A 256,642-nucleotide genomic window follows, 5' to 3' on the forward strand; every position below is an offset into this window, starting at 1 on the left:
ATGATTTTTTAGTAATATTTAGTTTTTTTGTATTGTTAGTTTGTTTTTTCTGGTCTAAAAGTAATACATTTTTTCAAAAAGGGTTTATCATTTAACTTATAACAAATAAAATAAGTGGTAACAAGTATAGCTACTGAAGTAGACAGCACTTTCATTCTTAATTACAAAAATAAGAATACTGTCACATTAGTTGAGTACCCTCACTGTAAACAGCAGTGTTTGACCAAAAACTCAATTCATCAAACTTTGTGATGACTGTTACACGTGACAACAAATATGATTATTCAGAACCATTATTGTTCAAAATAACATTTAAATGTGGATAAGTGGTATCATACAAGAAAATATACCAGCTTAATATCACAATCAAAAATAAAAAGGTTTTATTGACCCACAAAGTTTTCAGTTGTGTGGCAGAGTAGAACTGCAGTATTAAATTGAGAAAATATTTTAAAAATGGAATGAAATTGTGGGAAAACCACAAGTTGTACAGCACTTTTTTGTTTACACAACGAAATGATAGTGCTTTTGGTAACAAACTTAAAGCTTATCTTGTTAACGTGTTGCTCAAAGAAAGGATGATTGCGACTTTTATTTCATTTAAACTCACAAAAATCTTTCATTATCAGTTTGTAAGATTTGCACAAAACTGTTTCAGAATAAAATACTTATAATGACCATTAGACATTTTGTACTTGTCTAGAACTTTCAAGTTGTAGAGCTTGTAAATTATAATTTTTGTCATTTTCAAAAGAATAATTCTACAGTTTTTTCATTTATGTGAGAAAAAATTATTTTATTTCTCCAAAACAGAATGAAGCCAATCTGTAATTTTCGCAACACAAAATTAATTTAGTTCTGTTCATTTGGCAGGTTACAGTGGTCAGAATTCATCATCTTATCCTAGTGTGAACAGTTTCAGTTCTCAACAAGGCTTCAGTAATACTGCCGCAGTTTCAACTCAGCCATCATCAACGTCTCTACATTCATCATCGATGTCATCATCAAAACTGGGCACTGCACTCTCCCATGGGGTCAAAGAACCAGTATTGGACTCTCAGCAACCCTCAGTACAGGTGCACTTTCTGTAAACTTTTACAGTGTCTCATTAAACATGTTTAGTGTACTTAATGTCAGAGTTATTCACTTAACCCTGTACTACTGATACAGGGACACTGGCAGAGGAGAGTAAATACCAGATAGACTATAGAGGGATACTGGAAAAACTAGATATACGCTTCAGAAGTTAGTTATGGGAATGTATTATTAAAACTATGCAATGTACAATAATATTGTTATTCTTCATATGCATACCACACTACACTCTGATTGGTCAGAATTGGTAGTGATACTGACATTGCCATTTCAAAGACATATCTTGAAAACAAATCCCTTTTTAACACATTTTACTGTGTGTGTGTGTGTGTGTGTGTGTAACAGATTCATAAGTCTTTGTAAAAGGTTGCCAAATTTCTTATAGATGCACATATTGAATTTGAAACTATAGTTAACATTTCTTTCACAATACAGGGTCAGTCCAAGTGCACATTTAATAAAGTTACCAACTTAGACCAGACAAGTGAATACTGAATGTATTGTGTGTAAAAAAATTGTATATGAATGCTTGAATAGCTATCCAACTGTATTGGTTTATATCTGCATGTTATTGGATTCATCTGCTGCAGTAACAATATGAACATTTATGTGTAGCATAAATATCATGTGTCTTAAGACTGTACATTGTATACTTATGCAACACAAGTTCTGTATTCACATGGAATCTGAAAAGTGATTTTTAAGTTTGTTTTTATATTGATATAAAAATACATACTTTGTATTTATTCTGAATCTACTGCTAGTGTATTAAACAAAATCTGTGTAACTTGCAACTAACTATTGTTATTATGTGCAAATGATTTTTTGTGGTGGGAACTCTAGTGAAAAGAACAACATATGGGCAATATGATCTCATATGTAACTCTTGTTAATCATATGTACTGTTGATTGGAACATCTGTGATATTACAGTTCTTTTTATAATATCTCAAACTTAATTATATTGTAAACTAACAAAAATCATGTTGTAAAATTAAAATTACTTCAGTGGCCGAGTAATTTCTTTCAAACTTGTTTGGATTGGATTGGCTTGTATGTATGTGTGTGTGTGTATATATATATATATATATATATATATATATATATATAGAAAATGCCTATTATTAAAAAGATCACATTTATAACTTAATTTTGTTTGTTCATATCATCTCTACTTTTCAAAATATACATGAATCATAAACCTTCTCATGACATCCTGTATCACTGTGTCAAGTTGTGCTCATTTGGTAATTTTACCACAATTAGTCTCTCTCTCTCTCTCTCCCCCAATACCATCCTGTATAACTGTGTCAAGTTTTGTGCAAGTTTATCGAGAAATGTGGAAATGTATAAATAACAGACATGAAATGATACACAACCATACAAGGTTTTACCCTAAATACTCACTTTGCATTATATTGTAGATAACCTTGTGTAGTGAAAGAAAAAAATACTATTGGAAAGAAATAGTTTTGAATTATTTATTTATAGAAAACACAAATGGGGAAAAAAAACTAGTACATATTTTACCTTAAAAGTTTGCTCATTAGATTAATTTTAATTGTAAAATAATTGTAAATCAGTATTTTGTGTGTTGGCCTTAAGTGTAATTAAACCGTTATCTCTGTAGCATTCATATGATACAACCCATACAACAAGTGGTAACAGTAACCTAACATCCACGATGTCGACACCATCTACCACAACAGCGACAGGTTTAGCATCTGCTACAATCGGAGTTCCGACTACATTGGGGCTGGCCTCAACTTCATCTGCTACTGCAACAACATCTGTCCTGAAGAACTCCTTGTCAGCTAGTAAGATGATTATTCTTCCTCTTTGTGATTGATATCCCCACCCAAATATTTTGTACTCCGCATGATACAGTCATATAGATCGACCCCATATTCAAAGAATTAAAATATACAAGTTTTTAAAGTTTTAAGTCTCTTAACATGGGCTCCATCAACTTGACCGACTATGTGGTGTCTTTGTACTCGTATAAAGTTTCAGGAGATAAATACTTCTAGCTTTCAATATGTGTATATCTACTCAAAATTTGGCAGTCTTTGAGTTAAGTCTTTTACATACAAAAAATCATATTTTTAGTGAGGCATTTTTAATAGACCAAAGATATGTCCATTAATATATTTAATATTTGTTTTAAATAGTCTGTGTGAAAAGTAATTGTAATGTTAAGATTGAAAGTACTTTACCTCATCTTAAATTTCTAGTCACTAATGTCGTTTTGTGATCATTTTGCACAAGAATAGCTGCAATGAATGGTACAAAGAACTAAACCAACCAACTGCTGTCACGTAAAATCAATAACTCTGTTTGGTCGGCATGCATAACCTATTTGAAATGTAATGCACCTGTACCATTTGCCTTATTTACTTCATGTTTGCATCTTTTTAAGTTAGTTATACATTCATTTATGCTTGTTTTATCTGTGTGTAAACAAGCTTTCTGAAGTGAATGGAAGAAACAGTTACTGGAAGTGTGAGAGATGAGTATAGTGGAATGTTTTTTGAATGTATAATATCTGTTTATCTTGTATGAGATATTTGTTAATTAAGATGTTTTTTAGGAACATCAGCATTTTTGTCTACTGCACAGATAGAGGTCCAATAAAATTAAAATAGACTGTACCTCAGAGTAAACTATCTGTGATGGAGGGGGGAGTACATGAGAGCAAGAAAATAAAAACTCTAAGTTAGGTAGATGTATCTAAATAGAAGTTTCATATTTGGAGATGCACAAACTATCAAGTAGTGGATATTCTTTTAAATAGGACAGGTAATGAATTGAAGTCTGAAAAGAAACATTTATTTTATAAATTTAGGTAAATGTTTTCCTTAAACACAGTAATTTCAGTGAATCACCAGTATCTTTTAATTTGCTAGTGACATTACATTTGAAAGTTCTTTTTGTCAGAATCAATTTCTAAAATCTTAAAATAAGTAGTGGACACAAAACAAATTTGTTCATGTATTTTACTGTGTAGTAACTGTTAAAACCTGTGAGAAGTGAATCTTTTATCTTGTGTAGAACATTGAATTTTCTCAAGAATCAACATGAGATATTTATCATTGCTGCATTACTAACATTGTTTAATCTACAGTTAGCATCACAAATTACTCAAAATTAAGGAGTAATTATTAGTCTTCCAAACTTAAAAAGCCATAACATTTATTTAGAAAAGTGTGGTAGGAAATCTGTAATAGTAAGTTAGGAAAATATTTTCTGTGGTGTCACTCTGATTAATGATTATGAAACATTTGAAAACACTTTCAAAGACTAATTAATTTTTCTGATTATGTTTAAAGAAAGGTAAGATATTTGCTTTGTAAGAATGTAATACACTTGGAATCTTATTAAAGATAAAGGATTCATAACATTATGTATTTTTGAGAACATATAAATGGACATGTTTAAAATCATGTTTTTTCTCTACAACCTGTTCACAACAGATTACCTTGCAGCAGGAAAAGCAATGCCAAACATTCCACCAGGTGTCCCACCAGCCATGTTAGGTCACCAGTACATCATGAGTCAAGCAGGTCTACCCTTCTATGTAAGTACTGTCATTGTTGGGGTACAACTTGTAATCTTTTTGTGTCATAAAACAGTATAGTAAGAATTTAAAAAAGTAATAGTGTAGTAACAAGGGATTTAAGTAAAAAGCTAATGTATAATTAGTAGCCTGGGTATTATTGATTCTTTAATAGTAGATTAAGAAGTTTTTAAGAATAGTTTTTGTATAAAAATTTTGTTTATATAACACGCAGTGATATTGCAGAAGTTAATCTTAAAGAAAGTAGATTTCTAAAGAAAATCCATCATTCAATATCATGATAATAAAGTGAATTTTAAATTTGGATACATCAGGTAAAATTATTAAAGACCTTGAATAGATTTCTGGAGATTTGCAGTAACTCTCGGTACCAGGGAGTTAAGTGAAGTAAGAGCTGTTGAAAATTATCTCCACTGTTTATTGGTAGAGAAAGTTCTGCCTAGGAAAACACAAGTTCTGGCTGTCAAACAGATAGATTCTGATGCCTTGACCCTTGTTACATGACCCTTCTTTAGTTTTTCTTATTTATTTTTCTTGCCTGTCATGTGGGGCCTTTATTTATGACTTTGTTTCTTATTTTGAAGGGCTTGCAGCAGCCTGTATATAGTTATGAAGATTTGCAGATACTGCAGTCCAGATTGCCGACATTGGTATGTTGATATGCCAAACTGTATGTGTAGTGAGTCGTCCCACTGTTATCATGCTTTCTGCAATAATTGGCTTTAATAGAACCTGCACTCTTTTATCCATACCTTTCCTAACCAACCATGTGTTCAGTTATTAAAGGAAGTTGATGGCACATGGAGTTTTCTTTTCTAAAATTAAAACATTAAGAGTAAATTATTAGAGCCAAATTAGGAAAACAAGAATCTGGATTGCACTTTGTCTTAAACAAAAAACTGTGTGTGTGTATGTGTGAGCTTTATACAGGAAGAAAGAAGTGTCTGTGTATATAAACTTTATTTACTGTACTCAGCTCAGTCAAGTGTATATTAATCCTTATTAGAACTTTGTGTAGATTATTTTGTGCTTTGATGCTATTTTTGCATGTGTTATTGTTGAAATTTATTTGAAATTAGTGAAACATGGACAAGTTCAGTATGCAGCCTGATGTCACCAAACATCACAATATAATATTTTAGACTTTGTTGTTGAAAACATAATTACGTTTAGCATTTTCAACTTCCCTGTTGTTTGTTCATAACTTAGAAAATTATAGAGTGACCATTATTTTAACTTGTAACCATTTTTGTACTCTATTTGATTTTGAAAATGTCATGGTTTCAAATGGAAGTATAAAACTATTAATATTGGGAAGTTTTTAAATCTGTAACATTGTATTATATGTAGTTTTTTATGAACACAGTAACATGTGTTGCTTATTGTGGATTCTTGTTTGGGATCATTTGTGGAGCATTTATTAAAAAAACAAATAGATTATACAGTAGATCAGTACCAGTGGCTTTAAAGTCAAATGATCCTGCTATAATTATAAATTAAATAAATTTTAAGCAGATATGACTGTAAGCAACAAATTCAGGTTAGACACTGAGAGAGCAATTACAGTGTGAGATACTAAATGAAAACACTTAACTTATCCATTGCTCCCTTAACACACAAATTTCAACATGTAAGTCAGATATGATATGATACTGTTCAAGTTAATCCACAATATAGATATGCATTATTTTAAGACAAAATTACCCTAATTGCATTTACTCATCTTTAAAGTATGCATAATGTATAAAACTAGGTATTTTTTACATATATATTAAAAACCAGAACAGTGATTTATATATAAGATTTGTTATGAAAGTAATGGACAGAACTCGCTAGGTGAAAAATATAATGTTGTTTATCGTCATTAGCAGGCTGATCAGGAAATGTGAGAGTTAATTGATACAAGTCTTTAGAAGAACCTGCAGGCACTTTGCAGGTACATCCTGATGCGTACAATGCACACAGCTCACTTCCACCATAGTCTTGTACAGGTGGCATAAAATGGTCATTGTTATTCCTTGTCTTGAGTTCCATGTCTCATCACCATTCAGAAACTGATTAAAGCTATCCTTATTGTTCACAGTCATTAAAATTGCACTTATCCCTACTACTCCAGGTGAAATGAAGCCAAACAATTTTGTGTATAATCTTTATTTTTCCAAGATAGACTTTTTCAGAACACTTATTTATGTTCGTACAGTTATGAACCTTCAGTTGGTAATCATGCAAAGTGTAGGTTTTTTTCATATTTCCAGTATGTTTAACTTCTGTTTTAATTCATTTTCTTGACAGTGTTCATTTGCTGCATCTAGTTTGAATTTAAGCAGTTGTATGTGAATTAATAAACATAGACCCATCTTCAATAGTGCAGTGAATTACCACAAACTTTTGACAGGGCACAATAATTGATTTCTCTGATTGGTCTAAAAATCAGCCAACTAAAATCTAAAAGAACTAATCATAACTTTATACCTAAAATGTGTTTTAAAATTCTGCTTATTTCTTGTGAGGTTGCAAACAAGCCATTTTCTAGATCTTTCATTTAGATACCTCTGTTGATGTGTTTTTAATGTTTTTTTTACAGTTAGATAGGGCTAGAAATCAACAATATAAGCACCACGTAAATGTAAATTGAAACATTCTTAGACTGTAAGACATTTAAGAAATGATATACAACATTTTAATGCAATGAAATAATGGGTAGCCTACAAAGACTGAAATGAAAAGTTTATAATTTGTGTCATGTTGCTATAAAAGCATGCTCTGCACGTTGGAGCTGTGGGTACATTTTAAGAATGATGGACAAATCTTAATTTTCAGTTAAACAAGAATTGGCATAAGGTTCTAGTCACTGAATGCCTTCCTTAGAGCTTATAAATTCCAAATTTGGGACATCTATGCACATATAATCCTAAAGCATATTAAATACAAGTATGTAACATTATAATAGAAATATAAATTTTTTAAATGCATGCTAATTATGTAAATTTTTTTATAACTACTCAAAATTATTTTTAAAAAATAATCCCAGCAGCAGTTCAGTGAGTTTAACTTTTATATCCTAATAGAGCATGTTGATTGGAGGTATTTGTTAATCAGTTTGTTGATAACCCCATTGGTCAATTATATTCACTTAGTTGAATAGTACTGTGCATGTAATGAGGTTTTAGTGACTTGCATTCATAATTTTATTAGCCTACTTTGTTTGTTATACCAATTTGTATAGCATATGATTTCAGCTAATAATCCATGTTTTAATTGCATGTGACTTAATTTCTTAATTCTAGAATGAAGTATTAGAAAATGTCTGAATTTCTCCTAGTATAACACACAACACACATTCTCTAGCCATCTTCTCTTTCCTATTTTATCCATCACCATTTGAAAAAGTATGAAATTAATTATAAATTACTCACTGTAGAATTGTCATTGTTCAGACAAACCATAATTTTTGTAGCCTTCAATTTTGTTTGGTTACAGACCTATCAAATAGAAAGTCGTACCCTCCTGCCACATGCTCACTTTCAGAATGAATTGATAGTTCTTATGTATTATCTATAACATATAAAAAGTCTAGATTTTCATCTATCAAGTGATGTATAACTTTGTTTACAAGGATAATTGTCAATTTTCGTGTTAATACAAAGTTTGTTCCTGTGGGAAAGACGTTGACTGGCGTGGATGAACTTGTATTGGCTCTTGTTGCATAGTTAGAAAGCCAGACAAATTGTGAGAGTAAATGGAAATTGTCTTTTTTGTGTTATTATTCTATATTCCTTGGTGTATTATTTAATTAAATAAAAAATTTTGTGCATTACTACCATTAGTATAAAAAATGTAGGGTTAAGTGACATCAACATTTGACAGCGTGAAAAAAGAAAAGATTGGGTAAGTACTTTATTTCTTTTTTATGTTTATTCTTTATTATTATAAAGATAACTAAAATGCAAAAATAGGGATTGTTTTAGGTTAGTTAAGGTTAGATTAGGTGAAATACATAAAAAAATGTTTTGTGAGGCATGCAATGAGTGGCTCATGGATAATATAATTCAATATCATAACATTAGCGCCACATTCCCCAAGTGATTTACAACCTTAATAAGGTGTGAATAGTAGTTATTCATGGTTTAAAGAGCAAAAATTCAATAAAATTTAATTTAAATAGATGTATGCTGTTACAAGTTTAAAGCTACTTAGAATAAACAAGTATAATTTCATGTTACAATTTGAAATCATTTTAGAAAGATAAAAAGGATAATTTATTTGTTTTTCTTTTATTATAAGATTGGTCAAATTGACCAACATTTCATAGAGTTAAGGTTGCAAAAAATAATAGATGAAATATAAAGTTTTACTGAAAACAAGCATTTGAAATGTATACAGAAGGTTTGAGATTTTTGAGACAAAGTATTATTAATCTTAACACAAATAACTTTGCATTTGGCTTATTCAAAATAAATATTGGATATATTTATGGACAAATATTTTTTTTAGTTTATTTAAAATACTTCACAAAAGTATTTTTTAATGTGAAAGATTTACTTATAATTTGTACTGAAAGTCTGCCAAATTTTGTGAAGCTACACATACAATATGAACAATTAATAGTAAAGACTATACGAGTGCAAAGACGTCACATGATTGGTCAAATCAACTGAGCCCTTGTTGAGAGAGTTAAATTACAGTACATGCAAACAAAATAGTGGGTTGCTGCCTGCCATTTATCTTCCATTTAGTCAGCAGTTCAGAAGAACAATAAATTATGATATAGAGTGCTGCCAGTCAAAGCTTTTCCACTCTAAAAACATGAAAACTGAGGACACTTGAATTAAAAAACAAACTATAATGCTAAAAGTAGACCAATCAGGCATAGTTCTTAAATTAACTTGATATTTAACTAATATGTTTCAATTAATTTATTGTTGAAAAATCCAAAATCCTAATTTCAGTACAAATGGATTTTGTTTCTCTCTGTGTGGGCTCGGTGATTTTGACCATCCTTGTAACCATCATGTAATTGTGAAACTACATCCTATAACTATTAATGTGCAAAGGGGTGTCTTTGCAAATTTTGCAACCATGTAGCAAATATTACAAGTCATAGTTTTAAAAAAAGTTTATATTTCATTTGCATAGCTTTTATTTGTTTTTTTAATACTTTCTGTATCTTAATACTAACTGTAGCAAAAGTTGGAAATGTGAAATAAAATATTTTTCTCTATAGAATGACTACAGATTCTGCCAAGCAGTTTTAGTAATTTATTCTTAAATAGTCTCGGGCACACATTTTCATGCCTAATCAAAGTAACAAATCAATAAATCACCTAAGTCAAAGTATCAAGCTATGTCATACAAAAGTAGCAGCAAGAAGAATTTAAACTTTCTATTTTGTCATTTAATATTTCTTATGCTTCTAATTGGTTTTAGAATCTGAAGCTGTTGTTAGGGAAGAAATTATAAGTGGAAAATTGCAGCACCAAGTCACGTGATAGAAAAGTTCACTTATTTAACTATTTTCTTTCAAAATTATTAAATAAAATCTTAGATAATATAAGGATTTTATTTGTAAAATTAAATTTTAATACGGAATTTATTTATTGACATACATTGATAACACTGCACAACAAAGTTTTTGCTTCTTGAACACTATTGGGTGTTCCTTATAGATTTTTGGCTGCTGATCACGAAAATCACATCCAAATTTGCTCATCATGTACCAGTTCATCAAAATCTTCAGTTTCACCAGGAGATTGCTGCAATGGAAAAACGATATCAGGGCAACTGGAATCCGTCAGTGCTTGCTGACTGCTGTTGGACACTGCAACGTGATGCACTGGACATTGAATACAAATGAAGATCAGGAGCAAAACACTTTTAATTATGTTGAACTTAATAGTGTATCAGAAATATAAATGCAATTAAATACCGTATTGCCGGTAAACAGATAACTGTCTATTTCTCAGAGTTCCTACATGGTGAAGCAAAACCAAAACTATATTTGTGCATACCCACCAGGTACCTCTCACAATCAGCAAAAACTTTTCAAGAAGCAAAACTTTAAAAAAAAAAAAAAAAAAATCGTGCAGTGTTATGAAGTGGTTTAATTAAAGTATGAATGTAAAAAGGTTGACATATTTTTTGGTTTACCCGTATCCAGAGGGTTAATCAGAAACAAATAATTAGAAATACTAATTTTTATTAATTCATTAGTTTAGTGACACTTGATTTAATCATAATTTAATTCAGTTGATTGTTAGAATAATCATAATTGAAATTGATCAGTTAGTTTGTAAGATATTAAGTCGTACAGTTTTACTTGTGTTAAACTTTAAATATTCTTCAACATAAATTGTTACTAATATGTTTTAAAATAGGATATAGGCTCTGTGAAATTTTTTTTGCCCATTTCAATTTTCAACAGTATGTTATTGTACTCTTCTTCCCTTGTTAAGAAAGTTTTAAGACTGGAAATTATAGCTTAGATATCTTCCTAGAAAAACAGTATTTGTATGTACTTTTCTAACAAACCTTCCCTCCAGTGATGACAGTATGTTAAACCAGATTCACATGTTCCATTGTGAACAAGCAAGCAATAGCAGTATTTATTGTTAATATTATCAGAAACAAACTATTTGTGCATGGCATTTAGGTAATGTTTAGAAATCCCTTATGACAAACATTTGCTGATAAGCAGTTTAGTGTCTCAGACTGTAGAATTTCATTTTTGTTTTTCTGTTGTTTTAAGGCTTTTAAGCTTTTTTCTCTTTTTTCATTCTAAGTCTAATTTATTACTTATTAGTTTTTGCATAGCTTAAAAAATAACCTGTGTAGAGCTGTAACTTTCTTTTTATACACTTTTGTTGAGTTTTTGCCTGATTATTTGTAATGTGTGTGCATGTATTTTGTCCTTCACATTGGAATTTGCTGTGAAAAAGACGTTACTGCTTTCCTTGTTGATTTCAATTTTTCATGCATTTTTATTACTTGTTTGCATGTATTTGTAAAGTAAATAATTTCATGTTAGGGTAACTTAGAAAAACACATTTGTAGTTGTATTCCAGCATAAACGATGACAGCTTTCATGTGTCATGCCAAAGATAATGGCTATAAAAACTCGTGTTTCTTATTAAAATTACTAATTGTACATTCTTTGTGTTTATTGTAAAGTTTTGTATAAAGCATTCAGTCATGTGATTAATGTACTTTTTGATCCAGTATATTTTCTGCCTAAAGAACATATCTGTAGCACTATTTGTAGCATTATTTAACACAAGGTGGTGTTTTTGCCTAAACTTTAGGTAATATGTGCTCCATGAAAAAGTTATGTTTATATTCACTTTTATGAGGCTATTTTCAGTGAAATAAAATGGTGAGCTAAAAACATTTAAAATTTAGTATCTTAGAAATTAAGTGACTCCATAAACTATTGGTCTCATTTTGATGCTACTGAGATTACAAACTTGACAAAAAAAAAATAAAAAATCTGGGAAAAATTATGACCTCTCAGGTTTTTCAGGAAGCTGACTTCTTTCATTATTCTACATGTGAGTAAACTTTATAAACTTGACTAGGTCTTATCTCAGCTCAACTGGTGAAAAATTGATTTTACAGATTACTGAACAAATAACAGGATTGATTGGTTATGTATGTTAAGGAAAATAATTCACAAATTACTAGAATTCTAAGGAAATTGATTATGTAACTATCCATGATGCATTAAAATAATTATTTTCTTCTACTGTAGAGCATGTTACTAACCTTAAATTTTCTAGTTAATTTGTTCTTTGGTGTGTTATGCTTGCATGGTGGTTGTATTTTTTAACATGTTTTCTACATGGCTGCAATTCTGTTTATTTTAAACAGTTTTTTAATTTGGTGTTCCTTCCTTTAGTTTTGTTGCCTTTGTAACCCTGCTTTAACCCTGGATAACTTTAAGGTTTGATAATAAAGTTATATGTTTATTTGCTTCCTAAAATGTTGTGGTGATGTAACAGTATAATACTAGCATAAACAGTTTAATATTTTGTTCATTATTTCTGAAATATGTATGAAAATATAAATCCTTGCAGAGTAGTGTGTGTTTAAAATGTTATTTAGAGAACAGGTTAGATTAAACAAAAACATTTTAATTAACATTTCAAGTAACTGCCAGTATTAATGTACTTTTGCCTTCCAGGGTTATTATGATATGCCTTTCCAGCCCCCAACTAGCTTAACAGGAAGGGACCCAGGACTTGGCAGTGTAGTATACACGGGTAAGTTTTACCTGAAAACGTCTCTTACTTGGCATTATTTTGTACACAGTTATTGCTGAAATAGATCCAGGATTTGGCTGTGTAGAATACACAGGTAAGTTTAACATGGTTGGTGCAGATGTTCACAAAGGGGTGTACACAATTAGTTTGAAAGGATGGAATGTGGAACTTGACAGTGCAGCATATACAGGCATATTTAAACTGGAAAAGGTCCAGAAATTGAGAAAGGGGTGAACACAATTATGTTTGTTAAAAACTTGTCACAGTGAAGAGATGTGTTTTTAATGTAAACAGAACGTTTATTTCTGTGGATTGAAAGACTTGTGCAAGATTTCATGTACACATAGAAGTGTGGGCTTGTTGAACATTTATAACTTCCTAACATTCTGTCATGCATGTTTTTCCTCCTGTGTGAAATTTGAAAGTAGTTAACATTGTTCTGCAATCATATTTATAGCATTAAAAAAAAACAGGGTTCAATATTAATTTGGTTCATCCATTGTTTTGGTATTGTACTTCTATAAAAATATTTATGAACTTCATTGCATGTCTTTGGTCTTGAATATTTGCACACATTGTCTCCAAAAACTAAAACAAGTAAAACATTGCTCATTGTTGTCAGTACAAAATATTTTTGAGAACATGCAAATACTAAGGATTTTAATTGTAAAATGATTAGTGCATCTATATAAATTTAAATTGAGCTCTGTTCCACGTTTTTAAAAAAGATTGTACCTTCTTTTTAAAGTCCATTTATTACATTTAATCAAGTACATTTATAATGCCAATTAAGTTCTTAACATTTTACATCTAGTTGGCTTTCGTGAACTTCACTGACTTGTAAAAATATTTTAAATAGTCACGTAAAAGTACTTCATACCAGTGTGTTTTTGAATATTTGGCCTGTACCTTTCAAGGAATTGCTTTAAAAAAAAAAAAAGTGAACGAGTAATAATTTATTGGAATGAACATTCCTGATACTGCTGTATTAATCTTCTTATTGGAAATATTAGAGTATGAATTTAGTAGCTTGAGTGTGTAGTGGTAGAACTTAACTCATTACATGTAAGTGTATCTATTCTGTCATATTACATTTGGTATAACAGCAACAAGTTCTATTGTAATCACTCAGTTAATGTTTTAATTTTCCTAATCAGGTTCCTTAGGTTTGGGATTTTATAAATCCATTTATAATTAGTTTGTTTAGTATTAGCCCTAAGGAATGTTAAACATGTTTCATTTTTTTTTTTTTTTAAATAAAACCAACCAACCATTTTGGATAAACTATACATAAAAATTGAAGCTGTTGATAATATGTGCATATATTAAAAACTAGTAGTTTCAGAGTAAGTTGTTGTTCTAAAATCTGAAGGTTTGGCATTTTCTAATTATACTTTTCATCCAGGAGCTGATGGAAAGTTTAGCCGGGGAGATCCTGATGGCTCAGCAGTGGCTACAACTTTATCTCAAGGCCAGGCAACAACACAGACCCATGGGCATCCATTCTTAAACCCTGCTGCACTGCCCCCTGGTTATGGTTATTATTTTCCAGGAATGATGCCAGGCAGCATGCATCAGTATGGAACTCCTTTTATCCAAGTAAGGATAATTTATTCATAGATTTACTCAACTGTACCATACATACATCAGTGTTTTGTTGATGTTTTAAGCTTTTTGTAATCATTTACCCTCTTATATAGTAAAGATCAATAATTTGTTTCACTTTAGTAGTTAGGTTCATTCAGTTGTAAGTTATTTGTAATATTTTCAGTTAAGTGATTTATTTTTCTTATTGTGATCCATTTCACCCAACTAAGCTTTATTTGTGAAAATATTTCATTTGAAAGATCTCAAATTGCTAGCTCTCTTCAATGTAAAAACATTATTGAACTTTGTACAATAATAATTATAATCTGTGTGTATTCATGTTACATACACAGTTAGGGACTAGTTTATAACAATGAGAATCTGTGAAATGAAATTGTCTCCTTCAACATTCAACAGATGTTTGTTTGTTTCTTAAGGTTCCACCTGCTACTAATGCTCATGGTGTATCCACTAACACTCAGTTTCAGAAAGCTGCAGCCTACGGTTCTTTGTCGTACACTTCAGGTTAGTGTTTTAGATGTCTTTTATGAAAAGCTATTGTTTTGTAAGTATCTCTTTATGTAAATTTATAGAAACCATTTTGTTGCCCTAAGAAAGAACCATTTGTATTTTTGCATTGCAAGGTTATGACAGCTGAGCAGTAAAGAATCTTTTTGAAATTCCTGTATTTCATGAACTGATATTTTAGTTCCTTTAATTTCCATTGGCAAGTCTGATGGTAATGTTATTTTTGCAATTGAAATTTCTTTAAAGATTAATTAGAGTACAGAGATGCCAACCATTATGATTTGAGCATAATCATTACAATTTTGGTGTATATATTATGACTATACGCTCATACAGACAAATATTACGACTTGTTGCAACTCCCAAATTGTATATTACATAGGCCTATACAATAAAGTGATAAATTCTTCCCCCAGGGCTTGAAAGAGGTGAAAAGAAAATTTCTAGTGAGATACAAATAACTTTTGATAATAAATAAAAGACCTAGTCCAAATGGCTACTTGCAATAATCGTGTTTGTGCTTGAAATAATAAAAAATATTTGTATCTCCGACGTCTACCAACAGTTTGAGTGAGGTGCTTCTCCATACTGGGTACGTGGGGAAATCCATAGTTACGTCATCAGTGCTCGACAGCCAATCAATGCTCGCATAGATGGGTATTTCTCATTTTCTAAGCGGCATACAAACACCAATGCGATTGTTCACAAGATGGGAAAAAAAATGCCTCGTTCACTAGATTGTCTTTTTTCTGGCAAATTTAAAAGGACTAAAACTGTGAATGAAAAATTTAGGAAAGAGTATAGTGCAAAATATCTGGTCATTGCATCAAAAGTCAGTGACAGTCATGCGTTTTGTACAGTTTGACACATCGATATTTCTGTGGCACATGGCAGGATAAACAGTTGTTCCAGACATACAAAATCGGCATCTCACCAACAAAAGGCTGAGGCGAAGACAAAAACTATGCAGATAACGATATTTGAGTAAGAATTCAGAATATAAAGAATTTAAAAAGAATTTTTTAAAATTTTATTAAATACGCAAAACACAGTTATGAATGAGCAATCTATAGCAGTAATAAATAATAATTTAATAATAATGAACAGCTTAGAGACATTGGTCAGGCCTAGTAGCCTCAAATGATAAAGGGCTCTGTCTACAATCATTATGCTCAGTCATTTGAAATAGTTGGCATCTCTGGAGAACATTTTGATCTTCATAGGTCATCTTCAAGTGAAAGTGTTTGAAACTGACTGTTGCCACTGTTGACAATGGTCAGTTTCAAACTCTAACCTGAAGGTAGCCTACAAAGGTCGAAACGTTGTTCTCTGTTTTAATAAGTTTAAACACCCATACCAGCTATCTTGAGAAACATTTTTACTTCAAGTGGGTTTCTTGTCATTACTAATAATGAAAGATTTATCCAGCATCTCTGTATTTGAAGATAAGAAAATTTCTGGTTACAAGTTATTGTAGTTTAGCAACACTACTGAGTCTTTGCTTACAATATTTTCTTCCTGTAAGCATCAGTTATAGCCATTTGTACTGTGATTCACATTTAAAATATTTGTAAATGTTTTACACAGTTTAAGGTGTTTTTTGTTTACAACATTTATTGTTTTTAAAACTTTCACTGTTATAGACCATGTAGAAATACTGTACTTTAGAACATTAACAAGTTATCAAAATTTTCTCCTGTAACATACTGCAGGAGGCAGGGGAGAGTCATAATGAACACGAATGAATACATCCAAAAAATGAAGAACATCCTGTCGGACACGAACAAATTTAAACCTATACACACAAATCTAACAAAGACACGAAACGCAACAAAACAAAATACTATTAAAAATGAGAAAACCCAACAAAATTTCACAAACACTTTATTCCTACCTATGCAAAACTGACTCTCTCACACCATAAATATAGCCGTTTTTACATATATATTTCTCTACAAGTGGGTTTTCTTGACATCACTGAATTCCTACCAATATTTGTTTCTCTGTCCAGTGCTGCCAAGGTGTGGAAAGTGCTGTATTATTAAGCCTTCAACTGTTCTAGTTCATCCTAGTAAAAATTCTATGTAGCTTGCATGTTATCAACCACTGTTAATGTTGAGTTTAGACTGTCACTAAGCCTTACCAGATTTGTAGATTTGTTTTTACTGAAAATAAACTGCTTGATATCTTTTATTTCATTTTATGATGACAATGTATGTGGTTAAGATTTGTAAAAAAAAACAAAACATTTTACTTGGATATCAAGTTGTTTAGTATAGATCTTGTGATGTTTAATTTTTGAAGGGAATAGGTAATTTAATACATAGATATTTAATCTGTGTACTTGAACTGGGAATGGAAGTTCAGCATTCTGGAACACGCATTTTGAAAGACATCATTTAAAAATATTTATACATCAATAAAAAAAGTGTTTAAATAAATTTTTTTGTTCCTAAGCTGTCATCTCTTGTTGTGACCGTGTGATGAAATGTTATTGTGATGCTGACTCGAATGTTTCTATTTTAGCCTATGACAGTTTGAACCAGACACAAGATTACTCGAAGAGTGCTTACGGTGCTGGTTCTCAAGGTCAGGGAAAAGGTGTAACAGGGTCGTGTAAGTTCTCTTCTCAATATTTTGTTGTATTTACTTGAAAGTAGGTGTGATAAGATCTCAAAAAAGTAAAAATGTTATTATTTTGGCCAAAAATATTAATTTAACTTTTACCCAGAATTGAATAACGAATAATCTCACATGTAGTAAAATATAATAAAATATTGAAAGAACTATCATACAGTTATAAAACACAATTTCTAAAACATAAAATGGTATAGTCAGGAGAATATTTATCTGCAGAAAGGTGTTTTAGTAAAGAACTTGTCTCTGAAGTTTACAGGAGTTCTTTTATCTCTAACACTCCAGTGTTTGAAACATAACTTTTTTTACGTTATTGTAGCAATAAATATAATAAAAAAAAAACATTAATTTGTTTTGTATCTGTTTTGTTTTTGTCTGTCCAAGTATGTTTGTGTGAAAGGTGTAAATACTTATTAACTCTTCTTTCATGGGGTTGCTAGTAGCTGGTACAGGACCTGCAGCAGACATTGGTGCCTCAATGTACAACAAGACTCATGCCCAGCTAGCGAAGGTAACTCTCTTTTTGATTCAAGTTTATTTTGAATGTAGAAGATGATTCTCTTTGTGGTTCTTTTAACACTTCCTGCTGTACATTACAGACTACCATGGTTCTATTGCCATTACATCTTTATGTATTTATGTCTGAACATCTCATTCAGAGTCAACACTAAACAATAAATTATTAATCTTTTGGCTCAATATACAATTGAAAACAATTAACATTTGTGTAAAAACTGTTCTCTCTTCTTATTGTTTTTTATATTAATTTTTAGAGCTTTTGTGATAATTTTAATGAATTTGAAACTAATTTTGTTGCCAATTTAATAGGTTTGCTTTTTTTATTTTCTCTTAGGAGTTTGATACCTGATATTCAAGATAAAATTATTGATTATTTACTATCACTGTTTCAGTGTTACCTTTTTGTTTAACCATTTGGAAGCTGTAATCAGATTTATCTGACTTGACATTTATAGTCATTGGTGCTGCAAACAGTTTCTACCCCATGGTGTCACAAAAACTCTTCATAATGCAACAATACTCTCATGTTCTTGAATTTCCTACCTTAGTACTGTGTGTGCATACACCACCAAAAGAAAGTGCAGTTAGTGGATTTTTAACATTAAAAAAGCACAAAAATAGTCAAATTCTAAATTTCATTTTTATGGATAATTGATACTTTCTGTGAACTCGCCCAAAATTTAATTATGCACTTCTAAGGGTCAGTATCTTGTTTTAATTTTGTTTTGTTATTCTTCCATCATGTTAAATATTCACTTTCATAAAACAAGGTTTTATTCTTTGATCAATGATTTTGATGGATCAAGTTATGCAGTTTAAAGTAACCAAGTATATGTATGTTTCTACAGTTACTGTTTAAGCACTGAGAATAAACCTGTGAAAACAATCAACAAACATAAATCTTTACATTTTTGTGATATTGTTCTGCAGTATCTCACCATAAATAAAAATATCTAAATTTCATTTTAGAAAATAATTATAGTATAAATAGATCTTGTTAGGGATCATTAAAAGGATTGCTTAACATAGTCTTATTTAAGCCATGGGAAAAAAAGTAAACCCTCCAAAACATTACAATCACCCTGCCTCCAAAAGTGCTGCAGGAAGAAGATATTACATACGTAAATATTTACACACTCAGAAACCATACCAATCAATCTGTGATTTTTACTACTAAATATTATTAACATGTTCATTTATATCTACATTTTTACTAGCAGTAAGTAGTAACAACTTCCACAGGCTTAGTATGTTGTTTGTTTATTCAAATTCAGTTGTTTCTTATTGTGATTCTTTATCTACATAATTAGTCTAGTCTGTTTCCTCTGTTCATTTGTATGTTATTTTTCTGTTTTTTTGTATGAGTAGGAATAGTCCACTTTCAGTATTAGAAACAAGGTAATTTGTGAGACTTTCTCCAGTTCTCATAAGGAAGCTCACTTAAATCACATTCTCTTGTTTGAACCTCAATCCTATATGCTACTAACCTGGAAACAAGTTCAGATTTTTTCTGTTAAGACATTAATGCAAAATGATATATAAAAGATAATCTCACACGTAACAGACAGTAATTCTGCTGAGAGACAAACTTGTGTGCTGTTCCTTTTTATTACAATAAGGGAACATATATGTATTATATAATGTACAGGCGAGGCTTGGTGAGTCAGTTTCAGAACTCTTGTTTAATTATTTTTTCTAGTAGATTAAACTTATGTAACTTCAGTGAATCCACCGACATTTAGTGTGAAAATATATCAGTTGCTATTTATAGCCCCTCAGTGTGAATTCCTGTACATCCTCTGGCATCTCAGCATCTAAACATCCACCCACATGTTTGCCATGCATGGTGACCTGTAAAAGGGAGGAAAGGATCCTGATGGTTGTGGGGTCCAACCCTAAACACCGCTTTGGCCTTGAATTCCTGTAGACAGGCTGCCTTGGGGTGGCCCCTATGGTCAGTCAGCTGGTCCACTTGGGCTATGGTTAACCAAGTACGAGGGATGGGTGTTCTCAATAGGTGTTGTGGACATTGTATCTGGGCTGGTGTTTGGGTATAGTGCTTATGAAACCCTGGGTTGCTGCAGTGTCCTTGTTTGGCATTGTAGTACATCCCCTCATGGGGCTCCATGGTGGGTGGGGTCAGTGGGCACTGAAATATTCTTTTTTTTATTATGGATCCTCTAAATAAAAACTTAAATAGTAAAAAAGAAAGAAAAACAGTCCATAGGTAAATGACCACATCTTGAAGATTTTGAGCAGCAGTCTTCAACATCTGTAATGCCTGTACCTAGTTTTCTAAAACTACATTCTCTTTCAGACAAACCTTTAGGGTAAATGTCTTCCTTTTACATTCAGAAGGGACTAGAGGGACTTGCTGGCTCTCCAAAGTCAGTAAAGAACCTTTGCTCTGGTGACATATTTGTGGGAACATCCACATATCAACACAGTGAACTCCTCTTGCATTCAAAGGCAGTTGCAGATATACTTATTGAGGTTATGTCTCATGCTACTTTGAATTTGTGACAAGGAGATATTTGTTGAGAGGGATTTCAAGAACATCTCCCTGTCAGAGATTCTTGCTGGTTTCTCCACCCAAGGAGTTTCTGCAGTGAGGCTTATCTCCACTCACATAAATGGAAATATGATGCCGACCAGTGTCCTCATTCTGACATTTATGTCACTGTATCCACCTGCCACCATCAAGGCAGGTTATCTCAATAGCAAGGTACATTCATACATTCCATACCCTTTCAGTTGTTTCTAATGTCAGTGGTTCAGTCACTAGAAGATCTCATATCACCATTCCTTAACTTGTGCTTGTTGCAGTGGGGGCAATGTTTTTCTTCCGTGGTGGGCCATGCATTTTCAGAACAGACACTCTGCCCTTGCTCCTTTTGGTCTTCATATCCAGGCACAATTGGATGAATTTGGTCTGTCCTTGGATAACATTGCTGTATCCACTGATCAGCCCATTACACCATGGCTTATTATAGTTCCCAAATGTGACCTATCTTTTAAGTCATCTGAGAAAAGCAGACACTCCTGATTGGAAGTACTGTCCACTTTTTCCTGAACACCTTTCAAACCATCCATCCATTCATTCCTATTTATACAGATGGTTCCAAATCATGTGACTGTGTGGGCTCTGCCATGGTTTGTTATGGTTTGGTGGTTGCGTGCAGAATCCCCTCTACAGCTTCTCTGTTCACTGCTGAACTGTATGCCATTTCTCTTGCCCTGGATCACATAAAAGCTAAGCAGTACTCAAATTGCACTATTTATGCTGACTCACTTAGTTCTTTACTGGCCGTGGAATTGCTTCACATTAATTCTTTCCGATATTCAAAACTGACTGGCCCATTTCTTTTTAATATCTACTTCTATCCAGTTTTTCTGGATATCAGGCCACTTTGGTAATTGTGGGAATGAGCTTGCCAACACCACAACTATACCTGTCTGCTCTGGCACTATCACTAATGTACCTGTTCCATACGTGGACTATGGTTCTGTATTCAGTGTTCAGCTCTGTGCTGATTGGCAGTCAACTTGGAGTGAGCAACGTGAAAACAAACTTTTCCAAATAAAACCCTCTATTGGAATTTGGCCATCTTGCTTCTGTAAGGATCGGAAAGAGAAAGTTCTAACTAGACTACACGTTGGCCACAGTGTTTTAACTCATAATTTTCTGTTATCTGTGACTGATGTGCCAATGTGTATTGTCTGTGTAACACTTAGGTCACAATAAGCCACATTTTACTTTCTTGCCATCATTATAACTCTCAACGACGGCTCCATTTTAAACATGTTCTGTCCCAAGGTTTGCCCATAACGTTATACAATGTTATTGGTAATGGTGACACTGTTTATCTTAGAAACGTTTTTAGTGTTTTTAAAGATCATTGATCTTTTTAATGCCATTTAAGTTTTTAATATATACTTTACACCTTTTTAATGTGGCTCCCTTTTAAAAATCACAGTTCATATAGTTCAATTTGAAATTAGAAACTGACCATAACATTAAGTAACTCAAAACCAGGACTGGAAAGGACAACTTCAGATGATTAACGCTACTGTCTTAATTACCTGTTAGTCATCCTTGAGAGTTATAATAATTAAAATTTTGCTACAAGTCTTTTAAAACTTGTTTACTTTACTTTCTGAAAGTGGCCATAATGTCAAATAGCTCGAAACCAGGACTGGAAATGCCAGCTTCGGGGGTGATTAGTGCTGATGTTTTAACTTAACTGTTAGTCATCTTGGCTAGTTATGATAATTACAATTATGCTACAGAAAGTCCTTTACAACTTGTGTTACTGTAGTTTTTCTCTTACCACTATAGACTAGATGTAAAAATTGGATTTAATGCTATTTTTTTAATTCACAAATTAAACGTTGACTTGTTGTACCTTAAATTTCTTTTTATGAATTTTAGTACTTTAATTTTAACTTTTTACCAGATGTATGGCACAAATAGTCTAGTTGCTTTGTGCCATAAAACACCAAACAACCAAGCTATTTATTAGACTGTGTAAGGTATGTGGAGATAATAGTAAATGTTCAGATTAGATATTTTGAAGAAGCTGTAATTTCATTCTCTTTGCTAATCACATTCCACCAAATTCTACACTCAGTTCAAAAACACATTCCACTTTTAGGTTGTATGTTTGAATGAAATTACTTCATACAGTATGCTTATTTTTTCAATATCTAAAACTGTTTCCACAAAAAAAAAAAAGGTGAATCCACTTTCACATTTAAACTGCTAAGAAAGTTTTCATGAATTTTTGACAAATGTTTAATTGGACTTACTATTTGTATACATCCAAGTACTGTGTGTGTGTGTAAATACAAATGTTAGTTTTTCATCACCTAAACTGTGACTGAACCATTTGAAACACTGATCTTAGTAGTCCATGTGTTATAAATTAAACAAAAATTTGTGGTTTAATCACGTATGATCAAGATAATAGCTAAGAGGTTTTTGTTATGTTCTCTTAAGTTGGATACCTACCTAAAGTTGGTTTGTTTCATTGATATTTCAGACTTTTGACAAGCCAGGATTTCACACAGGTACTCCTCCACCATTCAATTTAGCAGGAACCCAGAACCCTGGTCTCATGGGAGCATCTTCAACCCCATATACTCCGTTTATTCCAGTATTGACGCATGGACAACACCATTCAACTCTACTCCACCATCATATACAACAGGATTCTCCTCAAGCTGGTGGAGCCCCTTCTGGGGGTCCACAGCGAGGAGGTCCTCAAGGGCTGGGTCAACAGAAGGGACCTGGAGGAACAAAACAAAATTATTCTTACTGGAATCCAAATTAAATTATCAGAATGACTTAATGGTTCACTGTAACATGAGTTTTATCTCTGATAAAAGAAATACTGTTATTGGCCTGGTCATTATTTCTCCAATAGAAATATTGGGAATATTGAAAAAATAAAACTTTGAAGTTCTCCCCTTATTTTTAGAGTACCTATTTGCTGTAAGAAACGTTTGTTGCCCTTGTCTTTTTTTTGTGTATCACTTATTGCTGAACTCCAAATTTTGTAGCGTAGAATAGCTTTTCCTTAATATTACTGGTCATGTCATATTCTAGTGTGTGGTAGGTTATGTTTCATATTGGTGTTCGTTGGCACAAAACTTTTGGAGAGAAACTGAAGTTTCTAAGATTTGTAAATGTTCACTTAATCTAGCAGTGTGTGATAATTTCTTATTGTACTTTTATCAAGTTATTGTTGTTTTGTGAAAAAAAAGGCATGATTTAATAAACTTGTTGCCTGAATAGCTAATTTTTTTTTTCACTCTTATTAAACAGACAGAATACATGTATTACCTTTCTTTATTACATTGTTTGGGAAAATATGGTTTCTTATAAGAATTTACAAAAAAAATGCAAGAACATTTCTGTGCTTAAAGAATAAACATACATTCGTAATTAGTTTGTTTTTAACTTTGCCTCACAGAGGTTGAATTTCAAGTGTCGTTTAGAATGATAAAAATATTTAAATATCTGAAAAGTTACGATATAGATAAATGTAATAAGTGCATGATCTACAGGTATCACATTACGTATATTTAGCTTCAATTTGAGGTTCTTTGCTAGTTACAAAAACTGTTTCCTCGTGAGATTTTTCACTTTAGTGATTCTTCATGAGGCATTTCAAGCTAATTTTTGAATAAAAAGAATTTTAGTATGAATTATGGCATCGTTATCTTAGGCACCTTCTATTCATATATTGTGGTGTACTGTGATTTCAGAGTCGACCTTGTGTTCTTGTGCGTATGTGTGTGTATAAATACATATATAAAAATTGTATATATATATACACACGCACACACGTATATATTAAACTTGTTTGATGAAAAAATTCTTGTCCCCAAAGTGTCAGTGGGATTTATTGTTTATTTTTGCTTTTGTTCGTTCTTCACTTTCGAGGTGACTTTAAAAGAAGAATAAAAAAAAATGAAGCTGGTACATTGCTTGTGTTTTTGTTTTTTTAAGTTGAACTTGTAATAATCATTAAACGACAACTTCATAGGAACAGGAGAGTTTGAGAAAATATTGTGTGTAGAACGTTTTACATTTGCTCACATTGACAAAACATATTTTTGTTTTTATGTTTTAAAAACTTATTTCAACTGGTATATTATTTATTTTGATCAGCATTCGCTTCTCCCATCTCTTCTGTTATTTTCATATTTCTTACTGTTTTGTTCTAATCTATATAGAAGGCAGTGTGTGTCGACAAGTTACGCTTGATTTCTTGAAATAGGAGGACTCATAAAATCTAAAATGCATTCATCCATATTAAGTAACTCTGCCCATTACGATTTTAGTGACGAGAGTCGTGAGTGGTAGCCACGTGAAACCCTGAAAGTGTAGTGAGAGTTGGTATAAACCTAAAATAAAGACTGTAGGATCACCTAGCTTGGAGCCAAGTGGGTGAAATTGATCATGAAACTGAAAATACCAATTCAATGTTGAATCATTTCTGAATTTAGGTATTTCCTGTTTTATCATAAACGTTATTTAGACAAAAACAGACGTCTTTAGTCAACGGAGATTCTAAATTAAGAAATCAAATATTTTCTAGTTTTGTTACCTTTATATTTCATTTCACATTCAATGAACAGATTAACAACAATATTGGGTTATGCTTTTGTTGCTAAGCAGAATGACATAAAAAGCTATTGTTGGAACGTTGTGTTACCGAAACGCACTGGCTTTTTTATATATTAAAAGTTGTTAATCTGAGTTTTTATCAATAGGTTTCTCTGAATACGCCAAGAATTAATTTTATCAATGGTTTTAATTCTGTATGTAATAAACGGCTGGTAGTAGTAGAGAAAGCACTGCTGAGTACCGAACAACGTTTCGACCTTCTTCGGTCATCGAAGTTTACGAAAAATTCAGGTAGCTATGAAGTGTTTGGTCAGGATATGTTGCATGGTGTAGTTGTCCCATCAGTTTTTACGTGCTATACGCTAATACTTATTAATTACCACCGTTCCAAGCAACCTTGTTTCTGTTTTTAGTTGCATAACTACTACTTCTCCAGATAACTCCAAACTTTTCCTGATGATGATGTTTGGTTTCATTTCAGTGAAGTACGTTCTTTTTTCGTCTTAGTTTTCACAACTCGAACTAGAGGTTAACTCATTATTAACCTTCATGTTGTTTCGTTGTTAAAACTTGTTTGGTACAACCTTTTCATTAGTTGCAAAAAGTTTATTTAAACGATGAGAAAAGTAATAAATACATCACGGTGGAAAATTGCATAGATTTTATATTCAATAATATAAGGCTTTTATGTTATGGAAAATCAATCCAACTTTTTCTTAACCAAAGTTATCAGCATGTTTTGTTACAGTTTTTAAGCTCAAGGTGTTATAGACGTGAATCGCGTAATATAACATGAGGACGCGTGTTATAACGAAGGTTAGATATAAACTTAACACGAATCCTACTGCAGTATTCGGAATGCGTAATAACAAAGAAATTCATATGATTGTTAGAGACTGTAGGCTTGAAATAAACGGATATAATTAAATAATGTAGCGTTTTTTAAGTTTTATTTTTTATAAGTTTCTTGATATATTTTTAGCACCAAAACTAAATGTTTGTGTTCGGAACGCGATAACGTAGTTATATTTGTATAAACAAACAAACACATTCTAAGGGTCATGTTTAGTTCACATGTATCGAAGTTAAAAGTGCTGTACAGTTGTAAAGGCACAGAAATATAAAGTATTAAGTTGAAACGAATATTCTTATGAATTTTTAATTTATTCACTTCCATTAATCTCGTTTATAGTACTACGTTGTCACAGGATTATTTTTAATCTACATTTTTGTATTTTATATACAATTTAATAGGTGCCGGTAGTGTGTGGTTCTGATTCCTATTAGTCAATAACCACTAAGTTTATCAAAAAAACAAACATGTAGCACATCTTATAAAATAGAAGAATTACAGCAAATATTTTTGTTCTGAAAAGGATATATATACCGATTAATGCTACTTTTTTATATAGTTTTTTTTTATTGAAAGCACTGATATGTAATTGATACTTTTTCGTGTAAAAGTACGTACTAAACTTGCTTCAAAGTGTTTCGGTTAACACACGTTAGTATTCTTTACTGTTAATTAAATTTTGAACACTTAAAAAGTAAACTTTTTAACGCCCTTGTCTGCTTCTAGCGACGAACTTCGGGATTAAGTTATTTGGGTACATAGGTCAGGAGATAATTGCATCTGCGATATAAAACTAAGTTTTTAAGTGTTTTTATTATTATTCCGCTGACAAAAATGTTTGGTTTGTATTTCCTTTCAGTGGTATCTGTATTTGTTCACAATTTAGCAGTGAAAAAGCTCGAGGAAGGCAGCTACTTCTCACCGCCAACTCTTGGGTTACTTTTTACTAACGAATAATAAAATTGACTGTAAAATCATAACTGAAAAAGGTGAGAAAGTTGGGTGAGATGGGAATTCTAACCCGAGACCCTTAAATCACATTAAGTACACTAACTCCTGGACCATAAATATCATTTGTGTCCGTCCAAATGTGCACGAAGTACCATATCTCGATGAGTATTGCTTTGCACTCGTAGTTACAGGTCGAGAATTCAAGAATCTCCTTTCTATGTTGTTATGTCCTTCAGCAAGACGTTTGTTTCACATCCGATCCACTCTAACCAGCTGTATACTTAGTAATCGGGGGTTAAGCTGTGATGGACCAACATGCCATTCTCAATTGCTTGTGCCGTTAGAAGTGGTGTTTTCCGTGTGTCGTATTAGCATAGAATGCATTGAACTTTTTTTAAAGCATGTGTAACTATCGACATTTGCTAATTTTAAAAGCACTTATTGAGAAAGGAAAGGGCCGGCAGGGCTCTATGATTAAGGCGCTCGAGTCGTAATCTAAGGGTCGTGGGCTCGAATCCCCGTCGCATCAAAATGCTCGCCCTTTTAACCGTGGGGACGTTAAAAAGTTTCGATCAATCCCACTATTAGTTGGTAAAAGAGTGGTGATTACTAGCTGCCTTCCCTCTAGTCTTACAAGGGACGGCTGGTGCAGATAGCCCGCGTGTATCTTTGCGCGAAATTCAAAACAAACAATACGAAACAAAATATATTTACTAAAGCCTCGATTAGATTTTCTCCTAAATAACTCGAAGGAGTTGAATTGTTTGTTTTTTGTTGTTTTCATTTTATTTTTGTTTGTTTAACAGGCTACTTTTAGGTCTACAAATAGAAGCTTGGGAGTTGCCGTTAATTAACTAATGGTAATAAAGTATTTGTTCGAATATAGTTATTACTATTTCTCAGTATTGTGTTTGTATACGCATATTTGTGGTTAAATGTATGTTCTCACTGTGATCACGAGTTTTGGTTATTGCAGTAAGAAAGGTTCATGAATTCGGTTGTGGAGAGGACTACTGTCCAGTGTGACAAGTTCCCATGTACTGGCATTCTTGGATTCTGTTCTTAACTTAACCCTATATCGTCTCTGGGTAAATAATCTTATAATACGCAAGCAGTGACATTTTCTCTCATTTGATGTGAATGTTGGCGGTTTTCCGGATTAATTCGATGTACAATATATCAGCAATCTGGTCATTCCTGAAAAACACCAAATAAGTGGAAAGTGTTAAACTGCTCTTTAACTGAATGCTGTGCCTTTGCTTAGATAATTTGGAGGAGCTGCAACACAATATGTATATATGTCAACTTAAACGGTAGTTTTTTAATTATTTTTAAACCTTTGAGATATTCAAAGATGTAATTACCTATTTATAAAAAATTGTGGCCTTGCACCTCAAACTTTTGGTTGAAAACAGACTTTTACACGGTAATACTTAAACTTTTTGGACACTTAATAAAATTCTATCCTCACAAACACAAATATTTCTTTAAATACGCTAATAAACTCTCAAGTTACTAACAAAAATAGCGATTTGTCCTTGTAATATCAACTTGCTAAAGGGCGTGTAGACCAAGGAGAAGTTCGTTTACAGCTAATATCTGATTTGCTGATAAGTATAACTGAATGTGCTAATATAACACTGCTATTCCTGTAAGAGAACCAGATAAGTGGGTTTTGGTCTTCTCATAAATTCCTGTTTGCTAAATAGGAAAACTTTAAAGCTTGTAACTTACTTGAACATATTTCTGTGTCTAAGAGAGGAACTACAAGAAACAACAAAAATGTTAATACCTCGCTTTTTTAAATAAAGGGATAGAAAAATGTAATGTTCCTCTATAGTCTATACTATATCTCGCATTCCTTGTTAAATAAGGACCAGGGAATCAACATAGTTGTTCTGGTTTACATTGAGAGTTATGAACTAGAAACTGCTGACTCCCTGATTCTGCAGAATGTAACGACCTGTGTTCTGTATAAGTTCACACAGACTGTTACTCACTTGATACAAATTAACCAGTACCTTTTCTTTTCCTTACCTTAAGGAAAATTAATTACTACCTTAATTACTAACCTTAATTCGGCTAGTTTAGATAAATTCAGATGCATTGTGCAGTTATCAAGATATAATTATAAAGTAGATCTAGTTAAGTGATTGTGTTTCTTAACTTTATTTTAGACTGTTGCAGGTTCTGGCTTTCTTTAAAATCAAAGTTTTTTACCTTTTTTTACGTACATCTACAGCTCGCTTGCCTATTATTTTGTAGTTTGCTTTTGTGTAATTAAGCATTTGTAATTTCTGTATTCGTGTTTTATGTCTTTCCTTGTATGAAGTATTCAAATGCAGATCTTGGAGAAAAAACTAAAATACTTAATATTTTATAACTTCCTTACTACACATAAAATACCAAATTATTCATCCTGCACATAACTGGACTACTGTTAAACATATATCGATTAAATGGAAGAAAGATTTTAAAACAAACCCGCAAGTCCGATCAAGAACAAATAGAAAAAGACAAAGAACAGGATGATATCTTAAAAGAGATAAAGAGCAACAGTCCAATCAACAAACGGTGCTCCGCTGGTACAGCAGCGAGTCTACGGATTTACAACGCCAAAATCAGGAGTTCGATTCCCATCGGTGGAGTCAGCAGATAGCCCGATGTGGCTTTGCTATAAGAAAACACGCACACACACAATCGACTAACACAGACTAAAATGAATTTTATTCTTCTCGTGATTTCTATAATTGAATTAATATCAAATATTTGAATTAAATATAATGGAAAATTTAGTTCATTTATAATTCGAAAACTTTTATTTTATGTTCTGCATCCTCTCGCTAGTAAAGCGGAAAGTTTACAGATTTACAACGCTAAAATCAGGGATTCGATTCCCCTCGCTGGGCTCAGTAAATTGTTTTGTTTGTTTTGGAATTTCGCATAAAGCTACTCGAGAGCTATCTGTGCTAGCCGTCCCTAATTTAGCAGTGTAAGACTAGAGGGAAGGCAGCTAGTCATCACCACCCACCGCCAACTCTTGGGCTACTCTTTTACCAACGAATAGTGGGATTGACCGTCACATTATAACGCCCCCACGGCTGGGAGGGCGAGCATGTTTGGCGCGACGCGGGCGCGAACCCGCGAATTACGAGTCGCACGCCTTGCGCGCTAGGCCATGCCAAGCCGGCTCAGTAAATAGCCTATGGCTTTGCTATAAGAAAAAATACAAACACGCGTTCTGCAGCTGGCACAACTGACATTCATGGAGAAACAAGTTTAATTTTACATTTAAACGAAATCTAACGAAAATCCTATCTACTAATTTTCTCGTAGCCATTTTTTCTTTTTTCTTCTTGAAACATAAATTCATTACTCACAACGCCAAACTAACAAGCTGGCTGATGGTAAGTCATGCACTGGTTATTCATTGATGGACTAACATAATCACTTTCTAACTTGACTCGCGTTTTATACTACTCAAACTGTTCTAACACATATGAAAGATTCCAGATTTTAGGTAATGTTCTCCTCACATAACGTTAATCTTTCTGTCAGCTAAACAACAACATAAATTTCGAAAAACATCCCTGTACTGTGAAGTCCTTTGAACAGTTATAATGCAAAAAAGAAAACAACAACTTGCATTTCTCTAGTCATTTAGAAAATAATTATTTAATGTGAACAATACCAGCTTGAAAAAGGCGTTCACACTATAACAGATTTTGTGTAAAAACTATCTATGTTAAATAGTGTTTCGACCACTGCTGTGTCAGTTGTGTTCCATCTGTCTTGACGAGCTCTGGATTGAGCAAAACGTGTCGTCCGACAATGGATATAGCGAATATAGTGTGATTGGACTAATAATATCAAATACTCTTTTCGTTCCTGAAAATCATTAAAGGGTGGAGAGCTAAGAACTGTAATGGAGGTACTACTAATGTCTTTTGATATTTGTAACAAAAAGGAATGCATTCTTATTAATAATAAAATGGTATATTTTATATATTTGGAATATAAAAGTAATTGCATTAGATGGCGTACTTATGAGCATGTGATACTAAACAAACCAAGATTGTTAGGGTTGAGGTATACAATTTAGTGGTGTGCACGTGGTTTTAGAGTTGCATTTGTTAGTTAAAATTAGTATTGATGTGTTTGTATTGGAAAATTATAGCATGTTTTAAAGAAATAATAAGTTTCAAAATTTAATTCATTTACAAACCATTTGGTTCACTTTAGTATTTTTAGTTATGTTATATAATAATTATTTTAAAATATAGTTCAAGTCACAGAAATTTGTTTTAACCTTAATTTAGGGGAATAGAAGACAGAAGGAAATTAATCAAAAGTTGAATTCCAAACAATCCAAGTATTTGAAATGAAGGTGAGATTGGTCTACTGGTAGATATTTTAATTCTTTTGTCTGTTGATGTACCTAGTTAATGAAATGTTTTTTTTTTGTTAGTGTTGCTGTTAGTTGCAGATAATTGTGACAAAATGTTTTACTTCTGGTTTTGTCAGTGTTAAACTGTTATGTAATATCAGTAAATTATGAGCTTACTAGTAAACTGAAACAGCTTATCCCAGTCTGTCTTTACTCTAAGTTGTATGTAGAAAGTTATTTATCTAAGAATGATTTATTTAAATGTTTATTTGTAAATTAACAATCCCATGTAATTAATAGGACAAAGCTATAATTTATAACACCTGTTAATCATTTCACATACAAGTGAGTATATATGTTTTGTTAAATAGAAAATGTAAAATAATGAAATAGGTATAATATGTATAAACATGTTGAACAAATATCACATTATATACATGACTCTTATTAAACTTATAAATATTTATTGGTGTTTATACGATTCTTGTGTTAAATTTCATAAAGTGATGCCATTGGTTATTTTTGACAGATAGTTACTTCTAGTTGATTTGAACAGCACCTTGTATAGATCAAACTTATTAACAAGCATGTTAAATATTTAGATACACATGATTATGGCCAGTGGATGCTTCTCTGCAAGTATACCTTAAATTTTAGTTTTGAGATATGAAGTTTTATATACAAAATACAGTCTTGCCAACTTTTAGAACTTCCATAACTAATTTTTATATGTGCTGCTCAGAGTTGGCAAAGTACATACATATTGGATTTCAGTCACTATATTCTTGAGTGTTATAAGTTTATGTTAACATAGGATGTAACCCAAGCTGAAAATATGCTCCACTTTCTTAATATCTCGTTAACTATAAGCAAAACTCACTGAAAATTTTTATTTTAGTTTGGTAGTAGTGACAAGAATTTCAAACCTCAATTAAGACATTTAAGATTATTCAGGAAGAAATTGGAAAAGTTACAACTTTTCAAGAGAAGGAAGGGGGTGGGACTTAACTATTTATTTCCTGCCTGACAACATATAGCAATTTAAATTATGTTAAGAAATGTGTACTGAATGTTTGCTTGTATTAAATCTTACGTGTTAGAAGTTTAGTTGCAGTGTGAATTAATAAACTGAAATCTCAATATTCCTTAATTTATAAAGCTACTCAGGGTTAAGTCATCAAAATAAGTATTGTTTAAAGGTGAATCTTAATTTCTTTGACTTTTATGTTTTCAGTAATTACATTTTATTTTATTATTTTTTTTGTAAAAGTAAACCAAAATTATATTCACTTGAACTATTAATACTCAAAGGTCTATCAGTATTTATATTCTGAATTTCAAACATACCTTGTTTGGTTATTGTGTTTGCAAAGGTTCAAGACCTTAAAGAAAAGGGTAACAAATGTATTAAAGCTGAGAAATATGCTGAAGCTGTCTTTCATTATACTCATGCTCTGAAGATAGATGACTCTCAGTATCACATCTACAGTAATAGGTCTCTTGCTTTTCTCAAGATGCAACAGTACTACTATGCTTTGCAAGATGCAAATAAAGTTATAGAGCTTAACCCAGAGTGGGCAAAGGTGAGACTAGAATTATTTTGATATGTTTTATGCATGTGAAAAAAAGCTATAGTATATTTTGTCTCTTTAATATATATATATATATATATATACTGTAGAAGGTAAAGAACAAAATACACATGATTGTCTTTAACTAGAAAGTGATAACTGACTTGAGAAGTTAAATTTTGTAGCTTGACAGTTGTATACTTAACATCGTGATAATTGTTGAGACAGCAGATAAAGTTTAACAAATTTAACACATTATTTAATGAAAATAAGTAAGCATTAATAGTTAATCTGAGAAAAGTTACAATAAAAATATTTATGCTAATTCAGTATTGCTCTTGAAGTTGTTTTGTTTTTATGCTTGAGTAATACTAATAACTTAGTAACCAACTGGTGTAAATTATATTTAAAATGTGCTACTTTAATAACTTGTAAAATATTGCTGTAAGTAAATTATTTAGCTGTAAAAAATAAAATTTGTTATATTTCTTTGAATTGTTGTTCCAAAAACTTAATATGCAAACTGATAAAACAAGAAAATCAGCTTTATGAAATGCATGTTAACATATTTCATGAATGAGTTGGTGTTAGCATGGAATATTAAGTAAGGGCAAAATTTTTTTATAGTAGTTTGCAAAATACATAAAAAAAGTCTTAAGAATGTATGGATTAGATTGATTGTCAGATAGGTTATATATCTTCAGACTAAGCCTAATTTGTATGATCTAAAACCTAAATTATTTCAACTTGATATTAGGGATATTTCCGCAAAGCTGAAGTAGAGTATCAGACACAGCATTACGCAGAAGCTTTAGAATCGTACAGAGTAAGTATGTCACATTAATCTTTCAGACTGTTTTATTTATAAAGTTAACATCTAAAGTGGTAGTTATATCTAAAGGGATATTTAAAAAAAAATGAAACTTTTTTCTTGTTTGCACACCTCCTAAAAGATTTTAAAAATAAAGCAAAAATATTAAAATATGGAAATAAAGATATTAAATTAGAATTTAATTAAGGAAAAATATTTTTATTAGAATTAAATGGGAAAAAAGAAGAAACAAAAACATGTTCAAAATTATTTTCACTTTCAGAGTGGTAATATTTCATTAGATTTTTCAGTTTATGAAAAGCAAATTATGTTATTAAATATGAGAGCATATGATGAGATATGTATAGAAACTCAAGTGTGTTAAACCTTTCAAGATGTGTGCATTCAGGTGTCTTTAAGCAGTTTTTTGTTTGCTTCAAGTTTAGCCATATAAGTGAAAGAGTAGTGGTTGTTTTTCCTGTGAAAAGTTTCAGAAACAAGCATTTTAAACTATTTAATATATTAATTTCTGTGATGGTATGACTTTCTTGATTTATGCTAGGTTTCATCATCTTGATTATTGTTTAGCTACAGAGATTATTATGATTTTTATTTTTAACAGATTTGTTTTGACCTTGTGTACCTATCTTTACCTTGTTGAGAGGACATATCAATATTTAATGAGTGGATGCATTTTGACCAAATTAACAGGACAGATACTTAATTACAAAGTTTTAAACCTAGTTAACCTTTGAAATTCATGGTCAAAAGGTCACTGGTACATAGAAAAAGTTCTCGAACTTTATGGATAGCATATACAATTCAATGGATATTGACCAAGGTTAAACAACAGATACTATGTACGAAGTTCTAGATCTGGTTACCTTTTGAAGACCATGACTGAAATCTCCAGGTCAACCAACTTAGAAGGATTTAAATATACAGTATAACATTAGTGAACATGTAGATATTTTGTAAGAGTAACTTGCATTTGTTGTTGTTCCTTTGGAAGAACATAATGTATTATGACTCTAAAACTTTGGATTGAGAAAAGCTCAGCTTTAACTTGCATCTTTTAAAGTGGTGTTCAGATTTATACAAAACTTATTTTTGGAGTTTACCTGAAAAATGTTTAGTTGTTAACATGTATTCAAGCCATAAAATTTTTCCACATGCTTGGTGTGTATATTGAGTCAGAGTTCATATGAGCAAGTTTCAGTAGTAAAATTATGTGTGGTGATATCATATAATAAGTTATTGTTATTAATTTTGCTTAACTTTTTTGTCCAACCAAAAATTTATTTGGTTTTTTATGTGTTATGTACAGAAGGCTCACCAGTTACAAGAAGATGAAAATAGTCTTGTTGAATTACTAAGAAAAACCAAACAAGAACTTGTGAAGCAACAAAAATGTATGTTTGAATTTGAGAATTGTAGAAAAAATTATTTTTTTACACAAACAAGACAAGTGTCAATAAGATTGGAAATTGCCTACTCCTAGAATATCTTTATTTATTTATATTGTGTTTGTTTTATCCTAGAAATGTTAAAAACCACAAAAACGAAATGCCAAACTTCATAAATAACTGTTCACATTTTACCTTTATTCAGTGTTTTACTAATCATGATTGTCATTGAGGATTGTCGCAATTTGTACGATGAGTAATTGCTACATTGCTATTTTCCTCATTGGCAAGACATGGATCAAAGTATCCATTAGTGTTATTTTTTGTGACTCACAGTTTTCCTCGAAGTAGTCAGTTAGGGCCTATTAACTAGAGGTTTGAAGGATACCAAGTTATATAGGGTGTGTCTGTTTATCTCCTTGATTTCTATTTGAGTCCATCACAAGGAAAGAGTCATATCGCAAAAGGTGTACAAGAACAGTCTTTATTTACAAGTAACAACAAAAATGCTCCCACAAACAAAACAATGGAATAAGGGCAAGTGTGTTCTGGCTTTGTTTGACTGGTAAGAGAAAGAGAGAAAGGAAGTAAAATCTTGGTGAACTCTCTAATGCCCTCTTCCAAAAGGTAAATTATAATCATTTAATGTGCAAGTTCAGTTTCAAAATTAAGTTAAAACAATGTAATGTTCTCTTAAGTTAAAAATAAATTCTCTGCTAAATCTCTAACCTAAAGTCAAAGTTATGATCAAAGTAAAATTTCATAAAAGCTTGTAGAGTTTAATGTCAAATTTATAGTACAAGTCACATATTCTTTAAAGATTTTAATCCTGGGAGATAGACTGCTGTACTGTGACTTTTTGAGGGTTGTCTGATTAAAGTATTCATTAGTTGTGTAAAATTTATCATTGTCTGTTCCACTTTTTTTTTTGCTGTTGCTTCTTAACATGTGTTCTGCAAAAAGACCAATTGAGGTGACTTTTCCAACATTGATGTTCTGCAGAGGTAATGTTGCTGTGCAAAACAAAAAGTGATTCTACTTTAAATAGTATGACAGTCAGTTGAGTATGTTTTGAATACAGCCTATTTAGCATGATATTTCCTATTGATGTAATTGTCATTTTTAAATACTTGAAACATTTTTGGTTAGCTTGTTTGAGGATGTACTAGTTGTGGAACATACTGAAGAGCACTATCAGTTGAATCATGTATTAGTTTCACTGTCATTTGCAGGTCGAATGGATGATCAGGTGCACATTTGAAATAGTGGTATTGTTGAGAATGTATGGTATAAGTGAGACAATTTTAGGTGTAAACTGTCTTCTTTTTTCAAGTATTATTGTAGTTGGCCATTACTTTGGTATGAAGTGAAACTTCTTTCTACGTCCTTGGTTCATATGATGTACAGTGCATCTCTGTTCCTTCAGGATCTCTGAATAATGTATCAGTAACACTATTTAACATGATTTTCAAATCTCATTAAAGAATGTGACAAAACATTATTGGATCCATAACTACAAAACTGTTGGAATAATTTGTGATGTCTGATATATGTGACTCCTCTATTAACTTGGTTGCACTTTCTTGGCTTGTACACAGGGTGTACATAAAATTAGTGGTGTAGGTTCATTAGTTTTGTTTTGTTTGTTGTATACCTACATCACAACAGTAACGGTTTAAACAATAAAGTATGGTAAAAAATGGCACAAGTAATTTTTTATTTGAAAATAGCCATCACCATCTTTAAACAATATATTTTAATACGTATGACATTTCTTAATGATAGATGTATTGGAGGCTGAATTTGTTTGAAGTTAGATGCAATTATGGGAAAAAAATTACATTAAATTGAACAGGTAGCTTCCATAGGACATTATATGTATAAATGTATGGATGTGGCAGTATGCAAGACCATTTGTATAGATATATCCTACTGTAGTTATGTTATAGATGATGAAACTAAACATTTATGTAGACATAGTTCCTATGTTATAGCAACTTTTTTTTCTTTTAGATACATGTGTAAGAAGACATATACCAAAAATAGTATTAATTACCTTGACTTCATTTTATATAATTATGTTCAATATTCAGTAAAGCAACGCTTTAGTCACAGTCAACAATATTTGTTATTTGAAGTCTTTTTTGTAACTTTAATCATAAATGACCATAGTTAGTCATTGCAACTTCCTTAAAGTTTATAATACTAAGAATTTATATGGAAAAATTTGTGATCTAACTGAATGATTCTTTAATCTTGTGTTATATCCATGAATGCAATGATAAAACAACAAACTAGATATTAATCCTAAATTACCAATAGCAGTGTAACTAAAATTGCTAATACTTTATATTATTCATTTCCCAAATGGAACATTTGGTCATAGGAGAGGAGAAGGGGTAATGTTAGTCTGGGGGTTAGGATGTTCAACTTGCTATCTGCTGGTCGTGGGATTAAACTTGTTGCCAAATATGTTCTTAATTTCAGCAACTGGTTAAAAAATAGCCAAAAAGTTAATGGTGGGTGGATGCTGCCATCCAGTTACCTTCCATCTGATCAACAGTTCAAAATTAGGAGGGTTGGGTGGTAGATTACTGTTTATAAAAAATAATAAAAGCAAACAAGTTTTGGTGAACACTTTCTTCACATTTGAGGGAAATATCCTTTGTCTAAATGACTGCTGCTTTTCAGTCGCTTGTGCTCTCAGCCTGATTCAAACATGTCTGGTGAAATTTTGTACTGTTACCGTTCCAAAAGCTCCATCAGCTGATAACCACTGGAACTGTGTGATCTAATGTTTCAAATTAATCTATTCAGATTGTTCGAAAGATGTTCTTTAGGGTTAATAACTGGATACTGTTCAGACAAACCCAAGGTTATTGATATTTCTAATTTGAAGTCAGACTTGGGTTATATGTGTTTAATGTCTGAGAAGCAAAATGATGACTTTCTGACCGCCAACTAGTTCACGAGGTGGTATTAGTGTCCCTTTGGTGCTCCTGCAGACTGTACTGGTAGTTCCCATGTCAAATGTGTAGATTCATTCTACTTCATAACTTTCCTTCACCACTGTAATAATGATGTTCATCCTTTATATGTTCATAGTGATATTATACGTTGCTTCACACCTGAGTGAAGTGGCACAAACTAGAGTTTGATGATTTGATTAATCAATGTAAATATTGAATACACGTGAGTATTGATCACATTGATTAGTGTCATAAAATAAATAATTAATTGGAATTACAAGTAATTTTATTACTGTCAGGAAAACAAGCAACTAATAAAATTAAATTAATGTTTCCACTCATTACTATTTTCAAAATTATGACTGAAATAAGTTTCTGACTTTCATCTGTACAATAATCAAAATATCCTCATTGTGATTTCTTGTTGTTATTTTTGATTAATTTAAGGTTCAGTTTATTCTGGTAGTATTACTGACTATTAATATATACAGGGTGTTTGGAAAGTCACTTTGCACTTATATATTTATTAACAGACATGTTTCAGTATAGAATACAGGAAGTAAATATGAATGACAATTATAAACAGTGTTGAAAGTGACCCCCGTTGGAATCAATACAGGCCTGGATCCCACTTATTTTGTTTCTACATGCAGCTATCAGTTGCTGGCTTGAAATAGACTGAATAAAATATGATTACAAAACTGCGCAGTGACTTTCTGAACACCCTGTATATTGTTTTTATTATTCCAGTTGTTCAAGCTTCATGTCAGAATAATTGATCAATGAATCTGTTGGCTAATTAGTTATCAAGTTTCAGTAGTTACCTATCTCTAACCTCTCCATATAATTTTTGTCTTGTCATTAAGAATCCAGTTGACATTCATGTTTCTGAGACACAGCTTGTATATCCATTGTCACAGAGAACAAGCTTCTCAGGTTTTTACTCACATGTGGCTAACTTGAACATGTTGAAAACTCCGTGAATTTATAACATTTGTAACAAACCTAATGGATGGTGTTTCATCCTCTAACAGCAGCACTTCCAACAAACCTGGACGTTTTTAGTTGTCATACAACCAATCTCCCAATACTATTAAGTTGTCTTTCATACACATATATCACGTGATCATGTTTATTGATATTCCACACTTCCTGCAGCATATAGTTTTTGTCATATATACATAGTCTACACTATTGCTTGTTATGTTTATCAATTAATCTATCTTTATTTAGCTTCTATTAATTTTTTCCTAAAATGTCCCTGCTTGAGGGATCTCAGAATGTTTGCGACTTGACAGTATCATACTTTATAATTGTCATACTTGCTTTATGACATTAATTCTAATTCTATATATGCCAACATTTATGGTTCTGAGAGCTGAAAAACAAGGGTTGTTTATTTTGAGTTCAAATAACTCAAGAGTTTATCACATATTACTTTGCATTTGTATATATCTTGTTATGTTGGGTGTAAAACTATATAATATGAAATTGAAATGATAATAGGCAAAGTTGACATTTAACTTTATTTTTAGTGTTCCTTTGATAAAGTGTGATTTTGTTACACATTTGTGACAAATATAAAATTAAGTTAAACAGTGGTCATTATAAAGTTATTTGAACTATAAACATTTAGCATGAAGACTCAGGCTGCATAATTCTGGGCCTTCAGGTCCCAAATATGTTCAGCTATTAACAAGTTTTCTATATGTAGTTTCCTTAACGTTTCAGCTGCCTAGTGATGCGTAATTGTCACATGTAACAAAACAATGGATTTTTTTTCTTATTGCCATGCAAATTTGTTTCTAGAAAGATCTATAAATTTGAACAGATGATCAACAAGTGCCATGGGTTGCTGCAGGATTTGGATTTGTTTTAGGGATTCTTGCTGTTATTTGTGCATATGTTCTTCCTAAGACACCGTATATTAACGTAAGTGAAATGGACCTTACTTGTAATATTTTAACCCTTCTAAAGTAACAGTTTTGCATATTATGTGTATATAAATGGTCTTGAATGTAAAGGTGGGTGGTCTGCGTTGTACTTAACTAACAAACAAATACTCATTTATCTGCTGAAATACAATGTGAACAATTGTCATGGTAACTTTAACCACTTCTTATCTTTAACTCTTGATATAATAAATGTATTTATTATATTTTGTAAAGTTTTCTTTTTGTAGGTTGTGTTCTTCAGAAAAAGATCCATTTTTACATGCCAATCACCCATAGAGTGAAAGTACATTTCCTGCTAGGAATTAATCTTGTAATGAGTTAAAATTATTCTGGGTTTAAAAACAATAACCTTCTTTAAGATTGTCATAGTGGGTAGTAGTTAATAACTGTTTGCTACAAGGTGTTTTATATTAATGTGTGTGTGTGTGTATTTCACAATTCAAATAATAGCCAAGAATAGAACTATGGCAGACGATAAAAATGAAATAATTTTTTTTTCAGAATGTCTTCTTGCAAGTCTTTATAATACTTCTGGCTGGAGTGATAGGTTTTTACACTGGAAAGCTGCACAGGTATATTTTTTTTGTAACCATATGTAAGCATTTTTAATGGCTTGATTAATTTTTTCAACATGAAATCACACTATAAGGACAATGGTCCAGGCTCTTGGAACTACTACACCATTTCCATTCTTACACCACAGTTTCTATTGTAATTAGCTTTTGTGAAGGATGCCAAGTTCAGTCTTACACCAAACATTTTAATAAACTTTCCATAGGCTCTAAAGCATGTATACATTGGCTTTCAAGATCATATTTAAACAGAAGTGTACATAATTCCATAGGTTTGTAGTCAAGTAATTTGGTATGAAACTGGTTTAATTTTCTGTAGTTCGTAGAGGAGACGTTTTGACACTTAATCTTGACATAACTCTAGCCACATACACTGTTTGTTTATTTTCACAATTATAAACAGTTACTACAGCTTATTTTGCTTTCCTCTGCATTTATTAAAGTTTAATTTTTTGTTATAAGAGAAACTTGTAATGAAGATACAAGTTGATCATGTTAGCTATTTTATAGATTGGTGGTCCTCAAACTTTGTTGTTTACAACTTCCTGATTTTTCTACTGAACTACTGTGAGATATACATATTGTACTGCCACTTCCTTTCTGTTATTACACAACTTTTACATGCACCACAAATTGAGAATGCTGGTATGGATCATTGTCTTTCAAACTAGTTTTGTAAGTCATTATCAGTTCTTTGGAATGGGCTGTGGCTTATGCCTCCAGTCATAAGGATATCAGTAATGGTATTGCACTCTTGAACAGTTGGAGATTCTACATTAACCAGTTATATAGGTGTTCAAACTATTGTTTGTTACACCTCTGCTCTGATCTCCTGTGAAGTACGGCTGCATTAATTTGTAAACCACTTATAACATATGATTAATCCTCCAAAATTATTTTTTTTGCAAGATAGTAGATTAATTAAACCACTATTCTTAGTAGTAATAAACAGAATTATTAATACATATAATAAAGTTCTAAATACAATTCTAATTAAATTCACATGTTTTTGTTAATTACAAAATATGATAGTTATTATATTGAAAATTTAGAAATGGCATCTCAAGTTTCATTTTTTTTATGCTGGTTAAGCAGTTTTAAGATATAGTGTGTTACAGTGTGTTGTGTATTACAGTGTGTTAGATGTTTTTGATTGTTTTACAGATAAAACGTACTTGTCATAGAAATGATTATAATTTTGACATTCAGTTTCACATTACTACTGTACAGGTACTCTCTACAGAGAAGCAGAAAAGGTTTTTTGGAGCCTCCTATAGATTTGTTTGGCGGTGAGTAACAATAAATACAAACATATGAACATCAATCACATAGATCTGTCTGGTTGTCAGTAGCATTGACTATAATAATGCATTGAATGTGGATCCCATAGATTTATTTGGTGGTGAGTAACAATGATTAAAGAAATTCCCTTGGGGTATAGTGTGTTTGCATGGGTGGTGGAAATAAGTGTTATCAACACTTTAACTCCTTAGAGATAAGTTTACATCAATATACATACCTAATAAAGAACAGTAAGCTTGACTCATTATATTGATCTAATGGGGTGTAAATGTAGGGACAGTTGAATCCTGGACAAGTTTGAGAAAAAAACTAATTTGACCTATAGTTTTTAAGAAACTACTGCTTTATGGTGGCAAGCATTTCAGTTTTTTTCAAAAATTATTGTCCAGTAGTTAAAAATAATGGAAGTTTATAGTAAGTAGTAATTAGTTAATGTATTCTAAAGACTGCTGGTGTGGGTATTAAAACTTGTGATGGTCAATCCCACTATTTGTTGGTAAAAAAGTAGCCCAAGAGTTGGCAGTGGGTAGTGATGACTAGCTGCCTTCCTTCTAACCTTACACTGCTAAATTAGGGACAGCTAGTGCAGATAGCCCTCATGTAGTTTTGCGTGAAATAAAAAAAAACAACAAAAAACTAAATACGTTCTGTTTAATTTCTGCTGTTTATGAATGTCTTTTTTAAAGTTTGTGACATTTAAAATAAATGGGATGTAGTTTTTTTAGCCAGACACCAGTTAGTATAAATCAAAAGTCAGTATTACGGTAAAGTATTTCATTTTATTATAGCTCACCTTTACAAAGAGTAATGTCAGAGTGGGGGCATGTAGCTTCTGCTGGTGTTTGAATGTTAAACATTAAAATACCTTTACAGTTAAAGGTGGGTTTTAATAACTCTTGCCAGTTACAAAAAATAGTCAAGAAAGATTACTTTAAATTTTGGGTGTTAAAGATAACCAGTTTATTTAAATTTCAGGTGTTAATAACTGTCTTTGCATTTAAGGTTTTGTATTGTATCCTTTGGGAATGTGTTGTAATATTGTATATTTATAAAAATGTGCCACTGATGTTGTACTTTTACAAATTAGAAACTAAGAGACAAAAGGATCAATATTTTGTTACTTGAAGAAACTTTAGGTCTGTCATAAACTAAGATAGATAAAATTGGTAAAATACTAATATTTTTTTCAGAAGATTCAGCAAACAGTCCCTTTACACAAACTAGCAACAGCTCAAGTCACCAGGAAGTAAATAAAAGAAATTCTGCTAGACAGCGTTCTTCAGTAAAGACTTGAAGAGAAAGAAAAATGTCTTTTTAAAATGATTATTATTCTAGTCTTTTTTTATATATATCTTTGGTGAATGACTAGAACTATTGCAATATATCTGTTTATTAGTAGTAGTAAATTTAATTTTGCACATTCCATGTTAACATAAATTTCAATCTAACAATAAATTTTAATCTAATTAAACAATTTTTAAATAAATTGATTTATAAAAGGAAAGTCTGTTGTATGTAATAGAAGTTAATGAAATAATTCATAAGTGGATTTCGCATATATTTCATTATGAATAAATTGCATCAGAAGGTTTGCAATGTGGTAAAAATTAAAAACTGTAATAATGTAATATAACTCAAAGCTTTTGGTCTTCAGTCTTTCCTAGACCACACATCATTTAAAATAAGAGAAAACTGTTTTGAAAAGAAATGTTACAGTGTTTAAACTTCATAGTCATATGATGATTTATGAACCCAGAAAAGGCAAAAAAGTAGTGCCTGGTAAAAGATACTTTTGGGGTAAAATTCCTCGCAGTTAAAGCCAGTTAACACTTGACATTTCTGACTAGTTTCTGTTATCAGTACAGTATTTGGGTGTAATTTTTATATAAAATGTACCAGTTTTCCCATTATGTATTGTGTAGTTCATGTACTTAGTATTATAGTTTCATATGAAAACATTGCTATGTTGATGACTATCTTGGATGATGGTGTTACTTATGTTTGGTATATTCCTAATGGATGCATTTTAAAAAAACCAAAAACATAATATTTAATTGTGCCTGGTAAAGCTGTGCATTGCCTTGTCAGGTTTGTTGTTTGTCTTTAAATTTTTTTTTTTGTTATTTATGGAACTTGGGTAATATTAAATGCATCTAATGATTTGTTTTACAATAAAGTAAATGTTACATGTTACACTTGAGCTCTTCTTCAGGGTATCTGTGTTTGTATAATAAATACATTGGGTGTCTTTTGATGTTCACTATCTAACCTAAACATTATTCTTGGCATTTATCCTGCGAATCTATACTGAATGTCTTGGGTGGTTAATTCTGAAAAAATTGGAGCACTCTGAGCGACCTGACACCTGGATAATGGTACATGAAAGAAGACCCTAGTTCTGTTTTTTTGAAGCATGAGATAATTAAGAGTGACAAGCAGTAACAGTTGTTAAATTCTTGAAGAATGTTTTCAGTAATCAAAGGAACAGTGTGGCTGATGGTTAGTGCTTCAAACTTGTAATCAAAAGGTCATACTTGCATGCATCTACTTGTCTTTGAGCAAAATGCTGTTACCTAAAATGTGCTTCAGTTTATTCATATGTACAGTGGATATGAGTCAGTGAGTGTTGTTAATTTAAAATGGATTGCCTAACTAGAATGATAAAGAAATTCACAGATGTTTCTTATGATTCTGAAAACTGGACTTAATCACTTATCCTATGTGTTGAGTGGCTTTAAATAACGTTGAAATTAATGCTTAAATTGAAGAAAATATCAAAATATGCAAGACTTTAGTTTCTGTAGCATTTGTTTTTTGATCTTTCTTTATTAATTGAGCCAAACTTGTTAACCATACATTTGTAAGTTCAGTATTTTATGTAGGATTATCCAAAATCAAGTTTTATCCTAAGAGTTACAGTGAGCATTGTACAATAATTCTTATTCAATAAATATTGTGTTTGTATGTTTTTGGTTCTTTTTTAAGCTAAACCTCAACTACTTACTATAGTTCACTGTATAAAGTAAGAAATACAGTAAGGCTTGAAATCGAAGGGACTCCAAGAAAATTTTGTAGGCGGTATGTATGACGTTGAGGGTCAGTTTCAGCAATGTTGTACAACAGAGCTCGTTGGTAGATAAATATCTGGCACATCCATGATATAACAAGTCAATCCCATATAATGTCTACTGTGAACTATAATCCCACTGTTGTATATACAAGTGCATACAAAAAAACAAAATATTAAAGCTTATCTATCAAATTATTATTCCTATAACGTGGAAGAATATATACTTTGTTTCTTGTAAAAAACAAAGTATTAAGTCTAATATACCTCAATATTTTTGTTAATTGTTTGTGCTGTAACATGGCCTTTTTTATTCCTGGTTCACAGAAGCTAGTTATTTGAACCCAGATGATAATTAGTAAGCTAATTTGTGCATTATGTCTAGAATTTGAGTGTTTAAAACTGTATGTTACACGTGCAGAGTTAATTATGTTCTTATTTTATTTCCTGCTCATATTTTTCTTCTCTAGTAAGGTCAATATTAGTAACGAGTAACAAGTGAATGATGAATCAAATAATTGAAATGGAAGTTTATTTACAAGTTACAATATAAATTTATGTACAAACTTTCAAAGCCACAATGGATGGAGAAGTTACAGCATTCTCTCAGTTTAGTGTTCTCTCTCTGCAGTGCACAGCATGCACTAATGTAGGTTATGTATATATACATTTATATCAATACATGCATCGCTTTCACTCACCCATCCTGGAGTAACATAATAACTAAAGTACATATATTTCTTAATGTTAAATACTTTGTCGAAAATTTTAAAACTAACAGACAAAAATATTTTCTAATGTTGGATAATCTTCAAAAGTGCCGTCTTATCTCCTCGGAGTTCACAATCAGACAATGATTCATTTCCCAAGTTATAAGGCAAGACAGCCTAAAACAGCTGGTACTAGCATTCAGAAAGTACTATTCTGATGGAGTAGTGATAAGTTAACTAAGAAAACATTGACTTCATTAAAAGACAAGTTATCTAAAGAAAATATTTACAGTAATTGTTTGAACCCACCGAAAAATGCTCAAGTTACTCTAGCAAAGAATATTAGTGTTAGTAAAATATTCATACAGGTTTTAGTGCATCAATATATTAAACTAGATAAAAGAGACAGAGTGAAAAAAATGTAACATTTATTAGGGAAGAAAAAATCTCTTATGCAATACTATAAAATTAAGAGAGATAAGCTTGATGGGCTTGGAAGATCTCTTACCATGGACGTTATATATACTTACTATCATGCATTAGATAATATTCAAAGAAATGAGAGTTGATTCATAATAAATATTACATGAAGGTATTGTTGCATATGTTACACAGTGTATATTGTTGAAGGGGGAAGACCACAAGAACAACTGCTAAAGTTATCTTACTTCTCCCAACTTTTTCATTCGTTTTTTTTGCATATAGAATGATTTATTTACCTTCTGACAAATCTATGAAACAATGCTTGGGTTTCCTTTTGCTCATTATTCAAGGTGAAGTTTGTTGGACTCCCCACACACTTTGTATTCATTCACTAATTTTGTCTGACTAGATTTATCACTACATAAATTACAAACATGATTTTTTTTTCTTTATTTTCTCTTTAAATATGGTGGCATGGTGGTGTGTTTGCAGATTTATACTGCTAGAAACGGGGTTTCAATACCCGTGGTGGGCAGAGCACAGAAACCTCTGCTTTGTGCTTAACAAAAAACAAACAGATTCTTTTAAACCAATAACTGTTTTCAGCTATGTTCAATGTAATTTATGTTTCATCCATAAGCCCACTAAGCTTAAATCATAATTATTAATAATGGCTTACCTTATAGTTCCTACTCAAAAAGTATCATTGGTTAGTATAACTGAAATGCTGTATTGAAGTGATAAAAAAAATAATTTCTACACGAGTGTTTATTACAGCAAGTTATTTTAAGTGCAGTTAGTGGTTTTAATAACTACCCCATAAAAAATAATAGAATTCCTGAAACGTGTATATGCAAATATTGCAGTTGTATATGCACAAAAAAAAAGGGTGTGGTATAGGTTAAACTTCACACCCTTTACTCCTTGGGTATTAAGAAAGATTACAGAATGTTTCATCTAATACTGTTCTGTATGTTTTCTTCATAAATGTTTCCTAATAACAGTCACAAAAAAGAAATAGCGAGAAGTGGTTAGTGTACAGAATTAAAAGTATGGTCATAATAACATCATTTATACATATAATTTTTCTCTACAAGTGAGTTTTCTCATCATGACAGCAAAACATCATTTTACTTTAGTTTACTTAACGTTAAGTAGACAACCTCAGTAACACTTATCCTAACTTTAGTTAACTTTGCTAGGATCTACCCTCAGTTTAAATAGTTTTTTAGAATCTATTTTAATTTTAAGATAAAGCAGGCAATATCCTTAGGATCTACAGTAAGAACATTTTAAACTTAACATTCATATATATAAGTAATGTTAATTCAGTAGTTATTGCTTTGAATATATCTTACAGTACCATTGTTTTCAAACTAATAATATTGTTCCTGTAATTGTATCCATAATCATGGAAAGTTCATGAAATAAATAATTTGGATAAAATGTTTATGAAATTTTCACAACTCTGAAAAAACATTATAGTAGGTTTACTGCATTGATAAAAATTAATCCAAGAAAAATGTAACAATTCCTTCATGATAAACAAGTACCACACAAGATTCTAGTCTGATCTGTGGTTCTAAACAGATCTACTTATATAAGAGTCTGATAAGAACTATTCCACGTTATTCACTAAGTAATCTGTTCTAGACAACTTCATTAACTTGCTGTAATAAATTTAAAAGCAAGCAAAATGGATGGACTTAAACAGATTTAACCAGTGTTAAGTCATCTTCCACAAAAATTTCGACCCAAAGAGGTTCCCATTCTGTGTAAACGCTCTGGTTCTGAACTGCTGTGTCGTTTGTGTAGGGAAACCTGCCAAGAACAAAGAAAAAGATTTACGTTGAAGTTTGTATTAAAATATATATACATAGATGCCCTGTTAAAAGAGAGACACCTAAATTGGAATTTAACAAGTGCTACTTGAATAATAAATCTTTAGTTTGGGTTTGGTAAAATTAAATACTTTTTTCAGTAACAAACAATAAATCCTATCATCAGTATAGCATCTGTAATAATCAGTGTATGTTAATTAGCTTGTTTTGTGACAGTTATATTTATTTCAGTTTTGTTTTTAATTTACTTACAATAACTAAGGTACTTACGCTTGCCTGTAGCTGCTTGATAATGTACACAACACCTGGTCTGTCACAAGGAGAGTGGGACCAGCATTCTAGGATTAAACTCTAAGGAAAAAAAAAACAACAAAGGACTTTCAGTGAACTTATGTTATCAGTAGCACCATATTTACATTTCATCAGTGTGTAAAGGGTAAAATTATACAAGGAACAGTATTAATAATTGTGCTGTAACTAATTGTTTTTTTAAACTGAATGTTTAACATATTTTACTCTAAGAGAATATGGGAGTTAATGTAACACATTACAGATATTTAAATAAAATAAATGTTTGCAAAATGTTCACTCATCTAATAAAGCTTCTTTAATCCTGTTAATGGGAAAAAATTGGTAATGAGGGTTCTAAATGTGACCTACCTTTAACCCACTCGTACATTTTAGGTTACTGAGACACTGACGCCGCCCAGTGGCCACTAACCAAATAACAGAGTGCGGATTTAGGCGACTGAATGGAAATTCTTCAGCAAAAAGCTCATACAATATGGACCTATAAGCACAGGAAAGAACTAAAAGTTAGATATTTTACTGTATATTTTTATAGTGAAATATAATATTTCCAAATTATTCTAATAATATACACACACCCCATTCAAGTCTTCAACACTCACCCAAATGCATATATGTCTGCTTCCTGTGTGTAAGGCATGGTGGAGTAGACCTTGGAGGTTCAATCTGGAGGTTTTGCAGTATTTCTGGACTGAGATACGAAAGGTGGCCTCGTGGAACACAGCCATACTCTGCTCTAAAAGTATTAAGTATTTCTTAATTAGCTTGCTACATTAATATTTGAATAAAATCAAACAGATTTACTGACGATAAATAAAGCTGTTGTTCTGAGCTAGTTTTAATTTAAAAGTTTTGTATTGTTTGCTAAAAGGAGTTTGATATAATGCCTAGAAATTTTCTAAGTGTCAATTTGACGATGTTACTGGTCTAGTCCGAAACATTTGTATTTACAGTTAAACAACATATTGTTGTCCAAATTCATCTCTCTAACATTGTTTTAAAAGTTTTGGATTGTTGTTAGTGCAATTACTGTTCTACAGTGGTTTATTTTTAATTAACAGGTTTCGGCTACCCTTACCTGTCCAGTTTAGAGTCAGCCATTCCTTGGTCCATGAGACACAGCTTAACCCGACTTTCAAGAATCACGTTTCTAGAGTTTAGTTTCTTGTGAATAATTCCTTTTGCATGGAGATAGCCAATTCCCTAAGTAACAATAAACATTGAAGAGTTTTCTTCATTGCTTTAACAATAATGAGATCTACAGTCCAAGCACATAATTTTGTGAAGAAAATCAAAAACAAAATATTAAACACTGTAATTTGATGTAAACTTCCAGCAAAGAGTCTTGTACGTACACAATATTCGACATTTTTTAAATGGGTGGCGTCATAATTATTATAACTATGATTTTCTTTACGTCGATTATTTTGTTCTGGATAAAAACATTCATAGAACTGAACTTCACTTTTAATTAATAAGAAGTAAACCTGAAATTTTGGTGTAGTGTCATAAGAAACAACAAACCTGAGCAATTTGTCGGGCAATGCTGATTTTAGTGAAAAACGATAACCGATGATGTTTCATATGAATATGTTCAAACAACAATGGTCCTTTTCGCATGCTAAAAATTAAAAAAAAAAAAACGAAATATTTACTTTAAATAAAAACTAATAAAAGAATCATTAAAACGTAATAACTTAATTATTTTTCAAGTTACAATTTAAACTAGTAAAAATTGTACAGCTCATTGAACAGTTCAAAACAAAAAATATTTTTTTAGCAAAATTGTTTTCCTTGATTTACACAAAAGTATTTGCAGCTCATTGTGTGAATGTTTTCATCTTTACAGCAACCAAGGGGAAAGGACCGGCATGGCCAGCTGGTTAAGGAACTGGACTCGTGACCCGAGGGTTGCGGGTTCGAATCCCCGTCACACCAAACATGCTCGCCCTTTCACCCGTGGGGGCGTCATAATGTGACAGTCAATCCCACTATTCGTTGGTTAAAGAGTAGCCCAAGAATTAGCGATGGATGGTGATAACTAGCTGCCTTCCCTCTAGTCTCACACTGCTAAATTACGAACGGCTATCTGAGATAGCCCTCGTGTAACTTTGCACGAAATTCAAACCAAGCGGAAAAACCCCTAGTGACATCTACGGACTTTCAATGCTAGAAACTGGGTTCCGATACATGTGGTGGGCAGAGCAGATATAGCCCACTGTGTGGCTTTGTATTTAACTTCAGACAAACCCAAAAGAAAAAAGAAATTACTCAACTCTAAGCTAAAATACAAATTTATATTATGGGATGAATGAGACAATACTTTTAAGCCTAGCCTGTTTCCCATTTAATTATTCATACTTATTTAAAATGAAATACTGCTGGTATACTTTCACATTTACAAAAATGTTATGATTTTTCAAACACCATAATCATTAATATCTTATTAAATCCTACACAAAAGCTACTCCGTGTCAGTTTAAATATCGTCAAAACCCATTTTGACGAACCTTACCTCCGTAAGTCTCTTACATCGAAAATTCATACATTTTCATAATTTAAATTATTAGTAAAAAAAATACTTAATTATTATTCCATAAGCAACATTATTAACCTTGTAATAACAGCAAGCTGAGGGGGTTCTATACAAGCTCCCATAAAGAGAACTACGTTTTCGTGACGTATCATGCTGAGTTGCCTTACGTCATCTAAAAACTGCCGGAACTCCGCTTCTTTCTGTTGTCTAATTGTGTAGATCAACACTTCACCGTGCCAGCGACCTCTGAAATTTATGAAAATATGTATTTTTACGATCCACACACACATAAAACACTTTTCTTAAGGAAACACGAAAACTATACAGCACACATACGAAAATGACTGCTGAATATTTTCACAAAAAGATAGCCACTTGAAGTGAAAGAAAATATTCATATAAACCAACAGCAAATAATAAACAAATATCAGTTCTATATATGTAAAAACGGCTGGTATGGGTTGAGAAAATTTTTTATGTAGAGGAGCGAACAACGTTTCGACCTTCTTCGGTCATCGTCAGGTTCACAAAGGAAGAAAGAGGTAACTGACCGATAGCTGACCACATGTTTGAAGGGGGTTGTGTAATTGAGTGTAGGAATGTAGAGGGCGTGCTTAGATGTTTGATTATATTTATTAATATAGGTATAAAGGTGTTCCTTTGTATTGGTTTATTTTGGGCTTGAGTTGTTATATAAGTAAGGCTTTTTATTTGTGTGTTTGTTTCTTTATTTAGTATTTTGGTGTTTTTTATGGTTATGTTGTGTTTATTTGACTTGCAGTGTTCGAAAACGTGTGCAGGTGACTTTTTGTGTTCTTTGAATCTGGTTTCCATTTTTCTACTTGTTTCTCCAATATAAAAGTCGTGACAGTTATCACATTGTATTTTATAAATAATGTTAGTGTGATGTTTGTCAGTATAGTTTTTACATAGTATAGACCTCAGTTTTGTGCCTGGTTTTTGAATAAATTTGGTATTAACTGGAATGTCATATTTTGTTATTAGTTTTTGCCAAATGTTGTTATTTGTCTGCTGATGTTGGGAATATATGGTATGCAGCAGTATATGGTTTCGTGATTTTTTGAATCGTGAGATATATTTACTTTTGTTGGTTGATTTTGCTTTTTGTCTAGGTGTGTGCGTATAACGTTTTCTGCGGTTTGTGGAGGAAACTTATTGATGTTGATGAAGTATTGTTTTATGGCTGTGTTTATTTGGTTTCTTAGTATGTTGAGTTTTTGTTTTGTTTCATGTGCTGAGTCCCAAGGAATGTATAGTCTAGTATAGGTAATTTTTCGGTGGATTTCTGTTTCAAATTGTCTATCGGTTCTTGTAATTGTGAGGTTAAGAAATGATATTTGATTGCTTTCTTCCTGTTCACATGTGAAGTTAACGTTGGGATGTATAGAGTTAATGTGATTGAAAAAATTAAGTATGTGTTCTGTAGATGTGAATCCTGCAACCGTGTCATCTACATATCTGTACCAGTATAATGGTGGATGTAATGCTGTGTTTCAACTTGTGTCATAAAAATATTGGCTAGAACTGGTGATACTGGGTTGCCCATGCTTAGGCCATTTGTTTGTATATAGTTGTGGTTGTTGAACATGAAGTTTGTCTTCATCGTGATGAATTCTATGAGGGTTGCTAATTGGTTGCTGGGAATGTCTATTGATGGGTTAGGGTCTCGGAAAGAGATTCTGTACTTGATGTCCATAGATTTTTAATAAATATATAATTTTACTATAAATATTTCAAGTTTACATATAATTTCTGTATAAATATGTGCTTATAAAGTATTTTGTCTTTTATTTTAATGAGACGATGCTTATTTTGCCAATGTCGGGTTTACAGTTCGAAAATCATTTTTCATTCTTCAACGTACCTGAAGATGTCGCCCTGACGACCGTGCCTTAGTCGCTGTTCAAACTTAAGATCATCAAATGGTATACACCATTCTCCTAATGTTTCCCTTAGATCCAAATTCTGTGCCCTGTGTAGGACAGGGAAAAAAATCAGTAAATAGTTTTCTTATGTTATGATAATATTTGAAAAGTTAAAGCTTCTATACAGTTGCTCAGCATTATACGTCTGCGGATCTATGAAGTTATAAATCGACTTTCCATAACCATTGTATAGTTTTGCGCTTAACGACAAACGAATAAATACAAAATTGAAAAAAATGTAATTTAAATACAACAAAATTTGAATAGACTTGGATACCTCTATTCTATTGAATTTTAAAGTGGACTTCACAAAGGGTTCAAATATTTTTAAGAAACTATAATTTTAAACAACGGTCCATTAAAGTTAACATCACTCTACAAATAATAAACAATATTCAGTTTACAAGCATAATCGTTGAAAGTTTCTTTGAGTGATTGTACTTTAGAATGAAACTTCTTGAAATATTTCTACGAACGTTGTAAACTGGACAGCATAATTTCCATTACAAAATGATAAGCGATTTTTACATATTCAAATTAATTCAACAGGAACCAAACAAGTTTAATATTTTAATCATGTTGTTGACAAGTTAAAAAATCTAAAGAATACTGTATTTATAACTAACAACTACTACGTTCAAATTTAACTGAACAAAAAAATATGAGCTTCAATAACCCGACAGAAATATAAACACTCACTGGGAAGGAATCTCGTCTTGGTATTCACAGTCTCCAATACCAGACTCGGAGTCATCATCAACAAAATCGTCTGTAAAAGAATGTTAATAAAAATATTCAGTACTAGTTCACCAAACTTTTGTATAGAGTAGGCTATGCAATGATTCCAAGTACGTTTCTAAATTCTCCAGTGTTAACTTATACAATATTTGTGATTATTTTACAGTCTTTTCCTTTTGCCCAAAGAAAGATATAAATTGTGTTTATTTTACAAGATAACAATAAAGACTAGAAATTGAAAAATTATTTCTATGTGATCACGATTTCATTTTTAATGTATAAAATACCTTGACTATACTTGTAATTAGACATTAGTATTAAGCCTAATATCATATGACAAGTATAATAAATTATATTCATGTTTCAAGTACATAAGAGTCGTATTTTCCTTTCTTAACCGAGAAGATGTAGATATTTTGTATATAGTACCTCATCTCTATCATATAAAAGTAATTGAAAAAAAATCCTCAAATAATGTTTTATAATGATGATGATATATGTTTGTATGTAATTAGACCAATTAGGTTCAACCTGCGTTAGTATTTTCTCCACACAATTTAAAATATAGATATAAATCTGATAATTATGAAAACGAAAGAAGCGAAATACTAAAATTAACATGTCGCACTAATGGCATAAAATTTCCCAGAACTTATATTGAAAAAAATATTCTAAAACTCTGTTATCGATTATGTATCTAACCTTTAAGTACGACAATATTTTGGCAAAGTTTAGCAAAGAAATTAAACTTCATGCCTAAAATTTTATGAGTGGAATTATTGGAATACTTAACTAAATTGTACTAAAACCTCGACACAAGTGATAAACATTCAATAAATCCATTTATTTATACAACTTTGAGAATTTTTGCAACTCCTCGAAAAACTAAGGAACCTAATTTGATGATAGTTAAGTACAACATCGTAACAATAACAGTAGAATAAAAATTTCTTAAATTTTTTAAAAGACAGAAGTATTGGCACTTTTCTTATTTATAACGTTCTGTAACCTATCACTGCCTGGGCTCACGGCCTCTACTGTTGACGAATGGAATGTTAGCAAAAAATGAAAATATTAAATTAAAATGACACTGGATTTTTAAAAGTAGAGAGACCCGAGGGATATCGTTTCGAAATTGACCACTAGTCTGGGTGGACAAACTATACAGCCAAATAAATCTTTCTCTCAAGGTTAAAGAAACAAACCGTGGAATTTAATTAGTTGTTAAATATACACGTTTCAATACTTTTTTTTTTTTTGCATAATAATAATAAATAGACGATGGTCTTCTGGAATGTTACATTCGATTTTTTGTTACTCTTTACCATCAAAAATGAATTAAATATATTAAAAAAAACATTTTAATTAGAAATATGTTTAGTATCAACATATTGGAAATGTTACAATAAATTTATATGTATTATTCAAAGTAACGCTAACCAGATACTGTTAATAAATTTTTAACTCTTCAATCATCTGAAAAGTGTTAAGAGTTGTAACCTTGTTTAACCAATGAATAAAAAACCGTTTAATTTTTAGATATACTTTTGAAATAATTGACGTACCTATTGAACTGACACAAATGTCATATGGTGGCCATGTTGCACAAAGTCTATGTGATGGTGAGTTTTTAGTTTCTAAACTTAATGTCCTTGCTTTAGTTAACCACTGTTTGGCACAACGTCCTTGCGCACTAATACATTGACTACGGTTAGAGTTCACACTTGAGTTTTTGATTTCCGATTTCAATAACACAGGTGTAGCGCCACCAACAGACGGTGAGCGTGAACTACTGCACGTCAAACCAAAGGATCGAAGCTCATGGAAGTTTTTGTCCAACCACAGTGGAATTCTGTCGTTAACCCTATTACGATACTCTGATTCTGTGTCGGAAGGGGTGGACGACAAACAACTGCTTGAAGACAGGCTGCTATTTGGCGAGATAAGAGATGAGTAATTGGTTGATTGACTTGAAGTAATCGGCAGATGAGTCCACCCACAAGTACAAGTTCTAGTCGAGCACGTTAAACCAATAACGGCACTTTTAGACTTTTGAGAGTTCTTCAAGAACGCTTTTAACTTCTTCCGTGTTTGCTTATCACTTACTTTACATTGGTTCAAACCATATTTTGCTTTCGCGTGCTTATCAGCAGCATTTGCTTTGCTCATGTCACGATTCCTACGTCGCTGAGCAAGCCAATGAACTACTTTTAGTAGACCTGATAAGGCAAGAGAGCTATTATTTTTCCCGCTTAAAGATGGTGATTTTACATTCGTGTTAGGCATATCATTAAATGATGTACGTGGCAGGTAGTTTTCAATTGCAGTTGGAGAAGAAAATGCACTTTTTTCTGAGTCGGAAGACCATTTTACTTCCGTAGTTTCACCTACTGATAAAAAAAAAGTAAGTAAAAGGTTTGCTTTTTAATTTGTTTACAATTCAATATTAAATAACACGTGACGTTATTTTATAAATCCTGAAAATGAAATAAAATATATTAAAATTAACCTATTTTTCGAGCATATTACTTAAAGAAACATTCCATATTTAGTTAATGGAGCAATTACAAAATATTAAATGGTGAGTTTGATTTTTCCAGCCTTTCTTTAATTCACCAGAAGTGAGAGAAATGGATCACAACACATAAGTGCTTCGTATATATTATGGAAGTTTGAAAGTTCAATAAGAAAAACTAACCTAAAAAGTTATATATACATATGAACACGCATACTAGAATTACAGCCAATCTAGTTATTTATAGATTTTTCAAATTGAGTCCATATCCGTTACGTGACTATGCACGATAGTGTATAATTACGTTTCACGTGTACACAGAAACCAAGCAAAACAGTATCTTTCGTGGAAAGCGATAGCCTACAATATACGATGGCAAGTAATAACGAAAACGTACGTTTCATTCCATGTAACAGTATAAAAAAAAAACGTTCACCAAATGTCTAAATATTACAGTTTAGTTTGTTTTGGATTATATAAAAGAAAGTTACAGAAACTGCATCTATACCTATCCTTACCTGTTGTTATAGGGTATTGAAAGCTGTTCCTGTATTTAATCCTGTTACCATGACAACGGTATTCCATATTGCTTTCTTTGTTCACACAAGAGTCGTGTGTAACGTTTCTACGAAAATAAATGTAAATTGATTAGTCAAATGTCAGCTGCTGTACAGATTTAGAGAAAGTAAAATAATCAGGACATTAAAAATACCAATCATTAACTGCAAAGTGTATTTTAAATTTTAACACTAAAACATGTTACTTACAATGTTTTAGATATGACACAGGAAAGAACAGTAGAATTGTTCTTCATGTCCTTTGTTATATTCTGAACGAAAACTGTAAAAAGGTTTATTGTCATTTACGAAAGCATGTAAAAGAAAAAGCAAAACTTTAGTAGATTTTTCAGAGATTTTACATCTTGTTAACGTTTTGTAAAGATGGTTTCACTTGTATTATAAACTAACTCAAACAAACCCATATTGTGATTCTTATGATATAATTTACCAAATGAAACATAGGAGATGGATAGTTGATCAACACTAGTCTCTTAATACCAGACGATAATGTTTCTTGTAACAAAATTTCGACTCAGAAACCAGTTACAATCCAAGTAATTAGACGGCTAAACTAACTTTCGGACTTTATTTTCAGACCTCTAAGAAACATATAAACGATTTAAACTATTAAATTATTAATCGATATAAAGATACTATTTCCTCTGAATATAAAAATGTTGCAATCATAGCTAAGCCTAAGTTTAAACTAAACTACTAATGAAAAATGCACCTATATAAGTAATATGCTTACGTTTGTCCGCAACTTTTCTCGCGAATTTATCGATCAAACTCTATAAATCTTATGTCATTAGAAAAGCCTTTCTCCGAGGAATCCGGATTGCATACTGGTTATTTTCTCATTCAGAAGCTCCTTAATGGTTTTTTTGCTTAGTTAAACTTTTTTAATGCAACGAGTATGGTATGTGATGACACAGTGTTGTTATAACCTAACGACATTTCAACTTGTTTGTTGTTGTTTTTTGTAAACTATTTCACACAAAAAAACATTTAACTCGATTGTAATTTCCTTTAAAATTAGCATTACTCTAAATACAGTTTATATGGCTTTTCGATTTATTTAGGTCCAAAACACGCGTGCGCAGTTCATTCAAAACTACATGTTTATCACTTTGTAAATACGCATTTAGAAGTTTCTGTACGATCAGCTCTGTTTGCATTCATTATAATTTTAAATTTACTTTACTTTGTAAGAACTTAAAATACCCTTTATATACTTTCTTCTTTAGTATGGGTTTAATTTACATTTTTGTGAATTTCTTTGTTTCAACTCGTAAAATTATTTCACACACTGAACGCTCATAACTGTATACTAATACATATACCATTATTTTACTTTATTGGTTACCTTACATGTAGTTTTATTAAATACAGTTATGTCGTCTACACGAGTTTGTCTGATCGCCTAAATGTTTTCAAATAGACCAGGATTTGTCAATCTAGCACAATGCCTGCTAGAAAGCGAACTTTAAAACGTCGTGCGTGAAAATGAGAGAAGGAAAAATTACCGCAAATCATATGCTGGTCGCATTGAGCACAGTAAATAATTAGCTAAACAAATAATTTCGTTCTATTTTATAAGATATTTTAAAGGAACTTACATGTCACACATGCATTCATAAGGTTGGTGTGGATTTCGAACATTTGTAATATTAGACTGTTTCGACAACGAATGTGTGAAAATGTATTACTGCGCAATATTGCGTGGAACCAACACGAGAGTAATACCCCTAAAACAGAGGTAAAATTCTGAATATCGAGATGTATTTAAGTTGCTTTTCCGGATGCGCGTGCGTTCCATTTCTCCGGCAGAAAGAATCTGTTCGTTGACAAATCAAATTGTCACTTTTATTTTTACACGTAATTTTTTAAACCTGTAATTGGACAGTTTTTATAAATAATTTATTTATTTGAAGTTAAACACAAAGTTACACAATGGGCTATCTGTGCTCTGCCCACTACAGATATCGAAACCCGGTTTGTAGCGTTGTAAGTCTGCAGACATACCGCTGTGCTATTGGCAGGCTTCTTTTTTTTATTTTAAAGATTGTCTACCTTGATAACAAAACATAAACGTACCCACAATCGCTACATCGATAGGCTGCGAGATATACCATTTTCTGACAAGTAAAGCAACGTCGAGGTGTGGATAAGCTTCTGGATAACCTGTTGAACAGACAACATTGTATTAATAATTTATCCAGATATATTTATATTCACTCTGAAAAAATACAATCAACCTCAAAATACTTAACTTTGTTTTATAAAGTTTTCACTTTGCTATATCAGTTATTCGTTCATTTATATTTATTTCTCTTTGTGTCATAAAAGGCTACAAGTGTCTTAGATAAATAGTACACCACTGTATCAAGTAAAAACACTCACTTATAAAAACAAAATTTCCAAGGTAAAATAAAGTTTAGTGCGAATTGGTGAATTTTTGAAAAGACACAAAACGGAACCCTTTCATGTTTTTAGAGCACATAAACTGGACTTACCACAATATGTATGGTTAATATTACGAAGTAACAATAATTTCATTTCAAACTGCAGCAGTATTATAAGCAAACAGTAAGTGATAGGTAATTTTTGCCTAGAATATTAAACAGAGAGACAAAAAGAAACGGGAAGACAAAAAAAAATGGTTTCTTTCAGCACATGAAGAAATACTTTGGTTAAACAGTGCTACAAAGTTGACCTTTCACTGACAGGTTATTTTGAAATATTTGGTAAAAATAATGCAAATTCCAGTTCACCTAAGTTATAACAAATTTGTTTATTTCTTTGATGTTTTTACAAACTTGGGAACTGTGGAACTTGTATATTGTTGCACATTTCTGTAGGCCTAGTTTAAAAATGAAGCTAATTACGCTACACATACGTAAAAAATAACCTTACTTGTACCACATCACGGCTGAAACGAAATTACATTGAATGATTTACTATACCAACTAAAAAAAAACACAAAATCAAATCTCTCCGATTCCTTACATATATAGTATACTATCGAATTTACTAGAAACTCAGTATTTTAGAATTGTTTAGGCTTATCTTATTACATTCTCTGATCTTAACTCATCATTACAATCTGCAGTTCCCTCTATCTAACATCCAAAATTACAATTATTAAAATACAGCTTACAGTATTAGTATATTACTGTGTCATTATGAAGATATATTTTTAATAAATATTAATTGGTATTAGCATATTTTTTAAAAAATGCATCAAATAGTTACGGATTGAGCAACAGAAAAGAGGAGGTGGAGACAAACAGACAAACCAAATTATATACAGAATCGCTGGTCTGTATTTACTTGAGTTAAACCTTTCTGAAAACACAGTCACAACGTGAATATATGTCTTTACTATTTAAATTATAACTTATAATCAGCCACGCACGAGATCCAGAAACACCGTTGCTAGGGGCAATATCGTATAGAAACGTTAAGAATAGTGAAAGTTCCATATTTAGAATTTATAGGACGAGCTTGGTATAGGAAACCAGACACTCAGTATTGTTTCAAGTAATAAATCCTAATTGCTGCAATATTTTAGTTGCTTTTCAATAACGATTAAAAGGAGAATAAGAACCACATGCTTTTTTTTTTTTTTTGCTAGCTGTGGGGGAGAGGTTAAACAGCCCTGTTACTCATGAAATATTTTTAGTATAAATGCTCAATTTTATCATGAATTAGAAGACAACTGAGGCATATACGACATCAAGTTGCGCTCATACGTGGTATCACAGGGAGTTTGGTAGATACGATTAGTGGTGTGTGTGTGTGTATCTACTTAACTTAAATATTCTTCACACGTAACCTTCACTCTCTCGAGTGCAATAAATGTACTGAACAGAAATATATATCCACACATAGTTCAAAAATGTTGCCTTCAGTCCAAACTTTAACAGTTTTATTTATTTATTTTGGCAATATTATTATTCAGAATTTTGATTTGTTGTAGATCAAATAGAGAGAAAGCTAATAAAAGTTACTTGTATAGAAATACACACGTATCCACGTAAGAGAGAAAGATGGAGAATAGATTCTGTGAATTAACGAATGGTTTGGTTATGTGTGTTGGCAGTAATACACGTTCCTCTCCAGTGATTAAAAAGAAAAAAACAACACATTCAGGTATTCCCGTGTCTGTGTATTGTAGCTGCAGTTTGTTGGAAAGTGGGCTGTTAGGCTTTAATATAATTTTGTTTTGTATCGATTTTATTCTGCTAGCCGTAATACAAGACTATAATATAAAGTACAAACGCTAGTCAGTTAACGTTTCATCAAATACTTCTACCAGCAAAAAGTTTAACTATTACGTAATAAAACTATCTATTATAGATCTAACTCACACGGGTGTGATATTAAACACTTACAGCTCATAGCAAAGTTGCTAATTGTTTCACCTCCAAAACAAGGATCAGATCTGAGCTAAAACAGTAATACAGTTTTGTACAACATCCAAAACTTATTATTACATAAATAAGCAGATAATTTTAACTGTTATTGTTTAAAGTGGTTCTATTGCTTCGCTATCTAAATCTAATCATTGATAGTTATATACACACGCATATAATATATATATTCTTGACATTTAGTTTCGTCAACTTTATCACATATCGTGCTGAAAACAACACAGTAAGTAGTAGAATAATTTCAAATTATAAAACGTTATCTTCTTACTGTATTGTTTTTACCAGTGTTAAAAAACACAACTTTAGTCGATTTTTTATCAGTTCTCATAATATTCGTGAGGCTGTAGAAATACATTACGTTAAACTTAACAAAAATAATATATACATGCACAATAACAAAGTTTTTTACAAAACCATCAGCACTATTACAAGATACAAAACACATGAATAGAACATGTATTATGCACTAACCTGCACGCACAACACGAAGACAACGTTCTATTCGACGTCAAAGCAAAGACCATAATAATACACTTCTCTTCTAACCCCAGCTGTGTACTTCCACGCGCCTGGCTCACGAACTGAGGAGACGTCGTCTGCAGCACGAGTTATACGGCGCACACCTTGCAGCAACTTTTCCCCGCCCCTAGCCTTACCGCGTGTCGCCATCGGCTGTGATTGATCATTCGCGAATACGACAGATGGATGGTTTGAAAACAGGTAACAAAAACGGCCGCCAGATGACTCTTTGTTGTTGATTTCTACTGAGAAGTTCGTCTGACAGCTCTACGGTTATACCCCTTCCCCTTGTATCAAGATATTTGGAACACTCGACATCTGCACAAAAATATCTTATCGTATGTGAGCTGATATGCTTTATGTAAAACAGATCTAAAATCAAGGTATTTTATTTATTTATTTCATAAGTAGAAAGTTGCCAACATTTTCGACAAAGGTTTTATTTCATGTTTAACAACAAATGTCTCTAAAATTTCTGAAGAAGCAATTTTAGAGCTTACGAACTTGGAAATCTTACCTTTCACCGATTTGGTAACCTAATGCCATGCTATGCCAGCTTAGAAATGTTACCCCTCACCATCGTATGAATCTCTCTAACTCATCAGCTTGGAATTCTTACCCCTTACCAGCTTCTATTTATGCGGTATTTATTCAGAAGATGCTGTCACGTCGAGTCTGAAACCAGTTTGTGCATATAACATATCGTTTCTACTCCATGTCGTGATGCGGTCCCTGTTTCCTGTATCATTTTTTCATTTCTTAACAGAGCAAAGTTTAGCATGTTAGGAACCGATAATATTTTGAAATTCGAATTAAAACTTCAACAATGCTAATTAAGGTTGTTGTTGAAATCACTGATTTCTGTTGAAACTCAGCGGATAAAAAATTTGGGCCCTGAATTTCCCTCCCTCTAAATCTATTTTTTAATCGTCACCAAAGCGCCAAACTAAAATAAAAAATAAACAAGTGTGTTGGAAATATATTTTCTCTCTCTCGTTGGGTTATTATGACTGTTGGGATTTTTCAGAGTTCCGTCTTTTGAGTTTTTGTTGTTTATATAAATTATTCATGGGCTGTAAATTTATTAGTGATATGTCATAATAAAGATGGTGATGTTTTTAATGAAATAGGCGGTAAAGTCCGAGGGGGGAAAAAAAAGTGTTCCGGATATATAGAAACTTAAAGTTGGCGTAGGAAGAGAGAGTTGTGGAAAAGAAACAAAGTATTGAGGATGTTTATTGCGAAACGAAGAATTCCCATGATAACTCAAGCTAACCGGATTCTGTGATTTATCATAGAAAATGTCTGATTTTAAAAACTAACGTTTTATATAATCCGTTTTGACGGATTTTAAAATGCTGCTTTCACCGTTCTCTCTCTCTATTATAGGAAGACTGTCCAGCTCTTGAATATAGAACATATATATATCAAATAACTGGACTAAATGGATTCGCCACTACTAGCGACTTGCTTTGATTACGCGTTACTTATCAGAACTGGTGAGCGCGGAATTGCTTCCTCGAGGATGTCAGCTATAGTTTTAGAAATGAATAAAAACCCTATAGCCCCAGCGCTTTTCGAAAGGTTCCTAGCTTGCCCCTGAAAAAGAAAGGTCCACATTTTGAAAGCGCTCGGGCTATAGGGTTCTTAATTCATTTCTATCAAGACATCTTGAACCTACGTGTTTTTCTAACATCATGAAATTAGTGTTTTAGTTGTCCAATACACGAATTAAAATTTCCATAGGCGTGTAGACTGATTTTCGGTTTGGGTTGTTTGAGAGCTATTTCAGTAACCCTAGTTTCCATCTGTTGCTTTGATTCAATGTACTGGTACACGAGTAAAGAGAAACACCATTATTTTGTTGCACATAATGTGTAAATATGGCAACTTTATTGTTAAGTGGTTTAGTAATTTGTTCTTTGTTGACTGGCCTGAGCAGCATATGTAACAGTTTTATATATAAATGTGACTTGTTAAGTCGACTGCTCTGCGCTCTTTCAGCTTGTTCTTAAATATTCTCCTGAAAGGTTGTATTCACGGCACGAAAAACAACGGCAGCTGGTAAGTTCTGCGCCTGGGCATATCACTCAAGCGTGCCAGGCGCGTGGCATAGGTACGCCCGTGCCACGTGGGCACGACCTTGGCAATACATGCGGGGTTCTGATGACTCTCCTCGCGTAGTCTGATGCGTTAGCGTTCAATAATTACTATTTGCGTCTAGAATAACAACTGACGTTCTAAGCATTTATAGCTACGCCTAAATTCATTTTTTCTTATACAAAGATGTAAGTGAAATAAAAAAGTTTTATTAATAATTATTTCAACAAGCATGAATTTTTATTCATTTGTTTTTCGAAGTTCATTCAACAACTGCTTTGAAATAAAATAAAAAAGCACATTAATACAATTATCTTAAATATGAAATTTTAGAATAGGAAAATTCAACCAGCTTACTGAAAACCTTTATGTATTTGGGTCCGTATGCATGTGTCTGTGATTCTGCGCGCGTATCTCTTGGAAACTCATTGATCGATATACATGAACATTTTACAAAACATTGGAAGTCAGTAAAGGCCAGTCCTTCCCAAATTTGGTTCACATACGGATTATACAATATTCATCCAATATAAATACATATAATTTCGACACGTAGTGATGGGAGCGAGAGTATGCAATCTTTCTGTTTGCGCTTGTTTTCGGCTGCGTTTTAAACAGCATTTACTTTAAATATTAAAAGAAATGAACTTATGTATTTGATTTACCCCAGAACCTTACAAGATTTTCAAGTACATTTATTTGCGACGAATGTAAAATTAAGCTGGTAGTTGATTAACATATTGTTATAACATTGCTTATAAACATGTACTAAAAATTTCATGATTAGAATACGTCACGCAAGTTAATGAATACAACGAGTCAAGCAAGTACGTTGTGCATACTGTTGCACCCAGTAAGTTATAATCGGAACATTACAACAATGCACCTTCACAGTTTTCTAAATACAACAATATAACATGTATCTACCTATAACCAACTTAACAATGTACGTATTTAACTGACAGAATACGTGTATACGGCTCACGGACTTATCAATATACACAACAGATTGATAGAAGAATAAGTTAAATTTATTTACACATAAGTATACATTTATAAGCGCTACAATAAAATATATTAATCATTTTCCATAACAGCGTTAAGAGCATTTTTTCTGTGGCATTTCTTACAGTTAATTTTCTGTGGTATTATTAATAATTTAATCTATATAAACTCGTTATTTTCTGTTGAAATATTTTCAACTTATTTCAATATCTGTAGTAACATCTCTTGTTGTTTTGTTTTTTTTATAATGGTTTACGAGAAAGACGTGGTTCTTTGGTTAGTGAACTTCGACTGTCAACCTAAAGTTTTACGATTCGAAGCTCCTTGCTGCAAACACGCGTTTCGACCTTGAGACTGTTCGTACGATATAAGAGTGACAGTCAAATCCAATCACCCAGAGAGGTGTAGCCTATAAGTTAGCGGTGTGTGCTTTTGAATAGTTACATTCCGTATAATCTTAAGCTGGCACAGCGATAAGTCAGCGGACTTTCAAGGCTAAAATAGAAACTGTTTCGAAACCCGTGTTGGACAGGGCACAGATAGCCCATTGTGTAGCTTTGTGCTTAATTACAAGCAAATAAACAAAGTTAAGGACAGTTATACCCAGGTTATATAAAATAAATAAATAAATGTGAAGTCCTTTCATTTGATTTAGTGCTTGTGACTGAATTTTGCCGGTTGCAAAGAATTCTACTTTTCACCAGCCTTGGATATGCTCTTGTCCAGAGTTACTGGATTATAGCAAATATATATACGCAGATCCCTTTGTGTAGTGTAGCGAAAATTCTGAAACAAACAAAATCATAGCAGCTTGCTTTCTGAGGAACTATTAACACTTTACTTTCTACAGAAACACTTGTGTTAATCACACTGTAACTTGTGTTAATCACACTGTAATAGGACAATGTTGCCCTTGTAACTCCTTCCTCCATCAGTGATCCTGTTCAACCTAATGATCATGATTACGCACTGTTGCCCGACACCACAGTTTCCATGGTAATAAGCTCCTGCGAAGGATGATAAAATTACTCAAAAATCACGCATCTTGCATTTTTGTAAATGTTCCACTGCAGCGGAAGTCAGCTTCCCAAACGACGTTTAAGCATACCAAATGAGTTGGAGCTGTCTCAGGAGAATTATCAGGGATGTAGAATCAAATACCATATTAATATATATATATATAGACACACACACACAAAGAGAGAGAGCTGTAATGTATTTATGTGGCTAAAAGTTTCCAGTCTTTTAGTTTGCCAATTCCAATTCCTTGTTTATTGTCTCGTTTACAGAACCTTGAGATATGCCTAACTTTATCTCAATGAGTTTGTGAGTCAGAGAATTCTCTGCCGTAACTATATCCTCAACTCTTGAGAATCACTGCTGTCCTAAATGTCGTACTATGCGAGTTTTTTCCGCTTCCACTGAGAATGTTAAAGATTCCTTTCGAATATGACTATATCGTTTAACAATCTTATCTTCTTATGTTAATAATTTTATACAGAAAGTTATTTCATATATGTTCCAGACATAGCCTATCGATGGCGGTATTGCACTGTCGAGTAATAGAGAATTTGCTGCGAACATATATATATATATTAAGCACGTCAGTCTCTTCTGATGCCTCAGATTGCACGTGCAGACATATGTCACTATATTAGCATACACACGTAGTTCATATAATACACGATTAACCCTTTGTATTAATACATTCCAATATTACTAGCTTATTGGTAAAATCACATTTATAACTTTCTACAACACTATTATACACAAATCAATGGCTTTACTAAGGTAAACAGTTTTTTATTCGTACATAGTCCTTGTAAATAAATTTATTTAAATTATGCTTCTAATTATTTTTCCTGAAAGCTATTTTTACGAAGCCCGAGTTTCATATAAGCTATAATTATTAGAAAAGGTAATTTTTTAGAAGCACAGGAACAGTGAATTTACCATGAGCTATAATAATGTTACTTTATTTACTGTATACTAAAATAAGTATTTAAGAATTAAGCTTACGAACACCCCAAGTCTTTAATTTTTTATTTTTTATTTAAGTATCTCAGCTTAAATTTGTTACTTTAATACAATGACAAATCCAGGCGTGGTCTGTTGGTTAACATGTCCGGAGAGTTAGAATTCAAAATTTACGAGCCCTTGCTACAAAAACGTACTTCGCACTAAATAAAAGTGCGTTTATTCATTATAACCTGATCAATGAGTAGAAGAAAAAAAATGACATTATTGGTATTGATGATGTAGGGGCGCTAAGATCGTTATCGTACGAAAACGAGTTTACGCTGAATTTCCAAGAAAGTGGTGATACTTAGAAAGATGGTGTTTTTATTACATGAAAAGATTCCGTATACTTATTAACCTTTAAGGCATAAAGAATAAACTGAAATTACTTGACCGAAATGTCATATATTCTAAACAGGGGTTTATGTAGGTGGATTTCTTCATAATTGTGTGAAACCTGATACTAACAACACTGACCATAGCATGTATTGCAGTATACGCTTGTAAATAAATAAATTTCAGTTATATCGTTTTCTTAACTTATCTATCTACTTCAATAAACACAGACTATAATATAACACAATACTCGATCTGCTCTCATACAATTACATAGTTGTCACAGGCAAAATACCTCTGTAAACACCGTATCAAGTCACAGCCACATTCTACTTTCGAAATAGTGATAAACAGTTTATCTCCACGAGGGTATAATTCATGAAGGAATTAGAATGTTAAAGAACTATCTTAGGCCACCACATAAAAATGTTTTCACCATCTGGCTCTCTGCTACGTTATTCAAATATAGTCGTAAGATCTACGATTCTATTTTAAAACTAACTTATTTTTCGTTAATTACTAATATATTTCGATGATTATTTAGCTGATAGAAAAAATATATAATTATAACAGAAAGACGCTCTCTTTGGATTGTTCTCTCTCTATGTTTGTTTGTTTTTAATTTCGTACAAAGTTACACGAGCGTTATCTGCTCTAGCCGTCCCTTGGGCTACAATTTAACCAACGAAGAGTTGGATTGACCGTAAAATTATAACGCCTCCACGGCTAGCATGTTTTAATGAGACGGGGATTTGAACCCGCAACCCTCAGATGACGAGTTGAACGCTTTAGCCCACCTGGCCATACTGGGCTACTCTCTCTCACTCCATGTTTCTTCTCAGTAAGTTAGTTTTTCTCGCACCTAGTACTTAAAGGAAAACTTTCTTGAAAAGCCATCAGGCTGACAAATAAATATTATACACTTTTCACAGTCACATGAAAATAACAAAAAATATCATGTATATATTATATTGTTTTAGATTTTATTTCGTTTCTCGCAAAATAATCGTGAACATTCTTTACACACTTAGTAACCATGTTTTGTTTTTTATGAGATATTTACACAAAGCTTTGCACCCTAGAGTTACGCATTACTCATTTTCATATGCGTACTTCTTTTTTGCTGTTGTTCGAAAAATGACCACACAAACCTATTGTCTGTACATGCCTCAGTGTCTGCCTGCGCCACGCAAATCAGGTATTCTGTGTCAGTTGTATATTATTAACAGCTCAAAGCTTCCAGTTGAAAGGACAAAATTGCAAGCAGACAAGAACAAAGCCTGAGTCCCGCAGCTTTTTCTTTCTTTCCATTATCATTATTTTTTTGAATATGTGTACGTTTAAGAAACGGTAAAGGGACGTTTCTTTCAGCATGTGGGGCTCCAAGCCCCGTCTGTTGTTGAGTATCGACGTGCGTATCGCGATAGAAGTTTAGAACATCGTCCTTCCTCGGTACTAAGCTCGCCAGCTATACACTTATTTAGATTAAGGGGAACGTGTATGACAGGTGACAGTGCACGAGCTAGCACGAGGCCTTAATCTCCAGGCATGTTCTTTCTCTTCCTTTTTTTGTCCAACGGTAAAAATTTGCCCGTATGAAATGGATGACAAAGCAGCTGCTTGCTCTTGCCGTGTGGGAGGCCTGCTGCTCAACACGATCCTGTCCCTATAAGGTATTATACAATAGCAATTATGAGACCTGTGGACTTTGTGAAGAACCCAATCTTGCAGCTGCCGAATTTTCAGGCCATATACCTGCAAGCGCTTTATAAAATTCACCTGGCAAATTAATCACGTGATTCTGAACAGCACTTAAAAGTCCGTTACAAAGTTTTAATTTCGTCTTACGTTTCAGTATTTGTTCTCATACTTCAAGATTTAATCTCGTTTAAACTTGGCTTGGTTTAAAAAGAACAAAACAATTACAGTGGATTAATGTTTTTTATTCTTGTTTTTTATCACTATATCTTTCTGTTTTAGTACCATACCCTACGCGAGTTATATTTCTGAATGTTAAATGTTTTAAACAGAGTATACATCTTTCTTTTCACCTGAAATATCGGTTCTCCAGTGAGTCTCCAAGTCTTAGTTATATTAACTTACAATTATGGGTGTAACATACAACTTCTATGAATAAACTGTTTCTTGTTGTTTTTTTTAACTAAACCCTAAAATCGATTATATGATGTGTGAGGGTTGAGGTACATTAAAATTACGCTTTGTAAAGTTTGATCTGCAAATTAAACCCTACAGGTTGGTCCAGTATAGATGATAATCGTCGTATGCCTCCAACTTGAAAAAAAGGAAAATAAAATAAATAATGATGCTTGCCCCTCGTCCAAAAACAGCAAATTAAGGGCATCTCTTAAATCACTTTCCGTAATCTCTTGTTGTTTGTTGCTCTACATTACGCTTTCCTTTTACAAATAGCAGCACTGTAAGTAACTTTCACTCCCAGAATCCACTCTTCTGAAACTTATGGCGAATAAGAATTTACAAGAAAAACAATATATATATAAAACTTTTCCTAATAATGGATACATTCTATTTTAATAATAGCGGCGATGAGGTTAAATATATTTTCGAAGGAAAGGAAAACGTTTACACCATCATTTACATTGATTAATAGCGGTGTATATATTTATATAATCTATCCCAGTGTTCTTAGGTAAAAGAGTATCAAAAGATTTAGCGTTGGGTGATGATGATGATGACTAGCTGCTTTCCTCCTTGTTTGTTTGTTTTTCACTTTCGCGCAAAGCTACACGAAGGCTATACGCCCTAGCCGTCCCTAATTTAACCAACTTTTGAGTTACTGTTTTTACCAACGAATAGTAGATTGACCGTCACATTATAACGCTCTCACGGCTGAAAGGGCGATTATGTTTGGGGTGACGGGAATTCGAACCTGCGACCTTTAGATTGCGCGTCGAGAGTCCCAAAACCACCTAGCCATGCCAGGCCTCTTTTCCCTTAGTCTTTCATGCTAAATTAGGGATTTGGTTTGTTTTTATTTTTATTGGCTGAGGAGTGAGTGTCATCTTCTGATGATAGGCCAGACACTCCACCTCGCGCTGGAATAGAATGACAAAATTTTCATCTTCATTTCTCTTCATCGTAAAAAAAAAAAAGAAAAAAAAAGTTAAAATTGTTCAAGGTTTGCTGAGATTAACGTCAGTGTTACATCTGTGCTCTTACTGTTGTAGAAAAAACTTAGTCCAGTTTATCTTTATATCATTAGAAAAAACAATTAATATTCCGTTTAATATTAATTAAGATGCTAGATTTCATTATTTTCATGAACTGTCACTTAAATAAATCCGTTTTCCACTGTTTTTAATTGTCTGTCATCTTGAAGAGTACTCGCTTGTTTTCGTATCTAGCCTTCGGCAAGAAGAGAGAATAGCGTGTGTTAAGCACGCGCCTAGAAACAAAGACAGGTGCTAAGCGACCTGTTGTTTTGCCTCATAGTTTTATGGTTATTATAATGAGCATTCGGAACTAAACTAATTTTACGAGTGCTTGCACTTCTCTATTCTCCATCAACTTCATAGACATTGTCTCGTCATACACCATATGCTTTGATATCATTATCATTTTTTAACTGCTATTTATTCGTATCACCGTAGGAGGGCAGGACCATCTAATATCCATGTTAAACTGATGAAATTTTCACTGCTATCATAAAAAGCGAGATTATACGCCGCTTTGAGGAAGAGAAAATGGCAATTAAGAGATGGCCTATAGTACTGGATAAAAGATTCTTCTAAATATATCATTATAATACGCCATCTTGAAAACAAAACAAAGAAGACATTCATGGAAACATGTTTAATTCTCATTTTGTTTGTGTTTTAGATTTAATTTCCAAAATTATTTGCGATTACAACACTATATTAATTTTTATTTAGTTACAAATCGAAGAGTGGATAATTTGAAATATATGGAAAATATTCAAATTATATTTAATGTTCTATTTTTACAGAGCCTCCCAGCGGCACAGTGGTGTATCTGCACACTTAATGCTAAAAACCAGGTTTCGATACCCGTGGTGGGTAGAGCAAAGATAGCTCATTGTGTAGCTTTGTGCTTAAATTCTAATTTTCTTTTTACAGAAAAGGAGGGGAAATGGTTTTTCTTTAATGTTTCATATGTTTTCAATTAGAATATTATTTTTAAAGCTACTTCCAGCATTAACAATTATATAGTCGAACAAAGCGAGAAAACAGCATTTAGTGTTAAGTATTTTGATTTTCTAAACTGACGTTTTTTATTCTGTTTAAATATGTGCTGACCACTTCTGAAATTCTATTGTTACTGTCCTGTTTTAAATTTATTTTGATCCCCTTTAAAATCGAGTCCTTTATTTTTTTGTGCGTGATATAATGCAATAACTTGAAGACGGTGCCTAACTTAGACAAAAATTAACATGGTGATATTGAACGATGTTTACAACAGACCTTTCAAAAGAAAACTCTCCCTCTCGTTCTTATATAAGATAGACAAAATGGGACACTTTTTTATATGTAGGCAATAAGAAATAATGAATACAACAGGAAGATATGTACAGAGATAAAAAAAGAAAGTGCTAATGTATTTTTTATATTATAATGATGTATAATGCTAAATAGTTTTAATAAATTCTACATTTTATTTTATCTTGTGATAATCAAAGCATGACTTCAATCCTCTCATCTGGAGTTACACAAATGGGAATTTGAACGAACTCGTTTTAGTACTCCTTAAAATACCAAAGTATTATGAGTAGGATAAATTATTTAAGTCTGAATACCTCTCAATAAAAGAACTAGTACATCTCTTAACTTACATTGAGACTGTGGGTCTTGGTTTTACATTGATCTAGAATAGTGCCATCTAGCGGGTAAAATAGTAGCCTTTAAAGTTTGAAGACGACTTGAATAGGTAATGCAGAATATCTTATTACAAGTTTTACGCAGTAATAAACGTTGTCTCAAAGTAGGTTCCTCATCATTATGCAAATTTGGTTTCATCACGTTGATTAGTTGAAACTGTGTAAGTCTTTCTTATACTATATATATCTTTCGAAGCATAATTCTTGACTCGTCCACCATCGTAAACTAAGCAACAACATTTAAACTTTGTAACTTAAATATAAAAACTGTCAGAAGGAGGAATAATATTCCCTTCCTTAGACATTGCCGCCCTAAACGTTTAATTCCAAACTTTGTGAAAATCAAGTTATCCGAACACTTAAATTAGTTGTGAAATATTATCCATAACTAGTAGAGAAGATTAAAAAAAACAACAACAAACGAACAAACTCTGAACTCTAAGTATCCAGAAGTCGACTACTTAAAAAAAACAAACAGAAATTAGAATGTTTTATGTGGAATAAACCTTTTCGAAACATTGTGCATTTGTATTTTATTAAGCTTGTTATAATTACGATTGTAATAATTACTCACTCCCACTTAATTGTCTCAAACGGCCCGACATGGCCAGGTAGTTAAGGCGCTCGACTTCTAATCTGAGGGTCGCGGATTTGAATCTCCGTCCCTCCAAACATACTTACTCTATCAGCCATGGAAGCGATATAAAATAAAGGTTAATCCCACTCTTCTTTGGTAAAAAAGTAGCCCAAGAATTGGTGGTGGGTGGTGGTGAATAGCTGTCTTCCCTCTAGTCTGATACTGCTAAATTAGGGACGGCTAGTGCAGATGGCCCTTATTTAGCTTTGCAAGAAATTCAAAACACACATACTGTCGCAAAGTAGGTTCCTCGTTATAAATAAATGGTGATTTTTACACAAAGAAACTTGACCCTTAAATGAACTCAGTCTGTAGCATTTAATAATTAAGGTATGTACATATAATTTAATAATTAAGTGTTAATTTCCTTGTTCTTCAATAATCCAAGAGAGAGGTAACACTTATGAAATCATAACAACGATATACATACTTATGAAGCCGTACTAAAAACAATAAAAAGTACTGAAACTTCGTTAATTACGATACAATAAAACTAACTATTTTCAGTTTTTAATGAATTTTTAAAGTTTATAGACAAACAGACACGAATTCTGGTGGATTCAATATGCGTTTCATTTTGTTTCTGGAATTGCTAAAAGAATTTCGGTTTATTTAATCTCAAATTTTCATGTCTGCAATGGAACGCCACAAATAAATATATATGTGTTTGCAGTTATTTTTGCTCTGACATTTTCTCTTTCAACAAGTGCCCCAGCTGCCGCACACGCGTGCGCAGTGTTACGACAGAATATATGGCGCTGGTTAAAGCGTGTGATTCTTTACGTATTGTATCCTATCCGCCTACGTGCCAGTAAATTGATATAGGATTACATTACATTTTTTACTGCCTCTGAAAACTTCAAGAATTTATATTTTGTTATAACCCGCTTACCTTTCGCAACATTTGTACTTTTTCGTTATATACAAGTTGCAATGTAAAGCTAAAAAAAGGAAAAATAGAAAGAAGAACAGATAACTTTGTGTTTTTATTAAATCTAACGATAATGACTAATTATAAAGAAAAAAATTATATCAACTCTTCACGTACTTCTGTATTACAAAAACATATATTTCTACAACTAAAACTTTAAACATTGTATATTAAAAAACCAAAACAAATAACACTTGTCCCAGGTAGATGTGATTGGAATATTTGCAGAGATAGTGAACTATTCACTTTGTAGGATACCTGAAACTTAAACTTATTTTCATGAAGTCTGTTGTTTCGTAGCTCAACAGTGAAAGGTTAAGGTTTTTGTATTTATTTTCTATCGTACTTAACAAGTTAAAAATTGTGATAATCAGAAATTTACTGGTTCAACTCTTAATATTTTTACCTTCTTCTTTAAAGTTAGGATCACATTTGAAGTTAAAAACGTTGCTGATTAAATAGCACAATGATTTGATTTCTCAGATGTTATTACGTCACCAAGACAAAATGTCTAAATAGCTTCTCATACACTTAATGCCGGTTTTGACTCCTAACTCAAGTTACGACACGTATTAGTTGATATGTACTACATTTCTTTAGAAATAAATTTTCTGTTTTTCCTCAATAAATATATATTTATAAGATTACATGAGTAACTGGCATAACACGAAAAACGTGTGTTATTAGTCAAGTTTGAATTATGGTCCACTTGCCCATGGTGTTTCTGGAATATCTGAATCATTCATAAGGATATCTCGATTAAAGTGTGCAATCTAAATAAAAATCCTGACCTTTCTTCTGGTCAAATATTTTGTGCATATAATAATTAGTAAGTGTTTAAAACTTTTTTTAAAGCAACAATTCACTTCTCAGTTAACAAGGTTATATTAACTAACTTTTAGATACCACAGTTGACAGCGTATTATTAATATCTTACTTCAAAGTGACTTTACGCACATAAAAAAATAAACGTGAATGCATAAATAGTTTAGACTTTAGAGGTCTGGAGAGGCAGAGATGGACCAAAAGGTCCTTTCTTGTCCCTAAACATTACATTATTATTTTATCATTTTAAACAATTTGCAATAATACTACTTTACAAAAGTCATATTACAACTTTTGTCCCACACTATCCGAAACTTGTAATCATTCTAAGCTAGTAAATATAACCTTGTTAATAGTAGTGTCAATTACTATTTATACAAAAAAATATATGTATTTTAATTTACCACTTAGTTAATATTAGGATTTGCATAATAGCTGCATTAGAGGAAAAATTAATCTTATTTTTTCTTTTATATTGCTTATTTTAATTGAGATATTTTCATAAAAGAATGAAATATTCTAAAAACAGGTTTATACGTTTTCTTTCATAAAAAAAACAAAAACGTTTGTGTGTTTTGTGAATTTCGCGCAAAGCTACTCGAGGGCTATCTGCGCTAGCCGTCCCAAATAGAGTAGTGTAAGACTAGAGGGAAGGCCAACTCTTGGGCTACTCTTTTACCAACTAACAGTGGGATTGACCGTCACATTATAACGCCCCCACGACTGAAAGGGTGAGCACGTTTGGTGCGAAAAAAAAAAGACAGAGATATAGTATTATTTATTTAACCGCGCCATCTAGTGACATGTAAATAAAGTGACGGTACTAAGGAAGTTACCTTTTCCGAGCTGTGAAGAAAGCAACAAAAGTTATTACTCAAGTGATTGAATAAGATGTAATAATCATTTTACCAATCGATATCGACAGACGAGAATATTTGGGATGGAAAGTGAAAACGCTGTCAATTATTCATAATAATGGTCTAAACAAAAAGTTAACGTAACGAAAAAGTAATGTGCCTTTATGTGTTGTCTCTGAAATACTGGACGTTAGTTACCGTGAATGTCCTTTCGTAGCATCCAAGTGTCATAAAAGATAAGATTGCGTTCGTGTTTTGTAATTAAATACAAAGCTACACAAAAGGCTACCACTGCTCTGTTCACCACGGTTATAGTGTTACATATATAGTCACATTGGGCTATCTGCTGAGTCCACCGAGGGAAATCGAACCCCTGATTTTAGCATTGTAAATCCATAGACTCACCTCTGCACTAGCGGGGAACCAACGGGTACAGAAAACCGGTTTCTAGTATTGTAAGTCTGTAGACATACGAGGGCTGTTCAAAAAATACGCGGACTGCCGTCATAAAACAAAATGTACTTTATTTAGAAGTTACAGATCTGGAACCCCTTCAAAGTACTCTCCTCCCCAACGCACACACTTATCCCAACGGTGTTTCCACTTGTTGAAACAGTCCTGGTACGCTTCTTTTTGTAATGTCCTCCAGCTCCTTCGTCGCATTTGCCTTAATCTCGGGAATTGTCTCAAATCTTCTTCTTTTCAAGGGTCTTTTGAGTTTGGGGAACAAGAAAAAATCGCAAGGAGCAAGGTCAGGTGAGTAGGGGGTGTGGGGAAGAACAGTGATCGAGTGTTTGGCCAAAAAACTCACGAGTTCTGAGGCACAAATTTCGCAGCAACGCGGTGCATCTTCAATTTTTCGGTCAAAATCTCGTAACAAGATCCAACTGATATCCCACACTTTTCAGCAAGCTCCCTGACAGTCAGACGTCGATTTGCCCGCACCAGGGTGTTGATTTTGTCGACGTGTGGGTCGTCAGTTGACGTGGAAGGACGTCCAGGACGCTCATCATCTTCAATGGACTGTCGACTATCCTTAAAACGTTCATGCCACTTGAAACATGCCGTACGATTCATAGCAACATCACCGTAAGCCGTGTTAAGCATAGCAAAAGTTTCAGTCGCAGATTTTCCAAGTTTAACACAAAATTTCACAACAAGTCGTTGCTCCTTCAGGTCATTCATTCTGAAATCCGCTAAACGAAAAATCGCACTTTACTTAAAACCGCGTAGCTAATACACAAATGAAGATATCTGCAATCGGGAAATGGCGTCGTAATCAGCTGATCTGTGCAAACCTAGCGACACCAAGCGGATTCCCCTGGAACCAACTGGAGCCGCGCAATTCAAACAGTCCGCGTATTTTTTTTAACAGACCTTGTACGACTGTGCTACTGGGAGGAAAAACATGAGAAAGATCGCTGGAAGATTGAAATGTTTGATTTCAAGGTTTACTTACAACAAATTGCTAATGAAACAGAACTTTTTTACATTATTCAAAGCAATTTGATTACATCGTGAATCTTTAAAAAGCAATTTACGTATTTTATATATGTTTAGCAGATTTGTCTGTCTGTAATTATTAACATTAAATTACAAGTTATTGCAGGGAACTCGCTCATCGTATTGCGATGAACTTTAGTAAAGAAACTCAAGTACCCCCGGAATTTAAGTGGATAACCAGCAAGATTAATATATATATATATACACATCTTATAACACCGTAATGGTCCACAGGAATTAACATGTGTATTTTCAATTATTATAATTAAACACATTTTAATTCCTATGTAGTATAATATGTATATATATATATTTCTTATTCTTATTTTTCAATTAATTTTTTCTTCTTCTTTACTTTGGAGAACAGTCATCTTCCAACAACTATCTGCAGTCAGTGAAGGGTGATATAGATATGGGATGTTGTAGGTTCGAGCACTCACATCTCGCTCTCCTAATTTCTCTATCTATTGCTACTTCTTTATTTTATTACTTTATGTAAGACTGGCGAACGGAGATTAAGACTGATAAACGGTGTATCCCCATCACAATGTGGGCCCTACTTCCACAGTAACATCCAAAACCTAGGATACATTTTATATCTCACATTATAGTTTTTACCCTGGGATATTTTTAATAAGTGCAGCTTTTTTTTATTATTCTTAATTTATTTTTGTTCCGTCTTGTTTTTAGGTTATAACAAACTAACACACATATATATATACAAATTTATTTTCCCTTCCTCAGAAGATAAAACTGAAAAGGGAATTTGTGACGTTAAGGTCTAATTAATTCCTTGATTGACTGAATAATGAATTAGGTGCAATGTTTTAACATTATTCATACTTTTAAATGAACTTAGGTGATTTAAAATGAATTAATAGGATGAACAGTTCGTGTGATACGGTCATTTTATTTGCCTCCTAGTTATTGTCTTGGTGACTAGTTCTTGAATTTTAATTACACATAATCCGTAGCCCTGCCTGGTGAACGATGCACACTGTAGTACCATCCAGTGAAGCCAAAGAAATAAGTGCTGCACGTGGAGCGGGTACCTTTACTGTCTACTTCCATATCAAACAGTGTTGGTCGTCTGTCTTTCCGTCTGTTAGCTTGACGTAACTAGTTATTATGAGAAACACTTTGAATTAATTTCGATGAAATTTGATAGAGGAACTCGAGTGAATGCTCCAAAGATGGAGTTTAAATGGATAAACAATCAGACAAATTCGAGTTTGGTAACCATTTCAGTTTCTACTATATGAAGCCAACGCCAACCCAGAATGCCATGTATTTCCGGGTGTAGTACAGATATCTTTGATGACTGCTAGTATTTGATAGCCTGCAATGCAAACGACGGACACCGTCTCAACAATCTCACGAAGCCAACAAAATAAGTGCCGTGAGATGAAAGTGTACGATGATGGTGAATTTCACGCAAGGTTCATCGAGAGATATTTGCAGTCTCTAATTTTGAAGTGATAGACTGGAGGGAAGATGACTGGTTAACACCACCCACTGTCTGCTCTTGGACTACTCCATCCCAACGAATAGTAAGATTGGCCATAATTTATAACTCTCCTGCGGCTGAAAGAGTGAGCACTTGGGTGCGGGTTCCATCCGACGACCACTAGGCCATGCCCCAGACCCACAGTTCTATATTTACAAGTAAAGTTACAAATTCTTTCGAACCTTAATTTGTCTGATATTCACGTAGTTTGAATCACTACAATGTCTGCATAGCAGACCTGACGAATTCTGGCATTAACTGAAAGACCTCGTCGGTACTGACCAAAAAAGATACAGTGTGGTTGACATGTTTCTATAGTTTATTTTTAACTTCTGTTAATATGTGCTTATAATGTGTGAAAAAAAGTGTTTTTGCAAACGTTTTTTTTTTTTTTAATTACAAGTACTATTGTTAAATGCTAAATTTTTATATTTAAAATAAAATACATTGCCGGGTCTTGTGCGTTTTTCATTGCTCGCGACCTATTAACTTAACAACCAGCTCTGTAGTTTGAGGGCGTTGGTGGACTATAATATTGACAGTCAACTTACCTTCTCTCTAACCTTCATTAGTTCAAAATTAGGGACAGATATAAGTAGTCAGCCCTTGCCTACGTAGCTTTGCGCAAAATTCAGACAAAAGGAATTAGTGACACGGAGCATGTATCGTACCAGAACTATTAATTTTGATCAATCTATTGAAGAATAACATAACAAAAAGGAAAAAAAAGTCAGACTGACTTTTAAAACATTCTAACATAGATACAGGGATTGAAATTCCTCAGTAATGAACATTATTATTACATGTTGGTGTCGCAATGTGGACTAACTTCATTCAGTAGTGAGTATATATAATTATTGCTTTTGTTTTTTGTTTTGTTAATTTGTATAGAACACTTAGTGTTAAAGCCTAACATGTCCAGGTGAGTTAAGGCGATCGACTCGTAATCTGAGGGTCGCGGGATCGAATTCTCGTCGCACCACACATGCTCGCCCTTTCAGCTGTGACGGTCAATCCCACAATTCGTTGGTAAAACAGTAGTCCAAGAGTTGGTGGTGGGTGGTGACGACTAGATGCCTTCCCTCTAGTCTTACACTGCTAAATTATGGACGGCTAGCGCGGATAGCCCTTGTGTAGCTTTGCGTGAAATTAAAAAAAACACAAACAACAAAAACAAACATTTGGTGTTGGGAAATACATTTGTTAATTCATATAAACTATTACGGTGTTGCAAATTATATTTATTAATTAATATAAACTATTACAGTACTGTAAAATACATTTGTTAATTTACATAAACTATTACGGTGTTGCAAAATATATTTGTTACCTTTTATAGATTGATTTGAATTTCGCGCAAAGCTAAACGAGGGCTGTCTGTACTAGCCGTCCCTAATTTTGCAGTGGAAGACTAGAGGGAAGGCAGCTAGTCATCAACACCCAACGCCAACCTTTGGGCTACTCTTTTAACAACGAATAGTTGGATTGACCGTCACATTATAAGGCTCCCACGGATGAAAGAGTGAGCATGTGACGGAGATTCGAACCCGCGCCCGTTGGATTACGAGTCGATTGCCTTAACCACCTGGCCATGCCGGACCGCTTTTTATAGAGAATTAGTGTGGTTATAATATACAGTTGTAATTGAACCCAGGTTAAGAACCACTGGCTTAGTGTAACACTGCTCTGCTCACTTTCATGTTTAAAAAATATTCTTCACTATTCTGTTCACATTTACAAATTTGCCTTATACGAACGTATTTAGAACTGAGGCAACAGATGGGTAACAAATACGTTGTAATGACGTCATGCTTCGTGTTAGGCTTACTGAAGTAATGCGGTAACGACGACAGTAAGTTATGGAATTTTCTAAATTGTCGAAACTAAATGTTGAAGTTCTGTATCGGATTGCATTAGATTACATTATTGTAAAAAAACATGAGCAAAATAGTAGTTGTTAAAAATAAATAAATCCCAGCATGGATACACTGACAAAATGATGCCTTTATGTTGCTACAAATTTGAAGAACATATATATTTCTTTTGTATAATCAATAACTATATGAAAGATAAAATGTATAATAGGACGATTGTTTGTATACAGTTAAACATAAAGCTACACATTGGGCTATCTGTGCTCTGTTCACCACGGGAATGGAAACCTGGTTTCTAGCGTTATTTGTTTTTTGAATTTCGCGCAAAACTACATGAGGGCTATCTGTGCTAGTCGTCCCTAATTTATCAGTGTAAGACTATAAGTAAGACAGCTAGTCATCACCATCTACCGCCAACTCTTGGGCTACTCCTTTACCAACGAATAGTGGAATTGACCAAATATTATAACGCCGACACGGCTGAAATGGCGAACATGTTTGGTGTAACGGGGATTCGAACCCGCGACCCTCGAATTACGAGTTAAGTGCCTTAACCACCTGGCCACGTAGGGCATACTAGCCGTTATAAATCCACAGATATCCCACTTTGCCATTGGAGGTGTTATAATAAGACGGAAGAGAACTATTTTAAACTTTAATCAGAAATTAGTTATATTCCAATTTGTGTACAATGTAAGATTATCCAGACATGTATTGATATCTAAGTAGCACAATTTTTTATTACAAGCACAAAGTTCGTCTCTTTCAATTTACTTGCAAATAATTAAACACTTTATCCATATATTTTACACACCCATTCAACCACTTACTTGTCTGTCAACTTACCCACCAGCTAACTAAAGTATGTATCTACCACCCATCAGCGAATTACCCGTCCAACTCACAAGGCTTCATCCGTCTGTCCTCGAATGTCAGTTTTTCACAAAGGAATTTACAGACTCATCTTTCTATCAGTTAACCAAACATTTATCAGTTTCCAAAACACCCACTCAACTCAGTTACCAATCAGTCATCCTTACTTCTCGTATCATCACTCTTAGACTCACCTCACCCATTAGCTAGGTTCCCATAATCTAATAACATCTTACATAACCACTCAACCATCAGCTACGTTCCCACTATATAATAACCTCTCACAAAGCCACTCAACCAGTCTTCCATTAGTTAAGTTCCCATCATTTAATATCATCTTACACAATCACTCACCCATCAGCTAAGTTCCCATTGTATAATAACATCTTACACAACCACTCACCTATCTGCTAAGTTCCCGTTGCCTAATAACATCTTACACAACCACTCAACCATCACTTACGTTCCCACTGTTTAACAAGCTCTCACTCGACCATTCAATCACTCACTTATCAGATAAGTTCCCACTATGTAATAACCTCTCACAAAGCTACTCAGTCATTCACTCGCCAGCTAAGTCCCCAATATCTAATAACCTCTCACACAACCATTTAACCAGTCTTCCATTAGTTAAGTTCCCATCATTTAATATTATCTTACACAATCACTCACCTACCAGCTAAGTTCCCGTTGTCTAATAACATTTTACACAACCACTCAACCATCAACTACGTTCCCACTATCTAATAACCTCTCACGCAACCACTCACCTATCAGCTACGTTTCCATTATCTAGTAACATCTTACACAACCACTTACCTATCAGCTACGTTCTCATTATTTCATAACCTCTTACACAAGCACTTACCTATTAGCTACGTTCCCACTGTTTAAGAATTCTCACCCAACCATTCAATCACTCACCTATCAGCTAAGTTTCCACTGTTTTACAACCTCACACTCTCCCACCAGCGAACTAAAATATTTATACCTAATAACTATCTATTCGTCCAAGAATACCTCACTTATTCATCCACCCACACTTGGGGGACCACCAGTTTCTGATGTAATAAACAACCACAGACTATCAATTCAAACACCAGCTAGTTCATGCCCCATACCCACTTTAACCACGAACGAAACTCTTCTTAAGTTTTACACCCATCTACTTGTTAGTTAACCGAGTAAGATACACATTCCATAACTTGTAACACATCCACGAATCAACTAAGTATTCATCCAGTGTCTTTCTACACGACCATGTACCCATTCTTGACCTAGGTCGTAACGTCTCCCAATACAGATATTTTTTTATTTACCTCTAGGTAACTATCTATGCTGTATTCTTGCTGCCTTTGTTCCAGCTAAATTGCAATAAGATTTATCTCCCGTGGAATGATTCACATCCATCGATGTGTATGTGTACTTTTCTTCTTGAATATTGCACTAATGTTTCTCTGATCAAGTACAACCCTACTAATGTATAGTGTCTCAAATCGTGAGGGTGTACTTTTCTCTTTGTTGAACAGAGCAACGTACTTTGTTTTTAAAATAAACAGTTATTTTTCATTGTCTGTATTGATAGAAGTACGTGCTTTTTAATTTAAGGGTTAACTGGTACAGACGATTGAGGTAAAACTGTCTGTTGTTGATTTGTCAACAACAAATAGGCTTAACTTATTTTGGATACACCGATATCACCTATGAAAAACTATGTACTGGATTTGTGTTTACATATTACCGCAACTTACAACTACACTGGATTTGCGTTTACGTGCTACAGCAATATACAACAATGTACTGGGCTTGCATTTATACACCACTGCAACCTACAACAATGAACTGGATTTGTGTTCACATACCACTACAACATATAACCATATACTGGACTTGTGTTTACATACCACCGCAACATATAACTATTTACTGGATTTACATACATTTTTCACGGCAATATATAACTATATACGGGACTTGTGCTTACATATTACTCAACATACAACTATATACTGGACTTGTGTTTGCATATCATTGCAATATAGAACTATTTATTGGATTTTTGTTTACAATACTCTACAATACACAACAATGTGCTGAACTTGCATATACATATTACTGCAACATGCAACTATGTACTGGACTTGTGGTTACATAAGATTTAATTAAATAGACTTTATGCACTGGGCTAGCAAGCGTTCACGCAGGTTTAATGAAAAAACGATTTTCTAGGCTAATGCAATTTAGAAGCACATTCCGGAAATCTATTGTAACTTATCATTTAAGCATGTTACATTCTGTACTATAGAGGTTCTGTAACCTCACAAGTTACCTCATTTACTCGAGTCAATAAAGTGTTCAAAGGTTTTGAAAGGTTCTTCTAAAGACGCCATAAATTATGACTTTTTGCAGAGTCGATTGTTTCATGCCAAAAAGGTATACATAAAGATATTTTCTGTTGTTTAGGCTAAGACGAGTTGAAATTGAAGTCTTTCGGAATCAGTACGAGTGAAATGAAAAATAAATATTAAGAGAAGTCGTAGCACGCACGTGTCGAAAGTGTACATAAAAGTGTTCGAATAAATGTTTTATTGAAAGTGCCGACACATTTCTCAGGAAGTTCTAATTGAATGGTGTACGGTAAAGACGTGCCAATATATGTTATTGGGATATTAGGTTTTAGAGTATGTTTCAAAGTTGGATAATCAGATTGCGTTATTAAATTAATAATGTGTTGAAGAGTTATCTCTGTATGTGTTAAATGGATATTATCAAAGTCGAAGTACAAGTAAAACGTATTGTAAAAAAAAAAAAAAAGTCCATTTCCGTTACATCCGCATTTCTACCTCTTCTTTTATAACTAAATTTATAAGTTCCTATTAACAGATAAAAATAAAATTATTAGTTTTTTACCTTTTTCTTCTCTCGGCCATTTTTCTTTTCTGCTCTTATCTGAAGGAAGCGACGAAGAAAAAGAAACAAGTCTTGTGTTTTGGTCCTACACCTTCGGACTCCATATTGTGTCAGGAAAGCCAGCCATGAGCCCAGAGATGTGATCAAAGGGGGAGCAACTCTTATACAGTGATGATTAGTGGTTAAAAATATATTATACGTGCATACGTGTGCTGATACTTTTTCTGACGCAAAAACGTTTGGGGAAGATAAACAAACGAGATACGGGAATCAGAAGTGTTTCAACATTTTGAGTAATTCTTTCTGTGACAAAGCTAAAACTTGCTAACTTGCTCCCGGTTAACGGACTAGCAGCCTGTTTAATGAGCAGACGGCGTCGCCGGGAAAGCAGCTAGCTCCTGCTTATCGATCGCCACATTTGCGCGGGGATCGTCTGTTAGAATGCACGTGGTAGTTCCAGAGTTTGCACGCGTGTTGGTAGTGGCTCGTGCATAGCAACGTGCATTGGGTGTACGATGTGCTACACGAAGACGTCACTACAATATAGACTGTTTTTGATTTGTTTACTCGAAAATCAGGGATTCCTGACGTCATAACATATAGGTGAAACATTTTATGCTAGGGGTTTAATAACAAAATATGTTCGATCAGGTGAAATGCCATAGAAACAATAAAAAAGCTATTAATAAACGTAATTTCGTGTTTTCACATTTATAAATGCTATGTAGAAAATTATTGATAAAATAGAAAACATACAAATGCCTAATATAAAAATTTTCAACGCATGTGCATCACATGAAATGTAGAAAAAAAGGTTTTCTTTTATGAATTTATATTAATCACGAGAGGAAGACAGCATTTAGCTCGAGAAATAATTAAGCTAACGAAACCAACTCTCGACTGAAAATATTACTCTGCACAATGTTGTGTTTGTTTTTAAGTGTTGTGATTATTAAAGACGTCCCATTAGGTTTTGCAACATACTCTTAAAGCGTTTATAGGTATTGTTTCTTCTAAACTGTTTTAATTTTACTTAGTCATATAAGTACATTTTTTTACGTTGAGGGTTAGACAAGCAGGTAGTGAGATAGATAAGGGCTAGACAAGCAGGTAGAAAAATAGATGAGAGTTAGACAAGCATGTAGAACGATAGATGAGGATTAGACAAACAGGTAGTGAGATAGGTGAGGGTTAGACAAACGAGTAGTAAGATAGATGAGGGTTAGACAAACGGGTAGTGAGATAGATAAGGGCTAGACAAGCAGGTAGAAAAATAGATGAGAGTTAGACAAGCATGTAGAACGATAGATGAGGGTTAGACAAACTAGTAGTAAGGTAGATAAGGGTTAGAGAAGAAAGTAGTAAGATAAGGGTTAGAGAAACAGGTGGTGACATACGGGCAGTAAGGTAGATAAAAGTTAGACAAACGGGTAGTGAGATAGATAAGGGTTAGACAAGCAGGTAGAATAAAGATGAGAGTTAGACAAGCAGGTAGAACGATAGATGAGGGTCAGACAAACAGATAAGTCAGATGAAAGTGTGAGACAGAGACCTACACTGCTTACCTTTAGAAATGTGCTGGAAAGAGGGTTTAACAGGGGAGCTCGTCACGCCTAGGAATTAATTTCGACCATTTGATGACCTTAAACCTCTGTCGTAAATGTTATTTGAAAATACTCTTCTGCAATTTAAAAAGTCAGATTTCCTTATAGCGAATAATACATATCTTCTTTTTTGCATGACTAATTTTTATTCTTTTATTCCTAATAAGTATGATTCTTCTGGAAAGACTGTTATATTTCACGGTAATTAATAGCATACTTTTATTCCACCTCTAGCTAGATCTCACGCTTCTGTTGTTCGGAATCATAGCTGCTTCAGTATGCTAACCGTGCTTTTCTTAAAGGACCCCAGTTTTTTTAGAAAGAAAAAAAATGAAATGGCCATTGCCTTCTACGTCATAACAAGGAAAACTGCCACCAATCAACACCATACTCGTCATATTAGATCTTTCGATTGGTCAAGCAGAAATCTTATTTACATACCGTCAATCTCAAATGTTACTTTTTTATGTTCGGGTGTACTTATAGATTTTTGTACAGATAAACTAAATACAGAATGCAGTTAAAATGCTGGTCTCTTAGTCACACATTGTCGTTTCCTTTTGGCGCTTTCTAATTCTCTTACGAAATATGTAATTGTAGTTTTGCACATAAGGTCTGCAAGAAGGTCGACCATGTAGAGGTTTCGTGACAGCAGTGGTTGTGTCCTTCCTGCTTCCAGTAACGGAATACCATGAGTGACGTGGGTATCGCATGCACACGGTGAGATAGTATTGTGTTTTCCATTTAGTAGTCATCTGTCTTAGCATTCATTTTAAAACCTGTGCTTGTAGAAATTTATTTGTTTCCTTTCAATTTTATAAAAATAGCGTTTCTGTTGTTTCACGTAAATAAAGTGTATTTGCTTGCCTTTTATATGATAAATAATTGCTTGTTTTTCATTTGGTCCAGTCTGGTAGTCAAATCAATGTAACTTTGGACAACATTTTCTATCCAATTATTTCGGTTATTGTTTTTACCTGTAGAGTTATCGGTGTATTCAAGAGACCCATGTTCATCGTTTATACGTGAAGTCGGTGAAACCACCGTCCCACTAACTTATACCAAGGTTCAGGTCTTAAAAAGAGAAAGTGAACGAAAAAAAAATGAATTACACGCAACACGCATGTTCAAAATGGCGTCTCTAGGGAAAACTGTTTGGAGAGGCGGGGAGTGGTGTAACTAAAGCTGTCATACAAATAAGGCACGCTGCACATGTAAATGTCACAAAACGTAAATTCTGTATGTTCCTTAACACGCCCTTACATTCATGACCATCACACATAGCATAACGTGTATGTATATATAGAAAGAGGCAGATATCAATGTATGTTTATAATATATAGTCTGGATCAGTAGTCGGTTAGTACAGTCAAACGTAGAAATGATCTCTTTTAAAAAAGTATAATGTCAGCATTATTTGTCTACTGACCTTGAATTGCTCGGGGGGTATATCTTCTGCCCCTTGTCGGAGCATTTTCGTAGTAGTTTAAAGATAACGCATGTGCAACATGAGTTTTATAGGCAAAACTATATAAGTACATCATGTTATACAAAACTTGTGTGAATAGATGATGTATTATCACCTTTCGAGGTCTCACTAAAACTTCTATCGACGCCAGCCCTGACTTCAGATGACGTAAGTTTGTTTGATTTCACGACTTTCTTAATGTTAAAATAATGGAAAAGAGTGAAGGCAAGCTAATCGATGCCATCCATCGTCAAGTCTGGGTTTGCTCTTTTAAGACCAAATAGTGGAATTTCACCATCAGTCTTATAACATGTCCACGACCCCAAAGGAGGCGGTAACGATACGTGAAACTCTAGAACCCAGCTTCGCAGTCAGGAACACTAACCACAGAGCCGTGCTTACCCAGATGATGTAAGAACAGGATTATGTTTACCAACTATGATATATATGATACTTTGTTTTTTTTCTGTTGTTAAGTGCGCAGCTAAACAATGGGTTGTCTGTGCCGTGCCTGTCACTGGTATCGATACCCGGTTTTTAACGTTTAGCCTTTTAGACTAAATACTTTACTATGTCACATACACCACTTACGTACTTTGAGAAACAAATGTCTTTGCTGCTTCTTTGAAGATTAATCTTATTAATAACATTAAATGCACCAGTTTTGTCTGTTTTTATTAATAATTTTTGTTTAACCTCCTTACATTGCTTGTTTTTGAAATTTGCGAAAAGCTACACGAGGGCTATCGGCGCTAGCCGTCCCTAATTTAACAGTGTAAAACTAGAAGGAAGGCAACTGGTCATCACCACCCACCGCCAACTCTTGGGCTACTCTTTCACAACGAATAGTGAGATCGACCGTCACTTATAATGCCCAACGGTTGAAAGGGCGAGCATTTTAGGTGTGACGGGGTTTCAAACCCGCGACCTTCAGATTGTGAGTCGAGCGCCCTAACCACCTTTACATTGCAATAAATGCAACTAGCACCAGAAAAAAAACTTAATAAACCGCATGCTTTTGAAAAGTGGACATAAAAATCCTAAGTAAAAAATAACATGATTATTCATAACATTTTAAATTTTCGTTATTTATTTGCAACTACAAAATTCTTCATAACAGTTATTAAGGTATCTCATTAGTTGCTTTGGGTTTACTTCTAATTTTTCTTTATATAAATATAATATAAACGCAATGAAGTTTAGTTATTATCATAAGCCCACAGGGGCAGTGCTACTTTTAGATTTCGTTTGCTCGTTTATGTTGTTTAAACGCAAAGCTACACAATTGGTTACGTACGTCGTCATAAAACTTTCCGCTAAACAACGCAGGGGGCTTTTATTTTTAAAAAAATCATAAAAAGCACGCGATGCACGAGAATAGCTCTTTTTTGATGTCAACCTTTCTATTTTTCTCTGTATTTAAGAGTTCATCAATTTTTTTAAACAAGCCATGAATATGGAAGATTACCAAGTTTCTAAAAAACTAACTTCTTTCGTCATGTTTTGACCGTGTTATTCGTGATTATTACCAAGATTCTGGTTTATTTGTGTTAGAAATGTTTAATCCGAGTAATTATTTTTACAAAAAAACAACAACAACATTTCCAGTATTAGTGATAAAACAAAAATGTGAAATCAAGTGTGCGTTTTTCTTTAAAAAAACTTGTTTTTCACGATACAACAAAGCTTAGATCAGAGCTATTATACAGCGTTTACGTTTAGCTATTTTTGTAAATAAAGTTGTTTTTCTCTCTTATATTGAGAACAATATAAATAAATATATATGTTTAAATATAATGGTACTGTATGCTGTAACTGCTTCAGAAGGTGTGGATGAACCTTCACCAAAATTGGTGTGGCGATTTTATTAGGTCCATGTGGGGATAGTTACAAATTTTCATTTTGCTTTGTGCGGTTTTTTTTTTTTTACGACTACTTCACCAGATTTGCCATGAAAGTTTGTTGGGTCAATGCGGATATAGTGCAAACTTACGGTTTCACATCTTGTGTTTTGCTGTTTGTATGGGCGTGTCTGCATTTTTTACAATTACATACAAGGGAACCACTTTTCATGTCCTAAGATAACCTTTCTTTAATGAATTTACATGACTTACGTCCAGTGGATGGGTACTTTAACTAGTATATAATATGCTTTCTTTTGACTAGAATATCTTTAACGAGGTTCTTCTGTAGAAAAATGAAGTGGAATTAATGAATATTAATTCTATAGTATAGAAAACTTTGTTCGGAAAATTTTAGGCTAAGAATTTACCTGAATATGAAAGTTCAGAATGTTCCAGAATTGGAATCCAACAAAATTTGCATATATTAAGTAAGCATACTTTCAAAATGGCTTCTCTCTACAAACATACATCTGCTCCCCCTTTCGAACATGATATATGGGTATACTGTATACAGTGATTTCACCGATCGAGCAAAATGAATACGACAGTATGTTGTATATAGGATCTATTGATGGAATGCTGGTTCCCCCCTTCCCGTCACATATACAACATGAATAGAAATTGCTGTGTTAATGCGTTTATGAAACATTTCAACAGAAATGTTTATTTGCAATCCGAAGTTTAAAAAACGTCGTAAAGTGTATTTTATATGATTTGTTTTATTAAATATCTCATAGGCAAAGAAATATAAGAAAACTTGGGAATCAGACAATAATAAATCATAGTTTCTGAGTCTTAACAACGCGGTGGGTGACGGTATTGATTTAAAAGAGTGAAATAGGTGACACTGAAAAACAAATACGTTATTTTTTGTCATTTTAGTTAGGTCCAGATAGCTAACTACAGTTTAAAACAGTGGTTCTTAACCTTAGTTCAATCGAACCCCAGGGGTTCGGTGAGTCAGTCTCAGGAGTTCGGCGGAGGTCAAGACACACACACTGTGTGTGTGTCTGTTCCGTTCATACCACTCGTATGATTCGTGATGTCATGCTCCACTTGGCCATCATTGGCTGCGGCTTAACACGTCACATCACTTGGCCTTGATATCTGTGCTGCAGGGAACTTCGTGCGCTTAGCAGTCGACTTGTGACTGTAGTAATCGTGCGTCATTTGTGATTTTTTCCTAATCTTTCAATCCCTTCATACTAACCATGTCGAGCAAAAACAGAAAGTGGTCGGACGAATACGTACAATATGGACTCACGTGTATAACGGAACATGATGGGAATCAGCATCCTCAGTGCATGATTTGCAGTACCAAGTTGAGCAATACTAGTCAAGCACCGGCAAAACTAAGAGAACACTTCCTAAAGCTGCATGGATATGGGAAATACAAGAACAAAACGCTTGCTGAATTCAAGGTAAAGAGAGCCAGGTTCGATGAAAAGGCTACTTTGCCTGTTCTCGGCTTTGTACCCATCGACAAACCGATCCTCACAGCATCGTACGAAGTTGCGTACTTGATTGCAAAGCAGGGCAAACCACATCATTGGTGAAGCACTCGTAAAACCAGCTGCATTGAAGATGACGAATATCATGCTGGGATAAACTGCTGAAAATAAGTTATCCCAAATTCCTCTTTCAAATGAAACCATCAGCAGCAGAATAGATGACATGAGCGATGACATCTTGACTCAAGTAGTTGCAGATCTGATTTCAAGCCCAGCAAAATTCAGCCTTCAACTCAACGAGACCACCGACGTTTCCAATTTAAGCCAGCTTGTTGTATTCGTGCACTATGTGAAGAAGGACGAGATAATTTTTTTTTTTATTTTGTAAGCTTCTTACAACAACAACTAAGGCAGCCGACGTGAATAAACTTGTGAATGACTTATTCAGAGACAACGATCTTTCGTGGGATATGGTTTCTGCACTTTGTTCGGACGGAACTCCAGTCATGATGGGACGAAACTCTGGTTTTGGTGCGCTAGTGAAAGCTGATGTATCACACATCATTAAACACACTGTGTTCTGCCCAGGCATGCGTTGGCAACATAAACCTTGCCTTCAAAACTGGCAGAAGTATTAAAAATTGTAGTGGAATGTGTGAACTTTGTGCGAAATAGTGCCCTAAAGCACCGCATCTTCAAAGAGCTGTGTAATGAAATGGGCTCTAAATTCTAGGTACTTCTGTACCATTCTAACGTTCGGTGGTTATCCTGGGAAAAGGTGCTGAATCGTGTTTTTGCCATGCGTGTGGAATTAGCCCATTGTCATGCAGATTGCTTAGAAAAATCTGAGTTCATTCTCATTTTGGCGTGCATTGCCGATATCTTCAATGCTCTCAATCAGCAGATGCAGGGCGGTGTAGTCAACATCATTGAAGCGGAAGAAAACCTGAAGGCTTTTTAAAAAAAAAGCTACCGTTATGGAAACGACGAACACAGAATGATAACTTTGCAAACTTTCTCCTGCTGGACGACTGTGTATGTAAGATCGAAGATGTGTCTGAAATTGGAGACATTTCTGTACCCAGGGAACTGAAGCAAGCAATTGCCATGCACTTAGATGAGCTCGCAAAGTCTCTCGATGGATACTTCCCCACCAGAGAGTCATATCCAGCATGGGTGAGACAGCCGTTCACGTTTAGTGTTGCGACAGCAGATGTCAATGATGAATACCTCGACGAAATCACGTCAACCATTAGGAGAGGTCCAGGTCAATTTCTAGCCAAACATCAGAATATATGGTATATTTTAATTTTTTATTGGAATTATATTATTCTGTTACTTTGTGTAAGTGATTTATTCCAAAAATGATTAGTATCGGACACGACTCCAGAAGGCGTGTTGTAACTCAACTTGCTTCTCAGATGATTTGGAGTACGATTTGAGGTCAAGGCTGCAGTATATAATATATAAATATACCTTAAATAAACCAGGTTCAACAGCAACTTTTCAGATCAACAACGCTCTCAACGTTTTGGTGACACCAAATCGTAGCGTACCCTCTTATTGCTAAGAAAGCCCTTGAGATATTCATACCGTTTGTTACAACGTTTCTTTGCGAGCAATCCTTTTCGAGGATGGTAGACATAAAAACGAAGAAAAGGAACAGACTTTGTTGCGAAAATGATATGAAAGTGGCACTTGTCAAGGTGAAGCTGCGCATTTCTGAACTTGTCTCTGAAAGGCAACAGCAAAAGTCACATTGATTTGCAGTAAATATCATTGAGTTATGTTTTTGTTTTTGTGTGAAATTCATGTTTTGTTGGTTTTGTTCTTTGAACACATTGATATTGTGTGCAACTGATGCATGGTTCATTTTGTGCACTAATAAAATATCTACTTATGTTTTGAATTTGAAAAAAAATCATATTTTATTTTTCCAATTACGAAGGGTTCAGTGAATACAAGTACGAAACTTCCGGGGTTCAGTACCTCCAACAAGGTTAAGAACCACTGGTTTAAAGTATGGTATGAATTTATTTAGCTATTTTTGAAAGGCATTGTTAACAGCCTGCATCTACCTAGGAAGTTTTGGGCGAGAGTTCGAGGTATTCGTCCTTACAAATACTTTTCGCTGAAGGAATGAGGTTTTCCAATCTTCTATGGAGATGCATCCTGAGTTGAAAACGTGATAAGAACGCACATGAATTTGGAAAGTAGGTGCTGTTGGCCGTCTTTCCTTTTGTCGTTAGTTCTAATCTTATGGAGGTGGGTTCTTTTGGCTGCCTTTCCTTTTGTCGGTAGTTTCATTCTTAGTTCCAAATTACCGACAGTTATACCTAAACTGTAAGGTTCTCTAATCTGGCTAACGCACGTTGTTGTTCTGATTAAAATAGCTTCTTCCTGGAGGAAAGAAAACATACTTGACATTACGGTTCCTGTTCACTAACCAAATATTGTGTTCTGATAATGCTAGTCTCTCTAAGTACAGAGTTTACTTTATATTGTCCAGTTAAACAAAATATGTAATTGTAAAATATTTTGGTTAAGTTTTATTGAAATTCATTTTCAGATGTCATTTCAGGCATTGTCACAGAATTATCGTTTTTCTCATCCTGATCTTTTACCACTTTATTTATCTCTAAGGTATATATAAAGTATCGAGTGCCCTGACGTAGTAAGGTTTTTTTTTGGCCTTTATTGTAATAAATAACGTTGGATCGAACAAAGTTTCACAACCATAAACAAAATATATTAGAACTGAAAATCGCGCACGTCATAGTGGCTCCAATACGAATTACTGCAAATAAATAGAATACTTATTTTTAAGTTCCAGGTTAGCTGTTTACGTTGTCGGCACGTTTGTTCAGAACATCACAAAAAACCTCAGTTACAAGGTAACGTCATTCAGAATTAACGTTTGACGCGTAAGATCTAAAACTGTTTTTGTTACATAGCTTTGAGCAAACAGAACTGTTTGTAATACATGTACTCTTAAGTAGATACAGCGCATTTTCCAAGATTAATAGCCCCCAACTCCAAATGACAACTGTATTTACAACGCTAAAATCCGGGGTTTGATTTCTCACGGCGAATAAAGCGCAGATATCCCACCCTGTAGTTTTATACTGAAAAACAATAAAAATAAAGTTACATTAGACGGAAAGAATGTTTGCTGCGGTAACAAGTCACCAACTATCTACATCGCTACTTATTACTAAGTAGAGGGATTGACTGTCAGTTTTACAACACACCACAAGTAAAAGTACGGAGCATGCTCAATGGCATAATGCTAGCTCTAACTTTGGACCTTTTGATACTCAGTTCGATCGTACGGCCGTGCTCGATCCCTCAGAGAATTACAGAAGTCGTGTTGAAATTAGGCAAACTTTAGTGAAGTTTCAAACGTACTGTAGTGTTTAGTTTAAGAACTTATCAGCAGTAATAAAGCCACATTTGCCCCCGCTCATACAGCAGTAAGTCTACGGATTTACAACGCTAATATTAGGGATTCGATTCCCCTCGGTAGACTCAGCAGATAGCCTGATGTGGCTTTGCTGTAAGAAAAACACAAACACACCCCACGGTAGACTCAGCAGATAACCTGATGTGGCTTTGCTATAAGAAAAACACAAACACACCCCACGGTAGACTCAGCAGATAACCTGATGTGGCTTTGCTATAAGAAAAACACAAACACACCCCACGGTAGACTCAGCAGATAACCTGATGTGGCTTTGCTATAAGAAAACACAAACACACCCACGCTAGACTCAGCAGATAACCTGATGTGGCTTTGCTATAAGAAAAACACAAACACACCCACGGTAGACTCAGCAGATAACCTGATGTGGCTTTGCTATAAGAAAACACAAACACACCCACGGTAGACTCAGCAGATAACCTGATGTGGCTTTGCTATAAGAAAAACACAAACACACCCCACGGTAGACTCAGCAGATAACCTGATGTGGCTTTGCTATAAGAAAAACACAAACACACCCCACGGTAGACTCAGCAGATAGCCCGATGTGGCTTTGCTATAAGAAAAACACAAACACACCCCACGGTAGACTCAGCAGATAACCTGATGTGGCTTTGCTATAAGAAAAACACAAACACACCCAGAAACAACATGCCAGAGTTTCTCTTAAGGTGTAAAGTACAATGAGGTGAAGATGGGTGACTGATAAAAACACACCAGTAGCTCTCCTAAAGCGTGTTGTAAAATGAACAGAAAATGGGTGTCTCATAAAGAACACATCAAAGTTTCTCCTAAAGCGTGATGTACAATGGACCAAAGATGGATCACTTATCAAAAACATGCCACAGGCTCTACTAAAGCGCAGTGTGCAATAGACATAAGATGGTGTTTTTTGCTGGCTTTTTTTTGGAATACCGTAACAAATGAAATAATCGAGATAAAAAATTCACATTAACACCTTCTGAAGAAGCATTCTTGAAAAATTATATATTGGGATGTAACTTGAAGAACAAACAGTATCCACAACGAAATATGTATCAGATATAGATGTCAGCTCCTACTTCGAATATATTATTCATCTGGAACAGTTCAAGCACCTCATTTAAGTTATTTAGCTGATAGAGATGGTGACTCAGAGATGAAGGTTTTGACTTTTCTAATCTATCATCCATCTTGCTACGAATTGAAAACATTTTCAAAGGTTTAATAAATGATATTCTATTGCATATTACAAGTGAGGAAAATCATGCAAAAATAAGTATTATAACCTTTTCCTTTTTCTTCGTAGCAAAGTTATCGTAAAATTTTAATCTAAATTTTGAATTCGTTTTTTATTACCAGTTTAAACAAGTGTAAAGATATAATAAAAAATTTGTCACCCTAGGTAATGGACAAACATTCATTTTAATATTTAGTCTTGTGAGGTGAGTTGAAGAGCGGGAGGGGGTAATTCACTCATTATTTTTGCAAAAATTAAAATATATGGTGTAAAAATAATCGTAATATTCGCTAAATACATATAACGTTACAAATATACTTAAACGTCTTTAGAGCTATAGTAAATTGCACCTTTGAGGTCCCCCACTGGGACAGCGGTAAGTCTACAGGTTTACAACGCTAAAATCAGGGATACGGTTCCCCACGGTTGACACAGCAGATGTCCTGATGCAGCTTTCCTACAAGAAAAACACACACACACACCTATGCATACGCACATTTGAATTAATATTCCAGCTTTCAAACTTACTATTGGTTTACATTCTCCTTGAGACTTGTAAGCACAGAAGAATCCAGCTATTCTCTGTGCTGACTTAAAAAGTTCTCTTGTAATATAATCGGAAAAATATTGCGTGTTATTTGTGGACGAAAGAAGGGTTAATGAAAATCAAGTACAGACAAATCTGTATCAAAACAAAAATAACTAATTTTAAGACGATAACCCTAGTTAATATCATCAGTATAAACCACTTTCATATTTAAGGATTCTCAAGTTCATTGTTGTGTAGATTTGAATAAAATTCTCAAGTAAACGAACCTAATAAATTCACAATAGGTTCTGGTGTTGGTTGTTCCTTATCTACTCCTATGTTATTATTCATTTCATTGCTTTCTTTTTTGCAAATATTTTGTGTTCGTTTAATATATATTTTTAATATTCACTACGTTATGAGAGGAGAAATCAATTTTTAGGCCTAATTGATAAATAATGATTTAAAGAGATTTCATTAATTTTGCAACTCTCTAATGTTTTATTTTTTTGTTTTTACGTTCTACACTTAAGAATTCGAATAGATTGGCCACTCTAAAAATAACAATGAAAGTGACATTCCAAAAACCTACTGGCCAGAAATTTATGAAACATTACAAAACTTACCGACTAAAGAATTATGTCACATATCAAATCTATCAAACAGTAAGTAAAGTAAAACCCACAACCTACCGAATGAAAAGTAACATGACATTCAAAACATACTTACAAAAGGCTAATATACCATTTAAAACCCACTTACCAAAGAGTAATATAACATACTTACTAAAGGTTAATATAATATTTAAAAACACACTTACCAAAGAGTAATATAACATCTTACCAAAGGTTAATATAACATTTAAAAACCCACTTACCAAAGAGTAATACAACATACTTACGAAAGGTTAATATAACAATTAAAAACCCGCTTACCAAACAGTAATATAACTTTCCAAGACATACTTTCTTAAGCAAAATGGAATATAACAACATAATATGCAATTTCAACTTTTCGGGATGGTAGAAGGTATAGATATTTGAAACAAAAAAGAAATACCGGATTTTAAAAACAGATCGGTATAACCTCATTTTGTTAATGCAAACTTGTTTTTCAATGTTATGTTTAAATTCTACTCCCAGAAAAATATTTCGGTTTCTCCAAAAGTTGAAATATATTCGATAGTTAACGTTTAACATCATTTACAACTTTAAACATTCTGAGAGTTGCATTAAGTCGTAAAACCCTAATTTTATTTTCATTTTTTATTTGTATTACTTCTTCAAAGTAAAATGCATAATACAGTGGTACCTTGGTTTTCGAACGACTCCCTTCTCAAACATGTTTTCGAACATATTGTTTGAGAAAAAATGTCTCGGTTGTCGAACATAAACTCGGTTCCTGAACCAAGATGTTGTAACCCGAACCCCCGAAATAACCCGACCGATGACCCGAACGACTCTTCGACCATTTTCGGACCACGACAAGCTTGCCCAAAACATTTTACCTTCACCTGTCACTCAGTCCACACCCCCGCTAGAATCTGCTGTGAACGTTCTCGTTTTTCTTTTTGTTTTTTTCTAAATATTATGATTGAATAAGCCGCCATGGGGTTAAAGAAGGATAATGAAAGCAGCAAACCAAAACGAAAAGTTGTTGGAGCCACAATAGAGGTGAAAAAAGATCTCATAGCGAAGTATGAGAGTGGTGTTCACGTGTTTAACCTTGCTACACAGTTTGGTATGGTGAAGTCTACAGTCTCCACCATACTGAAAAATAAAGAGGTCATCAAAGGAGCTGATGTTGCAAAAGGAGTGACAGTGCTTACGAAACAAAGATCACAAACAATGGAAGAGGTAGAAAAACTGTTGTTGATTTGGGTAAACAAAAAACAGTTAGCTGGTAATATCATTTCTGAGACCATCATTTGTGAGAAAGCAAAACAGTTGCATGCGAACCTCCTGAAAAACACCCCTGGAACGAGAGCTGATACAAGTGATGCCTTTAAGGCTAGTAGGGGGGTGATTTGAAAAATTTAGGAAGAGAAATTGCATACATAGTGTGGTGAGACATGGGGAGGGTGCCAGTTCTAACAAAGACGCTGCTGATAAAGTTGTTACGGAATTTAAGGACTATGTAGAAGCTGAGCGATTTATTCCCCAACAAGTGTTCAACTGTGATGAGACAGGCCTCTTTTGGAAGAAAATGTCAAAGAGGACCTACATCACCAAGGAGGAGAAGTCACCGCTAGGACACAAACCAATGAAGGACAGGCTAACTCTATTGTTATGTAGTAATGCAAATGGGGATTTAAAACTTAAGCCTTTGCTTGTGTACCATTCAGAGAACCCGAGGAATTTTAAGAAAAATAATGTCCTGAAAAGTAAACTAAATGTAATGTGGAGGGCTAATAGTAAAGCATGGGTAACCAGGCAATTTTTTATGGAGTGGATCCATGAAGTGTTTGCCCAAAGTGTAAAGAATTACCTCACGGAAAAACAGTTCCCACTCAAGGCCCTTCTTGTGATGGACAATGCACCTGCTCACCCACCAGGCTTAGAGGACGGGTTGGTAGAGGAATACAGTTTCATTACGGTGAAGCTCTTGCCCCCTAACACGACTCCTCTCATTCAGCCCATGGACCAGCAGGTCATATCGAGCTTTAAGAAATTCTACACCAAAGCACTGTTTCAAAGGTGCTGTGAAGTGACCTCTGACACAGAGTTAACCCTCGGAGAGTTCTGGAAAAATCACTTTAATATCCTCGATTGCTTGAGGATCATAGACAAAGCCTGGAGGGAAGTGTATTTGAGGACCATGAACTCAGCTTGAAAGAAATTGTGGCCAGACTCAGTAGCAGATAGAGACTTTGAAGGCTTTGAGGCTGAGCCTGTTGTCGATATTGTCTCACTAGTCAAGTGTATGGGCTTGAATGTGAGTGGTGATGATGTGGAGGAGTTGTTGGAAGACCACAACACTGAGCTCACCACGGAAGAACTCCAAGACCTTCAGAAGGAGCAGCAACAGAAGGCAACTGAGGAAGTGTCTTCAGATGAGGAGGAGGGAAGGGAGGATGTTCCTAGTTCACTAATCAAGGAAATGTGTGGAAAATGGGGAGAGTTACAAAGTTTTGTGGAAAAATTTCACCCTGACAAAGCTGTAGCAAACCGCAGCATAAACCTTTTCAATGACAATGCCATGTCTTACTTCAGAAACATTTTAAAATGCAGGCAGAAATAAACCTCATTAGACAAGTTTTTAGTGAGAAATAGGCCCAGTGAGTCTCAAGCAGGTTGTAGCGGTGCAAAGAGACAGAAAAGAGAAAGAACCCCAAAAGGAGAGTTACCTGACGTTTTTATGAAAGGTGACTCCCTTCCAAACAATAATAACCCTCCTACTTTCCACGTTCCTCACCACCTTTCACTTACGCCATCAGCTCTCTCAGCACAGGTAAAGTGCAGTTAAATTTTCATTTATTGTTTTTTATTGTGTTTATAGTTTTTGTGGTTGACTTTATGCATGTATTATTATACAGGTATAAATAAGCAATATTTTTACTTAAAATGCTTCATAATGCGTAATTTTTGGAGGTCTGTAACGGATTAATTTAATTTACAGTATTTCTTATGGGAAAAATTCATTCGGTTTTCAAACAGCCTTCTAGAACGGATTAAGTTCAAGAACCGAGGTACCACTGTATTTATATGAGTTGATTTAATTCGAGTTGGGTATACCAGTTGGGCAGCAATAATTCTATTTACTTACAACGTTAAAATCCGGGGATCGATTCTTAGAGGTGGAAACAGCGGAGAGTCCAATGTGGCTTTGCTCTAAAACATTCAGATTTCATGAAGTGTTAATTGCTTGTGTGTTTGTAATTACATGAATAAATTATGTACGAAATTAAATGTGCATTATTATTATTAAAACAGATTTGTCAGAATTATTGATCTCCGACATGCTCTAAGGATTTAGACTTATTAGAAGAAAACCAATTTTGTATACTGTTAAAAACAAATATAAAAGCTAAATCTCCTTATCCAATCACTATAATAAAGTAGACATGTAGAAATTTAAAATAGATAATGGATACTTAGTAAGGTCTGTAGACGACGTATACTGGATAGCACAGTTCGTTATTTATTAGAACAGGCATGTGTATAGTACTTGGATAATTATTATAACAAGTTTATTACACTCAACTTTTACCATTTCTTTCGTAATATTACGAAATGTTGCCCACCTCTTCTTGGTGAAATTACACTGGAAGTTAAAAGGTCATAGAAGTATGGAAAAATCTAACGAGCAATTTCAAAGAGATGAGCGTCACTATATGTGAAGATTAAAAATTTATTTTGAAACTAAGAAATTAAAACTTAAATAATAAATATATATTTAGAATTGTATTATAAAGTACATTTTAATACCAAGATTATTAATATACATTGATATTAAAGTAGTTTAAATAAATTCTGAACGTAACTCAATGAAAAGGGGTAGGGGTGTTAACCTACCAATATCGAAAGAATTAACTTGCATTTCCGAAGTCAGATCAATGTTCTCTTATTCTTCAAAAATGTTCTATATGACGGACGTACTTAAAGACTAAATAATCTAGACAGAAATACAAGCGAATATTGTCTCGAGTTTGACTCCAGAAACATCTAGGTGTATTACTATTAAGTTTTATGCAAAATACAAATATACATCCACATATATTTGTCGTTGGTTTATAGGCCTAACGATTAAGATAAACACTAGAGCACTGTAGAGGTTATGACGTCGAGGAAAGGAACGCAAAGCAAAATCAAAAGCCGCCCTTATTACAGCGGTTGAAGTATAAAATATCCAGGCTGTGTCATTAAAAGTGAAAACGACAGATACATATGTATCCTTTGCCAAGAAATTTCAGTGTCATAAGGATATAGAGATGTCACGACATTAATTGTGAAAGTTTAGAATATTATTATGTCTGCTTACTTTTGGCGCAATTTTAAGTATCCAGTGGAAATGGCGATTGTTTGCAAGATGACCTCGAAGAAGTATTTTTACTGGATGGAGTGACAACCAACGGTTATTCCAGGAAATGCGTTGCAAATACAACATGCTCCACATTACGTTTGGGAAAGAGGTTCGAAATTAACTGAATTAATAGACATTTTTAGTAAAAAAGTAGTGAACATGAGTATATTTTGTTTCTGAAATATTGTGAAGTTTGTATTCGTATTATAATTTAATTTTGTAGCTGTTTTCAAACGTGTAATACTTCTATGATTATTATTTATGTTATACGATGGTACATGATATATGAGCTTAATTTAATTAAAGTGTTATTATCGGTCTATATAACGTGTAATAAATCGTTATTATCAGTCCGTACAACGTGTAATGAATTTTTGTTAACAGTGCATAATTAACAAAATGTTACTATCGGCACAACAGAAGTTCCGCAAACATAAAACGTGGTGGGCAGAACACACATAAACCCTTGAGTAGCTTTGTGCTAAACTCCAAAACAGACATTTTCATATTATTGTATCGTTTTTGTCTTATGTTTATATATATTTTCCTTATGTAAATAAACAGTTATTTAATTGACTATTTAATATTCTGTTGAGTTCATACTTGTTCAGCATGAGTGCCCCCCCCCCCGCCAGTACAGCGGTAAGTTTACAGATTTGCAACGCTAAAATCAGGCGCTCGATTCCCTTCGGTGGGCTCAGCAGATTGCCCGATGTGGCTTTGCTATAAGAATAACACAAACACACAACATGGCTACTTTCTTGACTAGTTGGTCACAAGATAATTAAAAAATTCAAAATTTAAAATCCTGCAAATAGAGATCGAGAGAAAAAAATAGAGAAGTAAGGCTAAAAATACTATAGATATTAGTTACTCAAACCACAAATCCCTATTTTGGCACGATGCTATTATCTATAATTATATTTGATGGAGTTAAAATAGAGATTTGTAGTTTTAGTAAATAATGCCTACAGTATCTTTTTCCTTACTTGTTTTCGATCACTATTTGCAGGTTTTTAAATTCTTAATTTTTTATTTACTTTGTTTGCTAGCTTTTTGTGAGCAAATAATTACTTTATATGATAGCTAACTTTATACAATGTAACGATAATAAACATAATCTGTAGCTAGCTGATACGGTTCATGATGATTTATTGTAGCTATTGACTATTTGACCACATTAGTTCGAGTTGTAAAATGATAAGCTGCAGCTGGAAATTTCATGGATATTTGTTTGAGAACTTAGTGAGAATGTATATGTTCTATGTAACTAAATTATCCATATACAATGCACAGCAACAGGCAAATATATATTTAAGCTAAGAGATAACACCTACTAAGCATGTATAAAATTTTATCGGTAGAAATGCAGCGTTTTCAAATGAAATATTTACATCTCAAACATCGCTTTAACTAAAACTTTGTGTCTTTTAAAGTACTTACTCTTCGAATGTATATAATCAAATTTAATACGATGTGTACTGATTATTTTTACTCCTTCACTTCATAAATAATATATGGATTTACTCTCTAAAGACACCTATTACATAATATAGAAAGCACTGAGTATCTGCATCTTACAGCCACCTATAATGTTCATCCATTATTTCACAATGTACTTACGTTTTTTGTTGTTTTTTAAAGATTACCAGATACTTGTACGAAAGCTAATTCAAGGGTTAATGATATTATTGTTTTTATTAGAATTATGATTTTTTTAAGTTTCTGCAAAATAAAGAAAAAAAACAAATCGACTTTTCAACACCCCTACTATCTAGGCAGTATCTTATATAGTATTCAACAAAAGATTTGGGTACAATATACAAAATTGTTTTGTTGTAAGCTGGCAAGAGAATAATAATATTTACAAATGGGTGGTTATTACTTGTAAATCTAATATGTGTACATTTTGTGCATTTTTTATATGTGTATAGTCTTAGCAGTTAATAGTAAAGGTTTTAAAGTGTTTCTTGAACTCAATTTCTAGTGTTTAAAGTACTTTTTTTTTCGAACGCTGTATTAGTGTGCAATTTCCTGCGATCCTTATTATGAACCACTATTGAAGTCCCATGGTAACGCTCCCTTAGCTATGTTGGTTTTGAGAACACTTGGCTCCCGATGGTCGTAGCGTTGTGAAGAAACAGTACTGTAATTGGATGGCAAAGGTATACATTTTTTTTTTTATTTGTAGTCCAGCAAAGTAAATTAATATTAGTTTCCGGCCAGAGCAAGCTATGTACATATTGAAAAACTATAAACCAATTTAGCTATCATTGTAGCTAACTGTATACACCATTTTTTTTTCTAATATATTTCCACTTGTAAAAATTAGAATACACGGATAAATCAGTTGAGTTCCCACGCTATTAACGATATTTTGGCTGTAATGTTATGGTTGAAATAGTATGCACTTTTGACGTATAAACTTAAATTATCTTTGTAACGTCTCAATTTAAAAATATTAAACATAAAACTGATAAAGATGTGCAAAGAAAGAAACTTCGGTGTCTTCCAAGTCCTATTATAAAATAATATTAAAGTGATATCAAACCTTGGCACGAGGCTTTACCACGCTAGCTAGCCAGAGATTAGTCCCACCATGCATGATTCTGCGCATGTACTTTGGCCTTGTGCCAACACCAGCTGTCTAGCCTTCTCTTAAACAGTATTAAAAACAAAATTGACCTTTCGGTCTTTGCAAGCTGTACAGTTGTGAAGAGAGATAAATACAGTTTATGCATTACAAAAGAAAATAGTTTTGTATATCTTGTACTGTGATGATATTTTGTTTTAGTAACAAAAACGGAAAAGAAAAACACAAAAAATTACAATATGTAGCTCGAAAACAAACAAATAAAAAGCAGAGCAGTTAATTTTATGTTTTTGTAGTACAGTTTGGAGTACTGCATCGGAAGACAGGAGTTTGTTCTGCAAGATTTCTTTGTTTTGAATTTCGCGCAAAGCTACACGAGAACTATCTGCGTTAACCGTCCATAGTTTAGCAGTGTAAGACTAGATAGAAGGCAACTAGTTATCACCACCCACCGCTAACTCTTGGGCTACTCTTTTACCAACGAATAGTAGGATTGATCGTATATTACAACGCTCCTACAGCTGAAAGAGCAAACATGTTTGTGGGACGGAGATTCGAAGCCGCAACCCACAGGTTTCGCATCAAGAGGTCTAACCACCTGGTCATAGTCAAGCCTTGCAAGAGTGTGTATACTGGTTATTGGATTTCTTGGTACTGCGCACGAGAAACACCCCCCCGCCCCCTTTATACAATGTATTATTCTTTCTTAGTGTATAGCTGACCGAATATCACCTGATACAAAATACACTAAAATGTCAATCAGAATATTTTGTGTTTCAATCCTTCCACTATTTCAGTAAATTTCACAGTCAAGCGAATACGTAAGTAATAAATCTATAAAATTTAAGCATTAGAAATTATGTAGTTCATGTAGTAGGCCAAAAAGTGTCACAGGCTAGATCACGAATTTGCGTCAAACAACGAAAGGGTTAACATAAACTATTCAAGACCACAACAAACTGTAAAAGAATAAATCCTGTAAATGTGAACCCGGTTTTATTTTTTTGATCAGAAACTGTGATCAACTCTAATCTAAAAATGGTCATTTTTGTTTGTTTGAAATTAAGCAAAAACTCACACAACAACTTATCTTTGCTCTGCTCACCACGGGTATTAAAACCCGCAGATATATGACTGTGCTACTTACTCGGAGGCAAAGGTAGTAATTCCCTTGATTTTGAATTATTTAATCGTAGTAGGAAAGGACACAACATCATGTTGCCTTCCTTTTATTTTATGTTAATATTCATGAATGCGATACCCTTTTCAGAAAATAAACAAATAAATAAATGGATTTCACCAAAAGGAATTATATTGTAAATTTTACGCAACGTGTCCAAACCTTAGATGAAAGAAATATAATTAAACTGAACTTCGTAGAGAAGATAAATGAATAACTAAGCTAAAAATTTACATGAAAAGATAAAATCGCAGTCATAATACAAACATCCAACACCGGGGCATAATTCATAGTTTTTTTTTAGGTTGGGAGTACACCATAATTCACTTTATCTCAGCTCCATTTGTTGCACGAGAAAAAAGAGAAAAGGAGCAGACGGAGATATTCTCGCCCACAACGTCCCATATCTTTATCACTTCTCTCTGTCTGCACCTATAAGTGGGAATGAGAATGTGTTTTTATGTTTTTAAGTATATTTTTTCGTTTATTTTATTTTTCTTCTCTACAAGACCTGACGTGACCAGGTGGTTAGGGATACTCGATTCGTAATGTTGTGGGTTCGAATCCCCATCACACCAAACATGCTCGCCATTTCAACCGTGAAAACGTTTTAATTTGACGGTTACTCCCACTTTTCGTTGGTAAAAGAGTAGCCCGAAAGTTGGCGGTGGGTGGTGATGACCAGCTGCCTTCCCTCTAGTCTTACACTGCTAAATTAGGGACGGCTAGCGCAGATAGCCCTCGGTTAGCTTTGCGCGAAATTCATAAACAAACAAACCACTAGCACCAGATAAAGTTTACTTCAAGCTTGTAGAATAAATTTTAAAAATTTAAAGAAAAATCTTTATTCTACTTACTTTTTCAAAAATTTTTGCTTGTAATATTTATATCAGTAAAAGTACAGTGTACTTATTTAATTATTAGTGGCTCGAATGGATTTTGTTTTGTTCTCAAAGTAGTTCAGTATTTGGAATTATGGTTGTTACATGTAAGCTCAAATCATCTTCAGTATTTAACTTGTTTATAAATTTGGTCTTCGTAGCTGTATACAGTGAAAATGTTCGCTCACAAAGCTTTGTTGTTGGAAAATGCATCAAACTTTTCAAAGCTCTTTTACTTATTTCAGGGTATTCCATGTCTATTAGAATCCAAAATTGTGTAATTTCTTCCTGCTGACATTTTGTTTTTAGAGTATAATTAGGTAAACTTTCTATAAGCTGTTCTTTCTCTTTCAAAGGCAAATCGTTGGTATTTGTAGTCTACAAAGAGATTTTGAATTCAAAGCAATTTTTCTAAATGAATAGAAAAGTATTCCCCAATAGTTGTACACAAATCAGATATGTACTGCAAGACTGAAACCTTTGCATCTTCACTTAAGGAAATTTCATTCATATGTAAAAAAAAAAAACACTGTGATTTTTGAAGCAATCAAGTTCTTCCATAAGTATACATTCATCCCAAAGTTTTAGTTTACGTTGAAGCACTTCCATTTTACTCTGAGCTTTGAAGTACGTTACCCTGGTATATTCACTTCATTTAGATAGGCAAATACATCCGAAACTTAAGCCACTTTTTGTTCCCAGCATTTGTCCCTTAATTTGTATGCAAGTTAAAAATGGTATTCAGATAAAAAGAAACCTATCTCCTCACGCAGTTAGTAAAAACGAGCAAGTACTTTTCTGTATGAAGATGCAAACTTTCCATATCCTTACAAAGTAAACTGAAGATCCTCGCATTGAGTGGTCTTGATTTTATAAAATTAACTATTTTTATGGCATCACCCAATACCTCTTTTAAGCATTCATTTCATTTAAAGTGCATGACAATGAAGATAGCAGTGGATACTCTCGATGTCCGGGTTTTTCTTTTTTATGTGTGCCACTAGGTATGAAAATTTTTCAATCATAGCTGCAGCCCCATTAGTGCAAATACTTGAGCAAAGATGCCATTGGATCTCATGTTATTTTATAAATAAATAGATCAGTTTAAATATTTCTTCGCCTGTTGTTTGAATAGGCAAAGGTTTGTAAATTAGCATGTCTTCTTCAAAACTAGCTTCGTGAATATAGCGTACAAACATAAGCAACATCGCATAACTTGCCAAATCTGTTGATTTATCCATCTGAAATGAAAAAGTTGGACTCGCTTTTACTTGCTTTATTAATTCCGTTAAGCAATTTGCTGACATAATCTAGATTCTTCGAGAAACAAAGTTGTCAGAAAGGAGCAAGGAGTTAATGTCTTTAAAAAATTTCTCATCAATCGTGCATTATACCAAATCTTTTGCGCATGGTTATATCAGTTGTATAAACTTCGCCTGCTTTTGCAATAAGGTATTTAACACGATATGAAGCAATAAGAGCACCTTTGTTGTTCTCGAGGACAAACGAACGAAATGTAGCTTTCCTTGCATTTAATTGCAAACACTTTCTTTTGAAATACTTGGACGTTGGATTTTTTACTTGGGAGTGTTTGGTTTCTAGATGCCGTTTTAACTTTGCTGAATGCAAACTACTGTTACTCAACACTGTTGCACATACAACACACAAACTATTAGGTCCATCTTCATTACCTGTCCATATAAAACCATATTAAATAAAACTTTCATTATACTTTCTTTTCTTTCTTGTTTCGCTACTTCTTGCATCATCCTGAGTTAAAAGTGCTTGCACACGACGACGATAACGCCGATAAATTCGTATTAGGCCTAGGCCTAAGAAGATTTTTACTCGTATCAAATTTATTACTGATATTCAGCCACTTATCAATTATAAGGGTGACAGTTAATTACTAATTTGTCTAAAAACGTATTTTTATATTTTTGGCACTTCAAAAGTGTTTTCATGGACACAAAATACATTACATGGCCAAAGGTATGTGGATATCCGACAATCACACCCATATGTGCTTGTTGAACATTTCATTCCAAAACCATGTGCATTAATATGGAGTTGGTCCTCCCCCCTTTGCTGCTATAACAGCCTTCACTCTCCTGGGAAGGCTTTTCACTAGATTTTGGAACGTGGCTGCAGTGATTCGCTCTTATTCAGCCGCAAGAGCATTAGTGAGGTCGGACACTGATGTCTGGCGAGAAGGCCTGGCTCGCAGTTGGCGTTCCAATTAATCTTAAAGGTGTTCAGTGGGGTTGAAGTCAAGACTCAGTGCAGGCCAGTCAAGTGCTTCCACACCAACCTCGTCAAACCATGTCTTTATGGACCTCGCTTTGTGCACGGAAGCACTGCCATGGTGAAACAAAAAAGACCTTCCCCAAACATTGCCACAAAGTTGGAAGCACACAATTCTCGAGAATGTCATTGTATGCTGTAGCATTAAGATTTCCCTTCACTGGAACTAACGAGCTTAGCCTAAACCATGAAAAACAGCCCCAGACCATTATCCCTCTTCCACAAAACTTTACAGTTGGCATTATGCATTCAGTCAAGTAGCATTCTCCTGGCATCCGCCAAACCCAGATTCACCGCGAGAACTTCCCCTAAGCTAAATAAAATCGTCTGGTGTTAGGCAGAATAAAATATTAAAATGTCCAATACACAATAAACATGTTATATAAAAGATACATTTTACTTTTTTGTACAGCGTATTCTGGTTCAATTTCACTGTTTTAAGACAAAATATTAACATTCTAAAATTTCTTCGCGGAGTCCGATAACTCCGCGGAGCATAGTTTGAAAAAACATGTACTAGAACATTTTATGCTCGAAGAAGATGACATAGCAGCTGCATATTCTACGTTTAACAGCTGCAGTGAGTACAATTGTCTGTTAAGAACAAAATGTCACAGGGTCAAAACTACAATGTGCCATGACGTATATTTTAAAAAAAGTCGTTTCATAATATGAAGTGAATAAAAGTAGGTTTTTATTTCCTTTGAACAAGAATTAAAACCCAAAGCTTTAGATACAAGAAAAAGCCTTTTGCGCTAAGAAAATATTAGCTTTGTTTCTGTCAAGCACAGATCGATATGCAGTCAGGAATGCAATTTTTAATGTTTAATTTTTATTTGAATAGCTATTATCAATAACATAGTTTTATTACCATACAAACACTGCCTAGTAAATACTGTTATTACGCTTTGTGTTAAACACGTTCCCACGCTGCAGTGAGATTGTGATAAGTAATCCCTTTAGGACCAAGACACACTTTGAAGGATGTGGGTGTTTCGGATGCCTACTGAACTACAAACCAAGTAAAGTGTGTTCAGCGAACAGTTAGTCAAGCGATTTACTTTTGTTTGTAAAAACTAGTACAATCAGCCCATCAGCTATTGTAACAACAAAACACATAGACATGTTTTTAATTTTATCTGTACAGCTGTTAATAATTACTTCCAGTACTTTCTTTATACTTGCTGAATTAACCGCTGTTAAGAATGAAAAAACATTTTCAAAGTATTGTATGTATGTACATATATATATATATATATTTCTTAACACAGTTGTTTAATTAAGGCTCTCATTTTTAATTTCATTACTTTCATTCGCAGGTGAATTACTCTGTTTTAATAATTAAAGAACACTCAACGAATTACTATATACTAGAATACTAGAGCACTGTAAACATTTGTTGTTGTTTTTTATAGATTCTTCAGGCAAAGAGTTTATGATGAGTACACTGAAATGTTGGAGAAGACGGAAGACTTTTGAAACTTTGTCCTTTACACTTTTGTTTTTTCTACAACAGGCAGTTGCCGCCCGTTCCAATGTACTTATTATCGTTTTAATATTAGCTTCAGTCTAGTTATGTATAATACATTATATTACACTAAATTGTGTGGAAGATATCAATAACATAAGATTATTTGTTTTTTTTAAATTTCGCACAAAGCTACACGAGGGCTATCTGTGCTAGCCGTCCCTAATTTAACAGTGTAAGACAAGAGGGAAGGCAGCTAGTCATCACCACCCACCACCAACTCTTGGGCTACTCTTTTACCAACGAATAGTAGGATTGATCGTAACATTATAACGCCCCCACGGCTGAAAGGGCGAGCATGTTTTGGATTCGAACCCGCGACCCTCAGATTACGGGTCGAACGCCTTAACCCACCTGGTCATGCCGGGCCACAATAACATAATAAAAGGAAGCATTATTAAATCTAACGTTAAAAAAAGACAACCATAAGAAAAACAACACACTAGTGGTTTTTTACTGTGCGATCAAGATTTTTTATTTATTTTTCATCTATTTTTATTCTTATTTTAACTTGGGAGAGCAATCATCTTCCCACAACTGTCTGCAGGCAGTGAAGGGTGATACAGATGTGAGATGTTGTGGACTTGAGCACCCACATCTCGCTTTCCTAATTTCTAATCTTCTGATGTGAGACTAGCGAATTGGAGGTTAAGACTGACAGACGGTGTATCCTCACCGCAATGTGAGTCCAGCTTCCACAGTCACCTCCAAACCCTAGGATATATTTTATAATCCCACGATGTAACTTGTAGCCTAGGATCTTCTTTTAAAATATGCAGATTATTTTGTTTAATTTTAATGTGTTTTGTTTATGGCTTAAAAAATTATAGTTATAATATAATTAATCAGAGGTTGGGATTTGCTGTTTTTAACGTAGTCGTTCCACATGATTTTGTTTACTTATTTCGCTTGATTTGGATGTAATTATTTAATTTTATCAGAATGTTATATATATATTTGTTATTTTTATGTTGTTAATTTTTAATATTTGGAGCTTTTGTTTTTTATGTTTGAGAGACTTTATCATATGCAAATTAAAAGAATTTCGTGAAGTTTTTAAAACTACTGAATTTAAATATAGTTTTATGAAAACTCTGGAATCGAATTCAAAGTTGTTACGAATAAAATTGATTATAGCACAGATATTATCATATTGTATTTTGTGTACCTATTTCTGCATTTTTAAGAAAGTTAAAGTATTTTTAAATTAGTTCTGTGATACTCTGATGATCAAAGAAAAATAAAAGGTCTGTAGTCGAAGGTAACAACTGAAGGACCAATCAGAACAACTTTAATTTTTCACATCGGTATATTGTGATTATAATTAAATCGTATCTGCTTTTATTTTTTCTTGTTTCTTTAATACATTCAATGTATGTCCAATGTGTATAGGTTTCCTATAAACATAAAAATTTCAAGATTTTTTTTTTCTAATTTCCAAACTATATATCTGTTTATACAAAGTTTTTGACGTGGTTTTAAACTCCTTTAGTCTGCGTATCTTCTGGTTGGCTGTGAAGTGATACTGGCTAATGGAAATAATATTTTGGCGCTTCTGACCAGTGAGTGGATTTTGCAGCTATAATGTATTGTAACATCGGAGAGATGAAGCATGTATAAGAAAGGAGGTTTTCGTTCAGAATGAACGAATAGTGTATTTTCTTGAGTACTTTATTATAGAAATAATGTCCAATAACGTTTACTTAATTAACACTACGATATTTTCTAGTGTCAGAGGACTAAAATATATATATATATATATAAATAAAACAACCTCACCACATCCCCCAAGCATCTGATGCCATGAACTTAATTATTTCAACATATAATAGCACGTAGCATCACAAGACAGACTTTTAGATTAATCAAGTCATGAAAACTTCTAGTATCACTAGATTAACTTCTAGTATTAACCCTTTAATATTAAAACCCACAAACTGAAAGTTGTATTAAGATACTTTAGGTCCAGCTCTACGATCCACAAGGTCAGTGGAGATTTTGTGGGTGCCACCGTACACTGATGTACACTTATAGGAAAGGTAAAATAGCAAATACATTAATATAATTCAAATTGACTTTTAGTAACGATTTAAAAACAAATATACAATTAAAAAACTAATAATATGATTTTTAAAACACTAGAAAGAAGAATAAAATTTTAGAGTACACGGTTCACCCCCATCTCTTCCTTGTGCCAATCCTAACATGCTTTGATACATTATAAGATAGTAAATCGGCTTATTACACGTTATACCACCCTGAAAAAAAATTTATTACACGTTGTATAAATCGATTATAACACTTTAAGTAAATTAAGCCCTTACATCATGTAACCATTGTATTATATAAATAATTTTCATCAAGGTATTACAAAGTAAGGTACAACGACTAAAGTAAAGCATGCTATTACACTGTGCATCATCAGAAGACAGCAACGAAAGTAAATCATGCTACCACACCGTGTGTCATCAGAAGACAGCAACGAAAGTAAATCATGCTACCACACCGTGTGTCATCAGAAGACAGCAACGAAAGTAAATTATGCTACCACACCGTGTGTCATCAGTAAATTAACCACAGCAGACAGCAAAGTAAATTATGCTACCACACCGTGTGTCATCAGAAAACAGCAACTAAAGTAAATTATGCTACCACACCGTGTGTCATCAGAAGACAGCAACTAAAGTAAATTATGCTACCACACCGTGTGTCATCAGAAGACAGCAACGAAAGTAAATCATGCTACCACACCGTGTGTCATCAGAAGACAGCAACGAAAGTAAATCATGCTACCACACCGTGTGTCATCAGAAGACAGCAACTAAAGTAAATTATGCTACCACACCGTGTGTCATCAGAAGACAGCAACGAAAGTAAATTATGCTACCACACCGTGTGTCATCAGAAGACAGCAACTAAAGTAAATTATGCTACCACACCGTGTGTCATCAGAAGACAGCAACGAAATTAAATTATGCTACCACACCGTGTGTCATCAGAAGACAGCAACGAAAGTAAATTATGCTACCACACCGTGTGTCATCAGAAGACAGCAACTAAAGTAAATTATGCTACCACACCGTGTGTCATCAGAAGACAGCAACGAAAGTAAATTATGCTACCACACCGTGTGTCATCAGAAAACAGCAACGAAAGTAAATTATGCTACCACACCGTGTGTCATCAGAAGACAGCAACTAAAGTAAATTATGCTACCACACCGTGTGTCATCAGAAGACAGCAACTAAATATTAAATCATGCTATCAAGTTCTAGAGTTAAATCATTTTTTATACCATTGGGGAATAGTATTAAGGTAGAATTAAATTCATATTATTCAGTGAAAAATATTTGTTTTCCTTCAGTTTCTTTTTCGTTGAGATTGCAACATGTTCACGTTTTGATTATAAACAAACTCTACGGAAAACGGCTTTAGAAGTGTTTTGGAATTAAAACTGTTTTCAATAAAAATAACAGTACACAACGTGAGATAAGTAAACAAGTCGTCGGAGTTTTACGTCACAAATATGGTAAAGTTCCTCTCACTCCACTGAATTATCGCAATCTCGTTGCTATGACAACTATGTTTCAAAAGTAAAGATGCATCAGTTAGCTATAATTCTTCGAAAAAGAGGAACAATACTGAAGGAAAATTTTTAATAAGATATTTGCTTTTGGCAAATACAATGAACTTTACCTTGACAGTTGAGTGTTTTCTTTAAGAAAATTATATCTTGCACGAATTTTGTCCAATTTTGATTAGGAGTACAGACGTTTTTAATCCTCTCAGTTTGATATGAACTTTTTAAAGAATCTTCTGCATCCACTGTATTTCATTTACCCTAAAGCTAAACATACTCAAGCATAACTTTTGTTTTTACTCCCGTTAAAGGTTATTTTTAAACGAGTCGGAAACTTTCATGGAATAAATATAAGTAATAAAGTAAGATTCCTATTTGTATTTACTTAATGAAATTTACCTATAGTTTATGCACTGTTGAATTGCACAGAAAGGCGTCTCTACAACGAACCACCAGAGTCTAGTGATCTTTAAAAATAGAAACGTTTGATTATTTAAATATAGCTTAATGGTGTAAAGAAGTCTTTTGAACACAAATAATGTGTTTATTCCTTTAAAGAAATCCTTACAATCAAAACTCCCTTCTATTTAGAGATTTTTCTTAGGTAAATATTTTCAAGAAAACGATTATAAAACAAATTTTTATCAGAAATAATTTCGTTACATAGTAGTGTTTTAAACCTAATCAATGATTTATGCGGTATATGCTAAATAATCAGGTCAGATACGTACCTCAAAGGTTCAGATGTAACCATTCCTAATTTAGAACTGCTGGCCAGAGAGGTGGAAATCACACACTGATTATGCTACTATTCTTAACCAAATAAAAGGATTTTATGTCATCATTATAACAACCCTGCATTTAAAATTACCGAGTTTATTGAACGGCTTATTATAGCTCAAACCTTTTATTTTCTAATCCACCACTTGGTACAAAGTCACGCCCAGCTAGTTTTCTTTAGAAAGTAGGCTGTTGTTATGTGTGTCTAGATCTAAGCTACTAATTTTATTTACCATTTACAGCACATTACCATCCTTTGTTTGTTTTGAATTTCGCGCAAAGCTACTCGAGGGCTACCTGCGCTTGCCGTCCCTAATTTAGCAGTGTAAGACTAGAGGGAAGGCAGCTAGTCATCACCACCCACCGCCAACACTTGGGCTACTCTTTTATCAACGAATAATGGAATTGACCGTCACATTATAGCGCCCTCACGGATGAAAGGGCGAGAATGTTTGGTGCGACGGGGATTTGAACCCGCGACCCTCGGATTACGAGTCGAACGCCTTAACCCACATGGTTTTCGATATTCGTGGTGGGCAAAGCACAGATAGACCTTTCTACTTAATTGCAAAGAACAACCATCGAAATACAAATTTCGTTCAGTATTAGCAATAGATCGTTTTAAGTAGGACGCAATCCAACAGCAACAAAAATAATAATAAAAAATATTCATTAGACCGAAATGAAAACTTCATTCTCTATGAACTATCTTGTCATCTAATCCCAACTGTTATTTCGTCAATTATAGACATTAAGCCTAACAAAACGAACAAGATGATAACGACTAATTAAACCAGTATCAATACATTTCTCCGACTAACCTGTAATTGCAACAAATATTTCTTAAAATTACGAGTATAATATTTCTTTTTGATAGTACCCACTTAATCATTGACCATATATAAATATTTTTGAAATAGTTATTGGTCAGATAGTAGATTTATTTGGATATAGCTTTTCGTATTTAACAGTGAAATATGACAAGAAAAACATGTAATTTGTACGTATAACATGTTTTGTACTGTTCGTCATGGTGAAGCCCCAAAGTGAAACCTTGGCCAGAATAAATTGCTTTGATTACCTGGAGCGATAATCTTGTTTAATACAATACTTGCGCTACCTTGCATTTATTGTTATTTTATTAAACAACTTTATAGAAATAATAACGGTGCTCCTGATATTTACGATTGGTTTTAATTCTGCGTGCTTCCTAGTTGTTTTCTAAATGCAACACCTTTAGAAGTTTTTAAAGTTCACTTTATTTCTGAATGATGTTCATTTATGTTTTTCGGATTCCGTAAACCTGGGTGCTATTTTCCTGTGCTTCCCTTATACATACAAACCTTTGCAATCTGCATATATTTTATACACTGTACTATCACGATTCGTTGTGCGTGTTTTCCTTAGAGCAAAGCCATATCGGGCTATCTGCTGAGCCCACCGAGGTGAATCGAACCCTTGACTTTAGCGTTGTAAATCCGTAAACTTACCGCTGTATTAACGAGGGGCAATTCGTTATTACACAATTTCTATGAAAAATGTTTAATATTTACGTTTGATTTGTCTTGCATCTCAGTCATACCGTAAGTTATTTCATTAATAATTCCTACATAAAGGTATTGATCCACCAGTACATTTTTTTTTTGGGAGAGGTAGATTTGGTCAGTTCTCCCGTAGTACTTGTTTTTTGCCCATATTTTTCTTCATTACATCACCAATTATATTTGAAATGTTTTGAAACTTTTTTTTACGATTTAGATCTAACTTACTATATACTGGTGCATAGACCCAATTTTCCATTGTAGAACCTTTAGATATTCAAACGTTTATTGCTTGCGGAAACCCATTTTATGTAAATTCAAACGTTTTCTGTTTGAGAATTTTCGAACTGAATGTTTCTCTTTGTGCTTACAAGTGGGGATTCCAAGAATCTACGTGTGAAAATCAAATATAGATATTGTTAACATATTTCTACCAGAAACATTAGTGTATTAACAACCCTTGTTCCTGTTCCATTGTCGATAATTGTAAGTTCACCATTCACAAGCTTTCTCCCTAGAAGCATTTTTTAAAAAACTCCAATAACTATGTCATGGCTTCTCTACATATTTTAGACTTGTTTCCATTACTGTCTCGTTCGTTTAGTGTAATTTCAATAGCTCCTTTCACCAGCACTCAAGTGTGTATGGGCTCTACATCAAATATATAAGATATACCATTCGAATTGTCTGATTTCAGTTTTTACGTTCATGGGAGTTACATGTGATATAATTTTCATTTTTAGATCCAAAAATGACTACTTACATCATTCGCAAGTGAAGCAGTCATACGTTGGTAGCATTGGCCTCATCAATAAATGTTCTTTACGTGTCTTTGGTGGATCCTCTCGTGTATTTCTTTATGACACCATTCTGTTAAAAATTATCTTTTAACTATTTTAAACATGAATTTAATTTCCTTATTACTGTTATGGGCGAAGCAAGTATGCAGTCCCATCAACAGCTGTTTACAACTGTAAAGGTAAACCATATTTCGCACATTTGAAGAGTCAGACTAACCGACTAGCTTCTGGGTCTGTTATTCTATTCCGTGACAGTTAAGAATAAAGTTTTTTGTTCTTATTAAAGAAGTTGGCGTTTTAAAATAATCACCTGTTTTTAAGGCCTATTACAGTAACTTTTATTTCCTGGGTTTGCCGCTCGCGTAACATTAAGATCACCCAGTGTAATACTACTTTTCATACCAGTAACATGTAAACCAGCTTGAAGTCACAACGAGATATTAATTTTGCAAGTCGCGTTGTAGGTACAGATTAATTCTGGCTAAATAAAAACTAACCCTTTACCTAGCTGTTAATTAAACTGAGCAAACAATAGCTACCTCATTCAGGTATGAAAATCATTTAGATGTGTTGTAACGAAGATATATTCTAAAACAGCTACATGCTTAATATTGAAGTGTATTAAAAATACATATACGTAGACTAAATTGTTAATTATTTGTCTTTCCATATTTCAAAATTACAGGAAACGTAAACATGAAGGTTTATTGCTACGGGTTGAACGTCTCGCCAGTTGCCTATTACAAACTCCTACTGGTCTCTTACGAATATAATCGAAAATTCTTCCAGAGTCGGTTGCCATGACAACAACAACTCATCTTTTATACAAAATGTCAAGGTTAGTTCTACAATTTATTTAATGAAAGTTATTTCTCGAAACAAACAACAAATTGCGTGTTTTTTTTAAAGGTGGAAACGTTTATCTGTGGATCCAACTTATTAATTATCAGAGAACACATTTCTGCCAACTGTATGAAATAGCCCTGACAATGGTGATATCCTGTTCATTCTACAACTAGTAACCAGTGTACAAGATTTGAGCAGATGTGTTTTGTGTTGTATAGTGCATAACTTAAGGAAGATAAACGTTTGCTCTGTCACTGTCCACAACATAAATTCTCAACCTTTAGAGACGTATGTAGTCATATGACACACAAAATAAAAATAGTGGTTTCTTCATTAACTTGTAGATATATCACTTTTATCCAGAAGTTTCAAAGCTTACCTTATTCAAGCCTTCATATTTCACGAAACATTTGAACTTCCCCAGAACAATTTCTCAGATTAACCAACAATAAAGCAACACAATCCTATCTTTATATTAAATTGCCTTAAAATTGAGTTGATCTTTAGAAGCAAATCATAACTGGAGATTTAACCCTTTCGGCGCAGTTGGCGACCACAGTAGACCTGAAGGCTCAGCGCAGCAGGCAACCTTCCTTTATTCCTGTTATTCTTATGTATTAAATTTAACATATATAGTATTGGGTACAATCACTGAATATTTCAGGGACTTTTGTTAAGTTATTGCCGAGATATGCTTTTAGTACTGATACCATAATTAGTTGAAGTATCAAACATACATATTCAGCACCATGCCAAACATTAAAGGTTATTCAGTGCCAAAAGGATTAAAAACTTAAATGTCATCTTGACCCAGATGACAATTATTTTTTTAAATGAAAAGTGGTTTTGTGTTAATCATTAGAGAGAGACCAACTGCTTCCTGTAACATAAACTTTCTTTTCATTCAACAAAGTTTAGAGGTCATTACCTGTACAGTGTTTATTTGTTTTCTTACAGCAAAGCCACATTGGGCTATCTGCCAAGTCCACCGAGAGGCACCAAACCGATTTTAGCATTGTAAATCCACAGACTTACCATCGTACCAGCAGGGGACGAACAGTGTTTAAATCCTCTCAACTAGACATAATTGTCTTAGTTTGTTGAATGACACCATCAATAAAAAAAACCTCTTTTTCAAGGGAAAATTCCCAAAAATGTTGTACAGTTTGATTGTAAGTTTTAGTGTTAGGACTTCAAGAGCTAGTTACATTAATAACAAGACCTAACAGTTTTTCTTACTCTTGAAAAAAACTTGAATTTCATGCAGCTCTGTCCATTTGTGTTTAAAGACTTGAACATTTTTAATCTTGCTGAGGCATGTTTCTTTCTCTCATAGGGATGGTTAAAAAATCTACCACTGGGGGCAGAGTCAATGTGAGAATAGCTAAGTTCTTAAACTCATACAAATTGAAGAAGTTATTCAGTGCATATAAGTAATATTTGTAGTTATATTTTTTGTCATTTTAAAACCACAAATATATAGCCATCTTGTGTATTATCACCTCAATAGCATTAGTTCTCTCTCTTCTAATCAGAACAGATCCAGTTTTATTACCTCCTTCACTATGACATCATTCACAAACACTTCTTACAAAAATTTTATTTATGGTCTTTTTCTCTCTGGGCCGCAGCTTTCCTTTGTGCTGTCAGAACATGTGACAGTTCGTCTCTCTTCCTCTTAGCTCGAAGATGCGTACCCAGCTGAAATAACAATTTAACAGATACTTAATAAACAAAACTTAGAATTTTAAAAATTAAAATATACAACCTTCTCTTTCATAGTTAAATTTAGTGTTAACACTTTAACAGCTGATATATAAATAAGTAATTGCTTAAATTTGTTTTTAAAAACTTTCAAAGATCTGAAATAACTGTTAATGGATTAAAACCCAGTATCACCAAAACACAAAGTTACAGATGTTTATAAAGCTATGTTAACTTAATCTGGCTCTGAAACACCTAATTTCAAATTTGTTGTTTTTTCAATAAAAGTATTGAAAAATAACTGCCACTAGCCACAAAATATGTTAGAAAATAGTCAAGAATGACAATATATCACTATATACAACTAAACATTTAATTATGTTGTTTCCTTTGAATTTTTATATTATAGGATTATCTTCCTTTGAAAGATCTACTTTAAAAATGCTGTGATATTTATTTTATACTCAAATTCAGGTTGTAGTAAATAATTTATTGTTAACATATTTCTAAGCATTAGTTAATTAATAGTTTTGCCTCTGTATTCCTAGTAACATTACATCTTGCCTTCTTATAAATTCACAAAATTGAGGGAAAATATTTCCTAACAAATTACTAGCTGGGTGATTAGATTAGTATTATCAACTACCCATACCCACGAGCAGTAAGCACCATGACTAGTAACACAAGTTAATAAATATTAAGGTTTTAATTTCTAAGGTTGGAATGTGCCTAGGTGCTGTTGCAAAGTTGAATCCTTTGTTAAGTAGATGTAGCTCGTCTGTGTTTTCTTTACGTATTTGTACTTATCTCTGTAACCATTATGTCTGAACTAACATACCTTACACCATTATTAACAGTACACGCTCATATGATTGTAAAGAAACTAAGAAACTTTAACCAAAGAATTATCAATAGAAGAAATGACATCATTTCATTCAACAAAATAGAAAGGAACAACTAACCCTAACTTTGTAAAGGTAAAACTATCAAAATATTTTAATCAATACACAAACATTATCCAAAATGTACAGAAAAAAACTACTTAAAGCCACGTTGAACACAAAATACCACGACTTACAGAAACAAAAAATGAACCTAGACCATGAACTGGCATGCTGTATTAATGGACTTATACAACTGGCATGCAGAGATTTATGGACTTATACAACAAAACATAAACAAAATCAACACTAGGAATAACAGGGACAAAAAGATCTGCCACAACAAAAAAAACTAGCAAAACGAAGATGCAAACAACAGAAAAGACACCAACACGATAAACCGTTGACTAACCTCATAATAAACAGATCCGACCAACAATTAAACACAGACAAGATACATCTACTTAACAAAGGACTAACTTTGCAATAGCACCTAGGTACATTCCAACCTTGGAAATTAAAGCATGTTTAGAAGACCTAGCCAGGAGACTTGTAATATTAAGATTTATTCAACTATTACCATTTCTGACCATTTCAACTATCCTTCAAATTTAAAATGTCATGTTTATCTGTTGTTAAATGCAAAATACATAATTGGCTCTCTATTATCTGCTAATCACTCAGATCTATTTCTTATAATACTCCATTAACTGGATATTTTGAATCTGTCAGGAGATGATTCACAATTTTGTTCCAGGTATTATAACACCAATAAACAGGAAATTTAGTATCTCACTTGTATTATTCACTGTATGTTCATATTTAGTATACAGCTGTACAACAAAACTTGAATTCATTACTTTTTCTAATACCTCACCTTGCTTGAAACCTGAGATAACATAACAATAAAAAAACGGTTTTGTGTAAAAACTATAAGGATAGTTTTGTAAGTCTGCAGTCACTCACTCTTTTCTTTATGAACTTCAGTGCTCGTTTATCTTTGGAAACCCTTAATAACTCCATGGCTCTTTTTTCATATGGTGCAAATCCACACACTTCCCTAACAATCTCTCTGATGAATTTGGCATGTTTTGTAAGAGCCTATTTAATATGTAATAAATATATTAATAAATGCAACAAACAATGTATCCTGAACTTGTACAACAAGCATCACACAAAATTTCAAGTTAATTCTATACATGTTATCAGGTAGTCTACACTTTGAAACAATCAATTAAAACATCTAAACTCAGGGATTTATTATATAAAATATGTATTTTCTCCTATTCATACATAAATATATAAACTTTTTTTTACACAATCAGTGCAATGATAAAGACATAGAAATGCTGTACAAGTCACATTTCATGTACTAAAAATATCTATACTTAAAAAGATTGTTACACGGATTCTTTCAATGGGTTTTCAAAAAAACTTCCTTTAGAGTTGTAGAAATGTTCCTGTGTGACAGTTTAAATTAGTAACTCATGGCATTTGTTTAACAAATTAAGTTTTTTTCCATCCTTCCCACAACTATGACAATGTGCTTCACTTTCATTGATTTTTTTCTAATACACACACATACACAGGAAAAATAGCAAACAGTGTCTTATTTCTTTCCCACATGATTTCAAACTGTAAAATGAAGATTTTCCTTTTTATTAGAAACATATATGACAAAATCTAAATAAAAATCTGAGAGAAAAAAATGATGCAGCATGGCACCCACATAAAAACATTTTAGGCTAAAAATGTTTTTTATAGATTTGCTCATGGCTAGCATTATCAAGTAATTTTGTTGCCACAGTTCATAGTGTAACTGCTCTTTCTACACACACACACAGCTCATATGCCAGTGTTACTGTTCAGTATGAAGGCAAGCAAGAATTATCATCACAACATAACATACACAAAATAACCCAATCATCTATCGCTCATAAGGAACATTAAATGAATTATTTGATAAGCATATTGTATTTTAACCTCATCTAAGACATAGAAAAAAAAAATATAAAAATGATTGACTTACCCCCCTTCTTCTAGATGGCCTTGGTTTTGTCACATTTTTTGTCACTTTGTGGCCTTTATTTAGGCCAACACACATCTCATACCTTGGTGCCATGACTGAAAAAAACAAAAATTCTGTTAATATATATATATATGCAAAAATGGCTCGTTTGGGTTGAGAAAATATTTTACATAGAAGAGCGAACAACATTTCGACCTTCGGTCATCGAAGAAGGTTGAAACGTTGTTCACTCTTCTGTGTAAAATATTTTCTCAACCAAAATGAACCGTTTTTGCATATATATTTCTCTACAAGTGGATTTTCTTGACATCATTGATTAAAAATTCTGTTAGTAAAAAAAAAGTTTAGTTGGAATACTTGTTCAAGTAAAATGTTATGGTATAATAATTTGGAAAGAACTTATTTCTTGTCTGAAAACTGCATGTGTTGTAGAATAGAATTCTGTGGTTTATAGCTGTCAGCCATGACACTCTCATACTGCTTTCAGTCGTTTGACTAGACATCAAACAGAAGTTCAGGTCCTTTCAACTTATTATTGGTACAGTTGAATTCACAACTACTCGTCGTATTTGCAGGTTTGGAGCCACAAAAGTTTCACACAACCATAAGTTGTCATTATGAATGAGTCTAGACAGTGGGCAAATGTACAAGTATTATGTGCAAAAAATTTCAAATATTTTTACTAATTATTTGTCTCATTACTAGCCTGAGTGGAAAGTGATTTCATGTTACAATTAAAAAATCTCCATCTAAAAAATCTCAAAAAAAGAATGATATTTACATAATCTCTAGAACCTCCTGAATACATAGTTTATTTTCAGTAAAACTATATTTAACTATTTTCTACATTCTAATTAAGTTGGATCTGCCACTCAACCAGCCTCTCATCATTAACAAAATAATTAAATATTAATTAGGTTTCTTTTATGGTGGAATCCCTGCATATTATAATGTTTAGTCTAAGTAGCTTAAGTCTCATAACACTATATATTTACACACATTTTATTTCATTGACCTACCAGTCATGCTGGTATTACATAACTTGCACTAACATGATGAACATGCACTCATGCTGCATATCCAACAATATAAAACTGAACTTTAGTGTTCTTTGTCTTGACTATGTTTTAATGGACTAATTTTTGCAATATACAGTCACATTTCAGTTATAATACATGCATATAGATTATTACTTTAGAAATAAATTAAACTTATTTTTCATACAATATAAAACAATAAATCAAGAAGTAAAGCAATTACCTCTTCTCACTACAACCTTTGAACTCAGTTGCTGCTGGACATAGGTTGCTAAGATTGTGTTTCAGGATGGATCATATGGATAGTAACAGTTTTACTAATAAAGCAAAGAACATTTCAACCTTTTTAGGTCATACCTTCAGGTCAACGTGAATAGGTTGCTAAGCCTTTTAAAATTTTGCAAGTGAAGGATATCAAAATTTTTAGGTTTTATATATACAGTTGAATAGCCAAAAAGTCATGAGTAACTGTGCTGATACCACAGAATTCCACTATAATTTATTAAGCTTAACTGATATGTATTTAGATTTTAAAAAAATATGAAACTTTGAGCAGACTAAAGACAACTTATATTCTTCAAACCTTGGTTCAGAGGAATGTAGTAGCCTTTTTACAGATTGAAATGGCTAAGAAAACCACTAGGAGAACATTCTAATCTGTCGATTGGTTCTTCATATGTTGAAGTGTATATAAGAAACTGTTTTCAAAAATGGAAACAGGTGAACAGGGCCACTATGATTGATTCAGTGCATAAGCCATAACTCCGCAATACAAAATTATTTGAGATTTTTATTTTATATTCCAGCTTGTCAATATCAGTAATCTGAGTTCCTCATTTGTATGAAATTATAGAATTACTATTTTAACATAACAAACATCTAATTTTTAACAATGCTGCATTCAACATATCACATGATCTATATTTAGGTGTATCCTCTTAATATTTACTTTTAAATTAAGAAATTAACTCGTATATAATATTAAAATTTTATTTATAACTCACAATTTTATTTCAAACTTGACATAAGTACACATAATAGCAGTTCAATAAAATTTTAAATGCAAGTCAACAAATGCAATGACATGGCTTTCTACCTGTGGTCCACAGTGAAAGGGTTAACTTATTTTGTCAAATATATATATAATATATAAACTTCAGAATAGTGTAAACTTTTTTTTGCTAAGTAGCTTTTTAAAATTCAACAAAACCCTAAAATCATAGCGGCATACAACTGCCTTGAAATAAACAGTGCAGTTTTTTGTTGTTTTTCAAATTGTTGTATAATAATTTAGTATTTTCAACTTGGGAGATTTATGTATTTACAACTTTGCACTTGGGTCCTTCTATGGTTAAGAACTATATATACAAACGTTTAATTCACTTAAATTCAGATGTCTTAACTTCTAACTGAACACTAGAGATTGGAAAACATTCTTAAAACAAGTACGACTACAAACTCCTAAAAATAAAACTTAATGTATCTAATTTTCTCTGCCTATTATTCAGAATACTATGTTAAGTCATTTGTGGGAATTTAAAATATGCAAGGCCGCTTACAAAATTAAATAACCTTTCTTTGTCTCAACTTCTGACAAGTTATTGAGCCCCTTACCTTTGGAAGAATATTAAATTATTGGAAATGGTTCAAACGAACACTACTCGGGTGGAATGATTAATCTGCAAGTATGTAATTCTTGATAAAGACCAAAGACAAAACGTTACGTACGTTAAGTTCTAAATATCCGGAGTACGTGGTCGTATATATTTTAATTACATGGCACAGTTAAGCTACCCTAGGCCTACATGTTGATCTGCTATTAAACATCATTCCATTAACAAATAAATTTTATAATCTCAGTAAAATTCAAAACCTAACATATACCACAGAACGAAAACTATAACATAATCTGTAATTGAATCAAGTTAATCCAAAAGTATGATTGATGTCTTTCAATTTAAATCTAACAATACTCACTTTAAAATCTCTCTCCTTCTAAACACGGCGATAAAGAGGATGACGGGAACTCAAAAAGAGGAAACGGAAATGCATTTCAAGTCGGTTGGACATCTTGTGGAGAATTTGTGAAATTATAAAATGGCTGCTGCTATTTATCGGCACGTGGTTCGAGTATTTAAATTACGACCTACATTTATTTCAAATGAAATATTTCAGGGTTTGAAATCAAATAATTCTGTTGGTGAGTTATTCATAATTAAATTTTAAGAAAATATTTCAAATTTCTAGGAACAAGAACGAAAAATATTGGACTAGGAGTAGCAGAATATCAGTCCGAATTAATATTAAAAAGGGAGAAAGAAAACTCATGTAGGAAAGGAAATTAGTTTTTCTTTTCTAGGCGTGTTTATTTATTCTGTTAATAGAACATTCTAAGCCAGTTAATATTCTTTATTTATATTTACTTTGTTTTGACAACTGTAGGTATAGTGGCTGTCTTAGTACAACTTACAAGTAGTACGAATAGCAGGATTACTATTAATAGATCTTCGAACATGAAGTACAAGCATTAAAGCTCCCCTTGTAATCTCAAAGTTTGGTGGGCTGGTTGAATCCGCGAGAAAATTCTCATAGTAAGGGTAAATTGTATCTTAGAAGTTCTACATTTGCAATGGTTGGGTAGCACTAGTAGGATGTTCGAGGTGCTCTAAGAGTTCTAGTATATTAAAGATAGTTTAAAGTTGTATAGTGCCAGTTGTGAGGACATTGGGAAGAAAGAAATTAATGAGATATAATACTATAAATAGGTATAACTGTTTAAGGGGTGTGCTAATTTTGAGTCAAATTGTTGAATTATCTTTTATATGCTTATATTATATTTACATTAAATACAAAATATACAGTTCTGCCATTAAAACAAAACATTATTTTAAACAAATGGCAGAAACATTTAGTGTGTTATATGAAATTTGAGGAAAGAAGAAAACTATTGTTCCATCACACCTGTCTCAGTCATTTGATCAAATATCCATCTGCCTATATCAAAACCTAATTCTCAAGTACTTGTCAGTCATTTTATTGAAGTGTTTTAATCTTGGTGTGTGTGTATCACATTTAAAGGTGATGTGTTCTAGATGCTGACCACCAATAAAATTTCATAATTTCTACCCAGATAAATCTTAAATCTACATCCTCTAATACTTTTATCATTATACACACACAAAAAAAGATGATGCATCAGTCCTAGCTGTTACCTTTGTAGTTTTGAACAGTACTTATATTCCTTGTAATCCTTATTTTCTTTTGTTTCACCTAAATGTTTGCTAGATAAATAGACAGGGGGCAGGTATTTGAGAATTAGAGAGCCATCGACTTCACTCATGTTTTAAAGAGGATGATAGGACATATCTTGAAATATATAAGCTAGTTGATCTTCTATTGTGCACTTAGATTTAAAAAAAAGTAAAATGTTAGATAAAAGCTTAAGAACACTAAATTAATTGGAGTTTAAGAAGGAATGTTTAACTACGTTGTAGGATGTTTGGATAGGAAAAACAAAAAAGGTTCATCCAAGCTGGATCCTTGTTACTAGTTGAGATCTGTGGATCAGTGGTTAGGCATTTGCTATTTCTTATTTATGTTAAAATTTAAGGACAACAAGGTATCTGTTGACCCATCTTACTATCTTATCAACTAAATTAAATTATTTTAAAAAATCTCAAAGCCAGCTTTATCATTCAAACATTTACCAAGTTTTCCCTTAAACTCCATTGAATTGTTTCCATCAAATCTGAAAGCAACCCATTTCTTAGGTCACCACCATTTTAGAAAAAATAAAGCTATCTTAGCAAAAGATGGCACATACTTTGTAAAAATTGATACTTGTGCCCCCTAGTCTTACTATTTTCATCATTAAAGTATGAAAAGATTTGATGTATTGATGCTGTCAATTTCTTTGAAAATCTTCAACAACTCATTCAGATCCCTCTTGAATTTTTTTTTCAAAGGAAAACAAGTTTGCAAATCTTAATATATTCTCATATGATAATTTTTTCATTTTAGGTGTACTCTTAATAGCCCTCATCTGAACTTTTGTTTTAACATTTCAATGTCCATTTCAAGAAGAAGAGCCCAAGACTGAATACAGTACTCCAAATATGGACTATGCAACAATTTTATAACTTCTTTGACTTGAATTATATTTTTCTATTGATACAACCAAAAATCCTACTTGCCCTTCAACCAGCACCAACACATTGATCAACCAAAATGGAAAGAGTATTTTTCATCCATAACATCATTAACATTATTCCCATCAGAACTATTCTAATGTAATTCAGATTAGATAACACACTAAATGCATTACCTTACATTTATTATGAAAATAAAATCATACCTCACCAAAAAATAATAATTGATTTTGTAAAGCTGTAGCTTCCTTCTCACAAATAGCAATGCAACTTTATTGTTGTAAGCTTTATTTCCAGTTTCGTAATTTAGATGTTTACATGAAATTAATAACCTGGAAAATTCAAGTAGTGAGTAGGAGGTGAGTACTTAATAAATATAAGAATTAGACAAATAATGAATGGTCAAAATTATAAAGAAATCAATAAGTGAGCCAGTTCAGTGTCAAACAAGTTATTCATTTTCAGTAGTTAGAGTTATCTTGGTTGTTCTGTTATTCAGTTATATGGTGAGTTGTGTGTTTATCAATCAAAGCCAAGGTAGGTACAGGTGCTTTTTAACTAGGAATTTCTGTTGAGACATTGTATTTGAAGTTAGGCTTACAAGTGAACGTAACTGTAGCAAATGTTAAGAAAAAATTAACTAATTTGTTGTTGTTATGTGAACTTGGGATTACTTTTACTAATAATCCAGAATGACCTGTCTAGTGATAGGACACATTATAATATCATCAGTGATATTAAGTAATTTATTGACCATTTCTTCATTTATGTTATTGTTGCTTAGAGATCAAAAAGAGCAATGGTCCTAATATTGAGCTCTGAATTACCCCACTTGTGATATTAAACTTTGTTAAGTGACATTGTAAAGCATTGTTTGTCTTCAAAACCTTTTTCAATTTCCTTGAAAAGATGAGTTATGTTAGCCAACTTCCGGTCCTCAGACATTTGCACACTATTCTCAGACATTTGCACACTATTCTCAGACATTTGCACACTATTCTCAGACTTGCAAAAAATAATTGTGAGTGATTCAAATATCTAATTCTTAACCTCTTTTCCAACCTTTGGGAAAATATTATCTAGCTCAAGAGCCTTATCAATCTGGTATGGCAAGGCCTGGTGATTAGGGTTGTCAACTTGTGTTCTGAGGGTTGCAGCAGGTTTAAATCCCTGTCACTGAACATGTTTGCCTTTTCATTTATTTTGATATATTATTTCTAGTTTTTGTAGCTGTTAAAAGTACAAGATGGAACTTGTTTCAGCACTTAATTCTTTTTGGTAGTTTTTATTTTACATATTTTTTAAGTCCAAGCATGAAATTAAATATTGTCTGTAGATAATAACATCTTTAATTGTAATTTATATAATAAATAAATTAGAAAATCAATTCTTTGTAACTAGTGTATTATATTTTTTGTAAAACTTTGCAAAACTTGTTAATAAGTTAATTTTTAATAAACTTTTTTTTACCATAGGATTTCGATTGATATATACTGAGCAATTTCTTGGGATAGACAAATATAAAGAACAAAGAGAAAGAACAAAAGTTCAGTTTGGAAACATGAAAGGTAATAGATATATAAATATTTTAAGATGTGCTTGGAAACTGTGTTTGCAAATATTTTATGTAACACCATTTTTATACAAAAAGAAAACTAAATGACTTCAAATTATTGTTGACATGCTTGATAGCCTATACAACCACTAACTGCAAATTATAATTAATTACTATTTTTACTGTAAGATACTAATCAATTTGTATCACACATTTTAGCTGCTAATCTACTTCCTTCTTCAGGAGTATCCTGAGAAACAGGTGTGGCACTAGTGACTGTGTTTCGATTTTGGGTCTTCTTGTGATAAAATCTTGTGTGATATCTCCCTGGTAACATCCCATTTTTTTTACTCCCATTGGCATAAGCATAATGGGAATAAATCTAAAAAAGTACAAAATTACCAAATTAGGTTGTCAAATATAGAATAAGGTTTAAATACAAAAATCACTTTAGCACAGTTTTAAAAAAGAATCATTTTTGTATTTATACTCTTTACAATATGATGCAATAGATTTTAAAACATACACACTGATATTTTTTACGTATATACACATATATAAACTACAGATATATCATATAAAAAACCTAGCTTTTTTCACAAAATTATAATACTGTTTTAAAGTTGTTTTCATTTACATTCAAAATGAATGTTGTAAATAGTGTTTTTGATCTTTAGGTGGTTTGGTGTGTATAAACTGTAATCACTTGGTTTGGTGTGTATAAACTGTAATCACTTGGTTTGGTGTGTATTAACTGTAATCACTTGTTTTGGTGTGTATTAACTGTAATCACTTGTTTTGGTGTGTATTAACTGTAATCACAGTGTTTGGTGTGTATTAACTGTAATCACTTGGTTTGGGGTGTATTAACTGTAATCACTTGTTTTGGTGTGTATTAACTGTAATCACTTGGTTTGGTGTGTATTAACTGCAATCACAGTGTTTGGTGTGTATTAACTGTAATCACTTGTTTTGGTGTGTATTAACTGTAATCACAGTGTTTGGTATGTATTAATTGTAATCACTTGTTTTGGTGTGTATTAACTGTAATCACAGTGTTTGGTGTGTATTAACTGTAATCACTTGGTTTGGTGTGTATTAACTGTAATTACTTGGTTTGTTGTGTATTAACTGTAATCACTTGTTTTGGTGTGTATTAACTGTAATCACTTGTTTTGGTGTGTATTAACTGTAATCACAGTGTTTGGTGTATATTAACTGTAATCACAGTGTTTGGTGTGTATTAACTGTAATCACTTGGTTTGGTGTGTATTAACTGTGATCACTTGTTTTGGTGTGTTAACTGTAATCACAGTGTTTGGTATGTATTAACTGTAATCACTTGTTTTAGTGTGTATTAACTGTAATCACAGTGTTTGGTATGTATTAACTGTAATCACTTGGTTTGGTGTGTATTAACTGTGATCACTTGGTTTGGTGTGTATTAACTGTAATCACTTGTTTTGGTGTGTATTAACTGTAATCACTTGGTTTGGTATGTATTAACTGTAATCACTTGGTTTGGTGTGTATTAACTGTGATCACTTGGTTTGGTATGTATTAACTGTAATCACAGTGTTTGGTGTGTATTAACTGTAATCACAGTGTTTGGTGTGTATTAACTGTAATCACTTGTTTTGGTGTGTTAACTGTAATCACTTGGTTTGGTATGTATTAACTGTAATCACTTGGTTTGGTATGTATTAACTGTAATCACTTGGTTTGGTGTGTATTAACTGTAATCACTTGGTTTGGTGTGTATTAACTGTAATCACTTGTTTTGGTGTGTATTAACTGTAATCACTTGTTTTGGTGTGTATTAACTGTAATCACAGTGTTTGGTGTGTATTAACTGTAATCACTTGGTTTGGTGTGTATTAACTGTAATCACAGTGTTTGGTATGTATTAACTGTAATCACTTGTTTTGGTGTGTATTAACTGTAATCACTTGGTTTGGTGTGTATTAACTGCAATCACAGTGTTTGGTATGTATTAACTGTCATCACTTGTTTTGGTGTGTATTAACTGTAATCACAGTGTTTGGTATGTATTAACTGTAATCACTTGGTTTGGTGTGTATTAACTGTAATCACTTGTTTTGGTGTGTATTAACTGTAATCACAGTGTTTGGTGTGTATTAACTGTAATCACTTGGTTTGGCGTGTATTAACTGTAATTACTTGGTTTGGTGTGTATTAACTGTAATCACTTGTTTTGGTGTGTATTAACTGTAATCACAGTGTTTGGTGTATATTAACTGTAATCACAGTGTTTGGTGTGTATTAACTGTAATCACAGTGTTTGGTGTGTATTAACTGTAATCACTTGTTTTAGTGTGTATTAACTGTAATCACAGTGTTTGGTGTGTATTAACTGTAATCACAGTGTTTGGTGTGTATTAACTGTAATCACAGTTTTTGGTGTGTATTAACTGTAATCACTTGGTTTGGTGTGTATTAACTGTGATCACTTGTTTTGGTGTATTAACTGTAATCACAGTGTTTGGTATGTATTAACTGTAATCACTTGGTTTGGTGTGTATTAACTGTAATCACTTGTTTTAGTGTGTATTAACTGTAATCACAGTGTTTGGTATGTATTAACTGTAATCACTTGTTTTGGTGTATTAACTGTAATCACAGTGTTTGGTATGTATTAACTGTAATCATTTGGTTTGGTATGTATTAACTGTAATCACTTGTTTTAGTGTGTATTAACTGTAATCACAGTGTTTGGTATGTATTAACTGTAATCACAGTGTTTGGTATGTATTAACTGTAATCACTTGGTTTGGTGTGTATTAACTGTGATCACTTGTTTTGGTGTGTATTAACTGTAATCACTTGGTTTGGTGTGTATTAACTGTAATCACTTGGTTTGGTGTGTATTAACTGTGATCACTTGGTTTGGTATGTATTAACTGTAATCACAGTGTTTGGTGTGTATTAACTGTAATCACAGTGTTTGGTGTGTATTAACTGTAATCACTTGTTTTGGTGTGTTAACTGTAATCACTTGGTTTGGTATGTATTAACTGTAATCACTTGGTTTGGTATGTATTAACTGTAATCACTTGGTTTGGTGTGTATTAACTGTAATCACTTGGTTTGGTATGTATTAACTGTAATCACTTGGTTTGGTGTGTATTAACTGTAATCACTTGGTTTGGTATGTATTAACTGTAATCACTTGTTTTGGTGTGTATTAACTGTGATCACTTGGTTTGGTATGTATTAACTGTGATCACTTGGTTTGGTATGTATTAACTGTAATCACTTGGTTTGGTGTGTATTAACTGTAATCACTTGGTTTGGTATGTATTAACTGTAATCACTTGGTTTGGTGTGTATTAACTGTAATCACTTGGTTTGGTGTGTATTAACTGTGATCACTTGGTTTGGTATGTATTAACTGTAATCACTTGGTTTGGTGTGTATTAACTGTAATCACTTGTTTTGGTGTGTATTAACTGTGATCACTTGGTTTGGTGTATATTAACTGTAATCACAGTGTTTGGTGTGTATTAACTGTAATCACAGTGTTTGGTGTGTATTAACTGTAATCACTTGTTTTAGTGTGTATTAACTGTAATCACAGTGTTTGGTGTGTATTAACTGTAATCACAGTGTTTGGTGTGTATTAACTGTAATCACAATGTTTGGTGTGTATTAACTGTAATCACAGTTTTTGGTGTGTATTAACTGTAATCACTTGGTTTGGTGTGTATTAACTGTGATCACTTGTTTTGGTGTGTTAACTGTAATCACAGTGTTTGGTATGTATTAACTGTAATCACTTGTTTTAGTGTGTATTAACTGTAATCACTTGGTTTGGTGTGTATTAACTGTGATCACTTGGTTTGGTGTGTATTAACTGTAATCACTTGTTTTGGTGTGTATTAACTGTAACCACTTGGTTTGGTGTGTATTAACTGTAATCACTTGGTTTGGTGTGTATTAACTGTGATCACTTGGTTTGGTATGTATTAACTGTAATCACAGTGTTTGGTGTGTATTAACTGTAATCACAGTGTTTGGTGTGTATTAACTGTAATCACTTGTTTTGGTGTGTTAACTGTGATCACTTGGTTTGGTATGTATTAACTGTAATCACTTGGTTTGGTATGTATTAACTGTAATCACTTGGTTTGGTATGTATTAACTGTAATCACTTGGTTTGGTGTGTATTAACTGTAATCACTTGGTTTGGTATGTATTAACTGTAATCACTTGGTTTGGTGTGTATTAACTGTAATCACTTGGTTTGGTGTGTATTAACTGTAATCACTTGGTTTGGTATGTATTAACTGTAATCACTTGTTTTGGTGTGTATTAACTGTGATCACTTGGTTTGGTGTGTATTAACTGTAATCACTTGGTTTGGTGTGTATTAACTGTAATCACTTGGTTTGGTGTGTATTAACTGTGATCACTTGGTTTGGTATGTATTAACTGTAATCACTTGGTTTGGTGTGTATTAACTGTAATCACTTGGTTTGGTGTGTATTAACTGTGATCACTTGGTTTGGTATGTATTAACTGTAATCACTTGGTTTGGTATGTATTAACTGTAATCACTTGGTTTGGTGTGTATTAACTGTAATCACTTGGTTTGGTATGTATTAACTGTAATCACTTGGTTTGGTGTGTATTAACTGTAATCACTTGGTTTGGTGTGTATTAACTGTGATCACTTGTTTTGGTATGTATTAACTGTAATCACTTGGTTTGGTGTGTATTAACTGTGATCACTTGGTTTGGTATGTATTAACTGTAATCACTTGGTTTGGTGTGTATTAACTGTAATCACTTGGTTTGGTGTGTATTAACTGTAATCACTTGGTTTGGTGTGTATTAACTGTAATCACTTGGTTTGGTCTGTATTAACTGTAATCACTTGGTTTGGTCTGTATTAACTGTAACTGCTGCATAACACATGTTCCCAACATCAGCAAAAAAATAACCAACATGTGAGTGAGTATGCATGTGGTAGAATATCTATGCAAGTGTTAAGATAGTCTTTATTGTCTTTGTATATATAGATTCTTAATGTTCTTTGTGTCTCATGCTTATTTATGTTGTGATATTTGATCAAGAAAGATTTATTGAGATTGAAAACAAGGCTGGCATTGTGGCCTGTTGATAAGTAATTTGGCTTTTAAAAGATACCTTACACTGTCAGCATTTATGGAGGCAGGTGGGATTGATATCCATGGGTACTTGTTTTGAAATTTCTTATAAACTTTGTTTCTGGAGTGGATCATTAAGTAATTTCTGTAAAGTTCTGCCATGGTTCATAGGAATCAATGCTCATAAGCTAAAGTTTAGTCAAACTACTGTTTGTAGGTAATCCACCTGATTATTTATCCTGATAATTGATACAGAAATACTCATATGGTAGGATATCTTCACTTGCCACTTTGACGAGTTTAATGCTAATAATGAACATTTTTAGAACTTACTGATTTCTTAGTGTTAAGTTTTCATTATTATCCTTTCAGAAAGATTTCATACTCGTATGACCCAGTATTTCAATAATGATGGTCAACCTATGGTGTTTACTGAAGATCTCAAAAATATGGTATATTTGGCTGAGGACAAAGAAGAAGACATTGAACTGTGTCTTAAAATGATGCAAAGGTGTGTTAATGTTATTAAAGATTAAAGTACTTTTGTTTAATTTCCCAGAATTCTAAAAGTTTTTGGAAGAGTAAACGTGGATCTTCTGATGTTTCTAAGTCCTATGTGACCTCAAGGCAACAAATTTAGAAATTGTAAAAGGTTTCTATGCTCAGTCCAAGCTTACCTCTGAAGATTCAGAGTTATATGATATTATGTGATTATCTTTAAGTTGACATTAACTTACCAGAAGTGTGTTATCTTCTTAAGACTAAAAAAGATAACACTATGTAACACAAATTTTGTTCCTGGCTAGTATGTGTTATTTCCTAATTGCTTATGTTGTAAAAGTACATAAAATGAACATTATTCCCTTCAAACTTTGCTTTTGTGACCTGGATAATGAAATTTAGAAATTAACCTATTTTCTATGTAAAAACAAGCAAATTTTCATTTACACAAGGTCTGAATAAAACAACATATGGATCAAGATTTAAATGTATTTATACTGAACTTATACAAAAATGAACAAATATGTTTAGAAGTGAGTAGTTTTTTGAGATTTGCGACTGTAGTGTAAATCACTTTCACATATCAGCTTCCAAATATAGTCTTCCATCATGTTTTAATTATACGCTCCTTGATAGCAGCATTCAAAGTCCAGTATATCTTGGTAGAAGCACTCACCTTGGTCCTCTGAGTATGCTCCCATGTTCTCCTTGAATTTATCAAGATTAGCATCAAGGATATGAACTTTTAGGGACATCCTGCAGCTCATTTTGCTGTAGTTCCTCACCAGAGCTTCAACCAGTTTTTGTAATTTTTGGCCTTGCGATTGCCCAAGAAGCCCCGAACCACTGCGACAAAGCTACCCCAAACTTTTTTTTTTCTTCCTAATGAGCTTCTTGGAGAATTCTGTGCACTCCAGGATCTTCTTTATCTGTGGTCCAATGAAGAAACCAACTTTGACCTTTGCCTCAGAGAGCCTAGGGAAGAAGTCTCTAAGGTACTTGAAGACTGTAAACTGCTTATCAAGAGCTGTGACAATAAGACCCAATTTTATGTGCAATGGTGGGAACAACACCTTCTGGAGGTCCACTAGTGGCTCACACTTGACATTGTGCCTCCCCAAAGAGAACTCAGTCCAATGTGGCCAGTGCTTCCTGTTGTAGTGCACTACAGTGTCCCTGCTGTTTCAAAGGCAAAGATAACATGGAAACTTGGTATAGCCTCCTTGGAAACCCATCAGGAATGCCATCATTTTGAAGTCTCCGATAATCTCCCAGCCATACTCATCATACTTCAAGACTTCTAGTAAGGTCTTGACGCTATTGTATTCCTCTTTCATGGAGTACTGTTTTGCTCTTGTCTTAATAAATTGGCCATATACATAGCAGAATGCATCTAGAGAATGCTTGCAGCTTCGTGATGCCATCTCTGATAAAATCGGATAGGTCTATGTGTTCACTTAGGTAGCTAGAACTAAACTGAAGTGGGGAGACCCTGTATATATATTACTATGGAATGTTCTGGAAAATTCTAAATGGTTTTTGAAAATTGTTGTAATTTTTACAACATTCTAGAAAGTTCTCGAAAATTCTTGTAAGTTCAAAGAAATTCTCTATCAATTACTCTGCAATAAATCTACCTGGAATGTCCTGGAAAAGGGGTAAATTTGAAAATTTCATTACCCAAGCCACAAAAGCAAAGTTTGAAGAGAAAAATAGGTCTTCTCTATTTACTTTAAGTATAAACAATTGAAAAATAACACTTTCTGCCCAGGAACAAGAAAAAGTAGAAATTGTATTACATAGTGTAATTATATTATTGTGGACAAGATAACAACTGAAAGGAAGTTACTTCACAATAAATAAATTCCATACAAGTTTCTGCATTGAAGTTTACACACACACACACACACACACATACATGTAGTTGTATTGGAGTTTATTTGACATTTTATGATGTATAAGTTACCAGAAAAATGGAATTCCAGTAACAGAGAAAGTCAAGTGTGTAAACTGTAATGATGAAATTAACAATAACAATCTATAGTAACAGATACAATTACTGATGCTCAGTATAAAGTACTCTGTCACATTATGTAATGAGGTTTAACATTTTTTATTAAAATAACCTAAGAAAGTGAACTATATCTCTAAAAATCAATCAACAAATTAAAAAATTGTTCCACTCCTCATTACCAAATAACATGATACTTATTAAAAATAGAGGTTCAATTTGTGAAGGGGATATAGTGGTGGGTGACAAGATTAAAAGTAACAGATAAAATAGATTAAATTTTTAAGGAAAAACAATAATCAATGTTATTTGCAAGTATTAAACATCATTCTAATATATAGAAACAAATATTTATAAAAATTCATTTAAAGTGTAATCTACCTTTGAAATTGTACGCTCAACTCCCACTTGGCTGTTATTTTTTTGAGTGAATCATGCCTAACTGAAAAAAATAAGATGGTGATAGAAAAAATACCTAAAAGATTATATATAAGCAAAAGGTAACTCATCATTAATCAATTGTCCATTAGTAACAATTTTAATACATCACTGAAACAGGTTGATAAAATGTATAAAATTACAGACTTCCATGTGATTTAGTAAGCTAAGAAAATATAAAAGATTATAAAACAATGAAATTAATACTTCAAGGTACTTGGCTTCGCACATTTGGTAACCATCAAATGGGACAATAAGACTGTATAACATAACACTGTGGTACTTGTGGTAAGGCTTAGGCAGTCAGATTTTTCAGTCTTTGTTAGTGATAGTGTTAATAGTCTATGTATCATTATATGTGTAATTATAATTAGTTTATTTTCTTCTCTCTGTTTTGACCAGATTCTAATTACAAACTAGTACCAAGTGAAAAATAATATGAAAATTGGTGATTTAAGAAGATTTAGGCTACTAACCATGGCAGTGAATAACATTATGAAATTAATACTAACCAGACTATAGTCACACAATAACAGTTATTAAAATGAATGATGTAATTGGCAAAATAGTCATGAATATATAAACACTTATGTAGTCTTTTAGATATAGTGAGAGATTGAAATCCCATATATCTAATAATGATTGAAAATACAATTAATTTGACTCTTAAATATTGCATAGTGATATTAAACAAAATACTGCAATACTTAATTTATTGTAATTCAAGAATATCACCAGGTGAAAGAGTTTTTGACATATGAAAAAAAGTTAGAGTTAATACAAAACAAAACAGGAACATCATGGCAAACAACACAACATGGTAAACATATATTTAATAAGATGCTCAGTATAATATATAAAACTTGTGTTTGATAAAATCACATCAGTTTCAAAAAGTGAACCTCATGATTTTAACCATTTTGGACAGTTGGTAGGACTGTTGAGATAATTTTAAATAAAGAAATATTTCAAATAGGATTAGCTCTTCTCAGAATTTTATTATCATAAGTGAATTTGGAAATATTTCACTCCATAAAGCTCTTCAACTTATTTGCATAAACAGTGAACAACAATGGCTTCCACACAAAGTTTGAACATATTCTTGCTGTAAATATATATGCTCCATTATCAGTATTCTCTGCTTTTACCATTAAACTAATTTTCTGTCATTTGTTAACTTTTCTGATTAATTACATAAAATTTTCCAGTCTTCTTGTAAGATACCTTATGAAAGGTTTTTGTGAAAGTAAAAATACATAATGCTTGTTACTATTCCCTCATCCAAAATTGTAGAAACTATATATATCAAATTCAAGCACTTAGGGGAAAGAAAAGATAAACACTTTTTTTTAAGCATGCTCATAACATTAAACAATAACTTTATAATTTTTCACAATGGTTACTGACACTTAAGCTTTCCTGATAACAGGAGCAAACTAGTAGGCCCATATTTTTCTTAAATGCCCCCCTTGACCCTTTTAGAGTAAAGAATCACTCTTTGGTAACTTTCTGGTCATTAGATATTGTTGTAATGTCAAGAGACTTAAAAAACAATAGTTAGGGCCTTGTAACTCTTGGCTGAGTTTCTACCTGATTTTTAGAGTAAATTTCAATCACTTTTGAGAACTTTTTCTCATGCTTTTCTAGAACAGCTATTTCAACAGAAGTAGAATATAAGAAAAAGTCTCCAGTAAAAGAATAGTTTAAAATAATTTATTTGCATGTGAATGCTTTTTTTTATATATACATATAAATTTCACTATCCATGATAGTTTTGAAGTTAAATTGGATGTTTAAAAAAACTTTCATAGTATATTCACTATAACAATGGCCTCTTTGATCATTTTTAGTTTATGTTTATAAATATCAAAGCCTTTCCATAAGTTGCAAACTTGGAATGTAATTAATACTTTGTGCATTTGTCTTTCAACAAGTTTAGTCAAAATTTCCTAAGTTTTAATAACCCTTTCCCTACTTAGGTTATATCCATACAATCATTTTGTAGATATCTTACAGTTTCAGGAAATTTGCGTTCCTTAAATGTTAAGTGATTTCAGTTAAAGTTTGAAGCAATAATATCATGGTTCTTAATGATATAGTGTTTTTACACAACAGCATATCTAATAATATTTTTCTTAGTATTGAAGACATGATGTAAATTAGCACCTTTCCTTGAAGGATCTTTCACCATTTGGGAATGAAAGAATAAACCAATCAGTACTCCTAAATTACAGTTTCTATAATAAAGTGTTTATTTTGCTTGCTTTTAAGCACAGGACTACATAATGAGTTCTGCATATTATACTTGTTGTATAAAAACCTGATTTTTAAAGTTATAAGCTGTCAGCCTTACCATAGAGCCAGAATAATAACAAATGTGCCTGTAATTTTCTCATCAGAGTTATATGCATGAACATATGGCTTTTAATAGCAATAAGCATGTTTTTCTCTCTCCATTTCTTTAAAGACTCTCAGCCCAAATCCTCTATTTGTCAATTTTACCTATCATTTCTCTCATATCTTTTCATCCTGTTTTCTGTAAACAAAATTCATCCCTCTGTTCTTTTAATACCTACTAAAGAAACATGTTCTTAATCTCTGTTTGACTTTGTTATACAAATGACATATAAAATATTAATCACAACTATAGCTCCTAAGGAATGTATTGAGTGTCAAAAATACTTTTAGCATTTGTATAAAAAACAATATTTTCATATCTTTTATCAATGTAATCATTTCACTATCTCCCATTGTCACATAGTATTCCTGTCTAAACCTAGTTTAAACTGTTTTTTGTAAAGTCATATAATTCTTCATACAAACAGTGTTTTCTAACTTACTTATATGTAGCCTATCTCTAGCAGACAACTCTCCTATACCCTTAATCTTCTATTATTGGTCCATGCACTTGTTGATCAGGCAACATTTCTTATGATCTTTCATTTATATCTTAAAACCCATTTAAAATTGTGTTCTTGCATCTGATAGTGAAAGAAATTCAGATATAAAAATCGTTGCACAAATTTTCAGTTAATAACTGAGTAATGTAAACAAATGTAATATTTACATACAACAGTGCAACCTGTATTGCATTATGTATAATGATGTGTTTGTTTCTCGACTTAAAGTGTGTGTTAGAAATTTTGTTGTAAATGCATTAGTCATTAATTAGTTTTCTGAAGAACCACCTATAAAAAGTGCTATTTTTTGTGTGTATGTCATTTAATCAAGAAGTTATAACTATGATATATCAACAGTAAAAATAGTGGTAGAAAACAGGACTTCAATAGTAAATCTCAGATAAATCACATTCTGTAAAACAAATTTGGGAAAAAACAAAATTAATGGTATTTACTGTTTTTTTAACTGATTTTGAGGTAAGGAACCATAATGATCAAGAAAAAAAGTTGTATTGCTTCTTTAAATTTTGCATTTATAAATAAGGCTTATTGTATCCAGATTAGGACTAGATTCAAGTCTGCTTGTGCTTTAATAATTCAGCTTTATATTAGAAATTCATTTCAGACCTTTTTTATTCTGTAATTATGATATCTTTAAAGTAGTTACTCATAAATCTTGCAATTTAGAAGTTATTTTGTCTTAATAACAAAATCTATAATCTTCTCATCAAGGTTCAATCACCAAAACAAAGAGTTAAGGTTCAGCACTTTTGTTTTTGGACCAGTAGCAATGCGATTGTTTTACTTTTTAGACAAACCTGACATTGTTCTACGAGCACTGAATGATAAGGTATGTGACTTTGTATGTTCCTGAATATTAGAATGTAAGCAGTTACTGTTTAAGTAAGATTACAAATTCAACATCATATTTTACAATTGAGTAGTACTACTACATAGGAAATTTATTTTACATAAAAGCATTAGATTATCCAACAAAGCCCATGTTTGGGTGTTGAGTTTTGATGTCACTGTGTATGATATTGTTAGTAAATATCACTGTGTAAGTAAACTGTATGACTAGTGGGTGGTTATATGTTTTTAATGTTGATTTTTGTTTCTAAAAAGTAAAATTTCATCACAATAAAACAGGTTTATCTCATTAAGTATCATATTTCTTGAACATTTTGAGAGGATATTGTTGCTTTATTTTTAAAGGAACATCTTAATCATTTTAAGTAGCAGCTTAATACAGTAGTAGCTGTATGAGTATACTGCATCTTATTGAGTATTCTTGTCTTTCTATGTTATAATGCTATTATTTATGTTATTAGAGATACTGTAATAAACAAATTCAGGGATTCACAGGTATTTTGATGCATAAAACAGTTTAGAAAAACATTTCAAAAAATATTTCTAGAAGTGTGTGTGGACTCCACTGAATTGATCTAAAAACTTGATTTAATAGAGACCAGATGAAAAAAAGGTTTCAAAGAATTTTCATGGATTATTAACAAATTGTAATCATTGAGAAAAAATGACTTTTCCAAGTTGTAATGAGAATATACTGTGCATGGTGTATTATTTAAATAGGTTTTGTTCTTGAAAAAATTACTTATTTAACATTCAGAATCTTAGTTTTAAAAGTGAAGATAGAGACAATTATAAAAGTCTCAACTATTTTCCATCCTTTGCATGTACTTCAACTTTCACAACATTAGTGTGTTTTTTTTAATGAGAATTTTTTCAACTCTTCAGTTTGAAACAAAAATCTCTTCTAAAATAAGTAGATCATTTAGGTGATATTAAGACAGCACGATAACAAAGATATGACAGATGGAATTTTATCATCTTTATTCTGTTAAACTAACAATGCTGCAAACATCTTTCAGCAACTTGATGGTTTCTTTGATCAAATTACCTCGTATCATATTGCGTTAGACCTTCTGTTCAAGCATCAACGATACCAAGATCTTGTGGATTGTTATGAACAACTCAGAAAGAAACAATTATATGGTACAAAGTTTCCAAGGGAATGCATGGTGCTTGTATTAGCTGCATGTTACAAACTGGTAAGTTTATTAGATAAGCACAAATGTGTATTTAATGATAAATTGCACACAAAAAATTCTTTCTCTTTTTGAGTCTGTATGTGTATGTGTGTGTTTAGTGTTCAGACACTACATCAAATACTTTTTCTTCTATTAGTTAGTCATTTTGATATCTCTGTCTTTAGATTTAGCTGTGTTTGTACATACTTAAGTTAGTGATAAAAGTGGGTGAATTGATTCACTGGGAAATCAGGCAGTTGTCTGATGGACTAGTGAATTGGGTACATTTTTAGAAATTAATTTTAAATTTGCATTGTTTAGCCAGTACACAGAATGTGATATCCAATTGGTCACATGTCAAATGTTACATAAATCACATTTATTGTCTTGCATTCGAAATTTTATTGAACTACTATTTTGCATATTTATGTCAACATGTCTGAAATAAAATTGTAGATTATAAATCAGACTTTAATATTATATATGAGTTAATTTCTTAATTTAAAAGTAAATATTGAAAGAATGCAGCACTGTTTAAAATTAAATGTTTGTTATGCCAAAATACTAAGTCTATAGTTTTGTACAAATTAGGAACTCAAATTACTAATGTTAACAAGCTATACTGAGATATGGCTAATGTACTGAATCAAACACAATGGTTCCTTTCACCTCTTTCCATATTTGAAAACAGTCCTTCATATATCATATACATTTATTTCAATATATAACATGTGAAAAACCAACTAATAGACTAGAATATTCCCCTAGTGGTTTTCTCAGCCATTGTAATCTGTTAAAAGGCAACTACATTTGTTTGAACCAAGATTTCAAGAAGGTTGGTTGTGTATTTAGTCTACTCAAAATTTCATATTTCTTAAAATCTAAAAACATCTTATTTACTAAGTTTAATAAATCATAGTGGAATTCTGTGGCATCAATGTAGTTATTTATGATTTTTCAGTTATTCAACTGTATGTATAAAACCTATAAAAAAAAATTGATACCTTCCACTTGCGAAATTTTAAAGGTTATAGCGAGAAGAGATAATTGTTTGTTTTACTTCTTAATTTATTATTCTATATTTTAAGAAAAATATGTTAAATAATTTATTTCTAAATAGTAATACTCTATATACACATAACGTATAATAATTGAAATGTGACTATATATTACAAAATACTAGTCCATTAAACACAGCAAAGACCAAAATCTTATATTATTGGATACATAACATGAGTGCATGTGCACTGCATCAATGCAAGTTATGTAATGTTAGCTAGGCATGACTGGGATATCAATATAATGAAAAATTATATATATATATCATTATGAGACTTAAGCTACATGGACTAAACATTTGAATTTTTGTGTTATAATATCTAGTCACTGCAGCATAATAAAGTATAGTTTATCTTCATCACTTTTCATAATGGTTATAAGGTTGGTTAAGTGATAGATCCCACATAGTTAGAGTATAGAAAATAGCATAAAATATAAATTATTACCGAAAACAAATGTTTGAAATGTAGTTAGGAGGTTTTAAAGATTACATAAATATTTAAGATTTTGGGGATAACGAATAGTTTTTTGTTAATCATAACATGGAATCACTTTGCTCTCAGAGGTTTAGGAGGTTGTAGAGATTACATAAATATTTAAGAATTTAGTGTTAATGAATAGTTTTTTTTAAGTCATAACATGGAATCATAGAGAGGAAATAGACTCAATATTTTCACAAACAGATTTAAGATATTTCATTATAAAACTTGATTTTTATGTACAAAATATGTGTAGTCTTTACTAAAAATCTACCGAATTTTACAAATTTTACCAAATGAAGATACACACACACACTGTATCAAAAGTTACAGTGCAAATACCTAATGTGTGCAAATGTGTAGTGAAGGCAAACTCTTGTATTTTACAATGAGCCCGTAGCAAAAGGGTTAATGAAGCTCAATCATTATCTGTAATTGGATACCTTTATCAAGAAGATTTTATACAAAAATCAATTTTTGTGAAAGGTTTTATGTAATTTTTACAATAATTGTAATAGAGTTGGAAAACACTGTTGAAGCAATATGGTGTTTAAAGACACAAGAGCAATGTTGAGAATAGTGTTGTTCATTTAAGGCATTATGTAATATATGTATGTATATATATTATAACCATAAATTTTTAAACCATAAACAAAACACATTAAAATTAAACAAATTACACTGCATAGTTTTCAAAAAGATCCCAGGGTACAAGCTACAACGTGAGATTATAAAATGTATCCCAGGTTTTGGATGTTACTGTGAAAGTAGGACCAACATTGTAGTGGGGATACACTTTCTATCAGTTTTAACTTTCAATTTATTAGTCTCAAATAAGAAGATTAGAAATTTAGAAATTAGGAGAGCGAGATATGGGTGCTCAAGCCCACATTGTCCCATATCTATATCACCCTTCACTGTCCACAGACAGTTGTGGGAAGGTGACTACTATCCTTAGTTAAAATAAGAATAAAAAAAAAGATAAACATAAAAAGATGAAAAATAAATAAATGAAATAATAAGACAAATAAGGTACTACCATTTGGGGGTGAGTAAGATAAAGCTTACTTTTTGAAGTTAGCATTCCTGCCCCCAGTATGGTAGAGGCACTAATTAACATGACATCAGTAAAGTGATAGTTTTCTTTGACTGTCGTGCTCTTATATGCAGCTCAAAGTGTACATCCACATAAACTAGTGGGATTTTTAGTTCTTAAATTACCTTATTTTTAACTGAAAACAATTTGTAGTAAAATTTCTCTTTTACTTTCTTTATATTTATTACAGGATAACTTAATAATTTTATCTAGAATTTCTTTATTTGATCCATTAAATATTAATTTTTGTATCAGTATATCAACATTATTAATAAAATATTGTAATTTATTACAAATTTTACAATATATAAATAACTGAAAAATTATAATGTTTATAATAGATGGGTATGGTACATTACTATGTAAGGAGGGTAAACCATAAATTAGAAAATTAGAATCTTTTCTTTTGTTAAAAATACTTATATTGATATCCTTTTTATCAATTACTTTAATTTCTAAATCTAAATAATGTATATCTGTATTAGAAATTGAAGTATTTTCTCTTTCTAATTCTGTTGGATAAATGGTATCAATAACATTATATATTTCAGAATTAGTTATGCTAATTAAATCATCAATATATCTGTAAGTTAAATATAGAAATATATATATATATGTACATATGTATTTTGGGTAAGGGTCCAATACTGTTTAGTACTTCATCAGATTTATACTATTGGCATTAAAACACTCTATTCTGAGAGCAATTTTCATTAATATTTTAAATTATTTTTCCTCTCAAAATAATAAGTCAACAAAACATTTCACTTGATATTATTCTATAAAAGTAAAACATGGTAGTTAAAGTTGGATGTTGGTAATCTTTGTGACACTATTGTCTAAAATTTTCTTATCTTAGTTACCAATTTATTTATTATTGTTATTTTGTAACTTAAATTTCATATCCTAATTACAATTTTTTCTTATCTCTGTTAACTTATATATTTTTATTCTACTCACTAATTTTATTATTGTTGATTATAACAATAGATAGTTTTCTTTTCATGGTTATTAATATTTGTTCAGTAACATTATAGTTTTTGTTTCTGCTTGTTTTTATTCATCAACACAAGCTTTCAATTGCTTACTAGTTTGGTGGAGGTTAGTAATTGACAGATTACACAGCTTATGCAGAAGTTTAACCAGAAAACCAAAATGAAAACAAATTCTTATTAAATTCCTATTATTCTTATGGATTTGGAAATTGTTTTTTGTTGGGACTTGTATATTAGCAATTAGCTTGTGCAGATGAGGAACTGTTGAAGAGAAAGAAAAAAAAAGTGGAGGATATAGATTATATGGAGGTTATAATTATGTGATTCATTGACAAGACATATGGATAGAATTGTCTGTGGTTTAAACAGGAAAAAAAAATAAGATTTATTCTACTCAGGGTACAGATGTAGTATATAAGTGACAGAGTAAGAGATACATATAGTAAAGATGACTAGCAGAATTCATAACTTAATTATGTCAGGGATACTGTTAAGAATTAATTGTGGAGATAAAATTGTGAGTAGGTCACTAGGGTTAAATATTAGGCTTAAGTTAGCATGTAAGGATGAGTAGACTTGTGGGATCCATACAGTGGAAGAAAAGAGCTCTTCAGAATGGGATAGGATCTGGCTTGTTTGCTGGGGCTATTAACTTAGCTGTAAGGGAAGTTTTAAACTATGACTAGACAGTGGTAAGGGCTAGGATGAACTAAATGCAAAATATTAAGAGAAAATAAATATAGAAGTAGTTCTAAGGATAGGATTAATTGTTACTGTTGTAATGCTAGAAGTATAAGAAATAAAATAGAAAACTTTAGAGCACTGTTAGAAATAGAGTATTTTGATATAATGGGAATAACTGGAACATGTTTAAAGGTAGATAATTTTTATGACAGAAATGCCTTTGAAATGTAGGGTAGGCTATATAATAGGGATAGAGTACTAAATAGAGGTGGAGGAGTTTAATTTTGTTAAATTTTCAATACTAGACCTGCTTTGTGATGTTTTACATTATCCTTTAATATAGTACAACCTCTCTCACAAGATTAGCTATTTTTATATATGTAAAAACTGCTGGTATGGGTAGAGAGCTCTATGTAGAGGAGTGAACAATTTTTCGACCTTCTTTGCTCCTCTACATAGAGCTTTCTCTACCCTTACCAGCCACTTTTACATATATATTTTTCTCCACAAGTGGGTTTTCTCGTCATCAAGGACTAGCTATTCTTATTAAGTGCTGCCCTCTATACTCGAACTTTTCTTCACACATGCCACAACTTGTATACTCCTCCCTTGTTGGAATTACTATATTCTTACATGTATCTCGTAAATCATCATGCTTCAGTTCTTACCCAATAATAGCATGACATCCTCACATGACATATGACAGTTCTCTATCAAACTTTCACTTCTCATTTGACAATGTGTGAGTTTGGATGTGCTTTTTTTTTTTTTTTATTGTTGCATGTTTGACATTGTTTTCCTCCTGAAAAGATTAATTTTCAACTTAATTTGATTTGTTCAGCTCAATTATTATATTTGTTTTTATCAGTTCCTTTAAGTCACCTCCCAGTGGCACAGCAGTATCTTTGTAGAGTCACACCACTAGAAACTGGGATTTTATACCTGTGGTAGGCAGAGCACAGATTTAATTCCAACCAATCAACCTTTTTTAAGTCACTTTTTTCTCAGAAGCCTACTTCAGTCTTCACAGAATTATGTCTCAGATTTGTGATGTTTTCTCTGTGTTATTTAATTATTATTATTCTAACTCTTATTTATTACATTTAGTTTTCCTCCCTCCTCTGATATTTGTGTTCATGCTGATTATTTAGCCTTGCACTTACATGGGGCAATTGGCATGCTCCACCCATTTCCCCTAGACTTAGGCTAATTTTGCTCTTTCCTTCCATTGGGTTGTATATCAGTAGTTCTTAGGTTCTCTTTACCTGCTTTGAGAAAATTTCTGAATTATATGTCTTTCTTAGTTTCACATAACATGGTTTCTTTATTGTCAGGAAATTAGAAGTTGTGATGCTATATAGGCTCTGATCTGTTCGTTCTCAATTTATCTGAGGGTTTTAGGTAGGGCCCACTTCCAGTGTCTTTGTCTTTGATATGGTCCCAGAAATTATCGGGTTTTAGGTGTCATTAGCTTACCAATGTTCCATTTTTACAAATATTGTAGCCTTTTACCTCATTTGCTTCCATCTTCCCCTTACATAAGAAAACAAACTGACCAGCATTTGTCAGATGTGGCTCAGTAATTTCTCTGGCATTGAACAATTAAACTTATTTCTCATCCTTCCTGGGTTTTTGTTCCCACCTTTTTGTTTTCCAAAGATAATTAGGGATTGGTAGCCAGAAATTGATCATTCTTATCTGAATCTTTTCATATCATAATTTTTCCCCTCAGTGGACTCAGCAAATAGCCAAATGTGGCTTTGCTATAAGAAAAACACACACACTCATATCAAAATCCAAGTTCTTCTCAGAGTCCTTCTTTTCCTAAGATGAGTGTTTTCTTTTTGGTTATGGATACCATCTGTGGATGTATCCTACGCTTTCTTCACATAATGGTATCACCTCTTTCTCATCTTTCTGTTCTGTTTGTCCCTCTCAGTTAGGTTAATCAATTTCAGGCCTTCCCTTCATACTTGCTTTAGCACTTACTTATTTGGTCAAATTGACTGGGCTTTTGTGCATCATCTCCATGCTCAGGGACTGTGATTTCACTATTATGTGACCAGCTTGCTTATTATGGCTCTTTCCAAACTGAAATCAACCACTCCTTCACAGCAGTTACTTTCTGTGGCCATTTGGATGGGCTGGTTGGTCAGAATGCAGAATTCCTTTCTCTGATCAACTCATTATATTGTCCAGTTGGGGTTTTTCAATTCAAACATCTTTTGAGCTCTGCCTTCTCCTTCACGATTTAGTTTAATGGGATTTTAGTTCACAATGCCCTCTCAGCTCAGCTACTTACTGCTTGCAAGTTTCTATTGCATTTGTCTTCCATGACATCACAGGTCCCTCTTGAGAATGTGAATGTACCATAAGTTCAGAGATCATTTCATGAAGAACAGAACCTTGATTGGGATTCTCTTTTCACCCCATTTCCTTTCCTTCTCTCCATTGAGATTATCTGCATTAGTGACTGAACAATACCCATGCGTTAGTGGTTGTGCTGCTTCCTTCTCAGCTTCCAGATCTGCATCTTTTCTTGATTGCTTCTCTTCAAGCATAGAGAGTATGGGTCAATTACAATGATGCTTTGGGTTTATCATCTGCAGACCTTGGTGCTCTGCATGTCGCTGTTATGGAACTTCTGTCCATATTTCAGACATTACTTTGTTTCCTACTTGTTGTGTGTTGTCTGGGAATGATTCCTTTGGGCAATTCTATGGCAATGGAACACATCACCTAGCGAAGAAGCATCCAATCCAGAGATCTATATTTTGGTCTTTGGATTTCTTATAATGGGCTACACACATCACATTTTGCATTATTATATGTTCTGTGCAGAGTGCTTTTTATCTGGTCATGAATTGTCTTCTGCACCTTTTCTGGATATATCCCACTGAAGGGACATTAGATCCTCTTGGTTTCTAGGTTCTTTGCCATCAGTGAATGCCTTTGATACAGATCTATACAGCAGATTCCCTCTCTTTTGGTTGTCTGTTCCTTATACACTGTCACTGGCAGTTGATACCTTCAAACCAGATTGGTCACACAAGTATCTTTATTTGTCCCACTCACCTGATTACTTAATCCAATGATTTCTTGTCTAATCCACTAATTTTAGAGTTCTCATGATTGCTCCCTGTTGACCAGATCAATTTTGGTTTCTAAAGTTATGATGACTGCTCCCCCCCTCTTTCCTTTATCTGCTTCTCTCTCCCTTCTTTGGCAACATCAATCACATTTTATACATCATAACCTCCACATTCTGTGTCTTCACACCTATCTTTTGTGTGGCTCATGTGATCCAATGAGATCCAGTTTTGCACATCAAGTCACTTGGTAGTGTTGATGACACTAATTGCAGGTTTTTCACCATTGATACACACCTACCTTGGCTTGTGGTGGAAATTCTCACCTGGCTTTTCAACTGTGGGTTTTTGTTCTTGGCTTCTGAATATCAGACTCTCTTTATCCTATACCTTTTGTTTTTCCAATACTATAGTGTTTCTACTTCCCATGCTAATGCCTTCATTCCAGTTACATTGCCCTTACTTGTGTCATACCCTTCCAGTTCCAGATTGGGTCATTCACGTATTCAATCGTTCCCTTAATTTATCTCCATTTGAACAACTTCCTAATTTTTGCTGTTACATTTTCTCATACTACATAATTCCTTCTCTTAGGTTGTGGACATTGATGGTCAGATTTGTTTGCCATTGACACTTCATGTACCCTTCTCCCTCTATGTGTTTTTCCCTTACCTGGTTCGTTCCTCCTCCTGCAGACTTTGGCACTTTGGAAGGACTGTTCCTCCTTTTGTCCTACTTTCCATCTCTACTCTTCTCCAGATCCACAGAGGCTTATGTGTCTGGTCAGATCTCTTCATTCTTCTAGAGCCCATTTTGCTACCTTCTGGGATAGCTGATCCTAACTCTGTCAGCTGGCAATCATCCCTTTTTGAATTCATCTTCTCTCTTTACTATTTGGGTCCACCTTTGGGTTTAAATGGCTTAATCTTCCCAACCATTCTTCCTCTTAGACTTGTTTCAGTACTCCTTCCATCCATTCTACACCTTACTGTTTCTTTTACCTCTCGTCTTTGTCATCCAGTGCAGGATATTCTGCATTCTGATATATGGACTATTCTCTGTATGTTACTCACCCACTGTCTACATCATCTTGTAGTTTCCTCCTTCTCAGGATTTCATCTACTAACAGACTTCAATGCAACTTTACCTGGTAAAGTTTATTCAAAACTTTTTTCTTTCAAGTCCTCTTAACTTGCTATTTAACACATTGATCCCTTCTAACTTCACACTATATGCAATGTTCACTCATGCTTTCTCTTCCATGGCTTCACAGTGCTCACCATGAAGATGGAGTGTTGCACAATATTTGTTGAAGGTGAATAACCTTGCAATATTTTGCTTTATAAAAATGTTCATTCTGGATCTTACCACCCATGGATTGCATGAATAAAGCAGAAGGAGATTGCTGCCCATCCCTGCTCTGTCTCAAGTGAATAAATCAGTATGGTCTGCTTTAGAAAATAAAATTTTATGCTTACCCATTGCATTCTTCCAGACTCTCCACTGCACTGTCACCTTCCTTCCTTGAGTGTAGCATAGGAGTCCTTCCCACTTTTCAGTTCCAAGCCATTAGGATGGTTAATTACAGATGCTAAATGAATTACACAAGGAACAGGTTAAAGTCATTCAGTTGAGAGTAGTGTGGTGGTGTTCTCCTGGTGTAGATGTGATGAGGCCTTCAGAGGAGTTGAACCATCATCTTCCTGGTTGACATGGCCTCCTCTTCATGTTTATACAACGGGAGTTGAGCCACTTCGTCACTGAATTATGTGGCCTTCTGACACCATTTACACAAACAAAACATTGGCATCGAGCTGTCATATAAATAGATTATTAGGCCCTCTGACACTATGTACATAACCACTGGAATTAAGCTGTCACATTCATAGATGGTGTGGCCTCCTTATAACATTTACACAAACACTGAAGTCACTCTGTTATGTTCATAGATGATGTGGCCTCTTTGTACATATTACACCCGTTGATGTTGATTCCTGTATGTGGTGAGGGGACCTCCCAGAGAAGGTTTTGTACTTTTAGTTTACCTTCTCTGGAATCTAAACATTCACCCATATGTTTAAAGTATGTGACAACTTGTAAAGTGGAGGAGAGGATGCTAGTGTTTGAGAGGTCCAACCCTAACACATCACTTTGACCTTGAATTCCTGTAGAGAGGTGGCCTTGGGGTGGCCCCCCAGGGCCATTCAGCTGGTACATTTGGGCTAAGATCAATCAAGTACCAGTGTTGGGTGTTTACAACAGTTGTTATGGACATTGTGTCTGATGCTGGTGTTTGTGTATAGTGTTCACAAAATCATCGTAGTGCATCCCCTTGTAGGGCTCCATGGAGGCAGGGTAATTGGGCACTGAAATGTTCTTTATTTGTTATTGATACCCAAATAAAAAATAAAATAATAAAAAAACATCATAGGTAAACAACCATGTCTTGAAGATTCTGAAAAGCAACCTTTAACTTCTTCAACACCTGTACTTCATTTTCTGATATTAAATTCTTTATCAGACAAATCTTTAGGGCAGATGTCTTCCTTTTTTATTCAGAAAGGACTAGAGGGGCTTGTTGGCTTTCCTAATAAGTCAAAAAGCTGCATTATTGGTTCACCATTTTGGTGGAAACATCCACTCCAAATCACATTGAACTCCTCTTGCATTCAAAAGCCATTGGGGATATACCCATTGAGGTTACATTCCTTGAATTTGTCATGAGGAGTTATTGTTGAGAGGGATTTGAAGAACATCCTCGAGTCAGAGATACTTGCTGGTTTTTCCACTCAAGGAGTTTCTGCAGTGAGATGTATCTCTACTTGCAAAGATGGAATTATGTTGCTGACCAATGTCCTAATTTTAATGTTTATATCACCACGTGCATCTGCCACCATCAGTCAAGTTATCTAAATTGTAAGGTACGGCCATATATTCTGAACCCTCTCATATGTTTCCAATGTCAGCAGTACAGTCACTCAAGGATATGTTGTAGTTCCTTGATCTATACCCATTGTGGTGGCAAGGAACATGATGCCTATGAGTGCAGAATGGATCCTCACTGCGTTAATTGTAGTGGCTCTTAATCCTTTTACTTTCATTCTTGCCCTAGGTGGGTGGAATAAAAAAGAGGTACATCCTTTGAAAACATTTCTTATCCCAATGCTTGAAAGTTACTGTTCACCATTCCATTTTAGATGTGTGCTACTGCACTCCATTCCACTTGTACAGTGGAAGAACAGAAACATCTTTCTGTGCCTCTGACAGAGTCATTTTTAAACCATGTGAAAAATCTTTTGCCTTCTGTGGTTAAGAGATTTGATGAGTCAATGTCCTCACCATTCCTTCCAGTGGCTCTCCAGGTCCACTTTCTTTGGCTCTGTCTTCTGGCATTTTATCATTTTCATCTCCTTCTTTAGCCCTGAGGTGCAGAGTGATTATTCATTCATGTCCTCAGTTATTGGAATTATCATCTACCAACAAAGACTTACCCATTCAACCTTGGCAGGATCAGTGGAGTTCGATAGACCTTCTAATAAAGAGAAATGATGTGATCAAAAACAGAAGAGGTCTCCATCCAATTCTCCTCCACATAAATAAAAATGGCCACTTTGATACAGGGGAACTGTTGAGGTTTGCCTTTTAATTTGGAAAACATCAAGGCACTGATTGATTCTTACCATCCTGTGTCTCTTTCCTTACTGGAAAAAATTTCTGAAACCTGCTGATACAGTCACCTTTTGGCAGTTTTCTCTGTACAGAAATGACAGATTTTGTGATGGATGAGTGCATGGAGAGGTAGCATCTTTGGTTGATCAGGATGTGCCTGCCCTGTCATTGCCACTTTATACACTCTTGGGTTGTACAATCTCCATGTGCTCTTTCTGCTTGTCTCCTGGAGAGACCTATAATCAATTAGATCTTGATGCTTTCATTGAACAGTTGTTGTCTCCCTTTTTAATCCTTAGGGACTTTAATGGACATAATTTCCTCTAGAGTTGAGCTGATATTGATGGGGAGGGGTTGTTCCACATAACATATGCTCTTTTCAATACTGGTTCTTTTACTTATATTCACTCACTTAGTATTTTACTGCTAGTGATTTTGCTGTACTCCCATTTGCTTTTCTCTTATGGGGTTGACAGGACCCATGGAGTGATCATTTTCATGTCATTTTAAGGGAAACTGGCCAAGGTCAATGTCACCTGACCCACATTTCTTGGTGGAAATTAGACCAGGCCATCTGGCCCTCTTTCACTGCTTTCTTGGAACTTGATTCTGCCATCATCTCTAAGCCATCAGTAGATGACTGTGAAGCAGGAATGAGTGGTATCAGTATTATCGAGGCAGCTGCTCGATGTATTCCTAAAACCTCGGCACATTTTCCATGGTATTCTCATCCATGGTGGAATCCTGCCTGCCACATAGCACAGAAGGCTCAAAAATGGGTCTGAGATACCTGTAAAAGGAATCCCACACTTGCAAACCACATAGCTTTTCAATGAGCACATGCAAATGCTTGGCAGGTAAGATGTCAAAGGCAGAAAGAATCTTGGATTAAGTTCACTACTAGCATCCCTTCTACCACCACTTTAAAAGACATATGAGACAAGGTTTAGAAAGTCAGTGTGCAGTATACTTCTTTTCTTCCTTTTTTTTTATCTTGCTCTCCAATGACCAGCAAGTTGCTGATACTCTTGGCAAAAGCTTTTCTCATGCATATAGTACTTCTGCTTCATTCCCCACCTTTTTAACCATCAATACTCAGACAGAGTTATTGCCTCTTTCCTTTTGGGCTGATTATCTCTATGACTATAATTGCCCCTTTACACTGGTGGAACTCAGGCCTACTTTTCATTAGTCTAGTAGTACATCAGTTGGATCTGATTGTATTCACTATGAGATGCTGCACCATCTCTCTCCTGTCTCTCTTATTCTTCTTCTGGTTTCTTTCAACTGGATCTGGCAGGAGAATGTTTTTCTTGATTCTTGGTGTCATGCTATTATCCTCCCTTTCTCTATGCCTGGGTAGGATCCCTAGGTTCCTTCAACCTACTGTCCAGTTGCTTTGACAAGTTGTCTCCGTAAGATTTTAAAGAGAAAGGTTAATGCTTCTCTTTGGTTTCAGGAAAACCTTTCTCAAATGACGACATCTTGTTTTTGTGTTTTTTTCCTTGAAAAGGAGTATGATAGTACATGAAGGTATGATGGCATTCTGCAAGACTTCCATTCATATGGGTTGCATGGCCATTTCCACATTTTTATTAAACATTTCTTAATGGACCAGTTCTTTCCAACAGGAGTCCCTTAGGGCTGTTCATTATAAAGATTAATGCCGTTATTAGGTAACTCACTCCAACAGTTGCAAACAAACTCGATGTCAACGACTTTCACATCTCATGTCAGTCATTGAGCATAAGGTTTATTGAATGGCAACTCAAGACTGCCCTCAATCATTTACTGAAGTGGACCACAGCAAATGGTTTTACTTTCTCTCTCTCTAAAACTGTTTGCATGCACTCATGCCAGCAATGGGATATCTTGGATTACCTCAATCCAAAGCTCCATCTTAGAGAAGTTGTGCTTCCTGTGATCACTGAAGCAAATTTCTTAGGGTTTATATTTGATTGTAAGCTGACTTTCATTCCACACATCAAGCAGCTACATGTTGAGTGTACAAGGACACTGAACATCCTCCATGTCCTCTCTTTCACCTCATAGAAAGCAGATCATTGTTCTTTGCTAAAGATTTATTGTCCCCTCATTTGATTGAAACTGGACTATGGGTCTCTGGTCTATGGCTCTTCCAGGACTTTCAGCTTGAAGATGAACCCTGTTCACTATTAGTGGCTTCAGCTCTGCACAGGGGTTTTCCACTTTTCCAGTCCAGAATTTGTACATTAAATCTCATGAACCTCCTATACATATACTGTATATATCTTTACTGTATACTTCAGAACTTCAATCCCTACTACAGTGTCCCACCTGGGATTGTGTTTTCCTTCCTCAGTGGGCCACACTTTTTTATAATAGACAGTCTGCCATTGTTCCTTTTGACCTTCGTATCCAGGTGCAGCTGGCTGAATTGGGTTTGACCTTGAATGATATTGCTGTCTCCACTGGTCAACCTATCCAACTATGATTTGTTACCATCCCCTGAGTCATCTGAGGAAGGTGGATACTCCCAATTTAAAGTACCATCTTCTATTTGTCGAACATCTTTTAAACCATCCTTCCATTCCCATATATTTATAGTATGTTGTCATTTGGTGGTTGTACACAGGATTCCCTCTGTAGTTTCTGTGTTCACTGCTGAACTGTACACCATTTATTTTGCCCTGGATCATGTAGAAATTACGCAGTACACAAATTGTGCTATTTATAATGACTCACTTAGGTCTCTATTGGCCCTGGAATTGCTTTACATAAGTCCTCACTGTATTTTTGTTGATATTTAAAACTGACTAACCCATTTCTCTCTATCATCCATTTATATCCAGTTCTTCTAGATACTAGTCCATGTTGGTATTTGCAGGAATGAATTTACTGACACCAAAGTTAAGTCCATTTGTTCTGGTGCTATAATAATCATGTCTGTTCCATATGTGGACTACTGTTCTGTATTTAAGGCTTGGCTCTGTGCCAGTTGGCATTCAACTTGGAGTGTGCAGTGTGATAACAAGCTTTTACAGATTGAACCTTATATTGCTCTTTGATCATCTTGCTTTCATAAAGGTCAGAAGGAGGATGCTGTCCTGGTTAGGCTACTCATTAGTCACAGTTTCTTAACTCATTGTTTTCTTTCATCTTTGACTGATGCACCACTGTGTGGTCTGTGTGACACTTAAGTCATAATAGGCCACATTTTACTGTTGTGCTGTCATGACAACTGTGAGTGATGGCACCATTTTAGGCATGTTTTTACTATGGCTTCACTTCTGACTTTAGGCTATATCACTGGCAATGGTAACACTGTCCACCTCAGTTGTCTTTTTAAATTTTTAGGGGTCATTGGCTTCTTTAATTCTATTTAAGTTTTTAACATAAAAATTGTCCTTCCTTTTATCTTAATGTGATTTGTTTTTACGTATTTTAATAATTTTACTTTTATTTTTTACTGGTTATTTGGTGCAGATAGCTTAGTTGCTTTTGCCAGTAAATGACAAAAACTGGAGTTCAGCCATCACCTTCCTAATACTATTTACACAAATACCAGAGTTGAGCCATCGCTTTAATGTGTGATGTGGTCTCCTGATAAACAGTACATACACACTGGAGCTGAGCCTTTGAAATTACGACTCATCCCTTTGATTGAGAGCTCTTTGACCAACTTCACAGAAAATTAGTTTTCAGCATTTAGGTTTTGGATTTAAATGAATCCATCCTTGTTCAGTTTTTGGTTGTTTATCTTTCTTGGTTCATAGCATTGGTGCATGGAATTGTTCCAGTTCTCTCCTTGGCTATAGGGGATGTTATTGCTTTAGGATGGTTCTGGCCTGTGTCTGTGTTGAGACTTCTGTCGTTCCCTCACACTGGTCCCTTTTCCAACTCAATATAGGATTCTAGCTAATCGTATGAGTGGAGTTAAGTACCTTATTGGAAGTTATAATTTTTCTATACTGAAAATGTATTACTCACACTTCCCTCTCTTCCTCCCCACTTCTCCAGTGCTCGCAGTTTCTGCCAAATCTTGAAGTGAAGATTCAGTTAAAGTGTGTGAAGGAGTTGCATGCATCATGTGAGAGGTCATGCTTCTAGTGGTCAAGAAATGATGTATGATGATTTATGTGAGAGACATGTTTGAATATTGTAATTTCAACATGGGGGGAGCATAAGGCTTGTGACATGTGTAAGAAAAAGTTTGTATGCAGAGGATAGTACTGAACGAGAATAGCTAATCTTGTGAGAGGAGGTAAATACTTACCAGAAATATATTTTCAGTGTAGGAAAATTATAACTCTGTTTTGTCATATGTATTTATAAAATTGTTTATTTTTTCACCCTCACAGTTATTTTGTATTGAATGTGTGATAGTTATTAATTGCTTTTTCTATCCTAAGAATACAACTGCTTCGTATCAGCATGCTTTGAATCTAGTGAAACAAGCAAGAGAGGCTGGGGCCAACATCATTCGAAAAGGTGTAGCATTTATGGCAGCTTTAGCAGTTAACCAGGTTTGTGCAAATGTTCACAAAATCTGTTTGTTTAATTAAAAGTACTAACTATTAATGGCACTCCAAGTTTTATTAGAAAACTATTTTTGTTTTGAACGTTTAGAAATGCTATAGTAAAACACAATATTATCTGTAGTAATTAGTGAATAACCATAGTAAATTGAACAAATTTAGGAGTCTTGATTATTGATAAATTAGTTTTGACTTGTACATACTTCCTCTTCCATCTCATACTTTCTTCTGGCAGTTTTCCTCACAAACTGAATATAATGCACGTGAACCTTTTGAATCTAATTTTTCTAATATTTGAAAGTTTTTTCCATTTGTTGTAATTATTCACTTATGTTTTAGTTACAAAAATAGTGTGACTGTTGTAACAGTACAAAGGTAGCTTAATTTGCTAAAGATTAACAGCTTAAGTTGAAGAAATCACCATCATAAGACTCATAAATTTTAAGTTTCATGATATGTACATGATATGATGTTATCCAATAATTAATAATTCGTTAACAGTGTTCAAATTTCTGAACACTTAAATTACTCACATTGTCACAGAAGTATTTAATACAGAATTGTTATGCTATTTAATAATCCAAATAATTTTTTAGACGTGATAAGGTTACACAAATTTTATTTGATTGCCAAATTTTACTCATGTTTGTTTGACATATAATTTATTAAAAGATATCTTTAGATTAACAAATAAAATTTAGATGGATTATCTCAAAATGATGCAAGTATCAAAAGTACTTTTGCAGTTTGTAAACTTTATTTTTAATAGATGGCTGAAGTTTCTAATATAGTACATTACCTCCTCTCACATTGTGAAGCTATTCTTGTTCAGTGCTGCCCTCTGTATGCAAAAGTTTTGTATACCACAAGCCTTAAAATCCCATGTATACAATGATCAACATGGTTTGACTGAGTCTTTTATGTAAATCATCATATAACATACCTTCACCAGTAGAAATGCAACATGCCCTCCTGCCATATATGATTCCCTTTATTTGTTTCTACCAAATTGTTATTTCTCGTTAGGCATTGATTTAGTGCAGACAATTTTTGATTGTGCTCACTTCATAAGTTTTTCTGTTATATTTCTACAAAGTAGTGATGTCATTTCGGTATTTTACTGCAGTTTATTTCTGTAGTTTGACACATAACTTACCTTGGTTTGTTCTTTCTTTTTAATTCTTCACCATTTATGATGAATTTTGAAGTTCATGTTACCACTTTGGATGTTCTTCCATCTACTTCCAGCACAATTACATAGGCTCAAAATCAGGGATTCTCAACTGAGGAATTTTCACTTTTAATTTATTGGGAGATTGATCATTATACGAGTCATCTTTCTTCTTCCAATATTGCTCAACGTCTTTGTGAATTAACTAAACAACAAAGATTTTGTTAGCTTTTTTTTCCACCTAATTATGCTGTGCCTTCCAAAGCCTGATATGATTTCATAGGTGTATGTTCTATTTTGCCCATTTCTCCAATTTCTTATTTTCATATTCCTTTCTTTTTACACAACATTCTTTCCACAAATGCTGGAAAAATGCACTTGGAGTGATCTGTGTGGTTACTCTAGGTTTTCTGTTGTTCCCAGGAAAACCTGGGACAGGCATCCTGTGATTTATCTACACTTCTGTGTTTCAGGTCCTTCTAATTTCTCCATACAAGCACAACTTTGGTTTCTTCTTCTCTTTCAACTCCAAACTACTTCTCCATTTCCTCTTTTTCTCATCCATTCCTTTTCCATCAACTCTGATCAATAGTCTTTCATTCTGCCTTTCCTACCCTTTGTCTTCATATTTGGTATTTATGAAGTCCCTGGCAAGGACAGCTGAATTGGGTAGGTACTTCTCTTCCTTTTTAGTGTGATCCATTCACCTTTAATCCACAAACATTTATCAGTGTAAATGGAACATCTTCCACCATTGGTTTTTGAGTATGTGTTTTTACTCTTATCAGTCCACTGTTCCTATTATTATGGATTTTCTGACATGGCTGTTTGATCATGGGACTTCTGTTTCTTCCATAGCTGGTTATTTTGCAGCATTATTTAATCACTTTCTATTTTTCATGGTGCCACTTGGTATTTGCCTCATTTAATTTCAGTTATGTATATTGGTGTGTAGAAGACATATTAATACTAGAAGTAAATGACCTTATAACACTAAAATGTTGTTTTATTTAACTAGACACTCAATGTTTTTTTTTATGGCTTCTTCAGGAGCTTTCACTAAAACACAAATTTGAACTGACAGTATGAAGCTCCAGCCTTTCTGCATCTCTGTCTGGAGGATGATATTGCTTTGGAGTGATCTGTTGCTTTGCAGTTCATCCATTCGACTGGATTCCCTCATTTTATCATAATCTGGTTGTCGTTCCCAAGTGAGTATTTTCAGATAAAAGTTGGACCATCAGATATAAACCCTGACACACTCATTAGTTGTGTTACCTCTTCCTTACTCAGTTTACCTCAGGATATCCACCTCTGTACAGTGGATCTCAGAGGTTGATGTTGCACCCAGCTTTTGTATATTTTTATCCAGTGGTTGAAGTTGCTATATAATTTGAAAGTTGACTCACTTCTGCATAGTGGGACCCAAAGGGTGGCATTGAGCTCCATCTTGTGTGTGGTTCTGTCCAGAGGATGATGTTGATATGGGTGATGATTCTTCATCTTGTGCACTTCATCTAAGGCTTATGTTGTGCAGTATGAAACCAGTCTGATTTAGTTTGATGTAACCTGTCACATGGGTAGATCTCTTCCTACCATCATTCAGATGTCAGGTTCATAGATGTGTGGTTGGTTTTGGATTTGTGCACATATGCTTGTTTTGTAGTTCAGTTTGAACATTATATCCTGCCATTCTACTTAACTTGAGGTAAAGATGGTGTGGATCCTCCTCCTATTATAGGCAGTGGTTTTATTCTCAATACTGCTTGGTTTTGGATTGGAGTTGACTTGCTGCTTATGTCTCACTGCACCCTAACTGCTCTAAATCTTGGAGCACTTCCATTTTTGCTTTCCCCACACTTCTGTTTGTAGATGGTTCTTCTAAAGTTTTTATTCTATGAGACTGAACTTCTAATATACTGTAATTCAGACATCAACCCAACAGTTTATCTTTCCTTTTTTGATTGTACTCCTTCCACTTTCCATCCATGTATGAGCTACCTATTTCCACACTGGATGCAGAGTATACCCAGTAGAAGTGGTTAGATTTCTTACATGTCTTTCTTTCCCACTGGGGATCACATCATGGTTGTTCTTTGGATGCTTTTGAAGGATCCTTATTTTATGTCCCTTGCATTAGACAATGTAAGATTCTTGCTATACATGTGAAAAGAAGTAATGTACAGTACCAAAGTTTATGATTTTCCTATACTTTATGTTTCTGATACATACTTACCTCCACTAAAACTTCCTCTTCACTGAAAACCAATGCTTTTGTTTTCTGTCTTAACTTAATTTGATCATTCAGTTGAATCAAATAGAGAGAGTCACATTCCTCAGGAGGACATGTTGCACTCCTATTAGTGGAGGGTTGTTATAAGATGATTTACACATGAGACATTAGCTGCCTGAAGTTTACAGCTGTTGTCAAACATAGGATAAGTTTTTGATAGTTTACAGTGGTTATGAATCACAAGGTCAACTTTTCATAGCTTATAGCAATATTAAAATATGAGGTTAACTTTCCATGGCCTGTGATGATTAGTTTTCCACTGTCTACATTGGTTACAAAACATGAATTAGCTTTTCATAGTGTACAGTGGTTATAAAATATGAGGTTAGCATTCTATGGTCTGTGGTGGTCACCAAACATGAGATTAGCTTTCCATAGTTTGCATTAGTTAGTAAATATTGTGCTAGTTACTTGAGTAGCACATGGTTGTCACGTATCATGTTACTTTATGAGTCTGTGGTGATATAGAAAAGTGTTCTTATTTTCCTTAAAGATGTGATTAACAATCACATAACTAGTTTTTTGTATACTTACAGTGAAACATTTTAATTTGAGACATGATTAGTTCTGGTGAATCATTAAAATCTTCAGGTACAGACCCTAACTTTCTATACTCTCTGCTAAACACAGAAATCTTTTGTGTGCCACAATGATTATTAATACTGAAGATTTATAAGTCAGGTATTTAGTGTTTAAAATAGTCTCTAACAATAATACTGTAAACAAGGAATAAGTCATCATATGGTAAAGTTGGGTTGTACTTATTTTATGTGCACTAAATTTATATGAAATACACTTTCACTCAAGGAAATAAATATATCAAGATAAATACAAGGAAACATTTTTCTCCAAGAAGTAATGATGTATTTGTAATAGTGATGGTGTGCACAAGTTTACAGGCAACCATCATGATCTCTAGCATGTGACACCAGTTGGTGAGATTCGTCATTTACTAGAATATTTACAATAATGTTCTGTTTCTGGGGAAGTCATTGTAGCTCAAATTCTTCAATGAATAAATATGTGCACGTATGCATGATTTTTCCTTCAGTTCTGATTGAGACTAACATCAGTAATTGATATTTTTTTCCCTTTAGAATGATCCAAAAACGGCTATGGAGATCCTAGCTATTACTCCTCAACAGAATTACATTACTGTGAAAAATCTAAGAGTAAGTGTTTAGATTCATGAAGTATGTGTAGGTTTCAATGGTAAGCTTTAAAATGGAAATATTATCTTTCTTATTATATATGTGAGAGTAAAAGTAATAATGTAACTCAGCTCACAAAAACTTTAAGAAATCTCTGAAGTTATCATTTTTATGTTTATTGGTCATTGTAATAAGCATTTAGTTATCTAAATGTTTCAGTATGTCTCAAAAAGTTGAAAACCTGAAAAGTATTAAAATATTAAGATTATGTGTTGTTGTTGTTACAGTGAAGATTATGAAAGTTTATGGTTATCATTAAAATTTGATAATTAACAGAATTTTTTTTTTTTTTTTCGTATTTCATAAAATAAATAATCGTGTGTTTTTCTCTAGAAAGATTCCAAATTATCAAAACATTTTAAAATCAAAATTAGTGCTTGAAATAATATCCTGAAACTTAAACTACACCCTATACAGCACATAAAATAACCACAAGAAGTTATCAAAAACAAATAAATAAGCATGAAAAATTGAACAATTCAATGTGGAGTACTGCCAAAATAATTAGGTATTTTTTTTTTGTAATTATTAAATAATTATGATACAAAGGAAAGGAAAACATTTTACAGTACAAACGTGTGTAAAAAAATATAACTTAAGCTTTACCATCACAATTATATTGAGTCTTGTTTTAATACTTATTCATACAGTACATAGACAGTTTAAGCATTTACAGATTCTTTTGTTTTATGTGCTTAGATAGAATAGTCTGTGGGGTAAGTGTGGAGGAAAGAATCAGATTATGTCAGCCAGGGTCAGAGAGGAAGAGATATAATAAAGTGGGCTAATAGAGTAGTAGTTTTTGTTGTGCACATATGGGCTAATGATGTAAGGAAAGGTAGGTTTAGAAGAACTAATTAATAGGTACAAGGGCTTGATAAGGGCATTTAATGAAAAATACAGTTGTTTCAGAAATGTTGCTCAGAATTAACTGTGGGAATGAATATATAAGTGTGTCATTAGGGCTAAATCATAGATTTAAGTTAACCCTATCATTACAGGTTTGGTGAAATTCACCCATTCTGTAACCAAAAAATATCCATGAGAGTAATTATACTATAATTTTTGATAACATCTGTATATGTTTACAAAATTTAGCAGGTTAGTAGTAAACATCACAAGGTGTTTGTACACAAAATAATCAGGTTTTTAAGTTAAGTAATAAAGACTTTTTGTTTAAAATATTTTCTTTCAAAATGTTAACTAGCCAACATCCAAAGTAATTTTGATATTAAGGTTAAAAAAATACTTATGCATCAGAACATTTTTAAGTTTCACATGAGAAATCTTTATAACTTCCTAATAATTATTAATTTTTTAAGAAAAAGCTTTATACTTTCTGTTATTTTCCCTACTGTATGTGTCTCTGTAGTTAGTTTAATTTGAGCAACTATATAATCTCAATACAAAATTAGAAACTAAATATAAATTATGCTTTTTTTGTACTAGAATGACTACAGATTATAACACAAAAACAAATATTTAGTCTAAATATCTTTAATTTTATTATATATTTACATGTATTTATTATTTTTATTATGTTGACCTTTTGGCTGTGTCTGGCTAACATTATAGAAGTTGCAATGATGCTGTGCAACTCATGTTACTGTATCCAAGATTGTAAAGTGGGCCTTTACAAAGTGACCTGTCTTGGCTGTGTGTTATTGGAATATTACTTTGTAAAATACAATCTCATTTCAGTTATAATACATTATATATGTGTATACATTAGTACAGTTTAAAATAAGTTCTTAAATTTCAGTTATTTATTTTAAAACAGAACAGTAAAAACAAAAGATTATAGAAAATAAGTATCTCATCTTGTTACAAACTTTAAACACATTTGCTACTTGTCATAGATTGCCTGGCTTTTTCAAAATTCGCACGTAAAGGGTGTGAAACAAAATATTTTTTTAGGTTTTATATATACATTTTGAAATAACCAAAAATCATACATTACTATATCAGTACCACAGAATTCTACTGTAATTTATCAAACGTATTATCTAAGTTATACTTGGGTCTAAAAAAATATGAAATTTTAAGCTCACTGAAATTTCGCACATTTTTGAATTCGAGCATTAAAATAATGTGTTTGCACTGAACACTTAAATTATGCTGAGAAAGCTACTAGGGATTAATCTGAGCTTTTGATTATTTAGTTATCCGTGCCTTGTAGACAGAAGTAAGCGTATAATAGGAATTACAGAAACATTTGCAGATGATTTTGATAAAAGAGGCTTCTTTGAAATACAGTGTTACAGAGGGAGGAGTGGTTTTATATGTTAATTTTTTAGTTACATTGTGTTAATTTTGAGAATATCAAAGATAATAGAAAGAAAATTGAATTTGTTTGGTTTATGTTCGTGGATATAAAGGAAAATCTCATTTAATGTGAGTTTGTTATAGACCACCAGATGATACTGATGAAATTAGTGAAAAACTTTGTCAGACATTAAGGTTGTGTTTTATAATTGTCAGCTGAAGGCTCTTATACTTTATAACATAAATGTATACTGTTTTGTTGTTAAGCTTAGGATTCTTCTACAGTAGGTGTCTGTGACTTCTTGGCAATAAATTCAGCAATAAATAAACAACATGCACTCCACTTGTTTACAAAGTAATGTCTGTATTATTGGGAACAAGTTATACATTTGTACAACAAATTCTTTACACTACAGAGATCATAGGAAATATGATAAACACTATATGATTCTCCTCATCTTGTCAAAAGTACACTTTGGCCTATCAATTTACTTTAGAATTTTAATTGACAAGCAAAACTACCTTTCCCTATTTTTATCACACTGGTACTTGATGTATAATTGTGGGATGAGTTACTGCAGTTGTATACATCTCTTCCAGTAATCATTTGATCTTTATACATTTGATATTGTCTATTCCTTTGGTCAAAATGTACCAAGGCTGTTTCAATTGCTTTAGAACACACTTTGATGGAATAAACTATACTTGTCTCTTTAAAAGCTGTTAGTTTCCTTTACCATATTAAATGTTAGACCTGTCAATTCTGTGGCAGTTAGCTTCATGTTGTACTATTCTCTGTCCATGATTTTACTTTCTTCTGAGAGGTTGTGGCTTATCTCATATTATTTATATGTTTATTACTAAATCATCTGCTTGCTGTGTCCTTGACATGAATGAGTTACAACCACAACTCTCAATAATTGCCTTTTTTTAATTTTCTTATAATTAAAAAAATTAAACAATCATAAAATATTCATTCACAAAATAAATTAATAATATCTACACTAAACAGTCCTTTATATCACAATTCTTTACAATGAATTTAAGATTTCAGCTGTTAATGAAGTCATAAGTATGGGTGATTTGTAGTTCAGTCATTTGGATTGAGAAATGCTAGAGTTAAACAGTGATGGAGAAAGGTTGTTTGAAACTTTTCAGTATGACTTTATTCACCAATTTGTCAAAGAACCTTCTAGAAACAATGCTGTTTTTTTATTTATTAACTTCAAACACCTGTGTGCAAGTGATTATTACTTGGTTAGGTTCGATGTTTTGCTGCATATGGAGATAAGGAATAATGGTATTTTGGTTACAAAGCAAATTTTGAAGGGATGTGACAAAAATTATCTGTTGTGAATTAGGAATCTGAGTTATTTGGAGACACTGGTCAGATGTATAAAAATTTTAAGTATTAAAAGTAAAAATATTCCTTATAGAAAGAAAAGGGTCACTGCAAGTAAAAAAACTTGATTGTCTCGCAAGGAATATAAAGAGATAAAATTAAAGAAAAGCATCATAAATTTAAGAAATTTAAATTGATTGGTATGACAGGAGATTTCAAAGATCAAGAAAATTGCTGAAATAGGATATTAGGATATCAAAAAGGATGTATGAAAAAGGGTTGGCTGAAAATGTAAAAATTAACAGTAAGGATTTTTTAAAGTACATTAAGGGTAAACAAAATGTTAGGATGGGGTAGGACCCTTGAGGAATGATAAAGGAAGGCTCATATCTGATGATTATGAAATGGCTGGGTTATTAAATTTATAGCTTTTTCTTCAATTTTTACTAATCAAGCTTTAAACAGTATTCCACATATTGGACAGTTTATAAATGGAAACAAGATTGAACAAGATGGATGCATTAATTCTGAACTTGTTAAGAAAAAACTGGGAAGATTAAAGAACAATAAGGCTCTTGGGCCAGGTAATATTTCCTCAAATGTTTTGAAGGAGGTTAAAAGTAGGATATGGGAGCTACCTATTACCATTTTTTCTCAGTCCTTGACTAGTAGGAAGGTGCCAAAGGATTGGAAGTTAGCTAATGTAATTCCTTTCTTCAAGGAAGTTGATAAAACTTGTACCAGTAATTATAGACCCATTAGCCTTACACCAGTTATGGAAAAGTCTGGTAAAAAACACTTTGTAAAATCATTTAACAAAGATTAGAATTTTATTGAATAGTCAATGCGGTTTTACTAAGGGAAAATCTTGCCAAACAAATCTTTTGAGATTCTTTGGAAAGATTACTGATTTTGTAAATGAGAGGAATGGTGTAAATTTGGTGGATCTGGATTTTCTGAAAGCATTTAACAACATGCTACATAAAGCTTGAAAGAAAATTATCTCTGTAGGGGTGCTTGGTATATTAACAAATTGGATAGAAGAGTGGCTGGATGGAAGAAACAAGAGGGTTGTTACAAATGAAGTTCAGTCAAATTAGATTAATGTTACAAGGATGTACCTGAGGGCTCAGTTTTAGGACTTAATGCTGTTTTTGATTTACATCAATGACATAGAACAAGGAATAGTTAATAAATTACTTAAATTTGCAGATTATATTAGGGTCTTAGGGTTTGCTAGCTGTGATGAGGATGCTGCTGATTTATAAAAGGATTTACATCATTTAGTGAGCTGGGCAAATAAATGGCAGATGGGTTTTAGTTATAATAAATGAAATACAGTGCATGTGGGTTATCATAAATTATATGTGTAATTTGTATAGGAATAACATTAACACTGTCCTGAAAGAAAAGAATCTTGGTGTAATGGTTGATCAGTCTCTTAAGCTGTCCAAGCAATGTGCTGTTGTTAGTGGTGGAGCAAATATGATTTTAGGTTGTATCTAGAGAAATATCAAATACAAGTCTAAAGAAGTTATAATTTCATTGTATTGATCATGTTTAGGCCACATTTGGAATATTGTGTTCAGTCTTTGGCTCCTTATGTTAGGAAGGATATTGAATTGTTGGAAATGGTTTAGAGGAGGGTTACTAGATGTTGCCTGGGATGGAGGGAGTTGTCATTTGAGGAGAGGTTGAAATCTCTGAAATTGTTTTACTTCAAAAAACAGAAGAGTTAGAGGGGATCTGATTGAGGAATTTAAGATTGTAAAGGAAATTGATAATGGTGATGCAATATGTTATTTCTTATTTAGCAGTGAAAATAGTAGGGCTATGGTAGGAGTTATCTTCAACTAAATAATTTTTTTAATGGTTTTCCTTTGCAGTGTGATAAGGGCTGGCTTTAAGATTAAAAAAAATTAATAGTTGTAATGATGTTCTGATATAAATACTAAGCTTATTGTACTACACTAATGTAAGAAAAACTTGCTCCGTACAGCTTCACAGTTGATAAATCAAATAACTGAAAATACTGGCTAATTCACTTTACTGACCAGAAAAATTCTATTTTTCTTTGATTCTTCACAGAACTTTGTGTGTGTGTGTGTGTGTATATATATATCAATATGCTCACTGATAGTGTTGTACCTTTAGATTATTACGCTTGCAGAATTAGATAGACTAGATGATGCATTTCCAATTTTACGTAGTATAGTGGACCAAGATGTTCCTAAGATGATCAAAACTACAAATGAGATTTCCCAAACTACAGTAAGTAAAACTTCTTATTCTGTTTTTGCTTTATGATGCTATTGTGTGTCAGAGGACATTTTATTTTCACATTTTCAAGAGTTTTTTTTGGAATTTTCTGTTGGCTGTAAGAAAGAGTGAAACTTCATTCTTCTTGGAAGGTTTTGTATTATAAATATTTTTTTCAATTAATTGGCAAAGGACAGTTTATAACTTGTCTGAAAATTTAGTCAGTAGTTTATACTGAGATAAGAAAGAGAGATAACTGTTGTTTTAGTCTTCTTTTAAATTCTAAAAAGTTTGTAAATTAATTTGAAAAAAAGTAATTTTCTAATATTAAGATCCTACACTGTAATCGTTTAATCCCACATTTAATTTCTTATAAAACAAAATTCCATTCTACAGTTATAAAATACTTTATTTGTACAGAAAACTACATTATTATTGAGTGAAATGAAACATTTTGTTTGTTTCTTTTTTTTTATTAGATGGAGAAGATTCAGGTTGCTGTGGAACGTTCAGGTGACAAAGAGATGACCCATATTTTTGAACAAATATGCCGTGCTCTGAAAGATGGCAACCACATCAATCCTTCTTCTTTAGATGACTTACTTTGTGAATCAGTGAAGTCCAAACCTCCTCCGCGAGACAAACCATGGATAGAAGGTAAAATAACATGAATATAGAACTCCAATTTTATGTAATTTGTACTAAACTATTGCATAAAATGTTTTGGCCAACTTAAACATGATGAAGTGCTCACAATAAAAGCATTCCACAAGTGTATCAGAATAAAAATAAGTTGTTTTATTTTTTTCCAATTACACCATCTAACAATTTTTTTTACTTTTTCTTGTTTCTGGGCAGAAAGTGTTATTTCCCAATTGTTTATGCCTAAAGTAAGTGGAAAAAACCTATTTTTCTCTTCAAACTTTCCTTTTGTGACTGAGTAATGAAATTTCAAATTTACCCATTTTCCAGAACATTCCAGGTAGATTCAGTGCTGCTGAGTAGCTGATAGAGAATTTTCTTGAACTTTCTAGAATATTGTAGAATCTATGAGAATTTTCTAGAACTTTCCACAGTAATATATATAGGGGCTCACCACTCACCACTTCAGTTTAGTTCTAGCAGCCTAAATGAACACATTCTCCAGATTCATTCTGCTATATAAGTGGCCAATTTATCAAGACAAGAGCAAAAAAGTACTCTGTAACAGCATCTGCTAAAATGTTGTGAAGCCTACAAGGCATATTTCAACATGCCTGTTGGGGATCAAGACAAACCTTGGGTGCCTCATTTTACCTGCGAGCACTGCAAAAAAACGTAAGACGGATAATTTTTGCTTGTGTGAATAGTAAGATTTTATATTATACAAATTTTAGACCTTTTGAAATTTAAATATCTTTTGGTGCAGCTCAAAGAGGAATATACCAATGTCAAGACCTTGCTAGAAGCCTTGAACTATGATGAGTATGGCTGGGAGGTTATCGGAGACTTCAAAATAGTGGCATTTCTGATGGGTTTTCAAGGAGGCTTTACCAAGTTTCCATGCTATTTTTGCCTTTGGGACAGCAGGGATACCACATCACACTACAACAGGAAGCACTGGCCACAACAGACTGTGTTCTCTGTGGGGATGCAAAATGACAAGTGTGAGCCACTAGTGGATCTCCAGAAGGTGTTGTTCCCACCATTGCACATAAAATTGAGTCTTATTGTCACAGCTCTTGATGAGGAGTCTGCAGCCTTGAAGTACCTTCGAAATTTCTTCCTTAAGCTGTCTGAGGTCAAAGCTGGCATCTTTGTTGGACCACAGATAAAGAAGATCCTGGAGTGCACAGAATTCCCCAAGAAGCTTGGTAGAAAGGAAAAAAAGCTTGAGGCAGCTTTATCATAGTGTTTTGGGGCTTTTTGGGCAATCACAAGGCTGAAAATTATGTGGAACTGGTTGAGGCTTTGGTGAAGAACTATGGCAAAATGAGCTGCAGGATGTCCCTGAAAGTCCATATCATTGACACTCATCTTGATAAATTCATGGAGAACATGGGAGCATACTCGGAGGAGCAAGGAGAGCACTTCCACCAAGATACACTGGACTTTGAATGCCACTATCAAGGAGTGTATAATAAAAACATGATCGGAGACTATATTTGGAGGCTGATATGTGAAAGTGATTTACATTACAGTTGCAAATCTTGAAAAATTACTTACTTCTAAACATTTTTCTTCATTTTTGTATACCTTTAGTGTAAATACGTGTAAATCTTGATTCATATGTTGTTTAATTCAAATGTTTTATGCAAATTTACATCGAAAATAAGTCAATTTCTAAATTTCATTATCCAGGTCACAAAAGCAAAGTTTGAAGGAAATAATGGTCATTTTCTGTACTTTTACAACATAAGCAATTAAGAAATTAACACGTACTTTCCAAGAACAAAATTTTTGTTATATAGTATTACTTTCCTATATGCTGTATTTCAAAATATGTAAAGTTACAAACTTGAAATAATGTTGAACTTCACTTATGAACAGGAACTTTACACAGTAAAAAATAAACTAACTAATTGTGTCTACTAATTACGTGTGTACAACTTGGGTTCTCTTTTTTGTAAATATCAGTACTTTAAAACAATAGAATTGTGTAATTTTTATTCTTCAACAAAAATACATGTTCATAAAATACTGATTGAATTGTTAAAGAAATATGCAATACTTCAAATTGAATGAATTTCTTTTAAAACACATTTCATTTTTTTTTAATAATGATGTTTTTTAAATCCAATGTTTTCATATTTTTTAATTACAAAGTCTTTATACATTATTAACAAGTATGTTACTTATTAAAATGTAGAGGTTCCCAACAGAATGCATAAAACAATCACAGAGTTCACTATTTGGAAAAATTTGAATTATGTTTTTTTATTATCCATAGTTATTGGATCTATAATAGGATCTATTACAATAAAAGGAAAACTCAGATGATAATTTTTTCTTGTCTTGTTTGTAGCTTATGCTTGTAAGTGTTGTTAAAAATTTCAGATATCTGTGTTGAATAACAGTGAAGCAATGTTGGACATACTTTGTTCAAGTATAGGGCTGAAAACATTCAATTAAAATTTAAATATAATCTTATTCAACATGTGAACAATCTATTAGGTTTAAATTGCAAACTGAACTTTAAGTAAAGTATTAACAAGATGATTTGCAGTTAACCTGAGATTGGATATACATTTTTTTAACAAAAAAAGTGGCATTGGAGAGATTTGCAATTTTAAAAATTTATTATGTATCACATTAACAGTGTATAACTTGTTGTTTACATGATACTAGGAAGTGGCTATTATTCATCGCTGCACCGACCACCTCAGGGTTATCCACGAAATACAATGCACCAAAGACAAGGTCTCAGAGACATGGATGAATAAAATTATAAAACTAATCCTCCTATTGGAATTGATGTATTAGGTATATTTCTTGCTTTTGTCATTGTAGATACATCATACATGTAGAATGAGATGTATGTTATAGACCCATTGAAATTAAAATAAAAAATTTTGCAGTATGTTTGCTATTGTAAAGTGCATAGTTTTTAGTCATCTAGGTATGTGTCACATGTAACTTTATGGCATTTACTATTACTAACAATGACATTTCATTATGTTTATCAATTAACCATGAAACAGCAAATAAGAATAGCATAGAATGGAGAAAATAATTAAAAAAAAAAGCTACCTATTATAAAAAGATTTAATTGAAATAAAGTATGATAATGTGTGCTGCTTTAATGTATATTTTATGGCATTTGAGATGAAAGTTTTAAAATCTTTCTGTATGTGTGGTTTAAAGAAGTACTTTACATAAATCATAAAAATGGTGATAACACCACTATTAGAGTGTGCACATGATAAAAAAGAAAAAAAAACAACAAAATTCTGTAAGACATTGTCTTGTACATTCAGGTTTAAAATGGCCTTAGAAAGGTAAAGTTCACTATTGGTAGAAACTAATTTAAAAAAGAGAAAAGATGTCTTGCAAATAGAGTTGAGTTCAAATCTCATTGTTTTGTGGAGTATATTTGCTATTTATAAATATTTCTATCCCATTTGTTTTGTTGATGGAAAAATTTGATTTTTAATAATCAAAATTAGCAATTTTTGCAAGCTACAAATAGACTACTTGGTAAACTCTCTTTGTATATGTGAAGGACAATAAGATTAGAAAGAATGAGATTTGTCTCTTTATATTAATTTTCTTGATTTCAGCTTACATTTGTATCAAAATGCATTTGGCTTGGTAACATAGTAATTTATTTACACTGTTATTGAAATTATTTTTGTTTGAAATTACAATTTTCCCACATTTGTCAGCTTTAGTTATAATAAGGTCTTTATAGGTCTCTAACTCTTTCAAGACAACATTTTTTTAGTTGATATGGCCTAATATTTTAAACTTACAGGAAGACAATAGTTTAGTTTTTGTTAATAGCTCATGGAATAAGTTGCAGTTGGCTGCAGTGTAGGCCAGGAAATTGCAAGCCTTTAATGATTTCATTAAAATGTTTTTGTGTGGCATTTTTACATTGAGATTTACACTAAAAACTGAGGTAATTGAGATTATTATACCTAGATTTGACCTGAAACATATCAAATGTGAATTTAACATGATAAAATTGAAACTAACTAATATGACATGACTATGGTGTAATTTAATTGTCATGTATAACAGTATTAGAAATGTTTCAAATCTATTGTCTTTGAATGGCATGTTTTACATAGCATGCACAAGATGTTCCTCTTAAGGAAATCCTGATGAATCATAGGACAGTTTGGTCTTAAAATGTATCTACAAAAATTAGGTTAAATAAACAGTTCACCAAACATGAAACTACACAATTAATTCTTCCTCAAAATTTACAAATTGTTGAAATATTTGCATCTAAAAATTCTTTAAGATTCTCATGGATCATTTAGCTTCAACACAGATCAAGCCACGATCATTCTAAATAAACTAATTATGTCAAACATTTTGTCATATTATTAGCCACATTTCATCATCATTAGTTCAGTTTTGTAATTGTAAGAATTTTAAAGTAATGTGCATAGTTTTAAAAATTTAAGATCATTATTTGTAATTATTATTATTTAGAAGAACAATGAAAATATCAAGTCAAAGATTTAATTTCTTTTTACAAAGATCTTAGTCTTTAATTTAATAACTAATCTCAGAATATATGTACACATTCACCTACTTCTATGTTCAATAATTTCCTGTATATATATATAACTTGCAAAGTTCTTACATAATCTAAGTGTATTAACTTCACATAATGTTGAATGGTTTTGCATATGATCAAAGTATTGAACTATTACTGCTTTTGTAATATTGGTTTTTCTTCACCAACTTTACTTATCCCATTCTTTGAAGTATAATATCCATTTTAGGTTTTTTGGTTTTATTTTCTGTCTCTCTCTCTCTTAAACAGTGATTTTTGAGCATTTCTAATTAATTGAAGCCACATTGTGCTGATGAATATCTTTGAATATGGATTTTATACTTCAACTATTATTGCCAATAGTATTTGTTTCACTCACTCTCTTCAAAATTTTCATGCAATTCGTATTGAATGATGAAATTTTGCCCCAGTTATTGCATGGAATAACTTTCACAAGCCATAAACTTTTATTTCTAACTACTTGTCATGTGCCACATGAATGCAGTAACAATCACACTACTACTGGGAATAGGGTTAGTCTAATTGGTTGGATGACAGCCAGACGTAGTATAAGATATCTACATATTGCTGTAATACAGCAGAAATACATATTTATTTGTTTTTAACTTGCCCCCTCTCTATTCACTGTTTCTATACATATTAGACTTAAAATACCTTTTTAAGATTTCTTAACTAGAGGTTGCTCTATAAGAATCAAGTATTACTCAGATTTTTTGTCAAGCTTTTGTTGGGTCAACCTTATTAAATAATTAAAATTTGTACAGGGATTATTGATATAATTCAGAATATTAGTAACTGATATTGTAAAATATATATAACTGACTTCTTGTAACTTTATAGATCCTGACAAACTTAAAAACATTAGATATGTTAGACTATGTGTACTTTTGTACCACATATTAAAAATAATAATCATGTTTTTAATGATTTATTTAAGTTAACAAAAAATATTTTTTTAAGTTCGTGGAATGTTTGGAAGTCTTTGCAACAGTTCAAGAATGCTAACCCTATAACAAAGCTGACCTAAATAAAAAATACATAATATGCTCAAGTCATGTTCAATAATGAGGACGTTTCAATAATCTTTGAGAACATTTGTTGCTTACAAATTGGTTTCTAAGATATTTGCCAAAAATAAGAAAAGAATATTATTACTTAAAAGCAGGATGAAATTACATAATGTTATTATAAGTTAAATATGGTATCATATGAAAACAAATATTTAAATATAAGTAAATGCTACCTGTAATATTCTGATGGTGTTTGTAAATGTAATGTTTCTTACTTAATTGTTCTAAAGGACTATTTATTGCATTTTAATACATATTTTAAAGACATTGTTTCAACTAGAAGTACAGTTGTATCTAATGTAGCATCTTTATTTATTAAATCACTTCCCTAGTTTATAGTCTTTTTTTTTTTTATTACTTTGTGCAAAATGTTTCCTTTGCACTCATCTAACTTGCCAACTTCACTTTTTAGGGATGAAAGATACTAAAACTTTCCTCAAATGTTAATTTAAAGAATATAAATCAACAAGATTTCCTAAGGGAGAGACAAATTATTTTTTTACTCATAAAATGTTTTCTAGTAACATACTATAAGAGAATGTTTTTATGATGTAAGTATTTACTCAGTGTGTTTATAATTAATTGTTAAATTACGGCCACTAGATAACATTGCTTTTACATATTTTTAAAGGTTCAATATTTTAGAAGTATTGAAATTTCTTTGTTATTTTATCATATTATCCTATTATTAATTTCCAGAAAAAAGTCCCCTTAGTGTGGATTCCTGTTCGTGGTGTGGGGACCTCCCAGGGAAGGTTCTGTTCTTTCAGTTTACCTCCTCTGGGATCTAAGCATTCACCCATGTGTTTGCTGTGCATGGCGACCCATGAAGGGGAGGAGAGGATCCTGGTGGTTGAGGGGTCCAACCCTAACACACCACTTTGGCCTTGAATTCCTGTAGACGGGTGGCCTTTGGGTGGCTCCCCTTGGGTCAATCAGCTGGTCCACTTGGGCTAGAGTCAACCAAGTACCAGTGTTGGAAGTTTTCAACGGGTGTTGTGGACATTGTGTCTGATGCTGGTGTTTGGGTATAGTGCTCACGAAACCCTGGTGTTGCTGCAATGTCCTTGCATGACATTGAAGTGCATTCCCTCGCAGGGCTCCATGATGGGTGGGAACAGTGGGTACCGAAATTTTCCTTTTTCCTATGGATCCTCTAACAAGAAATTTAAATAAAATAGTGAAAAAACAGTCAATAGGTAAACGACCACATTTTGAAGACTCTGAGCAGCAATCCTCAACATCTGTAACACCTGTACCCCATTTTCTTATATACATTCTCTTTGAGAAAAACCTTTAGGGCAAATGTCCCCCTTTTTTATTCAGAAGGGACTAGAGGGACTTGCTGGCTCTCCAAAGTCAGTAAAGAAGCTTTGATCTGGAGACATATTGGTTGAAACATCCACATCCCAACACAGTGAACTCCTCTTGAATTTAAAGGCAATTGGGGATGTACCTTTTGAAGTTACCCCTCATGCTACCTTGAATTCATCACGAGGAGTTATTGTTGAGAGGGACTTAAAGAACATCCCTGAGTCAGAGATTCTTGCTGGTCTCTCCACTCAAGGAGTTTCTGCAGTGAGGCGCATCTCCACTTGCAAAGATGGAATTACACTGCCGACAAATATCCTCATTTTGACATTTACATCACCACGTGCACCCGCTGCCATCAAGGCAGGTTATCTAATTTGCAGGGTATGACCGTACATTCCAAACCCTCTTCAATGTTTCCAATGTCAGATGTTCAGCCACTCAAAGACATCCTGTCGTGGTTCCCTGACATGTGCTCATGGTGGTGGCAAGGACCACGATGCCTAAGAGTGTCACACGGACCCACTTTTTGTCAACTGCAATGGTTCCCACCCTTCTTACTTTTGTTCTTGTCCAAAATGGTTGGAGGAAAAATAGGTGCAGCATTTGAAAACGACCCATCACATTAGTTATCCTGAGGTTCGGAAATTGCTGTCCGCCACTCCATCTCAGACATATGCTGCTGCACTTCGTTCCACAACTACGGTGGGAGTGCAGACAGATCTCTCTGTACTTCCAAGAGAATCGTTTTCAAAACAAATTAAAAGCCTTTTGACCTCCATGGTTAAAAAGGTTGATTAATCGACTTCTACACCCATCTCTGTTCCTCCCATACAGTCCAACAAACCTCAAGATCCACATCCTTTAGTTTCAGATACAGGCATTTCTTCTGATACATCTTTTCTCCAACCCCACGATGCAAAACAATCATTTGTTTGCATCCTCAGTCACTGGAATCCCCTTCCAACAACAAAGACCTGTCCAATCGACCCAGGGCAGGATTCATGGAGGTTGATAGACCTCCTCCGAATAAGGACAGTAAGGAAAAAAGACGTGGTCGTAAACAGAAGGGTTCTCCAGCTACTTTGCCTACCTGTCATTAAAAATGGTTACCTTGATACAATGGAACTGTCGAGGTTTACGTTTTAATCTGGATGATATCAAAACACTGATTGCTTCCCACCATCCTGTATGTCTTTCCTTACAAGAAACATTTCTAAAACCTGCTGATACAGTCACCATTCAGCAGTTTTCTCTGTACAGAAATGACAGGCTGTGTGCTGGACGAGTGCATGGAGGGGTGGCACTATTGGTTGATCAGCATGTGCCCACCCTGTCTTTGTCATTCAACACACCCTTGAAGGCCGTAGCCATCTGTGTTTCCTTGGGTCATACCATCACTGTTTGTTCTCTCTACCTGTCCCCTAGAGAGACATATGATCAATCAGACTTTGATGCTCTCGTTGAACAGTTGCCGTCTCCATTTCTAATCCTGGGGGACTTTAATGGACATCATCCGCTCTGGAGAAGTGCTGTTATTGATAGGAGGGGCCGCTCTGTAGAGCATATGCTCTTCAATCACAATCTTTCTCTTTTCAATGCTGGTTCTTCCACTTATTTTCATGCACCTAGTCAGTCCTTTACCACTAATGATCTCTCGGTTTGCTCCCCTTCATTATTTTCCCATTTTTCATGGAGGGTTGACAATAATCCACTAGGCAGTGATCATTTTCCTATACGTTTGAGAGAGACTGGACATGGTCGATGCCACCCTACCTGCGTGCCCCGGTGGAAGCTGGACCAGGCAGACTGGTCTACTTTCACTGCTCTCACAGAACTTGATCCTGCCGTCGTGAATCAGCCATCAATAGATGACTGTGTTGCAGTGGTAACTGACTGTATTATACAAACAGCTGCTAAGTGTATTCCTAAAACCTCGACACATTTTCCACGATATCCTCGTCCGTGGTGGAATCCTGCTTACCACTTGACACGGAAGGCTCAAAAACAGGCCTGGGATACTTTCCATAGATATCCCACACTTTCGAACCGCATTGCTTTCCAATGGGCCCGTGCACGTGCTAGGTGGGTAAGACGTCAAGGCCAGAAGGAATCTTGGATTAAGTTCACAACTAGCATATCTTCTTCCACCAGTTCCAAGGTCATATGGGACAGGATTCGAAAGGTCAGTGGGCACTACAATTCTGTCCCCCTCTCCATCTTGCTCTTTGATGGCCAAGAGGTAGCTGATGTCCAGAGCATTGCCGATACTCTTGGTGAAAGCTTTTGCTGGGTATCTAGCACTTCTGCTTGTTGCTCCACCTTCTTGGCCATCAAGACTCTGGCAGAGCGTTCACCTCTTTCCTTTTTTACTGTAATTGTCCATTTACACTGGTGAAACTGAAAATGGCCCTTCATCGGTCTGGCAGTACCTCTGTTGGACCTGATGATGTGCACAATGACATGCTGTGCTATCTCTCTTCTGCTTCTCTTGATTTCTTCTAATTGTTTTTAACTGGATCTGGCGGGAGAATGTTTTTCCTGATGCCTGGCACCAGGCTATTATCTTACCATTCTCTAAACCTGGGAAAGATCCCAAGATTCCTTCACACTACCGTCCAACTGCTTTGACAAGCTGTCTCTGTAAGACCATAGAGAGGATGGTTAATGCTTGTCTTGTTTGGTTCCTTGAATCAAACAACCTCCTCTCACCTACCCAGTGTGGGTTCCGATGACAGCATTCCACCACGGACCACCTAATTCGACTTGAAACATCGGAGAAGCCTTTCACAAACGCCAACATCTTGTTTCAATATTCTTTGACATTGAGAAGGCTTATGATACAACATGGAGGTATGGCATTTTGTGAGACCTTCATATGTATGGGTTACGTGGTGATTTACCCATGGTTATTAAAAAATTTTTTATTGGACAGGAGATTCCAAGTTTGTGTGGGTTCGACACTTTCCCGTTTTTTTTGTACAGGAACTTGGAGTCCCTCAGGGCTGTGTTTTGAGTGTCATACTTTTCAGTATAAAGATAAATGCCATCACTGAAAACTCCCTCTCACAGTTGCAAACGGGCTTTATGTTGACGACTTTTACATCTCGTGTCAGTCATCAAACATGAGATATATTGAGCTGCAACTACAAACTGCCCTCAATCATGTACTGAAGTGGACTATGGTGAACAGCTTTAATTTCTCTCTCTCTAAAACTGTTTGCATGCACTTTTGCCACCAACAGGGTATCCACTCTGATCCTGAACTCCGTATTGGTGAAGTTTTGCTGCCAGTGGCCCCTGAGACCAAGTTCTTGAGGCTTATCTTTGACCGTAAGCTGACTTTTATACCACACTTAAAGCAGCAGCGGGTCAAATGCACAAGAGCACTGAACATCCTTCGTGTCCTCTCTACTGCCAGTTGGGGAGCAGATCAATGTTCTATGTTAAAGATATATTGTGCTCTTATTCGTTCAAAACTCGACTGGATCAATGGTCTATGGCTCTGCCAGATCCTCGGCCTTAAAGATGCTGGACCCCATTCATCATCAAGGACTTTGATTCTGCAATGGGGCTATATGGAATCTCACAAACCTTCTCTGCACATTTGTTGATTGCAACTGTCTTTACTGTATTCTTCGAAACTTCGCTCCTTACCAAAGCATCCCACTTGGGGATGTGTTTTCCTTCCTCAGTGGGCCTTACTTTTTGAAAACAGCAATCAGCTATTGCTCCTTTTGGCCTTTGCATCCAGGTGCAATTGGATGAATTGGGTCTGTCCTTGGAAAACATTGCAGAATCCACTGGTCAGCCCATACCCCCATGGTTTATTACAGCCCCCAAATGTGACCTTTCTTTAAGTCATCTGAAAAAGGCAGATACTCCCAATTGGAAGTACCGTCTTTTATTTACTGAACATCTTTCAAACAACCTTTCTATTCCAATTTATAAGGATGGTTCAAATCAGGTGACTCTGTGGGCTCTTTCATGGTTTGTTGCAGATCGGTGGTTGTGTGCAGAATCCCCTCTACAGCTTCTGTGTTCACTGCTGAACTGTATGCCATATCTCTTGCCCTGGATCTTATTGAAGCTGAGCAGTACTCCGACTGCACTATTTATACTGACTCCCTTAGTTCTCTGCTGGCCTTGGAATCACTACACGTTGATTCACACCCTGTTCTCGCTGATATTCTAAACCGACTGGCCCATTTCTCATTAACATCTACTTCTATCCAGTTTTTCTGGATACCGGGCCACATTGGTTTTTGCAGGAACGAGCTCGCCGACACTGCAGCTAAGTCTATCCGCTCTGGCACTATCACCACTATGCCTATTCCGTACATGGACTATGGTCCTGTATTTAAGGCTCAGCTCCGTGCCAGCTGGCAGTCCACTTGGAGTGAGCAACGTGACAACAAGCTTTTTCAAATAAAACCCTATATTGGGCTTCGGCCGTCTAACTTCCGTAAGGTTCGGAAGGAGGAAGTTGTTCTAACTAGACTATGCATTGGTCACAGTTTTTTAACTCATCGTTTTCTTTTATCTGGAACTGTTGCACCGGTGTGTAGTTTGTGTAACACTCGAATCACTGTAAGCCACATTTTACTTTCCTGCCATCGTTATGACTCTCAACGACGGCACTATTTTAAACATGTTTTTTCCCAGGGTTTGTCTGTGACATTGGACAGTGTTATTGGTGATGGTGACACTGTCCACCTTGATAAAGTTTTTAATTTTTTAATGGCCATTAATCTTTTTAACCTCATTTAAATGTTTGTTATTTATTCATTACACCTTTTTAATTGTGGTTCCCTTTTCAGTCTCAATCTCCCTAGTTCAATTTGACATTGTAAAATAGCTGGAACATTAATAAATAATTCGACACCAGGACTGGAAAGGCCAACTTCAGGTGACTAACGCTGCTGTTTGAACTATCCATTTGAACTGCCCGTTAGTCGTCCTGGTGAGTTGTTATTACACTTTTGCTGCATGTCATTTAACACTTTTATTACTTTACCTTTTAGTTCTGGTCATTATGACACATAATCCGGAACCAGGACTGGAAAGACCAACTTCAGGTGACTGACGGTGGTTCTTATACTTACATGTTAGTCTTCATGGTGGGTTATGATTATTACCATTCTGCTACAGGAAGTCCTTTACAACTTTGTAGACTGGATGTCAACATTGGTTTTACGCCATTTTATATTTTAATTGCTGTTTTGTTTATACCTTTGTTTCATTTTACGAATTTTACTACATTTACTTTACTTTTACCTTTTTACAGGACATTTGGCTAATCATTATTACGATTTTGCTATATGTCTTTTAACACCTTCCTTATTTTACATTTTGATAATGGCTGTTATGACAACATAACCCGGAACCAGGACTGGAAAGGCCAACTTCAGGTGACTGACGGTGGTTCTTGTACTTACCTGTTAGTCTTCCTGGCAGGTTATGATCATTACCATTTTGCTAGAGAAAGTCCTTCAAAACTTCTCTTACTCTGCCTTCTCTCTTAACATTGTAGACTAGGTGTCAACATTGGTTTTATACTTTTTCTGTTTTTCAATGATGTTTTGTTTTACCTTCATTCCCTTTTATGTATTTTACTACATTTAATTTATTTTTACCTTTTTACTGTTCGTTTGGCGCAGATAGCCTAGCTGCTTTGTGCCATAAAACACTAAATCAATCAATCAATCAGAAAAAAGTGTAATTTCTGGCCAATAATGTATTCTATTTATATGCTACTGTATGAAGTTACACTTATTACTGATCTAAAATATTCAAAAATCACGAAACGTAATGTTTAACACTACACGTATCTTGTACATTGGATTACTTTGTTCACAACTTCAGTTTAATCAAAAATGCCCCAGTCGTTTTATTTACACAATAAGTACAACTATTATGTAGCAAAAGACCCCCTCCCACCAGCACAGCGGCATCTCTGCGAACGGTAGAAACCGGTTTTCGATTTCCGTGGTGGGAAAAACAGAAACAGCCCATTGTGTAGGTTTGTGCCTTACTATACACAGACAAGAAAAATAAGTGTTTATTCAGTATTTAAATAATTTTTCACAACTGTAAAATTTTAATTTTTAACTGTAAACATATTAAATCAGCCCTTTTTTTAGGGGCTAAGCTATCTTCCCACAAGCGTAAGATACATAATTTACAAGCGAGAAACGAAAAAAACTAAATTTACTGTTGTCTATGTGTTATCTATTCTAACTTTTCAGATAATATGCTGTGTTGTTATAGTTCGTCAATCAATACCGGTAACATTTAAATTCATATAAATGTGTCCGCCAGTGACTCAGCGGTATGTCTGCGGACTTACAACGCTAAAAACCGGGTTTCGATACCCGTGGTGGGCAGAGCACAGATAGCCTATTGTGTAGCTTTGTGCTTAATTGATAAACAACAACAACATATAAATATTTTGTAGTACAATATGTATATATGCTGGTGTTTGTGACTAGAATATGTGTGTGATGTAAGATATACATATATATATATATATACATACACACACACACACATTTTCTTAAAGGAAAATAAGACAACTGGAACATAAAAGAAACTGAAAGTATGTGTTACTTACAATTTATACTTCTGTTTGATAGCTTTGGCTCCTTTGATTTTTCGTTAATGCAATTGTTGATGGTACAACTGGCAGTCAAACGAAAGCTGGCCATACCTAAAGTCTGCATTAGTAGTATATAAATATATATATAACATAGAACCTTACTAATAGTAATACAGAGCAATGATCTCTATGGGTTGCTAATTTGCATAATTGAAAATAAGGATAGAGTATTTGTTTGTTTGTTTTTTGTTGTTTTTTGAATTTCGCGCAAAGCTACTCGAGGGCTATCTGCGCTAGCCTTTCCTAATTTAGTAGTTTAAAACTAAAGGGAAGGCAGCTAGTCATCACCACCCATCGCCGACTCTCGGGCTATTCTTTTACCAACGAATAGTGGGATTGACCGTCACATTATAATGCCCCCACGGCTGAAAGGGCGAGCATGTTTGGTGCGACAGGGATTCGAACCCACGACCCTCGGATTACGAGTCGAACGCCTTAACACGCTTAGCCATACCGGGCCGAGAATAGAGTAGATTTCTTATGACGGGTGCAGAACTTTACATCTCGCACAGAACACCATCAACGTTGATGTGATCCTGATACCAAACACCAATTTTCATCTAGAAGTAGCTTTGTTTTAAAAAAAATATATAATAAAGCAGATAATATTGTCTATAAGATAAGAATTTTTCCAGTATGTGATGGTGAAAAAGAAAATTTACTATGGAAGCAGTTTCGTTTGTTTGGAATTTCGCGAAAGCTAATCTTAAGTTTACCTGTGCTGACCGTTAGTAAGTTAGTAGTTACAGATTAGAGGGAAGGCAACTAGTCAACATCACCTACCGTCAACTCTTAGGCTACGTTTTTACCAACAGATAGCAGGATTAACTGTCCAATTATAACGCCTCCACGAGCGAAAGAGTGAGCATGTTTGGTGACGGAGATTCGAACCCACGAAGATTTTAACCATCAGGTGTAGGCTGCTGTTTCACATGTGATGAAACTAGTATAGAGAATATTTGCAGAAATTTACTTGTTTAATATCACTTTTAAATTTTGTCTCTGTGCATTGAATCTTATGCAAGTCCACTTACGTTATTAGCTTATAAAAATGTTACATTCCCTATTCTACATCCCTTTTTTCACATGAATATAATTTTTAAATGACCTTAATTTTCAGTGAATTGTTATTATTATTTTTGTTGTGATGTAAGTAACGCGGTAAGTATTAATAAATAGCAGTGCTTAAAGATGGTGTTCACTATTTTAACATGTTTCAGTCTTTAAACCTTTTACTTTGTACTTTAAATTTTGAACTTGCAAAGATCGTCAAAATATTTTTATTGTCATATATGTTATAATGACATGTTTTTAGAAAGAAAATGTTTCTTACAATTAACATATTTAGTGATTAAAAAGTCCTTAAATACATTTCGTTCTGAAAGATTAACTATTCTTACTTTAATTCAACCATAGAAAGTTTTAAACGTTTGATCAGCTTTAATCTGAACAGTTTTACTCTCACTGTGCACGTTAATAATGTGTGTATTTTTACTTACAGCAAAGCCACATCAGGCTATCTGCTGATTCCACTGAGGGGAATCGAACCGCCGATTTATCGTTATAAATCCGTAAACTTACCTCTGTACTAGCGCGGTATGGCATTGTGTGGAATTTCACATCTGTACCAAATATTTGCTAAACTTATTTCTGTTTTCAGTTGGCTTATAAATATACACTGTATATTAGTGTGGTACATATGCATATCATACGTTTTCTACCTGCAGTTGTGATACTTTCAGTTGGAAATGATTTTTCCAACAACATTATGACGGGAGAACTGATGAGAAAAATTAGAAGACTTTAGTTTAGTCAAACAAATGAGTTTCAGGTAAGAAAACATATCAACTGGATGAGTGATGTAAGGTAAAACAATTATTATTATTACGAAGCAATAAAACTAGAGTGCACGTACTGGCACAGGTTCAAAACTGTTTTCTTCTAGGGAACTGACGAGTCCAATAAAAGAACAAGCACTAGTGAAATGGATTTCTTTGGTTTGTTTTTGATTTCGCATAAAGCTACACGAGGATTATCTGCACTAGCCGTCCCTAATTTAGCAGTGTAAAACTAGAGGGAAGACAGCTAGTCATCACCACCCACCGCCAACTCTTGAGCTACTCTTTTACCAACGAATACTGGGACTGACTGTAACATTATAACGCCACCACAGTTGAAAGGGCGAGCATATTTGGTGTGTTGGAGATTCGAACCCGTGACCCTCGGATTACGAATCGAGTGCCTTCACCACCTGCCCATGCTGGGCGTTGGCAAAATGGACAGCAACTTTCTAGTTCAATGTTATACTTGTGGAGAAAGCCTTGGAAGACCGATCTACAAAAGTAGCACTGATTAAAAAAAAGGGGAGAGGGTATTGTATGAAAAGACTTAAGCTTTTTGTTTACAGCTACAACAATTCTATCAAGCCTGCTCACTGTCCAACCACCTGACTTTCTTACTATGTTGTAAAAATTTAAACATATCCTAAAGTTCCCATGACTTAAAAACATTTTTTTTTCCATCACACAAGAAAAATCACAAAACTACTCAATAAAACCAGTCTACATACGTGAAAAAAAAAAAAAAAAGATGCAAGAAGTGCTTACTGCACGGTACCGTAAAGTATCAGCAGTCGGAACTAAAAGATACTTGCAAGAAACTCTTGTTTGTTTGAATTTCGCACAAAGCTACATGACTGCTGTCTGCGCTAGCCGTCCCTAATTTAGCAGTGTAAGACTAGAGGGAAGGCAGCTACACATCACCATCCATGGCCAATACTTGGGCTACTCTTTTATCAAGGAATAGTGGGATTGATCGTAACATTATAATGCCCCATGACTGAAAGGGCGAGCATGTTTGGTGTGACTTGGATTCGAATCCGTGACCTTCAGATACGAGTCCAGCACCCTAACCACCTGGTCATGCTGGGCGAAAACTCTGGCTGTCTTTATCCTTTATATTACATATTACAAAATCAACTTGAAAAAACATAAAATAAGCAAGATCTGAAACTTAAGAAGCTAACTACGTATAATGTACCTAAAATTATCACTGTAGTAGTAGATTTAAGTTCTGGAGTCCTTATCTATACAGAAGGGAAAATATTTAACTTGGGTAATAAATTTGCCATTACATCCACCAAACTACTAAGAGTAAACCTAGAATGTTCGCTTAAAAATCTCCCAAAACCCTTATCAGAACATTTTAAACACCAAATTTATGCTATCCTCAGAACCTCCAAGAAACCATTATCTAACATTATGAAATAATAATATAGTGCCTTGGATTGTCTAAAACGGGACTACGCTATTGCAATTCTTTCTATGCATAAAAAACAAAAACATTACAACAGTATTATGTGCACGTGACTACGTTACCAAGACCACAGTTTTTAGATGGTCACAATGGAAGATTTTAAAAACTGTGTCGTAAGCAATATAAAAAAGGGTGGCTAGCCATCCCCTATAAATATGTCACTGGGTCACCAATACAGGAAGCTTAACAAAACTCTAACAATATATTTCTCAAACCCATAGCTAATGCCTCAAACTCACATTGTCACCACTTAGCTATTTTTTATGGTTCCTATCCTATTACCACTATGAGGAAATACTCGATAATGTGCAGAGAACATTAAAAAGTCAGGAACACAGTTACAAAACGGGCACTTTCTAAGCATCATAAGGCAAGTTTGTTTGTATTTTTTTTCAGTAGAGTAAAAAAGGCATGAGAAGTAGATATATGTATATACTCATATTCTTATTCATATTGTGCAATAAACTCTTAAAATCTCAAAATAGTGAATTCTTGCATGACGCTTAATAGTATACTACCATTATTGCTCTTCTGTGAAGACCTGTAAGTCCTTGTGTGCCATTCAACTTAAAGCTGAAATGATAACTCGCGGCAAGCAAAATGTGAAATGAGGTATCTATTTTAATAGCTCTTGAAACTTTTTTTTATGATTTAGTAAAAGGCAATTTTGAGGCATCAAAATAGGAAAGCAAGGGCTTGAGTCCACCCTCTGTGCACGTTATTGATAATACTGAATATCATGTCCAAAACTAAAAAGTGTTTACTGAACTACTCAGAACACCAAATCAGCGCTTTCAGCAACGAATGTAAGCTTAGAGTATCAATAAATCCCACACAGACGACAATCCTTCAACGAGGAGGAATTTTTCTACAGCACTCTATCCACATCAACTTAAAATATCCATGTAGGCTCTGAACTTCTTTCTTTTGCACAACTCCTAAAAGTAAATTTCATTCTTAGTTTTTCTCCTAGGCGTCGACCTTACTATAACTCTTGGAGAAATCAAAAAAATCTCTAGAACAATCAACAAATATGAAGTTGCATTTAGTTCACCGGATCCATTCTCGATAAATTTACTTGATAACCCAGTTCACAACAATCATCACATAATCCAAACCAACAGCACATTTTATCCTCATTTACAGTTATTACCTCCAATATTTTCATTTAAAGCCGACATGCCTCAAAGGAGTAATCGTGGATAAACCTGGCCACTTCTACCTCCATCAAATAATCCTGACATGAATGGCATGGCCTTCTGAAAATCTCTGGTAGAGCTTGAATTTAAATATATTCTCAAACAAAATTAACGCTTCACTTTACAATTAGATTGGCGTTAGTGCTGTGAACTTGTTAGCTAATCAGTCCTGTCTTCTGTCGTCGTCTGGAAAACAGAGAAGCAACCATTTGTAAAAGATACTTTAAACATAATTTATTGTTATTTATTTGAGAATAAAACGGTTTTTTTTCATTCAAAATGAAACAAATGTACCAATGTTTTATATCAGAACATCTTGTTAAAGTACTTTATTTACTTAATTGTTTGACCCATCTTTGCTCAGTGATTACCAGTCCAACGTTCGCGTCCCACTACCGTAAAAATAACAATAATCTCGCTCAGCATTTTGGGAACATACGTATAAGGATGATAGTAAATCCTAATATTCGTTCAAACAAACATAGTCATGAACTGGCTGTGAATACTGTTGATTAGTTGCCTTCTTTTTAGTCTATCAGTTGAAAATGAGGGACGGTTAATACAGATAGCCCTTGAGAAGCTTTGCGCGAATATCCAAACACAAACAAATAACTTACCTGTTGACCAAGTACTTTTGTAACACCACATCACTATGAGGTTCAGCTTTTTAAATCGTTACTTCCTTGCATAACCAATGTAGGGTCACAACAGGAACAAGATTGGCAGAAGAACTTTTTGTTACTAATTTGTTTTTAAGGGGTATTATTAACTCCATTGAAAAGCAATATGGTATTTGTGTATTTCTCATTCTCGTACAAAATAAATAAATAAACTGCCACGAATTTATTTTATGTGGCATCCAAACAGTTAATATTATCTTTAATTTTAATTCGGCCCGGCATGGCCTAGCGCGTAAGGCGTGCGACGAGTAATCCGAGGGTCGCGGGTTCGCGCCCGCGTCGCGCTAAACATGCTCGCCCTCCCAACCGTGGGGGTGTATAATGTGACGGTCAATCCCACTATTCGTTGGTAAAAGAGTAGCCCAAGAGTTGGCGGTGGGTGGTGATGACTAACTGCCTTCCCTCTAGTCTTACACTGCTAAATTAGGGACGGCTAGCACAGATAGCCCTCGAGTAGCTTTGTGCGAAATTCCCAAACAAACAAACAAATTAATTTTAATTCAAATGGTTTTGTCCGATGCTTAATCATCTTTTTCATGTACAAAAATAAATTTTTGTCTTTGTGCAATAATACATTGCTTTTTGCTATTAGTATTTTGTCTTTCAGTGTCGGCTTTTTAAGTTAATATTTTTGTATGGTTACGTCTTTTTCTTAGCTTATTTTGCTTGAATGGATATGTTTATTAAACTTATCGATTTTTCAAAGGACAATTTTAAACATATGAAGTTTTATGTGTTTATATTATATATTTATATAAATATTTTTTGTCCAGTCGAAAGGAGTAACAAGGAGAGAAGTCGCTTGTTCTCACAGTGCACAGAGTATCACTGTCTATGTGTCATCAACTAGTTTTGCAAAATTTCTTCCTTCTATAAATAGTGAATACAAAACTGTTTGTTTGTTTGGAAACCAAGTATTACCGAGTTCTTCACATAGCAATTTTTATGGATTTTTGGAACGGTAATGTTGCAAAGTACTTAACTTATGTTTAGTTTTTGCCTGAGTTTGAAGCCGCCATACTTACGTTATGGCTATGCCTATGCTATCGTTCACCTGAAGCTACACTTTGGTGTATAGCGTTAATAATAATAAACGTGATGATAACTTGATAGCCATAAATAACTGTTTAGTTACAGTATTAACTAGCGTTAATATTGCTACTACTAGTTGTAGACATATTTTTAAAGTTTTATGACATTATTATTAAATATGATTAGCCTGTATGTGATAAAATTTTAAATCTAGTTTTAATTTTGAAATAAAATTTCATTTGTCCAAGTGTGAATAATAATATAAGTATTAAAAGTTAGTTCAGTTAATTATATTGTAAATAGTATCTTGCTTGAATTTGTCTCTTGGTCTGATTTGTAACTTATTTTTATGTTTACTTTCCTTGTTTATATTTATTTGTAGAGTTGTGACATAAGTTTGTTTATAGCCTTATCGTGAAAATGTAGGCCTGATTGAGAACAAAAGCAGCTCAATAATATCATAAAAGTAAAAAGGTAATAGAAACATCTTAGTTTTTATGAACGAACAAGATAAAACTGCTGAATGTGTAGTGTTAAATAAGAAAGCATAACTAAGAACAAGTAACTTGCTGAGAATTAAAAAATTAAATGTTTGATATATAATTAATTGCACTGAAAAGTATGAACATGTATGTAGTGGGATATACAGAAAACCTACGTGTATATCAATGCTTATAATATGCTGATGAACATAATGTTATGGACATAATATAGCTTAATGACAAAAATTATGAAAGAACTTTTTAAGTGCATGCAAAGTATGATAAAAATGAAAGTTGTGAAACTAATCAGACTGAGTAGGAATGTGAATGTTATGATTATGAAATTTATTAGAGAGAGATTTACTCACAAGTGAATGATTGAGAAAAGTATGACTCATGAAACTCATTTGTACAAATTAACTTGTTTGTTGTTAATTATAAGTAAACTTACTTACAAGTACTTTCAGTAATGAGATATCCTGAGATAAGTTTATTGAAATGCAATGAACTGAAAATAATAGTGTTAACAATTTAAAAGTTGTTAATTGTAATTTCCTTCCCCATGACATGAAAGAAATGGTCAACAGTGAAGTACTAATGAGTATGATTTGCTTGTAATGGTTGAGTACGGTATTGTAAGACAATTCCAAATATGCAAAACACTATATAAAGCTATAATGGAATGGCATGTATCAGAATTATATTTTGATATTGGTTGACATTTTGTAGGCAGTGTGATGCCATCAAAAATTGGTTGATGTTAGAAACAATATATGATAGTACTTTCCAAAACCATTGTACACTTGGACTACAGAGACATCATGGTTTAAGTGACTTAATTCTCCATAGTGGGGATATTTTTTATTGTAAAATATGGATCAATTTAGGGTTTTAAGAACATTCAGAAATAAACCTTTCACAAGTCATATCCCAGTAATGGCAAGCAAAGTAACAGGTGACAGGTAATATACAGACATAAAGGTCAATGGTAGAAACCACCTATGTACCCCAGAGAAAAGTATACAACATAATCAAGAAGGTTCTCCTTCTGGAAAAATAACATAGTCCATGTATATGAAAGTTGAATTGCTTTCAAGATATATTTGATAAAAGGCTGCATATCTCAAGCAGTTGAAGAATGAATTGAGTAATCATGTTATTCCTTACAAAAAAATACCAATGAAGCAATGTGTGTTAGATTTGTGAAACAGGTGCTGGAAAATTGTTGCCTTTATACGTTAGATGGATTATGGAAAGTGTGTACAGAGGTGTGGTATGCTTTGAACACTATGTTTTTACACTGGAGGCCCTTTGGCAGTGGAAACTATAATGTTGGGCTATTGTTAAGACAGATCATAATCATATATGTTGGCAAGGGCTGTTATAATATGATGAGTCTCCAGTTTGTTTTAATATAATATACTCAACATTGGTCTTAGATTAAAGTGTTATTTAGCATTTGAAAATTGCTGATCATATTGCTTTTAATTATAAAATGTGATAACTAAAATAAAGAATGTAACAAGTATATTAGGGGTTTTAACACAAGAAATTATGTAGCTTTGTTTCTTAATATCAAAATTTATGTTAGACATTTATTCCTAATTTAGCTCTTGAATAAGATTGAATTAAGGCAGATATGTTTTTATGTGAATAATCAAAATAAGGAAAGCTAACTTGTACAAAGCAGTAATTTAGCAAATTTTTATTGTGTACATTTATTTTTAAAATAGCATAGTAATCTGTTTTCTAATTTATTGTTTGTATGTTCTGTACACATTGTTCTTGGAACTGCAAGATTTTTTCTTTTATTATAGGTCCATATTTTAAACACCTTGGCATAAAATGTAGAACTGGTGTCACGAAGAAAACCTGACTGTCATAAAATAGGAAACAATGAAGGAAATTCTCTTTGTGTTTCAGTTGTTTTAATAGACAGTTTGTGTTGTAGCTAGTCTGGCAAAACACATTTGTTGATATTTGTTGTTGAATCCCATCGGTTGTGTGATATAAAAATGGCATCAACATTGAATGAAAATAATTTGGAAAAGAAATTCCAAAGTGTGACCAATACTCAAGATGGAATACAGTCTTTGTCCTTGTGGATCCTTCATCATAAAGTTCACCATAAGAAGATTGTTGAAATGTGGATGAAGGTTCTTAAGAAAGGTAATTATATTAAAACAGGAATATCTTTTCATAAAAGGCTGGGGGTGGTGGAGAGAAGAGAAGGCTGACCTCACATGATCCCTACAACCTAATTTGCATACATGTGTTAATCTAGCTTACAGATATTACTATTTGGACCCCCTCCAACCTTGGGGTCACCACTGTTGGCTTCCTTTATTTAGACCACAGTGATTGAGTCCATCAGTTGATGTAGTCGGTTGATGTGAGCTCCAATTATGAATAGTGTCGTGGGAGATAATCAGCTAATCGTAATTATGAATAATATCACAAAAATAATCAAAGAGTCAAAATTAGTGTTTTTGGTTATTATTTTCAGTTAGTCCAACCATCAAATTCTGCAAAATACTGAGCTCTATCTGATATAACCATGTGAGTGACAAGTAGGTTAATATGTAATGTATTAAGTTGGATAGTACCAAGTTATAACTGTAAATAAAACAGTATTTAAAGTGCAAAACCTTTTAGTGAAATTTGAGAGAAGCATTTGGAACATTCACCATTAAATAAAATCTAGATATAATGAATGTTTGTTGAAAGAAAAGTATTATATTAAAATATGATTTTACATACAGATGAGGAAGTGTCTAATATTGTTTTTATTCAATAGTAAATATAAAAGTGAAAGTATGACCAAATTTTCTATATCCTATATATTATAGGTAAAACTGCTGTTATTGAATAATGTTTCCCTCCCCCTGAGTTCACTTTTATTGAAAAAGTGTAAGGATATTACGTTGAGTAAATGTTAAAAATAGTTTGTACTTGTATGTCTTTACCTTATATATTCTTTTATTGAGCTAACTTCATTTTTTTTTAACAGTGTAATATTATAAGATGTTTAAAGTATATTGGTTCTTTTCTTTATTACAAGTATGAAAAGTTGTCAAAGTATTTCTATAGAAATATTTACTTCATTATTTCAGCTTTATATCATAACTTTAAAATTAATACAATAAATTATACAATGAATGTTTTTGACATTGTCTTATTGTTTGTATAAGAACATTTTATTGAAAGTTTTAAGCTCATTATGAATAATTAAAAACATGTCTACAAAAGCCATATGAATTAAGTTCAGTGAAAGTTCTGGTTTATAATAGGATAGAATGTTTAGTTCATTTACTTGTAAATTTTGCATGCAGTAGTTTTCCTTTTTCTCTCTTCTTTAATGGATAAGTTAATTTTAAAGTAATAAGGATGGGATTTGGACATAGTTCTTGTAGCATGAATTCTTGATATAAGTGTCAGGTTCTATGCTATTGTCTAATAAATAAAATTGTGTACAAGTTTTTATACATATTTGTTACTGGTGTTTTTTGTGCACATTTTCCCTTTTTTTTTCATTTAGATGTGTTTACTTGTGTGGTTTAGCAGATAGGGAAAATACCAATTTAAAGTGGCATTTTTGGGACTTGTATTTTAACAACCCATCTTTTCTGACATTTAGTATTGCTTCTTCTAGCTTTCCGAAGTGTGTGAAATGTTTAAAAAATGTATTATCTAAGGGCAATATACTGTAAAAATCTACTACTAATAAAACATGTACTTGCTCAACCCATAAAACACACACTAAAAAGTAGAAATTAACTTATAGAATTTTGCTGTTACTTAATAGGGAAAACAATCATTAAAGTGCCATTGGCAACTCAGTTTTGTCAGGAATATGTATACGGCACTTTTTTATATCTTAATGCTTTGTATATTTATATTCACTCTTACATTTTATTTTTAATATATAGGTATTAGGATTTTATAGAGCAACATGTAGAATACAATATATATGAACTGATAAAGAAATATAAGATCAATGTTTACATTAATTCTGACATAAACTAAGATGGTGTTTAATGTGTGTGTGTGCATATATTTATGGTTTAAGGGTCTTGGGTTTGATTCCCATTGCTTCTAAACTTGATTGCCCTCTCCATTATTGGAAAACTTTCCAGGCTTCATACCACTGTTATTAACTTTGAACTATTGACTTGAGAAAGGTAACTGTCTGGCAGCAACAGCTGAGTCCTAGTGAGATTTTCAAGGTCTCATAGGTAGAAATTAATAAACACAAAAGAAAGAAAGGAAAAAGCACTTCACTATCAATGGAAAACTTTATTTACAATGTACATTACATGTTTACCTTCTGCAAATGGAAAAAGGTTTGTTAATGTTCAGTTAAGAACTTTATTTACAATTTACACTGCATGTTGTTTCCCCTTACGAATGCAAAGTAATTTCATGGTAAGATTAAAAATACTTTTCTTAGTCTGAAAAATTTCAAATATTTCTGTAACCTCTAAAACTTTCTAAATAAATATCAAATGTTTTTTCTAGAAAAAACTACATTTCACTTGTTATTTTCTTTACCCAACTTTATGTGAGGTCAGTTTATTTGACAGACCTACTAACAACCATAAAACAATTAGACCCTTATTTGCTTTCTGAAATGACTGCAAATTCTAACAGAAAACCACAATTGTTTATCTTAAGTATGTGTATTGATGCCTAACATTTATTGTTTTATTTCCCTTTGATCTATATTTAGTTTTTATTCATTTAATATAAATTGATTTACATAATACATTAGCTCCATGATGATAGGAGAAAACCCACTTGTAGAGAAAAATTATGTATTTAAAAAACAGCTGGTATGGCTTTCTTTATCCATATCAGCCATATTTAAATATAAAATGCATTTAGCTACTTACCTCATACCTCATAAAAAAACTGTTATTATTATTATTTTACTTTGCCTATTGTAAAATGTTTCAGTTTTTTCCTTTTAGTAATTTTATGATAAACAAATACAGGATATGCATGAAAAAACGTACTTATCTTGATCTGTTTTTGCTCTTTACTGTTGATGAAACTTAATTCAACTTTTTTATACTAATTGTAGTACTGCATTAAATAATTTCTATTTATTTAAATAATACACTAAAGAACACAGAATAATAACATAAATGAAAAAAAAAAGTTCTATAACTATTACAAGTTTTCTGGCTTTCTAACTGTGCTAAAGCCATTAAAAATTCAAACTAGCTCATTGGTGTGTGTCCTTTAGGAATAAAGTTTGAACTAGAAGGAAAATAGACAATTTTCTGTATAGACAACAATGTAATATAATACATTATTTGATAGAGAAAATCTTTGGCTTTTTACTGGTATTAAATAATAGTCTTAAATGCCAGAGAAAACTATTGGGAAGGTCTGAAAGAAAGGGTGTGATGGGTAGGCCTCACAAGAAAGGGCTGATTGTTTATTTTATTGCTCTCCAACTAAATAAGATTAAAATATTTGTAAATTATATTTTCCCTGAGTGATGAAAACATTATAGTAAGTAATTTACATTAATGTTTTTTTGTTATTCTGAGGGTTGGCAAAAAAATTAGTGAAGAGGAAAAACAGGTAATAAACATCACAGTTCTCATATTTTGGTAGATTTATAATTTTCATTTATATTTCCTTATAAAAATTATAACTTCAGTTGAAATAATACTAAACTTTGATATATTGTCTAATTTCTGATGCCAAATCTATTCATATGTATTGATAATAAAGTATGTTAAGTAAGTTTTGAAAGGTAGCTCTGTCGAAGGTTGTGATATGCATCCTTTGACCTAATCTAGGTGGAAGGGTTAATCATGTACTTTCACTTGGCTTTTTTATTTTATTTTTTTGTGTAATTTATTGTTATTGGTGAAATATGGTACTTGAGGGGCCAAATCCTATACGTCTCAACATATTCTCATGTGTAAAGGACCTGAGACTTTGAGCCAACAAGAACCTTGAATAGTGCATTAAACTCTGTTTTTTGTTGTTTTTTTTTGCTGTGGTAATTTAAATACATTTCATATATAAAAATATTAAAATTTATGAAATATTTCAGTGAAGTAGCATTTCATCCAAGCCTTATGTTTATATATTAGGCCTAATGCTTAGGCTACAAATAGTCCTGCCGTCAAGAAACAATTTTTCACTAGTACATATTAAAGTAAGTACATGGGTGTTTTGGACTAAGGATTCTTCTATAGTAGGTATCTCTGACTTGTTGGCAATAAATTCAACAATAAACAAACAGCACATACTCTACTTCTTTTAAATATACTCCAACTTGTATATACAAAATTCTTCACAGTGAAGTTGATAATTGTATCTTAAACACTATACAATATTCTTCTTGTCATAAGTCCATTTAGAACACTTCAGTTGCTTTAAAATTCAGTTAACAAGAAAATTTTTTTTTCAACTTTTATTGGAGTAGTATATGTATATAATGCACAACACTGTCATGTGAGTTACCACAATTGTATTCAGGACTGTCAATAATTCAGATAATTAGTTGTGTATAAGTATGAATGTATAGCATTTAAATTATGCAGTTAAAGAAATATCAACAGTGAAAATATTATTGAAGTTACTTAAGTTTTTCAATTCATATCTTCTTTGATTCATTTTAGTTAAATTAAGAAATCAATCTGTCTCCATTCACAAAAAGGCCTGTTATTATTATGTTCTGAATTATAGAACGTGATTCCTTCCTATAATTTTCGTAAGTTAATTTATTGCAATCTTTATGGGGTTTTCTTAACACCCATAATTTTTGAAGGACTATGCACTTGTTATTTAACCCTTTCACTATGGGTCACAGATTAAAAGCCATGTCATATGTTTGTTGACTTGCATTCTAAATTTTGTTGAACTAATATTAGCTTGTGTTAATGTTTGGAATTAAACTGTAGATTGTAACTGAAACTTGAATGTTGTATACAAGTTAATTTCTTAATTTAAAAGTAAATACTAAAAGAATAATCTAAATATAGATTTTAATGAGTCCTGATATGTTTAAATGGAGCACTGTTTAAAATGAGATGTTTTGAGGTCAAAATATTAAGTCTATAATTTTATACAAATTAGGAACTCATATTACTAATATTGACAAGGTAGAATATTAAATAAGAACCTCATATCTTTTTAATTTGCCAAGATATAGTTTATGAACTGAATCAAACATGGTGGGCCCCATTCAACTCTTTCATAGTTCTTTTGAAATGGTCCCTTATATGCTCTTACTATAGTGTATGGCATGTGAATAACCAGTCAGTAGCTTAGAATCTTTCCAGAGTAGACTTCTCAGCCATTTTAATCTTTTAAAAACTACCACCCTCTCTCAATCCAAGTTTTCATGGAGAGAGGTTGTGTAGTCTGTTCAAGGTTTTATATTTTTTAAAAATCTAAATATATCTTAATTACCAAGCTTAATAAATTATAGTGAAGTTCTGTGGTATCAATATAGTTAATTATGATTTTATGGTTATTCAACTGCATATATATATAAACCTAAAAAAACTTTTGTTTGATTTTCTCCACTTGCAAAATTTTAAAAGGCTTAGCAACTTGCATTCAGCAGCAACTGAGTTCAGAGGTCATAGGAAGAAGAGATAATTGTTTGCTTTACTTTTATATAGAGTTAGAGTTCTGTATTTTATGAAAAATAAGTTTAATGATTTATTTCTAAATAATAATCACCTATATATGTATATGTAATGTATAACATGAACATGATTATATATTACAAAACACTAGGCCACTAAAATGTAGTCAACACAAGGAAGACTAAAGGTTAGTTTTATATTACTGGATACAGTAACATGAGTGCATGTGCACTGCATCAGTGCAAGTTATGAAATGTCAGGCATTACTTGAAGGTCAACAGAATAATTTTAATAGACATGTGATGTAATAAATATACAGTGGTACCTTGGTTCTCGAACAATTCGGTTTTCAAACATATTGTTTGAGAAAAAAATGTCTTGGTTGCTGAACATAAACTTGGTTCCCGAACTAAGCTGTTGTGGCCTGAACCCCCGAAATAACCTGACTGATGACCCGAATGACCTTTCGACCATTTTTGGCACGCTCCAAGCTTACCCAAAACATTTTACCTGCACCTATTGCTCAGTCCATATCCCCGCTAAAATCTACTGTGAAGGTTCTTGTTTTTCTTTTTGTTTTGTTTTTTGTTGTTTTTCTAAATATTCTGATTAAATAAGCCACCTTTGGATCAAAGAAGGATAATGAAAGCAGCAAACCAAAAATAAAAGTTGTTAGAGCCACAATAGAGGTGAAAAAAGATCTCGTAGCGAAGTATGAGAGTGGTGTTTGCGTGTCTGACCTTGCTACACAGTTTGGTATTGTGAAGTCTACAGTCTGCACCATACTGAAAAATAAAGAGGTCATTAAAGGAGCTGATGTTGCAAAAGGAGTGACAATGTTTATGAACATGCATGCCATTTTTCCGCTGAAATGCGGATTTCTGCGGTTTTCAAACGGCCAATGATCATCCACGAGATTCGTGTAAATTCGAGGAAAAAATATGAGCGATTTGGGGGCCGGGTAGGTGGTTTTTGAAGAGAAATCGTATTTTTTCAATGTTTATTGCAGAAAAAAAAAATCTGACTGCCATCTTGGAGGCAGTCTTGTTTCGTCTCATTGCAGGTCTCGTGGTCTGGTATTGTGTGCATACCAGATGATAAAATATTCTCTATGCTCCAAAGAAACAACAGCGATTGAAATGTTTAAAAGGAAAGATGTTCATTTTGATCCTGTAGACAAGAGAATGTGTAAGGACATTAGATCAGCAGCTTCAAAGTATACCTCAAAGCTGAGGGAGAATCAGAAGAAAAGGGCAGAAAGGCTTGAGGCCTATGGTTCTGTGAAATCTGGCCCAGCCACCTTGGCTAAAGAAAAAGTCCAGAAAGCTGCAGAGGCACAGAGAGCTGCCCATTCAGAGAAGGAGAGAAAAAAAGCTCGAAGAGAGCACTGGAAACCCTTGTCTCGAAAATGAGGAAAGTAGCCAAGATTGATTAAAGGAAATTAAGTGATTTGAAATTTGACTGTAATTTATGCAGCAGAGCAGAAGTTGATATCGGTGACTGAAAACATTTTATTATTATCTGCAGCATACAGTGCCAGTGGTTTATTTTAAAGCATATCATTAATTTTATTTTGAAGCAATGTCAAAGCTTTCCTTGATTTCCTGTTTCAGTTTGTATTGTGAAAGAATGAAAAATATACTGATATTGAGATACCAGTAATTTACTGACAAGATTGTATAGATGAACAAGTTCTACTGTAGGTAGTCATGTAGAGTAATTTTAAGTAATTTGAAATTATAATGGAATACATGCAGCAGAGCAGTAGTTGTTGATGTCAGTGACTGTACAAAATTTAATTTCTGAGGCATATCACTAATATCAGTAGTTTAATATTGAACCATATCAGTAGTTGAATTTTTAAGCAATGTCATAGCTTTCCTTCATATGCTGTTTTAGTTTGTATTGTCAATTTGTGAAAGAATGGAAAATTCACTGACAATAAGGTACCAGTAGTATAATGACAAGATTGCATAAATGAACAATTTGAACTGTAGGTAGTCATGATTAGTCAAAAGAGTAATTTTATGTGATTTGAAAATTGTATGGAATATATGCAGCAGAGAAGTAGTTATTGGCAATGACTGTAAAACATTTAATTGGCAGCATACCAGTAGTTGATGATGATGATGTTATTGATGACAAAAAGAATAATAATGAAATGATTTGTATTTGAAATATTTACTGAGTTATTTTGGCTTTATTAACTCATATTACTAATATATTTTGATTTAGAAAAAAATTAAACTGAATAAATAGCAAATAAACAATCTTAAATTTCATTTATTTACCTTTTTATTTTATTTGTTACTTTTAGATATTTTGATATATCTTCTAAAAAATGAATGCAAATTAAAAGAATAAATCAATCTGCTAAAAACTGTAAATGAAAGTTATTGTTGTTATTAGTTTGATTTAGTCTTTTAATTTCCTTTTGTTATTTTATATGATATATATTGTGTACTTTTCCAACATTGCAATGTCAAAAAACATAAAGAAATTATGTCCCAGATTGCACCAAATCACACCAAATAGCATCCATTTTTTAAATGGATATAGACTGGCACCAGTCTATATACCTTTTCCTCTTTTTTTCATAAATGTCATTGGCATGCCTGTATGAAAGAAAGATCACAAACAATGGAAGAGGTAGAAAAACTGTTGTTGATTTGGGTAAACAAAAAACAGTTAGCTGGTGATAGCATTTCTGAGACCATCATTTGTGAGAAAAAGTGGGGGCTAGTAGGGGGTGGTTTGAAAAATTTAGGAAGAGAAGTGGCATACATAGTGTGCTGAGGCATGGGGATTGTGCCAGGCAGAAACAAACCTCATTAGACAAGTTTTTAGTGAGAAATAGGTCCATTGAGTTTCAAGCAGGTTGTAGAGGTGCAAAGAGACAGAGAAGAGAAAGAATCCCAGAAGTAGAGCTACCTAACGTTTTTATGGAAGGTGACTCCCCTCCAAACAATAATAACCCTCCTATTCTCCACATTCCTCACCACCTTTCACTTATGCCATCAGCTCTTCTCAGCACAGGTAAAGTGCAGTTAAATTTTCATTTATTGTTTTTTTTATTGTGTTTATAGTTTTTGTGATTGATTTTATGCATGTAAGTATTATTATACAGGTATAAATAAGCAATATGTTTACTTAAAATGCTTCATAATGCGTAATTTTTGGAGGTCTGTAATGGATTAATTTAATTTACAGTATTTCTAATGGGAAAAATTGATTCAGTTTTTAAACAGCATTCTGGAATGGATTAAATTCAAGAACTGAGGTACCACTGCATATGTAAATATATATAGTGTTTGTTTGTTTTTTGAATTTAGCACAAAGCTACTCGAGGGCTATCTGTGCTAGCCTTCCCACTAGTCATCACCACCTACCGCCAACTCTTGGGCTATTCTTTTACCAATTAATAGTGGGATTGACCGTAACATTATAACGCACTCACGGCTGAAAGGACGAGCATGTTTGGCGCGATGGGGATGCAAACCCATGACCCTCAGATTACGAGTCGCACGACTTAACACGCTTGGCCATGTCGGGCCCATATATAGTGTTATGAGAGTTATGTAACTTAGAATAAACATTTGTATTTTCATGTTATAATGTGTAGTTATTCTAAAATGACAAAAGCAACTTATATTTATTTCCCAATTTTTTACGATGGTTGTGAGGAGTTGAGTGATAGACCCCACATAATTAAAGTATAGAAAATAACATATAAAGTTTTACTGAAAACAAATGTTTGAAATGTATTTAGGAGGTTCTAGAGATAGTGTAGATAATATCTGAGGTTTTTGGAATGAAAAATAGTTTTTGTTATCACAACATGAAATCTCTTTACTCTTAGATTAGTAAGGAAACAAACTACTTTCACAAACAAATCATTAGTACAAATATTTTATTAAAATATTTTTTAAAGGCTTATCAACCTTTGTCCAGCAGCAACTGAGTTCAAAGAGTGTAATGAGAAGAGGTTATTGTTTGCTTTACATCTTGAGTTATTGTTCTATATTTTAAGAAAGATAAGTTTAACTTATTTCGAAATAGTAATAATCTGTACATATGTATATGTGTGTGTGTATTATAACTGAAATGTGACTGTGTATTACAAAATTCTAGTCAAGTAAAATAGCCAAGACAGGGAACACTAAATGCCAGTTTTATATTACTGGATATGTAATATGAGTGTGTATGCATTGCATCAGTGCAAGTTATTTAATGTTAGTTAAGCAATGACTGGTAGATCAATGAAATAAAAAAATGTGTGTGTGTGTGTATATGTATGTATATATATGCATTTGTGCAAATATATAGTGTTGTAAGTCTTAAGTTATGTAGAGCAAACATAAAAATATGTAGGCATTCTAACATGAAAGAAGCTTGATTTATTTCTTAATTTTTTTTATGATGGTTGTGAGGTTGGTTGAGTGGCAGACTCCACTTAGTTAGAGTACAGGAAATAATAAAATATAAAGTTTCACTGAAAGTAAACATTTGATGTGTATTTAGGAGGTTCTAGAGATTGTGCAAATAATATTTTTGAGATAGAGAATATTTTTCCTGATTGTAACATGAAATCACTTTGCACTTAGACTAGTAATGAAACAGACTGTTTTACAAATGAATCTTTAATAAACTATTTTTTTGTAAACAAAATATTTGGAATCTTTACTAAAAGTCCACCAAAGTTTGCAAAGATACATATACTGTATCAAAGGTTATAGTCCAAATACTTAACGTGTGCTAATGTGCAGGTGAACTTGTTTATATTATACTGAGCCTGTAGTGAAGGTGCTAATATTGTATTAAACAGGCATGGACATAGCAGAGGGGTCTTGGGGAATGTCTAGATTCCCTTCATTCTTTCAGAAATTAATGACTGTGTAAGAAAGCATGTATTTCTAGAAACTAAACCCCTATCTTCCATTTTCATTTTTTCCAGAAATGAGAAAATAGTGAAACATTTATCTGCCAGTGTTTTTATGTGATTGGTCTATTAATTACTAAAAAAGCTTTTTGAGGTTTCCTGAAATCAACACAGCTTTAGTCTACAACAGCTAAGTTAAGACCTTGGCCAAAAATTTAAATGTTGCCATGGTACATTTTTATACTTTGTTTTTTTTCCAGTCTAACAATTTGTGTAGATTGTAGAAATTAGTTTCATTAGAGTTAATTACTGTTTAGAGCACCAGCACCTCTTACAACTTAGACTTGTTACACAATTGATTTCTCATTGTTTGAAAGTTAAAATTCTTTTGCAACTTTCTAGAAATTTAGTCAGTATTTTACAAGCAGTTGAACAGAAATTTGCTTGTCCAACAGGCAAAGCACAGTGTAAAACTTGTTACTGTATGAATTCTGTATGTCTCTTGTGCTGTGTATATCATTATTTATATTTTTTATATTTTGTCATTGAACATACATCTATAATTTGGTTAACACTAATAATAAAATGGTAAATCTTAGAATTGTTCACTATTATGTGTAACAGTAAATAAATTTGGCAAGTTTCACCCTTGCGAAAGAAACAACGTATAACCCAGTTGCTCAAACTTGTGAATACACTGTATATCATAGTTAAATATATTTCAATATCTTAAATGTAGCTACACTTGTATTTTGCAGATTGTTTTTATTGTAGTTAACATAATATATTCAGAAAGTGCTATAATTGTGCTTGTATTTATGAGTAATACTATATAGTAAATAAAACAATATATTCTGATGTAGTATTGGGAGCTATATTCATATTAGCTTCTACAAATAATAAAAAATTAATGTTCGTAAAATGGTCAGTTACTTAATGCACTTAAAGTATTTGCTTCTATTTTTTTTTAATTTTACTAACTTTGGATCACTTACTACCACCACTTGTTTTGTTGTTCCATTAAAATGTTATCTTTTTTTTTTGTTGAAAAAACTGTGTTTGTAACTTATTGTGAAACTGCTTTTGTTGTGGATTTTTAGATTTGTTTCAGTATCTTTTAGGAATTGTAATCTGATAACAATTTAGACTTAATATTTGAAAAAAAATTGCAAACTTTGTTTGTTCTTTTATATTTCCTACCCGACGAATAAATAATTAATGTTGATTAAATACCACCACATTTACCTTCTATAAATAAAGAATGTTTAATTACACTGCACAACAATTTTTTTTGAAAAGTTTTGCTTCCTGAAAAGTTTTTGCTGATTGTACCTGGCAGGTACCTGGTTGGTATGCACAAATAGTTTTGGTTTTGCTTCATCATGTAGAAACTCTGAGAAATAGACAATTAACTGTTTACCAGCAATAACGTATTTAATTGCGTTTATGTTTCTAATACGCTATTAAGTTCAACATAATTAAAAGTGTTTTGCTCCTGATTATCGTTTGTATTCAATGTCCGGTGCATCACATTGCAGTGTCCAACAGTAGTCAGCAAGCATTGATGGATTCCAGTTGCCCTGATGTCATTTTTCCATTGTAGCAATATCCTGGTGAAACCTTTCAACATGTTTGTCACTGACAGTGCCTAGACTTGAGGGGAAGAAGTCCAAGTGTGAGTGGAGGAAATGAATCTTGAGTGACATGTAGCACTTCATTGTTATGTATGCTTTGACAAGTTTGTCTATCAGCTGAATGTAATGTGGGGCTCTGTAATTGCCAAGAAAATTGTCAACAACATCTATGAAGGCTTTTCAGGCAATCTTTTCTGGCACAACTAACAGATTTTCAAACAGCTTGTCACTCATAACATGTCTGATCTGAGGGCCAACAAAAATACCCTCTTTGATCTTGGCCTCAGTTATTCTTGGGAACATCTGTCTTAAATAACGAAAACCTTCACCTTCTTTGTTCATTGCTTTCACAAAACTCTTCATAAGTCCCAATTTTATATGAAGAGGAGGCAAAAAAATCTTTGCCGGGTCGAGAAGCGGTTCATGCTTTTTTTCTGTCCTGGAACTAACTTTTCACAGAGTGGCCAGCTCTGTCTAGAATAATGTGACTCTTTGGCATGACTGTCCCATTCACAGATGAAACAACAGTACTTTGCATAACTGAGCTGCAATCCCAGTAACAGAGCAATGACTTTCAGATATCCAAATATATTCCAATTGTACTTGCTGTACTGGATGTGCTTCAGCAACATTTCCATGTTCTCGTAGGTTTCTTCCATGTGTGCTGCATAGCCAACAGGTTTTCAAGGTGAATGTTGTCATTGTGTAACAGAACAGCTTTGAGGCTTAACATTGATGAATCAATAAAGAGGTGTCACTCTTGCGGGCCATGGTCACAACCCAAAGCAGAGAACAATTCTTTGATTTCAACACAGAAACAGAGACTGTCAACTTGTGCAAAGAATTTGGTTATATCATCTTGGCAGCTTTGAAAAACAGAAATATTTGTAGCTGGTGACAGCAAACGCCATTCCTGCAGTCTCAAACCCAGCAATTTGGCTTTTGCTTTTGACAGACCCAAATCTCTGACCAGATCATTTAATTCTGACTGTGTTATGAGATGTGTATCACCTAAGGAGCACGGTTCAAAATCCAGACCAATCTCACTGCCAGTTCCTTGCATTGCAGTTTCTTCATCTGGTTCATCTAGGTCCATTCCTCTGGTGGTTTCAGAATTGGAAGACTGTAGTCATGTGTCATGGGTCTCATTGCTGGAGGCAGATTAGGGTATTCAATTGACTTCTTGTTTTTGGCCAGAAACCATACACATTAGTCAAACAGAAGTAACGGTCCATCACATGGTCTTTTTGTTCTTGCTATATCATCAGGACAGCAAATGGCATTGTCTTTCGAGTGCCTCTGAACCAAACTCGCAGACAGACAACACATCACACAACAAATGTGAGGTGCCCATTTTTGGTCTTGATCACCAATTTTACAGCTGAAGTACAGATGATATGCTTTCTTCACAAGAGCAGTCATTGAATGTCTGATGAACAAGTGTATACTCGCCACAAATATATCAGAATGTATTGCGGCTGTTACAACATTGACGAGACGTATTGACTGACACCAATCGTCCTGTAAAACGTCTATAACATTTAACTTACTTGTTACAGTGCTCCTGATGCAATGCTATATTTTGAAACAATACGTACACACTATATTAATCCAATGAGCAGTATCTGTGTATGCAAGCTACTTTTATAGACTGCTGAGACAGTGTCAAGCTGGCTCTGACATGCCCAGGCATGCCTGGGCTGCATACTTCCACAGAACAGCTTCCAACCTGGCCTGATTTCATGCCTGGACATGCCCAGACTGCACAAAACATTGTTCATAGGTCTCTTACAGAAACGACAATTTTTGGACACAAATATAAGAAAAAAATGTGACAAAACTGAAGATTTTGATGAAACAGTACATAATGGGCAAATTTGGATGTGATTTTCATGATCAGCAGCCACAAATTTATAAGGAACACCCAATAGTGTTCAAGAAACAAAAACTTTGTTGTGCAGTGTTATTAGTAGTAAGGGGAATAACATTATTATTTGAAATGTGTTGTGATTGCAATTAGAAATAAATAAGTAGCTATTTAGCTAATTTATGTATGTACTTTGAGTAGAATAAATATAAAAATAATATTTAGTAAAGATTTCTGTCATCAGAATATTTTGCAGTCACTTACAGTGACAAATAAATAGTAAACTTTTATGATTTTATGAACATTTTTGGTTAACCTAATGAAAAACTTGCTTACAAACATTGCAACTCAAATAATAGTATGCCTTTTAAAATAGCAAAAATAATGTAAATTTAAAAAGAACCATCAGTAAGATATTGTTATTAAGACTTAAGTAGTTTCCAGTTATGGGACTTTTTTTCATATTATATATTCTTTTGTTTAGATAGACTGTTTATAATTGATAATGGCAAAACCATTTCCAAACATTTGTTGCCATGTTGAACATGTAGTAGTTTTCTTTGTTACCCATTCAGCCCATCTCCAAAGTGTACAGGCTTATCTTTTCTCAAGTTATCTGATATCTTCTCACTGCAGAAAATATCTTTATCTTTGAAATGTAAATAATAAACTCGTAAGTATTCTTGCAGGTTACAAACAGTAACAATTAAAAGGACATTTACAGAAGCAACATAAACTACTTAAGCTTATATATTTATTCTACTGTTGTGTGACAGCATAATTTTTGCTCAGTCTAATCATATTTAAACTTTCTGTGTATCTGTTTTCAAAGCTGTTTTATTAGTAGATGATCAAACCACCTGATGTGGTGCCACTACAAAATTTTATCAAAGGCCTGTACAAAAACGAAGGTAGATGCTTGAAAATCAAGAAATGGATAATATTTTCTCAAGGGTTCATATTTGGAATGGGCTAAAAATTCTAATATAAAATGACAAACATTTTATTTATAGTCAAAACCCTTTGCAGCTGTGTTACTAACAAGCGACAACCAAACCTCATGGTTGGAATGGGCACTGGATCATAAACAGTGTAATGAGCAATGCTGGAAGTGGTTGGTCAATACAGATGAATTTGAGCTCAAATAAATAAGCAACTTGCAGAACAGTTTATCCTACAGCAGAGGGAACGGTATCATATTCAATAAATATATATAGTAAAGCATATTAGGTGATTGGTGCATTTCTGAGGCTTCATCTCGGCATGTGGTTGTTGGTGCTCACAAAAGTGACACCATGACTGCTGACAAGCAAATGAAGAATCTGATCCACCCTGTCATTCCTTTATGAGAAATGTCATTCATGGGGCAGAATTTTATGATCTGGCAACACAGTGATCCTAAACATACAATAAATGGAGTGAAATGATATTTTGTAAATTGAGAGATCGGTGAACACTTATAACCATGGCTTGGCCCATACAAAGTTTGATATGAATGTTTTTGGGCTTGAATGTGTAAAAAGGGACAATCTTGGCTTGGTTCATAGGATGTTTTGATTTTCTGTTTTATGTATTTACTGTACAGAAGGAAAAGCCTTAAAACAAGGTGGAAGAAAAGTCTGCCAGAAAACATAAAGCAATTTGTTTTTCTTCCTTTATTAGTGCAAATGTAACATTTTGTCTCAGAAATTATATTTGTACTCTTGTTTTCCAATCAGTTGTTCTGTGTTGAGGTATAAATTTAAATTTCTAGTTTATTCACTCTTTCAGTGAAAAACTCTGCATCAACGACAGCAACAAATTGTTTGGTAGTAGCCAAAATAACACATGAAGCATAAAGAACATCATGTACAAGGGCACATGTAAAAGTGTAGTAAGCCTTGGAATTGATTACAGTATTACAAAATAAGCAATTGCATTGAATGTGGAAATACAGATAGCAGTGCTTTTGTAGACTGTTATCTGTACTCATAGTTTACAGTAGTTAAACAAGTGAGGAATGTTTGCCATAAAAATAACAAAATTTTGTTATATATTTTATAATTTACGTTAAAAAATTCAATGTTATATATGTATACAGGTTATATTTGACTAAAGGAGTGACATTATATGGTATGTTATCACATTGTTTGTATCTTCTGTTGTGTTAGTTAAATCTTTTCTTCCATTTCTATGCCATTAAAAGATGAACATTGATTTATTAATGCTCTAGATGGGATTTATGAATATATGTTAGAGATTAATGTGTAGAAGTTTTGTTTTTCTTTAACTACTTGTAGATACTGTAAAATTGAGGGAAAAAGTATGTTAACTCAAGTATTATGTTTGAGAGACATTTTACAAGCTAGTTACTTATATTTTTAATATTTGTTTTGTGAGGTATTAAATGAGTTGGCATGTAGGTTTTATAATAAAAGAAAAACTAAGTACACTAAACATTACAACTATGAGGGTTGTGGCTTTACCTGTTAAAAAAAAGAGAGAGACACTGGTTCAACTATGATTTAATTTTCAATGTAATCTCCACCTGAAACTATAAACTAGTGCCAGTTGTGTTCTGTTGCCTTTATGTCCTTATGAAAAATTCTTCTTGGTCCTGAATCCATGACCAGGTGGTATGTACATTATCATCATTGCTCAGATTTTTGACCTTTCAGAAAGATTTCAAGGTTAGGGAAGAGCAAAAATTTACTTTGAACTAAGTCTGGTAAATAACATGGTTGAGTAATTCTAAGCCAGCTACATGGATAATGTTCAAAGTAACACATGATTTGTGAGCTGGGGTATTGTCCTGATGGAAGATCACATCGTTTTTTTGAGGAGTCATCTTCTGTTTTCTTTGATTTTTTGATGCAGATTGTTGAGCAATGATGTTTAGTAATCTCTTGTAATGGTTTTGCCCTACTCCATGTAATCAGCTAGTAAATCAACTTGACCTTCACAGCAAAGGATTGTGATTTGAACTTCTTTTGGGTGGGTAAACTTAGGTGTTTCCTTTGTAAACTGCACACCTATGGCACAGCAGGATGTCAGTAGACTTACAATGCTAAAACTGGGTTTAGATACCTGCGGTATACAGATTACAGTTTGCCCACTGTGTAGCTCTGTGTTTAATTACAGAGAAAAATCCTTTGCACATTATATATTTGTCTGTGTGTTGAACTGGTGAACCCATATTTCATCCATAGTTATGAATCTGTTACAACCCTTGGAGTAGGTTCTGGCTTTCAACAACTTTAGATGTGTTTCTGCTTAGGTGACAACATATTTGGAACCCCACTGGCACTAATCTTACTCAAGCTCAAACCAGTGCTTTTACTAATTCTTTAATCATTTACAGCCAAATAATAAACTTCATCTACAATTTCTGACGTGTTCAGTTTCAAGGGTACATCTGATTTCAGGTAACCTTCTCATAAATGTCTACCATGTTTAAACTCAGCATACCATTTTTTTTATTATTATTAAATATGCCAAAGTGCCTTCTGCTAATGTTGCTTCTATATCCTAGTGGATTTCTTTCACTGTCATTTTCTGTTTAACAGAATATGTGAACATGGCACAGAGTTCAATCTTTTCCATAAATTTACACACTTCACTTTCAGAAATATACAACCCATAAAACAAACTCATTAACTTTTATATTATGTTGTTTACTCAATAAAGAAGTTAAAATTCAATAGTTATCAGGGTGAAAAAAATTGCACATTTCATTTTTTTATGGCTGGCCATAAACTTTTTGGACAACTCTCATGCAGCTTTGATTTTGTTTTCTGTGCTCACAGTCAAATAATTTGCTCGTCAGTGCATGATCATAATACATTAGTGTTTCCTAATGCAAAAGGCACTGTTCAAAGTTGTTAAAAGTATGATTTAAGTTATGATAAAGATTAAATTGAGGTTAAAAATAAACAAATCAAAAAGGGGTTATAGAAACTAGTAATATTTATGATAGAAATGACCAAATAGAAAGTCCAAATGTTTCAAGAGTTGTGTTAAGTAAGTCAGGGTATGCTTTTATGGGATATGTGAAAGACAGGAAGGATCTTGCCAGTGATATATCAGTTACTTGCAGAATAGTAAGATAGCAAGAAATTGTCTTAGTGGATATGCAGCTTTTCAGAAACCACTGTCAGCAAAAGGAGCCAAACTAAAATACAAAAATGGACACCGGACTTCAAAATAGGATCAAAATTGGAGGATGGTTCTCCTTACAGATGAAACCAGATTATTTGACAGTAATAGGTTTATTTATGGCAGAGAGGAGAAAAGTATTCCATTCAGTAAGCATCAAATGTGGTAACATAATTTTGGAAAGAAAAAGAGACCAGTAAAACACTTGCAGCCTTGGCTTGTGTGAAGTCCTTATATGAATACTGTTAACACTGTATTGGGTTATGTGGAAAATGAGAAAGCTGCATGACAACCAGAATAATTGGCAAAATTGTGGTGAAGTAATACAGGACATTAAGAACAATACTTAACAACCAGATAATGATACACTTATTTCTCTGTTTAAAGCAAATACAAAATAATGATACATTATACAGCTTGTTTGCTTTTTTTTTGTATATTCTCTAATAATGCAAACTTTAGTAATGATAAATTAACTGTAATTACTTATTGGTTGTGATTTTTTTGTATGTGTATTGCCTCTGTATTTTAAGAATTATTTCCAGCACTGTGTATCACTATCACATGTGCTATGTCTGTTTTGTCTTATTATTTAGAATATTTTTACTTGCTAGTAATATTCTTTGTTTTCTAATTTAGTACTAATGTTAGTTTTTGTCTTTTTAGCTAAACCATCTCACAGATTGACCCTTCTGTACTTAGCCAATGATGTGGTACAGAATAGTCGAAAGAAAGCAGGCTCTCATTTTGGTGAATCCTTTGCTGAGGTTCTTAAAGAAGCCTGTGTGCTTTTGAGGTATGTTGCATTATCCATAAGTGTATTATCACTTTGTTAGTGATCTAGATACGTTGTTTTGTGGTTTTGAGTGCGATATTCGTGCAGTAGTAGTAGCTATGTGTCAGTTTGTATTATATTTTTATAACTCATTAGTAATATAGCACCTTATTTCTTGTTTCTGTGTGTCACTAAGTATATGTAACAAGTCTCAGGAGTGTAATATCCCCATGAAATTTCACTTTTCATTGCTAACACCTATGTAATAAACATTAGTTACACTCATGTTTTTATCATATGAAATTATGATTCATGTGTCATTATTAAATTTTGCAGGGGTTAGAGTTAAAACTTAATTTTTGAAATGCATGTTAAATTTTCTTTGTTTTAATAATATTATTATTATATTCATGTCTAAAAACTTGTGATTTTGTATATTGGACTTGACTGTTACATCTGTTTCAGTGTAAATTTATTATAACAGTGTAATCTCCTTCTGCTCTTAGAACAATATAACATTTAAGAAAGCTCAAGTGTTTTAGAAATATTACTCTGAGTTTACATGTGCTATATTTGACTTAGTGATTAGCATATCTGGATTGTGAAGCTGAAGATTCATGGTTTACATCCCATTACCACCCCTCAATGTGGATTCCTGTGCATGGTGAGGGGACCTCACAGAGAAGGTTCTGTACTCTCAGTTTATCTCCTCTGGGATCTTAATATCCACCTGCATGTTTGCCATGCATGGTGACCCGTGAAGGAAAAGAGAGGATCCTGGTGGTTGAGGGGTCCAACTCCAGCACACCAACCTTGAATTCCTGTAGATGGGCAGTCTTGGGGTGCCCCCTCAGGATCAATCAGCTAGTTCATTTGGGCCAGGGTCAACTGAGTGCTAGCGTAGGATGTTCTTAGTGGGTGTAGTGGACATTATGTCTGATGCTGGTGTTCAGGTATAGTGCTCACAAAATTTTGGCATTGCTGCAGTGACCTTGTATGACACTGTAATGCATCCCTTCGTAGAGCTCCATGGTGGGTGGTGCCAGTGGGTACCAAAATATTTTTTTTTTTATTATGGATACCCCTCAAATAAAAACAAAACAAAACAAGCATGATAGCATAGAGAAAAATTCGACTACTGGCAAACGACCACACATTGATGATTCTGTGCGGTCAAACTCGTAACTTAAACCTTTTCCATGATTTTTAATTATACATTCTTTAACTGAAAAACACTTAGGGCAGATGTCTACATTTTTTATTCAGAAGGGTTTAGAAGGGCTTGTTGGCTCTCCTGAATCAGTAAAAAAATTACAGTCTGGGGACATTTTAGTGGAAACAGCTTTTTCACAACATTTCAAACTCCTCTTGAAGTCAAAGGCCATTGGGGATATACCCATTGAGACTACTCCTCATTCTACTTTGAATTCTTCCAGAGGAATTATAGTTGAGAGGGATTTAAAGACCATTCCACAGCCAGAGATCCTCACAGGTTTCACCAGCTGAGGTGTTACAGCTGTGTGCCAAATTTTTCTTGTAAAGATGGGATTATGGAGCCGACAAATGTTCTAATATTAACATTTACAACAACACGTCCTCCTACCACAATGAAGGCAGGATATCTGAATTGTAATGTACAGCCTTATATTTCTAACCCTGTTAGATGTTTTCATTGTCAATGATTTGGTCATTCAAAAACATCTTGCTGTGGTTCCCTGACACGTGCCCATTGTGCTGGTAAAGACCATGATGCTTTTGAATGCCAACTAGAACCACATTGTGTTGACTGTAATGGTCCACATCCTTCCCATTTTACTTCTTGTCCTAAATGGGTGGAAGAGAAAGAAGTACAATGTCTCGAGAGCTCACAAAATCACTTACCCAGAGGCTCGGAAATTACTATTCCCAATTCCGTCTAGGACTTATGCTGCTGTAATCCATTCCACTACTATAGTAGGAGTCCAGACAGACCTTTTCGTGCCTCCTACAGAATCCCTAACAGCACATCTTAATCTAGTACCATCCAAAATCAACAGAGTTAACAAATCGCTATCTCCTTCTATCTCTGTCCCTACCACACCTTGTTCAAGCCCAGGTGTTTCCGTGAGGTCTTCCTCTCTTGACACCCCAAAAATTAAACCATTTGTTCATGTCCTTAATCACTGAAACTTGTATCTACAAGCACCGACCTGCCTACTTGATTCAGAGCCAGGATCACTAGAGAGTGACCGACCCACATCCAGTAAAGAAAAAAGCACAGTCACAAGCAAAAGGTCTCCTTGCCATATTGTCCTCCAAAATAAATAAAAATGGCCTTGCTACTCCAATGGAAATGTCAAGGTTTTCAATCAAATGTGAATGATATCAAGGATTTGATTGACTTTTATCATCTCAAATGTCTTTCTTTACAGGAAACATTTTTAAAACCTACTTATACAGTCACAGTTCGACAATACTCCTTATACCAAAATGACAGGTTATGTGTTGGAGAAGGACATAGGGTAGTAGCACTGCTGGTTGATCAACATGTGCCCACCAGGTCCTTGTCTATGAATATGCCTTTGGAGGCTGTAGCCATCTATACCTCCTTGGGTTATACCATCACTGTTTGCTCTCTGTACCTTACCTCTGGAAAAAATTATCATCCATCAGACCTTGATGCCCTCATTGAGCAACTGCCAACCTCCTTTTAATTTTGAGGCATTTTAATTGGCATAATCCCATCTGGAGTTGTTCTAGTATTGATGTGAGGGGTTGTGCTATAGAGCATATGCTCCTGAATCACAACCTGTCTCTCTTCAGTACTGGCTCTTACACTTATTTTCATGTACCCAGTCAATCATTTACTGCTATAAAACTTTCTATTTGCTTCCCTTTGCTTTTCACTTGCTTTTTTTGGGAGGTTGGCGTAATCTGCTGGGTAGTGATCATTTTCCTATCATATTAAGAGAGATTGGCTGTGGTCAGTCCCACCTGAGCTGTGTACCTTAGTACTTCAGTGGAAGTTAGACCAGGCCAACTGGCCTTCTTTCACTGCTCTCTCGGAACTTGATCCTGCCATGTTATGTAAATCATCGATAGATGATTGTGTAGCAGCAACAACTAATTGTATTGTCCAAGCAGCTGCTCAGTGCATCCCCAAAATGTCAACATCTTTCCCACAGCATCCCTGGCCTTGGTGGAATTCTGCTTATTCTATAACACGAAAAGCTCAGAAACGTGCTTGGGATAAATTTTGTAGATATTCCACACTTTCATACTGCATTGCATTTCAGCAAGCTCATGCACAGGCTCGGCAAGTTAGATGTCAAAGCCAGAATGAATCTTGGATTAAATACACCTCTCGCATTTCTTCAACCACCAGCTCAAAAGTCATATGGGACCAGATCTGGAAGGTTGGTGTACGGTATATTTCTGCCCCTCTCTCTATTTTAATAGCCAATAGCCATGAAGTTGCTGATGCTCAGAGCATTGCCAACATTCTTGGTGAATGTTTCTGTCATGTATCTAGCTCTTCAAACTCATCCCCTTCCTTCTTAGATATTAAAACATGAGTTGAACACCTGCTTCTTTCCTTTTTGACTGATCATTCCTGTGACTATAATTGCCCTCTTACACTGGTGGAACTCAAACTTGCACTTAGTTGGTCTGGCAATACATCAGTTGGACCTGATGATATACATTATGAGATGCTACGCCACCTTTCTTATGCCTCTCTCACTATTCTCCTGGTTGTCTTTAACCAGATGTGGAAGGAGAATGTCTTTCCTGATGCTTGGTGCCAAGCAATTGTACTCCCTATTCTTAAACCTGGAAAGGATCCAAAGATTCCTTGAATTACCATCCCATTGCTTTGGCAAGTTGTCTCAGTAAGATGATTAATGCTTGTCTTGTTTGGTTCCTTGAATCAAACGACCTTCTCTCACCCACTCAGTGTGGGTTTTGGAGACAACGCTCCATGATAGACCACTTAAATCGCCTTGAAACATCAGTCAGAGAAGCCTTTTTAAAGTGACAAATCATTTCTATTTTTTTAGTTAGAGAAAGATTATGATACAACATGGAGATATGGCATCTTGCGAGACCTTCACTAATACGGATTGTGTGGCAATTTGTCACTTTTTATTAAGCATTTTTCAATGAATCGCTGATTCCAGGTCCACGTGGGCTCAACAATTTCCCGGTTTTTCCCAGAGGAATTTGGAGTCCCTCAGGACTATGTTCTGATTGTCACACTTTTCATTATAAAGATTAATGACATCAGTGAACAGCTATTCCTTACAGTTGCAAATGGCCGTCTTTTCGTTGTTGACTTTCACATCTCATGTCAGTCATCAAATATGAGGTTTTCTGAGTGGCAGCTACAAACTGCAATCAATTATATACATAAGTGGACCACAGTAAATGGTTTTCAACTTTTTCTCCCTAAAAGTGTTTGTATACATTCTACTGCCAATGAGGTATTCATCCAGATCCAGCACTTTGTATTGATGATGCTGTAATTCCTGTCATCCGTTAGGTAAAGTTCTTTGGTCGTATATTTGACTGTAAAATAAACATTATTTCATATATCAAGGAACTTCATGTCAAGTAAATAAGAGCACTGAACATCTTCTGTGTCTTCTCTTCCACCTCTTTGGGTGTGGATCGATATTCCATGCTTAAAATTTATCATGCCCTTATCCGATCCAAACTTGACCGTGGCTCTATGGTTTGTGGTTCTGCCAGAACCTCAGCACTGAAAATGCTGGATCCTATCCACAATTAGGGGATTTGACTTTGCTCTGGGGCCTTTCGTAGTTCTCCAGTCCAAAGTTTGTATGTGGAGTCCCATGAACCCCCTCTGTATATTTGCCATTTGCAACTGTCTCTTATGTATGCTTCCGAACTTGGCTCTGTACCACAGCAATTTACTTGGGGTTGTGTTTTCCATTCTCAGTGGGCCACACTTTTTCATAGTAGAAAATCTGCCATTGTTCCTTTTAGCCTTCATGCTTTTGCCAGGTATCTAGCACTTCTGCTTGTTCCTCCACCTTCTTGGCCATCATGACTCGGGCAGAGCGTTCACCTCTTTCCTTTCGTACTGACTGTTTTTTTTACTATAATTGTTCCTTTACATTGGTGGAACTGAAAATGGCCCTTCATTGGTCTGGCAGTACATCTGTTGGACCTGGTGATGTACACTATGACATGCTGCGCAATCTCTCTCTTGCTTCTCTTGATATTCTTCTAATTGTTTTTAACCGGATCTGGTGGGAGAATGTTTTTCCTGATGCTTGGTGCCAGGCTATTATTTTACCTTTCTCTAAACCTGGGAAAGATTCCAGGATTCCTTCACACTACCGTCCAATTGCTTTGACGAGCTGTCTCTGTAAGATCTCAGAGAGGATGGTTAATGCTCATCTTGTTTGGTTCCTTGAATCAAACAACCTCCTCTCGCCCACCCAGTGTGGGTTTTGACGACAGCATTCCACCACGGACCACCTAATTCGACTTGAAACATCAATCAGAGAAGCCTTTCTCAAACGCCAACATCTTGTATCAATATTCTTTGACATAGAGAAGGCTTATGACACAACATGGAGGTATGGCATTTTGCGAGACCTACATATATATGGGTTACATGGCCATTTACCTATGTTTATCAAAAATTTTTTAATGGGCAGGAGATTCCAAGTTCGTGTGGGTTTGACACTTTCCCCGTTCTTTTGTACAGGAACTTGGAATCCCTCAGGGCTGTGTTTTGAGTGTCACACTTTTCAGTATAAAGATAAATGCCATCACTGAAAACTCCCTCTCACAGTTGCAAACGGGCTCTATGTTGACGACTTTTACATCTCGTGTCAGTTGTCGAACATGAGATATATTGAGCGGCAACTACAAACTGCCCTCAATCATGTACAGAAGTGGACTGTGGTGAACGGCTTTAATTTCTCGATCTCTCTAAAACCGTTTGTTGCGGTTCGGTGGTTGTGCGCAGAATCCCCCTCTACAGCTTCTGTATTCACTGCTGAACTGTATGCCATATCTCTTGCCCTGGATCATATTGAAGCTGAGCAGTACTCCGACTGCACTATTTATACTGACTCCCTTAGTTCTCTGCTGACCTTGGAATCACTTCACGTTGATTCACACCCTGTTCTTGCTGATATTCAAAACCAACTGGCCCATTTCTCATTGACATCTACTTCTATCCAGTTTTTCTGGATACCAGGCCACGTTAGTATTCGCGGGAATGCGCTTGCAGACATCGCAGCTAAATCTATCTGCTCTGGCACTATCACCACTGTGCCTATTCCGTACATGGACTATGGTCCTGCATTCAAGGCTCGGCTCCGTGCCAGCTGGCAGTCCACTTGGAGTGAGCAACGTGACAACAAGCTTTTTCAAATAAAACCCTATATTGGGCTTTGGCCGTCTAGCTTCCATAAGGTTCGGAAGGAGGAAGTTATTCTAACTAGACTACGCATTGGTCACAGTTTTTTAACTCATAGTTTTCTTTTATCTGGAACTGATGCACCAGTGTGTAGTTTGTGTAACACTCGAAACACTGTAAGCCACATTTTACTTTCCTGCCATCATTACGACACTCAACGACGGCACTATTTTAAACATGTTCTGTCCCAGGATTTGTCTGTGACATTGGACAGTGTTATTGGTGATGGTGACACTGTCCACCTTGGTAACATTTTTATTTTTTTAATGGCCATTAATCTTTTTAACTTCATTTAAGTGTTTGATATTTATTCATTACACCTTTTTAATTGTGGTTCCCTTTTCAGTCTCAATCTCTAGTTTAATTTGATATTGTAAAATGGCCATAACATTAAATGACTCAACACCAGGACTGGAAAGGCCAACTTCAGGTGACTAATGCTACTGTTTGAACTATCCGTTTGAACTACCCGTTAGTCGTCCTGGCGAGTTGCTATTACACTTTTGCTGCATGTCATTTAACACTTTTATTACTTTACCTTTTAGTACTGGCCATAATGACACATAACCCAGAACCAGAACTGGAAAGACCAACTTCAGGTGACTGACGGTGGTTCTTATACTTACATGTTAGTCTTCATGGCGGGTTATGATTATTACCCTTCTGCTACAGGAAGTCCTTTACAACTTTGTAGACTGGATGTCAACATTGGTTTTATGCCATTTTATGTTTTAATTGCTGTTTTGTTTATACCTTTGTTTCCTTTTACGAATTTTACTGCATTTACTTTACTTTTACCTTTTTACAGGACATTTGGCTACTTTTTATTACGATTTTGCTATATGTCTTTTAACACCTTCCTTATTTTACCTTTTGATAATGGCTGTTATGACAACATAACCCGGTACCAGGACTGGAAAGGCCAACTTCAGGTGACGGACGGTGGTTCTTGTACTTACCTGTTAGTCTTCCTGGCAGGTTATGATCATTACCATTTTGCTAGAGAAAGTCCTTTACAACTTCTCTTAGTCTGCTTTCTGTCTTAACATTGTAGACTAGGTATCAACATTGATTTTATACTTTTTCTGTTTTCAATGATGTTTTGTTTTACCTTCATTCTCTTTTATGTATTTTACTACACTTAATTTATTTTTACCTTTTTACTGCACGTTTGGTGCAGATAGCCTAGCTGCTTTGTGCCATAAAACACTAAACCAATCAATCAAATTAGCCTTCATATCTAGACATAATCAGAAAAATTGGATCTATCTTTGAATAGCATAGCAGTATCAACAGTTAGGCCTCTTCCACCATGGCTAATTACTATCCCCAACTGTGACCTATCTTGAGTCAACTGAGGAAGACCGGTACTCCTTATTGGAAATATCGCTCTTTATTTGCTAAACATCTTTCAAATGATCCATCCATTCCTATGTACACAGATGGTTCAAAATTAGGTGACTCTGTAGACTCTGCCATGGTTTGTTACAGTTCAGTTGTAGCGCACAGAATCCCCTCTACAGTTTCTGTGTTCACTGCCAAATTGTATGCCATTTGTCTTGCCCTGAATCATATTGAAACTATGCAATATACGAATTTTACGATCTGTTCTGATTCACTCAGCTGTCTATTGGCCCTGACATCATTCCATGTTAGTTATCCTATTCTTATCAATATCCAAAACAAACTGGCCCATCTCTCTCTATTATCTATCTCTGTCCAGTTTTTACGGATACCAGGCCATGTTGGTATTTGTGGAAATGAGCTAGCTGACAGAGTGGCAAAGTCCATCTGCTCTGGCATTATCACCACCATATCTGTTTCATACATGGACTATGGTCCAGTTATCAAAACCTGACTGTACACCAGTTGGCATTCGACCTGGAGTGAGCAAAGAAATAATAAGCTTTTTCAAATCAAGCTCTTTGGCCATCTTGTTTCTGTGAAGACTGAAGGGAGGAAATTGTTTTGGCTAGGCTACATATTGGTCACAGTTTTTTAACTCACCACTTCCTTTTATCTCTTGTACTGATGCACCATTGTGTGATCTGTGTGGTGCTTAGGTCACAATTGTACATATTTTATTATAATGTTGTTGTTACAACCAAGAAGGACAATGCCATTTTAAACATATTTTCAAGGTAGGTTTGCCCTTGACATTAGCCAATGTCATAGGTGATACTAGCTGTCTCACTCATGTTTTTTACACTTTTAAGAGCCATTGGTCTTTTTAACTTAAGGTTTTTATTGGACTATACACTGTTTTAGCATGATTTCTTTTACACATTTTAATTTTATTTTGACCTGAACCCAGGACTGGAAAGGCCAACTTCAGGTAACTGATAGCAAGTTTGAACTTAATGCTTCAGTCTTCCTGGCAGGTCTAAATTTTACATATTTTATGTATTTTTACCTTAATTTCTATATACCATTATAGTATACTACATCTTGTTTGGCACAGATAGCCTAGTAGCTTTGTTCCAATAAACATGAAATACCTACCTACCTACCCATTGCCACAAAACCATGTTCTGCATATTGTGGTGTGTGATAAGAGTAATGGTTAAGTTTTACTGTCCAGTCAGAGAAATGAAACCCAACAGCTTAAAAGTAGGAACATCTATGCATAGTTATTTTTTATAGATTTGTGTAAGAATTCTAAAAAAATAAACTTAAGTTGTAAGAGTAAAACTAGGAAAGACTAACTTAATATTCTGTTATAATATTATCAAAATGTTTGCTGTACAATGAGTAACTACGTGTAGGTTACTTCAGCTACTTTAGTGAAAGCTTAAAATTATATAAATAATAAACAAAATTATGTTTATTAGGAATAACCTAAAACCTGTTCTAAAGCCTTTTTTTATGTTACAAATTTAGTGATTATCAAGATTTTAAATTTCTTTATTAGATTTATTCTGAAACAAAATATTTAATTATACAGATAGTTTTGTAAGGAACTTGAGGCTGTTTTGCTTTCCAGTTAAAATTAATAGTTAGATAAGTTATTCAGATTTTCAACCTCCTTTAAATGGAATCCATTGTGGTGTGACAGAAGTTAAGCTTGTATTTGGTGAGAAAGTTTAGACTACAGGCAGCTGAGAACTATGGTTTCATGTATCTTCAGATCTCATAATTCCTTCTGTGATGGCATAGTGTGAGAGGTGTATATATTTTACTTTTAATTAAAATAATTATTGTTCTATTGTGTATATAGGGATGAGAAGATACAAACATCTGTGAAAAGAGTGTTTAAGATTTGGGAAGAAAGAAGCGTATATGATCCTGATTTCATTAATGAACTATATGACATGCTTGGTAAGCTAATAGTTCTTTCATTTTCACTGTTGAAGTATTATTAAATAAAATATAAATGTTATTCCAGAACACACCATTCACTGACACTGTAGATATTTCTTAACATTGGCTATGCCTATCTAAGCATTGGTCATACATGCTCCAGTCATGTATACCTCACTCAAATACCCTCAGCAATATCTAATTTGCAAATTTCTCCACTCACATCAATGCACCCTTCATCCTAGTACTGTATATAAGCACCTCACTCACATAATGTAATCACTTTTTTGAGACTTGCACCATCCCAGTACAAACACAGGCTTTTTTACTTGGAAGGTAGGATAGAAGAGAGTCAGTACTATTGGAAATATATTTTCAATTTAAGAGAATGTTAACTTCCAAAACATACTTATCTTCACTGCTACTGTAGCTAGAATCCCACATTGAGAAGGTGGGAGGCCAGTGCGAGCATAATCCATACAGAAAGTGTTTATGTAGAATGGGTGAACAGAGATAACTTGGGGAATTGTACTACATCTATGACAAGTACGATCTTCACCTGGAACCTTGTTTCTCTGTCAGGGATGGAATAGATAATGTAGAACATGATAATTCAACATTATCAGCCCCAATCAGATCGCCAAGATTTCACAAGTCAAGGTTGCAGTTAAGGGGTATTGGCCCTTATATTCCACAATGGTGGCTAGGACTATTGGCCCACAATTTTATATATGGATGTACTTTTGATTGGATCCTAACCTGTAGCCATAGAGTGATGTGTTCTAGACCACCAGAATCACTGGGAGCAAATAAGTAATATTGACGTGGACAAACTTTCTTTCCACCTGAAGAAGTCCAAAAAGTAACATACCAGGCTCAGAATGATGAGATTGTGTAAGCATTACTCAATTAAAGGAACAGAGCTCATCCAGTCTGGAATTATGATCATTTCATCCTCACTGTTGAATGAAATGGGCAAGAAGCATTCCATTTGTCTCCTGAACTATGGAGAGGACATAGAACACTGTGCTCAACCTCCAGCCCACCTTAATATTGTGGTTAAGTAATTGAAAAGGCCATGTGGTAAGAATGTTGAATAGCACTGGAGAGTCCAAAATCCTTTAGATATTTAGCATAACTAAGAGTAGTTGAAAATGTTGTCTGATTTAAACAACTGACAAAGCTAGATCTAAATCAAAACAAGATGTGGTAGAAACGTTTGTTAAACTCACTGTGAGTTGCACCCCAGGTAACTTTAAACATTAAAACTTCAATGGACTTAGAAAAATCTTGGTGTAGAGAGTTGGATTGAGTACACCTCAAGAAAGATAACCATAGAGGAAGATGGAGTGGTGGACTTACTTATAAATATTGTAGAAAAGAAGTCATGGTTATTCTTTGATAGATTATTTAGGCAGAGTATTCATGATGAAACTTTGTAGAATGGATGACGACTGCCTGTTGTGGAGACGCAAGTGTAGAGGATAACATTTCAAAAGGCGGAAGAGTTTCGAAATGTTGTTCTCTGCACTTGTGTCTCCACAACAGGCAATTACTGTCCATTCTACAAAGTTTCATCAAGTCATGGTTAAACAAGCCAATTTGGTGTATCAACAACTAACAAACAGAGAATCAAAACATAGCCAGAACTCTGAGTAACAGATAAATTAAGGGAAAAGCATAAACTGAATGCATCTACCACCCAAGCTTCAGGAACTTGAGACACCAAAGTTTATAGTAAAGAAGCAATAAGTGGCAAAGAGTGATCAATGAAGGCCTGAACTGAGAGAAAATCCATCCCAAAACCTCACAATGGAGGATCCATTTAGTCAGAAGAAAGTGAGGGCTGAGACTGACAATCTAAGAAATTCATCACCCCAAGAAATTTGCAAACCAGAACACTAATATGAGGGGAATAGGCCCTGCAGATAAAGAACCAAATTTCAAAAACAGCTTCAAGAACACATTTCCATGACAGTAAACTTGAGAGTCCACCATGGAATTGATGAAATGTCTCTTGAGGATATTTCCCAGCGAGAGATCTAGACTTAGCACTATTTCCTATTGGATAGCTAGAAACTTTAAATTATTAAGGGAGAATGAAGATTCATTTTTCATTCACATACCCTGGGTTACCTTACACATCTCATCCCTGAAGAGATAAACTCAGTTCAAAGTGGCAATAGACATTTATACACACATGCATATAAATATATATACACACTAATGGTAGGGTGGATCTGAACCACTCACCATTTAAAAACTAAGATGTTGCTCTTGATGAAAGAAACTGGATGATCCAATGGATTGAAGTTCCAGGTTCATTAATTGCATTGAGACTACTAAAGGAATAGCATGTATCATCATTACAAAACTTCAGACATTCAAGATGAAGCCCACAAACCCAAAGAGATAGAACCATTTCTCTAATTAAGAGCCCACTTTCACTTTTCATAGCCTGGAGTTAGATGGGAAGTGGCTGAGACAGGCTTAAAACATGGTGAAAGCTTGTACAACCTAGCAGAAGGCATATAGTGATTTTGCTAAATCCTTGGTAAGATCTGGCAAAGGCTAGATTCCTGCACTGTAGAACCTGATCTCTGTACACAAAACATAGTGAAAGGTAAAATGAATTCACTATGAAAATGTGAAGAAATGCCTCAGCAACCTTAAAACCTAGACATCCACAGATCTGGTTAAGAATACTGACTAAGGATGAGAAAAGACACCATTATAGGCCAGAGAGGATCAAAAAAGGGACTGATATAAGATCAGTGATTATCCACTAAACACCCCTTGTTATAGGTGCAATAAATAAACGAGATTAACATCTTGGAGGAATGGGATCAACTGTCACTTTCACTTCCATGACAAGCAACTCTGATGGCTGTGAAATGAAAATCCACACCCCATTGTTCACGTGGGGTGAAAATCCACAGATACAAATGACTATGGGACATCTGGAAACATCAAGTGACAATAAAAAGAAGTCACATGTGAAACACACAGGCTACAGCAGTTAGGCAAACTCCCTCCACCAAGGTATCTCTATTGAAGGAACAGAAGCAGTCCATTTGACCAAGATAGAAGTCAGTAGAGGAGTCCATTTGATTGCAAATTGAAGAAGTGAAGAAAGCCTTCAGAATACAGAGTCCAAATGCTCCTCAGGATCAATGAAAAAGACAGCCCAGAAGTTTTATAGACTGAAACAAAAAGAGTGAAACATTGATACCAACAGTATTCTTGTTGGGGTTGATTGTGTATTTACGACCTTCGACATGTCTCAGCATAATAAACACATTGTTCCATACACTCATTAGTGTGACTAGAGAAATGCTAGATAACAAAGGAGGTTGTATTAGATGCTGTGTGGACACGAGTAATAGGGAACTAATACCTCCAAATATTATGTCAAATTTAGATTTTTTAAAGGAAATTATAATTATATGGAAATCCATAACAGAAATGTGTGACAAACATTTTGTAGAAAAATATTTATTACATTATCTGAATGAGATGCTTATATATAATACCAGAATAGAGGGTGTATCAATGTGGGTGGAGAAATTGGTAAATTAGATGTTGCCAAGCTCATTTAATTGGGGTGTAAAAGACTAGAACATACAAGACAAATGCTACGATATATGCTTATATATAATACCAGAATAGAGGGTGTATCGATGTGGGTGGAGAAATTGGTAAATTAGATGTTGCCAAGCTCATTTAATTGGGGTGTAAAAGACTAGAACATACAAGACAAATGCTACGATAGGCAAAGCCAATATCGAAGAATAGCTGTAGTATCAGCAGTGGTGAGTATTATTGGAAATACATTTTCAGTTCAAGAAAATAACATTCCCACCAAACTTACGTTAACGTGCCATGATTTTGGAAGTCGTGAAATTCAGAATAAGAATGTGGACAATGAAGTAAAAAACTGTTGGGAAAAAAGTGGAACAATGAGAACAGATATATATACTCTTCAAAAAAAGAAACGCAAAAGGCAAAATTTGAGACAAATTGTCAACAAGTTTATTCCGGGTAGTTCTGTAAGACATGTGTGAAACTTTGCACATTCACTGCTGAACATCCAAAGTCTGCAAAGGCGAAGTCCACGCTCACTAGGTGAAGTTTAACGTCACTCAACGTCAATAACGAGTATTCCCCCCCGTGAGCATCAATAACTGCTTGGCATCTCCTGCCCATGGAAGTGATGAGATGACGAATTGTGATCCTGTGGAATGGCTGTCCACTCAGCCTGCAAAGCTGCTGCAAGCTGGGGTAGAGTTTGCAGTTGAGGTTGCCGTCATCGCAGACGTCGGTCCAACTCATCCCAAAGATATTCGATGGGGTTTAAATCTGGTGATCTGGAGGGCCAGGGAAGAATGTTGATGTTGTGGTGTCTCAAGAAGACAGTGGTGAGTCGGACTGTGTGAGGACAGGCGTTGTCATGTTGAAAAACGTCGTTGATGTTCACCATGATGGGTTGCACATGGGGACTAACAATCTCGTCGACGTATCGTTGAGCCGTAAGATTCCCTTGAATGTGCAAAAGGTCTGTTCTGGCATTTGCCACCACCAAATCTGTCAACTTTCTGCACACAGTTTGCTGCAAAACGTTCACCTCCGCGACGGTAAACACCGGTCCTTCCATCCTGCCTACGAAGCATAAAACGGGATTCATCGCTGAACCAAACATGCCTCCATTGTCGATGAGGCCATACCTGATGTGCCCGAGTCCACTGCAGCCATGCTTGAAGATGTTGCTGGGTGAAGATGACGCCTCTGACTGGACGTCGAGGTCGGATTCCTGCACCTCGTAGGTGGTTGCGTACGGTCTGATCGGAAATCCTACGGAGCCCTGGTATGGGTGAGGCAGTAGACGTCGCAGTGGTGGTCCTATTCCGAAGGTGACGTAACCGGATGTAGCGATCTTGTGAGGGCATGGTCACACGAGGTCTGCCAGATCATGGACGGTCATGAGTTGATCCATGTTGTTGGTGACGATTTCATAGCCTTGTGATGGTGCTTGGGTGGACATTCACAGCTCTGGCAACATCTGATCGAGATTCGCCTGCTTCCAAGCGACCAATGGCGTTGTTGCGTTGTGCTTCAGTCAGTCTTGGTTTAACTGTATTGCTTGTCGGTGGCTTAACACTGAGCTATGGAAACCTAGAACCCGTCACTTTTATAGGGATTTTGCACATGTTGCACTTGCAGAACATGCAGATCTCTCAAACAAATTTATTGGACACGAATGCGTTTTGGCGAAAATCCGATGTTTTCCTCCGTTTTCAAAGTGCACAACTTTTATTGTCATTTTGGTCTGACAATTAGTGCCTTAACACGTGTAACATCACATACTCTGAGCTTGTAATTTATTACATATATTTCTCTTTAAAATAAAAAAAATATCCTTTTTGTGTTTCTTTTTTTGAAGAGTATATATAAAGATGTGGCTAATTGTTAAGTCCACTGGATTACAAAACACTTTTGACCATTAGATTAATTTATTTCCATCTTATTGATTTGTGACTGTGCTATGAATTTTATGATAAAGCAATGTGTTGTAACACTAAGAGTAGTGGACTGAAAATTTATATCATAATATAGTTATGAAGTTGTTTTTTTTTGGGGGGGGGTGACAAGTACTGTTAGAAACCAAAGTTAACAGTAGTGAGTTAATAATAATAATTATATAAACACTAGGGTGTGCCTTTTACTTTTTATATTATTAAATTTCCAATACAGATAAGTGTTTTGAAGATAGCTAATCAAATATTTATCCATGGATTTATGATTATTAAAGCAACGTGTGAAAAACATTTAGGGGGTCCTTGTTCCCACTTTTGGCTTATTAGCATGATGCCACTGTCATAATATGCTGGGATAACTACTGTTATATTTTAGTGCTTAAGAAAGAACAACTAATTGAATGACACTGTGACCTATATAAAATGAAATGTATTTTTAGTTTATGATGGCAGCTTCAAAAATGTAAAAGCTACCAGTTGGGATCTAGTGGAAGTCATCTGTTGCTTGTTTTGCATAACCTCTGAGACTTGGAACAAGTGAAAATTTAATGTATTTTAGGCATATAATCAACCTTAGATTGTTTTAACTTAGGCCTCACTGTAATTCCATCATTTAGATCAGAATAAAGGAAATTGGAACAAGTTAATTTTTTTTTCAAGTAATGGAATAACAACATATCTTGAAGCATAATTCTCATACGTTTATTTTTTGCATCTAAGTGGATTTCTGTATCTTACTATCCATACTCTGATATTTTTAGACTTTTCAATGCTTGTGTTAAAATGAGTACTCTTTCAGATTTTGTAGTGACTTGTTGCTTTCTAGGCCTAGTTAAACAGTGCCTTCAATTTCAGAAAAGAAAAATAAATGTTCTTTTGATATTAGTCTGTCTGTTTATGAGATAAAAAGATACATTATTTTTTCCATTCTTTATGATTAGAGTAAATGGATATTATGTTTAGTTACAAAACCTTGTAACATTGAGTAACTTAGAAATCTTTTACCTTGAACTTTTTAACCTTCTCTTAATGGTATTAATGGTGTATCACATTCCTTACTACTCACTAGTTTCTGGTGGGTTTTGATCACATTGAGTTGAGAATAATCATACGTTATTCCTTAACTTTTGTTTTGTAACAGTTACATTTAAGTGTTTTCCAACATCTTTATCTGTAAAACACGTTTCTCTTTTTTTTTTTTTCTCTCCATTTATACACACACACAATCATGTGTTGTACACACAACAATGAAAATCATATGCTCTGTTCTTACTTATAGTTCATAAAAAGTTACTTGCCAGAAAGTAGAAAAATTTTTTGTAAGTCCATCAAAAAAAAGATAAAATCATATTGAGCAATAAATAAGTGGTAAGTATTACATTTAGATTTAAAGTTAGATATGAGTTGAACTTGAAAATAACACATAAAACATGAAATTAAAAAGGTCCCAAATAAATATACTATTTAAATACTAGAATACATTTTTTGTTACTTTAGCTTTGTGATCTTTACACATACAGCAAACTCAAGTTTATGTAGGATACTTTTTCATCAACAGTTTTATTTAGAGATATATGTTTCCACTTCATTATGATGTTACTTGTGCTTTTAATTAGCTTAAAATGTTGTAATTTTGTAGTCAAATTGCTATTTAGTATCCTTGCTAAAAATTATTTAATAGTTTGTTAGTAATACATTGCTTCAAAACTTTTATACAAAGAGGAGAACTAGATTAGATTTATGTGATTTAAGTGTATAATAATAATTTGTTTTTCACTTTGAAATAAATGATAATACATGTTTTTTAAATTTCTTAGAAGGTTCTAAAGAAAGTCCACCAGTATCGTCAAAAATAATTGCTGACTTTAAGGTAAGAAAAGAAAACTTTATTTCATTATTTAGCCTTTTTATAACATTTTGCTGTTTACAGTGTTTGATTTGTTATGTGCACAGATTATTTTTTTTATGTGAAGTTAAAACTGATTTTATGACTTAGAGTTGAAGAAATATACTAAACACAGTGCAGAACAAATAGGAAATTATTATTTAATTTTTAACTCAGATCAGACATGTGAATATTCACAGCAGTTAGTAACACTACTCTGTATCTGCCAAGAGCTTTGTTTTAGAAATAGATCTGGTTAAAGTTGACAAAATCTGTAGAAAATCATATTGAGGCAGAGAGTTAATAATTGCATGTAGAAATTAATACTTTATTTCTTCAAGAGTGCTTGCACTACTCACATCATGACGTAGTTGATTGAAATAAAAAGGACTAAGAATATATAACCAAAACATCAGATAGATATCTGGTTTTCTCCACATGCCAAGCATATGTGAGTGTACATCGTTAAAAGAAATTTTGAAATTTTCTGTGTAACTGAGTGTACTGTATTAGTTTTACAAAGCGTATTAGAAGCATAATTTTAATTTGATGCATTTAAAAAAAACCTTGATGTTATTAGCTGGTATTAATATTAGTTACTACAATGAGTACCTGTATGAAGTAACTGAAAATAAATAAGGTTTATAAATATTGTTACAACTTTGTATTCCTGTAAAAAAAATAATTTCAAATTATTATTATTAGAGTAATTCCACTGTTTTATTACTAAACAATATAATATAAATTGAATGCTTTGAATGAATGTTTGGATATGTGATGTGTCCTGACTCTTCACCAACACCAACATCCACTGGAAAAGATCACAGTTTTCTCTCGAAAACATCCTGGCAATTTTACTAAATGGGATTAACATCACTGCAGCTCAGTATTTTCTTGTGTGGGGTTAAAGGGGAGCAAATATTCCCAAGCACCCCCCTGTTGGGAAGAGCAGGCAAGTATCATGTTGTTTTCTCTTTCCTCATACAAAATTACTGCCATGGTTACTTTTTTTAATTTAAATCAATACTAAGTAACTGAATATGGAGGATAAGGTCTAAAAATATTGTTGAAAATCTGTTACAATAACATTGAAGTTGATGAAGAATAAAGTATTTTAATATTGCTGAAATTTAGTGTTAAAATAACATGGAAGTTGCCATTTATGAAAGATAAACTTTGTATATGCCCTTTATCTTCTCAGTATTGCTTCTGCACAAAACCCACAAATTGAAGGTAATGATAATTATTCAAATTGTCAGAGAAGAGGGGTAATGCCACCTGCAGACACATTAACCATCTGGTGTCAGATGTTACATTTTCTTTAGTGAACTTTCTGAGTAGTGTTGAATTTCTTGTTGATGGATATAGTTTGTTATGCAATGATCATTATCTCTGCCAGATCTTTCTTAGTTTTTACTGAGCTCATTTTATTTATCCCCCCTGTGACAGATGATTGAAGCTTCTGTTTGTTTTATAGCCTGACCCTGACAGTGATGATTGAAGCTCTTGTCAATTTGTACCCTGAACCTAACATTGATGCTTCAGTTGGAAAGCCTTCCTGTAACACATAATTGAAGCTTCTGTTAGTTTTGTAGCCTGAACCTAATGGTGTTTTAATTGGAAAGTCTCTCTGTGACACATGGTTGAAGCTTTTGTTAGTCTTGTAGCCTGATCCTGACAGTGATATTTTAATTGGAAAGTCTCCCTGTGACACGTGATTGAAGCTTCTGTTAGTCTCGTAGGCTGGTCCCAACAGAGATGTTTTAATTGAAATATCTCTGTGTGACACGTAATTGAAGCTTCTGTCAGTTTTGTAGCTTGATCCTAACAGTGATGTTTTAATTGTAACATCTCTATGTTACATATGCTTGAAGCTTTCATCAGTTTTGTAGCCTTATCCTCACAGTGGCATTTTATTGGAAAGCCTCCCTGTGGCACATGATTGAAGCTTCTATAAATTTTGTAACCTAATCCTGACAGTGATGTTTTGATTGGAAAGTTTCTTTGTGACACAACTGAAGCTTCTATCAGTTTTGTGGCCTGAACCTAACAGTGATGTTTTAATTGAAAGTCTCCCTGTGACTCATTAATGAACCTTCTGTTAGTTTTGTACCCTGACCTAACAGTGATGTTTTAATTGGAAAGTCTTTTGGAGAGTGCAGTTTTGCATTGCATTTGGTGCTTTTATTGGAAGCTCCAGGTGGCTAGGCTATTGATGGGACTTCTTTACATGAATTGGTAACTTTGCTCATGAAATTAATGTCTTCATGTTATCACTTGCAATAGTACCAGTGGTTGATCTGACCACAGAAGCCAATTCTTAGAGGAGCGGTCAACATAAAGGTGGATGATGAAAGATAACCTCCTTGTAATTTGAGTTGGATGGTGAATGATTAACACTGTAGGGTTTCTTTTTCTTTTGATTGGACTTCATTTCTGAGGAGTTCTTTGATTTGGTTATGTTGTAATCTTTCTGATGGCACCAACCTGTTTGGAACTAGAACAATTTGATACTGATGGTATTAATGTTTTCTCTGCTGTTAAAAGTTAGAACAGCTCATGAGGCTTGGGAACTACTTTTAAGTGTAATTCATCAAAGAGAGATCTTTTGTATTCCACTATAAGGAAGTGCATTGTCAAGTAACAAAAGTGAACTTGAGTAGAACCTCTAGAAAGTTAAGAAGTCAAAATATGGTTAGAAATAGCTGAACTCAAACTGGTCTTTTGTCTCATGTCTAAAATAATGTTCTGTCTAATGTTTTTGTCCCTAGGGCATTTTGCTTTCTATAATTTCCAAAAGCTACTCTTCTTTAATAGTTGAACAGCACTTTTACAGGTTTGTTGTGCTAAAAGACAGTGTTGGAATAAATATTTTGTGATTACGTTTTGCATACACACACTGTTTATAATCACTGTGTTAGAATAGTAATAATGCAAGAATCTTGACTATTGACTAGATGCTGAGCCTGGCTCTTTCTGATGTAGGACATTTATCATGCATGGCAGTAGTTTTTGTGTGAGACTGAGGTTAATATCATTTGAATTATTTTACTTATAACACAACCAAATGGATAAAACTTGCTAAATTTTAAATGACTAAAATTGTTTAGTATGGATGTAGGCACAGTGAATAAAATTCATTTTCATACATAAATGTATTAGTTGTGTTTTGTTGTATGTAGGTACTGAATTGATACCTGCTGTGTTAATATGGTAGGGGCTATGTTTTTGATGCTATATGTGTAACATAATTGTGTATTCTCATTTTTTCATCAAGCCTCAAAAAGTAGCTGATCAGATACGTATGGTGGATAAGATAGCCAAGGAGACACTCACAAAATTGGCCATGCTGACCAACAGTAAAGTTGATGCAGCAAGTTCAGAGGCTTTGAGAAAGCTGAAAGGTAAGAACAAAGTATTTACAAATTCAGACAACCAAGTTTAACAGACAAAAATAAAAAAAAAAGATTTCAGAGAAGATTTTCTTTTTCCAAATTTTAACTAATTAAATTTTTTTTATATGGCTGCAGTTTGCAAACTCTCTTTGTTAACCTGAAGGATGACCTAAGAAGGCTGAAATGTTGTTCTTTATTTTAATTAAAGATTTAATACCCATACTTGCTACCTTGAGAATGTATTTTTACTTCAAGTGGGTTTCTCGTCATCATGATTCATAACTTCTTTAATTATCACCAGTATTACCAATGGATTAAGTCGAAACTAGCTAAAACAAAAGCTCACACCATGATACTACCTGTTACTGTTCACATTTAGATTGATAGATTCATATTTGAAACATTCTACAGGTTTTGTTTGATTTGTAGCTATTTATATGAAGCAGACAGCAAATGGTACTATTGGTATTCCTGAAATTAGTTTTCATTTTCTTTCCATCACAATTTAGATGTTCAACACATAAGGAGAATTGACTCATTTCTTTTATATTGGTAGTAGTTTCTAATGGGTTACAGACAGACTGAGTTGTTTTTACATTGGTAGGAGTTTCTAATAGGTTACAGATATACTGGTTGTTGCACCTTGGAGCTTCCTTCATACACTTGATGTGTTGTCTCAAACTTTAATTTAATACCACATGTGTTGTTTTAGCTTGTAGGGTGTTTGAAACATAGCATAGACCAAGGATTGATTAATTTGAGTAGTTAAGTCAAAATTTCACATTAGCATGTCCAACAATCCTTTTTCTTGGAACATTACTCATAGAGGCCATGGATATTAAATGTTTTACACCCAAAATAGTTCCATGCTATAATAATTTCTTAAAGATCTCTAAGCTACTTTACTTGTGGCATGATGTCTCTTACTGGCTGTCTATAACATATGGTGTCATTTATAAACCATACACAATAGTGTGCTGTTGAATTCACATCCTAGTTTATTTGGATGGTCAATATTATCTGTGAGTGTGCTTTTGTCATACTTTTGATAATGCTGTATACAACAAAGTTAGGAAGAAAGTTTGCTTAGAGAAGAAGCTTACAATATTAAGCAATGTGTAGAATACTTGAAGGCTGCCACATTATAAAATTGATGTGTGAATCCAGTGACTAATGTACAGTCATATGTTGAAAGTAACAGGTAAGCTATGGAAATTGTATAGATCTGCATGAGTATTTAAAAAAAATGAAAGTTTATATACCTTATGCATTGAAATGTAATGATTTGACTTTATGATATCAACAACATGTGGCTGGAACATCCATTAAACTGGTAAGTACAGAAAATTGATTTTGATATATTTTTTTTTATAACAGTGATTCCCATGAAACTGTAAAGTAATAAAATCCTAGTAACTTTTCACCCGAGTTGAGAGAAACCAAGTTATGAATAAAATTGCACTTGTTGAAGGGTTATAAAATCTGTTTGAAAGAATCCATGTCATAAGATAGGATCCCAGAGTATTTAACTCTGCAAAGAAAAGATAGATAGAAAACATTCTATAAAAGATTAGGTGAAGGCAAGTTTTGAAGAGGTGTGCATGCAGTTGGTGTATGAAGATGATTGTTAATGAATTGAAGGGTCTATATAATCAAATCTATATCATTTGGTATTCCAGAAAAATATTGCAAGATGAATTCTTATAATCAACATTAAAGAATGTCTGGTGTATGAAATTAACTTAAGGAGGAAAGTTTACATTGTACTTAACAAATTAAAAATAAATCTATGTACAACAAAGGTAGTAGGTTTTATGTAACATACTTAGAAAGAACACTCTATACTTTAAACTTAGCAAAAATATTTTTTTTTGTCATGCAGTCTTTTTTTCCATAAGAATTATTTACTGCTTTACCACAGACAGAAAACACGGGCAGCAATTTTCAAGAGATTTTGACACCTCTGTAAAATGTTTAGAAGATTATATCAGAGCACTGGAGAAAGAAGTAAAAGAGAGAACAGAATTAATTTTGGTTCTGGAGCAGGGAGGAGCATACTATGAAACCCAGAGAGGTGAAGCAAGACTAGTTACTAATGTAAGTCTCTGTATTGAATCAACCAAGGTAAAATACCTGTAGCAGTCCACAAACTGAAACATTAACCAAGGTATAATACCTGTAGCAGTCCACAAGCTGAAACATTAACCAAGGTAAAATACTTTTAGCAGTCCACAAACTGAAACATTAACCAAGGTAAAATACTTTTAGCAGTCTACAAACTGAAACATTAACCAAGGTAAAATACCTTTAGCAGTTCACAAACTGAAACATTAACCAAGGTAAAATATCTTTAGCAGTCCACAAACTGAAACATTAACCAAGGTAAAATACCTTTAGCAGTCCACAAACTGAAACATTAACAATAAAGATTTACTTTCAATGAATAGTCCTCATTTTGGTTCAGGTATATTGATAGGATTCTGTTAGAAATGAAGTAGTTCTTGTAAGTGTGGACATGTAAAAAACTTTATGTCGATACATGCTCTTAAGATTTATTTAGAACATGTGTATAAAGTTCTGTTAGGAACAAAAGTATAATTGCACTTACACCTGTGAATTTTATGTGGAAGCTTTAGAAGTTTTATTTGTAACTAACATGCAATTTTAATACTTCTATATAAAAATGGTAATTTTGGTTTTAAATTCGTTTTTAAAAAATAAAACCATCTTCCATCTCAACAATATTTTACCAAATGATATAGACATTGATATCATTTATATTTTGAGGTACTCTTTACAACTAGTAACTTTACAAAATTGTTTACTACAAACAGAGGTGTATTAATATTTGGAAAAACAAACTTGTTGCTTTCAAAGATTACCATAGAAATAACTGTTGGTATAATATGCCATTGTTAATTCCAGGCTTACAGGAATTTTGGAAACAGAGTAAAAGCTCTGAAAAAGAAACTTGAAGAAGTAACACCAACTCTTCCAAGCCCAATACCATCACCCTGTCCTGATGCTCCATCACCAACTAACTCAGAGGAAGGATTTGAACTATTAACACAGCAAGGTAGTATTTTTTTTTTTAAATAATCAGAGGAAGAGATTGAACTATTGGCATGATAAGGAAGGAAGTTTAGTAATCAGAGGTAAAACTTGAACTATTGCCACAACAAGGTAGGAATTCTAGTAATCAAAGGAAGACCTTGAACTATTGGGGCAACAAGGTAAGAAGTTTTAGTACTCAGAAGAAGAGTTTGTGCTATTGCGATAGAAATAAATAAGTTTATCTGTTCAGTTTTGCAGAAGGGTAATATTGGGTTTGATGGCAGAAATAATAGTTATACAAGTTCCTTTCTTTTCTTGAACTGTTATCACAAAATAACTCAACATTGAAGAACCTGATGAAACTTTGTAGAATGGATGGCAACTGCCTGTTGTGGAGACACAAGTGTAGAGGACGTTGTTTTGAATACTCTGCCTAAACAATCTATCGTTGAAGAACCTGTTATGAATAATACTTGTAGATGAGACATTTATGAAGGTCCTCAAGGCTAACATCAATGTCCGTAAAATTCGTTCTCAAAATGTTACTTTGAGATCATTGGAAAGCCCCAGAGGCATATGTCATGAGAGTGTGATGGCTGAGAACCTGACCCTCAACAAAGGTTGACTTCAGCAGTGATCCATATCTTGCAACAGTGTGTCAAAACTGTTGTAGTACTTCAATGTTTCATTCATGGTGCTACAACATCACCTGTGTGATTCATTGTCACAAGCTTAATTTTGTGTTGCCTGTTTCGCTGCTAGTGACAAAATAATGGCTGCTTTTTACCACACTATTTTGTGTGCTAACTTTATTTATATAAAGTGACACCCCTGAATGAACTAAACCTTTTGTAACAGGGTTTCCACAGGTCAGAGAAAAGTTGGGGAATTTTGTACTACTGGACAGGGAAATTTCATTTTATGAAAGAGCACATTTGTAAATGTGTCTTGCATGTTGCATACAATAAGTTTCTGTTATGCTATAAGTAAGAATAGTATGTAGAAAGGTAATCTTTCCAATAAAACAGTGATGAGTAAGTTGTGAAGTTTGTCATAGATTTTAGTGTTTGAACTTATGATTTATTAATACTGACATTTTTTAGACTAATATATATATATATATTTTTTTTTTTTTTTATTTGTAAGTTTCTTAAAATAATCAAGTACTAATCCAGTTATCCAATCAAACATCACTTAAATAACAGCATAATTATGCTAATGTGTATCTGATAAGGAAACTAAATTGTACTTTTTGTTTTGTTTTTATATGACATTTAATATTGTGTTACTTCCTGTATGTTTCTGGGTGTACATAATCTTAATTAAGTAAAACATTTTATTGATGTATTCCATTTATGGGTTCAGCAAAAACAAAAAAGCTTGCATGTAATAAAATTAATCTATTGTATTTTATAAAGGGAACATTACTATATACATTAGACTTCTCTGTGAAATCTTAAAAATAGCTGATTAATAAAAAATTATGATTAATTGACCAATGTCATTAAAATTATCAACTAAATGAAAATAGTGTTTTCAGTTGTTCCAGCTGTTCAGTAATTGAAATAATAAGTTTACAATATCTTATTATTTTTGAGTAACTTAAAACATTGATCAGTTAATGAGGTAAATGTTTTGAAATAAGAAAATAACCAAGGTAATTGAGGTTTCTAATTATTAATAGCTTAGATTATTCCAACGATCCAAGTAATTGAAAAATATAAAATTTGAATTGTTAGAACTGTAGATTTATTTTGTAGTATAAACATTAATTAGTTTGGTGTGTTTAATTAATAGTCTTACTGATTAACTAAGTTAACAGATTACAATGATTACCCAGCTCTACTCTTTGTGATGTGGATGTTGAAGACAATATGTGTAGTTTTACTGTACAGTGAGGGGTGGTGAAGTTTTTTATTTTTTGCTCTATTGAAGTGTCAATGTTGGAGTGAATTGTTTGAAAAAGCATTATTACCCAAGGTTATTTTCATTTTTTATTGTTGTTGATATTCTGTTCAATAACGTTTGGACCACTCTGGTTGACACTGCTTTTGTTTTATTTTTTTATTGTGTGTGATAATAATTGTAGAATCTTGTTTGAAACAAACTGGTACAGAGTTAGTGGTTCTAGTTTTGAAATCATTATGATATTAGATGATATGTGAAAAAGATAAAGAAAACTGTGAAATGTTTGGCTGTTCATGAGTTAGCTTGTCTGTCTGTGGTATTTGCTACATTTCTTGCTGTGCTGCAACTGATCATTACTCTTTAACTTACAGATAAGGCAGAACTTCAAGAACCTGCTTCTGTTGGATCAGCTCCCTCTCCAGAAAATTCTCCTGTTGTCCCAGCTTTGTCTCCATTGAATTCTGGAGCAAACCCTGTTGCTAATTTACCACTGGAATCTACAGGGTTAAGTAGTTTTATGTCAAAAGGTTAGTTTCTGCAAGAGGAACTTGTCTTATTAACCATTACATTACTTATTTGTTTTTATTCTAGCTCTGCTGCCAGCAAGAATTTTACTTATTTCAACACTGATTGCAAAGAACAAAAACTTGAGTCAGTTTTCACTAAAATATTTGTGAGATTCCATCTGTAACTAGTGGGAATAATTTCCAAATTGTTGCTACTTTTGCTTACACTTCCTTGCGTGTCTTATGTTATTGGGTAACTCAGTATACAAGGACCCAAGTTTCTTTATAAAAGGTAATGGTGTCATAATTTACTAGTTATTGTGGAAAAATGAAAGTTTGTAAAATTACCTACTATAGTCCTTTAGAGCTGTTGAACCTATATGAAAGCTAGTATGTGTCACATCACATTTGATTTCTTGAATTAGGAGTCTTAAAAGCCAAAATGATTTTATCAACAAACTTTATGAGCTGAACATGACCCCTTTCTTTTTGTTCTACTACGGTCATGGATGACTGCTTTACCAGAAACTTTGTAATGTTCTTATGCATTTATTTTTATTGTATTCACGATCGACCTCTCTTCTTAAAGACTTGGATTTCAAATCCGTGGTCATGGTAACAGTATATTCCTAGGTGACACTTGCCTCTTGACACACAAAACTACTCTTCCTTATGTATATGTATTAAAGATTTTCACACCACTAGCCTTCAGGTAACTCCCACCTAATGAAAGACGTGAATGGGTAAAACTGGACTATGCAGTTTGCATTAGAGCAACACAGGAAAGGAAGACACACTATGACAGAAAACCTTCTGTAAGAGGATGAGAACTCCAGATCAGACATAATGGTGTTATTATGCAGAAAAGCCTTCCACCAATAGGACAGTGGCACAGGAAAGCTTTCTCTTTATGCTTTTGTACTTGTGATCTTCATTTTGTTTCCTTGGAACTGCATGACTAAGACGTTTTTGCTTGTAATTTAGAGATTTACAGTTTGATAATGGGACTTTGTTTCCTTTATTTATTCCAACTATAAACTTTCAAGTTCATGTTGCTTTAACATCTAAAGAGAGTAAGGAATATCCTTACACTAGTCAAGTTTCTAACTTAGCTGCTTGAGGCATGTTAAATATGGATGTTGTAATGGCTGTCATGCATAAGGTAGTGAGCTCCATTATGTAGGTGCAAGTTTTGGCATCTGTCCATTCATCTGATATTCCTTCCCCCATTCTTGATCTAGGAAGATTGATAAGAGGCTAATAATAATTAGATACATATTATTACTCAGAACAATGTTTTGTTTGTATTTAAACAGAAAACTGTACAATGAGCTAGCTATCTGTGCTATGCCTCCAAATCAAACCTGATTTATAGGGTTGTAAGTCCCCAGGCTTACCTTTGTGCCATGAGGACAAAGAACAGTAGAAATAGCAAGATTTTATAAACAAATTTACGTACGTTCATTGTTTTAACTTACATTATTGCAATTTATTAAATTAAGAGCAACTTTTTGAAATTTACATCTTTTACACTTAATGTTAACAAACCGTGAGTACAGTATTGATTTAAATACTGAATGTTAAAAAGATTTAATTATTAATCTAAGTTTCATGATAAAAAAAACTTTTACTATTTATTTCCTCTTCCTGGTTGTTTGGGAATCTTATCACTCAGTATATTTTGTGCTTTCTCTCATTATCACATCTTGGTCCTATGTCTTATGACATATTCTCCTCTGCCCTTCACAACCCTAACTCTGATGATTTGTATATTTTCTCCCTTCACCTGATATTGGTGTTCAACGTTTTTAGATCAACTCCTTTCCACAGTTTTTTGCCTTGTTCTCTTCCCTTTTCACATTCCTTTGTCATGTCCTATAGTCATTCAAACTTCCTCTTTCTGGAGTCATAGACCTTGGAGGGTCAGCTTTACTCTTCACTTCTCATTTCTCTTGCCTTCACCCAATTTTCCTTTCTGTGCTTTATTGACTTTACTTTTGGGTCCCCATGTCAGAGACACTTCACCAACCTTAGGTGACTTCACTGGCAATTCCTGTTCCATTTTCTTTTCCACCATGGTTTGTACTGCTCACTTGAATTATTTGTTGTTGAGTAGGAATACCTTTTTTTCCAGTGTTTTTAAGCTACCTTTATCTTGCCCCATTTCTTCACCCTTCTGTTTTTGGTGGTATTCCTGATTCAGATTAATCATGGGTGGAGGCTGTTCTGCATCAATTCTCATTAACTTCCTTGCCTACTCACCCATCTTAACCCCCACATTCCACTCCTTTGTCTCATCTTAGTCTTCCTACTTTCTATAGTTCCTTCTCATCCTTATACTTGTACACAACAATTTTTAGACCACCATCGATCTTGCCAGGCTTGTTGGTGACTACATTTTGGGTTTACACCTTGTAGTCACTCAATTGCTGTGATATGCATATCTTTGGGAACACCTATCCTCAGACAGATGGGTTACACTTGCTTTCTCCTTTTACTAATTCTCCCCTCTGTCTCTCAGCCTGCACACAGTATACTTCTCTCCTACTTCAGATCCTATATCATCTACTTTCAACAGCTGGAAGATATGGTGCTGGATTTCTTGTACAAACAGGACTTACAGAGGATGCACAACTGTTTGCCAGGATATACTCTCAGCCTTTAACAGTTTACTAAAAGACCTGAGATTTGTGGCTGGTTATGGACCTCTCCTATCTCATTTGCAAAATGGTTATCCCTCATTTTCGTGTGGGAAATTTATATTCCTTCTGCTGATACTTTTCATCTAGACTGTGGTTGATCATGGTCAATGTTTTGGTTGTTTCCTTTACAGAATCTTTGAGATGTTACCTTTAATTATTTCATCAGGATTATATTTTCCAGTTCGGAGCTTTTCTGTTCAGCATTGCTTGGCCCCATGCATCTTCAACAGAATCATCAGGGCCTTTTCCCATCTCCACATACTCAGTTTAAGATTCATTTACTACAGGGATGTTTGGATTATTCTGTCCTACTCATGGGAGGAGTATTACCTGCATACGTCTCTTCTTCTGTGGCATACTGCTCATTTAAATTGGCTCATCCAAATGTCCATATCCTTTCTTATTCCACTCAATACCTTGTTAACCTGGGAGTTTTTCCATTGCTTCCTTAGCCAAACTCAACCTTCTCCTCTCTGTCTACAAGCATTGGAACATTCTGTCACTAGGATGCAAGCCTCCCTTACTCATACTGCTCAGGGATTCTATCAATTTTGGGAACCACAGCTTTCCTTGGGCTGTTTATTCCACTGGGTCATGCTGATATGCAGTTATTTCAATGGTTCTTGTGAAACTAGTGGAAACATTCAAGGGGACCTTTGGATTGCATGGTTCCTTTGTCCTTTCCTTTTTTCACAGACCTTTCTTGGTGACTGGACTGTTCCTATACTACTGCAGGTGTGTGTCTACCTCTACCCAACCCAGACTTACACCTCTTCACTGTTGCTTTCCTTTCAGGATGGAGTACATTTCATGGCTTCTATCTTTGCCTATTTTTTTCCTTGGATTCTTTTTCTACCAGAGACTTATCTACATCTACCTTTAAAGGCTAGGTTTACCAGCTGCTGTGTTTTGTGTACTCTTCATTGAGAGTCAGTTCCTATGGGTTTTTTCGTATTTCTTCTCATCAAATATGTTACCTCACCCATTCCCTCATCTCTTCTTTTTGATGGACTGGTATATGAACTATATCTTTGTCATGCACTATATTCACCATATGGCTGTCTCATCTTCTGTGGGCTACCACCTGCCTCCATTTACTATCCTTCAGTTTACTCTACATCCTTAGTCAGGTGAATATGTTCTCCTTTTTTTCATATTATAGGGCACAAAGGATCCTGCCAGGTGGCTGGTGTTGTCTCCTGGTATACACTTCCTAAAATTTAGCGTAGAGCCAAGATAATGGAATGTACTTATACTATCAACTTTGGCTTTATGTAAAGATCAATGTGAAGATGAAATGTTCCACAAAGCCATTAAAGTATTTTCATGGTATGTTCTAGTATCTGCCTACTGCCCAACTCAGACCATAGCTGTTGTATGGACTGCATTGTAAAATGCCAGCACCAGTAAGCATCCTGCTTGCTTCCCTAGTTCATGATTGCTAGCTTTTAATTATAGATGCATGTAGTTACCCATTGTTCTGCCTCCAGTAAAAGACCTGTCTGGCAGGCAACTGATGAGGTCTCCTCCCTGCAAATTTCTCATTCGCTGATTGATTTATAATTTGTGTGCTGGGATTATTAGTCAGACATCGCTTAAAAGTCAATAAAACAATAGAATTTAAGTAGAAAAAGTTGTATGATGTAATGAGTTTAAGTTAGTTAAGATAAACAAATGTAGTTTCTTATTACAATTTTAATCCATTATAGAAAGGAAACAAGTAACAGATAAAAACATTTTAAATCAATTTAGGAGGTTTTATAGATTACACAAATGAAATTTGACAATTTTCAAATTTTTTTAAATCTTAAGACAGAATTCAGTTTACACTTGGAACAGTCAACACTTTGATTCCTTATTTTCATGGAGAAATGTTTGGTGAGAATACTTGAATAAACATTCTTGTTGTTTAGGTACAAAAAACTTATAATGATCATTGAAAGCTTGCAAAATTTTGTTAAGCTGCACAAAACATATTAGAAATTATAGTAAGAAAATTTTTAAAGTCAGTTTGGGATTTTGAACTTGGTCAATTCGACCAATCTTGTAATGGACAGTTCACATGGTAACTTGATTGTGAATAATGGAAGATAAAAGACAATATATGTGGTAATTTTTTATGTTTTCAGTACTTAATTGCAATTAATGTGATATTTAATTTGGGGGATCATAAAAATAAAGGACAGGTTGTTTGGTAATTTGATTAAGATGATTAAAGAAATATAAGGTAGGTGTAACAGTAATTTTCTTGGAGAATGTACAAGGTTAAATGAAAAAGCAACAATTGTAGTAATTTGATTAAGGAACTTTTAATCTTTAGGCATTAAATTACTTGGTAACTTGATCAAGTCAATAAAAAAAATCAAATGACTTAATATAGTAATTTTGTTGTTACTGGGACAAAAGTCTGGTAATGTTGCCTGGAAAAGACTACAAGTGTAAATACAACTAATTTTGTAATTTGCATTGTGGAAAATTGTCAACTTTTGTGGTAATGTTATGTGACTGTTTATGCATGATTAGTTATATTTGGATATAACTGTTTTTATTTCTTATTTTTTGCCCTTAGGATCAGAAATGATATCACTACTGGGGACTTTGAAATCTGACTCCTCAGCCTCACAAAGCACTACTGCAGAACCCACCTACCCAGACCCTAAAATTACTCATAGTAGCTTAGAAAGTCATCTCTCTAATCTGTCTAACATCATACAGAATACTATTTTTGGGTCACAGGAGAAGAGAGGCTTTTCAACTCCTTTCTATGGGAGCTCCACAACTAATTCTCCACCACCTCAAAGTTTTGACCTTGCGAGTGGAGGGTCTTCAGTTCATGAAGCTCCAGATACAGGGTCAGGAACACCACTGAAGGATGAAGGAAGTGGGCGGGAAACACCAGTTCAAGATGAAGGAGAGAGTAGCTCAGTATCACTGAAACAGCCAGTAGGGAACTATCATGTGGACTCAGCTGATAAATTCTTTAAAGCTTTAGCTGAACAAAAGCATACAGTTCCTGACTTTACAGGCTTGGCTACAAGTAACACTTGGTTCATAGATTCTAGAAGTAACCCATCTAAAAACAATCAAACTCCTTCATCTACTGCAGTGAGCTATAAATCTAGTAATTGGTTGCCACGGAAGGAAACACGTGATAATTCAGATAGCTCAAGATATGCTAATGATGACATTAAAGAATGTAATCAAGAAAATAAAGGCCCTTCAGTAACAGACTTTTTTCAAAATATATCCTTGAGTCATCTGGGAAACACCTTGAACTCCCAACAGCGTACAACTGGTGACAATTTAGTCTTTCCACACATTCAGGCTTCAAGGACTAGTGATATGTTGAAGGATCAGAGAAAAAGCGACATTCCTACTTTATCTGTTTCTTCACAGGATAAAACTGGTGTTAAGGTGGAGATGGAAAGAATTGGTCAATCAGTGGAGGATCTGGAGCCACAAGATATGGACCTTGATGAAAGTGATGATGAAAGTGCTACACCTGTTCCACAGAAAGCATGTGGGAGACAAAATGATGAAAAAACACCTCAGCAGCTTTTGGAATATTCCAATGCAAAGGAAGAACTTGGTATATCATATGCTAAAGACAAAAACAGCTTATGTACCCAGTCATCAATAAATTCTGGCAGAAGGATAGAACAGGAACCAAATATGTCTGCAGAATTTGGCATAAATAAAATTAAACCTGTTTGCCTTGATGAAAGTGTTTGCAATAGTCCAAAATCTAAAGCTGGGATGATAGATGTTAGACATGATCCACAGAATTCATTCACTTCTAAGTTGTCAAGTACTGTGCCATTACACAGTACCCAGGAAAGTGTGGACATAGGTTCTTTCAGTCCACATAATAAAATGGACCGTAATGTCTCAGCTAGCAAAACTGTGGAGAAAAGTGTTGTCACTTCTGAAAGCAAAACAATCAGTAGTTTAACTGATAAAATCAGTGCAGCAACTTCAGTTGGAGATATTTTGAAAACCCTTTCAAGTGCTTTTCTTGAAGGTAGTATTAAAAACAATCTACCAGGAAAAACTGATAAGAAAGAACAACAAACATCATCCCCAATTCCAATTGTTGAAACTGTACACTCAACATCCACAACTGAACAACATGATATGTCTCATGTTCCTGATGAGCTGTACTCAGTTTCCAGAATACAGACTGTTAAACCACTGATCAGTGTGTCTACAGAGGAAGACAAGTATACATGTAGAGACTATACTGAAGGAGAACAACCGTCCTTAGGCAGTGTTGGTCTGAAACAACCAGACGTCACTACCCAGAGAGAGGAATATATGAGAGATGACCATTACTTTGACAGTGATGACCGACAACAGACGTCCACAATTCCAACTCTTTACTCAAGAAGACCATTACAACATAATTATGATAATGTTCCAGCTCTAGAAACCAGTTCTGGTAATTATGAATCAGGATCGAGAATCCAGACCATCCAGTCCTATCGTCAAGATCGTGGAAGTGTTAGTGACAGACCAAGGTGGGAGGAGGAACCCATGGTGATACCACCAAGAGCAGTAGAACGCTATGAATACAGACAAGACTATTATGACCATAAAGACAGATATCATGCACACAATGATTATTATGCAAGAAGGCCACACCATCATCACAATAGTTATGTTGAGAGGCCTGGGTGGGAAGCAAGAGAAGTTTCTGATTATTATGGATCACCTCCTCCGAAAAGGTACCCTCCTCTAATGAGAGACAGAAGATATCAATTTTATCCATATTGAGTTGATGCAAATGGTTATATTTTTCAGTTTGTGCAACATCAGAAAAGTATATTGTTTCATGAAGAACTTTTATCGTTAATGTTACAGTGGTCTTGTGTCAAGACCTTTCATATGATGGATAACGTGTACATTTAGACATTTTCAAACATTAGATTTGTTGACATCTCGATTTGAGTAAAGTAATGCATGATTTGATTGCAAACTGTAGATTTCTTTCAGATGTCTTAATGGTATATCTCATTTGCATTTTGATGCTTCAGACTGTACTGACTCCTTGAGGAGCTTCGTTTTAATCACAGGTTTGAAAATCAATTTGTACTGATGTTCTGTTTCACTGACAGTAAATATTTTGGCATATCTGTGTGTATTTCAGGGCAAAATACTGTTGTTTTATGTGCACTATCTCTGGCTGTCGACATGTAAATATTACTACAGTCCCTCAAACTTTTTGTGCTTATGTTAAAAGTTCAATAAAAAAAGTGTACCATCCATCCTGATGTGTTTTGTTTTATGTTTAAAGAATGTCTTTATGGAAATTAAGCAGTTGATGTCTTTCTAAAATATCATCAAAGATAGTTGAGTCTTCAAAGTTTACAAATTTCTGAGATCATATTCTTTTCTTGGCTTGTTCTTCATACTGTTTAGCTGAGATTTATACCTAGTTATAGCTCAGTATAACAGGTGTCACTGTACATACATAAAGTGATCTGGACTGTAGGTCAGCTATGGAAAAATAAGTTTTTTTTTGTTTTGTTTTCTGTCTCTTAACACTTGCATTTGATTACCTTTTGCTTGATTTTCAGCTGTGATAGAATTTATAAAAACATTTTGTTTGGTGTTATTGCAGTCTATACAGACATTAAAAGTGTAGTGTGAAAGTTAGTGTAGTTTTCAAAATCACTAGAAGCTCTTTATCTAACTTAAAATTATCAAATAACACTTTTTAAACCTTCTAAAAACATGAAGTTCCACAAATAATGACTTACTGAATTAGATTTTTTGGTTTTCAATATGTTCTGTTTCTCTCATTGTGTATGTATTGTATTTAAAATATAATGCACCCAGATCAAAATGTATAAATTAACAGTAAGTAATAACTAATAATATGACATTTTTATTTGAAATTTGATAAAGTAAAACAGTATGGATCATTTAAAAAAAATGAAATGTATTTAATTTTAATTCCAGAGGTAACTATTATTGTAAGTGTGGTAAATATATCTACAGCTGTTAAGAATTTATTTAATGAAGTTCACAGATAGACTTCAAACATACATCTCCTCTCACAAAATTTGGTAGCTACAATTCTAAAAAAAATATATAGGTAAGAATTCCACAAAATTTGAAAGGAACACATTTTAATGCTGTAATAACTGAAACAGCTTTGGATTTTAATATATAAAAATATAAATACCATGTATTAAGGTTAGTCCATGTCAAATCAGTCACTTTGGAAAGGTTGTGATCTGACTTCCACCAATTGTGATAAACACTGGTTGGTATGTAGGTGCGATGTTTCATATCTGTAGGTCAAACTGTTTTTATGTGAGAGGTCAAGTACTTGACCGAAATGGCTTCCATGTAAGATCAATGGCATACAAGTACCAGTAATTTTATTTTTAATGCTTTGTATACAAATTTTAGAAAACTTGTAGTATAGTTATGTATGACGTTTTTTTTAGCACTCAGAACTTTGACCCCATTTAGCCCGTTGACCTCAGTGTAGGTCACAGAAATGAAGGTTGCATATTGAAGTTCACACCACCTTGCAAGATTGTACTGAAATCAGCTTGGGATCAGGATATTCACTCATTACATTATATCTTTTTAATTTCATAGGCAGTAAATTTCGGAAGAACTGGAGAGTAAAAACAGTGTGAGAGGGAGAAGGTTCCTGATGTCTACCAGTCATCATGGAGTGAGAAAGTGCTATAAAATTTAATTATAGCTGTAATGAATTACCACCATTTCAAATTGCCTGACCCATAACATTATTGATGTCTCTTCCTGAAGAGACTTCTTGCATACCTAAAAACAAGTAGTTGAGTTGAAATATCTGTTACTTGGATGTTTTAAAATGTTTTCAACAATTACAACTGAGTTGGACTAACCATTTTTTAGATCATTATTGATATATACACGTGTGTGTGTATTGTGGCTAGCTGTACTAACCACGTTTTAGATCATTATTGATATATACACGTGTGTGTGTATTATGGCTAGCTGTACTAACCACGTTTTAGATCATTATTGATATATACACGTGTGTGTGTATTATGGCTAGCTGTACTAACCACGTTTTAGATCATTATTGATATATACACGTGTGTGTGTATTATGGCTAACCACGTTTTAGATCATTATTGATATATACATGTGTGTGTGTGTGTGTATTATGGCTAGCTGTACTAACCACGTTTTAGATCATTATTGATATATACATGTGTGTGTGTGTGTGTGTATTATGGCCAGCTGTACTAACCACGTTTTAGATCATTATTGATATATACATGTGTGTGTATTGTGCCTAGCTGTGAAATTATTGCATTCATTAACACGCTGCTGCAGCTCATTGAATCTTTGTCATGCAGCTTTATATTTCTCTTTGGTAAGGAATCTTGTAATAATATTGCTTGAACCAGTGCTACTAATATCTATCACAATATCACAGCCAACTCTATGGAGTTGGGGTGTCTTTAGAATTTTGAGGATAACATATAATAATAACTTGGCTTTTATTATTTAAAGTGAAAATTAAGCACCATTCCAAATAGGTGTAAATCTTAAATTGACAGTTGTTTCCATAAATTAAATGGCTAAGCATCAGTCACTACTAATATGACCAGATGGTTAAGGCACTCGACTCGTAATCTGAGGATCGTGGATTAAAATCCCCGTCACACCAAACATGCTCGTCCTTTTAGCTGTGGGAGTGTTATAATGTGACGTCCAATCCCACTATTCGTTGGTAAAAGTTTTGTTTGTTTGTTTGGGAATTTCGCACAAAGCTACTCGAGGGCTATCTGTACTAGCCGTCCCTAATTTAGCAGTGTAAGACTACAGGGAAGGCAGCTAGTCATCACCACCCACTGCCAACTCTTGGGCTACTCTTTTACCAACGAATAGTGGGATTGACCGTAACATTATACACCCCCACGGCTGGGAGGGCGAGCATGTTCAGCACGACGCGGGCGCGAACCCGCGACTCTCGGATTACGAGTCGCACGCCTTACTCGCTAGGCCATGCCGGGCCGTTGGTAAAAGAGTAACCCAAGAGTTGGCAGTGGGTGATAATGACTAGTTGCCTTCCCTTTATTCTTAAATTAAGGATGGCTAACCCAGATAGCCCTCGTATAGCTTTGTGCAAAATTATAAAAAACAAACTACTAATACTCGTAAATGTATTTTGTAATGAAAATATTATGTAGACAGATTATAATCAACTTAATAGTTGTTATTTTTTCTTACTAGGTAGCATCTTCAGTCGCTCAGCAGTATTTTGGAAGACAGTCAATCTCACCGTTCATTGGTAAAAAGAGTAGCTTTGTGTGTTGATGACTAGCTGCTTTCCATCTAGTTTTACACTTAAATTAGGGACGGCTAGCGCATATAGGTCACGTGTAACTTTGCGACAAATTCAAAAACAAACAGTCGCTTGTTTTATTAACTTTTAGAAAACCTTTATCTATTAGAGTTTACGCTGTCGCCCCTGGTAGGTTAAAGTGCATGTGTCATGACGTTTTTGAGTGTTATTTTCAAATTTCTGTTAATCAATAACATATTTTCTACTTACGCCAATGAGATTGATATCAAAACATGTTTGATTTCTTAAATTAAAAAGAAATGCAAATAAAAAAATGTTAGGTATCAGTTTTTTGTGTGTCACATAACACATCTAGTTGTTTTATTGCTCAGTTTCTATTTTATTTCACCCACCATACAATATGTAAAATTATGTAACGAATTAGAAATTAGAACTTGAGATATTGACAAGCTGTATATAAAATACCCCCCACACCACCTCTATCATTTGTTGAGATGACAATATTTTTAGTGACTCTGCTCCAATATGTTGAAACTTATTATGTAGTACTACCTACTATTAATTAACTCTTGGCTATAACTTACAGAAAGGTTTTCCCCTTTCACGTAGTTACGACAGTAGTTTATAAGTAACTTGAATGAGAAAGTAATAATTTTGGCCGAAGTATTGAAGTGTAAAGAACAAGTCGTTAATCTTGGTGGGAATGTTTTGTTGTGTTTTCAACCCACATAAAGTTTATTTAGAGACCCTACTAAATAATAGAATTTTGAAGATCCTGATGCAGTAATTTGAGGCACGAGCGCAACATCTCGTTAATGGTTGCGTACTCGAAATTAATGTTTTTCAGTGTATTTCTCATTTACTTTTTATGTTTTAAGAAACATAACTATAATCTAAACATTTATAAGTAAATAGTAATATGTACACTTATATACATATATAACGGAAACCGAAATGTCACAAGTGACAAACTTTACCTGTACACTTTAATATTTAACATTATCAAACTCATTAGAAAGTCTATGTTATACTTTCTTTTGAATTGTATATTTGCGTGTGTGTGTTTTTACAATTCATGTCAAATATTTCGTTTAGAACATCCACAGGGTAAATTTAACCCAGTGGTAATTTCTGTATGAATTCAAAATAACTTTTACTATTTATTTGTCAGACACAAATGAGGTTTCTAAAATAAAACACAACAAGTGCTATCAAAATATTACTATTACTTCAATTACCTGGTGTTGTATTAAACAATCTTTTAAACTCACTTGCTAAGGATTCAATTCATTCAACCTAAAAATGGACCACAAACTGACATTTAGAGTTTTCATACTAGGTCTTCTAATATGTTTTATATTTTCATAAAATTTCAGTGAGCATTAAGAACCATTTGTAGACAAAAAAACAATTTTCACAACGTATTTCTTTATGAACATATAGAGTCAAAGTGCTGACTGCTCTGAATGCAAAGTGATTTTCATATTAAGATGAAAAATAATTTCGTTCATCTGAAAAACCTCGAATTTCATTTGCCTGATCTCTGAAACATCCTAAATAAATTTGAACCTTTTTTTTTTCAGAAAAACTATATGGTACCTGTTATTTTCTTTGCTCTAATTCTATACAATTAGTCAATTTGACCAATTTCATAAACACCACTAAAAAGAAATTGAAATAAACCTAAATCACCGTTTTTCTCAAATGACTTCAAATTGTAACACAAAACTGTTTCTTTATCTTAAATAGCTTTAAATTCATAATACTATACATTTGTTTACACTTACATTTAATTGTTTTATTGCATATTGAATCAAGCCTAACAAAAATTCCCTTCATAAAATTTGGCAAAAGTGTAATTCCTGTCATCCTATAGAATTACATAATACACAGATAGCTTGTGGGTGTAGCTCATAAAAAAATTGTATTCTTATTTATTGTACTTGACCTAAAAAGTTTATAATTTTTATGTTTTAGTTACTTTTATAATAATAAATAAAGAATACACATGAAAACCAAGAAATAAAGTCCTAATCTTGGTTTACGGTTTATTTTTCTGTTAACTATCAATTAAACTTAACTCTACTTCTTTATACTAACAGTACTATTACACTAAATTATGTACCAAATATCACAGAATAATAATATGTAAAAAGCAGACAAGGTTACATAACTATCTGGCTTTCTAACAATGCAACAGGAGCCATAAACAAATTCTGCTAAGCTCACTGATCTGTTTTCTATGGGAATAAAGTTTGGACTGGGAGTAAAATAAACAACTCTCTGTTATAAATGGGCCCGGCATGGCCGAGCGTGTTAAGGCGTGCGACTCGTAATCTGAGGGTCGCGGGTTCGCATCCCGGTCGCGCCAAACATGCTCGACCTTTCAGCCGTGGGGGCGTTATAACGTGACGGTCAATCCCACTATTCGTTGGTAAAAGAGTAGCCCAAGAGTTGGCGGTGGGTGGTGATGACTAGCTGCCTTCCCTCTAGTCTTACACTGCTAAATGAGGGACGGCTAGCACAGATAGCCCTCGAGTAGCTTTATGCAAAATTCCAAAACAAACAAACAAACTGTTATAAATTACACAGTATTAACAATTGAGAAAATTATGGTCAATTCCTGAAAGGAAGGATGTGACAGGTGAGCATGTCAAGAGGGGTCTGATTTTATACTTTATGGCTCTGGAGCCAAATAAGGTTAAATTTTATGAAAACAATGATTTGCCCAAGAAATAGCGACACCAGAAGGAGCGAGTTACATTAAATTTCATACCTTTTGGAGAGGGGGTATATAAATCAGAGAAGAGGGGATATCCAGAGAGCAAATGTCACAATTATGACACAACGGGAAATCCGGTTGTTTTTTTAAATATTGCTTCATAAAATTAAGAACTAAAATCTTATATTACAACATAAATTATTAGTCACGTTATTATGCCAACTTAATTCCTATACTTTTATAAAAAAGGTATTTTAATTAAATTGTGAATGCAACTTACCAAAACCTCATAACATGTACAGAAAAAATGTCATAGTGAATACACAGTCTTTGATAATACCTTTTAAAATTTTAATATAGTGCTTTTTCTTTTATTTTAGTTGTTACCATCCTAATAGCTTTACGAAGCATTCACACAGCATGTCTTACAGTTTACAGATACTTGCTACATTTCTCCTTTTACGAGCTTACAAAGAGAAAAACACTTATGTTTTATAACACTGCTAAATCTATAATAGTTGTTCCATCCTTACAGACTTTCTTCCTAAAATCCACATAGGCTAATAACATTTTTCTTCTTCAATACGGTCATCAAATTGTTATAATGGAAACAGCTTGTGTATGTGTGTGTGTATATATATATATATATACAACTATATATGTGTGAAATAATAAATGTAGTGTGGAGTCATTTATCAAATGACGTTAAGAACAAATATTAATAAAAATTTAACATTCAAGATATATCAACAATTAGAAAAATACTAAGTGTGCAACAACGATTTCTTTATAACAGAATGCAACTTTAAATAAACATTCCCTCCTCATAACAAGAACATAACTTTCACTAGGACTGGATGTGAGGGTCTAATTATATCTTTATTGATATAGTTCATAAATATAGTACTAAAATATGTAGTTCTTAAAGAACTTATTTTTTTCAATGAAGAGTACCACATATAATGAAGAAAAACATTACAGAATACATAAGCACAATCTGAACATTTTCCCCACGTTGTACCTCCCAGAATAATCTTTTCAGAAAATGTTCATTTTTTTTGCTCTTTTTCTCAATGAAGTATGAATACTACAATTAATTAATAATTACTATCACAAACAGTCAGCCACAGGGTGCTGTTTCTGCTGTATTTAATGAAAAAATTGGTCATGGCACATTTGTAAAGAAAGCTTTCCTTTGATACTTTTGACTTATATTTAGGATTAACAAGGTCCATTAAACAAGCTACACATTTTTTATACTACCATTCAGTATAATTTATGTTTACCATAGGATTCTCCATACTTGCACACTTTCTTATTAAATTACAAAGAAACAGGGATATTGTTGACTGCTGGTCAATAGGGTCCATACCTCAGACATTTTAAAGTATTTTAAATCTATTACACTAATATTAGTGCAAAGCCAAAGTCCTTGATGATGAATAGGGTTCAGCATCTTTAAGGCCAAGGACTTACCAGATCCATACATCAGTGACCCATGGTCGAGTTTCGATGGAGCTAGTCTCTCTCAAAATTATAGGACAAGCTTCACTGCCTCATGGATTGTTGTCAGCCCTCCATGAGAAATGGAATAATAGTGAAGGGGAGCAAAGTGAGAGATCAATAGCAGTAAAGGACTGACTAGGTTCATGAAAATAAGTAGAAGAACCAGTGTTGAAAACAGAAATGTTGTGATCAGACAGCATACGCTCTACAGAGTGACCCCTCCTATCAATATCAGCACTTCCCCAGAGGGGATGATATCCATTAAGGTCCCCCAGGATTAAAAAGGGAGATGACAACTGTTCAATGAGAGCATCAAGGCCTGTTTGATCATAGGTTCCTCCAGGTGACAGATGGAGAGAACAAACAGTGATGGTATGACCCAAGGAAACAGGGGTGGCAACAGCCTTCAAGGGTGTCTACTGGCAAAAACAGGGTAGGCACATGCTGATCAACCAACAATGCCAGCCCTCGATGCACTTGTCCATCACACAGCCTATCATTTCTGTACAAAGAAAACTGCCAAAAGGTGACTGTATCGACAGGTTTCAGAAATGTTTCCTCTAAGAAATGACATACAGAATGGAAGGAAGCAATCAGTGTTTTGATGTCATCCAGTTTAGAACGTAAACCTTGAGAGTTCTGTTGTATCAAGGAGGCCATTTTTATTTACTCATAGGCGAATTGGGTGGAGAACTCTTCTGTTTATAACCACATCTTTTTTCTTTACTGTCTTTATTCGAGGGAGGTCTATTAACTTCAAGAATCCTGCCCTGGGTCGATTGGATCGGTTTTTGCTGTTGGAAGAGGATTCCAGTGAGTGAGGACGTGAAGGAATGATCGTTTTGTATCTTGGGGTGGAAGAGAAGATGTATCTTAGAAAATGCCTGTACCCAAAACCAAAGGATGTGGATCTTGGGTTTTGTTGGAATGTATCTTCGGGACAGAGATGGGTGTTGAAGCTGATTCATAAACGTTTTTAACCATGGAAGACAAAAGACTTTTCATTTATTTAGAGAATGATTCAAGGCCAAAGTGGTGTGTTAGGGTTGGACCCTTCAATCACCAGGATCCTCTCCTCCCCTTCACGGATCGCCACACACAGTAAACATATGGGTGGATGTTTACATCCCAGAGGAGGTAAACTGAAAGAACAGAACTTTTTCTGGGAGGTCCCTTCACCAAAAAAAGGAATCCACACCAAGGGAAAAACCCAAAGGAGACACTAAATTAAAAAATCAATAAGTATTTTTCCAGTTTTCTTATTCATATATTTCATTTTATACTTTAAGAACATTTACTATAAGGTTGTTTGAAAAATAATGGCAGATTTTTATACCAAAATTTTAGCCACATATAGGGATAAGAAACCTATTCTGTACATATTTACATTATTGTACTGTATAAATAACTTTCAGAATCAACCAAAAGTACACAGTAAAGCATATTCATACACAAACAGAAGTTATACATGAACAAACAAAACCAATATTAAAGTGGTACACAAATACACTCACTATACTATTGTTATCATCATATCAAAATAAATAATTTTTGAATTTTATATTATTTACTAGTAGAGACATTATTACATCCTGGGTGACCCCTCTGTACTAAGTAAAAGCTAACAGTGGTAATTGTTCATTATGTATAGGTGTACAGAATACTGTATTCCACAGTCTTCATAACCTGTCACCATTTTTTAAAAGCTTTTTCATAGTTTCTAACTTATATTAAAAATCTGCAGAACAAACATTTTTTATGTGTTTTTAACTGATCTACAATAACAGATATTATCATAAAGGTAGATGAATAAAAGTTATTTATGTTTATAAATCTAATACATATTTCCATATATAAGTATAAAAAAACTACCTGATCATGCACTTATACTTGTATATATGGCATGAAAAGACTGCTTGTTTTGAAGAAGAATTGTCACCAATGTCTGAACATCATTTTCTCATAACTGTTTCTATATCAAAGGCCAACTTGGGTTAGCAATTTTATTTTTGTTACAAATATGGTGCAAATGTTTGAAATTTTCTTGGCACATGGTCAGCTTCTTTTATTGTTTTGCTTCTGGAAAAAGCATCAGATTTTACCATTCAGCAAATAACTTTTTGAATATTTAACACCTTAGCTCCCACAAAACCCACTGGTAAGTCGTGACAGTCTTCCAGTAACATAACACTCGTGAGTTGTGCTCTATTTTCTTTTCAAAGGGCCATTTAATGGCTACATATACACTCTTACTAAAAAACGTAATTGTAAAATGACTAGAGGGATCCTTGAAAGTGTCGGCAAAATAGGCTTAGGAGCCAATGTGTTAATTTATATTTTTATAAATTGTTATCATTAATAACTGCTGTGCTAATTTTTATTATGGAACAATTATTACACAACAGAAAATAGTTGGATTTAACTTGTAAAAATCATGTTGATTAAAATATGTTTTATAAGCTGATATTTTCCTTGTATTAATTGGGTATTCTGCTTTCAAAAGAAGAATTTGTTGTTATTTTTAACAATTTTGATGAATTATTATGGCAAATAAAATATGCATGATTTCCATTATGCATATTACTAAATAATCTGAATACATGAATACAATCCCTTTGAATCTCTTCTGAATAAAAAATTTGGACAGCGTCTTTAGCATAATTGTTGTTTTAGATAATTTGGGATCATATATCACTGTAACTTCATTTAAATGTGCTATTATACCTGTGATCTGCCATCACAAATAAAACATACAGAAAAGTTAGTTATGATGGTAAATATTTTTCATAAAAAAAAGACAAATAATTATACTTTGGAACTTACAAACAGAAGGATCAATATGCTAGATGTGGCTTGTCTATGGTTAGGCTGTTGATGCATAATATGTTCACACATCAAGCATCACACTCTTGTTCTGTTAAATGTGGCTTGACAAAAGAGACTGGCTGCCCAGAAGAAAGAAGAATACATTTGTGTGAACCAACAGTTGATGCTATAGTTTGTAAGTAACACTATGTGCAGACATTGAGACTGGCTGCCTAGAAGAAAGAAGAATACATTTGTGTGAACCAACAGTTGATGCTATAGTTCGTAAGTAACACTATGTGCAGACATTGTATCTTAAGGTTACAGTAATTGTTTATATATATTACTCTTGAAAATCTAAAGTGTATTTGCTGAAGTACAATATATTACTGTTTATTTTTTAACATGCACATTGGCTCGAAATATTTAATTTAGAACAGCCATGACTACAGAGTTCCTGATTTTCTCAAATGTATTAAAGAATGGAAAAGAAAATACATGAAGAGATGATTCTAGTTCTGTAACAAAAGTCATGGTAACAAGTTTAAGTCTAATAAGGGTCATAAATAGAACACAAAGGAACTGAAATTGTCTTCATGTTCTGTTGACAAACTTATATTATTTGTGAAACTCATTAAAATTATGAGAAAATTAATCAGGTGTTTCTCAATTTATTTCTGAGAATAAAACTGAAAACATTTTGCTATTCATTAAGTAAGCCATATCACAGAATAAATGTTTACTATAGCCTAATTCACATTCAGGTTGGACCAAGCAGATTATATTCAAAATTACTTTATTGTAACTGTAAATCATATCAAATCATTTTCACATCAAACAAAATTTTTATAAATATAAATTCTCAGATACATTTTTGCTAGATTCTTGCCAACTGTGTCTAAACATTATATAAATTGGACACCGATTCAGAAAATAATTATTTCCAGGTTTTCTATTAATGTTTAGAGCATTTATTTTGAATTTAAAAATGGCTGTCATTTTCAGCTATTTCAGACCATTTGTATGGGAATAAGACATTAGGATTAATGTGTGTGTATGTCTGTGTATATATATGTGTTTGTCTGTGTATATATATGCATACATACAAGTGCAATTTATAGACTAGATCCAGTCACATACAAAATGAAATTTATAGTTGCTAAGCAAAAGTTTTAATAACTAGACATGGCAAAAATGATGTATTTTCAATGTATCCCAGGGTATACTATGGTTTTGTTGATCAGAACAATGAATAATTTTAAGGGAGAGCTGAGGTCAGCAACCAGGAAGAAGCTGATAATCTTATGACCTTCCATGCTGTTTAAAGCTGCAAGTAAAAATCTCCAAATTCATCTTTATTTACGTGACATTGATGTTATGTTGTTGTCCCTGCACGGAACATTACCTGGTCCCAGTACTATCTTAATCACTGGAACAAATCAGCATCATCATATCATCAGACTAGAACTATGTCTTTGAAAAACATGGTGAAAAAAAGCATTAATTGGCATACTCTGACTGGCTGTGATACAACAGGAGATATTTTTGAAAACGTTAGAAGCCTGTTTCTATGCCTACAGCTGTATGTCTGTGGATTTACAAAGCTAAAATTAGGGGATCGATTCCCTGCGGTGGGCTCAGTAGATAGCCCAATGTGTTTTTTGCAGGTCTGTCATGAAATGATGACAGATTATGATAAAACAGAGTATCATGGGAGATACAACTATTTCTTTTCATGTATAGGGCAGAATATTTCTTTTGTTTTATGTAAAAAAAAATATATTAAATCGTATGAAGACCCTAATGTATAATAGAAAACACAACTTTACATCTGAAAAAATGGTGGCCATTTAGAAAATCAAAATTAACATTCTTAATGTAAATACAAAAACAGACAACAATCATTTTCTGATTCAGTGATCTTTTTAAATAATTTTAAATGCCATTTAGAAGAATCTACCCAAAATGTTTCATTTTGAAATTTGATGTTAAACTTCTAGTTCAAAACTGATCTGGTATAGACTTTTTCTTTTATATAGAATAGCTCTTTTCTTTCTTTCATTTTGTATTTTGTTTGTGGAGCCATTTAATAAGTTGCTTCAAATGATTGATCAATGGTCTTCAATATCTCAATAGCAAGATTCTATAAAGAAAAATTCTTGTTAAACTTTTCATTCTTAGTGAATAAAACTTGAAGGTCTTACATATTTCAGCAGCCAATTATATATCTGAACCTTGTTTGCTGAAATATGGATGTTAACACTTTTATACTTGAAATGTATTTTTGATAGGTACCTACCTCCTGTCATACAAAGCTATCACAATTAGCCTTTACCATAAAAAAAAAACTTTTCTCGATCCATGCACCTGTCTTTATACCACATGAATTTTATGTTTTTTTTTCTGAACGTGCATATCCTGTGTGATTACTCTCCACCAATACTAGCACAGCTAGCTACCCTTACTATTTCTCCTTAATCCTTATTTTAAAAACAATTGATTCGTTCTGAAAGAAGAACACTAGCCATGAGGAGGATGGGTGGGAAGTATCTTTGGAAAATGTATTTTGGTGTCAGAAAAATAATTTCTGATATAGTATTATCTTCACAATGTAAAGGTAGAAGGGCCAGTTTAGGTGCACAGCAGAGTAACTAACTAAAAACAACTACACTATGATGAATGAAGCACATAAATAGGGTACCTCACAACTTTTGGAACAGGTATGCTCCTTGCAGATGAAGTAGGCAATTAAACCAAAATGGGTGGAAAAAGAAGTGGTTTGCACAAGTGAAAATGAATCAATAGGTGCAAGCAGTAGTGATGCATAAATGTAATGAGCAATCTATTTTTTCAACCTCAGATGAATGGAGTCTATAACTCATCCGTAGCTATGACATTGCAGATAGGGCATGTAGTCCTTGTTATATATACCCAACAATTCAACTGTAAGTAAAGGGTGTGTGTCATACATCAGGCAACCAGAATTACAAAGAGGAAATGAGCTTTTGGACTAGGCAGACTTCCAGGGAGTTATGCTGTTAAATTGAATAGAAAATAGTAATAAATGAGTTAGATCTGACTGGATCACAGTTACAAGTAGTGTGCTTCAGGTTCTTCTGCTGTTTGTGACTTATATTAATGACATTGATTAACAAAATTTTTAAGTTTGAATATGACATTAAGTTTTTCTCGGTTGCTGACTGTATCAAGAGATACTGCAGATTTGGGTCATTTGATGCATTGGCCAGTACATGGCAGATGTGTAATTGTCCAAAATGATGCTTGCAGGTTTTCACAATTCAAATTATTGTTACATTTTGAATAAGAAAATATTAAATACTTTGGCTCAGAAAAAGATCTTGATGTTGTGACAGAAAAATTACTTAAGTCATCTAAACAGTGTACTGTAGCTAGCAATAGGGTTAAGAGGATTTTGGGTAGCATCTATAGAAATATTGAATAGAAGACAAGGGATATTATTGTTTTACTGTATAGTATCATTTGCAA

At 33.5% G+C, this 256,642-nt stretch overlaps 6 protein-coding genes, 1 long non-coding RNA gene and 1 pseudogene across 15 annotated transcripts in view; 5 read left to right on the forward strand and 3 right to left on the reverse strand.

Moving 5' to 3' along the window:
- LOC143236096 (ubiquitin-associated protein 2-like) overlaps positions 1 to 24,684 on the forward strand; it is a 57,506-nt gene extending 32,822 nt beyond the window's left edge. The window contains exons 17-26 of the mRNA XM_076474366.1: positions 874 to 1,076; positions 2,725 to 2,911; positions 4,568 to 4,671; positions 5,256 to 5,321; positions 12,848 to 12,926; positions 14,332 to 14,525; positions 14,951 to 15,038; positions 17,568 to 17,657; positions 18,119 to 18,189; positions 23,240 to 24,684. Coding sequence (XP_076330481.1) covers positions 874 to 1,076; positions 2,725 to 2,911; positions 4,568 to 4,671; positions 5,256 to 5,321; positions 12,848 to 12,926; positions 14,332 to 14,525; positions 14,951 to 15,038; positions 17,568 to 17,657; positions 18,119 to 18,189; positions 23,240 to 23,530 — 1,373 coding nt within the window. The 3' untranslated portion in view covers positions 23,531 to 24,684. The remainder of the gene's footprint in view (positions 1 to 873; positions 1,077 to 2,724; positions 2,912 to 4,567; positions 4,672 to 5,255; positions 5,322 to 12,847; positions 12,927 to 14,331; positions 14,526 to 14,950; positions 15,039 to 17,567; positions 17,658 to 18,118; positions 18,190 to 23,239) is intronic.
- A 6,485-nt stretch (positions 24,685 to 31,169) lies between these two features.
- LOC143237399 (uncharacterized) lies at positions 31,170 to 45,073 on the forward strand. 5 transcript variants are annotated; one of them, XM_076476622.1, is made up of 9 exons: positions 31,170 to 31,225; positions 31,456 to 31,523; positions 32,897 to 33,106; positions 33,852 to 33,920; positions 35,233 to 35,317; positions 40,112 to 40,212; positions 40,737 to 40,807; positions 42,038 to 42,096; positions 43,300 to 45,073. In XM_076476622.1, the coding sequence occupies exons 2-9, from the start codon at positions 31,518 to 31,520 to the stop codon at positions 43,401 to 43,403; spliced, it is 705 nt and encodes a 234-aa protein (XP_076332737.1). In that variant the 5' UTR covers positions 31,170 to 31,225; positions 31,456 to 31,517; the 3' UTR covers positions 43,404 to 45,073. The 5 variants fall into 5 exon arrangements, with proteins under 5 accessions (XP_076332737.1, XP_076332738.1, XP_076332736.1 ...); XM_076476623.1 differs by having other exon boundaries at positions 31,217 to 31,240; XM_076476621.1 differs by lacking the exon at positions 31,170 to 31,225 and adding an exon at positions 31,232 to 31,268.
- Positions 45,074 to 45,691: 618 nt separating this feature from the next.
- Positions 45,692 to 84,569, reverse strand: LOC143238282 (uncharacterized; annotated as a pseudogene). The gene is made up of 13 exons (XR_013020497.1): positions 83,960 to 84,569; positions 58,852 to 58,938; positions 56,713 to 56,819; positions 55,245 to 56,069; positions 53,641 to 53,710; positions 52,881 to 52,988; positions 51,074 to 51,241; positions 49,984 to 50,080; positions 49,538 to 49,662; positions 49,062 to 49,195; positions 48,811 to 48,940; positions 48,421 to 48,501; positions 45,692 to 48,130 (listed from the first exon to the last, which is right to left on the reverse strand). The product of XR_013020497.1 is annotated as an uncharacterized LOC143238282 (transcript).
- Positions 84,570 to 89,634: 5,065 nt separating this feature from the next.
- On the reverse strand, positions 89,635 to 105,813 carry LOC143240105 (uncharacterized). Of its 3 annotated transcripts, none has more exons than XR_013021574.1 (3): positions 103,189 to 105,813; positions 99,381 to 99,445; positions 89,635 to 92,786 (listed from the first exon to the last, which is right to left on the reverse strand). XR_013021574.1 is itself a non-coding variant. In XM_076481985.1 (3 exons), the coding sequence occupies exons 1-3, from the start codon at positions 100,152 to 100,154 to the stop codon at positions 92,544 to 92,546; spliced, it is 333 nt and encodes a 110-aa protein (XP_076338100.1). In that variant the 5' UTR covers positions 100,155 to 100,370; the 3' UTR covers positions 89,635 to 92,543. The 3 variants fall into 3 exon arrangements, 2 of the variants coding, with proteins under 2 accessions (XP_076338100.1, XP_076338102.1); XM_076481985.1 differs by lacking the exon at positions 103,189 to 105,813 and adding an exon at positions 100,130 to 100,370; XM_076481987.1 differs by lacking the exon at positions 99,381 to 99,445.
- Positions 100,378 to 110,268, forward strand: LOC143240107 (uncharacterized). Its single transcript, XR_013021575.1, has 3 exons — positions 100,378 to 100,746; positions 102,661 to 102,802; positions 109,011 to 110,268. It is a non-coding gene; the product is annotated as an uncharacterized LOC143240107 (long non-coding RNA).
- A 7,927-nt stretch (positions 110,269 to 118,195) lies between these two features.
- Positions 118,196 to 124,432, reverse strand: RpL36 (ribosomal protein L36). The gene is made up of 4 exons (XM_076481988.1): positions 124,299 to 124,432; positions 121,285 to 121,379; positions 120,222 to 120,356; positions 118,196 to 118,371 (listed from the first exon to the last, which is right to left on the reverse strand). Exons 2-4 carry the CDS (start codon positions 121,375 to 121,377, stop codon positions 118,270 to 118,272), a joined length of 330 nt encoding a protein of 109 aa, XP_076338103.1. The 5' UTR covers positions 121,378 to 121,379; positions 124,299 to 124,432; the 3' UTR covers positions 118,196 to 118,269.
- On the forward strand, positions 124,365 to 183,438 carry LOC143240104 (pentatricopeptide repeat-containing protein 2, mitochondrial-like). 2 transcript variants are annotated; one of them, XM_076481984.1, is made up of 11 exons: positions 124,365 to 124,521; positions 127,945 to 128,037; positions 133,526 to 133,664; positions 139,736 to 139,853; positions 140,893 to 141,072; positions 156,514 to 156,627; positions 161,201 to 161,275; positions 167,076 to 167,192; positions 167,660 to 167,837; positions 170,508 to 170,642; positions 182,951 to 183,438. In XM_076481984.1, the coding sequence occupies exons 1-10, from the start codon at positions 124,419 to 124,421 to the stop codon at positions 170,600 to 170,602; spliced, it is 1,212 nt and encodes a 403-aa protein (XP_076338099.1). In that variant the 5' UTR covers positions 124,365 to 124,418; the 3' UTR covers positions 170,603 to 170,642; positions 182,951 to 183,438. The 2 variants fall into 2 exon arrangements, with proteins under 2 accessions (XP_076338099.1, XP_076338098.1); XM_076481983.1 differs by lacking the exon at positions 182,951 to 183,438 and having other exon boundaries at positions 170,508 to 170,739.
- Positions 183,439 to 187,414: 3,976 nt separating this feature from the next.
- On the forward strand, positions 187,415 to 243,049 carry LOC143241058 (uncharacterized). Its single transcript, XM_076484526.1, has 10 exons — positions 187,415 to 187,604; positions 189,975 to 190,326; positions 208,957 to 209,086; positions 218,719 to 218,819; positions 226,153 to 226,205; positions 229,498 to 229,624; positions 231,537 to 231,712; positions 232,541 to 232,691; positions 234,949 to 235,104; positions 240,355 to 243,049. The coding sequence occupies exons 2-10, from the start codon at positions 190,173 to 190,175 to the stop codon at positions 242,556 to 242,558; spliced, it is 3,252 nt and encodes a 1,083-aa protein (XP_076340641.1). The 5' UTR covers positions 187,415 to 187,604; positions 189,975 to 190,172; the 3' UTR covers positions 242,559 to 243,049.
- Positions 243,050 to 256,642: the final 13,593 nt, after the last annotated feature.

The sequence above is a fragment of the Tachypleus tridentatus genome, chromosome 13, assembly GCF_004210375.1.
Source record: "Tachypleus tridentatus isolate NWPU-2018 chromosome 13, ASM421037v1, whole genome shotgun sequence".
Classification (NCBI taxonomy): domain Eukaryota; kingdom Metazoa; phylum Arthropoda; class Merostomata; order Xiphosura; family Limulidae; genus Tachypleus; species Tachypleus tridentatus.

What these genes read in the sequence shown, in the direction of transcription:
- LOC143237399 (XM_076476622.1), top strand. An exon ending in CTAAGACACCGTATATTAAC is followed by an intron (nt 40,213 to 40,736) that starts GTAAGTGAAATG and finishes TTTTTTTTTCAG; the next exon opens with AATGTCTTCTTGCAAGTCTT. An exon ending in TCCTATAGATTTGTTTGGCG is followed by an intron (nt 42,097 to 43,299) that starts GTGAGTAACAAT and finishes TATTTTTTTCAG; the next exon opens with AAGATTCAGCAAACAGTCCC.
- LOC143240105 (XM_076481985.1), bottom strand. Translation starts at nt 100,154, where the DNA reads ATGCAAGTTAATTCTTTCGATATTG. An exon ending in AGTTAATTCTTTCGATATTG is followed by an intron (nt 99,446 to 100,129) that starts GTAGGTTAACAC and finishes TGAATGTTTTAG; the next exon opens with AGCAAAGCCACATTGGACTC. An exon ending in GATCCCCGGATTTTAACGTT is followed by an intron (nt 92,787 to 99,380) that starts GTAAGTAAATAG and finishes TCTTTCCTCCAG; the next exon opens with GAAGAAGCTATTTTAATCAG.
- RpL36 (XM_076481988.1), bottom strand. Translation starts at nt 121,377, where the DNA reads ATGGCACCAAGGTATGAGATGTGTGTTGGCCTAAATAAAGGCCACAAA. An exon ending in GGCCATCTAGAAGAAGGGGG is followed by an intron (nt 120,357 to 121,284) that starts GTAAGTCAATCA and finishes CATATTAAATAG; the next exon opens with GCTCTTACAAAACATGCCAA. An exon ending in TGAAGTTCATAAAGAAAAGA is followed by an intron (nt 118,372 to 120,221) that starts GTGAGTGACTGC and finishes TTGTTATTTCAG; the next exon opens with CTGGGTACGCATCTTCGAGC.
- LOC143240104 (XM_076481984.1), top strand. Translation starts at nt 124,419, where the DNA reads ATGGCTGCTGCTATTTATCGGCACGTGGTTCGAGTATTTAAATTACGA. An exon ending in TCAGTTTGGAAACATGAAAG is followed by an intron (nt 128,038 to 133,525) that starts GTAATAGATATA and finishes TTATCCTTTCAG; the next exon opens with AAAGATTTCATACTCGTATG. An exon ending in TGTCTTAAAATGATGCAAAG is followed by an intron (nt 133,665 to 139,735) that starts GTGTGTTAATGT and finishes CTTCTCATCAAG; the next exon opens with GTTCAATCACCAAAACAAAG.
- LOC143241058 (XM_076484526.1), top strand. Translation starts at nt 190,173, where the DNA reads ATGGCATCAACATTGAATGAAAATAATTTGGAAAAGAAATTCCAAAGT. An exon ending in GAAGCCTGTGTGCTTTTGAG is followed by an intron (nt 209,087 to 218,718) that starts GTATGTTGCATT and finishes TTGTGTATATAG; the next exon opens with GGATGAGAAGATACAAACAT. An exon ending in AAGTAGTTTTATGTCAAAAG is followed by an intron (nt 235,105 to 240,354) that starts GTTAGTTTCTGC and finishes TTTTGCCCTTAG; the next exon opens with GATCAGAAATGATATCACTA.